Here is a 288,358-nt window from a genome sequence, read left to right as displayed (position 1 = left end):
GCTGTACCTTCGACTAAAGGTCCTATGGGAAAATGAATGGGGAAAACGCGTTTTGGGACCCCCCTTTTTTCTCAGCCCCCGCTTGACGAATCACCCCGAGACTTTCAGGGTAGGAGCTGAGCGGAGCGCCCCATTAGTTTTGAAAATTTCACGATGATAAGTCAACCGGCGCCAAAGTTATTCAAAATAGAATTTTCAGATTTCCTATGGGAACTCGGTACTAACTATAACTACCTACTGGCGACCTCCAGTAGATAATATATATATATATATGTAACACCATACACTTCTCCTCAAGGAAGTATACACGGACACCAAGGAGATTTGCAGTTTTCAAATTGGTTTAATGGACTGCACAAACAACACGTTTCAGCTTTCGCCTTGCTCACGTTACAATGACGTTTTTTTGTGTAAAGTTAAATACAGTTCATGAACACAAAATAAACAAAATAAACAACAGACTCTTAGCAACAGAGAATGTGTGGAGTGGCGAATTGGTAAACTTGGCGGCCATCTTAGCCTAGTGCAGAAAATCAATCAAAGGGTATCAGTTACCCAGTAGCATATCAAAAAATCAAAAAATACACTACATACATGATGATTAGTAACAAAATTGTATCAATTTACAGAATAAACATATCCAATGCAATATTAGATTAGGGTAGCGATTAGAATCGCGCTGTCATGTTGTGAATATAACATAAAGAAGTGTATTAAGCCCCAGTGGGCAAACCTCCATAAATGTTTCTGCTGAAATAATAAGCATTCACCCCAATCAAAAAATGATATAACTTCGTAAAGGATATGCCAACAATCTCGCCCCAGTGGGCATACTGAAAGAATAAATTGATGCTTGAAATAAACATCGAAGTTCTGCAGTGCCACCGCATAATTCAATACCATTCTCTGAAAAACGAAATAAAATAAGATTTAGTGTATTTACAAAAGAGAGAACCACAGTAAACACATTAGTTTTGAAAATTTCACGATGATAAGTCAACCGGCGCCGATTGACGAATCCTCGCGAAATTTTCAAAACAAATGGGGCGCTCCGCTCCGCTCCTTCCCTGAAAGTCTCGGGGGGATTCGTCAAGCGGGGGCTGAGAAAAAGGGGTGGTCCCAAAACGCGTTTTCCCCATGCATTTTTCCATAGGACCTTTAGTCCAAGCTACAGCCCGAACGGCTGAACAGAATTACTTGAAATTTGGCAGAGAGGTAGTCCTCAGGTCAGGGATGTGCCTTTTGCAGGTCTGATGTAAATCTGTTCAGTATTTCCTGAGAAAATAGCATTTAAAAGCATATATATATCTATAAGCGCGCACCGTGCGCGTACGTTAAAACTTACCGTACGCGCACGCTGCCGTGCGCGAGCGCGATTCTGATTGGTTGTTAGATCTTAGTAAACATTCGAATCGGTCGAAACCAGGAAGTGTCGGCCGCCATTTTGTCTCTCGCAGTCTGAGGGGGTGAAAAACAAAGGTGGAGAACGTGAAAAGGGGGCAGGGTGGACAGTTCCTGACCCCCTAGCCTTTGTCAGGGGGTCCCAGAAGGCGCGAAGCGCACTGTGCGCGTACGGTACGCGCACGGTGTAAAAACCTTAAAAAAAAAAAAAAAATACATAACTTAGCATTTAAAAAACCGTACAAATTCACTGAAAAAACCATAGGTTTCACACACGTTATAGTTAGGAATTAGCATTTAAAAAACCTTGCAAATTCACTTAAAAAACCATAGGTTTCACACATGTTATAGTTAGCTGGGCATTTCACTCCATTGAAATTCCCCCGTTATAGTTAGTGCAGGCAACTATAACTCACGCGACCGCAATCCTCTGCTGATGACGTCAGATATTACATCACTGATGATATATGTGTCTTTCTGAAAAAAAAAAAATTGTAATATATGTATAGCTAAAAATTAATGGAAGAAGACATGGGTAAATAAGTGTCTAAATACAGTGATGTAATATCTGACGTCATCAGCAGAGGATTGCGGTCGCGTGAGTTATAGTTGCCTGCACTAACTATAACGGGGGAATTTCAATGGTTTTTCACGAGTGAAATGTCCAGCTAACTATAACATGTGTGAAACCTATGGTTTTTTAAGTGAATATATATATATATATATATATATAAATATATATATATATAGAATGAGGTTCCCCTCATGGTCAGGAAATTGTCCACCACCCTTGTTTGTTTACCTCATAAGGATCCATGGCCCCTCCCAGATCTAACAGTTCCGGGTGGATTCAGGTGGATCAACAGATCCAGACCATCATTATGAAAAACATACACTCACTCACAGATCTACACACCTACTCACACACCCATGTATATGCCCACACAGCCACTCACACAGCCACTCACACCCCCATGCAGCCACTCACACACCCCCTCACAGACCCACACAGTTTTCACACACACACTCATACACCCACATACACACTCACACACCTACTCGTACACCCATTCAGCCACCCACACACCCACTCACAGACCCTCAAAACCACTCACATACCCACTCACAGGCCCACACAGCTTACACACACCAACTAACATACCCATTTAAACACCCACACAACCACTGACACATACCCACTTACAAACCCACAAAACCACTATTCTTTCACATTATCACATATAATATTCTACACATTAGTAACATTATCAATGTGGTGACCCACACTTGTCCAATGAAAAATTGTAACTCCACAGCTTTAGTTGATTTATTTTTGTATTATAAATGGGTTAACAATAAACATGCATAATGTTATTTATAGTGTTTAAACTATTTTGTAATTGTAAATACATTTTTTATTTAAGTTTACTGTCTCTGGGCGTCATTTCTCTTATGTACTACTATGTAATGCTACCATTAACCAGCTGGCATAGAATGGTGAATATATTTCTACTCCCATAACTTGAATTACCAAGGTCCCCACATCATATGAGGTACTAATACATAGACCTGCATTCAATTCGGTGGTGGACGAACACTGGCAAATCAATTGCATCCCATTGAATCCTACTGGATGGGTGACTTTCACTTACCTACATGCTCCAGTCCTCACCAGTTCCAGAAACTTACAAGTTTGAATGATGCTATATTGATGAGGACATTGTCATCTTACCAGGTAACTACTAACAGTTACAATCACGGCTGGATTTAGAACCAAAAGCACCCATGGCAAATTTTGTCATTCCGGCACCGATAATGGACAGAGCAATCATGAGTGCCTGAACATTGTAAGCCAGGTTTGGAGGATGTTCTCACAAGATTTTATTTTCTTTTTTATGTCATTTCTATATTTTCCCTTTTTATTTACCAACACTGTCTTCAGTCCTGAACATTTCACTTATACATAAATAGTTGATTTCAGGTGTATAAGTCTAATTAGTTCAATGGAAGCAAACATGACTACAAAACCCAGAATCTAGTTGGCTACCACACAAAAGTCTAGAACTGGAAACAGTGTCCATAAATACGTGTAGTGTGGTGCTCACCCCACCACTCGGGAAAGTCCATGTCAAATGGCATTTGATTCCTGATTCTTTATTTGTACTGCTGCACTCTGCACTTTAAAGGATAGATAGCTTAATGTTTGATACATACTTTATATTTTTTTATTTTAGCCCACACTATTTTGCTTATTCTTAAATGTAGTAGACCATCTTACACTTCACTTCCTCTACCTTTCAGGTAGCTTTACTTCTTTGGGGGATTTTTGCTCCTGCTCTTTCTGTACCGGCTGTGTCAGTAGGGCTGTGTTTTTATCTCCAGTCCAGTCTAGCATATTGGATGTCCTCCTAGGAGGAGTTCAGACCCATCTCTGCTACGGTCCAGTGTCAGATCGCTGAGAATGGCATGGTCTCCCTGTCTTGACATTTGCTCCCCCAAGTTATCCAATTCTATATTTCCACTGCTGCACTCTCCTCTTTGTAAGCAAAATATTTTAATGTTTGTCTTGTGGTTTTTATATATTTTACTTTAGCTCAGACTGTTTTGCTTCACTTCCTCTTCCTCTGAGGTTGCCCAACTTCTCTTGAGCATTTTACCAATCACACAACCAATCAATCAAATATTTGTAGAGGACGGCAAATCATCCGTGATGGTCTCGAGGCTCTGGAGCTGTTGGCTGCTGCGTGGAGGTGTGATCATTAAATCATACAGGTCTTAAGTGCTCGTCTGATTTTCTGGAGCGACGGTGCAGTCCTGAGGTGCAGGGAGAGGTTGTTCCAAATCTTAGCTGCAGGTACAAGAAGAATCATCCTCGCTGTTGGCTCGGCAGATCCGTGGGGTGTCTGCGAGGGAGAGGGAAGCTGATCGAAGGTGTCTGTTAGGCTAGTGGAAGGTGAGCGTTTGTTGATATATGCTGGTCCTTTGTTGTGTGGGGCCTTGTAGGTGTGGGTCAACATCTTGAACTGGCATCTCTTCTGAATCGGGAGCCAATGTAATTTTCCAGATGGGGTGTGAGGTGGGTACTTCTGGGAAGGTTGAGTATGAGTCTTGTGGCTGAGTTCGGGATTGTCTGGAGGCTCTTCAGGAGGGGTGCAGTTATTTGCACATAGAGTGTATTTCCGTTGTCCAGTCTGCTTGTCATGAGGGTCTTCATGATGGCCCTTCTGGTGTTTTCTGGCAGCCACCTAAAGAACTTGCAGAACATGTGAAGGGTGTGGAAGCAGGTGGATGAGACTGCATTGACTTATTTATTAAGGGATAGCTTGCTATCCAGGATGATGCCAAGGTGGTGGGTATAGTCTGTTGGGGCGGGGGGGTGCCGAGTTATGCCGGCCACCATGTGTTGCTCCATGGCGAGGTGTTGTTCCCAAAAATGAGGACTTCTGCCTTTTCCATGTTGAGTTTGAGACAGTTGTCCTTCATCCAGTACGCAACGTTCATCTGTAGAAGTTGGCTTTGGTAGATGCAGGATCTTCAGACAATGAAAGGATGAGCTGTGTGTTGTCAGCACAGAAGATGATGTTGAGTCCGTGTGATCTGACTGTTTCTGCTAGGGGGGTCATGGAGGTGTTGAAGAGGGTCAGGCTGAGGGACGATCCTTGGGGGGCTCTGCTGCTCATTATCTTGGGCTCTGAGGTGAACGGTGGGAGATGGATCCTTTGGGTTCTGCTGGTGAGGTATGAGGTCCTCCATTTGCATGCATTTCCTTGAATCCCAATTTGGTTGATCAGATCAAGATGTGGTGGGAGACAGTGTCAAATGCGGCAGACACATTCAGGAGGATGAGGGATGCTTTTTCCCCATGTTCCAGGAGGGCTCTGATGTCGTCAGTCGCTGCGATCAGTGCTGTCTCGGTGCTGTGGTTAGCTTGAAATCCAGTTTGAAATGAGTCCAGAAGGTTGGGATCTTCTAAGTGTTGGGTGAGTTGCTGGACAGGGGAGCAGAGAAATGGGCCGGTAGTTCTTCAATTTGACTGGGTTGGTGGATTTATTTTCAGGAGGGGCCTCACTTCAGCGTGTTTCAAGTCCTCAGGTAAGGAGGCTGTGGTGATGGAAGTATTCAGGACCTTCTTGAGCTCGTTGCCGATTGTCTTGCTTCTGAGGTTGAATAAGGGGTATGGGCAAGGATCCATGGGTGCTCCAGAGTGCAACAAGTTCATGATGCTGCTAGTGCCTTGCTTGGTAAGGAGTTTCCAGTGGGTGAGAAGGTGTTCAAGGTTTGTGTTTCTGTGTGTAAGCTGGTTGATGCTGTCTGCCGAAGAGGGTTGGTGTTTGAGGTTTTCGTAGATGGCTGAGATTTTGTCATGGAGCAAGTCTGCAAGGTTGTTGCACAATTCCTGGGAGGGAGTGATGTCATTGTCGGTGACTGCTGGGTTGATGAACTCCTTCACAATGGCAAAAATCTCTTTGCTGTGGTTTGTGCTGGTTTCAATGCGGTCTGCTTGGATGTTCTTCTCAGTTTTTTTAAGGAGGCAGTGGTATTGGTTGACAGCGGTCCTGAGGCAGTGTAGGCTTCAGTTTTTTGCTGATTGGCCACTTTATTTCAAGTTGTTGGCAGTTGCATTTGGTGGAGTGCAGTTCGTCGGTGAACCAGCTTGCTCTTTTGCTTTGTTCTTTGACCTCGGCTTTCTTAGCGGGGATGATGGTGTCAGCGCATTCTGGATCCACTGGGAGAAATTCTTTGCTGCTTGATCAGGCTTGTGTGTAGCCTCTGGGAGGTGAGGGCAGAGGGTAACATTCCGCTGGTCCTCTAATACCTTTTTCAGTCTCTTCATGTGGATATGGGGGGTACGGTGCCGGCGTAGGAGGGTCCTGAGACAGTGAAGTGTACGCTGTGGTGGTCAGACCAGGTAAGTTGTATGATTTGGATGTGCCCCACTTTGGGCCCGATTCACAAAGTAATCTGAGACAAAATCCTAACTTTACGACTTTCGGTATTAACAGAAGGCCTTTAGGAGTAGTAACGTTAGGATTTTATCCTTAGGACAACATTTAAGACAAACTTAAGACAAAAGACAAACTTAAGACAAAATCCTAACTTTACTACTCCTAAATACCGTTTGTGATAACCGAAAGTCGAAAAGTAAGGATTTTGTCTCAGATTACCTTTGTGAATCGGGCCCATTGTCACTAGAGGTGAAGATGGGGTTGAGAATGTGTCCTCCAATGTGGGTAGGCTTGGTGACGAGCTGATTGACTCTGATGTTGCTCATGCTTTCCTGGAGGTTGGTGGTGTTGGCGTCACTGGAGTCTTTGAGGTGCAAGTTGAGGTATCCTAGGAAGATGCAGTGCTTGGAGTCAATTGCGGGTGGGGTGATGACCTCCCGGATGGCGTTGCTGAAGCTGGGGCGTGGTCCTGGTGGTCTGTAGGCAAGGGTCCCTCTAATGGTGCTTTTTCTGTCTGGGTGGAGTTGGATGTTGAGGTGTTCCATTTCCGGGGTTGGGTCATCAGGGGATGTCGTGCAGTGGATGCTGTCCCTGTAGATGATGGTGATTTCACCTCCGTGCTTGTTGGTTCAGTCCTGGTGTGTTCTCTTGTAGCCTTCGGGGTTGGCGCTGGTGATGTTTAGAGCCTAGGTGGGGTTTAGGGAGGTTCCTGTGAGGAAAATGGCATCCAGGGTGAGAGATGAGATTGTGTCCCAGATCTCTGTGGCATGTTTACCAAGTGATCATATGTTGAGTAAGATGCATTGGTGTTGTGGCGTGGTGGTCTCGGTCGAAGTGGCGGCTGCAGCCAAGTTTGCAGAGTCTCTGTTGTTGTTGGCTGCTTTGGTGCTGAAGAGGCAGCAGTGTCGGCGAGAGAACAGTCCTTTGGCAGTACACAGGGATGTGCAGCAGCAGTGAGTGTTGATGTGTATGGGATCCAAGGCTCAGAGATCTATGGTGGTTTAACTTTGTAGGGTGGAAGAGCCAGGAGTCCTGGCACTGGGTGCGGTCATGGCACGGACGGGCACAGACGGGCTTGCATTTGGCACTACTTCAGCATGTCAGTGGCATAGCGACACAGCGGCCTCCATAAGTAGTCCTGGGGGGATGGAGGGGCTAGCAGGGAGGTGAGAGGGCAGAAGCAGGAAGCAGCACCAATGGTGAGAGACTTGACATTCAGAATAACAGTATCAGCAATACGCAACCAAATAAGTCTACAACAGATTACTAAATTAGCAAATGGGGTAAATTGAAATTATGGGCAAAACAATACCTCAGCAAAACAAATAGACAAGGCAAAACAGCCCAAAAATTAAATAAACTAATGTGACAGGCAGGCAAGGTCCCAACAGCAGGATTGAACTAGGGGCTCAGGGACCTACAGCACAGTCACTGACTCAAGAAGCCAAGGCACAATAAGCAGCAACGTGGGAGTCATGATATAGGTCACAGAGGTCAAGGCCTGCTAACGGGCCGTGCAGTGGCCTCCATAAGTAGTCCTGGGAGGTAGGAGGGGCCGCATGGAGTCAGAATTGTGGGTTGGGAAGTGGTAGAAATGGCAGGAGACTCATCGTTCAAACAACAGCAATGGCAATACACAACCAAATAAGTCTCTAAAGTACCAAATTACCATATGGGGTAAGTTGAAATTAAGGGCAAAACAAGGCAAAAAAGTAAATGAACTAATGTTACAGGCAGGCAAGGTCCCCACAGCGGGATCGAACCAGGGGCTCAGGGTACTACCGTGCAGTCACTTATTCAGGAAGCCAAGGCAGAATACATGGCTGTGTGGGAGCGAGGATCTAGACCATGGAAGTCAAGGACTGCTCCACAGAAGACACATGCAGAGGAAGTGCCATTGGATCACCAAAGGTGCACCAACAGTAGTTTCATCTGCCCCTGCCTATCCCTGAACAATGCCACATACTAGGACCCCTGGCCTATTCTGCCTAGACCCAATAGTATGAATTATATACTCTGGCAACCTGCCCGTTTCACTAAACAGGGGACACCAGAGGCCTAAGTCCTGCACCTAACACTTGCATGAGACCACATTTGGTCGATTTTCCTGCTGAACATGTGGTTTCTCGTACCCAAGCGATAGATTATCATTTAGCTACCAATGCGCTTAAAGCTCAGGGATTAGAGATGCCAAGCCCAGAGATGTCAGTCAAAGGTCAATTCCCCCTGAGAGGTATATGCCAGTCGATAAATCAGCAGCATCGATTAGGTCAGTGAAAGATGAATGCTAAATCCTTCCACAAACACTCCTTTGAGGTGTGGAATCTGATTTCTACTTAGAATCCTGACATCTGTTTTATTATCCAAACATGGCTCCACTCAGATGAAAAGCAAGATATAACAAAAGCAATTCCATCACATTATAAAATGATTAAACTTAATTGCAACTGTAACGCAGGAAGCAGGTGGAGGTTATTTTTAAACAAATCTTGAACTGTTCCACCATTGACACCCACTGCTCAGACCAAGGTGATATTCGAATTTTTAAATTGGAAATGCATCCATTAAAGGGTGGAAAGGCGTGGTAGTGAATAGGCCACCTGGTCCAAAGAAGGATTTTAACTTAAATGTGATGGACTCTTTATCTTCACACATCATTGGATCAAACTAATTATTTGTGGTAGGTAACCTTTCTTTTGGAAAATGTAGAAGATCACAATGCCACAAAGGTGATAGAAGATTCAGAAGCCATAGAAATGACAAGTAGTAGGTTCTATCACTCGGTTCCATTCAAAAACTTTATTCGACAAGTTTAAAACTGTCATAAAAGTACATAAAATTATATAAACTAGACATATCCCGCCTTGCCTTGGTCATTGGATTGAGGCTCACCTGTTGTTCTTCCCGGTCCAGAGGGGCCGCAACACTGTTCCCTGCTCCTGCCGCCTGAATCTGCAAGAACGGTCTGAGGGGACCGCAACAACTGTCATCCCCCTCGCGGTGCACGGTCACCCACGTCATCTGGCGGCGCCAGGAGGCACCTGAAAAGAGGTCGCAGGCTCCCACAGCGTGGGTCCTGCCTTGCCTTGGTCATTGGATTGAGGCTCACCTGTTGTTCTTTCTGGTCCAGAGGGCCCGCAACGCTGTTCCCTGCTGCCTGAATTTGCAAGAACGGTCCGAGGGGACCGCAACAACCGTCATCCCCCTCGCCGCGCATGGCCACCGACGTCATCTGGCGGCACCAGGAGGCGCCTGGAAAGCGGTCGCAGGTTCCCACAGCGCGGGACCCGCCTTGCCTTGGTCATTGGATTGAGGCTCACCTGTTGTTCTTCCCAGTCCAGAGGGGCCACAACGCTGTTCCCTGCTCCTGCCGCATGAATCTGCAAGAACGGTCCGAGGGGATCGCAACAACCGTCATCCCCCTCGTGGTGCACGGCCACCCACGTCATCTGACGGTGCCAGGGGGCACCTGAAAAGTGGTGGCAGGCTCCCGCAGCGCGGGGTCCGGCCTTGCCTTGGTCATTGGATTGAGGCTCACCTGTTATTCTTCCCGGTCCAGAGGGGCCGCAACGCTATTCCCTGCTCCTGCCGCCTGAATCTGCAAGAACGGTCCAAGGGGACCGCAACAACCGTCATCCCCCTCGGGGCGCACGGCCACCCACGTCCTCTGGCGGCACCAGGTGGTGCCTATAAAGCGGTCGCGGGCTCCCACAGGGCAGGACACATGCGGGCGTGCCTGGGGCGCGCCCAGACAAAGCCCAGGCCAAGGGCAGGCCCATCTGCGCCTGTCAGAGCCCGGAGGAGGCTGGGCAATCCCTCTAACATCGCGCCCCCTGAGTTATTGACATGGTAATGTACTGACAGATAAAGGTATTGTGCAGCCCTAAGAAAATTATTGTTTTGTTTGCACTAACAACTGGAAGTTAATATAACATGGAAAAACGCAAGGGGGTTGCGGGTACACTAGATGCTTTTTTGTTTAGGGCAGAGTCATTACTGATGCACGAGATAGAACTAACACAGCGACACCTCTCCCTGGACCCATCTATGTTTCGGAGTCATCAATCAGTGGGTATCCAGTTAGATGGAACAGATGGAACAGGGGACCGTGCACAAGGGTATCTGCACACTACTTCTATTAATGCCTACCTACAACCTCTTCTTCCCCTTCTGTACCAGATCCAAAATCATTTACACCAGTAGTTTCCGGCAGAGTCACTAGGACCAGGGTCCTGAAGAATGTGGCAGTACGGAAAACGGAAGTTCTGCCGGTAAAAAAAAACGGGGGGCACCTGCAAAAAAAAACAAGCCTATGAAGGGGAGCTCAAACAACTGACTGCGCAAATATAGTCCATAATGTAAATATGTTTCCACCAAAAAGCAGCTCCGTTGGTACACAGACTGACACGGTCCTAGTGCCTTATGTTTTCAGAGACGCTAACACCAAGGATGTCACTACTGAAATTTATGCCGATTTTAACAAACCAACTCTAGGTGTAATGATAACTTATGTCCAAGAACTGTTTGAGAAAAACTTTGCACAACTTTGTGACAAATTGAATCAACTGGACATTGATATAAAAAACTTAGACCATAACATGGTGGGTAGCAAAACAAATGGGCCAGAAAGGGAAGACTTAGGGAGGAGGGTGGATAGATGTCAACCGGTAGTTTATGATGGGAAAGTAAAGGGAGGCAATGAGACCAACTCTACTTGCAATAGCATGGGAGACAGGTTTCAGGGGGCACTCAATGGCTTGAAATTTCTGGGCACACAAAATAGCTGTACAACACGACTAGATGTGGGCAGGAGACCAAGTGCCCCGACTTTGAACCTAAGAAAAGGCCTAACTAATGATTCTTTGAAACCCAATATAGATGTACTGAATTTGCCTCCAGCTTCATGCCCATATACCTTAATATTGGCTGGTGTACCCGCTCTTAGGTAAGACCAGAGAGAAAATTGGGATTGGCTGACAAAACATAAAGGGTTTTATCCCCCAGATACCAAGGAGATATTAATGGTTCGTAGAGTAGGGTGGGTAGGCAAATCCTCCAAGACTATAAAAGGTGATTGTATAGTGGTTAATTTCCGTAGGCCGCAGATGGTCCACTATCTTTTAAAGCATTGTGAAACAACCTATACCCTCAATACCAGTATTTGCGCACTTCCATTGTTTTTTTTTTATAAACCACAATTAGGGCCTTTGGACAACAGGCCCACCTTAGTAACAACGTCTAATAGGTTTCACGTATTGTCGGACGTGGATACCCACGACTGACAACTACCTATACCCCAACTAGACAGAGCACTGCTAGCCAGATTACAGGCCCCTATATTCATGTCCCCTGTAGGTGACTGCAAATTAAGAACGATTGCTGACAAAGCTGAAGCTAGAATTGTCTTTAGTATTTCAACAAAGGTGGTAGGAATACCAGATCCAAATAATAGCTACCAGAACCAGACATGCAATCCTAAAGACAGGGAGAGGGCCATATTACAAGATAATGATGATGACCTATCATTACTCTTGGTGGAGGAGAACGGGCTGAATGAGGAGCTGATCCACTCACCCCAAATCCATGGGAGGGGTAACAGAAATAAGAACCTTATTCATAATTCATAATTCCGTTAACTCCTGCGAGGAAATGCTAAGAAAGAGAAATGAAGCAGAGGAAGTAGATATCGAACAAAATAAGGAAGAATGTTGAGCAGAGATAAAACTAACTTCCCGGAATATTGCAGGGCTTAAAAGGAACATGGGAGTTGTATGGCAGGAATACATTGGGCAGAGCGATATAATACTGTTACAGGAAACCTGATCTCTGGAAACCCCCCATAAATTAGACTTCAAAACCTTTAGCATAGATGCCATTCCTCCTGCTAGAAGGAAGCCCTCAGGAGGTCTTTCTATTTGGGTAAGAGTCACCTTAGGTATAGACATAAAATTGGTAGAAATCCCAATGCAGGATATCCTGGGAATAAAGTTTACTACACCTGATAGAAAGGAAGTCTACATAATAAATATATCTTGCAGACCAAATTCGACAAGTAAGGAATCTAAGGTCATTGAATATTTGGATAACTTTTTAACCTCAATTAATCCAAAGGCTTTGATAATTCTGGGGGGTGATTTAAATCGCAAATTTGAACCTGTGGTTGGATTTGAAAACATCTTCGAAGAAGAAGATGTGGCTAACAATATCGCCCTACTGGAAAGTACCCCGGTAGTACCCTGTACAACTGCTGTTGCGCAGTTAGTAAGATTGGTTTCGGGGCATGCTCTATGAGCCTGTAATGGTCGACTGCCTTCTGACAGTCCAAATGCCCCCACATTTAGTAGGAGCAACTCGAAGAGCTGCATAGACTACAGATTAGTTTTGATTGAATTGTGGCCAATGGTTCATGACTTAGTAGTTGATGATAGATCTGAGAGTGATCACTACCCGCTATGTTTGACACTGGCTGTTTATCTCTTTCAGTTAGTTGCCTTGAGGGTTAGAGATATCAATAGCAGTGATATAGAGCCACTACTAAGTAATAATCGTAGAGCCTTAAAATGGCCCTCGATAGGGGGAAATGAAGTAGCAATTAAGCAGATCTCCGATACTTTTGCTAATAAGGTGTCCCCGTATGTAGATCTACCAGCCTCAGAGATCCCAATTGTGTAAAATCACTATAGACTTGTAAAAGAAGTGACAACTATTCTAAGTAAGATTCCGAAGGAACTTAAAAATGGGATAACAGAAGCGAGTCACTTCAACAGTCCTTGGTACAATAAAGAATTTTGTAATGCAAAAAAAGAGCTCATTTTGGCAACTAAAACCAAAGATATAGAGGCCTTAAGGGACAAAAAGGCTCAATATAAGAGATTACTAACCCAAACTAGAAAAGAATGGGACGACAATATTTGGACTGAATTAATTATTGCAGCCAAAGCAAAAGACCAATCGGGCTTTTGGAGCTTGTTATCTAAAGGCAACAAGAACGGAGGATGTAATAAACAACTTTTTTTAGATGAAAACATTTGGGGACGACATTTTTCCTGCCTCTATTCTACATCTTTGAATGACATTGAGTATAGTCCCCAAGACTATGAAATAGCTTCAAGTACTGCCCCATTATCATTTAGTTTGGAAGAAACAATGGCAGCAAAAGACGCAGTAAAACCAGGGAATGCACCTGGTCCTGACAAGATACCATGGAAACATGACAAAGAGGTTTGGGGCCCTTATATTAATCTCTTGTGTAACTCGGTCACCTCGAAGGCACCCATACCGGAAACATGGAATGGGGCTGAGATCACAACTATTTTTAAAAAGGGTAACCGCCATGATCCTTCGCACTATCGACCAATTAGTTTAATAGACGTTTTACCGAAGATATACGCACGGCAAACTTTAAACAAATTGATCGATTGGATTGAGGAGTATAACATTTTATTGCAATGTCAGGCAGGTTTTAGAACCAAAACTAGTACAACTGATCAGGTCTTTAGATTTCTTTGCATAACCTGGAAATATACAATATTTAAGGAGGGCCACCTGTACATCGCCTTTGTGGATTTAAAGGCAGCGTTCGACCTCATCCCTAGAAATCTCCTCTGGAAATCCCTAAAAAATCAGGGGGTACTGGTGTAAATCCTCTTGCAGATAATAAGATTGCATAAAGATAATTACGCACGGGTTAGATGGGGTCCAATGGGTGAATTTACTGATCCTATTCAGGTAAAAAGGGGTGCAAGGCAGGGATGTGTGTTGGCCCCCACTTTATTTTCATTATATGTTAACGACATCCCTGAATACCTTTTGGGTTGTGAACACGATTCTCCGAAGTTAGGGGGGTACCTGTACCGGCACTCTTATTCGTCGATGATAAGATTTTAATCTCCCAGACCCCTAAAGGCCTGCAAAGTTTAATAAATATTTTTGGGATATATTGCGAGGCTAAGGACTTGGAAATAAATTCTAGTAAAACTAAATATATGGCAGTTAATCCACATAAAGCCTTTAGAAAAAATGTAACTGTCAATAACCAGAAGATAGAATATGTGCATGATTTTAACTATTTAGGTATTACTTCGGACACTAAACTGACATGGAGACCACAGTTAGAGAAAAGCAAAATTATATTACTCCAAAACTCCCACCCAATAATAAGAAGATGTGAGAGTAGTTTGTCCAAAGCAGTCTCTCCTGCCCTTGAGGTATATAAATATAGGGCGCAATCAGCATCCTTATACGGGGCAGAACTGTGGGGCCCCCTGATGAATGATACTTTTAAGGTGGGCGAAAACAAGTTTCTGAGGAAATTACTAAGCCTTCCGACTAGCACACTGCTAACCCCAATTGTAATGGACCTAAACTTTCACCGTACAGACCATCAGGCAAACCTACGGCCATTATTGTTTTGGGTCCGCCTGTGGTCTACAGATGAACTCATCCATTATAGAGAAGGGCTTGAGGAATCTTAAGGCTCAAAAGTGGCATTGGTTTGCCTTGGTTGAAGCACATACATGACTGGTTTCTCAAATTAGGACTTAAGCACTACTGGGAGGTCACCTCTGGATTGACCACGGCTTTAAAAAAGCTTTTGAAGCAAACCTTTTGGTCCTTTATTCAAGATACTTCGTCCCACTGTTCAAACTTAGGATCATTGACAACACGGTTCCTCTTAATGAAAACAATCTGGAAGTTTGAGCCATTCCTGGACGAAATACAAACACAGTTAGCTAATTCTCTATATTTGAAATTCCGGTATGGTGTTTTACAGATAAATGCAAACACAGTAAAGTGGGTCTCAAGGCATGGGGATGTGGGGAGATGCGTCCTATGCGACACAGGTTCAAAAGAAAATGTATTGCACTTACTATTCTTCTGCCCAGCTCATATACAATATAGGAGGAAATGGATTAAACCCATTTGCCGGCTTTTTGGCACTAGATCTTGCCATGAGGCAGAAAGAATATTGCTTTCAGATACCACACAACCAGTGGTTTTTAGTGTCAGCAGGTATCTGTTCGGTGTAAGCTTAATAAGAAAAAGGGAAGGCTTGAAATTCTAGGTGGCTACACCTGAAACATAATGGGTTTTGCACATGCACTTTAGGATATCATGAAATCTACAATTAGTTATAAACTAGTTTTTATACGATATTAAGGAAAAATGTGTCCTTCTATGCACTATTTTTAGATTTTTGCCTTGAAGCTTTTAGTTAAATCCCATGTTTTGGTAACCTGAAATGTAATACTCCTCTAATGAATTCTAAAACAAAATTGTTTAATTGTGAGATTTTATGCATATTTATTTTTTAATGTTTAAGAATGTTCTATCACTCTAAGAAGTGTCCAGTGTGCATGGCGGTACAGTGTTTTTAGCTTGTTATGATATGATGTTGATCTATTGCAATGCATTCTTATTAATTGTCAACCTTTTATGTTTTTTTTAAACCGAAATAGAGATTATTGAATTGAATTGATATGTACAAAAAGCAAGCAATCTTTATCTTCCAATCATGAAAACATTTATTGACATGATAATATCTAATGCATAACACTTTTCCTAATAAAAAAGTGCAACATTAAAACACACAAAGTGGGCATTTATTGCACGCAAATATTTTGGTGCATCTTTATGGGTTGTAGTATTTTGTGCCACACAAATAGGTTCCAGGTAATGGTGCCGAAGATTCACTTAAAATTTACAAAACAACAGAAAGTGCTTTGTTTACTCAGACCATCCCATGGATAAGGAGACACATCTGGAGGGTACAATATTATAGTGGGGAAGGCAAACAGATGGTGCACAATGCCGACTCTAAATCAGCTCAGGACAAAACGGTGCTGGACACAAGATAGGTAATTTTGGTAGCCCTTCACCAGTGGCAAAATCATATAGAATGCAACCGTCGACTTTTTCATCTCACTGCCCATTTGGCATTCAAATCCATGTTGACAAAATATATCTTTAATAGATTTCATAGTGAGTGATAGCACCTGAAGTGAAGCTGACCACATTGACAATTTGAACAAAGCGCTCAAAGTTAAATTTATATAAGCTAACCAAGGAATGCAAGAAACATTTTCCAATGTTAAACATTCTAAAATAATTCATTTATAAAACAAAATTTTCCTCTTTGGACCATATAGGGAGTCATTATAGCAGAGGTCTTACCAAAAGCAGGTACTCCAAGTACTGTTAGCCAGCCTCCTGATTGAGAACGGGAGATGAAATGGATGCGGGTAGACAAAGCAGACATTTGAAAAAGCAATTGTTCTCAACTTGTAGGCGACTGCTGGGCGTATAACCCACCAGCCTGCTCCATAGGTGGCAGTAGTCACCCATCTGGCCTTGTATATCTCAATCATTTCCTTGATAGGTCAACTACCCAATTTGATTAAAAACCTAAATATCCCATGGGAGATCCTGCTCATTTAAGCTTTAGTATTCAAAATCTGTTGTGCCCAGGAACCATTTCGCGTGAATAAAACACCTAGATAACAGAACAAATTTACTCTTGTAATAGGAGTATCACCAATAAAAAAAGATCTCAAGTTTTTTTGCTTATTCCCACATACCATGGTATAGGTTTTGGATTTGTTAATCATCATTTTTTTATGCAATTAACTCGCCCAAAGGATTAATTAATTTCTGCAGACGAACCGGGGTCCTAGATAGCAGTACAACATAATTGGCGTATAATAACACCGGTATAGAACACCCAGCAATGCAAGGTGCGTCAGCTTGTAAGGCTTGCAAAGTATTATACACCTCATTAATTAAAAGTGAGAACAGTAAATGGGCTAGGACACAGCCATGTCTTATACCTCTAACAACATTAAATGTGGGAGTGCATCCTCTTAGGAGGCCATACAGGACTTGACTAAATAATGTATCATATAAGCATGCAAGCAAGCCATTAATCACCCTGGGGCACCAAGAGAGAGCAGCTTTGACCAAAGGATGGAATTATCAACTAAATCAAATGCACTGCTCAGATTGGCTACACAGAGATACAATGATCCAGATTTAGCCAGGGTATATTTCCTGATCAAAAATTCAAAATGAATACATTGCTCCAGGGTCCCTAGACCCTTTCTAAATCCATAATGGACTGTAGATATAATGGAAAATTCCAGAGCCCTCTCCTCCAGCCTCCTCAGTTGGATTTTACTCATCAGTTTTATTGAAGAATTCAAGAGTGATATAGTAGAATAGTTTTTGGATTCAGAATTATCACCCTTCTTGTAAATAGGTACAATTTTGGAAATTGCCCAGGACTGTGGTATTGTGTCCACTAGCGCTGCTTTAAAAACCCCGGTCAAAATTGGGCCCCATGATTCCTTGGCTGCTTTAAATACATCTACCGGCACCCCATCTGGACCAGAGGCCTATCACTCAAACGGCCAAACACTAGACCTAATTTTCAGCACTAGATAAAATTGCTACCTAAAACTGGTCGAATCTTGCCGTAAAAATCCTTAGGTAAGATGGTTACTGGACAACTCAGAAGAGAATAACAGGGCTGCAAAAGACGGAAACGATCATGAAGATGATCTAAATCTCATCATGATAAATGGGTATATAAAGGTTCCCCTAACTTTTATCACAAACAACTGTGTTAGGTGTGCAGAAAGTTCCAAGATGAAAGTATTGTAAACAGCTCTTCCTCAGCAAAGAATCTTTATTACATTCTCAAAGAATTCAGACCTGTGGCCTGTTCATTGTCTATCTGCCCTGTCCTGAAGTCTATAATAATTTGTCCACCTCCTTTTTCATAACAAAAGTCTCAAAATGTACGGAAATTCTGAAGGCCAGGCAGAATCAAATATTTCAGCTTCTTTTCCAAAGTAGATACACCTCAAAGATTTGTGTAGCGTAGTGACTTTTACCAATATTACCACCAAGAATGTGGGCTGAATGATCTTATCAATTTGCATGGGATCTTCTGATGGTCCATGCCCGCGTATGGAGTTACCTCATTTACGAATTTGTTTTTCTCCTATCTGGATGATATGTTCAACCTTTTGCTGATGACAACAAATGTCCTGAAGACTGGAAACATGTCAATGCGCTCCCTATACTTAAGAAGCCATCCACTGATCTGATGCCTCAAAGTTGCCAAACTGTCGTCGCATCTCTCTTCGGCCTTTTCCGGCTAAACTACTGGAAACAATTACTAATAACATCTTTCACAGTCTTTGGAAAGCAATACCATACTGGATCCTTCCCAATCCAGTTTCACAGCAGAGCATTGTATGGAGACCAATATTCTGTCAGTCACTGACGTGATCAGGATCACCATGGATAGCAGTAGACTGAAAGCCTTCATCCTATTAGACCTCTCAGCGGTCTTCAACATAGTCGTTCATGTAGTCCTGATTAAGAGGCTGTATGAATTCGGAATACAATTTAGACCACTGGCCTAGTTTTCTGATTTTCTGGCACACAGAACTCAAACCATCTACCTGAGACCTTATAGGACAAAGGCCATTAGCACTACATGTGGGGCCCTGCAGGGAACCTCCCTGCACCCAGGTATTTTTAATATTTATATGGAAAAACTGCCTAAAATTGCTAGAGACTATGGATTTGAGATATTATCTTATGCCAATGATATGCTCAGCTGGTGGTATCTATCGCAAAAAACATGAATCTATTAGAATTAGATTATGTGACTGCCTGAGATGGGTTGCTTTCTGGATGCATCTCGATTGTCTCCCACTCAACAGTGATGAAACAGAGGAGACTTCTGTTTCAAAGGCCAGCGTGATGTGGGCAGATTACTGGTGGCCTCACTGACTTGGCACTCTTCTCTCTCAAAAAGGTGGCATGAAACCAGTGCATATTCCTAGATGAGTCTCTTAGCATGAAAATCAAGTTCCTGCAGTTTGTAGATCTTGTTTTGGTATCCTATGCATGCTCATGAAGATATTGAGATGGATTCCCTCCAGAGCAGGAGTTTTATTACCAGTCGTTTGGATTATGGCAACAAATTGTACGTAGCCATAAATGACTTGCCTCTTTTATATCTGCAAGAACACATTAGCCAGCTTGGTCTGCCATAATCTCCCAAGCACAGCCTCTAGACAGCTTAGGAACTCTCTTCACCGGCTGCCCTTCTGTAGGTGAATTGTCTTTAAAGTACTCTGTCATGTCCACAGAGCTCTGTACGGTGGTGGCCCTTACTCTCTCCACTCTCAGGTCTGCCTTTATCAACCTCCTAGAAATCTCAGGTTCTCAAGCCTTGCCCTGGTGAACTCTGCCAAATACACGCAGTCAGAAGCGGTGGCCGCTCTTTCTCACAGGTAACTCCTCGGCATTGGAATTATCTTCGCTCTCCATCCACTCTGGTAAGAAATTGGGAACATTGGAAACATTGCTTAAGACTTTATAGTGAGCGAAGTTACACTGTATTTTCCTTTTTATATCCTAAAAACTTCAAATCCTGGTACATGCAGGCCCTCAACAGTGGTAGGATACCCCTTCGGGAGTGATAGCTGCCCTTTAGAAAAATCCAAAACATAACAAATATAGGGCATCCTAAAAGATCATCTACATGCCTTTGCCTTCAGTTTGAAGGGTGTTCCAACAAGTTCTACAGACAGAGGGATAGTACATGTGAAAGAAGAAGCCATCGTGGAATGGCAGGATGAGTACATATGTATTGGTGACATTTAATATAGCGCCAAACATATCATCTTCCAGACTTACATGCCTGCAAACAAATTCCTCTGGGGTGGTTTATGTTATTGTGTGCAGGTCAATGAGGGTAGGATTATAGGTCACAGATTTGTCTGAAATGTTTTAGAACCAAAGAGTTTGGTTATGCACTTATTGCTGAGTTGAATGCCTACCCATGTATCTGATTCCAACTTTCTCCCTCGGGTTTCATCACTCGTGTTGTGTCCTTTTAGACCATTTAACTGTTCTTCTTATTTAGCTGCACCTATCCTTGTACATTCCAGAATATTACTAGACCTCCTGCTCTTTGCGCTCATTAAAAGGCCTTACTTTACAGCACCCTTGACACACTTTGACCTGTTTTCTCCTATATAAAATTAAATAAATATATACATTACAGAATCTTGGCACTTGATGTCGCTGGAGTCCGAGTGACCTATCTGCCTGTCTTTGCTCTCAGTCAGTGATTTATTTGGAATAGTGGCCTTACTCCCAGCACAGTGATAGCGGAAGTTGATGGATTTGACAACTGCAGTTACATGAGAAGTGAAGTATGGTTCTGAATCAAAGATGACTAGGCTGCCCAATAATCCACACTGGCATCATTGATGTGACTATGTATGAGACAATCTAGAGGGGAATGAATTTTGAGGGGGTCCTGAATTGTGGCAGTTGATTGTTGGATGTACGCTTTGGAGATGTGGCTGGAGATTTGAAGGGGTGACTCATGACATTCAATTGGACCTCAATAAATGTGTTGTCTTCGAGTTACCTGCCCTCCTTGGTTGACATAGCATTGTCAACGAGGAATCAGAACCGCAATCCACATCAGCATCAATGTTGTTGCCAAGCAGCCACTTGATAAGGGGAACTATGTGTGAACTGTTTCCTTTTGTACTAACTACATGGCATCTGTTGATCGAACTTGCTAATTTTCCACCATCTTCAAATATTTGGAAGGGCAACTATGACGTGTGGGAATGTCGAGTGTGGGAAATGCACTGTTTTGCAGAGTTTTGTATGGCACACATGAAGCATAAGGTGAAGGCGCGTTCTCCTCTGTGGAGACACCTAAAGATACTGAGCGGATTGCAAGCAGAAGATGTACTGCAAAGAAGAGATAGCCATTTCCTAAAGATGCCTGTAAAATGCAAGTATGGTCCATTTCACTGAAGGGGCAAAGGGGTGCAAAAGTTTAAAGTAAACACGAGTGGCTCCCTATCAGCACATGCGTTTAACATTAGGGGACAACAGTGAAGAGTCACCCATGGACGTCTGCCCTAGGATTATTAGCACACTTTCAAACCGAACTAGTTATTTTTTCCTGGGTCCCTTTTATGAGGGTCTGTGCTTGTTCAACGCAGAGACTAGTACTGATTTTTATGCTCATGCAGTGTTTGTAGTCAATTAATTTAACTCAATATTTCTATGAGTTAGGGCTCAATTTTCAGTTAGTACAGCTCGCAAAAAGTGAGCAGGGTTCGTCCCTTTCTGTTTTCTGAGCTGTTCTGACTAAAATAATGCTCTAACTCGGTGAAATGTCAGGTTAATGAATTCACTTCTAACTCTGCAGGCACTTAAAATTAAGGGCTAGGCCATGTGCTAAGCCTGATCTGCTGGGGTGGTTCATCCCTGTAGGCAATGGAGCGTAGCCCGACTACTATCTTGCATAAAAAGGTAGTATAAATACCATTTTATGTTTCTGCTTCTCGCACTGCAAGAAAGAAAGAAGAATTGTTTAGTTGGTGGTGGGCGGGTGTGCGGTCCTCCTGTAGGGCAGGGGAGGAGTGGCTTGCCCACTCTGAGTGCGCTGACTGTTTGTTTAGTTTTGAATTAAATATTTGGTATATAAATATTATGTAAATGCTGTGTATAGAGCGTGTCTGGTTAGCGAGTGGAGTGTGCACTGAGAAGTGTGGGATGTTTGAAAGATGTGAATGGGGGCACTGACAGAATAAATGGGATATTGAGAATGCATACAGATAGTAACAGTGTTGAATCAACATAGGTTTTGCTGTTTGTGAGAGAAATAAAAGGTTGTCCATTTTGGTTTAAAGATGTCGGTTTGTACTTTGGATAAAGAATCAATGTAGATTGTGAAAAGCTTTTTGGATTAAATCCATCTGAAAAAGTGGTTGATTGTGTCATTGTTTAATTCAATGCACTGTGAATGAATCGGAAATAAAAGTGCAGCATTGGCGCTTTCTTTGTTAATTGACTGTTTGCAGCCTACATGGAGTAAATGGCCTCCCCATAGACACCTGTGTGGTCGGCATCCCAGTCAATCACAATGCTGCCATTGCAGCGTTATGATTGGCTGAGGGGAGGGAGGCTGCCTGTGGAGGCTTCTTATTGCAGAGAGGAGCAGACATGGCCGGCGAAGGTATGTTAACTTTTTTTTTTTTTTTAAATTAAACCTCCCCCGTGCGATCCCCCACCTCCACGCCCCCCCACCAGCGAGTCATACCGGCCACGACTGCTGCACTGTCCATTATTAAATGGCCCCTGTCATTTTATTAGAAGACTAGAGGCTCATTATGGTTTCTTAACTTGCTAATTTTATTATAGCAGCCACAAGTCACAAAACCTACACTTCCGAACAAATTCTGGGTCATAAAATACAAGTTGAGGGGAAGTGAAACTACTAATAAACAATGAGCTTAAACTAGATACAGCAGTCAGCAGGAAGTAACAAGCTCTTTTCCTGATGGTCAGCCATGAGTTAATTACTCCACATCACCCCTATCTGTATTCTAGCTCTAGAAATTTGTGTGAGATGTGTTTGTTATTGCATATCTGAAAGTGTTCTGGGTTTAATTGGAATGTGTTTAACACAATTGTGCGTTTCATGTGCTCTGTGTGAAAAAGTCATATTTAATGGTAAAGTCATATTTTAAGTAAAAAGTATGAAAATGCCACTTTTAGAAAGTTGTGGACCCCCATACTGTATACAAAGAGTGTCTGTTGTCAATTTATCGCTCTGGCTCCCCAACTGTAGAACTGGTTGAACATTGAATTTCACATGTTTCGTGTTTTATTTGTTTATGCTTTAAGATTCGTTTGTCACAATGAACACAAAGTTTTAAAAAAATGTACATTTCATAATAGAAAGTTGATATTTCTCTCTTGCTTGAAAAGATATTGAAGTTTAAAAAGTGATATGAGCATTTGTAAAAAATATCCAGAGGTCATGTTTATTGAGTAAAAATGATTTTCACAAAGAAGTAAAATTGTTAAAATCACGCAGCCACCATTGTTCTTTTGTGTTTATATTTATAGCGGTCCAAGGTGGTTGTTGTAAGGTACCACAAATAGAAAGGGGGCCCTCAGACCCACACTTCAGTTCCCTTTTAGGCCTATTGAAGGACTCTCGGAGGACTGCCTGCTGCTGTGGCCTGCTGCATACTTTGCTGCACCAAGAAATACTGTTCTGCAGCCTGAAGCCTACTCAGAGCCCCAGAGGTCTGCTCTGCTGCTTGAACGACTCCAACGGCTAATCTGCTGGTCTCCTGATCAGAGTCTCAGGGACAGACAAGGCTCCAACCATCTTGAATCCACACCTGGACTCTGCCTAAGTGAGTACTAACCCACCAAGTGGTGCTTCTCCATTCCTGGACCCTTGGAAGTGGTGCTAAATGTGCCTAAATAGCCCAAATACAAAACTTGAGACATAAAACATTTTTGGCTAAAAGGTGTTCTAAGAGCTGAGAAGAGACTAAGACCTACCTACTCGTTGATCCACTCAAGTTGCATCGCTTATCAACAGCTCCTGCTGTTCTCCACTGCAGTAGCAAATCCTGTTCAGAGGTGGCATCTGGCCTCTTGGAGCCGTTGTCCAAAAAAAAGACTTCTTCTGAACAAAGGAATCTTCATCATCACTTCGTCCAGCGGCTCCCTGACAATGCCTCCTCCTTGGGCATAGTATGTGCACAGTTTTTATGCCATCACCCTGGCAGAGTACTTTGCTCCCACCATGGCAAGGGCACTTTGCACGCCAACTTTAGAGACATCCGTCGACCTTCATAAATCTCTTGTATTTCCAGGAACCACTGTCACAACGGTTTCTGTAAATGCATTGAGAGTTTGACAGACGGCTCCATCAACATGAGCCGCATATCAAATGTTAATAATTTTTTTTATTTTCAAAAACAAAGTCTCCAAATTTGTTTTTCACAATTAAAAAATTTACCCTGATGTGCCTTTCGAAAAAACTGTGGTGGGGACACCTCCAAACTTGAGTTGGTGGAATTGAAGGAAATGAGGTAGAAACATAACTTTTTTTCTGTTTTCCACTTCCATTTCTATCTTGAACCCCATTGACCAGTCCTACCTTTGCTGCTACTAATTGACCACAATGCTAATCAACTCCATTGTCGCTGTGATTTAAGGTGAGCTTGTTTGTAACTTGTCTTGCAGTGAATCATGTATTAACATTTGCTTTGGCCTTGTGTATTTTTACAATACTCTTGCGTGCAATTTTTTTCTTATGTGTAATGCAATAGTTTTCATTTTACAACTTATCAAGGTAAAATGAACACACCTGTATAGACACTAAAAAAATATTTGTTTGGTGTGGTGGTAGTCAGTGTTGTGCTTTGGTGACTGTGGATGCACATTCAATAGATTGTGTATGTTGTTTATGTGCTATGCTATATATTAAAAAAGGGTATAACACTTTACCTATATATATAGTTTTGAAGCAAAGACAACATATATGTGTAGTGAAAGTTAATAAGTAGTACTTATCAGTATTCACTCCACCAGGGACTCACTCCACCAGTAATACAATGGCAGTACATTGGGGAAATCTGAAGAGGCTCAGCGAAAACCCGCCAAACTCACGGTGATGGAATACTGTTAGCTAGTAGAGGAGTCTGGCACAGCAAAGGAGGTGTGCCGCTTACGCGACTGAGGACAGTCTGTTGATGCAGATGGTGGTTCAGCCAGACCACATCTAAATTCGGCAGGTGAGACTCCGTCAGCTTGACAGATTGCTTGTAATCTCCACCATGGAGGGACAACAGCAGTCCCACCAAGTTCTAAATCAGGCCCTCAGTCTATTTTTTGGAGCTCAGATTCGTCCAGTGGGGAAAGGCTGCAAGCTGTAGCTGAAGAGGTCAAGTGGGAGCAGGTTTAGCCCTTCAAGTGTCTGCACGGTCTGAATCAAGGGGTGTAGTCCTTCTTCACTTTTTCCATGGATCCAGAGTGTTCTAAACAGGGCACCAAAGGTTGTCACTTTTATGCCTGACAGTTGCATGTGGGCTGAGGTGACTCCTGGTCCCTCCCTAACAAATAGGAAACACATTTCCTACCCACTTTTGCTACAGTTCCTGTGTGCCCTTCTGTAAACTTTGCACAGTGCCCCTCTCTGCCTAAGTCCAAGATGGTGAAACTCTTTTCCCCTTGGGCAGAGTCTGTGTGCCCATATCAGAGGTGTGGCCAGGGAAATGAGCAACCCTTCCTCTGTGGCCACTTAAAACCAGTCCTGGGGCAGTTCACTCCCCATTGTGATTGGAGCCTACCTGACAGGGGAACAAAGGTAGGGCCTGCCCAGGTGTTGGCTAAAATTTGCCAGAGACAGGGGAGGCCTCTTTAAAGATAATCAAGTTCCTCTACAATCCCAAAATGGTCATCGTGCAAGACGAAAAATTACAACACCCTCCATACCAAAGCCTTTATCTCCTGCTCTGGGAATAGTTTTTACACCTCATTCAGGGTTTAAGTACTCAGAGGACCGAAGCTGGGAGCTAATGTAAATTAGCTTCCAAATGCTTCACGAAGGGAAAAGGTAACTCTCTAAACAGAGTTTTTATTATTATTTATTAAAAAGTCTGGCTGCGCCAGTGAATTGGGTTTTCAATAAATATAACATGAGTCCAAATAGGAAATTCTATGTGTCTCCTAGTCGTAAATAGCATTAATAAAGATAATATTGCATCCCACTTTTTTCTCTGTTTATGAAACAGCCAGCCTTGCTGCAATGAAAATATCTCTGGAGCTTTTTCACTGTAAAGACACGTTTAACTTTATATTTCCACAACTCCTACTTTTAAATACCATGCACCCTGCCTCTTGGACAGTAAGGCCTACTTAGTGGTGATTTATTCATATTAATATTTTAAAGGAAAGTTTCAGCCTGTCAAAAGAGTTTGTGTTAAGGGTCGAATTGCAGTTTTTTTAAACTGCTACAGTTAGGCTACAATGTCAGACCTGGAGCCATGTTTACACTGTCATTATAGTGGATGGCACACTAGGTGAGCAGGCTAATAGCAACATTTTACTTACATGCCCTGAGTACACATCTATACCATATAGTAGGAACATATAGGTAAGTTAAATATGCCAATTAGGACTATAGCCAATTTCAACATGTTTTAGGGGACAGAGCAGGTGCACTGGGACCTGTTTAGTAGAGTCACAGTGCACAGAGTCAAAAAACAGCAACATCCATCCACAAAAAAGGGAAGTGGCCAAGCACAAAGAGGCATTTTCCTACACTCTGTTTCTATATATCTAAATAGATATTTAGACATGATTAGCCTTTTCCTGCTACTTGAGCTCCCACTACTAGAACACCATATTTTATGCATTAACATTTTGTTTAACAACAACCAATGGATAACACATTTATCAGCATGCATTGTTCTATAGAATAGATTGGGCATTTGCACAGTTTATCAGTTATACATCTCATGATGACCCACATGCATTTATTGCTTGTACCTGGGATGCCTATTTATATCATAAGGAAGCATCGGCAAAAACCTTTCAAGGGGAAATGTTAGATGATATTGCGCATATAGAAGTAAGATTGTTTGGTATATGGCAAACAGTATGATAAAAATAACAGCTTACATGAGTGTGAACTCTCCTGAATTCTAAACCTTGGATTTTAATATATATTAGTGTGAATACTGTTGCACTAGTTTTCAAGTACATTTGAGATTGCGTTAATATTTATAAAGAGCCAGATATTTTCCATATGATTGTGAATTTGAAGAGGTAGAGTTGATCGAATGTAACCTGTATTCCTCTCTTCCTCTTTCTGTTTGAACATTCAAAGCTTAAAGTATTAGCTCCTAGGCCTGGGCAAATTACTGACAAACTGACTATCACCTATTGGTAGTAGGAGGCTGCGCACATCTCATTATGAACATGCACAATCGTTTGGTTAGTCTGTCTTTGAAGCCACGGAAAGTCAGACCACTACCAAAGGAGGTAAATGTTCTTAAAATGTACATTTGTGTGCAGTCTCATAGGATCCAGAAGCCTTCTTTACAATTGATTTCTGATTCTATTGGTATTGTGATTAGTAATTTTCAACTACCCAAAGATATTAACACTGTCAGTCCTTTGACCCTCACAGAAATTACCCAATTATAGGATTGGTAATGATAACTATGCTTTCAGTGATTCAGAAAATGATAACTGCGATGATTCCAGTACTTCCAATATTGTGATTGGTAGTTCTTAGTTGCCTAAAGATAACAAGAGTTAGTCAATCCTTTCTACTTCTTGACTTAGGTAGGGTGTAAGAGAAGGAAATAACCTAATGTTGTTGTGGCGAATGCACTAAAGAAGTATTATGATAATTAAAATTCTACTGATTCAGACAATAATGATGGAGATATTCCAATAATTTCTGCTTCATTGTCCCTGTCCCTAAAACAAGAGTATGTAACATCTATTGTCAGCTGTTCTTCATGCAAATGTTGACACTAGGTTCGGTCCACCCCTTATTGAGCACCCTAGTTTCACAGATCCTCTTGTATTGGATCCTACAATGGCTACATGTTTCACCATACGTGGAAGGGTCACAAATGACATAAATGTTGAACTTTAAGACTCTCAGTCTGAAGGTTTAGGGTTCAAGTCCTGGCATCTCTGTGGTCATGTGTCTGTTTCATTACAAAGAGCTTCAAGGTGCAATGAAACAAAATGTGATTTGTTTTGATGATTCAAAGAATGGCATTCAGAGGGCCTGGGTCTCCAGGGCAAGCTTTCAGATGTTGTGTATCCACTTACTAAAATTTTAGACACCACAGAGCAAGCCACTGAGTCTGTGGATTCAGTCTTGTCTCACTGGGCTCAACAAGCATTGCGTTTTGCAAATAAAAACAGTGTCAATTTCACTTGAATGAAACTAAATCTTATTGCTTGAAACTGATAACAAATTGTTGTGAACTTGTAAGCCCTGAGACTTTTCCAGTAGCTCAGTATTTCCTTCCTCAGTAATGATCTAACAAAGAAAATTGGGATATAGGTGAAGGCTTTTCCTCACTATAAAAAGCACAGTACTCTCTGAAGATGGTGTTTGGGAAACATGTTTTGATGAAGTCTGTAGGTCTAGGAACTTTTGCACTAACTATAACCACTTCAATATCTGTTTACAACAGTACCCAAATACTGTCCAGTTTCAGGAAAGCTTTTTTCAGAGGGAGCCATAGAAAAGCATAAGCTCCATCCTACCAGTTGTAGTTACCAAATGTGACTAAAATGGAGAAGTGTTGTGCAAATGAGAACAATCACTTAAATAAAGATGCCTTTGTTCCCTCTCAGGGGTGTTAGTTTTCCAAGAGAATGGTTGGTAAAGCTGCCCTATAAGGACCTTTACCCTCTTACAATTTGCCTGGAACACTGGAGGTTTCTTTAATTTCATTGGCACTCATTGGTACACAAGTGTTTACCAATCTATGTCTCATTCCTTAGATTCTGTCTACTGCTCCATGTTTCTCTAACTTTAGAATTTCCAGACTCCGATATCACTGTAAAAAATAAATAAAAATAAATATGACATCACACCCCTACATGTTCTCCCAGGGTATCCGCCAGAATAGTAGGGCTTTTGGAATTGTCTATTGAAGCCATATTTCCATTACACCATGCAATCTAATAACCCAATATAAGACATTTACGGAAGGGTTTCTCACTAGAGACAATGTTCTCTTGGACAAATATACTCAAGAAGAAATTTCATGGTGGTAAGATCCACTTAGTTTCTTGAAATGGCAGTACCATCTTCCCAGATATCCAGATCTAGTCTATCACATGCCATTCTGTGTAGATGAGACCCCTGGAGTGTTCTGCACTCAACTGGAGGACATGATTTGTAAAAGAATTGTCCTTGCATACAAATTGTTTACATCTTTTGCAGGCTTCTTTATCATTCAACTTCCAAGGTACATTTCACTCTACTTTTTACTGATGGACAATTTTTCTGTGGTCCAATATATAACTCATCTGGGAGCTGTTGGCACTCCACCTACCATCATGACAGGAGACTTCATCCAGCAAGTTTCCAAACACTGAATCCTCCTTTGGGCCTGTTGCCAATAGATCTTTGTCTCATGTTTGAACTTACAGTTTCCCCACATCTACAGTATCCTCTTTCCATAGTCATGTTTTACATGATTGATCCCATTTACACTTTTTCTCCTCTTCTCGTGATTCCCAAGGGCCTGACCCAAATTCTTAGACAGAAGACATTGGTGGCTCTAATTTTCTCATTCTAGATGGCTCGGACCTGGTTCTGATCTCTCCTAAAAGTGGTAATAAATAATTCTGTATTGCTTCTGTTTTAACCTTGCTTCCTCTGAGATACCCACAGCAAGAGTCACAATTTGATTCTATCTTCTAATCTACAGCTGATGGGTTTGAAACTTTCTAGTCACTAGTGGGCCTTTTACTTTAAACCTGCTAGCCTCATAAAATCTTCCTAGGTCCATCAACACTTACAGAAAAGCTTGGTAAGCATACAATAGGTTGGTAAACACATTTATTGATTTTAGTGTGTTTGGCATCGCAATAATGAATACGAGAACAAAACAGTTATGGTATACCGTACCCATGTCTCTTGACCAATGCTGCTCCCAACCACCCTCCAAATCCAACTTTGCTCCATCAAGTCTATATGAGAAATGACTGTGTATCAGCCCTCTATGCCTGAATTACCAAGTCTTTGGCTGCTGTCAGCTGTGGATCTGTAGTCAAGACTGATGCTTCTATAATCGGCCCATTTCTTCCAGACTTTGATGTGCTTTTGGGACAACCCCTGGCTATGGGAATCTCCCTGCTCATGCACCAGTCAAGACCCTCCCGCCAGAACTCCACTGAGGTGGATCTTTATCTTTCCATCTTCAAACAATGTCTCTATTGGCTACCATCAGGCCCAATCGCCGAAGTCTTTGGCTGTGCTGATCCAGGAAAAAGTCAGCTGTGATATTCAAGAGAGCTAGTTTTGGTTCGAAGGTGATGAATGTCCCCAGGACCATTCTTAAACAGGTGATTACCTGCCTTAGAATGGTTCCAGTCTCTTGCTTGACCATGTGGTGCAGTGGAGACAGGAGGGGGAAGTAATGGTCCCTATCTTTCCAGATTCTGCACCTCTTTAGATAGGTGTGGTGCAGATAATGTAACTGAATTAAGCAGACTTAAGTCTCAATCACTGCATGGCACGAGGAAGTCAGAGTCTATACCCAGCCTTCATCATCCAGGTTGCCAAGGCTCTGCTCCCATGCCTGGCAAGGATCCCTAGATATTTTAGGCATGTGGTGGACAACAGTTCTTTAAATCTGTCTCTCTTTGTGGTTTTGCTGATCGGCAAGCAAAGGTTTGGCTTCAACTGGGTTGTATTCCAGGAAGACCTCCAAATTCATACACCCGGATGTACCCACGTACGAGGTAGAGGGAGGTCTCGTAACTTCAGAGGGAGTGTTTCCCCACTCGTTCCATTTGAACACTACGGAGGAGAGTCTACTGCTGTACCACAGATTATTTTGTATCTATAGGATCCGTCTATGGACGTGCACTAATATAAATATGTCCTATGCGACCATTTGTAATTATCTATCATTCGAGATTTATGATCTTTCAACTTCAATACCTGCCTTTTGGATATCAATTGAGAGCAGATTCCATAAATCTGCAAAGTTGGTTGTGTATGTGATACAGAGCCTTCAAATGTATCAGTATACTATCCTATAATATGTTAGACAGACTGTTTTCCTGATTTTCTAGCATCTTATGAAATCAGCGCCCTGATGAAGGATGGTACAAGGGATTTCCAAAATGCGCGTCGTCGCAATTGTGTTGTGTACTGTATATTTGAAACATGTTGTTTGATTTGTAATTGTGTTCAGAGTTGTAGTGTATTTGTCAGGATTGGAGCTGAGAGGTCAAGTTTTCCCCAGTTGAGGCAACAATCTCATGGTCAGACTAGGCTGGTCCGTGGAAGGCGTAGATGCGTTTCTGTGAGATCGCTCTCCGCCTTCCTACGGTCATTTGTAGTGTAGTCTCATTTCTACCCCTTCCTTCCAAGATGGCCGCTGGTCGGTCCGATACTTCCCTCCCACTGTTTCTCCGCTGCAGTGCAGTGTTTAAATTTTGAAGTTGTGCGCGCGCTTCCAATACGCGGCGCACTTCAACTGTCAAAATTTGTGGAGTGGCGGTGTTCTCCCGAGCTCCGTCCTCTCCCAGTTAATTCCAGTCAGAGTTTAGACCTTTGAATATTCATTAGTTGCCAATTTAGAGAACTTTCACTCAGTCCCTCAGGGGGACACAATTTCGAGAAATCCCGCAGTATCTTCGAAGGAGTTTGTGAGGAGAATCTGCAGAGAAGAGGGCTTCTCGTTCACGACGGAGGACAAGTTCTTCATGAGTAAGGAGGGTGAGAGGCTAGGCGCGAGAGCAGGGCATTTCGAGAAGTAAGTGCGCCTTTTTTTCTCTCACATTCTTGGAGCGTCAACCTTCCAGTGAGCGTCATTTCAGAGACTAGAGACTCAGTGGGTCAGTAAGCAATTAAGTGTCCGCTTATGATTCACGTATTTGCAGCAACAGTAATTCTTCAGTAAAGATTCGCCAGTCAGAATCAATTTTGAGTTCCAGTGGATAGTAAAGAAAAGAAAAGAGACTGAATTAAGAGACAGAAGGATGAGTAGTTGTGAGACAAAGAAAAACTTCCGCAGCTTGAACTTAACAAAGCAATAGTGAATATATATATATATATATATATATTTAATTAAGAGCATTCACCTACCAGCATATCTTCGTTGTGCTGAGTTCAACAAGAAGATGAGCTAACCTTACTCAACCTCAAATTCCAGCTCTTCTTAAAATATAGAATACCGCTTGACGGGAGACAGGTAAAGTTGGTGGGAGAGAGTCAGGGAGCAGGGGGCTTAGGAAGATATAGGGTTTTACATGTGAGTTCTCTTTACAGGGTTCGCTGCATGTCATCAGTACAGCCCCTCATTCCCAACGAGATACCCAGCCGAATGAGTATAGAGAGTAGCTACCCACTGTGTCAGGACAGGTATTGTGTGGAATAATTACATTTGGAATTCTTAGGGGTAGCGTATGTGGAGCTGTTGTTTATTAACTCTCGTTACAGGGATCTAGAAGACGGAGGTTCGTGTCCAGTCAAGAAAGAAGACACAGTGCAGTCTCTCTTGTCTGTCCAATTCCCCTTTCCCCCTCCTCGCTGTTCGTGAGCCTTTGAGTTCGCGGCAGCGGGGTAGGGGAGTGGAGAACCAGCATCTGCTCCTGTGGAAACCGAAGTTCAGCTTGAGGTACTTGACAGTATTGTAATTATGTTAGTCTTCGTAATACTGTGATTTTGAATATATGTTTTTTCTTCTTTTTTTGTCTGTTGATGTTCTGTGTGGAGACATGTACCGAAATTATGTGGTTTGCTCCCTATTTGATTGGGGCTCCTCAGTCTGAGATGAATTTCAAACAAAATAAATATTGTACAGGTTGTATTTATTATATGTGATGTATAATATATTTATATCTAGAATTTAAAGAAAAGAGAGAATATATTTTTACGATTTGATAATAAAAATAAAACATTAAAGAACATTTGCATTTCTCCTCTGTGGGACATAGTTTATGAATGAGTGTAGGATGTGAATATTCAGTAAGGGGTTTAGTGTTGTATATTTTGTTGTTCTTCCCTGGTTTTCTCCTTATATATTCGTTTCACAGGGACCCTCTTTTGTATATCAGAGAGACCTCCCACAGCGTTGTCTGTTCTGTGAGTCTGGTCTCCCACTCCCAGCATTTAAGGGTTGTTTTCCAGAGTCTGAGGACCTTCCTCATCACCGAGAGCGTCGCTTGCACTTTACCACCCTCTAACAATTGACGCATGGAAGTTCCCAGGAGCGCCCATTTCTCCACTGTGTAGGCAGGATCATTCTATGTGTCATACTACCACTTATTGATGACTATTAAGTGGGAGGCCACACAAATGGCCTTGGTGCCCCCTTCATGAGTGGATTTGAAACGTTTGCAAGGGCTATGCAAGGAGTGCCATGATTCCATAGAGAACTGCAGAGTTTGGAATGAAGAGTGTGGAAGAAGGATCTAGGTAGTCAAGATAGTTTTGCAACTGAAAAAGTGGGAAGTCCGCTATCTTAAGGATGGCGAATCGGCCCATGAGGTATAGTGGAAGTGCTATCCATGTCCGAAATTCTGTCTCTAGTGCACTCATTAATGATTGGATGTTATACATCCATGTCAAGTGCATTTGTAATGTGGTGTACACCTCCAGGTAGAGACAACCCTGTGTATAAATGCAAAGAGGTCCTGATATTGATTAGAGGTCGGCAAGAAAGAGGATTTGGCAGCTATCTAATTTTAGCAAATGTCTCTTTGGCTTTGAATTTCCCTGCCATTTTTGGCATCCCAAGGCAAGTCTTTCTAAACTAATAATGGCTACAGATGAGCTATTTTTCTAAGCTTGATCTTTTTTTATGACAAACTCAGAAGGTAACACCCTTTAGTCTATAAACTAATGATGGTAATCTGATAATACCCCAGAAGTATGGCCTCTGGTAATTTAACGGCATGATCCACCAAGACTAGGATAAACCTGTTGCCTAAGGCTGCCTTGGGGTCCAAGGGTCCTTCAATGTCGATGCCTACGCTTTGAAAGGGGGTGCCAACACCAGGTAAGGGATCCAGTGGAGCTTTTAGCTTTTTCTCTGTCTTCACACTGCCCTGGCAGGTTAGGCAAACCCTACAGAATGCATTTGAGGAGATCCTCATCTGAGGCCAATAGAAGTGTGATACAAACCTGGCAAAGGTCTTGTCCTACCCTTGTTGCCCTGGCAGGGGTATTCATTAACCAGCCCCAGTATGAAGGCCCTGTAAGATTGGGGGGCTATTAATACACATGTTGCTCCATGCACAGGTGCCTTAAGCTCACTTATACGAGGTAATTCTCCCAATATATGAGGTGATCTCCAGAGGTATCACCAGTGGCCTGGACTTCTCAGTTTACCACCTGATGCCCTCCATGGTTGGACACTCCTTATGTGCCCTACAGAAACCATCCCTCATGGGTCCTCCTTCTATTTGCCATCTAGCAAGCTCAGGCACGTCACCAAGCGAGGCAATGCTCTTCCCGGTAGGCTCCATGGCAGCCTCCTCCAGTGCTTCATCTACCTATATTGTCGGACGTTCAGGGGCTGGTTTCCAAAGCCCCATGTCCTTTATGCTCTTGGCAGCTTTCTGGGCCTTTTTTCCAGGCTCCACACCTCCTTGACACTCCACCAAGCAGCCATGGACCTAGAGTTTGAACAGACCGACTCAGGCAACCCCGACATTTCCAGGTGTGACCTGAGCTCCACTTCCTTTCAGGCAGTGTGGTCTAGATCATTCCCTAACAGTTAGTCCACAGGCATAGTAGGGCTCACACCAACTTTCAGAAGACCCCCCTCTATAAAAGGTAATGAGAGCCACAGGGTATTGGCTCTCCCGGTTGTCTGCTATTACAACCTGGTGGAATGTATTGGAAATCCCCTGCTCTGAGGACACTAGATGACACCTGACAGTAGTCATACTGGCTCCTGTGTCCATCAGAGCCTCTACCCTCTGCCCATTGATGGTGAATCAGTGCTTATACTTGGAAGTATTGGAAGGAAGTTTTAGGGACCAAATCCTTGTCACCGAGGGACACTAGAGTACCCCCCCCCCAATGACCTCCTCCACACTAACTCGGGCCATCTCCTCCCAAGTACCATGAAAGCCAACCTCAGGGTCTACCCACCGCTGGGCCGCTGTGCCCACGTGGGACACTAGGAATCACCCTTGGTGTGCCTATGCTGATAACACTCATTGCACTTGGGGACAAATGTGCCAGGGTTCTTATCAAAGAAGTCTTTTTTCTGGTGGCCAGATTGGGATTGGGACAGTTTTCCCTGAGAACTGTTTTGGGGCCTTAAGACTGTTTCTTTGTATCTCCTTCCTCATTCTTCTGGTGGGAACCCTTACCCTCCTTTTGGGGGGAGTATCCCCCAGATAACATCTTGGGCACTCTGGTGCTGACTAAGAGGTCCACCTCCTCAGCAAGCTTCTGGGATCAATCAGCTTGCTGTCTACCAGGTGTTGGTACAGTTTTTTAGTCAAAACCCAAAGGAAATGATGGACGGAGTGTTGAACATTGCAAGCACTCACCCCCAGTCAACTGATCTGGGTTTAATCCGTCACCGTTCTTTAGCCCACTCTGCCACCCCAGTTCAGACATGGCCATATGCAAATCAGTCTGACCCTGTGCCTCATGGGAACAGTCCAGCCCGAACTGCCAAGCCATGTCTTCCCTGGACCGGAAACAAGCTTCCTAGGACCGGTTTCTGGCATTTCAGCCGTCTTCAGCCAGGCTTGCTTGAATCCAGTGGCAAAGTGAGCAAGGGACTCACGTCTGAGCATACCCTGCCAACTTATGGCGAACAAAGCAAAAACCAAAGGAAATGATGGACGGAGTGTTGAACATTGCAAGCACTCACCCCCAGTCAACTGATCTGGGTTTAATCCATCACCGTTCTTTAGCCCACTCTGCCACCCCAGTTCAGACATGGCCATATGCAAATCAGTCTGACCCTGTGCCTCATGGGAACAGTCCAGCCCGAACTGCCAAGCCATGTCTTCCCTGGACCGGAAACAAGCTTCCTAGGACCGGTTTCTGGCATTTCAGCCGTCTTCAGCCAGGCTTGCTTGAATCCAGTGGCAAAGTGAGCAAGGGACTCACGTCTGAGCATACCCTGCCAACTTATGGCGAACAAAGCAAAAACCAAAGGGTTCTGCCAGAGAGGAAGGAGGTGGTCCATTCCAGAGCCTTGTCTTGGATCCCTACAGTGTGGAGGCGTGCGCGTAGTGTGCAGTGGCAGACGGTGTCAAAGGCGGCGGAGAGATCCAGGAGGATGAGGGCTGTGGTCTCACAGTTGTCCAGTAGGTGCCTGATGTCGACGGTGGCGGCGATGAGGGCGGTCTCGGGGCTGTGGTTGCTGCGGAACCCTGACTGGGAAGGGTCCAGGATTCTGTTTTCTTCAAGGTATTGGGTTAGCTGTCTGTTGACGATCTTATCGATGACCTTGGCCGGGAACGGGAGCAGAGAGATGGGCCAGAAGTTCTTGAGGTCTCTAGGGTCTGCCTTGGGTTTTTTGAGTAGGGCGTTGATCTCTGCATGTTTCCAGCTCTCTGGGAAGGTCTCGGTCTCGAGGGAGAGATTGATCACGTTGCGCAGGTGGGGTGCGATGGAGATGCTGGCTTTGTTGAAGATGTGGTGCGGGAATGGGTCTGACGGGGAGCCGGAGTGGATTGTGCTCATGGTCTTGATGATGTCATCGATGCTCACGCTGGTCCAGGCTAGCAGGAGGCCGTGGTCGATGGTGTGCGGGGAGATTGTTGTGTTGATGTCTGTTGGGGCTGTCTGGGTGTTGAAGCTGTCGTGGATGTCTGCTATCTTGCGGTGGAAGAAAGTGGCGAGGGAGTCGCACAGTCCTTGCGACGGCGGGATGTCGTTGGTGTTGGAGCTGGGGTTGGAGAGTTCCTTCATGATGTTGAAGAGCTCCTGGCTGTTGTGTGCGTTGTTGTCGAGGCGGTCTTTGAAGGAGGTCCTCTTGGCAGTCCTGATGAGGTGATGGTGGTTGCAGGTGGCGTCCTTGTGTGCTGCGTGGCAGTCCGAAGTCTGTTTGCTGTGCCATTTCTTCTCTAGCTTCCGGCAGGCTCGCTTGGAGGCTACGAGTTCTGTGGTGAACCAGCTGGTCCTCTTGCTGGTGTCTCTGTGGGGGGGTTTCTTCAGCAGGGCGAGGGTGTCTACTTCAGCATCCACCTCCCGTTTTCCAAGAGGGTGTCTCCCGTGGCCATGGCCCTAGCATTTTTTTCAAGCAACATTTGCAGATGTGCCTTTGTGGGTCTAGGTCCCATATGGAGGTTCCATGCTCAGCAGAGGGTCATAGGTTTGTCCAACATAAGGTTCCTATAGGGCCCCAGCTTGAGCTCCTGGGAGGACCTGCCTCAGGCATGGTGTTAAAGAGTTGGGGCCTTTTTCGAAAACTACAAAAATACTTTCAAAAGGGCAGATTTAGATATTTTTTAAATTCTAAACGGTTTCACTGTGGGCCTCAACACAAGGCCCTAACCGATAGGTTTTAAAACACTTAAAAAATTTAAATCAGAAAAGAATTCTTAAAACTAATGACAATTTTGGATTACTTTGTGAATTTACTTATTAACCAAGTGGTACAGCAGATGTCTAGCCGTGTATCCCACCACTACACCACCAATGTAGGAAGCTGCCTCTTTATATAGTTTATCAAAAAGGGATATACTGTGCAAAAGATTCCAGGTATTCCCATATAAGTGGATAGGGGCTTTTTCTAGCAATCTCAATGTGTCTTCTAGTGGGTAGTGTGGTGGAGCAGCCTGAGAGGAGTGTTAGATATCTTCAAATACACAAAATAGTCAATAAATGATGCAAACAACTCAATAAAGGAGATCCACTTTATAAAAATAACGCATATCTTTATATATGTTTAGACACCAGAATCAATATGATCAGGTAAGTACATTTTCCAAGAGAAATACTTTTACATTAAAAAAGTCGACACTTCATTTTTCAGAAGCTGAAATGTTATCCTATGGAAGGAAAAACAAGTACGGCATTCATGTACAGTACAGCAACTTATGAGACCAATCTCCAGGACTGAAGGTGAGTATTGAGCAAGGTGCAAGGCGGCACTAGCAGGTCACCCACAGCTGCACTAGGGTGGCCGATGCAGTCGTGCAATACAGCGTCAGATGCTCATTGATAGTCTATGGGTACCGGTCTTCTTGAAAAGAGGCTGCAGGTTTTGACTTGGCGGGCAGTCAGGCTGAACCAACGGGGGCTCTGATCCAACGAGGTTTGGGGACGCCAAGACACCTTCGGTCCTCTTCTACACAGGCCAGGGGAGACGGGTTAAAAGGTGTCTTCAGGCGTCTGGTCTTTGCCACTGGGAGCTGTTGCGGTAGAGGGGGCCTGCAAACAAAGGCTGCAGGCATTGTCGAGAAGTCCACAGTGGAGAGTCTGGGCACCATGTTGACAAGTAGGCTCACTTCAGCTCGGGGTAGGCAGCTCAGGTGCAGTGATGCTTTACGACATTTGGTTTTTGCAGTCTTGGAGCCTCACAGCTCAGCTTTTGGTACCTGCTGGCAGGTCTCCTAGGCTTTGAAGACACAGCAGCTGCTGGACAAGTAGTCTTTTCGTGCAATTGTCAAAATCAGTAAACAGGCCGACAGAATTGGTGCCTAGTCAGTTGTTGGGTCATCTGTTCTTGCTATTTGCAACTCTTCACATCCAGCTTCTTCTTTCAGGTCAGCAGGATCTGCTTTTCAAGTGCCAGGGCCTCCCCTAAATACTGAATGTTTAGGTGTCAAGGGAGTGCAGGGTAGTAGTCATTGGGCTACCTACCCCTAGGGTCATTACGTTCCCTATATGACCACTTCCAGTGGGAAGTAGGCATAACCCTGTCCCAGAATTCCTAACTTTGCCATCACCAAGATGGCTAACTTTAAAAAGTCGCCCCCACTTCAGGTAGCTCACCATAGGAGTGGGACAAGCCTAAGGGTGGACACACCTATCTGACTAGCTAATATTCCAGCCTGTCCAGGTGCCAAATGGGTCTGGGCAAAGGAGGTTGGCTTGCTCTCTTTGAGAAATGCCAGATTTGCACACCAAAGGTAGTGGGCTCTTTGAAGCTGCCTTTGGAATGCTAGCCTGCAGGTCATCTTGTGGGAGAGGTTTGAACACCCTCAGCCTGATTAATCTTTGTTTCTGACTTCCAAAGAGCAAAGGCCCTCACCCTTGGGGTTGGAAACTTGTTTCTGGTGGCAGGCTGGCAAAAAACAGTCAGTCTGAACACCAGTAGCTGGTAGGTTTTCAGGAGGCACCTTTAAGGTGCCCTCTGGGCACATGTATCAATAAATCCAACAAATGGCATGAGTGTGGATTTATTAATATGAGATGTTTAGTACCAAACATCCCCATTTTCAATGAACCCATCATATAGCTGGGCAACTCGGTTTTACCAGTGTCCAGCACATGTACCTAAAATGGCTTCCCTGATCACTTGTACTAGCAGCAATAGAGCTGATAAGCACAGGTGCATATCTGCTCATGCAGATATGCTCTCCTATGTAGCATAGTGTGCCCTGCCTTAGGGCTGTAAGGGCTGCTGTAATGCATGTAGAGTCTGCAGGCATGGCAAACAGGCTGGGTGCAATGTTGTGTTTTCACTTTTGTCTGCACCAAGACACACAGCCTACTGTGGCAGTCTGTATGTGTTTGGTGAGGGGTCCTTTAGAATGGCACAATTTGTGCTGCAACCTTTAAGGACCCTCTTTAGCCTCCTTGCCCTATCTACCAGAGCTACAATTTACTAGGGACTTACAGAGAGTGCTAAAGGATTTTGCCAATAGTGGAAACAATTGTACAATTTTGGGAAAGAGATCTGGCACTGGAGCAGGAACCCAGTGAACTTCCAGTCAAAATCCCATCAAATACTAGGCAAAAAGTAGGGGTGAGCATGTCAAAAGGGACACTTTCTTACACAGCCCTTCAGTTCACTAGCTGAAATAGACAAACTTGTTTGGAAGTTTGTGGCTGTCCCTGAACCTCTGACGGTATTTTGGGGGGGTCAGCCCAAATTTAGTAAGAAAAATGGTCTGTATATTGGCATTCTTGCTCTGATCCTTTACCTCAAGTGTAAGAAGTGTGACCTTCCTCACCGTGGGATAAGTTACTCCCACCCAGTACTCCTGTGGGACCTTATGTACCCTAAGAGCTACCTCATATGCTGAAAGCCATTTATCAACATCATCTTCCACCACATAACCGGGCACCAGATCCTTGGGTATGTGGACCTCACCTCTCCAGTGGGCACTGGTTGTAAGCTGCCACTAATACTGCTGGACTCCACTTGATTGGCTCTTAGGTCCAGCTCCTTGAGACTGAGCTCTTTGGCCATTTTCCTCTCATCCATGGATAGTCTCTTTTCCTTCAAAGCTCTCTCAGCCTTTTTCTTCTCCAGTTTTCACTTGCCGACCTAAAGTTTAAGCTTCTTCTCCTCTCTCCTGTCATCCAGTTCCTCTGGGGTCAGGCCCCTGGCAGACACACTGCTCCCTGTCCAATCTTGGGCACTGTGTGCATCCTTGTCATCTGCTGGGGTCAAGTGGGGCTCTCCCTGGTGATCAGGACCGTGGGATGGGTCCTCTCCTTTGTTTGTGCTCCCCATCCTCCCATTCACCATCATCCTCTTCTGAGGCGGATTATCACGTATGCACCTCCTCAAAGGCTTTGAGTGCTTCCTGGAGAAACAGTTTGGTAGCCCTTTTGTCTGCTATCAGCCCCCTCTGCTTACAGAGTTTCAGCAGCTCAGTCCTGCTGAGGTCATCGAAGTTGGACAGCTCTATCTCCATGGTCAAGAAAAAAAGAAGGTAGGGTGCTTACATTTCCAAATGGAGTAAACAGCCATTGGAAAACTAATGTTGATTAGAAAAGGGGTCACTCTGATGTCAAATTATTTATCAGGAAATTTTGTATAACACAATTCACTGTATGATACTGCACACACATATGTCCTTATCTACACGGCATAACACCAATGTGAGAAATCATGTTGTTGGTTGGCTAGGATGTGAACCCTAGTCAAGCAACAGCCACAATCCCTTGCAGGTTGAACCACAAAAATTCACTAAATTAAACTGTGCTTAACCATGACTAGCTTGGCACGAAAAGCAGTCACGATTAACTTAGAGGCAATGTATAAAGTATTCATGCAGCACACAAACAGTAATAAAGTGAAAACACTACACAAGAAAAATCCCACACCAATTTAGAAAAATAGAGTACATTTTGATAAATTGACGCCAAGACAAAAAAAATTCAATCAGTAGAACCAGAGATATGCATTTTTAAAGCTTTTAGAAAAAAATAGTGCCTAAAATGTCAAAACACTAACCACGGACATCTAGTCAAGCAAGACTGGGTCATAATAAAAAACTTGACTGAGCGCGGCTCGGATACAAGAAGTGGATTGGGCTCAGTCAGCGTTTACCTTTGGAGTTTTTCACTACCAGGATATGTAAAACTTAAAAGTATATGTACATTCCTTTATTTACACAGCACCCTGCCCCATGGGCTAAACAGAGCCTATCTTAGGCATTATTTATATGTAATAAAAGGGGAGTTTAAGCCTTCATAAGGAGTTTTTAACGCTAAGTTGACATGGCAGTTTAAAACTGCATTTAGGCTGCAATGGCAGACCTGGGACATGTTTTAAAGTGCTACTTAAGTGAGTGGCACAGTAAGTGCTGCGGGCACACTAGTAGTATATAATGTGCAGGCCCCAGGTGTGCGGTGTACCACTCTACAAGGGACCTATAGGTGAATGAAATATGCCAATAAGGTATATGTCAATCAACCTATGTTTAGGCACTTTAGCGCTGATTAGCAGCGTTAAAGTGCACTTAGTCCTTAGGCCTACAAAAACGACAGATCTAACAATAATCTTTCTAAAACACCCCTGCTCTTGTATATTCTCCTACCTTAGCCAGGTGGGCTAAGGCTATGTCTTTGGCTGAAAAAGAAGCAAAAACCTTTTGGGCTCACTATACTTGGGACATGGCCACGCGAGACACATTGGCTAAAACAAGGTTAGAATACATTTGCAGAACTACTTATTGGTAGAAAATATCAACTTTAGGTAGTTTTTTTTCTTCAAACGAGTGGCTTAAGGCTATTTTGTAGTATTGAATGGGCTTTAAACAAGTATAATATGAGCCTCTGGTTTTGTAATATAATGCAGATTTTCCTGCCATTAATAGTGAGAGAAAGTCTTGATTTATTAAAGGCAAGTATTATTACCTTAAATGTCTATATCTTTTCAGATGTTTTGTTTCCTTTTCATTACATTTTCTATACTACAAATGCTCTTAATTATTTCAACTTCAATTGCTAGAACACCTGACTCTTATAAGGCATCATCTCAATGGGATCTATATGAAGCTCAACTGTTCAGACTTATGGATATTCCTAACGAGTCACCTGGAGATTCAAAAAAAGTTGTTCTGTTGTTTCTGTGAATTTCTTCTGATCTTCTGTTTCATTCTTGGAGTTTAATTTATCTTCGCATCAAGAAAACAGGCTGTTAGTTTCTGGTGATTGTTGCTCGTGAGTGATTGGTGGTTTCTCTGTTCAACCTGTAGTTTGTGACTCCAAGTTTTTGGGGAAGTGTATTTTTTTTATTAGTGGCTACTATAATAAACGAAAAAGCACAATTTTCATCTCCATGTTTTTAGTAAAATCAGAACTTTCCTTTATCATTTATGTTTGCAAAATCTGCGTTGTAAGTGTTTGCATCAGCTGCTGTTTCGCCACAGAGTGACTGTTGTGAAGACAATGTGTTCCGGGCTACAATAGATGTTTAATAATATTCCTTACAGGAGGCTGTGATAATGTTGCTGCAGAAATTTCATTTTTCTATCCAATTGCCATTTTTTATTTCATGATTTTTAGCCAGGGAATTCAGTCATCACTGATTTGTTGAGTCGACCAGGGAACCAACTATTGGAAGGTGGGGTGATGTGCTTTACATCTATACTTTGGATTGAAAGGATTTTTCACCTCAGGTGTCTCTCTGTTGCAAACAGCTGAATGACAGCTGCTTGTTCCCCATATGAGCATCCACACGAGGTCACTGCAACTTGCTGGAGATGCCATGAACTGGTGCACTTCTCTCTCATCACCACTCATTAGCCTTGCAATCCTTTCATAGTCACAACTGGCAACCTTTTTTCCTCAAGCAAGTCAGCTGTCTCCATTTGGTGCCCCAGCCCATCTGACACCATAATGCTAGAGCTTGGTTGTCGGGTGCTGCGCTAGTGGTTCTGCTTCTGCTTGTCTAAACAACTAACGGTAGGTAGGTTCATGCTTGCTGTCGAAGTTGTGATTCGCTGTTCAATGACGGTTGGATGTATCCAATTCTAGTACCTTTTACATGAGTACATACAGATATGAAAACTGTCACTCGAGTTTAGGCAGACGTTTGGACACGTCTGTAGTAGAGTGAGGGGGTGAACGTATGTTACCAGAGCAGGAGGGCTTAACAAATTAGATTTGATATACAGATAACAGGAAGTATGTACCCCAGATCGATCGGGAAAGGGACAAGAACGTTTTCCATCTGAGAACTACAGTGCAGGGGGAATGCTTGCCTTGATATAGAAAACATATATGATACTAAGCATCGGAAAATCTGGGAAAAGTAAAGAAATTCAGCGCAGCAACGCCCAAATAACACTGCACAGGGTACCCACTTCGGACAGAGTGCTTCCTTCAACCAGCTGCATTCCAAAAGTCTGTTAATCATTGTAAGACACCCCAGGCATCGAATAAAGATGCTACAGATGGGATGGTACACGTGAAGCATGAGTCTTCAAGCAAAAGTTCAAGGTAAGGGTTCAGCAAGGAGTGAGAGAGAAGGATATATTTTCAAGGAAAGAGACACCAAGATCTGCATCAATCATTAGTGAAAAAGGTTCTTCACCCTCACAGGAATATCTCAGTTGGTGTTGGACAGAAGGAATGTTGTCACTAAACATTTGGTCAAACCTAAATCAAGGGAATACACCAGGCCTTGAACAAACAAATGTTGGTGTGGTACAGTGCCAAAATTGGGTCAGGCCTGGTCATGTAGTCTGAACTGAAAGTGATGAATAGACTGAGAAATCATGAATGAGCAGCAGAAAAATACCACATAATTGTAAGGTGCAAACAAAGGAGCATCCAGGAAAACCCAGTGACGAAGAAGAATCGAAGTCAGAAATGTCCAAAACTGAACATAAATTTGGACCCACTTCTATTACACTTTGAACGCAAATTTGTTTTAGTTAGCGGCTGGTTTTGAGTCAAAGGTAGATACAAAACTCAAATTCAAAAGGGTATGAGAGGCAACATATATAGAGTAAACAGTTGGTATGTACAAAGAGAAAGAAGGAATTCCACGTTGTAGTATCTAGATCTTAAGGCTTCTTTTATTAAAGATGCACTTGGTTTTCATACGAAGTCAGCCAACGAGTTTCACCCAAACATGGGCTTCTTCAGGGCGATGGTGTCGCGTATTCAATTCGCCAGGTAAATGAGGTCAGGTTCAAAATCCACTCAAATCCTCGTCAGGACAGAATATGTGAAAGGGATTAACCTTTGAAGTAAAAGGCAAAGCTAGTCCAATGATCAAGAGGTCTTAGGTATTCGTCCACATTTAGACTGAATCCCACATTCCCACGCCGGGACGAGACGGCGTTGGACTCAGCTCGTACACGGAGCTCTACGGACAAATGTTATTTACATCGTACTACGGATTCAGTCTATACGTACGCGAAATGCGAGGCTGTGTTTCAGGTATGCTGGTCCTTTGGTGTGGAGAGCTTTGCAAGCATGTGTGAGGAGATTGAAGGTGATTCTCTTGTTGACTGTGATAACGCGGAAATCTCACGGTAACCTCTCTTTGGAAAATTTAGAAAATGTGGCACGATTACCTTTAATTACCATTACCCTTGTTTCTGCTTCTATCTATCCTCAAGGTGATAGATCTTTGCCACCGTATTTTGAACAAAAGAATCCCTTCATAAACATGGGTAAATAATCAAATGCAAATAAACATTTTAATCAATAATGAGAGTTGTGAGTAGTTAAAGGGATTTATTGTCTAATTAATATTTAAGATTCTCTGACTCTTCATTCATTAGTCAGGTATCAATCAGGTTACAGAATTGATAATAGAAAAATAAAGTTAGTACAGAGCGTATCATAAACTGCAGACAGAGCGTTCCATAAAGGAATGAATCCCTATTCTAAGAAAGTAATATACAACTGATGTCAGTCAGAACTCACGAAAAGTAAAAAAAATGAAGCAAGAATTAGATTAGCATGAAGCGAAATCGGTAATTAATAACTGTGGAATCTCTCATTAAGCAAAATTAGTCAAAGCATAAAGCTTGGGTATTCTAAAGGAAGTCAGAATGGAACAAAACCTGCATCTAATCTGTCTTCATCTGCCTCTGTTCTGTTATCCAACTAAATCAACAGATGGCTCAACAACCACCTCACCAACGACGGCACCTAAGCAACAAGCAGTCTGGATTCAGGCTCATCCACAGTACAGAAACTGCACTCAGCTCCACCACAGATAGCATCTGCATGATACTTGACAGAGGTGATATGGCAGCCCTCATTCTCCTAAACCTTTTTGCAGCATTTTATACTGTCTCTTATCCCATCCCCGTCAGGCGCCTGCATGAGATTGGCATCTAAAGACCCGCACTCCGCTGGGTCTACTCTTTCTTAATGATGAGAACACAAGCTGTTAGCCTGGCACCTTACTCCTCGGAAGCCCATAAACTAATCTGCAGAGTGCCTCAAGGTTCATTGCTCAGCCCCTCCCTCTTCAACATAAACGTGGTGTCTCTGGCCATCATCATTCCCATAGGTGACATTGAAAGGGCCGAGACCATAAGTTCTGGACCTATTCTAGAATCACAATCCAATGATTCTTTTTAGCAGCATGTAAGCGTAGAGGGGAGAAAAATTGGTATTGTTGTCAAATCAGTACATTAGGAGATTCTTTAGACACATAGTAACCACAGACAACTACGTATGGTTAGTTCACTTATTACAAAACCCAAAATAACTGGACATAAAGACACCTCAAGATGAGAGTGTAGGGGTGTGACTTGAACGCCGAGTGAAATGGCCTCACATTGCTCTTTTCCTGCCCATAATCCGCTAAAATTGATCCGGAATCACCCAGGATAATATATTCAGGACCGTAGGCGTAACGGAAGGGGGTCTTGAGAGAAGAAAAGTGAGGTATGGGGCCGAAAAGAGAAGTACGTGCTGCAGCCTAGCGAGTCCTGAAAGCTGTGGACTTGAGTAATTGCTGATACCGGGCTGGGCCTCTGATTGAGTCCAACTCGTGAGCAGAGAGGTACGGCGGAGTGCGACGGTGGGTGGGGCACACCGTGGAATACACCGCCGACCACAACACCTGCTATAGAAGGGGGCTTCAGAGCCGGAGACAGCCGTGGCGACATGGGCCGGAGACCGCATATTAAATGGAGACTGGACCGGCAAGAGACGTGAGGCGACCGGATGCCAACCAGTGCGGGGGGAGGTGGCGAGAAGTGGCCGAGGTGTGATTCCATTACACTGCTGCATTTTTTTTTTTTTTTTTTTTTTTTTTTTTAATTTTTATTGAACAATAATTCGGTTACAAGCACGGGCCTACAACCACCAGGGCCGGCCGCTAGGTACAGAATGAAATATACATTTATCATGGCTGCAGTCAAGTCCCGGGGCGCAGCCCCGTAGTGGCTCCGGATAGTTCTAAAGGAACAGGAGACTTAAGTCCAACAGACACAAAAACTAAAAGAAAAACAAAAGGCGAGGCATAAGGGCAAACAGTGCGGGTCAGGCTTCCTCCGGGGAACTCCAGTGCAGACCATTAAGCAGCCGGCAAAAGGAAGGAGTACCGGGAGGGTGGGGACGGGGGGGGGGGGGGTCAAGGGAGATGAACGTCCATATGTAGTTACTCCAAAAGGTGCCAGGAACCATCAGGGGTCAGGGGGACATGGCGATATCGGTGTCCACCAGGGGGGGCGTACAGATACCCCCGCGATACGCATTCCATTGCCCCCAGATTCTACCCCATGCCCCCGGCTTACCACGGGCCACATACACAGTCTTCTCCCTGAACATACACCAGTCCATATTCTCCTTCCATACTGACACGGTGGGCGGCCGTTGGGCGCCCCAAAGCTGCGCTATATCTCTCTTGGCAATCATGTTCCCCAGGGCCGCCCACCGAGTCTGAGCCGCGCTGTAATCATTGGGCTCCCACACATTCAGGACACAGCGACGCACCTCCGGCAGCAGCACAACCCCAGTGACCTGTCCCATAACCATATGGACCCGGCGCCAGTAGTCCGCCACCTCGCGGCACTCCCACAGGATATGGAGAAAGGTGGCGCTGAGCCCACAACCCCGCTTACAGAGCCCGTCGTCGGAAAATCCCATCGAGACCAAGCGAGGACCCGTCACATACACCCGGTGAAGAATCTTGAGCTGTACCAACCGGAGACAGGCTGGAATGGCGACCTCCTTGGGGGACGACAGTGCAGACTGCCAGTCCTCGTCGTCCAATTCCACCCCGTCCCCCGTCCAAGCCTCCCGGAGGCGCACAAAGAGGTCAGCCCGATGATTAATCAGTTTTTTATAAGTTAAAGAAATAGTACTGTCAGGGACATGTCCGTCAAGTATGCGGTCCTCGAGGGGCGAGGAAACCGGGATCTTGGTCCCCTCCCCAAAGACCGAGAGCAGGGCGTGTCGAACCTGGGCATAGCGGAAGAACTCCCTGTCCGTAAGCTCGTATTCGGCCTGGAGCACCGCGAAAGTCTTAACCGTGCCCTTATGCCACAGGTCTCCCACTTTGCTGATACCAATCGTATCCCACTGGTCAAACCCCTTCGTAGTCCAGAGGCTGCCCAGGCGGTCGGAGGCAAACAAAGGAGTAGCACATGTTAGTCGCTCACTCAGCCCGTGGCCGCAGTGGCAGCCCTCCAGGTCCGCACCGCAATCTTAGTAGGACCCGTAAGGGTCCGGCCAGCCGAGCGGGAGTAAAGTGCCCTGTTATAGTTCCCGCCGGGAAGCAGGAACTTGTCCATCTCATACGCCGGATTCAAGCCAGGCGCATACGTGGCATGGTTAATGGCCGCTAGCTGCGAGGCCCAATAGTACCTGCGAATGTCAGGAAGCGCGATGCCCCCGTCGTACCAGGGGAGAGTAAGCTTAGCAAGAGCAATACGCGCCCGCCCGTCCCACACCAGTCTCCTCTGCAGGCTCTCCACCTCCCGAAAGTAGGCCACTGGGATAACGTCGAAGGAGTTCTGGAGTGCATAGAGGAACCTGGGAAGGGACATCATTTTGAACAGCGCGGCCCGACCCAGCGGGGACAGGGGCAGCCTGCACCACCGGGCCGCGTCCTCTCGCAATCGCCGGAGTGGACGCAGGAGATTCTGCTCATAGCGAGCCACCGGGTCCAGCGAAACGTATATCCCCAGGTACTTAAAGCCGCTCAGAGATATTTGGATCGGAAGCCGAGGCGGCAGGAGAGGAGGACCACCAGAGATAGGATAGACGCAGGATTTAGACCAATTGATCGTGAGACCCGAATTGTTCCCAAAGGAAGTCAGAACGTCAAAGAGGACGTTGAGCGACTGCCGCGGTGAGGTGAGATACAGGAGAATATCGTCCGCATACAGCGAGACCCGATCTTCGAAGCCCGGGGCCCACCGGATCCCTCTAAGCGAGGGCTCCCAGCGGAGCCAAGCAGCGAGTGGCTCCAGGGCGAGAGCAAAGAGCAAAGGGGACAACGGGCACCCCTGCCTCGTGCCCCTGCCGAGGGCAAAGGGCCGAGAGACCCGCCCATTCACCACCACCTGAGCCATGGGTCCCGTGTAAAGAAGCTTCACCCAGCCAATAAATCCTTCCCCAAAGCCAAATTTAGCCAAGACAGCCCAGAGGAATGGCCATTCGATGGTGTCAAAAGCCATCGTGGCATCCAAAGAAACCAGCACGGCCGGTTCGGAGAGGAGCTCCGCCCTGGCCAGGACGCCGTGAAGACGCCGCAAGTTAAGAGCGGTGTTGCGATGCGGGATGAAGCCGCATTGGTCCGGATGAATAAGATCGCACACGACGCTCAACAAACGATTGGCAAGGACTTTCGCCAGGATTTTAGGCTCTGCATTTAGCAGTGAAATAGGCCGGTAAGAAGTACAGCGGTCTCGCGGCTTGCCCTCCTTGGGGATCACGACTATCGTGGCCAAACGCTGGTCAGCCGGAAGGGAACCCGCCGCAAGAGACTCACGGAACATGCGACTGAGGAAGGGCGCAAGCTTATCAGGGCGCAATTTATATAGCTCAATGGGCAGACCGTTGGGACCCATAGCCTTGCCCGAGCGAAGGGAGCGGATCGCGGTCGCTATTTCATCCGCCGACAAGGGGGCGTCCAGCCGCTCACGGTCCTCAACGGACAGGCCGGGCAAGGCAATATCCCTCAGTAGAAGGCGAGAGTCGTCCTCATCTCTGTCAGTCACTGGGGAGTACACAGCCCGGAGGTGGTCGGCGAAACATTCCACAATCTCATCCGGCTCAGTCACACACACACCATCCGCAGCACGCAACTCCGGGACCACACGATTCACTCTCTCCTTTTTGTCCAGCCACGCAATCAACTTTCCCGCCTTGTCCCCGGCGTCGTACAGTCGACCCTGCTGCTCCCTATACATAGTTTTGGCCGCGTCAGTGACCAGGGACCTATATTCAAACTGTTTCAGGCTAAGGGCATGGAGCCCGTCCGGAGTGACATTCGCCTCCAAGGCCGACTCCAGCCCCGAGATGTCAGTCTCCAGCCTCACCACTGCCTCACTCTTGACCTTCTTAGCCACCACTATCTGGGAGAGGGCGTGTCCGCGGATTACGGTTTTAAAGGCTTCCCACAGGGACATTGCAGACGACACCGACCCCTCGTTATCAAGGAAGTATTGGTCCATAGCCTTAACCAGGCTGTCGCGAGTCGTAGGGTCTCGCAGGTACCATGGGTTAATGGGAGCGATCCGCCCTGCAGACCGCGACCCGGTGTCAAAAAGAAGCCACAGCGGAGAATGGTCGGAGATACCCCGCGCCAGGTGCCTGACCTCTCTAATCCGACCAGTCTGCGCCGCGGGCATAAGGAAGTAGTCTAACCTAGAGAGACTCCCATGCGCCCCCGAGTGAAAGGTGAACTGACACTGGGTCGGATGCATTAATCTCCAGCTATCCACCAGGCCGAAGGTCTCCAACATCCCACCCAGCCATGCCTGGGCAGCGGGGAGGGTCCTTGGTGGGTGACGATCCAGTTCACCCGAAACCACAGAATTAAAGTCCCCGCCCATGAGCAGGAGGCCGTCCGGAAGGTCAAGCAGCATTCGACCCAAGTCAGTGAAGGTGGAGTTCTGGAGGCCCGGGGGGACGTAGACTGAAACCAGGGTAAGGGGCTGCCCCTCCCACCTCCCAATCAAACACACATAGCGCCCTCTGTCATCCGAGACTATCTTAGTGATCTCCACCGGAAGGGAGGTTCGCAGGAGAATGCCCACCCCCCTGGAACCAGTTGTGAAACCAGAATGGGCTACGAGGCGATATCCCCCCCTGTTCATTGCATGACAAACATTACCAACCAGATGCGTCTCCTGGAGAAACACCACATCAGGAGTCAAACGACGCAAATATTGCAGCACTACACCCCGCTTGATACGGTCCCCCAACCCATTGACGTTCCATGACATAAGCCTCAACCCGTCCCCCCCCATCCCCTCCAATAGATCAAGGGTCCCCCAGCCTGCAGCACAGTTCCCAGATGTGGACAAAAATCAATACCTCGCCCTGTAAACAAAAAACACACAACAAAACAACCCCTCCTCCCCCCCAACCCCACCCCAAGTCCAACTCCCCCCACCCTGCACCCCTGCGGGCCAAAAAACCCCCCCAACTTGCAGTGTGCCTGTCGCCCCACTAACCCCATTCTACGAAAAGACCCCGGAGGAGGAAAGGGACCCGTCCCCGCCCGCCCCCCTCACAGGTCCTGGTGAAACACAATATACAAAAGAAGTAAGACCCAACTGAACAGTGCAAAACGGCAAAATCAAGGACCAAAAGTCATTCTAAAGGGGACCCGTCACCTGCGGTGCCCGCAGAGGGTCCGGGACGGCCACCTCCGTCCGGCAGCGAGTCCAGCCAGTCACTTGCGGCCACAGGAGAGTCAAAAAAGGCTGTCCGATCCCCATGTTCCACTCGGAGTTTTGCAGGGTAGAGCATCGAATACTTTAGGCCCAGCTCGCGGAGACGACGCTTCACCCCTTGGAATCCCATCCGCTGTTTCTGGACCAGTTGCGTGAAGTCCGGGTAAAAATTGATGGTCGAGTTCTCGTGACGAACCGGGCCGTGGGTCCGTGAGGCCTGCAGAATAGCGTCGCGGTCCCTGTAGTGGAATAGTTTGGCCACGATAGGCCTCGGGGGGGCCCCCGGCCGTGGCCGACCGCCCGGAACTCGATGGGCCCGCTCCACGGCAAAGAACTTACTTAGGCCAGCCGGGGACAACTGTTGCAGGATAAGTTCCTCGACCACGAGGTCAACCGGGCGGCCGTCGGAGGACTCCGGTACACCTATGACGCGGATGTTGTTGCGTCGGGCCCGTCCCTCGAAGTCCTCAAGCCGCCGGGCCATATGGTCGTTGACCACCCCGATGTCTCCAAGCGCGGCCCGCAGATCCGACACCTCCGCACCGAGGGTGGAGGTCCGTGTATCGAGGGCCTGGACCCTCTCGTTCGTTTTGGAGAGGTCGGCCCGGATCAGGGTGATATCAATCGCGACGGTGTCGATCTTACGGGCCAGGGCCTCGTATTGCGTGGCGATGGTTTCCCTGATGCCAGCAATGGCGCCCATAATGTCCTGCAGGGAAAGTTCCGTAGAGACGTTCGTGCCTCCCCCTGCAGCGTCCGGGGGGAGGCCAGCAGCGCCAGGGGACCCTCTGCCCTGGGTGTAGCGGTCCATGTTGTTGCTCTGGACCGCTCCCCCGCGGAGGGAGGCCTTGGTCTTGCGCCCCTCGGGACCCCCTTTGCCCCCCATGTGAACACGGTCACTCAAGGGGACCTCCAACCAAGAGGTGTAAGGGCACCAGCAAGAAGACCTCAAAATGTCGGTATAGGGGGTCCGAGGCTATAGGCACTCTAGTGGCAGGTGGAGGAAAACCTCGTGCAGAGGCCCAGGAAGCACCTCTCCACCCCGAGCGCACCCGCCAGCTGGTCTCCTGAAGTCCAAAACCGAAACCGAAAGTGGTGGATCGGCAACTGGTACCGCGCTGAAGCCGCTGTTGTTCAATTGCAGCCCGGCCCCACGGGTCACCTTCACCCCGGTCACCTCCGTCGGGTGGGTCCCAAAAGTTCCGACGACGACAACTCAGGATTCCCAGGTCCGAGTTGATTTTTGAAAAGAGATATGTGCTCAGCTGGTCTTCATCTCCCAGATTCCATAAACCACATCAGGATATTCTCAGGATAAATTCCGAGGAGCAGAAAGGGTCCGGGGAGCCCTGTGCTCACGCGACCATCTTGGATGCGCGCTAGGCTCCTCCCACTGCTGCATTTTTAAGATGTTGGGCACAGAATCGAAGGGGCTGCAGGCTAGAACTATAAGTGACTATAGAGTTGACTAATGGCAGATGAGTAAGGCGGCAGGAGTGTTAGCCCAGTAAAAGACGGCGACAGCCCAACATCAAACAGTGTAAAGCCGCATATTCGCCCCACCCCTTCGGGGTGGTATGCCTCAATAGTTATTGCAGACAAGCACTGAGGTGGAATGTGAAAAATTAAAAGGGACCTGAATAACAACAGACCCAGATCCAATGCCACATGACATACACAGCACCAACCCTTGGTTTACTTGACCCCTGAAGCGTTTCCTGGAGCCCCCCATCCCGAAGCTACCAGTCCTACAGGTACAATCTGTGCAGGGAAACTGCGTTGGCAGAACTACATGAGTGAATTGACCCTTACAATTCCAATGTTGAAAAAGTGAACTGGTCAGCTGGAGGAACAAAGACAGACTTGAGATAGTGCTAGGGACAAAAACGGAATAAGACGACAGTGCAAGGTACCACGGTACCCATTACTGGTGGACTTCAGGATCGAGACGCTATCCTTCAAACGGCCCGTTCCAATTCTCCCATAAAATTTGAAAACACTGAACTGTCCTTCTTTCCTGACTTCACCGTATATGTGCAGCAACAGAGGAGATCCATTTTGAATGTCAAGAAACAACTAAGGGAAAAAGGCCTCCGCTACTCCATGCTGTTCCCAGCAAAGCTCCGTGTTGAGGCGGAGGGTAAGACTTAGTTCTATGAAACACCAGAATCAGCCCTGGAGTGGTTAGAACGATGGAGAGTGGCAGGGGATCACAACCCCCATCGTGGTAAAGACTATCCCTCCACAATACAAACATCTCCAAGTGGAAGATCGATGAGGCCGATCAGTCAAGACAAATCTGAAAACTGAAATGGACAATCGGAGGTTACCTGCTAGTGGATTCATTGCTGTACCAAGAAGATGGAGAAAATTAAGAGACTGCACCAACACTGGCAAACTTCTAAAAACGGATTGGTGATGTATTCACATATGTAGGCAGAGGGCACCGGGGAAAGAGGTCCCACCCCCCTCCCCCCCCCCAAATTTCTACTTAGTTTAAGGTTCGGGCGACAGGCACTCTGCACAGTTGGGAACATGGGGCATTCTAAGCCCAGAGTGCAGGGAAGCGAGGAGCAGGGAGGGGGGCTGTTGGGTATTGACTAATGTGTTTAGTAAGTTAAAAGAAACAACACACCACACACCACGAAACATGCAAAGGAGGAACAATTTGGTAACCCACGTAAGATACGGGCTGGATCTCAAAGCGGTATGATCTATCCTACCACTGAACCGGGAGGCTCGGAGGGAGCTGGACTCAATTATACATAAGCATGGGGTCATCAAGGGATAAACGATTCAGACTCCTGTCCTGGAATGTAAATGGTTTGGGAGATAAACTCAAGAGAGGCATAGCGTTACAATTTATTAAGAGGCACTCCCCTGAAGTGGTCCTACTCCTGGAGACCCATTTTATTGGCAATACCTGCAAGGCACTGGCCAGATGGGGGTTACAACCTGGCTGCTCACTCTGGGTTTACTTTGGGGTCCAGGGGTGTGAGCATTATGGTACGGCGATCTATCCCGATGGCGATTACCCATACTTGGTCTGACAATTTGGGACGGTACGCAGCGGTGTCTGGTAGATGGGAAGGGGTTCAGCTTACCCTGGTATGCCCCCAGGAATGCAGGCACTCGCGTTCAGAGTTCTGGGAACTCTCGCACTAAATCTCCCCAAGAGCAGATTGTTAATGGGAGGAGATTTTAACTCGGTGGTGTTGGTTTGTCTCGACCGCTACCCCCATGAGACTTACGGTCCTCGCATATGATCCTCCTCACTTTCCTTGAGGCTATGGGGCTGGCGGACGCTTGGCGGGTGCATCACCCGTTAGAGACTCAATTCACATTTCACTCTGGGGCACATGGTAGCCTCTCCCAAATTGATTATATCCTCACCCCAGCAGACCAGTTGGGACACATTAAAGAAATGAGTCACCTGGCCTGAGGTATTTCAGATCATTCCCCGGTCTGGATACAGATATGGGATGGGAGAGGGTCAAGTGGGATGAATTGTGCCAATAAATCCCTGGCACCTTCGTATCCCTACGATTAAAGAAAAATTGACACAAGCAATAGAGCATTATTTTCAGGATAACAAGGGATCAGTGGGATTGGCCCCGATACTCTGGGAGGAATTTAAGACAGTTATTCGGGGGCAGGTGATTTCGCAGATATCCGGTGCTAAAAAGGAAAAAAACGCAGAACTGATTAGGTTATAAGATGAAATTCAGCAACTGGAGGGGAGACAGTTGGAATCAGAGGAACGGGAAGCAGAGCACCTCCTCAAATTAAAGAGGTAGGAATACTAAGGGGTGGCAATGGATATGGCAAAAGCACTCAGCAGAGATAAACTTGGGTGAATATATGAAAAGGGTGACAGAGCTGGGAAATTGTTGGCATGGCTTGACAAAAGAGACCACGCAAACCGTCTAGTTACAGAACTAATAACAGAGACAAGAGGCAAACTCACAGACACCCAGGAAATAGCAAACGAGTTTGGCGAGTATTATCGGCAAATATATGACTCACGTACCTCTCTTGCTAAGGAAGACTCAATGGCTCTATTATCAGACACGATACTCGCATCCTTAACAGAAGATGACAGGGAACTACTGGAAAGTGATTTTACCAGGGAGGAGGTGGTGCAAGCCATAGGAGTTTGCAATCTGGGAAGGCAATGGGTCCCAATGGTCTCCCGATAGAACTTTACAAACTAAAACCTGCCGCTGTCGCCCCCTATCTCATAGCCATGTACATGGAAAGTCGAGAAGCGGGCCAACTCCCCCCAGACCAGCCACTGGCCACGCTGGTAGTCATACAAATAGCCGGCAAGCCCAAAAATGCATGCTCCTTGTATAGACCTATCTCATTATTGAATGTCGAACCCAAGATTTTAGCAAAGCTGTTGGCCTCTCGTCTGGTGGGTGTGATATCTAAACTGGTCCATCCAGACCAGTCGGGCTTCATGCCCTCTACAAACACTTCACTTAACCTCCGCCGCCTTCAAGAGGTAATGGGACGTGTAGATATACTGAGAGAAGATGCAGTTGTGGTGTCCTTGGATGCCACCATGGCATTTGACACAATCAAATGGACTTACTTATTTGCAGTGTTTGAACATTTGGTTTTTTTTCCCCCAACTTTGTTAGTTGGATAAAACTCCTATATACCTATCTGCTGGCGCAGGTAGTTGTGAACAATAAAAAACCAGAGACCCTTAACCTGCGACAGGGGACAGGGCAGGGGTGTCCATTGTCCCCACTACTCTTTGCAAATACAATTGAGCCTCTTGCGGCTTGTATTCGTAGAGATCCCATCATCAGAGGCTTACGATGGTCGCAAGAATGGGAGGATCGCATCTACCTCTATGCCAATGACATACTGCTATTTTTGGCGTCGCCCAAGACCTCGATTCTTAGAGCTCTTAAAATGTTTTCAAATTTCAGCAAATACTCGGGCTACACTATCAACTGGGCCAAATCCCTGATATTTGTGCTGAGGGGTCGAGTTCCGTCCCTCCCCAGGGACTGTAAAATGGCAGAGGCCACGGAAGGGTTTAGATATCTTGCAATATACATCACCAGAGATCCAAAGTTATACTATGAATATAATCTCCTACCACCGCTGCAAAGACTGCGACGGTATGTAGACCATTGGACGACTCCCGCTGTTGCTCCAAGATAGAGCAGCTCTATTCAAGATGATGTCCCTGCCTCGCTTTTTATATGTCCTGCACAACTCACCCAATCCTGTCCCCACATCTTATTTCTCGGCCATAGAAAGCACACAAAGAGCACTGCTCTGGGTGGGCGGTACACCCTGAATAGCATTTGCAAAATTGGTAAGGGGATGATATGACGGGGGATAGGGCACCCAGACATCAAGAAGTACCACTGGGCCACCCAGTTGGCCACCATTAATCAAGGTATATTCCGACCACAAGATGATCCGGGGTATAACATGAATAGGTGGCTTTTGCTGGGGGGCTCCTGTACCCGGGCCCTCTAAGCCAGACCTGGCAAATTACAATTAACAGGACCAACATCGCGCTCAGTTCAGATATGGCATACTGCACACAAAAGTTTGGGGTGGGCCAAGAACTCACACAGGCCACCCCTCTGTGGGATTCATAAAGGCTGGGTAACTTAAGGAAATCAGAAGGATTTGACAATTGGGATACCATAGGACTGTCCCGGGTGGGAGACTTGTGGGAAGGGGGGAAGGTAGTAACATTTTCCCAACTGCAGCTAGAATATGAGTTGGCAAACTTAGAGAGATTCAGATACTTGCAGGTGTGACAAGCCTTACAAACAAACATTCAGGTGGGGGAGGTACTCCCGGAGGCCTCGCCGCCGGAAGATAGACTCCTGGCCCAATTTATGCCCATAAAGGCAACATCACTGACCTATTGTGAACTAATTAATCATACTCTCTCTCTCTCTAAAGGCAGGAAGAGAAGTGGGTACTTTCCCTACTCCCAACAATCCAATATTCAGATGAAATTTCCCAGAATCTCTTTCAGATCACCCAATCCACTCTGAGTACTGTCCTTAAGGTCATTTTCAATGGACAACAGTGTTCTTTTCCTTTGATACATTCATCCTTGGTTCCCAAACCTTTTCCTGTGTGAAGCGCAACATCCTTTCTTTATCGATTCAACCTGTACGATGTAACTTTTTCTCTCCTTGTCTGCCTAGTAAAACAAAGACATTATTCTAAATAACGAGCGCTTCCTTCACCTGCAACACAAACGTAAGAAAGAACATTTCCACAGCACATATGACATTCAACTTTTAATCCTAATGCAAGAGCTTCCAGGGAAAATGCATTTCAGGTCTACAAAATTCAGCTAATATAAGAAACGACATGTGAACTTTACAAAATTGCATAGAAAATACGGCACGTTCAGGTAACATTTCTAACTGTGCAAATAACAAAATTAATTAACACATTTAATAAATGAATGATTGTCAGTTGCACAACACGAGTCTCTCCACGTTAATGTTTTCTGCTAGTTACATTCACTTTCTACGTTAATTCTTCATCTTATTTTCCAATGGCCTAGACACATTGCGTTTTCATGTTATTACATTTTAAGATTCTAACACCTCACTTTAATACGACAAAGGATTCTATGCGGGTGCGCTCTACACATGTGATTATAATGCACCCCTACAGTGAAGATGTGATTTCCGCTACATCCGTTTCTCCTCTGATGAAGTTAATTAATTACAAAACACTCTTAAATCCCAGTAGTGTAGCCGATCTAAACAGATGTTGTGGTTAGTCCCTTCTGTCTGAACTATCTAACTGCTTCAGATTCTCATAAGGACTGTCCCGCAGTCTTTCCACCCTTCTTTCCCCTTCCCTAAAAGAGTTCTCCATTTGCCTCACCTTGTGCCATTTGTATGCACTTATCACACCTAGCAAAATAATAATACAGATCACAACAATTATGATTGGCATCAAGATATATCCAAGAATTCCCTTACCTAGGTTAGCAAATCAACTTCCAACTGTACCAAATCCCTTTCCAATTTTGGCCCAAACTCCCTTGGTTACCAAAGCATGTAGCTCATGGTGTATCTCAGTGATGTTACTTATATATCCTCTCAGATCTTTACTCTTATCAGGAATGTAAGTACAGCACTGTTGGACCTTCAGCATCCAAGAAACTCTGCCTTCTTGTGCCAAAAACACATCTAAAGCAAGACAGTTTTGCATCGCCATCGCCCTTATCAAAACCATTTCTTCTTCTATGACTAACAATGCTGAGCTGTGTTAAAGAATTACTTATCCACAATGGTAGACAACCTTCTAATCTTGATATTATTCAACAATACTCCCAAGCTAGGTATCATCGCTCCAAATAGGTTTCCTACAGCTTAACCAGCACTCAGTTCACGTTTTTCTCTATCATTCGATTGTCCCTCCAAACTCTTCAAGAATTCCGCATGACATATCTTGGGGAACACAACTGCCACATAGCAGGTACCATACCAATTGTTCGGAAGTCGTACTTTTGCATTCTTCCCACACACAAAATATACTCCTGGTACCACTTGCACTGTGTCTTGAAGGAACTTCTTCGAAAAAAACATCAGTTAGAAAGATGTGATCACACACACTCTGTCCCACAAAAATAGTGTCATAACGGGACTGTACATGTTGAATGCAAAGCATGCCTTGTTGTTCCCAATCCAGAGTTATAGGACCATAACTTGGCCCTTGGCCTTATGAGCTAACTCTTCATTGGTCCATTCAAATTTTCCCTCCCTATTGTTAAGTTTAACAGTTAAACTCCTATGTCTATCCTCTACTTGATCTAAAACATTATTTTCTATGTCTGTTAATGTGCAAGTTAAATTATGTCTATGTGTGTAAGAGGTGTCCAACATTACTGTGGGTGCAAAATAATTTCCCATTCTCTCTTCTTACTTGTAATAATCATATTTGTTCAGGTGTTTATAGACTGGTATCTCTAAGGGTATCAAAACATGATTCGAGAAATAGTGCTTGTAATGAACCTTTCCATAAAATATGCTAAGAAGCAAACTGCATGTGATGCCATACATCAAGGGTAAGTGGTGATATCTAATTTCCTCCTCAACTGAACCAGGCAATTGTATGCACACATAGCAATCCCTCACATCCATAGTGTTCACAAATTTGTACAACAATTTAGCATAAGCATTCAATGTGTAATCACCTTTAGACAAATCTACATGCAAAAAGTGACTTGTTTGCTCTATTACGCCTTTATCAGATCCTAATGTACCCTCTTTTGAGGCAGTAGTGGAAGGCGTGGATGTCCCATGTACCTCCACCCCCTGTTCCTCTACTTTGTGTGCACTTAAAATGGACTTGCTAATGATTACCCTTACAATTAGTGTACCTATAATACAGTTGTGCCTACCTTTCAAATTCCCAGACTCCATTTTTAAAGTGGCTCAGATTGTAGCTGTGTAGAGAATCAACACACAGAGTCTCTTTTCTCCGCCTCTTATCTTTTTGCAACAAAAGTCCTTGAGTAGCTTTCTTTTGGGATCAGTATTTACACAGCTTGGAAGACTTCTCTAGCCCTCATTCTTCTTCCAAATGAAAAATCCCTATTTTTATTCTTCTTGCGCTGGGGCCTAGGTTATTTTCTTTCAAGCAACTTATTTTCACTTCATAAGTTCAATATATATGCCTTATGAGATCAGAGCCCATCTCCTAAATGACTTGTAACAGTTCAGTTCTCAATGCTGCAATCTCTTGAGGAGATGGTCGGATTCCAAAGCTTGGGAATTCGATGTCTTTCAGAATCAGAGTTCATGAACCACTTAACCTTGGTGGATAAGGCACAGTAAATGATGGAATTGCATTAGCCTCTATTCCAGGAACTCTCTGCAGGATCTCGACAATTAGTATCGAGAACTCAGACCTCGCACTCTCCTGCATTGGTAACCAGAAAGGTCCACTTGGGAGAAGATTGTCTCCGGCACGGTACTCTTGCTTTCCTTGATCTCCTTACACTTCCTGTGGCTTGTTCAGACTCACTCAGATCAGACTTGGATGATTCACTTATTGGTGCAAGTTCTCTTTCAGATGCGAGTCTTAAATTCCTTCTTTTCTCTCTCACATGCCACGTTTCATTGGCGATGTCTTTCTTTCTTGACTGCACACAACCAATTTCCACACCAGTTTCTTCTTCTGAGTCAGACTCTATACCACTTGCAGCATTACCGTCTCCCTCAGAGTCTATTCCTGGGTCTTATGTAGCTTGATCCTGCTCAGCTTGATCTGGTTGGTATCCAGCTTTGTCAGGAACCTCCACAGCTTGGCTTGCCCTCTCCTGTGACCCTTCGACCACTGCTGGAACTGTTTCTTGGAGAGGAGCTGCTTCATGGGAGGGACCTGTGAGGTGTCAGGTATGGAAGTGTGTATCCAGCTCGGCACTCCTCCTCACTTCACAGCCATATTCACCACCACTATCACCTGATATGGTCCACGTCACTGAGAGTCAAGGCAGTTCTTTCTTGCATGCTTTTGGATGAGAACCCAGTCCCCTGGGCTCAGGTCGTGGCAGAGGTTTTTCGATGTTGGTGCAGTTGTCGCTTCAACCCGGTGAGACACAGAACGAACCACATCAGCCAATCCTTTACAGTAGTCAAGGATCAAGTCATCTGTGATGTTTATCAAAGCTGTAGCCAGTACTGCAGGACAGCTCATCGCCCTACCCATCAAAATCTCATGCAGGGATAACCCAGTTCTCCTGTTAGGAATCCTGCGCAAGCTCTTCAGAACCAATTGCAACACATCAAGCCATTTCAAAGATGTTGAAGCACACACTTTAGCCAGCCTTGCCTTTAGAGTCCTATTAATTTGCTCCACAATGCCTGATTCCTTTGGCCTGTAACTACAATGTAGTCTGTGATCCACACTCAAGGTGGTACACAACAGTCTCATGATCTTGCTGTGAATCTGACTCTAATGTTGTTGGAAATCCAAACCGAGATATAAGCTCCCTCAGTAATAACTTTGCTACTCTGAGACTGTCACACCTTCTAGTTGGATAAGCTTCCACCCACCGAGAAAAGATGCACACTACAACCAAAATGTACCTCAGTCCATTACACACAAGCATCTCGACAAAATCCAATTGAATTTGATTGAAGGGCTGAAAGGAACCCCTGATGTGCCAATGTAACTCAGAGCAACAACCGCCTTTTCCCAGCATTCATCTGTTGGCATGTGACAAACCGATGACACACTGCTTCCGCAGTCACACAAAACCTTGGATTGAACCACGTCTGCCTGCACAATCTCATCATTGCATACCTTCCTATGTGATTTGCTCCATGAATCGGCCTTGCCATTGGGTTCAACTAACAATCCGGTAACACTGCCCTACCATCCATTGAAACCCATTTGTCGCTTTCTCATTTCTCACAACCTGCTGTGATCCAATCCACTTGTTCCTGATCTGTGGCCTCTGTTTGCAAACACCTGACTTCATCCCATGTGTCTGCAACGGCTACCATCATGCTGAGTTTGGTCTTCTCTGCACTCTTGCCAATATATTCCACATTAAAGATGAATGCATGTGTGGCACAATACCGAGCAACTTCATCTGTAAAGGGGTTTCCCATCGTGACAAAGTCATCTCCATTCCCATGAGCAGCGAATTTAATGACTGCCACTTCCTTTGGCACTTGCAATGCTTCCAAAAGTTGTCTCAGATATTCCCTGTTCCTAAAGGAAAAGCCTGATGACATTAGGAACCCTCTCTGTGATCATAGCTGTCCGAAGACATGAGCTACACCAAAACCTTACTGGCTTTCGGTATAGATGGTGACTTGGATCTGCTCAGAGACAAGATATGCACGGATCAAGGCAATGATTTCGGCTACCTGTGGATTCCCTGCAAGTAAGCAGCTTCCACCACGGAAGAGATGGTACAGACAGCAAATGCTGCTCTCAGAATACCTTCATTGTCTTTTAGACATGACCCATCAACAGAAAGGACTTCATAGGGATGAGATAATGGTTCATCGACAATGTCAAGCCTCGGCTTGGTGCAAAGCTCAGAAACATCCAGACAGCCATGGCCTTTACAATCTTCCCCATCACCACTTGGAACAGGTAACAAGGCACCAGCATTTCAAAGAGATGTTCTCAGTGGCAATCAATACCTGTTCATACCTTGACAACCTGTTATTAGTCAAATGCCATGTTTTGGTTCTCGTCATCAGGAGCTCAACTGAGTGCGGTACATATACAGTTAGCGGATGACCCATTACAATGCTCTCACATCATACAATACTGACACCTGTTGCAGCAACAGTCTTGAGACATTCAGGCAACACTGAAGCTACAGGATCTAATTTAGATGAAAACGTATGCCACTGGCCTATGGGCACCTTCATGTTTCTGAGTGAGTACAGAAAGAGCACAGCCCTCCTTTCGTGGCAGAACAGCAAAATCGCTTAGTTGTAATCAGGCATTCCTGAAGCTGGAGCGCACACAGGCACTCTCTCAGCTCCAGGAAAGCAAGCAAACGGTTGTTATCCCAAGGGACCGGATTGCTCACATCCTTGTGTGTCAGCATCTGCAAAGGCTTTGCCATCAAGGAAAAATTCGGAATCCATTGTCGGGAGTAGCCAACCATTCCCAAAAACATCCTGACCTCTTTCTGGGTAGTAGGTGGATTCATTTTCATGATTGCCTTCACTCATTCTGTTGACACCTTCGTCTTACCTCTCTCAATTTTATGACCCAAATACTGCACTTCAGTCAGACAGTACTGAAGTTTGCTCGGAGACACCTTATGCCCATTGTCAGCTAAGTGGTTCAGTAAGGCGATAGTGTTACCCTTGCAGGCCTCCAGTGTTTCTGATGCAATGAGGAGGTCATTAATGTTCTGAGCTAACACTGAGTTTGGGGGCACAATCAAGCTCACAAGGTTCTTCTTCAAGACCTGATTGAAGATGGATGGGATCTCTGTATACCCTTGAGGGACATGACACCATGTTAAGACATGATTCTCCAGACGGAGAGCAAATAAAAATTGGCTTTTCTCGTGCAATGGAATGGAGTAAAATGCCAGACAGAGGTCAATCACCGTGGACCACTCAGCCTTGCAAGGAATCTGAAATAGGACCACAGATGGATTTGGTACCACAGGACAACATGGAATCACAATGTTATTCACTTTTCTAAGGTCCTGAACTATGCGTTACTTTCCACTCAGTTTCTGAAATCCCATGATGGGCAAATTACACAGGCTTTCTATGATCTCCTTCAGTAATGCCTGTGCAATGCCTTGTGCAATAATAGACTCAATCATAGGTGTAATCCCTGCCACCGTTTTCATGGTCAGGTTGTGCTGAGGTGTTCTCGGAAATTCTGCAATAGGCTTGATCTATATGCGGACTGGCTTAAGCCCTCAAATCAGTCCAATTTCCTCTCCAGAGAAGTCCCACACCACTGGAGAGACAGTGTCTCTGAAATCCAGCGTCATGTCTTCCATCGTCAACGAAGGAAATATACCTGTGAAATGATTGCCTTTGGTGTGCAGTAGAAGGTACAATTCAATTTGCGTAAGAGAGCACACTCTAGCAAACAGACTGGACTTAAATCACACACCACCAACTGATGGTGATGTTGGAAGGTACTGATTTTCACCGGTACCTCTTCTGTCAGAGGATTGGTCACCCTTTTGTTAGTAACTCCTACAACTTGGATTGATTTTCCCGAGAGGCGTAGTTTTGGGACTACTGCAGATCTCACAGTAGACTGAGTAGCACCAGTGTCAATCAAGAATTTATTGGGATAGCCATCTATATCTGCTTCTATATGTGGTCCACTCTGGTCTACCGCTAAGACTGCACCAAGTGTGAAGTCTTCCTCCCCCCTCAGGCACTGTTATAAGGACGGGTCCTGGTCAAATCCATCCAGCGCTTCCATTACGGGCATCCAATGATATGTTCAATTTCCCTGTGAGATTCTCGAAAGTTGGGGCACTTGCATTAACTGGTTCTGATTTCCTCCAGATCTGGGCCTAGTCACTGCCGGCATCTGATTTGTCACATCTGCGACTTGCACAAGGTCACCTTCCTGTACTTGGTTTGCGGGATATAAATGATACTCACTTCCAATGCCTGATCTTGTGACAAAAATGACTAGTAGTGGTCTTTTTCAGAGTTGCAACGGCTATCCCTGTTTTGGGATCTATGGAGACACCTCTTCCTCTTCCCTGTCCCACATGTCCTGACGATCCCTGAAAGCCTCCAGGAACATTCGCTTGATTGCAAACTACTGTTCCCCCATCACCTGCACTTGTTCTCCCTTCTGTGCATTTCGCATTTGAACCAGCATGTTTGGAATCCACCTCATCACTGCAATACTTGGCATAGTCCAGAATTTCATCTACTGACTTATTTTGCTGGCAGATCAAATGTTGTTGGATCATTGGGCTAACATCCAGTCTCAATCCTGTCACAAACTTCGATGTGACCTGTCCCATATCCTTAGGATCAAGAATGTCTAGTCCACTGTACTGCGTAAAGGCTTGTGCCAGCCTTTCATAATAGGCATGCGCTGACTCTATCGGCTCTTGGGTCTTTAGATCTATTTTAACCCAATCGATGCCTTGAGGGGCTATATTGGACTGTAACCATGTGATCACCTGTTCACACTTTTTCATAACCAATGGCAAAGGACCATGAGTCACTAAGTCCCTCTCCAGCTCAGCAGTAGGCCACTTAATGGCTATTTTACAAGCAGACCATATATCACTTGGAACCACGATTTCAAACAAGGGGCCCGATTCACAGAACTAACTTAAGACAAAATCCTAAACTTACTACCATTTTGGTATTCACAGAAGGCACTTACTCATTTTGGTATTCACAGAAGGCACTTACTCATTTCGGTATTCACAGAACTTAGGAGTCCTAACTTTAGGACTCCTAAATGCCTTCTGTGAATACCAAAAGTCTTAAAATTAGGATTTTTCTCAGTTTAGTAGTAGTATAGTTAGGACTCCTAACTTTAGGACTCCTAAATGCCTTCTGTGAATACCGAAAGTCTTAAAATTAGGATTTTTCTCAATTTAGTAGTCCTAAGTTTAGGACTCCTAACTTTAGGACACCTAAATGCCTTCTGTGAATACCGAAAGCCTTAAAATTAGGATTTTTCTCAGTTTAGGAGTCCTAAGGTTAGGACTGCTAACTTTACAACTACTAAACTGAGAAAAATCCTAATTTTAAGGCTTTCGGTATTCACAGAAGGCATTTAGAAGTCCTAAACTTAGGACTACTAAATTGAGAAAAATCCTAATTTTAAGACTTTCGGTATTCACAGAAGGCATTTAGGAGTCCTAAAGTTAGGAGTCCTAACTATACTACTACTAAACTGAGAAAAATCCTAATTTTAAGACTTTCGGTATTCACAGAAGGCATTTAGGAGTCCTAAACTTAGGAGTCCTAAATTTAGGACTACTAAATTGAGAAAAATCCTAATTTTAAGACTTTCGGTATTCACAGAAGGCATTTAGGAGTCCTAAAGTTAGGAGTCCTAACTATACTACTACTAAACTGAGAAAAATCCTAATTTTAAGACTTTCGGTATTCACAGACGGCATTTAGGAGTCCTAAAGTTAGGACTCCTAAGTTCTGTGAATACCGAAATGAGTAAGTGCCTTCTGTGAATACCAAAATGGTAGTAAGTTTAGGATTTTGTCTTAAGTTAGTTCTGTGAATCGGGCCCAAGGTATTTAAGTCAATCCACAACACTTTCGAGATTTTAACAAAATGATCATCTTGTTTATACCACTCGCGAGAAAGCAAAAGACACACAATTGATGGACGGAATGCAGAACAGATCAAAACATTCACCCTCAGTCAAGAGATCTGGGTTAAATCCATCATTCTTTTGCTCACCATGCCACCCCAGTTTAGACCTGGCCATATGCAAATCAGTCTTGACCATGTGCCTCATGGGAACAGTCCAGCCCGAACTGCCAAGCCAGGTCCTCCCTGGATCAGAAACAAGCATCCTAGGACCGGTTTCAGGGTTTCACCCCTCATCAGCCAGGATAGCTTGATTCCAGTGGCACAGTGAACCCAGGACCCATGTTTGGGCATTCCTGGCACACTTAGGGCGAGAAAGACACACAATTGATGGACGGAATGCAGAACAAATCAATACATTCACCCCCAGTCAAGAGATCTGGGTTAAATGCATAATTCGTTTGCTCACCATGCCACCCCAGTTTGGACCTGACCATCAATTGTGTGTCTTTTGCTTTCTTGCCCTAAGTGTGCCGGGTATGCCCAGACGTGGGTCCCGGGCTCACTGCACCACTGGAAACAAGCTATCCTAGCTGATGAGAGGTACTTTAGCTCACTTTGCCATCCCAGTTCAGACCCAGCTCTATGCAAATCAGTCTTGACCCTGTGCCTCATGGGAACAGTCCAGCCTGAAACTGCAAAACCAGGTCTGCCCTGGACCAGAAACCAGCATCCTGGGACCGGTTTTGGGGTAACACCCCTCATCAGCCAGGCTAGCTTGAATCCTGTTGGAAAGAGAGCAAGGGACCCACGTCTGGGCATACCCTGCCAACTTAAGGCGAACAAAGCAAACACAAAGAGATGATGGACGCAGTGCTGAAACTTTTCAGACACTCACCCGCAGGCACAGATGTGGATTGCATCAATCATCGTTCTTTAGCTCACTTCGCCACCCCAGTTCAGACCATGGACCAGAAACAAGCATCCTGGGACCAGTTTTGGGGTATCACCCTTTATCAGCCAGGCTAGCTTGAATCCAGTGGTAAGGTAAGCAAGGGACCCATATCTGGGCCTACCTAAAAAGTTCCATCCCCTTCCACCAACCAGCCTGATGCCTATGCTCTGCAGGAGTCCTCCCCACACAAATCCCAAGCATCAACAAAACCAAATCAGGAGAACGGGTATTCTCTTACATCGCTCCTATAGCATGGAATGACCTCCAACTACACATCAGAGACCCCTCCTCTCTTCTTGAATACCACAAGAAGCTTAAGGCCTGGCTTTTCAATCAATTAACCTACCATAGGCAGGGTAGGCAAACACACACCTGCTCAGCCCCAGGATACACTTGTGGGTGATAGCATGCTTTATGAGTACACATGCCATTCGCAGTTGAATCTGCAGGCTTCAAAGTCTTGAATGTGATGATTTATCCACAAATGTTACAATTAACTAAGAATAAGTATACAATTTAGCCTCTCACACTTTCTCTCACCCATCATGAGTTGTTTTTCCATATTCTGTGCTACATATTTGTTCTCAAAGTATATGTGACATTATGTCAACCCACATACCCCGAAGTAAATAATGCAGAAGTGCAAAATTGGCCATTCCTGTTCCATCTACTCCAGTGAAAGCACCATTCTCACACCCATACTACTCTTAAGAGTTTGTATGTTGTTTCCAAACTGGATGAGTGGTGTACTGATACGGCCCAGTCTTCATCTTGAAGGAGGTAGAGCTCAACGAAGACAGGGGGACAATAGATATGTGAACAGCTTGTTATCATCCTATGATGGGTTTTGCGTTTCCTACCGATATTAGAGGCTACTATATGAATGTGATTTTCTACAGTGCGTGCTTTATGCTTGTCTTTACATACATAAGAGAAGGAAATATCCCGTAAACTGCTTCACACATGCTTTATTGTTCAAAACAAGCTGACACAAATCTACTCTAAGTCCTTAGGTTTACGCAAAGGTGTAGAAAATGGAGAAAGCTGCTTGATTTTTGGTTACATCTTCCTAACATTTATGGTAAACTATCTGACATGCTATCCAAAATAAAATAAGTGATTGGAATATCTTTGGCTCCTTATTTTTGGAGATTTTTTTGGGAAAAACAACCAAATTCATTTATCTGTTATAGTTTATAATCAGTGGTAGCTCTCACAGTCACTACAGGGAATCAATCGGACAACAGTGGCCTCAGCCACACCTGTTCTGATATCGCAAGCATAACCACGCTTGCCTTAATACGCATATGCCTTAACTACATAGTTTTCTGGGCTGAGATGGTCGGGGTAGTTTTCCGGGCTAGGGGGGCCGGGGGTAGTTTGCTGGGAGGGGGGTCGGGGTAGTTTTCTCAGCGGGGGTCGGGCAGTTTTCTGGGCTAGGGTAGTTTTCTAGGCTGTTGGTGGGGTAGTTTTCAGGGCTGGGAGGTTTCAGGGGTAGTTTACAGGGCTGGGGAGGTCAGGGTAGTTTTCAGTGTTGAGGGAGGGTCGCTGTAGATTTTTTAATTAGGTGTTAGGATATAAGGCCTAAGGGCAGTGGAAGGGGTTTGGGCAGTTTTAGCAACAGTGCAGGGTGGGAGGAGAAGGTAGTCAGGGTAAATTTTAGTGCTTAGGGGTCGGGCAGGGTAGTTTTTAGGGCTGTGGCATCAGGGTAGTTTTTAAAAATAGGGGTTTGGGTTTTAGGCTTTAGGGCAGTGGTTGGGGTAGATGGGGTAGTTTTAGAGACGACACAGGTGATAGGGAGGGGGTCGGTTAGTGTTTGTTAAGGGTTGGGGAGAGCATGGGGGTTAGGGTATTTAGACCTTTGGGGCAGGTGAGGAGTTTCTAGCTCCGGGCAGGGGAAGGGGTGGCGATCTTAGCCATGCATACACCTTTACCATTCATTCCTTTACCTCAAAATTATGTGGTAACGGCATGCGTGGTGAAGGAATGTGTGGATAAGATGCATTCGTAGTTTAAGCTGTGTGGTAGAGGCACGCGTGGTATAGCCATACATGCCTCTGCCATCACACCATTATTGCAAGCTGCTAGGAAAGATAAGGAGAGAGTCAAACCAAGTTAGTGATATGGTTGTGGTAAATAATGTCAATGTTGGTAAAAAATGTACGCAATCAACAATATCAAACAAAATAAAAAATACTCCAGGGAATATGTGTGCAATGTCATATTTTACTATGAAGTTTGAAGATCTGAAAATATGCAGTTTGCTTCCTGTAAGTTAACAGTCTCATTGCTGTGCTCAATAGCAAATTACCATTAAACATGCATGTTCTATTTCTCCCAACTGTGCTGACTCAGCCATACCTTTGCTTGGTAGTGATTATACAGCTGCTTAATTAGTTATTGCAATAAAATGGCACATTATCTGGGAATTTACAATTTTCAGACAGTGTTCAAAATATGTGTTGGTTAGGGAAGACTGAATACATTGTTTGGTTTAAGTGAAAGGCCCCATTTTTGAGATTGGAATTGACAAAACTAAGAAATGCTAATTAAACACATATTGCCTTTTTTGATGACTAACTAATGCATGTTTCAACAATCATATTTTCTTCACAACGCTAAAATCTGTTAACTGGAACTTTCTGTGTCAATCCAAGATGCTCTGTGCCCCTAGAAATCAAAGAGTGATCCTTCTGTAAAAACTTTACTCATATGCTAATATGTTTGAATGTTGTTTGTTCTTGTTCTCTAGAGTTCACGCCCCACGCACCTACTTATTAAAGGAACAAAATTTAAAATTGAACATTTTAAAACATTTTATATATATGAAGGAATTTTTTGAATTGGAGGCTAAAAATGAATGTTTCCTTCTCTTGACTCCATGGACATTCATCCACCAAAATGCAAGGGGTAGCAGAAATGACATCACACACCCTTTGACCCGATTGACATCAAATGAAGGGACATTGTATAACCTTTCACCCTAAATCTGCCCAGGAAGTGACGTGACTTGACCTGAGCCTGGATGATATCACAATAATTAACATCACTGAAGTCACATAATAGCTGTGTCATTACCATAAGTTTCTCTTTTGGATCCACCTATATTAGGGTGCTTACAGAACCTTTGGAAGTGGTGGGGTGTATGTAATACTTTTCACATAATTCTGCTAAAAAGCCATGGGCTATGAAAGGGTACTCATTAAATGTGTAAGTCCTTTCCTGCTATGACAAGCCAATGAAACCTGATGTACGACAGGAGTTGACTCTTTTTAAAAACATTTGCTGTGGGTGCCCTCATATGCTAAAGACAACCTCCATTTTGCCATTAGTACCTCCTATAAGCCATGGGTGCCCCCTTATGCCAACAATTACATATAATATGCCTGTCCTGGAATTTTGCTATTCGTGCTAGTCAGCACTGTGGACAACCCTTATGTCAAAATGTACCTCTAGGATTATATGACTAGCATTTTGTCATGTTTGCACTCCTCCTATATGCCACAGCTGTCATCCTTCATGCCAAGAATCACCTCCAGCATGCTTGCCCGTACATTTTGTTTTGGGTGTCCCATACCAATAAGTACCTCTAGCATACATGCACCAGCCTTTTGCCATTGATGTCCCATATATCGCGTTTTATCTGTATTATGCCAGTTCCCTCTAAGAATTGCCTTTAGTATGCCAACATCATGTTTGTATAGGCTAAAGCAGACTCATAAGCATATCACATTCTCTCTCACCCTTACTCATTCATACTAACTTACCGACATTTAATCTAATTAATTGCCACTCCTATCACTGACTGCCACATTCACTCACATACATACATGCTGACATAAACACAGGCTTCAACACAAACACACTCTCTCTCAAACAAACGCACTCTCACCGACACGGATACACTAAACATTAATTTAAAAACATTTTTTACTTACCTGATGCTCCAGTTTTAATTACACTTAAAATGAATTAGATACAGTTATTCACTGTTAGCAAACCTCAAAAAGAGCTGAAAACAAAGAGGGAAAAGCCACCCCTGTCTTCTTGGCACTGATTTTGTCACCTCTGAGGCCAGGGGTCGCAAAGGTAGTGCCAGGGGTCACAAGGGGCAAGCCAGGGGTCATATTATGTCTATGCTTGATTTGTGGGAGCAGCGCAAGTACAACCAACGGAATCTCAAATGGACAATTGGTAGCCTCAGCTACCAATGTATGTTTTATTTATTTTCCAAAAATGGCATCAACAAAAGGTTTGATGTCCTTTAATCACCATCTTCCTAGCTTTTTGGAACAAACAGAGCTGTAAAAACGCTATGTTTTCCCAACAGCTTTTGCATTTTTCTAAATAGCAGTCCATTTTTCCTATTTTTAGTGGTTTCACCTCACAATTTGTGGTGGAAACACGTGCGAAAGCCAAGTGTTCACTAATCAATTAATCGATTTGTAGGGTGTGGCTGCATCACCCATGAGGGTCTCAAGGCACTGGAACGATCTGCGGGTTCTCCTATTGGTTGAATATCCAGTTCTTGAGGTCCTTCCTGAACTGATAGAGCAATGGTGATGCTCTGAAGTGTAGGGGAGGTTGCTCCAGGTCTTAGTCGCCAGGTGGGAGAAAGAGCGACCCTCACTGTTCGTCCAGCAGATGCGATGTGTGGCTGCTAGGAAGCGGGATTCAGAATGGAGTTTCCTTGTTGGCAGGTGGAAATTCATTTGAGTACTGAGGTACGCTGGTCCTTCATGGTGTAGTGCCTTGTGAGCCTTGAACTAGCATGTCTTTGTGACTGGTAGCCAGTGGAGCTTCGAGGGGTCCAGAAGGTTGTGGTTGTTCTGATGTCTGGTGAGCTGGATGTAGATGGCTTTCTCAATGACCTTGGTAGGGAAAGGGAGGAAGGAGATAGGTTGATAGTCCCCTGGATCGGAGGATGGCTTTTTCAGCAGTGGCGTCACTTCGGCATTTTTCCATTTCTGGGGAAAGTTGGCCATGGTGATTGGGGAGTTGAGGACGATGGTGAGTACTTTGCAGATGGGCTGATTGCCAAGGTTGAAAGTATGATGTGGGTAGGGGTCTGCTGGGGCTCTGGACTGGATGGATCTCATGATGGATGCAGTTTCCTTCCCAGAGAGGATGCTCGACGAGATGAGCTGATGTGGGTGGAAGTTGGTCGTCATGATGCAGTTGATGCTGTCCTCGGTGCGGGTTGAGGTCCGAAGTCTTGGTAGATGGTGTTGATTTTGTTGTGAAAAAAGTCTGGAAGGGTGTCACAGAGAGATATACCTTTCTGGAAAGTAGATAAAATTCCAAGGGGTCATTTCTCTCATGGTCTTCCCGTAGAAACTAATAGTAAAAAATCAAATATAATGTAAAAACTAGGTAAAGAAAGAAATAGCTGACAATGTTTTTATCTGTAATTTTTTTCCGATAGCCCAGTTACAAAAGTAATATACCATTATGTCCATCTGACGCTTCAGCTCACAGGAATATATAATGTTTGTTGGGTGTCAAAAAATACTTGCTCAACCATCAATTGAGCTGCAGCCATAATGGTATCTCATTGTGTACTGACAATGCAGCAGTTCACATGATAAAAGGAATGCATGAAAGATGGATATGAAGTGTACATATGATTGTTTGAAATGTGCTCAATACACTGAGTTTAGAAATAGTGAATATTTGTACAACTCTGAATTTGGAGTTATCCATACGCTCAGAGGGCATTTTGCAAAATGTGTTCTTACTTGCACACTGGTTTACAATTGAAAGCCAAAAAGAGAGTGAAATTCAATTGAAAATAGCAAATGTTATACTATCCTCTGTTCGCACACTTCTAACAAAAAGGGTAGCATACATGTGTGGGTGGGCCTAAAACCCATGACAAGAAAAGCCGCATAACAAAATGTGGAAACACCAAATGTTATTATAATAAAATATTACCCATTTTGATAATGCTGGTAGCTGCAGAATTTGGGCCCAGCCTCAGATATCACCCAGTAAAATGTACCAGGCTCAAACATTTCTGAATCTAGAAATCAAGGAGAGTCCAAGGTGGTGTGACCTGCATAGCTGATGATCCTGGTATAATTATAAGGAAAGCAGATAAAGGGGGTAATCTGGTGGTTATGAACAAAACAGATTATGAACAAGAGATTTATTCACAGTTGAACAATGAACAATGCTATCAGAAGATTCCACATAATCCAATGTTTTCCCTTATAACTAAGATTAATGGGTTACTGAAGAATTGGCATGACAATCATCTTCTTGATGAGGATGAGTTTTTATAATTGAAGATTCATCGCCCTCGTCATCCCTGTTTGTATACATTGCCCAAAATTCACAAGGACCTCCTCTTTCCACCAGGGAGGCCCATTGTGTCAGGTATAGGGGGACCTACAGAACGCTTGTCTCAGTTTGTTGATTTATTTTTGCAGCCATTAGTGATTAATTTGCCCTCCTACATCAAAGATACTAGGCATATTTTGAGCACGTTGGGAGACATGAATTGGGAAACTGGCATGTTATTAGTTACACTTGATGTGGTGTCACTGTACACGAGCATACCTAATGATTTGGGTTTACAAGCTGTTCAACATTTTTTATCCAAAAGACCAGCGAGTCTTTGGGAACATACTCAAATGCTACTTACTATGACCAAAATGATTCTTGATAATAACTTTTTTCTTTTCAAACATGAATGGTTTAAGCAAACCCAAGGAGTTGCCATGGGTTCGAAATTTTCGCCAGCATATGCTAATCTATATATGGGCTGGCTCGAAGAGAAAGTAATTTGGGGGACATCAGGTAGTAAATGGCAAGATTATATTTTATTTTGGGGGCGATATATAGACGATTGTCTTATGATTTGGACCGGTACTGAGTGTCTGCTATGTGATTTCATTGAATACTTGAACAGCAATACACTAAATATTAGGTTTACATCATGTTCAAGTATGTCACATACTGTATTCTTGGATGTTGAACTGTATGTTGTGGATACTCAAATACACAGCAAAATGCATCGTAAACCCACTTCTTGTAATTCAGTTCTGCATGCGGACAGTGCACACCCCCGACATCAAATTCGAGCTATCCCATTTGGGGAAATGATCAGAGCTCGTCGTAATTGTAGCCAAGATGTGGAGTTCTTTAAATGTATAGAGGACATGAGTAACAGATTTTCCCAAAGGGGATATTCAAATAAAGATATTGGGTCTGCCAGGCGTAGGGTGCTTAATACTAAACGTCAATCCACACTTAAGCATTGTGCTGACAATTTGTCGAATGCTACACCGATTAGAATGGTAACAGACTATACTCCATTGAGCCTCGATCTACGCAAGAGTTTGAATAAACACTGGCATATCTTGCAAGCCGATAAAAGTTTACAAGGGTTTTTAACTGATAGACCGCAAATTACTTTTTGAAGAGGTAGGACTTTAGGATCTATTTTAAGTCCTAGTTACCCTTTAGATAAGAAACAAGAAACGTGGTTGGATAAATTGAACAAAGGTTTTTTTAAATGCGGACATTGTGGTATGTGTAAATATGCTCTTGACAAAACCTTGCAATTTTATGATAAATCTGGTCATATATTTAAGATTTGGTCTAATATCACTTGTTCCACTAAATATGTGGTATATGTGATTTCCTGCAAATGTGAGAGGATTTACATAGGCAGCACAATTAGAGCTTTAAAGGAACGTATCAGTGAACACATGAGAGCTATAATAAATGGTGATATGAGATATCCTATAGCTGTACATGTACATGAGTGTAAGGCACAAGGTCTGATCAAATCTTTCATGGTCTATGGTATTGAACATGTGAGACTTGATCCAAGAGGAGGCAACAGGGAGTTGATGTTGCGCAGATGTGAGGCACAATGGATTATGCGTATGAAGGCTGTAGAGTGTGGCTTAAATTTTGACCATGAATTACAGTATTTTTTAGGGGACAGATAATTATGACAACTATGATAACTATTGTCAAATCCTGGCTATTTCTGGTACATGGAATTTCAGTGGGGTTTTCATTGGATCTGCATGCCTAGCTTCATGATATAAATAATCATATCTTGTTCGTTAGTGAACTCATGATAATATATCAATATGTTTTTAATTCGGCCTTGACATTTCTGTACTAAAATATTAGTTATAACATCAGTCACGCATGAGCGATCTTTTTGGAATAGACACGGTTATAGTTACTTAAGTTCACTAACTCCGAATTAGTATTTAACTTGAGGCTCAGTGTTTGCGGGCCTGTTCATTATTGCTGATAAAGCTTTTTGGAATTCAATTCAACTTATCAGGGTAGCATCACTATATGTTGGAGTTTCAGCTTTTAATGCTTATATTCGCATTTTCTATATTAATTTTAGATGCTCCCATTTCTTGACTCAAGTGCATATAATTTAATTTATTTAACTCCCCATTAGTAGCGCATTTGTCATGTAGTTGCTTTATTGTTTATTACATCGCTCATCAACGGCACTCAAGCTCTTACACGGAGGTTTTACCTTTTAGTCATGGCGCCTGATTTTTCGATTTCAGGGTTAGTCACCTTTTCCATTTTTACTTTTTTTTGTGATCAAATACGGAAATGCGTGCCGGCCGCAGCGCTTGTTGCCTGCACTCGGGGACGTAGAAGCCGGTCATCAGGTAAGCTGTGCTGGACTTTATTTTGCACATTAGATATGCGTGGGGCTTCTTTAGCAAACATTGGCCTTTCGCTAATTCGGGCTTAAAATTTCTTTACTTTTAGATCACCTACTTTAGAGACGTTTCACTCAAAAAGAACGTGCCGGTCTTTTGACACAACATTAAAATAGCTTTGGTTGTTAAACAGGGTAAGTTTGTAACACTGCTCAAGTGCTCTTCTTGGCAATTTTCATTTTGGTTGAGTATTACAATTTTCTTGTATATATTGTTATTTCAGGTGCTTATAATAATATTAAATAGAATACTTACACCTGGATGGTTTGACTTAAATCGGTTTGAGAATTGGACGATTGGTTGCAGTCAAGGGTTATCAGGTATTTACCTTGCCTTCTTTGATGCTTGGATTCATTGTGCCTCATGTGTGACGTAACTAGTAACACAGGGTCATTTATATTATTTTAGGTTTCGCAGATCTCCAAAAAATTGAGGTACAGATAATTTTTTCTATGAGTGATTTTTAGCATTTGACTCACATGGGTGGGTGAGTAGATTATCAGTGCTATAAATTCAGCGCAGTCACTATTTTTTGTTCTTTGTAATACTAATCTTGTAAGCTCTTGACCACTAATTGTTAGTATTTTTGCTTTCGATGTTATATATTCATGTATAATTTAAATTTGTTTGTAACTGTATTGATTATGCCTCCCTTTGTTTAAATTTCAAACTAAAATGTGGGATTGATTTTGTACAAAAGAATTCTTTACCGCCATTATTCTATACACTATGTTATTTATATCACTTCCAGCCCTGAGGAAGTCGTATGGGGTAATCCCTTCCAAACGACGAAACGCGTTGGGGGAGTGGAAGAAATTCGAATAATAAAGAAAGAAGAATTGAAGTTTACGTTGGACATAATTTTTGTGTCATTTATATTTCTTATAGCGTGTGCATCAATACTATTGACTTGTTTCTATCAATCTTTTGATTGAGCCATTTGGGATCTAGGGTGTTGTTCCCACTATTGATGGCACCGCTGTTGACTTAGTTTTCTCAACTTTTGATTTTGTGTGATTTTGTTGTTAGCGCCAGAGAGGCCTTTATACACCCAAACAGTATTTATGTGACCTGCATAGATCCCAGTAACGTTTCTTACCCAGAATTCCCTACAAACCTCAGGTTAAAATCATGCATTTTTATCATCTCTGTAAACTAAAGTGTCAGAATCTGAAGGGAATCCACCAAATCTCTATCACCCCGCATTCCCACACTTGTGCCAATAAAAACAAAATTTGACACTTGTGTTGGTGGGCCAGTCGTCAGCGAGCAGAAAGTCATCTAATGCAACGTGGAGACATCAAATCTTTATCATGGCAAATTACCCGTTTTTGGGACGTTGGCAGCTGCAGAATTCGGGCCCAGGCTTAACTTGGCTTTGCTTGGAAACCTACCAAACTCAGACATTTCCAAAAACTAGTCATGAAAGGGTAGTCCAGGCTGGTGTGATTTGCATGGATCCTACTATATTTTTCTACCAAAAATGTCCTGTAAATCTCAAACTTTGGTTACAATCATGCATTTTTCACACATTTCTATGAAGGAAAGTTCCTACCACACCCCATTGCCACACTTCCTCTTATAAAAACTAGACATTACAACTGTTGTTGGGTCTATCACTTGAGACAGGAATGAATAAGAACTTTTCAACATATGTAGTCAATTGTTTTGTCCATTTCTTTTGCGAGTGATAGGCCCAGCCCTTCTGTCTTTTTTTACTTGTCCGTGGTGTCAAGTGGGTTTTTTGCCCACCCAGGGTGGGCAGATAAGGGGTAAACAGCCCCTATCTGCCCCCTGGGGTGGCAAAAAGACTATAGCATGGGGAAGCACTTTCACATTCACAGGGGGGACTGCTCCCCCCTAAAAAACCATTCCCTAGTGTCTAGTAGATGGATTACTAATTGGGACAAGTATTCCTGGGGCGATCCTCAAGCAGATTCCATCCCCTTTCCAGCACTACCTCTACCATCTTGACTGGTGCTAGGGAGCAAGGTTATGCCCCTGAGCAACAGTCAAAAGTGTAACCAGACAGCTCTTAATGGGTCTAGCTGGTTTAACCTTCCACAGAGATATCAACCCAACTACTAGATGAAAAGTGGGCAGCAAAATATTCACACTATTCCTATTGCATACACAACCATAAAACCAAGGGGGGATACAAAAAAAAAAAAAGCTGTTATTTGGGCAATTCCATTCTTTACGGTGCATATACGGGGTGTGCCTTATGCAGGGGGTGGGAAAACTTCTATTTTGAAAGGTGTTAGCAAGCAATACAAAGAGTCCTCAGGTGAGGTGACATAGTACCTTCCTAATGGAGCAAAGAATGGAGGAGGAAGAGGATCAAAATGTAGGGTACCATCCCTGCTCCCGTATGCTGTTGCTCTTCAAGATAGTTTGAAACCGTTTATTTGCATAAGTTACAAACTGGCAACAGTGCCATATGTAATCATTTTAGAAAGCAGCTATGTACAGTTTACAGAGCGGACACTAATATGTTAAGTGATGACATAATAATGGCTACATTAAATGGTGAGGCCCGTTATTCAAGTGGAACAGTGATGAGCCTGAACACACACATCAAGCCCTGCTAAGAGGTTACTAAATGCAAGACATTATATATTAGAAGACAAGCCCAATCAAAACAACTGCATCTCACCTTTTCAATTCAATTCAAATATCTTTATTCGGTTATAATAAACAATAACCATAAAAGCACATTAAAATACATAGTTAAAAATAGTTTCTGGGCCACCAAAGTACATAATTACAGCAGGTCACATTATCATAGATTTCCGAAAATTAAAAACATTTTTAAGAAACGCAATAACAGATGCAATGACAAATTCATTTTCCAAAAGTTGCAGTACTAAAAATGCAGATCGGAAATGTCTCAGACCGAGATTCTTTAAGACAGGAATAATCCATCTCCTTCTTGGTGTATCATAACATGTGCAAAAACACATGATATGGATAGTTGATTGTACTGAGACGTTGTCACACGGGCACTTACACAAATCTCTCGACCAATCATTTACTACAGGAAATCTTAAGGATCTATATAAAATATTCAATCTAAAACGTGTCAGCAAAAACCGGTCAAAATCGCCTTCTATTAATAGTATATACGGCTGAGTTGTTGGAGTCAACAAGGTTAAATGATGGGCTTGTACCATAGGCTTTCTCATTTCATTAGAGGCACCAATTTCGCCCAGAAGACCCATACAACTGGTTTTAAGGACTTTTCTGGGTACACTGCACATAGAAGGAGGCTCTGTGAAATATTCCGGATGTCCTAATTTTGAAAGAAAAATGTTCACGTATTCCAACCATCTTATGTGTTCGACACCATCAGACCCCAGCAAGTCTGCCAATATATAACGATGAAAACCGGTTTCATCTAACGTCCAGATTCTATGCCAGAGAAGGACAGGCTGAATCTTAATCGTGTCCTCCAAGAATGGCATACCCATTTCCAGATGATAAATATAGTTTGAAGTACTTTCTGGTAGGGCCAGGAGAAACTTAAGAAAAATGTTTTCCGCAGTCTGCAGAGTATTTATGTCCGCGTAACACCATATACCCGCTCCATAGGTAGCTATAGCCACGCATTTAGCCCTATAAATATGTAGGAGTTCCGCCGGTGGGTTTGATAGGGCCATCAACGCCTTAGCAAACAGCAGGCATCTAGTTTTAACTGCCTCAGACCATAGTCCTGTCCTATCAAATAGTATCCCTAGGTAAGAAAATATTTTAGTGCACTCTATCGGGCTTCAGTCTATATATAGTGTTTTAATCCTATTATTTGACCCGACCCCGCAGTTCATTGTGTATGTTTTGGAAAAATTTATAGTGATTCCCAAATTCGACATAAAATTAGAGAATGAATTAACAACCCTTTGGAGACCGAGTGGTGTACGGGCTTTTAAAGCCGCATCATCTGCGTACAATAGTGCAGGGATGGGACGCTTTGCCGACTTAGATAGGTCCCTGCACTCCTTAACTAAAATGGTTTCTAAGTTATTTATGTACAGTGTGAAAAGAAATGGGACAAGGACACAGCCTTGTCTCACTCCTCTCCCAACTCTAAAGTGACTAGTGCATTCTCCACCCAACCCATATCTGACCTTAGCTTTTGCCCCTATATAAAGCACCCTTAAAAATGCAATTATTAAAACATCCACACCTAAGCCTTCTAAAATTGACCACAACTTGTCACGAATGACACAATCAAAAGCTGCCGTTAAGTCGACAAAAGTCATAAATAATCTTCCCTTTTTAGCCCTTGTATACTTATCCAATAAAATGTGTAGGTTAAGGCCCTGCTCAACTGTACCCAGGCCCTTACAGAACCCATATTGCAGGTCACTTATGACATCTTATTCTTCTGCCCATACCTGCATTCTATCTAGTAAAACCCGCCCGATGATCTTGACTGTTGAGTCGAGCAGGGAGATCGGGCGGTAGCAAGCAGGATTCATCCTGTCTCCCTTTTTAAAAATTGGCACGATAATAGATTCGTACGAGGGTGGTAGAAAACCACATTGGCTACATGCATTAAGAACCTGTGTCAAAAGCGGACCCCATAAAGCTAAGTTTCATTTAAAAAGGTCCACAGGAATGCCATCGGGCCCTAGGGCCTTGCCACCCAGACTTGAGGTAATTGGTGCAGTAACCTCATTAAATGTAAAATCCAATCTTAATTCTTGTGATGTAACATTCATGTTCAGCATAGTTGCCTGAGGGTCTGTTACCGAATTGTTATACAGATTTGAGTAGTGTTGTATCAAATCTGGTTCGGAAAATGGCAATCTCCATGGAAGCCATCTCCTTATCAGCTAAAAGGCGCATTCACCGCTTTCCAGAAGGCTGCAAAATCACGACTTTTAGAAGCATCGTGTAAGGCATTCCAAGCTTCCGTTTTTAAAGCGGACTTTCTTCCTTTGAGTGCAATTTTATAGTTTCTTCTTGCCTCCCTAATATGATCCTTATTTTTCACTGTGTCATGAACACAATGTTTAAGCTTAGTGTATGCCTTTGTACATTCAGTGTTAAACCACTCTTGTTTATTAGTAGGTTTCCTTTTAGTTTCAACAAAAATTGATTTTTTTATATAGTTTGAGATAGCCAAAAAGTTTTCCATAATCTCTTGACTAGGTGACCTATCATCCAAGCATAACAAAAGCATACTTTTACAGTTTGACACAACTTTTGAGGTAAATTCCTCAGTATCCACAGTAGTCCATCTAAGTACATATCCATTTTGCCTGCTCAGGGCAATATTATCAACATTATATGGTTCTGGCGTTAGTGCTCTGGTTAAGCACTATCACTTCTACACTTAGAGGGAAATGATCGCTTAGGGCAATCTCATGTGTCTTAAAATGTTTAATACGTGAAGAATATCTGCTCGAAGACAACATAAAATCTATGGTAGAAAATATGCTACGGCCATTAAAAGTAGGGCAAAAAGGAACCATGGGTGAACACAGATTATTAACAAATCCCAAATCGAACATGAACATAATATCGTTCAAAGAATCGCCATACGTTGTATGTGGAAAATGTGCAAAACTATCACCTTTCTCATAGATTAGATGACAAACCTCTTTATCAGCATATTTACATATGGGGGAATTAAAATCCCCACCCCATATCACAAATACCTCCTTGCTTAGACGGGTATGTAGATTAAGTAGATGTCGGCTCAAGGATTTCAATATTTCCTTAATCGTCTCAGATGTTGAATTATTGTAGAAATTTAGTACCACCATGCAAAGAGTGCAATCTATGTGTAAACTAATTATGTGATAGTAGGGTTCAGTAGCAGTAAATTCAATTTTCCCTAAGATCAGATAATTTGAAATATACGTACACAGCCCCCCTTTGGCTCTGCCGGATAATGATGTAATAGCTGGAGTGTGAAATGTTTTATAGCCACTTACATGAATAAGGTCTATCGCCCAGGTTTCTTGTGGGCTAACAATATTAAACATTTTCACAAACTCGATCCATAGAATATTGGACACCTTAGATTTTAAACCGGCAACATTCCAACACAGGAGTTGACACTTGTCCTCCAGTTCTTTACCACAATCATTAACCCTCTCATTAATAACGTTAGTTGGTATGGAGTTAATTTGTTGTGGTTGGGGTAAAATCGATTCTATCGTAATATTGCGCAGCGAGTCATATACTATCTCTGTACTTTCTTTCTCAGTGGGACCATGTTCGGTGGCTTTTGTGTTGGTAGATAGCAATACCAGAGGTCCCACGCTGTACGAGGTTCCCATTGTGCTGGGTGTTACAATATACTGTTGTTCTCCCGTTTGTAGTCAGTCAACTGATTCGAGGTTGGTGAATGTCTCAAACCGATTATAGACAGGCATATTAAACTGGTGTCTCAAGCCCAGCAATTGTGGTTCCCTCAAGTTAGTAAGATTGTTATTACTCTTTGGATTATAAAAATAACCCAATGGTACTAGATTGACACATTGGCTTGTGATTGTATGGCTACCGGCTCTATTCAGAATTAGTTGCACTAATTGCGATGTTTTGAATGTCAGCACCACACAATCCCCGCTCAAATTATTTCGGCCTCTACCAACCCACGGTACTCTCCTTGCCATCTTAAATTCTTCAAATAATCGCTCAGTTAATCCCATTCTAGTACCCAGCCAGTGTAACGATCTATGCCTTAGGAGCTCCCCTGATTCCAACATCCCCATCTGTAATCTCGGGACGTTAGCTAGCACCACTACATAGGGGGTGGCGGCAGGCGGTAAATCCAGGTGTGTTTTATGCCATTCACCTTTATTATCATTCATGGCGCTAGTGGTGTTGGAATTGGGATTTGGGGGATGAGTAGATATAGTCGGAGCTGAGGAAATTGTGTTAAGATGAGCCTCATGATTAATAATAGGGGATTTCTCAGCTCTTTGATATAGTGCACGCACCGGTTCCCTGTTGCTATCAGGGGCAGGGTGAGTAGCTTGACATCTCTCGCTGTTAACTGATTGGACTTGATAACTCCTATGCACATCTAATAACTCCTGTGCCGGATTCTGTACTTTACATAAGCAGTTAGATAATGCGTCTTCCATTTTTCCAATTCTGCATATTAGGTTATCTAATGTAACTCTAAGAAAGGTATCTAAGGAGTCCAATTTGGCTTTTATCTTAACCACCTCATTTGCTTCCATGCATTGGAGCTACATATAGGTTTTTTCCTGCTCTCTAGATTTTGTGTCGCTAGGGGCATGCCATTTTTAGGGACCTTTTTTGGGTTTTTTAAAGGGGTTACCACAGCTGGAGAGCCTGTATGCCCCGTTGCTTTCAGAAGCGTGTCAGGATTTCTTGCACGCTTAGAAGGTGATTGACACTCATAATCTTGATCACTTCCTGATATATGCCCTGATATATTTACAATGCAACCGTTAGTGCTTAGCTGGGGTACTTCTATAGGTGGAACAGGGCACCCCTGTGGAGTATTATCCCTTGCCATGTCACCACCAAGGTCTGGGTTACCCGAACTCAGCGACTCTTCTACCGTCATAATCTGTTGTTCAATAGCGCCCATAGCTCCCGGTAAATAGTTAAGTAGAGACTGAGGTGAGCGCACCCCCGGATTGGGCTGTTTATTGTTCTTAACAATTGGCACTTTTCTTTTCCCCATTTACAGATTATATAAAGAAAAGTGCACAAAAATTATATGAAACCCGCCACAGTTCAAACAAAGGAACCTGTAGGAGCCAAAGTGTAGCCCGATTAGAAATAATGTTAACCTGTCAGTATATATAATGTTGCCTGTTATCAACAAGGAAGATTCCTGTTTCAAAGATGACAAGGATAACAGGTCTCAGTATCAGTGTGCATGTAATAGATATTAAACGTTTTCCCTCTGAAGGACGGCACAGTTCTGATCACATATTCATTGTCACAGTACCTTTTAATGATGAATCAAGAGCTGTGGCTCAGCTCAGTCTATTCTGGTCTATGACGGACTGAGACGGGCCCGTCTTGGCCCGGTCTTGACCCGGGCCGAGCCCGGGCACGCCCCGCGCGCGTCCCGTGCTGCGGGACCGCCGCAATGGTTTTCACGTCCCTCCCGGGACTAGGAGCAAAGTGTAGGTGCAGTTTGGGCCACGGGGCCAGCTACAAAGATGCAGGCGTCAGTTTGCGGTCTCCCACACTGCGGGACTGCCACGCTCGTTTTCACGTCCCTCCAGGGACTAGGGGCAAAGTGCAGGTACAGTTTGGGCCAGGGGGCCAGCTACAAAGATGCAGGCGTCAGTTTGCGGTCTCCCGCGCTGCGGGACCGCCGCACTGGTTTTCACATCCCTCCAGGGACTAGGTGCAAAGTGCAGGTGCAGTTTGGGCCAGAGGGCCAGCTACAAAGATGCAGGCATCAGTTTGCGGTCTCCCCATCTCACCTTTAGAAGCACATGTGTGAGGGAGAACAACTCAGAGAGTGGTGGAGGGGGAAGATAAGTACACAAGGGAGTCAGCTGGAAAACACATATAGTCTCGTAGAGTGCTTACGAAAAAAGTAATTCCTGAATGTAAGCAGTATTAGGACACAAGAAATGAATGAGGCTATGCTGTAGAGCAGCGATGAACACAAGAAGTGGAAGGAAAGCCCACACAATCTAACAAACAAAAAACAGGGAAAGGAGAGTGAAGATAAAGCCAACCAGGGGTAAGCAAGCCTGACAATAGTCTTTTCACACACTGACCATTTGCGCTGTCTGGTAGGGGAGACCTAAAAGTAGCATGTACCACAACTTCTATGTTATAGAGGTAGACATTCACAGACATTCAAACTAGAACTGCACATAATTTTTATTATGCGTAAGGCATGTTGTATACCTGTAGCTCATGTAATTTTCTGTTTTCCATACATGTAAAGCAGACATGTGGCTTTCCCCTACTGGAGAGTGCGTTTGAAAATAAATGTTACTGTCCAGCTTACAGAAAATGGACAGTGGGCATTCACAATTAAAAGCTATGCTAGAGCATTTATACTGATGAATAGATACTAAAATGGCAATCTCACGATGTAAAGAATCGCAAACTTTCTAATTTTCACAAGAATGGATTCTTTCAAATAAAATTTTAATTTGTAATGAAAATTGCACTTTTAAAAAGTATGTAGGGCCCGATTCACAGAACTAACTTAAGACAAAATCTTAAACTTAATACCAAGACACTTACTCATTTTGGTATTCACAGAAGGCACTTACTCATTTTGGTATTCACAGAACGCACTTACTCATTTTGGTATTCACAGATACGAAGCAAAGTCATTGTGAAACTTATAGCCTTGTCAAGGAGCGTTAACCCAAGACCATCCAGTAAAACACATAGCAACCTTTTAAAACATCTTTGAGTAGCATACTGAACATATTACTTATCGGTCATCTTAATTCCCCCTTGAGTCATTGACTTGCTATGCTTAAAATTAAGTGTGCCATTGCCCCCGTCACTGTGGAAGAGAAAGTACAATTCTCTCAGATATATAAACATTTGGGGCCTGATTCAAAATGGGCAACAAGTGCGGAGGTCCTTTGTGAATCTGGCCCTCAAACTGTACTTCGCTGTGAGAGACTCAACTGTACCTGTCATATGAAGAGATATGTGTGTTATGCCCATGTGTGTTTTCACAAGCATTTGCTGTGCCAGGGCTCACTTATGCAACAGCACTGGCATTCAAGAGGTGGCAGAGAGAATTTCAACGTGAGAACAAGTACATTATATAATGAGAATGAATCATGATGACATAGCTCGTGCCAAGAGGCCTGTACAATATCAGTAAGTTGGAAAAAAGCATTAAATTCCTCGAGCCATGTTAGAAATATTCCATTATTTGTTATTGTAGCAGCTTTTTTAACAGATTTTCATAAAATGGGCAACAATGTTTTAAGTAGCCAGATAGTGCTTTTGTCTACTTTCCAATCATTACCAATAATGTCACTTTGAATCACTCGAATTTATGGAATGCTACCTGCCTTTAATTCTATCTATTATGTATGTGTTAGACCTGACAGCTTTACGGTGGTCTTCTCCTCCAACAATTTGACTTCATCCCCCACTTTTTCTGACCTCGTTTTTGTTGGCATTAGGACTCTGCCCACTTTACTACTGCTGACCAGTGCTAAAGTGCTTGTACTTTCTCCCCTAAACATGGTAATATTGGTTCATCTCTAATTACATATTTAATTACATCTAAGACCCTAGTAAACTGCCCTACATGTGCCCAGGGCCTGTAAATTAAATGCTACTAGCACCCCTAAGGTAGCCCCTGGACAGCCCAGAGGGCAGGGTGCAGTGTATTTAAAAGGCAGGACATGCACTTTTAAGTTTTACATGTCCTGGTAGTGAAAAATCTCAAAGTCCCTTTTTTACTACAGCAAGGCCTATCTCTCCTATAGGATAACTTTGGGATTACCGTTTTACATTTTATGAGTGTAATTTCCAATTGGGAAGAGATAAACCCTTCAAGTCTGGTGTCTCTGGAATCACAATTTAAAATCCAAACTTATGGTGAAGTCGGATTTTAAATTGCAATTCTGAAAATGCCCCTTTTAGAAAGTTGCCATTTTCTTGCTTTAGCCATTTAGTGCCTGCTGCCTGTCTCTGATACGTGTCTGGAGAGGGTGTCAGGGGGTTTTGTGCTTTCCCCTGGATAGCCAAACTCAATGAAAGCTTAGGTGTGACTTGATGGGCCATCCTGGCAGGATGAGAGGAAGGAGCTGGACCCAGCATTACTGACACCTTAATGGGCTGTGTCCTGTTCCCATACAAAAGGCTGCATACCACCCTGTAGTGAGTCTGGTGCCAGGGCAGGAAGGGAGGACCTCGGTGCTCTTTAAAGGCCTGTCTTTGAAGTATTCCCCACTTCAAAGGCACCACTGGGTATAGGTACTGGACCTCAGACACCAGCACTTCAGTACACTTCTAGACCTGTGGATACTCTGCCAGTAAGAAGGGAGGTTGTGCTGCTGAAGGACTACCACTCTGCTGTACTGCTGCTTTGCTGAACTCCTGTTTTACTGTGCTGACCTGCTGGCCTGCTGCCCTCCTGCCTAGGTGAGAAGGACTGGACCTGCATCATGTGTCCTGAGAACCCAAAGAGACTCCAAGTGTTAGATGGCTGGCCTCCTGTTCTGACGTCTCAGGGACATAAAAGACTTCCAACCAACCTGCTTCTGCACCTAGACTATGGCATCTGTGAGTCTGGTCTGCCAAGCAGTGCCACCCCAGTCCTGGACCCATGGAATCTGGCCTACGGTGTATATCCAGTGAAACGGATGCATCCTCTGTCGAGTGACGCTTTCCTAAGCAGAACTGACGCATCAACTCAGCTGATTGGTGCATCTTCAAGCAGAGCCGACGCATGGCTGATGTTGCTGGTATTGGACCTGTGGAAAAAGGAAGACATCACCACAGCCTCCTTCTTCTGGGACCACCTTTGGAACTTAGTGCAAGGGTGCCTGAGTTATGGTAAGGATAGTTTTTGTGCAGGAAGGCGTACCTTCCTGCACTAAAACTAACATTGAAGGCTTTTTGCTCTTTGAGAAAGGAACAAATTTCTCTTTGTCACGTTAGCTTAAGGCAAGTGCACCATTCTGTGCAAACCCTTGCCTACATCTCTTTGAAATATAGGTTTGTGTCAAAAGGCTTCCCTTATTGGATTTTTTTCATTCTGGTGTCATTTTGTTCATTTATTTGCATTTCATTTTTCTAAATTGCTGTGGGATTTTTATTTTGTTGTGTTGTTGACTTCGTAACTGTTTTGGTACTTCTAAATGCTTTATACATTTTCTCTAAGTTATGATTGCCTGCTGTCTTCCATAGCATCTATGGGTTGAGCTCAGATTTATATTACAAAACTATCAACTGGACTTAACAAAATAGCGCCTTTATTATTTGGGGTGGACCTCAATCCACCACAACTCATAAACCACTTTCGTATGAATTGATATTGCCAGCAGTTCCATCACCTCTGACATTTCTTTTGCTATAGCAAACATCTCTAGAGAGGCTTCATTGAGCAACTTGGAAGTTGAACACAGAGGGCTTATGAGGAAAAGGGCTTGCAGATCAGTTATCTTCTACTGGTGGGTGGGAAAACAACTTTAGGGGCACGCTGGTGGCCCGGGTACCAACTGGGTGCAGCGGGAGGAAACAAGAGACTGCTCTTGCTCCCGCTGCCCCCTTTTAATGTGGGTGCCAGAGGCGAGCTGGTCTAAACCGGCCTGCCCCCTTTAAGAAAAGACGCATGGACCAGAAGCACTAGAAGTGCTTCCGGTTCAAGCCTCGCCGATGCCCGATTGGATGTAGGTAGGGGGTGGGTAGGGCCGCGTCATCCAGTGGCGCGTGACCCCCCTACTTTGTGGGGGACTGGCGGGACCGACATAGTGGTGGCTCCCGCTAGGCTTACCAATCATGACCTTACCGCCAAAGGACTGCATAGTTGCCCGACTATCTGGCCTACCCCTGTGCTCACTAGGAGGTCATGCCCTGAGACCCGTGGACTCCAGCCATCCATGCAAAGATGTCTTCCAAAAATGCCCCGTTTCCTTTTTGTGATAGATGAACCCCGTATTGCAGAAAAAACTGATCGCCCCGAATATACCCATGTCCTATGGATTTTAATTTTGGTGTCCTGAACAGTTTATCAAACTTATTGTTGACCCGCTTTACCGCGTGATTCAACGTCCGCACTGATCCACCCCCCCTTCATTGGAACCTTGGGATCATGTGGGACCTGACGATGACAGCCTCGGGGCACTTCCTTGCTAACCACCCCGCTGGTGGCCCGGGTACCGGCTGGGTGCAGCAGGAGGAAATAAGCGACTGCTCTTGCTCCCGCTGCCTCCTTTTAATGTGGGTGCCATGGGCGAGCCGGTCTATACCGGCCTGCCCCCCGTTTGCAAAACGCATGAACCGGAAGCACTAGAAGTGCTTACGGTTCACGCCTCGCCGATACCCGATTGGATGTAGGTAGGGGGCGGGTAGGGCCGCGTCATCCAGTGGTGTGCGACCTTCCCCCTACTTTGTAGGGGACTGGCGGGACCACCATAGTGGCGGCTCCCGCTAGCTAGCGCTCGCCTGGTCCAGTCCTCAAGGAGGAGTTCTACTTTAAAGTTCTACTCTTATCATTGGGGTCCCTTTCAGCATTGGTGTCATACTAAATCTTTAGAGCCTTTGTCAACAGACTTGGTCCAGATTTTGTCTTATTCACAAGATAGTTTCCAGTGGATTGCAGAACCTCAGACACTTAAACTCCAGATGACAGTTTTTAAGGCCTTTAGATCATCTTAGGTTTACATTTCTGATTCAGATGGTCTGTCGGTCATCTATATAAGGGTTTTCTCAACATTAGGCAACCTGTGGTTCTGTGGCTCCTTTTTGTGACTGCCTTTGGTTCTTAACGCCTTGAAGGATGCACTTTTTAAGCCTTTGGATTCAGTTGATTTTAGGATTTTATTCTTAAATACTTTTTTCTCGTAGCTATTTGCTCAGTTACATGTCTTGGTGAATTGGGTTCTCTGTCCTGCAGACATCCTTACTGCAGAGCATTTTCAGACAGAATAATCCATAGATTAGGTATGTCTTTTGTTCCTAAAGTATTGTCTCCATTCATTTGGATCAAGAGGTTATTCTACTTGAATCAAATTCTCCTCCTTCATCTGTTGGGTACAACAATGTATACACCTTGGTTATTAGAAGGACTATTTATCTATTTAGACAGGGTGGCTGCTATTGTCTTTTTGGCCAGCAAAAAGAGGTTCCAACCCTTCCATTCAGACTTTAAGCAGATGGATCGGGTATTTGATTATTCTGGCAAACAAGTCTTCTAATTCTTTTTCTCCAGTGAGAATCAAGGGTAGATAAACAGGAGGTAAATTAGCCTCCTAAGTAGAATATCAAGGAGTCTCTCTGAAGGAGATGTGTCAGACCTCCACACCAGCTGCACCTTCTACATTTATTAGGCATCACATAATAGCTCAAGACCCAGAATGAAAATGCATTTTTGGGTCCAAGGTACTCTCATCTATGATGTAATAGAGGAGAATTATTTGATGACTTTCTGTGAAAAAATAAATATTTTTTACTGCATGAATTGCTTAAGTCATCCTCTGTTTGAGTTTGGGTACATCTTGCATAGTAATGAATCAAGCGGCTACAACGGTGGACCTCTGAGCTGGGGAACCGGGTTCAAGTCTTGGCCGGCACGCTCAACATCCTGTGATTCTGGGCAAATTACTTAATCTCTCCGTGCCTAACAAAAATGAATGTGTCTGTCCGTAAAGCAACTGGTGCTCATGTAAAGTGCTCCGATACCTTCAGCTCTAGTTCGCGGACAAGAAAGTAATGTCTTCAACTACTTACCGGTAATTGCATTACTACGTGTCCTTCTCCCTTGCATGATTCATTATACCTTCTCAAGTACCCATTCAGTCCAGGCTGACATGGGATTGTTTTCTGTGGCTTAGTTAAAATAGGAAATACGGAGGGAGGTGAGGGCCATTTACGTCATGTTCTTTTATTATGGGATTGGTGAGTCTGGGAGGAGGCAGGCATGCCTCACATAGTAATAATTCAAGCGAGAGAGAGTGACTTGGAGTAATGCAATTACTGGTATGTAATTGAAGACATAACATTTCTTACCAGTTTATATTACCTGATTCATTTCCCCAATTTCAAACTTTCTTTTATATTATACAATTGACAAAACACTCTCTTTTCTATTGTTCTTGTGGCTTAGATCTCTTTTGGTACTAGGTATTGCAGCGCAATCCATTCAGCGGTCTGGTTCTTCGCCTTGGTCCGTTTCAAGTCCTGGTTGTACAATGTCATCCTTTTCATGTTGTATTGCCACAGTGTAATCCATTTCATGTTATGTAATTTAATCCATTCCATACTCTTGTTCTACACTATGATCGATTTCTGCTAGTTTTGCACTGTAATACATTCCTCATTTCACGTCTAGACTGTAATTCATTGCAAGTTCTGGTTCTGCCTATGATTCACTTCATTTTCTGATTCGCTCCTGTTTTCCATTCCGTGTTCTGGTTCTACACTCCAGTCCTAGTTAATTGTCAAGGCTGTATTGTATTTCACGCTCTATACTGCAACCACTTGCTTATTGATTCTATTGGGTGGTTCATTTCTTGTTCTGGGTCTACCCAGCAATCTATGTCATGTTCTGTACTGTAATCCATTTCACCTTCCGGTTCTTCCCTGTAATCCATTTCCTTTTTCCTGTTCTACACTGTAATCCATTTCGTGTTCTACAGTGTAATCTGCTCCATTTTCAGGTTCGATACCGTGACCCCTTTTATGAACTGGCTTTACACACTTCTCTGTTGTATGTTTCTGTTCTACACTGTAAAAAAACACTCCGTTTCGTGCTGTTCATTGGCACTTGTCCGCACATCTGCAATTAGTACGGTGACAACGCCTTTAGGTAGTCTGGCGATGGCGATCGCTTTCCAAATTCCTATTGCAAACTGGAGTGTTGCTCGGTTTTGTGGTTTTGTACAGGAGTGTGGTGAGGTCATTTTAAGGGAGTTGTTAGGTGTTTATTTTTAATTTTTGGGGAGGGGCGGGATGAAGCGTTCAGAAGTCATTTAAAGTCATACACCTTTCATGGTATTCACGAAAGCAGTCTTTGTGTTACCTGTAGCGCCAAGTGGGTAAGGGGTCTCGATCAACGAGGCGCTGCCTTGTAGACCTTGACGTTATCAATTATTACAGCTCTCTGATTACTTTGGAATGCCCGTGGACCCGACTCAAGGCCGCACTGGCAGCGAGCCAACTTCTACCTCCAGAACATTTTCTGAGTGTGATCGGGCAGCACCATCACACAACATCCACGAGGTTAATTAACAGCTCGGTATGCAAATCCGGGACCCGCCCCCAGACTCACCCCCCTCCTGTATATAAACAGTGAGGATCAGCTGTGTACCTTGCAGTTGTCTGAACCCTGCTCAGCGCCCGTGTCAGCTGCTTCATATCCTAGCAGTCGCGTGCCACCCTGTGAGAGATGCTGACCATATCCATAATATTCGCGTCGGTGGTGGCGCTGTGCTGCTGTGTCTGGTTAATTCTAGGCACGCGCAGAAGGTAAGAATATTGCAAGGTTTCACCTTGTTTATTGAGAATATACACACGGATGCACACACACATGAAGTGCGTGTTTGTGTGTTTTTGGTACTTATATTGCACACAACGCCGTGGTACAAAAATACACATTTCACAGGGAACCATGAAGTACGGAAAATATTTCACAAGTTCTCTTTTCGTTGTCTTGATGACAGCACCCACACCTCTTTGTGGAGCGTGACCATTATCGTGCCCAGAAGCATTGAGTTGGAATGGAGAACCGCAGTATGTGGCTCGGTTATTTAAAATATGCCGAGCAAGAGCGGCAAATTGTGCAGCATTATGCGGCACATTATGTGGCAGCTTAAAATTGACAATTGATCCATTTGAGCTAGAAACAACTTTTTGGGTGGACATCTGCAAATCGTATTGCAAACTAAATTTCGATTTTAGAATAAATAAAGGCATGAAATTATATATATATATATATATATATATATATATATATATATATATATATATATATATATATATATATATATATACCTGTATCTAATCTGTGTGTGTTTAGTAGCATTTTTTTACATAATCTATAAGATTATAGAAGTAATTTATTGTGGCACTTATGTGTATATATTCATATATATTTGTATATCGCTGTGTTCATGTAACTGTACTCTGTAATCTATGAATATATATATATATCCACACACATACATATGAGTGTATATATAAATATATCGGTACACATACATTTGAGAGCATATATACACACACATTCATGCGCCCACACACACATACACACACACAGACATGAACATGATGTATTTTTCCAGATTACATGACTGTTCTCGTGGAATTCATTAACGGCAGTATGTGCCATACACAATTTAGGCTCTAATATTCAACTCTGTGAAATGCATGGTTGTAAATTGAACTGTGTGTCAATAATAAAGCTACGTGTCACTACCTCTCTGGTTAGACGTGCGGGCGTTCTCAGGTGCGTGTCAGTGGAGCCATAAGGTAATTCCTAGGCAAATGTGGCGATCACCTACTCAAGTGTAAATTAGTGAGTGCTTTGTCATATTTTTCAGCAGGTACAAGTAGCAACTGAAAACAAAGATTGTCAAAGCCAATAGGTCTCGCCTATATAAGAGCTATTGGCTTTGGTAATGAGTTTTTGCTATGTTGTATATAGGTGTGGCTTCTGTTCAGCATTGCTAAAAGTTAGTGGTGTGGAGTGTCCTAGAATGGAGTGGGAGGAGTAGAGTGTTGTAGACTGTATTTGTTGGAGTAGATTGTCGAGTTGTGTAAAGGGGACTAACGTTTGGTGGTTCAGTGGCAGAGTGTGTAGTGGAGTGCTCTGTCATAGAGTGCAGTGTCATAGAGTGGAGAGGCGTAGAGTGAAGTGGTGTAAAGTGAAGTGGAGTGGGGTGGAATGGGGTGGAGTGGGTTGGAGTGGATTGAGGTAGTGGGGTGGATGGGAGTAGTTTGGGGTGGATTGGGGTAGAGAGGGATGAATTTAGTGTAGTGGGGTGGATTGGAGTGGGTGAACTGGATGGGGTGGATTGGTTTGGAGTGGTATGTATTGAAATAGGGTAAGGTGGATTGGCGTGGGGTGGATTAGATTGGTTTGGGGTGGGTGGATTGGATTGGAGGGATAGCACTTGGGTGGGGTGGATTGGGATGGGGTTCACTGGATTAAAATAGGGTGGTGTGGAGTGGGGTGAATTAGAGTGGAGTGGGGTGGATTAGACTGGACTGGAGTGGGGTGGATTGGACTAGACTGGAGGGGGTGGATTGGCTTGGAGTTGGGTGGAGTGAATTGGATTGTAGTGGGGTGGATTGGAGTGGGATGTATTGGACTAGAGTGGGATGGACTGGAGTGGTGTGGGGTGGATTGCATTGAAGTGGCTTGAGTGGGGTTGTTTCTATTGGAGAGGGGTGGATTGGAGTGTGGTGGGCTAGATAGATTGTAATGAGTGCAGTGTACTGAACTGGGGTGGGGTGGGTGGGTTGGATTGGGTTAAAGTTGGGTGCATTGGTGTAGAGTGGGATGGTTTGGACAGCGGCTGAGTGCGGTGGATTGGAGTGGAGTGGGATGGACTGGATGGGTGGATTAGATGTGAGTGGGTGGATTGAACTCGACTGAAGGGGGTGGATTGGATTGGTTTGGGGTGGACTGGATTGGAGTGAGGTGGACTGGAGTGGGAGGGATTGGAGTGGGGTGGATTGGAGTGGGTGGTGTGAATTGCATTGAGGTGGAGTGGATTGAATTGAGGTAGGGTGAATTGGAGTGAGGTGAACTGGATTGAGGAGGTGGATTGGAGTTGGGTAGGTTGGAGTGGGGTGGAGTGGAGTGGGGTGGAATTGAGTGAGATGGAATGGAGTGGAATACAGTGGGGTGAATAGGAGTGGGGTGGGTTGGAGTGGGGTAGAGTAGATTGGATTGAGGGGGTGGATTGGATTAGGGTGGATTGGAATGAGCTGTATTGGATTGTGGTGGGGTGGACTGGATTAGGGTGTGGTGAACTAGACTGGGGTTGATTGGACTGAGAAGGATTGGATTTAGGGTAGGGTGGATTGGAATGGGGTAGGTTGGATTTGGCTGGATTTGGGAGGATTGAATTGGTTTGCAATTAATTGGATTGGAGTGGAGTGGATTTGATTGGAGTGGGTTGGAATTTAGTGGGGCAGATTGAAGTGGGGTGGATTGTTTTGGATTGGAGTGGGGCAGACTGAATTGGATTGAGGTGTGGGGCAGATGGAAGTGGGACACATTGTTTTGGAGAGTAGTGGAGCTGATCGAGGTGGGGCTCATTATTTTGGATTGGAGTGCGGCAGATTGCTTTGGATTATATTGGGGCAGACTGTTTTAGCTTGGATTTGGGTCGATTGTTTTGGACTGGAGTGGGGCAGATTGTTTTGGATTGGAGTGGGGCGGATTGCTTTGGATTGGAATGGGAGGCAGTGCATAAAAGAAGTTCCGTTCCCAAAGTGTGCTATAAACAAACACTCATTGCTACCACGTGTCCTCAGAAGAGGCAGAAATATTGTGGGGTTCAATGCCACAGCTACACACAGCACAGACACACCTGGGTCATAACACAGGAACCTAGAAACAAGTGAGGACACTGACAGGGGCATAGCTATCAATAGTGAACTAATTGAATTAACGCCAGGGTCTCAGATTTTGAGTGGCCTACTGCACTCCAATTTTGACTGCCTTTTGCTACTAAACTATGGTGATGGGGGGAATTTACCATACTTGCATTACGTTCCGTGGCACCCTTGCTGCATCACTCCCTGCTGTTGGGAATTGTAGTGCTGGATGCAGCATAGACAGAATCTGTATATAAAGTGTGAATATGTGGGAGACATAAACATGCATTGTCCTTCTTGTGAGCGTCTCCCAGTGTTAGAAGTGCATACGAATCTTCGCTTGGCTGTGATAAGAATCAAAGAAACAGAGTACATTATTTCATTAACTTCTCTCTCACAAAATGTTTATTACTTTTACACGATACTTCTGATATACCACATATCTCTATTCATACCTTCAAATGGCTCGTCGCCGCTCTCAGTCTAGATAACATTAATATTTTTAATTTTTGGAGAACTGATGTTGTGCCAGCACTTCATTCATGGCTTGCAGATATGTTTGATGTGGCTCACTTTGGGAAAATGATTTATAAACTAAATTACATTTTATATCAGTTTGATAATATATGGAGCCCCATCTTAGGTGTGCAGTGATTTTGTCTCTTTATTGAATTTCAGTGCCCATGGATTTCAATAAGTCTGTTATACATTATTTGCATACCATTTTCTCTTTCTTGTAACAATTCATTTAAATGTTGATGTTTCAACATATCATCTTTGTACGTTACTGCGGTACTTTTATTGTTTTTCCTTATGCTATTTTCCTTCTCTTTTTTGTGTTATGCCTGCATATATATTTCATATTGTATTTTTGGTATTTTATATTTTTGTGCAGATAATTGATCAATGACCATTGTTTGCTTACTATTGTTAAAAATGTATTAAAGAATTGATATACAAAAAGAAATTTAGAAAATAAACTGTGCATTCACATGGGAGTGGGAAGGCAGGCTAACCCTGGAGACTCTGAGCCTGGTCTCGAGGTGGGTGGTAACAGAAAATCTGTGAATTGTTGAGAAAGTGGAAAATCCTTATTTGGAAGATTCCCTGAGAGTGGACAATCCTATGTCAGAAATGTCTTTGCCCTAGAGAGAAGTTAGTGCAGAAATTCAGATTTCCAGCTATTTTAAACTTTTTCCAATGCTACTTACTTATGTTCTTATTTGAACTGCTAAAAAAAACAATGCAGCTAGCATGCAAACTGCTCATTCACACATTCAATGCACTACACAATTCTGCAAGAAGGTTAAGACATGACTTTGGGACTAACACTCCCCTCCCCTGCCCTAGATTCGGCTAGGCACATATGCCTATTCAGTGCCAGGATACCCTGGTGGAAGACAGTGTGCTTTACAAATACCAGCAGCCAAAACATAACATAACATTGTACGGTACATGTGTTAGGTGAATTGCAAGTCAATGGTGAATCAATCATGGACATTTCAAAACTCTAAATAAGATGTGTTTTGTATGTTTCAGGCGCCCCGAAGAGCCCCCCGTGGAGAATGGGATCATTCCATATCTGGGGTGCGCTCTGCAGTTCGGTTCCAACCCGCTGGAGTTCCTCCGGGTCCGCCAGAAGAAGTTCGGTCAAATCTTCACCTGCAAGCTGGCTGGGAAGTTCGTTCACTTCCTGACGGATCCGTTCTCCTACCATTCAGTGATCCGCCAGGGGAAGCACTTCGACTGGAAGAAGTTTCATTTCTCGACCTCTGCAAAGGTACAGTAGCACTTGAGTGTCACACGTCATTGTCATCATGGAACATAAAACCCGGAGGCAGGCAGATGCTCAAACATGTGCTCCTCGTCTGTACGTGCTTCCTGAAAGCTGCCGTATTTCCATGCTTCCCCTGAAAAGGATAGGAGAGGCCTGGAAAGATGAGCTGGTATTCGAAGACGAGAATATTTACTATTCCAACTCCTGCCCTTGAATATTTAGGAAAGTGTATTTTCACATGTCTTTTAGGAGCGTTAGTGTGCATTAGTAAAATACATGCGCAATGGCATAACGCAAAATTAGGGGACCATCCACAGAATGTCATGGGGGGCCCCTGAGTCTCTCAAATTTCACAGTCATTCATTGGTCTTGGGCTCAACGGGCCCCTCTGAAGGGTTGCACTTCCCCTGCGCAGGGGGGGGGGGAGGGGGCTGCAGGGCCTGCGTTATGCACCGTGAACACACGTTGTAGCAGCTGCAGGGCACGGAGAGGTATGTTGCTTTAATGGCATGGGTTGGCAACCCTGCGAGCTTGCAGGCGCTGCACTCCATCATTGGGGTAGCAATCCAAAACTGGTGGCATATGAATCCTGATGCAGATCATGATGATTCACAGGTCTAAACGCCTGCCAGTTAAAACTGTTTACCAATGAATAAGGGCTTTATATTAAAGTGACAGAAAGAAAACAGTTCAAACCCGTGCCTGATTTGTGCTGGTGTTTGACGGTGCTCCGCACCAGCACTTATTTCGTGACACCAGCACATATTTGACAGTCTGCCCCACGGTGGTGCTCTCAGTCTATAAAAAAAACAAACATGTGAACAGGGTGTTAACAATTCCATATATGATTACAGAAACAGTAATACCAGGGTGGTCAGGCCATTGCTGTAGATTTAGGTCGCCTAGAGTAGTCCAAATTGGCACATTGGCAGGACTGTGAGGTTAAACAGATGTGGTTGGTGCTGGTATTTTGCAGTGAACCCTTAGTGGTGCAAACTTCAGTGGCCATCTGATATCTTGGGCTCTGCCACGTAATATTTTACAAATGGAGCACTGGTTCAGACAGGATTTCTTTCTCTTTAGGGGAGTTTTTTGTACACAAAACATACGTTGTGCGCAACAAATAGCATGCGGGAGCATCGTTAAATGTATAGGATTTTAAAAGATGTTTTTGTAAGAGGTGTCAGGTGAGGACATTGGCAGCTAAGGAAGCTGTGTCATACCGCTGGTTTAATCAGGCGGACTGGAAGGTATTTCACAGAGTTCAGACATGATCTTTTAATCCTTGGCCTCTCTACAGAGAGTGATTTAACAGAGCTGAGAATTTGGTGGCCAATGACACGGTGATTCTGTGGTAGAAAAGGAGGTAAAATGTCCCGAGACTCTTTCGAACTGCAGATTGGCTGAAATCAGGATGTTGGCGCTTCATGAAACATGCAGTAAAATCGATGCATTTCATTAAAAGTTTCTTAAATGCAGCACACAAGGCAGAAAGTCTTGATTTACTAAACAAGACCTCTTTATTCACTTGTTTAGACTGCACTGAGTATCATTTCCCTGCCTTCATTCCCTGTAAATGCAGAATCCAGACCTCAGCTTGTTCTGTGGCCCAACCAGACCATGAGGTGTCGCGTCACCTACCTAATACTGGGAGCCGGTCGCGATCAAGCATGACGTTTTCAGAATAGGTGGGTTGGCTATTCTGCCACTTGGGCATTCCCCCAGGATAGGACACCGAATGGGCTGCCAGGGCCCAACCTCGAAAGTCCCACACCCCCATTCCAGCCACTGTCTCCTGCAGGGTGGAGCTCATTTTGTTCCCCAGTCCAGGAATGGAGGCTGTCTTAAGTATTTCTGACAATTAAATAAATCTGCCTTCAAAAAAAGGCAATATGAATAGTATGGTGCAACATTGGTGTGAGGCATAAGTACTGAACCACTCAGGGCTGGTCCTCTCTTCTGTTCGCATTTGGCAACACCAGCCAGTAGCTGGAACATGTGCATACATGACGTGGGTTTCATCAGGGCTGGACTCTCCAAAGCGGACATGCATGGCACTGACTGCCTTAGGAGCACAACTTACTCGCCCCCGACCCCTTTGTTGGATTTTGTGACGCTTGCTGGGCGCTCTGTGAATGCCTTACTTTGATGCATCTTTACAAATAATTACTTTCATATTTCACTATACTACTTCAACACTAATCCTTTATGGGTTCCGGAGTAGCGTGTTACTCGCAGAAAAAGCGGTTTGACGCCTCGTCAGGGGTATTAAGCACCATATAAATGCGATTACAATACAATACAATACAAATCATGTCATGTGGTCCGGTGCAAATTCAATTGGTGGTAGGAAATTGTTTTGACAATTGGCCAATTGAATACGTTTGTGTGTGGGTCCACACAGTGTTGCTAAACACTGACAAAGCCAGACAACCACCATCTCTGAGAGGATCAACGCACAAAGGCCAACTGTCCTGTAGGGTGTTTAGGTGCTCCCAGTGATTGCATCAAAAAGTTAGAAGCTCAGTTATATTTGGTTTGGTCCACTGTATAAGTAACTCCAGTATAAAGGCGCGCATGGTGTTCGAATAGTAAATGCACACTTCATCCCGGCCAATGACCGGTCCTTGCACATGTCTGTCTGTATGTTGTTCAGTGGAAGTAGCTTCTGAGGCAGGTACTTGCAAATTGTAGCGCCATCTGAATGGGTACAAAGAGCTGCTCGATTGCATAGGGGTGCCATGTTACCGAAGGAAATTTGTGGTACATTCCCACCTCAGAAAACATTTTCAAATTTCTTTCCATATCAATACTTCAAAACGCTAGCTTTTACACGTTCAACCGTGGTAACAATCTCTACTTTGGCTACTTTACCGACATAATTAAGAAGCCTGAGGGCTCAAAATCAAGTGAGTTTATTGAAACATTGGTCACTAGTGAATGAAAAGTGGCTGAAGCATTGTTGAAACAAGAATGTAAATGAGTGAATCAAAGGTGGGAGGACCAGAGCCCGCCTGAGTGTTCAACATTCACCTTTCAAAGAGGAGCTCAACAGGCTACATAGATTGATTCAAAATGATAATAGTCAGCATCCAGCCCTCTCTTGCCTTAACATTCAGACATTCCACACTTTCGAATGTAATCGTAAGCGCCCCAATATGGCCTTATTAGTGCCCCAGAGGCCACCCATTAGTGCCAGTCTACTAAGATATTAAGCCCGGGCTTTGAGTAACAAATAAAATGCCTTCTTCAATCTATCATCTCCCCGTATGTCCCTAGAAGATCTCTGAGGTGAAACATCTTGCCATTGTTCTCAAATTCAGTCGAGCCGGGAGCGGGGGCCGTCTATTCTCTGTCATCACTGCTAAAAGCTGAAATCAGCTGCCTGATGCTATTCGTCTTGAGGTTAATCGTCTTCTTTTCCGCAGGCATCTTAAAACCTTCTTGTTTTCTTGATCTCCTCTATATATGCGGTTTTGGGCACTGTCGTTACCGCTGGGAGGCCTTTGGTAGCCATGCGCTCTATAAATGTTTTATTCATTATTCATTCATTCATTCTGCGCTTTACAGCGCACATACAATGTACGGAATGTTTACGAGTTTATACTGGAAGAGCGTGCTTTCAGTACAAATCTTATGCCTGATAACATGCACAGTTTGCACACATATTCACCGTGGTGCAAAGGTGTGCATGATGCTAGGCAGCCTGTTTGTGTGCAAGTGCGTGGGTACTGAGCGGCAGCAGGTGATTTTTGCTAACTATGGCTTTGCACTGCTTTTACCCCGGTGCATCTTTGGTTGCTATGCTGCATTCCACTAAAACAATCTGTTCCTAAATGCTTTTTATTTGGGCTGATGGGTTTTAGTAGAGTTCTGAAACGGATGTTGGCCCCTATTGATTATTGCTAGTATGTCCACCACTAAGTGAGTAATGAGGGTTAGGTGAGGCTCACCCAGGAAATGTCTGCTTCTCCTATAGGCCGAGAGATGCCCTCAGGATACAGGAACTTTTCTGAGGTCTTCCTAGGGCTTACACCTAACTGCTCAGGTGTTCCCCCCACACCACGTAAAAAAACCTCTCAGTAACAACTAAAAGCCCATTTTGCTCCACAGCCTGTAACCTTTGAAGTTGTATCCACTTCCAGACAGAAACAGGCAATGTCCACTCCTCTACCACCGCATCATAGTCCGAAAACTCTGCATGTAACTATTTCACACTTCTCTCTAATTGTTTTAATTTCTTTTTTTCTGTTTGAAAAGCTTTTTTCAAGAAAATGTCATTACAAAGATATCAGCAGAAGCGCAAGAAATTAGCAAATAGAAATAAAATAAGAGTTACAAGCTAATATCATATAGAAACAAACAAAAGCATTTTATACAATTTTAAGGAAGAAAAACGGGAAAAAGGGAAGGAAAGGAAGGATAAAGAAATAAAAAAAAAGGGGGGGAGAAAAAGGGAAGATGCTAGGAACATATTATGAAGATATAAAGATACATCTGAAAAGTAAGTGCTGTAAGTAAAATAGTAATCAAATACAATTTAGAGTAACAACTATAACAATCCATAAATTGTATACTGTGGATATAATAAAAGGAAAAAGAAGGAGGCAAAAACTTCAAGGTGGTTCAAAATTTTCCGAAGTGATATGAGATACACTCTTCCGAACCATCCGATCTAGATATGAAGTAAGAGGTAACCAGAAGATATCCCTATTATGTGTAGAGTTACAGGAAGATGCAAAAGCAATATCAAGCCTATGAAAGTGACATAGAGAATTCCACCAATGACGTATGGAGAGCTTTGTGAGGGATTTCCAATTAGTGGAAATGTGTTGAAAGGCGAGAGCAAGCATAAGGTCAAAAAGACCGTGAGAGTGTACAGGGAGATCTAAAGAGTCAGATAAACTACCAAGAAAAAGGGTAGAGATTGAGTACTGAGGCGAGAGTGAGAAAATACGAGAAACATATAGCCAGACATTATTCCAGAATTGAGAAACAGAAGGACATAAGAATAAAAGATGAAAAAGGTTAGCATTAGGGGCAGAGCATGTCCAACAATGAGATTCCGAAGAAGAAGAAAAACGAGCCAGAGAGAGTGGAGAGAAATATAACCTGTGATACAGGTAAAACAAGGATTGAGTGAGGGAAGCAGAACGAGAAATTTTCAAAGACCTGGACCAAAGCTTATCCCATAGGGCAACGGACCAAATACAACCCAAGTCCGCCTCCCAAGAGAGCTCCGTTTTAGATTTAAGGCGATCTGGATTAGGAGACAAAAAGAATTTATAAATGAGAGAGGCTTTGGGAAGGGATGAAAGGATTTTGAGAAGAGGAGCTTGGGACTCAGAGGGAAGGGAGGAAGGAAGGGAATAAAAGATGTCCAGGATCAGTGAAGTCAGAGTAACAAACTTGTGCAAAAAGGAGCGAGGACAGCGAAAGGTCCTTTGAAAATGGGGAAATGAACAAGGAGATACTCCATCAAAAAACTGGTGTACCCATATGATGCCCTTAGATCTCCAAGAGTTCCAGAATATGGGCCTATTATTTATAAGGATGAGTGAGTTATACCAAACCGTTGAGGTTAGAAAAGATTCCCGAGTAATAGGCGTAAAAGTGAAAATAGGCTTTAATAAAGAAAAGGTATACTTAAATAAAGGGAATGACATATGCAGAGCTCTGGCGGAAAAGCGTATGAGTTCTCCAAAAGAGAAAGGTAACAACAACGATTGTTCGATGTGAAGCCAAAGAGGAGCAAGAGGAGAAGGAACTGTTGCAAGCCATCTGGACGCCTGACGGAGAGAAAATGATTTGTGGTAAAGACGAAAGTCTGGAAAGTTGACACCGCCATTGGACTTGGGTTTGCGGAGCTGTGATAGAGAGATTCTAGATTTCTTTTTGTTCCAAAGAAATTTTGACAAGCAAGAGTCAATGCGCTTAAAATAAATCGCAGGGATGTGAATAGGTAACATGGACAGAATATAAATTAAAATGGGCACTATCATCATCTTAATTGAATCCAATCGCCCCCACCAAGAGAGAAAAAGGGGATTCCAGGAGGAAAACAATCAGTCAATACAAGATAAAACCGCAGAAATGTTTAGGGTGATTGAGGAGGGAATAGAGTTTGAAAACCATACTCCTAGATATTTAATTTTGGAGCTATTCCACGCAAACCCAGTGGAGGAAAAGGCATGAGGAGTGCAAAATTTTGTAAGAGGAAGTATTTCAGTTTTATCTGAGTTGATTTTATATCCCGAAACCTGTGAGAAAGAATCAAACTCAGATAGCAGAGAGGGAATAGAAGTTTCTGGAGCAGAAATGAATAGAAGAATATCATCTGCATACGCAGAAAGTTTCAACTGATCATTACCATAAGGAAAACCTGAAATGGAGGTATTGTTACGGATAGAAGACAAAAAGGGTTCAAGCGCGAGGACAAAGAGTAAAGGAGATAAGGGGCAACCCTGACGAACTCCTCACTGAAGAGGAAAATATGAGGAAACTTGGCCATTGACCAAAACCGATGCTTTAGGGGAAGAGTACAATAAAGAAATGAGAGAAATGAAATTAGGACCAAAACCATGCCAACGCAATGATGCAAATAGGAAGGACCAATCGATCAAAAGCTTTCTCTGCGTCAACGGAAATAGCCGCTAAGGGAATAGAAAGAGAAGGAACCTTATTTAAAACATTAAGAAAGAGGCGAGAATTATCAGAGGTAAGGCGACCTTTAACAAAACCACATTGCTCTTTACCAATGGGATGAGGCATTAGAGGGTCTAAGCGAAGAGCCAACACTTTGGCAAACAACTTATAGTCCACATTTACTAAAGAAATCGGACGATAGTTCTTGCAGAATTTGGGGTCACGACCATCCTTGGGAATAAGACATATGGTAGCTTCTTGAAATGTGCCTTCTGCCTTACCCGACAGATAAAACGATTGAAAGAGAGAAAGAAGTTTGGGAAGTAAAAGATCAGAGAAGTGAGAATAGAGTTAAACAGAGAAACCATCAGGACCTGGAGTTTTACCTTTGGTAAGAGTATTCAAAGCTTCAGAAAGCTCATGTAAAGAAAGATCAACTTCCAGGTCAGGGAAACTAAGATGAGACAACGAAGGTTTAGGAAGATTGTCAAAATAAGCTTGGATAAGAGAGGGAGAAGGAGAAGCTTCAGGTGTGTAGAGATTACGATAAAATAACTGAAACTGGTCAAGAATGTCCTGAGCCTTGTGCAATAACGTGTTGTCCGGGGAATAAATAGAATCAATGAAAGAGCGTTCCTTGCGTGATTTAAGATAATTAGCTAAAAGCTTCCCTGCCCTGTTGCGACCGCCATAGTAACGAGCACTACCCCGAAGAAGCATCGACGAAGCGTTATCCGTAGTAGACTTATTGAATTCAATCTTTGCACGAATAAGATCTGGAGGGACGGAATTATTAGGGGAAGAATAAAACTTCTGCTCTAAAGATTTAATACGGGCAAGAATTGATTTTTGCTTCTGAAGAAACCGTTTCTTCTTCTTGGAGACAAAATCAATAACAAACCCTCGAGCTGTAGCCTTAAAAGAGTCCCAAAGAAGATGGGGGGAGATATCAGAAGTATCGTTTAGCAAGAAGAAATCAACGGCAAAGGAACGAAAAGAAGAGGAGAAGAAAGGGTCATCAAGAAGAGAGTTGTTAAATCGCCAACGCGAGGGCTTGGGATGCGGAGGAAGGAAATCAAGATCCGTAACAATAGGAGCATGGTCCGAAATAAGTATAGGTTCAATAGAAGAAGAAAGGAGAGTTTGTGACAAGGAGAAAGAAAGAAAGAAAGAAAAATATAGTCAAGACGAGAAAAAGATGAGTGAGGAGGAGAGAAAAAAGAGAAATCAAGAGTGTCAGGATGTAAGAGCCTCCAAGAGTCGGTGAGACATGCGTGAGAAATGGTATCTAGAAATTGTTTGTGAGGTTTGTGAGGTAAAAACCGGACCGCTGACTTTCGGTCAAGAAAAGGATCCATAATCTGGTTACAATCACCACCTACAATGAAAAGGTCATCTTTATGTTGAATACATTTGCTTGTAATTGAGGGCCAAAAAAGCAAGTCAGGTTGTGTAGGGCCATAAACATTAAACACAGTCAGAGGAACAGAATTGATTGACAGTTTAGCTAATATCCACCTACCATCAGAATCCGTTTCTTGTAGCAAAACTGTACATTTTAATTTTTTATGACACAAAATAACAACACCATTCTTCTTATTGGTAGAAGGAGAAAATAAAACCGTACCCACCCAACCACGTTTTAGTTTGAGAGACTCAGCCTCGGAGAGGTGAGTCTCTTGTAGGAGAACTATGTCAGGGTTATATGAAGCAAGATGAGAAAGAATCCTCTGACGTTTAATGGGATTGTTAAAACCTTTTACATTCCAGGAGATTACTCTGAATTAACACACTGGGGAACTTGAACAAGAACAATACCTACAGCAACAGATAGAAGGAAAGATAATGAAAAAAAGTGAAAAAGAATAGAAGTTAAGACTAAAACATAACCAGTAAAAACATAGCCAATAAAAAGGGAAGATGATAAAACAGAGAAAGAAAGAAGGAGAGAAAAGGAAAGCAATAAATGGAAAGAAAACAAAAGGAAAGGAGAGGAAGGGTAAGAAGAGAGAAGTACAAAAAAAGACAGTACAAATCCAAAAAGGATGACTGAAACCAACATACCTGGAGGGGACATGAAGAGGATAACGGGGTAGTGGAGAGACAAAACAAGAATGACCACCCGGAACCAGGAGACCAGACCGCACCAGGACAAGATATGCAAGGATGAACCATGTACAGAGACAGGGGAACACATCAATCATCTGGACGAGAAAAATAAATACAAGAAACGCATATAAATAACACAACAAACCATCAAGCAAATGAGAGATAATAATAAGAACGGGCTATAAGATAGGATATAAAGGAAAATAAAGCAGCAAAAGTAGCAACAGGTACTGAGAACCTTTATAATAGGAACTATAAAAAGTTAGCCAAAAGCAATTTAACAATATAATAAACATAAACAATGAAAAACCATTAGTAGGGAAAACCTGCAAGAAAAACCATTAGTAGAGAAAACCTGCAAGAAAAATCATTAGTAGAGAAAACCTGCAAGAAAAAAATAGAATTAGACAATCAGCCACTAGCAGAAGTAGAAGTATCCATGCCGGCGGTAGACTGAATATGAATAAAATTCTTAAGTTCAGCAGGATCTTGAAAAGTCCAAGTCTGATTTTGATGAGTGACTTTGAAGGTACAGGGATGAAATAGGCCATATCTGGCACCAAGAGAGCGCAAAGGGGCACGAAGGTTCAAAAACTCTTTCCTTCTTGCTGCAGTAGCCGTAGAAACATCCTGGGAGAGAAAAACCCTCTGGCCCAAACAAGAAACTTGACGTTTGGATCGAGCCGCAGAGAGGACTAGAAGTAGGTCTGTGAACTTCAGAAAGAGAATAATGACACCTCGAGGCTTAGTAGAAGTTGATGAACGAGGACCAAGTCTATGAGCTCTTTGGATAGTGAGAGAAGTGGTAGCAGGCAAGTCCAAAAGTTTCAGGAGGAAGGAAGAGAAAAACGAGACGGGGTCATCACCCTCCAAAGACTCAGGCAAGCCATAAATGCGAAGGTTATTCCTCCTATTTCTATTTTCCAAATCCTCAGTGTGTTGCTGGAGGGCACAAACTGACTTTTCCAAGGAGGAGATACGTTGAGAACTACCTTGGATTTCTGAAGTCTGTTGTTCCACAGAAGAGACTCTGCTTTCCATGTCTGACCATTTTTGTTCAAAAAGCTGCATTTTATTATTGGTCTCCTCAACAAACGGCCGCAAGGCACGTATCTCTTCCAAGAGAAGTTCCATGGAGATGGAAGGTGATGACTTATCCAAAGGAGGAGAGTCTTGTTTCAGACGTTTGGACGACGTGATAGGAGGAGAGGACTTACTGGAAGATGGCTGAGATGAGGAGGAGCGATTAGGGACTGAGGGGAGAGTCATTAGAAATCAAAAACCTTCAGAAAAATCAGGAAGGTAGCGCAGAAACCAGCGTCAGTATTTAAAAAAAAAAGAAATCCGTCCTGGTGAAATGGAGGAAGGGAGCCAGTTGGACAACTGGGTTGATGACAAGGACGTGTGTTTAATTAAGTGACTCAAGACACAGAAGCTTCGCCTCCGTCTCAACTGCGCAGTACTACCAGTATAATACAAAAATAGGAGTAGTGCCAGGAGATTCTCATCGGACTTCAGTCAGATTCCTACAGATTTCCAGCCTTTCGATAGGAACATAAGTCCTCAGAGTAGAAAGTGTCAGGAACTACAGCGCCTGTCTCCCAAAAGCACATGAGTTTGGCGGCACTGGGAAGAGTAAAATAAGTCACTTGAATATGAAGGTAAAGCAGCACTGAATAATATCAAATATAAATTCAAATCCACATGACAGATATCTGGTAGTAAATAGTGCGTCGCCTCAGTGAAAATCCATCAGAGCCACAAGAAATTGAAAGCTGCAAAGTCTATTTTATATGTGCCCATAATAACGAGAATATTACCGTAATATGTCTCTCAGGACCATCAAAACAGGCGGGGAAGACTCAGCGCACAAACAGGGAGCCGTGGCAGAAGCATTCCTTCGGGCGCGTTGTCTCACGAACGCGCTATCACGGAGACAAAATGGCGGACGCGCTGAGGCGTCTAGAAAATGCAGTGAAAAGGAGGCATTTCCTGCTTAGAAAATGTTCCCTCAGGCCTCACTCGGCTCACCACACATTCCGATGCTGAAGACTGCCATTGAAGTTGGGAACGGAGCCGAAAAGCCGCCGAGAAGCAATTAGGCTCGTCTCGGTGCGGCGGAGCTCCGCAGTCAGGCGGCCATCCGAGTCGGCGTCCAAGCCGCGCCCCCTAATTGTTTTAATTTCTGAATCATTCTCAGAGACGATTAGGCTTGGAAATCAGGAACCTTGTATACCCTTCTTACCTCAGTGGGAACAGCGGGGTCGATTTATAGAACCATTTATGGTTATAGAAAAGAATACTACTATAGGAATACTCTTTCATGTACTCTTACATGCCTTTCTGAATTGGCCTCAGAAACGGCCCCCTCCCTATTAGTAAAAGAGTAAAGAGGGCGCAGTCCGATTCGTTTGTACTATTTGTATAGGAATATCCCCTGAGTGGACCCGTTTTAATTGAATTTTAAATTGTAGACATTTGGGGGCTATTTCACAAAGGCATATAAGAGTATGTAACACAGTTCTATAGGAGTACTACTTTATGTCCTCCATAATGCCTTTCTTAATAGGTCCCAGTGTTTTCCTCTATACACATGCCCATAGTGCACACTTGTAACATTAAGTATACTTTATTTTATCATCAATATTCAGTACTTTCCAGTTCTCTAACACGCTCTTTTTTGAGGTTTTGGTTCAAAACATATTGGAATTCTTTACTCAGTGTCTGCATAGGCCTAGTTGCAGGACCTCAGCACTAATCTCAGATCCTCCAGGCATTTTCAAATTTTCAGCAATGTACTTCTTAATTTAAAAATGTGGAAGCAGCGGAGTACACCTACACCAAGCACAGATAGGTGAAGCGGGACATGGATTGCCAGTGTACTGGAAGGAGTAAGGGAATGGAACAATGGTAACTATTTCTTGTTAGTATGACAGGAAGCAAAATGGACAAACTATTACTGTATACAATTCACGACCGCCCAGGGATGAAGAACTAAATATGTGTACTGCTGTACTAACTTTGGTGACAAGTTGTTACATTGAAAACAAATAACATTTGATATAAAAAACGTGAAACATTTCGAATCTGTAGGCATCTTCTGATTTTTCTCCAGACCATTTTCTTCAAAATCAAACCAATGGACAGTCGTGGTTGGCATCTATGGGGAGTGGTGGGGCAGTCAAATGGGTGGTGGGTAAAAATAAAATAAAAATCCACTTACCTTCAACACATCCTCCTCCTCACTGCAAGTCCTCCTGCTGCTGCTGCTGCAGTCCGGTGTTCAGCGCAGACCCCAACAAACTGCCTTAACCAATCCTGGCACTGCTCTCATGCTGTTAGAAGAACGATTAATGGGCAGAATGTGTTTGCTTTGTTCACCCTAAGTTGGCAGGGTATGCCCAGACATGGGTCCCTTGCTCACTTTGCCCCTGGATTGAAGCTAGCCTGGCTGATGAAGGGTGTTACCCAGAAACCGGTCCCAGGATGCTTGTTTCCGGTTCAGGAAAGACCTGGCTTGGCAGTTCAGGCTGGACTGTTCCCATGAGGCACAGGGTCAAGACTGATTTGCACATAGCTGGGCCTGAACTGAGGTGGCAAAGTGAGCTAAAGAATGATGATGGATTCAACCCGGATCTGTGACTGGGGGTGAGTGTCGGAAAAGTTCCAGTGCTCCGTCCATCATCTCCTTGTGTATGCTGTTAACCAGCATGAGAAAAACGCCAGGATTGGAGGGAGCGGCCTCTTTCGGTGCTCCTGAGGGCACTGGAGTCCTGCAGTTGTTCTAACTCAGCTGCCTTAAGACAGCTGGGAAAGAGCTTTCAAAGTGAGCATGTCTGGCTGGCCACCTCAAGCCAGATGGCCAAATGGACATACACACTTTGAAAAATGCCCAGGCAGACCACCTTCCCCCCCCCCCTGCTGCTACCACTCAGCAAGCCCCTCCCCGTCCTGACCCTACGTTCGGGACAGATGGAGGAAAGATAAATGGTAATATATTAATTTATTACCATTTTAGTTTTTAATCTCTGGGGCTGACTTTTGGGAGTATTTTAGTTGGCTAGGCGAAGCTCCTCCACTCTCACAGAGGAGCTGCCCTTGCCAATGAACCTCCATAATAGATAATGGCTACAATGTACACTTGCCACCCTTTTCTCAACAGGGCAACCTCTACATGTCTATCTGCTTCACCTTTGCCTCCTTACCACTGCTATTGCTGGTTATGTTCATTCACAACTCAAACAAGTGTATGCACACGAGCATACCCACATGCCATAGCAGACTCACTGCTTTAACATTGAGATATAGTGGTTTAGTGATCAGCTCTAATACAAACTATTCTACTATCATGGAATATATCTGTATTGGTTCTGTTGTAAATAACATTGCATTTAAGTAATCACACTAAGTATAGAAATGGCTGCATTATTTACTTTGTGATAATTTTTTATGACAGGCTTTTGGACACAACAGCATGGATCCTAGTGATGGATATACCACTGAAAATTTACACCAGACGTTCATCAAAACATTGCAGGGGGATTCACTTGGGTCACTCATCGAAAACATGATGGAGAACCTTCAACTTGTCATGTTGCAATCAAACACACTTAAAGTTTCTTCCAGAGAGTGGCAAGCTGATGGACTCTATGCCTTTTGCTACCGAGTGATGTTTGAATCTGGTTACTTGACCCTTTTTGGCAAAGAGCTCAGTTCTCAAGGTGATAAGAATGCTGCAAGACTAGAAGCACAGAGGGCACTTATCCTCAATGCTCTAGAAAATTTCAAGGAATTTGATAAAATATTTCCAGCACTCGTCGCCGGTCTCCCAATCCATGTTTTCAAGACAGCCTACAGTGCTCGGGAAAAGTTGGCAAAAGGCCTGCTCCATGAGAACCTGAGGAAAAGAGACAACATGTCAGATCTGATATCACTCCGAATGTTCTTGAATGACACTCTCTCCACATTTGATGATATGGGAAAAGCAAAAACCCATCTGGCATTACTGTGGGCTTCTCAAGCTAACACGCTGCCCGCCACTTTCTGGAGTCTTCTCTACACTATAAGGTAAGCAATTATCTTTCAACTGAGACAAGATGTGAGAAATGGTAACAACATTTAGATTGCTTCTTGTTCATATTATCCCTCCCAAAATGTGGCCATTTTATTTCTAATGTCAATTGATGTCTGATTTTCCATCAGATGATCTTTACCAATGATAACATCAATTTACAAAAATAGCATAATCATTGCTTGGTTTTGTACCCTTTAATATTAGTCCTTGATGCCATTACATAAGGATATGGCGTTCCTTCACTGCGGCCCACCTACGTAGTTCAGGTGCAAGTTAATATCTGTAAGAGGGTTCAGCAAAACATGTGGTTGCCCATTGATGTAACAATGTAAGCCACTATTAGAAACTCCACAAACTATTTTCCCATACACTTTTATGAAAAGGGTCACTCAGTAGGAAATCCCTGATGCAGAAAACTGTTCCCTCACACCACTGTACGTGGCACGTCAGCAAAAATATGAGCCACGAGACTTGGATATACATGTTTCCTTTATTCCAACTATTGAATTATTTTATTTTAGAAACCCAGATGCCCTGAGAGCTGCCACAGATGAGGTGCACCGAGTGTTACAGAACGCAGGCCAAAAAGTCAGCTTGGATGGAAAACATATCTCACTCACACGTGAACAACTGGAGAATATGCCCGTATTAGGTAAGCATACCCTTATCTGAAAGCTTTTTGTTCATGATAAAATAACAATATGATGAAGCCCTCTTCTTTAAAGGGGAAGGCGAGCTATCACAGCAGCTGCACCTGATCAAAATTCAAACACTGTTGCTTCTCCACTCACACATTTCTGGCACTTCTCTATAGGGCAGACTGCAGTCATCTTACATTTACCTGAGCTAGTGGTGAACTCTGTCTCACCTGGTTAACAATCATGAACATGCACTTTTAAAAAGTGCTGGTTTACTGTAAAATCCTACCACATAAAGAAATTGATGAGTATTAATATAGCTTGAAGATTTGTGGACATCTTGTCCAAGTTTACACTATCTTCCAGGGGAGTAAAATTGGTCTAAGAGAGCTACAGGTATTTGTTTAGTACTTACAGCTTTTGAGTCATACTACCCCGGGAGAGGAGAGGTTCTTGTCTTACAAATAAGGTTGGCAATGATATAATAAATCACAGTGCCTAGGGTGGTCATGTTAGGTCAGTAGCGGCCGGTGTTTGGGACAAGTCGCATGGGAAGGGGGCATAGGGGACGCAAAGGGAAGGGAGCAAAAGAAAAAATAATATTAATTAAAAAAAACTTACCTTCAGCAGGCTGCATCGCACTTCACGCTCCTCTGCTCCTCTTCTTCAGGCACACGCTCCCAGAATGTCCTGCGGCCAATCCTGATACTACTCTCAAATGCCAGAAGCTTCAGGATTGGCTTGAGCACCCTTGATTAGCATTCCAGGACAGACTAGGAGTCTGTGCCTGCACTCTTCAACCCCAGCAATACAGCTGGGGTTGGAGAGAGCTTCACTGCCCATGAAGGTTTGCCTGGCCTAAGACGGCTGGCCAAACCATCATGCGCAGTGAGGAGAGTGCACTACCACTCTCCTCAGTGCTGTCACCCCTCAGGCCCTGCACCCAAGACTCAGCAGGAAAGGAGAAATAAAAGAAGTGTTGTTTTATTTTTCCTTTCCTGCCGTATTTGGTGGGGCGATGCTCCTCCGCCATAGAGGAGGAGCCGCCGCTGAGTCAAGCCAAATTTTATTAGCATAGTTACTTAAAACCATTGCATAAGAAACAGCATTAAAAATCTTTAAAAATGATAACATATTGTATGGGCAGATGGGAGTCCATTTAAATGTGTAAGTTGAGTTCTTTAAATTTGTCTTGGTATAAAATTATGTGTCATTGGGAGCAAAGCCCTCAGTGATGATCCCCCCACATCAGGGATCAATTTAGCATTGAAGTGCTGTAAGACCATACATAAAAAGTAAAATATTGCTTGAACTGGAATGATATCTACAAAGTGCGCTTGAGTCAGCTATTGGTTTGTTTTGGGCCAATAGCCCCTGCCTCAACAAGCTGGCATTGTATTGGCCACCAGTAACAGGAATTGTACTTGTTGGCAGTCCATCTGTGGATCTTCTGGTGCTAAACAGTGCCTAGGGTGGGGAAAAAGTCAATTTCGTAAGTTATGGTCTGCTTACGTTTTACTGCCAATACCAGACAGATGCTAAAGCTCACTGAAACAGGTAGTTGTGGCACAGAACCAGTGAGCCGGCTCTTGTTAGTCTACAAAATGAAGATTGCACTCTTCATTATCATGTCACCATTTTTTTCTTTAGACAGTATAATAAAGGAGGCCATGAGACTCTCCAGTGCTTCCATGAACATAAGAGTTGCCAAAGAGGATTTTTCTTTACACTTGGACGGCAACACGTCGTACAACATTCGCAAAGATGACATCATAGCTCTTTACCCGCAAATGGTGCATCTGGACCCTGAAGTCTATGAGGACCCATTGGTAAGTAGCCATTAGAATATCAGATGCCCATCTCTGGAACTTTAGCTTGCCTACAATGACAACAATATACATAAGCTCCTCGCCCCAACACAAACATCAAGACTCATCTCTCTGTGCCTTTTCTTCCCTATAGACCTTCAAATACGACCGCTTCCTCGATGAGAACGGGAGAGAGAAGACCACTTTCAACTACAAGGGGCGCAAGCTGAAGTACTACTACATGCCTTTTGGTTCAGGAATAACAAAGTGCCCTGGAAGGTTCTTCGCTGTCCATGAGATCAAGCAGTTTTTGTGTTTGTTGGTCTCCTATTTTGAGATGGAACTCGTTGACAAGAACGTGAAGTTGCCCCTGTTGGACCAATCACGAGCAGGCCTGGGAATTTTGCAGCCTACCCATGACGTTGAATTCAAATACAGACTCAAATCACTTTGAGCTGGTCTTCTGACGGATGTGTATGAAAAAAACTTAGGGGATATTAAGTCGCATGTTGCAGTTGTGAAATGTACATATAATATTTTCCTGTTTTATGCCTCAACTTATCTTCTAAACAGTTGTTTTCAAATGCATCAAGTGAGAGATGTTTCCATATGACAAAAGGATGTATTTATATGGTGAGCTAACACGAAGGCAAGTTACACCATTTTTTACATGGATGAGCAGAACGTTTTTTTGTGTTTGTACAATTTATATCTATGTGTATTGTCTACATCTAGTATTTCTGCCGTGTTGGTTAGAAAGTTGGTGCCTCTATAACTTTATTACTGTAATAGGTGTGATAACATGACTATTTCCACCTATGGGCACTGAATGAGTGTCAGCAGTTAGAATGAGAGTGGGATCCACTTGCAGTTTTTCAACTTCCACATCATTTCAAGAATGAACTTTTTATACCGCAGTCCACGTTGTTCAAGTGGGACCCATTTTGTAAAACAATCAAGTACAAATGTAACCTTTAGGGTATAAAGATTACACATTGTTTTACGACACGTACAACATGAAGGAGGGGTAGCATTCTAGCCTTGTAGGAAATAGGGCGATCACAACAGGGCAGTAATAGTACCTCATTTTTATTTTTAAATGGACTAGTTAATAGGAGGTTTTTTTTGGTAATAACTTTGGCCCGTTTGACAAAACTGCACAAAAGTAAAGTTTAACACACTTTTGTCAGAGGAGGGGAGTCACCTGATTTTATAGAGGGAGGATCACAAAATGTAATTTTCCCATTTGGAAGCTGTAGAAGAGGCCATACAAAGAAAGACTGGACAGATCACCAGTAAGACTGAATGAAGGCACAAATCATTGAACTTTGTATGATTTTTAGTGCTTTTTGTGGTTTTAAGTAAATATGTCAAGTACTTTTTCAAATGGAATTTAAATAGATATATATATATATATGTGCACATATGTGAAGATACACACACCTGAAAAATATAGAAAGAAGTCTCCAATGTAACCGTATACTTGCCATTTCAGAAATGTATACGATTTAAGACTTAGGTCCACAAAGTTCCTAAGGCCCTTCTAGGGCCATGTTTCGTTGGTAGGCAGAGCCATTATTACAGAAATGGAGCATTCTTCAGCCTGATTGATTGCTGCATCCCCTGAAACCAGTGCAAAATACTTCTACCTCAGGCAGAGTATGAACCTGCATGGCCGCATTTAGGGGCATATTATCAAGGATGGCGTTAAAATGATCGCCGCTTTAGCGGCAGGAACCTGCCGCTAAAACTGCGATAATGGGCTTAATAATATGCTGCAGAGAATTCCAATAGAATCCCAGGTTCACACCAGAACATGGGCTTCTATTGGAATTCTCAAGGGCATATTATCAAGCTCATTATCGTCGCTTTTAGCAGCAGTTTCCTGCCGCTAAAGCGGCGATAATTTTAACGCCGTCCTTGATAATATGCCCCTTAGTATTTATAATTCCCTGAGTAATATTAACTCGATGTGACGGTCTCAAACAGACATGAGAGGCTGGACTCCATTTCATATGATATTTTTCTTAGGGCCCAATCCACACAATATTCTGTGCATGTAAGGGGAGCACAAGGACACATAAACTGATCAGTAGGAGGAAATTCCCTGAAATACAACTGTAATTGTAGCATCAAGTGAATGACAGTGACCAATCCAGGTGGTGGCCATTCCAGGTGGTGACCATACGCTGGTGAGTTTTTGTTATTAGTATTAATAGTTCCTAGGTTGGGACCCATCCTGTAAGTGCTCACAGTTATACTTCTGCAAGAAAGTGGAGTATATGCCTTGTGAAGGGTAGAAGAAGTTACACTCTCATAATTGATTGAGGGTTTACCAAAGGGATTTCCACCATGTGTACTCCAGCGGATTGCCCATCCACTGAAGAATGCATGGTGGACAGGACCCACCCCTTCACACCCACACATGCACTATTCTACACACCATCAGCATTAAAAATGTGGTGTTCCATACTTGTCCAATGAAAAATTGTTACTCAATAGTATACCCACATTTGAGTTGATTTATTTTTGTATTATAAATAGGTTAATAATAACAAACACGTTCATTGCTTCATGTATAACGTTATTTATAGTGTTTTAACTATTTTGTAAATTGTAAATAAATTTTGTATTTAAGTTTTCTGTCTGTCACCGACATTTCTCTCATATACTACAATGTTATTCTGTCATTAACCAGTCGGCTGGATGACTGTAGAGTGACGGATGCTTTTCTACTTCCATAAATTGAATCAACATGGTCCCCTCATCCATTACATGAACTAATACACAGCCCCAATGTCTTGACTTGGCTTCTAAGTGGGGGAGGAACACTGACAAATCAATTACATTCCATCTGATCCTACTGGGTGGGTGACCTTTACTCACCCACAAGCTCTGCTCTTAATTGTTCCAGAAAGTGACATGTGTGAATGATGCTAAATTGGTGAGCACTTTGGCGTCTGACCAGGCAACTACTAACATTTTCAACCTGGACTTGACTCGGAACGAAAAGCTACCATGGCAAATGTTGTCATTCCAACACAGAGCAATCATGAGTGCCTGAACATTATAAAGAGGTTTGTAGGATTCTCCCCCAAGATTTTATTTTCCGTTTGTACTTCTCTTTTTTCCTTTATCTACAGACTACAGTCCTCAACATTTCAATTACATATTGTTAATGTCAGGTATATAAGTCTGACCAAGAATTCAGCTGGCTATCACACAAAAGTCCAGGATTGGAAACAGAGCCCATAAATACGTGTAGTGTGATGGTCAGCTCACCATTTGGGAAAAGTGCAGGTCAAATGAAAGGGATCCTAGAGGAGCATTTTCATGTTTATGTGCCCAGTTTGCAGGGTGCACAATAACCAACAAGAGCATCAGACAGAGGGTGGCACATGTGAAAGAAAGCATCCTGGAATGGCAGGAAATAGTACGATATTTATTGATTACATTTTATATTGCACCAAATATATTACCTGCAACATCACATTCCTCTTGATGTGGTACATGGTATTGTGTCAGGGTAACAAGAGTAGAATTATAGCTCCAGTGTTTTTCTGTGCACTTGTTTCAGGGTTGAAAGCCTCCCCCTATCTTCCAATTCCATTTTCCTCGCTATGGTCTCAAAACTTCCATCACTCCCTCATCTTAAACTATTTCACCATGTACTCCCTGCCTCCTTTGATCCTAAAAGTCATTGGCCTTCCTGTCTTCTTGCTCTTCATTCCTGTTGTCTCCTTTTAGACCATTTAAGTGCTCTTCTTGTTTACCTGCACTTATCAAATGTGCATTGAAGAATATTACTGCCCCTGCTGTTCTATGGACTCATATTAAGGCCTTCCTGTACAGTGCCCTGGCACCACTTTTGCCTGCTTCTCCTTTATAAAATTCACAAATAAATAAATTCTACAGTTTTGGCACTTGAATTATCACCCTGAATTTGCTGTCATTATTTGATTCATTTGTAATAGTGATCATACTTTTCAACACAGTGATGTGAGAGGTATATATTACCTACTGGCGGTAGCCAGTAGGTAGTTATAGTTAGGACCTTGTTTCCATTCAAAAAGTGTCTTTTTCTTTTGCGGGGGGCAAGAAAAAAGAGGGGTCCTAAAACGAGTATTCTACATGTTATTTTCCATAGGAATTTTGGAACAGGCTACAGCCGAAACTGCTGAGCAAAAAGCTAGCTCTTGGTTCAGAAAGTGCCCTTTTTTAAAATGGTGTAAATCTGTTCAGTAGTTGCAGAGTAATTCCAAAAATACAAAATGTATATATCTGAGCACCGCGGAGGGTATGCGAACCCTCCTGAGCAAGAGCTTCATTCTGATTTGCTGTCAACACTCCAAACCAGGAAGTGTTGGCAGCCATCTTGTGACTCGGTAACCGAGTCACAAGAAAACAGTAAAAAAAAAGCATAAAAAACAAGAAAAGGGGGCAAGTTAGAAACACCCTGATCCCCTAGCCCTGCTCATGGGCTCCCAAAAGGACCCCCTGGGCCAAAAAAAGCATTAAAAAGTAATCTGCCGAATTCGTGTACCCAGCCCAAATCCGGCCCCAAAAAATTTAAATAGTAAAGCGTGGTCTCCTGCGCTTCATTTTCTATAAGCCCCCGGGTGGGCCAGGTACCGGGGGCAATATCCAATTATGTAGCAGGTGGCCCCCATGCTGTCCCGGGGACTGCAACCTCCCCAGGGCATGGATGATTAGGGCGGGGGGCCTCGTGGGCCCCCCCAAGTCAGAAGGCACATTTGCAGAGTGGTGTAAAAAGGGGGCGTGGCCTCGGACCACTCTCAGCAATCCAGCTGTATCGGGCTTACTGGAGGTACCTGGTGGGCTATTGGCCCCCAGGGACCCTCAGGAGGTAAGTGGACTTCATCCCCCAACCAACAGCGTGCCAGGAGACGCGTTTGCAGAGTGGTGGACAAAGGAGGAGTGGCCTGTTTCCACCTATGAGCAATCTCACTATCTGGGGCATACTAGAGGTATCAGGTGGGCTAGTTGGCCCCTAAGGACCCCCAGCAGCGAAGTGGACTTTAATCCCCATCCAAGAGCATGCCAGGGAGCGTGGTTACAGAGTGGTGGGGAAAAGGGGCATGGCCTGCTATGAGAACTTAGCAATGCTGATGTGTGGGACTTACTGGAGGTAATAGGAGGGGTAGTTGGCCCCAAGGTTGTCCTTAGGGGCCAACTACCCATCCTGTTACCCCCACTAAGTCCAACACAGTGGTATTGCTAAAACATCTTCGGAGGCCACACACACCCTTTCTTCACAACTCAACAAACGCGCCTCCTGGTACAGTACTGGTTGGGGGATGAAGTCCACTTTACTCCTGAGGGACTTTGGGGGCCAAGAAGCCCTCCTGGTACCTCCTTTAAGTCCTATGCAGCAGAATTCCTGAGTGCTGGTTGGAGGACTAGCTTCCTCTCTCCACCACTCTGCAAACGTGACTACCAGTTAAAGAAGCATTTGTAATTTAATTGGTCTTGCATTTGCAAGAGTTAGAGCTATTGGCGTAGATGTAAAAGCTTTTTACTAATGTTTTTGGGAGTGGAGTGGATGTACGTTGTATGTAGTGGAATTATGTGGTATGTTGTGCAGTGAAATTATGTGGATAGAAAGTATGTGGTATTTAGTGTATAGGAAGTATGTAGAGTTGGATTATGTGTTATGGAGAGCAATTATGTGGTGTAGTAGTCTGTGTTGTGGAGTGGTAACCTCAGGTTTAGTCTTCCTCTTTTCCATAGAAGCTAAACTATGAACTCAATGAGACAAAAAAAGAAGGAATCACTGAGGAGCACTTCTGGACCTAGTCAGAGGTATGAGCAGGGCCACTGGACTTATGCAATTGTTTGGCTGCACCAACTTCCGCACAATTATACATTTTCCGCATTAGCTACATAATCCATCATCTGCTGCATAATCAGCAGATTTGAACAAAAAAAGCCTTGTTTCTAGATCAAACGGCTCAAATGTTACCAAAAATGCAGCGACAAGTTTTACAGCGTGGCAGAAGGTCCTTTGTAAACCTAGACTGGTCACCTGCTACTTATTGCTAAATGTGGGTGTTAAATTGGTAAAAATATTTTTTTTTAAATTAAGTCTGTTTTTGTAAAGCGCAAGCTACTCACCCTTACGGGTCTCAAGGTGCTGGGGGCCATCGTGGAAATTAAGTGAGCTATTGCCCAGAGTCACATGGTGCTGAGCTGAGCTGCCACCGGAGCCGGGTATCGAGATGGGATAGGGTGGAGAAACTAATGGTGTGCAAGCCACTCTTGCTACTTTCTGCACCTCTCTTGCCTCTTTCTGCATTTCTGTTGCTTCTTTCTGCACCTTTCTTTCTTTTTCTGCACTTCTCTTCTACTTTCTGCACCTCTTTTGCCTCCTTCTGCACCTCTGTTGCCTCTTTCTCTATCTCACTTGCTTCTTTCTGCACCCCTCTTGTCTCTTTTTGCACCTCTCTTTTGCCTCTTTCTGCACCCCTCCTGCCTCTCTCTGCACCTCTGTTCCTTCTTTCTGCACTTGTTTTGTTTCTTTCTGCACCTCTCTTGCTTCTTTCTTCACCCCTCTTCCCCCTTTCTGCATGTCTGCTGCTTCTTTCTGCACTTCTCCTGCCTCTTTCTCCACCCTATTCCCTCTTTCTGCATCTTTGTTGCTTCTTTCTGCACTTATCTTGCATCTTTCTGTACATCAGACTCGCCTTGGACTCCGGCCGCTCAGCCATGCTGATCCTACTCGACCTATCGGCCGCCTATGACACCATCTCACACAGAACACTTGTTAATCGTCTGTGGGAGATGGGAGTCAGGGACATGGCCTTGAATTGGCTTAGCAGCTATCTGGCTGACCGGTCTTCTAGGATACTTATGGGTTCCTTTATCTCTCGTAGTCATGTGATGGACAAGGGAGTTCCCCAGGGTTCCATCTTGAATCCCAAGCTTTTTAATCTATATGTTGTACCCCTAGCCAGAGTCATTAGATCGCATGGCTTTGATACCTTGTCGTATGCTGACGACACGCAATTACTGATCACTCTTGGCCCTGATATTACGGACATCAAACTCCGTTTTATGAACTGCATGACTGACATCAACATCTGGTTGCAAAATAATCACCTGCAATTTCATGCCAATAAAACGGAGATTATTCTTTTTGGGAAAGCACAAACTCTGTGGTCCAATGACTGGTGGCCCCCCAATCTCGGCCCTCGTCCGTCTCCCAAATCAGTTGTCTGTAACCTAGGGGTGCTGATTGATAACAACCTCTCCATGGCAGACCATGTTAATCATGTCACGGGCGTCTGCTATGGACTGTTGCGTAGTCTTCGCAAGATCTTCCAGTGGATCTCTGTTGAAACCAGGATGCCACTGGTCTAGTGACTCATCATTAGTCGGCATGATTATGGAAACACCCTGATGGCCTCTATCAACGAAGAGCTGCTCACTAAACTTCAGGTGCTACAAAACACAGCCGCTAGGCATGTACCAAACCTACCTTCTCGGACCCCGTCGGCACCAAGTTTGAGTGCTCTACATTGGTTACCCACCAGGAAACGCATCCATTTCAAGATTACTTGCCTGGTCCACAAGACTGGCCATGGGAACGGACCTGGTTACATTGCCACAAAAGTCATCTGGTACCAACCGTCCAGAACACTAAGGTACTCTAGCAAATAACTTCTCACCCCTCTTAAGATCTGTACCGCCAGGACCGGAGGCAGATCCTTCTCATATCTTGCCCCCTTTATGTGGAACTCTCTTCCACTACAGTTACACATGGAAACTAATCATAGACTATTTCGTGAAGCTCTAAAAACCTGGCTGTTCTAATTTGTTCTAATCTTTTCTTTTCCTTTACTGGCACTCTTTTTGCCTTTTATTTCCTTCACATTTCTCAGGATTTAGACAAGCGCTTTGAGACCCCCAGGTATTATGTGCACTCAACAAAATCCAATGACTATGACATCTTTTGCTTCTTTCTGCACCCTATGTGCTCTTTCTGAACCACTCTTCTCTTTCTGCACTCTTCTTGCCTCTTTCTTCACCTCTCTTGCTTCTTTCTGCACCCCTCTTGCCCCTTTCTCCATCCATCTTCCCTCTTTCTGCACCTGTTGCCTCTTTCTGCACCTCTCTTGTCTCTTTCTCCACCCCTCTTCCCTCTTTCTGCAACTCTGTTGCTTCTTTCTGCACCTCTCTTGCTTCTTTGTACACCCCTTGTGCCTCTTTCTGCACTCTTCTTCCCTCTTTTGGCAGCCCTCTTGCCTCTTTCTGCACCTCTTTGCATCTTTCTGCACTACTCTTGCTCCTTTCTGTGCCTCTTGCTTCTTTCTGCACCACTCATGCTTCTTTCTGCACCCCTCTTCTGTCTTTTTGTACCCCTCTTGCTTCTTTCTGCACCCCTGTTCCTTCTTTCTGCTCTTCTTTTGTTTCTTTATGCACCTCTCGTACTTCTTTCTGCACCCCTCTCACCACTTTCTCCACCCCTGTTCCCCCTTTTTGCATCTCTGTTGCTTCTTTTTGCATGTCTCTTGCCTCTTTTTCCACACCTTATCACTCTTTCTGCACCTCTGTTGCTTCTTTCGGCACTTCTCTAGCTTCTTTCTGCACCTCTGTCCCTTCTTTCTGCAACCCTTGTGCCTCTTTTTGCACCCCTCTTCCCTCTTTCGGCTCCCCTCTTGCCTCTTTCTACAGCTCTGTTCCTTCTTTCTGCACTTCTTTTGTTTCTTTCTGCAACCCACTTCCCTCTTTCTGCACCTCTCTTGCCTCTTTCAATACTTCACTTGGCTGTTTCTGCATTTCTCTTGCCTCTTTCTGCACCTCTCTTGCCTGTTTCTGCACCTCACTTGCTTCTTTCTGCACCCATTTTCCCTGTTTCTTGACCCCTGATTGTGCAACTTTATTGCCTCTTTCTACACCACTCTTGCCTCTTTCTGTACCTCTATTGCTTCTTTCTGCACCTCTCCTGTCTCTTTCTGCACCCTTTGTACCTCTTTCAGCACCTCTGTTGCTTCTATCTGCAGTTATCTTCCTTCTTTCTGCGCCCCTCCTGCCTCTTTATGTAGCCATCTTGCCTCTTTGTGCACCTCCCCTAACCCTTTCTGCACCCCTCTTGCCTCTTTTTGCACCTCAGTTGGTTCTTTCTGCACCTCTTTTGCTTCGTTCTGCACTTTACTTACCTCTTTCTGCACCCCTCTTGCCTCTTTCTGCACCTCTCTGTTGGTTCTTTCTGCACTGCTCTTGTTTCTTTCTGCACCTCTGTTCAAAATTTCTCTGCATCCTTCTTGCCTTTTTCTGCACCCATCTTGCCTCTTTCTGCACGCACCTCTCTTGCCTCAGTCTGCCCACCTGTTATTTCTTTCTGCACCCCTTTTGCCTCTTTCTGCAACTCTCTTGCCTCTTTCTGCAGTTCTCTTGCCTCCTTCTGCACACCACTTGCCTCTTTTTGCACCTCTGTTGGTTCTTTTGCATTGCTCTTGCCTCTTGCTGCACCTCTCTTACAAATTTCTGCACCCCTCTTTCCTCTTTATGCACACCTTTTACCTGTTTCTGCACCTCTGTTGGTAGTTTCTGTACTGCTCTTGTTTCTTTCTGCACCTGTCTTGCATTTCTACACCCCTCTTGCCTCTTTCTGCACCCCTCTTCCCTGTTTCTACACCTCTCTTGCCTCTGTGTGCACCCGTCTTGCCTCTTTCTGCAATTCTATTGCCTCGTTCTGTACCTCTGTTGCTTCTTTCTTCACTTCACTTGCTTCTTTCTGCATCTCTCTTGTGAATTTCTGTACCCCTCGTGCCTCTGTGTGCACCTCTCATGCCTCTTTCTGCTCCTCTCTTGCCTTTTTCTGCACCCCTCTTGCCTCTTTCTGCACCTCTTTTGCTTTTTCTATACTTCTCTTGCTTCTTTCTGCACCCCTCTTGCCTCTTTCTGCACCTCTGTTGGTTCTTTCCGTACATCTCTTGCCTCTGTGTGCACCCCCGTTTCCTCTTTGTGCACCTCTTTTGCCTGTTTCTACAACTCTCTTGCCTCTTTCTACACTTTTCTTGTCTCTTTCTGCACCTCTGCTGCCTCTTTCTGAACTTCTCTTGCCTCTTTCTGCACCTCTGTTGCTTTTTTCTACACTTCTCTTGCCTCTTTCTGCACCCTCTTCTCTCTTTCTGCACCTTTGTTGCTTCTTTCTGTACTTCTCTTGCTTCTTTCTGTACCTCTCTTGCTACTTTCAGCACCCCTCTTGCCTCTTTCTGCACACACTGTGCTACTTTTAAACTGACTTCAGGCTCAGCAGTGCACACATGCAAGTGGAGAAAAGGGCTGCTGGCCTCTAAACTGCCATGCCCAACTATAAGCTAGGGACTTAGAGGTAGTTTTAACCCCCCTGCCCTATTATGTGCTAGTGCCTTACAGGGGAGATCGTGCCAATCACAGGGGTACCCCAACCCATAGTGTACCCTAGTATATGTAGGATTTTTTACTGTATTCTAAGTGTCTTTCAGCAGAGCACTGGCTCTGGGTCTGGTTAGGCAGAGCCCAGGGTCATTCAGAGTCAGGTACCACCGGTACCAGTCAGTAAAAAGTTGGGGGGTGCCCAGGACACAGGATGTCTACAACAAGGCCTCTTTCTTCACTTCTGTTGGTACTTTCTGCATATCTCTTGCTTCTTTCTGCACCTTTTTTCCTCTTTCTGGACTTCTGTTGCCTATTTCTGAATTTCTCTTGTTTCTTTCTGCGCCTTTCTTCCTCTTTCTGCACATGTCCTACCTCTATAGGCATAGTTAGAAATTAGCATTTAAAAAACCTTAGAAATTCTTGCCTCTTTCTGCACCTCTCTGTTGGTTCTTTCTGCACTGCTCTTGCTTCTTTCTGCACCTCTGTTCAAAATTTCTGCATCCTTCTTGCCTTTTTCTGCACCCATCTTGCCTCTTTCTGCACGCACCTCTCTTGCCTCAGTCTGCCCACCTGTTATTTCTTTCTGCACCCCTTTTGCCTCTTTCTGCAACTCTCTTGCCTCTTTCTGCAGTTCTCTTGCCTCCTTCTGCACACCACTTGCCTCTTTTTGCACCTCTGTTGGTTCTTTTGCATTGCTCTTGCCTCTTGCTGCAACTCTCTTACAAATTTCTGCACCCCTCTTTCCTCTTTATGCACACCTTTTACCTGTTTCTGCACCTCTGTTGGTAGTTTCTGTACTGCTCTTGTTTCTTTCTGCACCTGTCTTGCATTTCTACATCCCTCTTGCCTCTTTCTGCACCCCTCTTCCCTGTTTCTACACCTCTCTTGCCTCTGTGTGCACCCGTCTTGCCTCTTTCTGCACTTCTATTGCCTCGTTCTGTACCTCTGTTGCTTCTTTCTTCACTTCACTTGCTTCTTTCTGCATCTCTCTTGTAAATTTCTGCACCCCTCGTGCCTCTGTGTGCACCTCTCATGCCTCTTTCTGCTCCTCTCTTGCCTTTTTCTGCACCCCTCTTGCCTCTTTCTGCACCTCTTTTGCTTTTTCTATACTTCTCTTGCTTCTTTCTGCACCCCTCTTGCCTCTTTCTGCACCTCTGTTGGTTCTTTCCGTACATCTCTTGCCTCTGTGTGCACCCGCGTTTCCTCTTTGTGCACCTCTTTTGCCTGTTTCTACAACTCTCTTGCCTCTTTCTACACTTTTCTTGTCTCTTTCTGCACCTCTGCTGCCTCTTTCTGAACTTCTCTTGCCTCTTTCTGCACCTCTGTTGCTTTTTTCTACACTTCTCTTGCCTCTTTCTGCACCCTCTTCTCTCTTTCTGCACCTTTGTTGCTTCTTTCTGTACTTCTCTTGCTTCTTTCTGTACCTCTCTTGCTACTTTCAGCACCCCTCTTTCCTCTTTCTGCACACACTGTGCTACTTTTAAACTGACTACAGGCTCAGCAGTGCACACATGCAAGTGGAGAAAAGGGCTGCTGGCCTCTAAACTGCCATGCCCAACTATAAGCTAGGGACTTAGAGGTAGTTTAGCCCCCCTGCCCTATTATGTGCTAGTGCCTTACAGGGGAGATCGTGCCAATCACAGGGGTACCCCAACCCATAGTGTACCCTAGTGTATGTAGGATTTTTTACTGTATTCTAAGTGTCTTTCAGCAGAGCACTGGCTCTGGATCTGGTTAGGCAGAGCCCAGGGTCATTCAGAGTCAGGTACCACCGGTACCAGTCAGTAAAAAGTTGGGGGGTGCCCAGGACACAGGATGTCTGCAACAAGGCCTCTTTCTTCACTTCTGTTGGTACTTACTGCATATCTCTTGCTTCTTTCTGCACCTTTTTTCCTCTTTCTGGACTTCTGTTGCCTATTTCTGAATTTCTCTTGTTTCTTTCTGCGCCTTTCTTCCTCTTTCTGCACATGTCCTACCTCTATAGGCATAGTTAGAAATTAGCATTTAAAAAACCTTAGAAATTCTTGCCTCTTTCTGCACCTCTCTGTTGGTTCTTTCTGCACTGCTCTTGCTTCTTTCTGCACCTCTGTTCAAAATTTCTGCATCCTTCTTGCCTTTTTCTGCACCCATCTTGCCTCTTTCTGCACGCACCTCTCTTGCCTCAGTCTGCCCACCTGTTCTTTCTTTCTGCACCCCTTTTGCCTCTTTCTGCAACTCTCTTGCCTCTTTCTGCAGTTCTCTTGCCTCCTTCTGCACACCACTTGCCTCTTTTTGCACCTCTGTTGGTTCTTTTGCATTGCTCTTGCCTCTTTCTGCACCTCTCTTACAAATTTCTGCACCCCTCTTTCCTCTTTATGCACACCTTTTACCTGTTTCTGCACCTCTGTTGGTAGTTTCTGTACTGCTCTTGTTTCTTTCTGCACCTGTCTTGCATTTCTACACCCCTCTTGCCTCTTTCTGCACCCCTCTTCCCTCATTCTGCACCTCTATTGCCTCTGTGTGCACCCGTCTTGCCTCTCTCTGCACTTCTATTGCCTCGTTCTGTACCTCTGTTGCTTCTTTCTTCAATTCACTTGCTTCTTTCTGCATCTCTCTTGTAAATTTCTGCACCCCTCGTGCCTTTGTGTGCACCTCTCATGCCTCTTTCTGCTCCTCTCTTGCCTTTTTCTGCACCCCTCTTGCCTCTTTCTGCACCTCTTTTGCTTTTTCTATACTTCTCTTGCTTCTTTCTGCAACCCTCTTGCCTCTTTCTGCACCTCTGTTGGTTCTTTCCGTACTTCTCTTGCCTCTGTGTGCACCCCCGTTTCCTCTTTATGCACCTCTTTTGCCTGTTTCTACAACTCTCTTGCCTCTTTCTACACTTTTCTTGTCTCTTTCTGCACCTCTGCTGCCTCTTTCTGAACTTCTCTTGCCTCTTTCTGCACCTCTGTTGCTTTTTTCTACACTTCTCTTGCCTCTTTCTGCACCCTCTTCTCTCTTTCTGCACCTTTGTTGCTTCTTTCTGTACTTCTCTTGCTTCTTTCTGTACCTCTCTTGCTACTTTCAGCACCGCTCTTGCCTCTTTCTGCACACACTGTGCTACTTTTAAACTGACTACAGGCTCAGCAGTGCACACATGCAAGTGGAGAAAAGGGCTGCTGGCCTCTAAACTGCCATGCCCAACTATAAGCTAGGGACTTAGAGGTAGTTTTAACCCCCCTGCCCTATTATGTGCTAGTGCCTTACAGGGGAGATCGTGCCAATCACAGGGGTACCCCAACCCATAGTGAACCCTAGTGTATGTAGGATTTTTTACTGTATTCTAAGTGTCTTTCAGCAGAGCACTGGCTCTGGGTCTGGTTAGGCAGAGCCCAGGGTCATTCAGAGTCAGGTACCACCGGTACCAGTCAGTAAAAAGTTGGGGGGTGCCCAGGACACAGGATGTCTACAACAAGGCCTCTTTCTTCACTTCTGTTGGTACTTTCTGCATATCTCTTGCTTCTTTCTGCACCTTTTTTCCTCTTTCTGGACTTCTGTTGCCTATTTCTGAATTTCTCTTGTTTCTTTCTGCGCCTTTCTTCCTCTTTCTGCACATGTCCTACCTCTATAGGCATAGTTAGAAATTAGCATTTAAAAAACCTTAGAAATTCTTGCCTCTTTCTGCACCTCTCTGTTGGTTCTTTCTGCACTGCTCTTGCTTCTTTCTGCACCTCTGTTCAAAATTTCTGCATCCTTCTTGCCTTTTTCTGCACCCATCTTGCCTCTTTCTGCACGCACCTCTCTTGCCTCAGTCTGCCCACCTGTTATTTCTTTCTGCACCCCTTTTGCCTCTTTCTGCAACTCTCTTGCCTCTTTCTGCAGTTCTCTTGCCTCCTTCTGCACACCACTTGCCTCTTTTTGCACCTCTGTTGGTTCTTTTGCATTGCTCTTGCCTCTTGCTGCAACTCTCTTACAAATTTCTGCACCCCTCTTTCCTCTTTATGCACACCTTTTACCTGTTTCTGCACCTCTGTTGGTAGTTTCTGTACTGCTCTTGTTTCTTTCTGCACCTGTCTTGCATTTCTACATCCCTCTTGCCTCTTTCTGCACCCCTCTTCCCTGTTTCTACACCTCTCTTGCCTCTGTGTGCACCCGTCTTGCCTCTTTCTGCACTTCTATTGCCTCGTTCTGTACCTCTGTTGCTTCTTTCTTCACTTCACTTGCTTCTTTCTGCATCTCTCTTGTAAATTTCTGCACCCCTCGTGCCTCTGTGTGCACCTCTCATGCCTCTTTCTGCTCCTCTCTTGCCTTTTTCTGCACCCCTCTTGCCTCTTTCTGCACCTCTTTTGCTTTTTCTATACTTCTCTTGCTTCTTTCTGCACCCCTCTTGCCTCTTTCTGCACCTCTGTTGGTTCTTTCCGTACATCTCTTGCCTCTGTGTGCACCCCCGTTTCCTCTTTGTGCACCTCTTTTGCCTGTTTCTACAACTCTCTTGCCTCTTTCTACACTTTTCTTGTCTCTTTCTGCACCTCTGCTGCCTCTTTCTGAACTTCTCTTGCCTCTTTCTGCACCTCTGTTGCTTTTTTCTACACTTCTCTTGCCTCTTTCTGCACCCTCTTCTCTCTTTCTGCACCTTTGTTGCTTCTTTCTGTACTTCTCTTGCTTCTTTCTGTACCTCTCTTGCTACTTTCAGCACCCCTCTTGCCTCTTTCTGCACACACTGTGCTACTTTTAAACTGACTTCAGGCTCAGCAGTGCACACATGCAAGTGGAGAAAAGGGCTGCTGGCCTCTAAACTGCCATGCCCAACTATAAGCTAGGGACTTAGAGGTAGTTTTAACCCCCCTGCCCTATTATGTGCTAGTGCCTTACAGGGGAGATCGTGCCAATCACAGGGGTACGCCAACCCATAGTGTACCCTAGTATATGTAGGATTTTTTACTGTATTCTAAGTGTCTTTCAGCAGAGCACTGGCTCTGGGTCTGGTTAGGCAGAGCCCAGGGTCATTCAGAGTCAGGTACCACCGGTACCAGTCAGTAAAAAGTTGGGGGGTGCCCAGGACACAGGATGTCTACAACAAGGCCTCTTTCTTCACTTCTGTTGGTACTTTCTGCATATCTCTTGCTTCTTTCTGCACCTTTTTTCCTCTTTCTGGACTTCTGTTGCCTATTTCTGAATTTCTCTTGTTTCTTTCTGCGCCTTTCTTCCTCTTTCTGCACATGTCCTACCTCTATAGGCATAGTTAGAAATTAGCATTTAAAAAAACCTTAGAAATTCTTGCCTCTTTCTGCACCTCTCTGTTGGTTCTTTCTGCACTGCTCTTGCTTCTTTCTGCACCTCTGTTCAAAATTTCTGCATCCTTCTTGCCTTTTTCTGCACCCATCTTGCCTCTTTCTGCACGCACCTCTCTTGCCTCAGTCTGCCCACCTGTTCTTTCTTTCTGCACCCCTTTTGCCTCTTTCTGCAACTCTCTTGCCTCTTTCTGCAGTTCTCTTGCCTCCTTCTGCACACCACTTGCCTCTTTTTGCACCTCTGTTGGTTCTTTTGCATTGCTCTTGCCTCTTTCTGCACCTCTCTTACAAATTTCTGCACCCCTCTTTCCTCTTTATGCACACCTTTTACCTGTTTCTGCACCTCTGTTGGTAGTTTCTGTACTGCTCTTGTTTCTTTCTGCACCTGTCTTGCATTTCTACACCCCTCTTGCCTCTTTCTGCACCCCTCTTCCCTCATTCTGCACCTCTATTGCCTCTGTGTGCACCCGTCTTGCCTCTCTCTGCACTTCTATTGCCTCGTTCTGTACCTCTGTTGCTTCTTTCTTCAATTCACTTGCTTCTTTCTGCATCTCTCTTGTAAATTTCTGCACCCCTCGTGCCTTTGTGTGCACCTCTCATGCCTCTTTCTGCTCCTCTCTTGCCTTTTTCTGCACCCCTCTTGCCTCTTTCTGCACCTCTTTTGCTTTTTCTATACTTCTCTTGCTTCTTTCTGCAACCCTCTTGCCTCTTTCTGCACCTCTGTTGGTTCTTTCCGTACTTCTCTTGCCTCTGTGTGCACCCCCGTTTCCTCTTTATGCACCTCTTTTGCCTGTTTCTACAACTCTCTTGCCTCTTTCTACACTTTTCTTGTCTCTTTCTGCACCTCTGCTGCCTCTTTCTGAACTTCTCTTGCCTCTTTCTGCACCTCTGTTGCTTTTTTCTACACTTCTCTTGCCTCTTTCTGCACCCTCTTCTCTCTTTCTGCACCTTTGTTGCTTCTTTCTGTACTTCTCTTGCTTCTTTCTGTACCTCTCTTGCTACTTTCAGCACCCCTCTTGCCTCTTTCTGCACACACTGTGCTACTTTTAAACTGACTACAGGCTCAGCAGTGCACACATGCAAGTGGAGAAAAGGGCTGCTGGCCTTTAAACTGCCATGCCCAACTATAAGCTAGGGACTTAGAGGTAGTTTTAACCCCCCTGCCCTATTATGTGCTAGTGCCTTACAGGGGAGATCGTGCCAATCACAGGGGTACCCCAACCCATAGTGTACCCTAGTGTATGTAGGATTTTTTACTGTATTCTAAGTGTCTTTCAGCAGAGCACTGGCTCTGGGTCTGGTTAGGCAGAGCCCAGGGTCATTCAGAGTCAGGTACCACCGGTACCAGTCAGTAAAAAGTTGGGGGGTGCCCAGGACACAGGATGTCTACAACAAGGCCTCTTTCTTCACTTCTGTTGGTACTTTCTGCATATCTCTTGCTTCTTTCTGCACCTTTTTTCCTCTTTCTGGACTTCTGTTGCCTATTTCTGAATTTCTCTTGTTTCTTTCTGCGCCTTTCTTCCTCTTTCTGCACATGTCCTACCTCTATAGGCATAGTTAGAAATTAGCATTTAAAAAAACCTTAGAAATTCTTGCCTCTTTCTGCACCTCTCTGTTGGTTCTTTCTGCACTGCTCTTGCTTCTTTCTGCACCTCTGTTCAAAATTTCTGCATCCTTCTTGCCTTTTTCTGCACCCATCTTGCCTCTTTCTGCACGCACCTCTCTTGCCTCAGTCTGCCCACCTGTTCTTTCTTTCTGCACCCCTTTTGCCTCTTTCTGCAACTCTCTTGCCTCTTTCTGCAGTTCTCTTGCCTCCTTCTGCACACCACTTGCCTCTTTTTGCACCTCTGTTGGTTCTTTTGCATTGCTCTTGCCTCTTTCTGCACCTCTCTTACAAATTTCTGCACCCCTCTTTCCTCTTTATGCACACCTTTTACCTGTTTCTGCACCTCTGTTGGTAGTTTCTGTACTGCTCTTGTTTCTTTCTGCACCTGTCTTGCATTTCTACACCCCTCTTGCCTCTTTCTGCACCCCTCTTCCCTCATTCTGCACCTCTATTGCCTCTGTGTGCACCCGTCTTGCCTCTCTCTGCACTTCTATTGCCTCGTTCTGTACCTCTGTTGCTTCTTTCTTCAATTCACTTGCTTCTTTCTGCATCTCTCTTGTAAATTTCTGCACCCCTCGTGCCTTTGTGTGCACCTCTCATGCCTCTTTCTGCTCCTCTCTTGCCTTTTTCTGCACCCCTCTTGCCTCTTTCTGCACCTCTTTTGCTTTTTCTATACTTCTCTTGCTTCTTTCTGCAACCCTCTTGCCTCTTTCTGCACCTCTGTTGGTTCTTTCCGTACTTCTCTTGCCTCTGTGTGCACCCCCGTTTCCTCTTTATGCACCTCTTTTGCCTGTTTCTACAACTCTCTTGCCTCTTTCTACACTTTTCTTGTCTCTTTCTGCACCTCTGCTGCCTCTTTCTGAACTTCTCTTGCCTCTTTCTGCACCTCTGTTGCTTTTTTCTACACTTCTCTTGCCTCTTTCTGCACCCTCTTCTCTCTTTCTGCACCTTTGTTGCTTCTTTCTGTACTTCTCTTGCTTCTTTCTGTACCTCTCTTGCTACTTTCAGCACCCCTCTTGCCTCTTTCTGCACACACTGTGCTACTTTTAAACTGACTACAGGCTCAGCAGTGCACACATGCAAGTGGAGAAAAGGGCTGCTGGCCTTTAAACTGCCATGCCCAACTATAAGCTAGGGACTTAGAGGTAGTTTTAACCCCCCTGCCCTATTATGTGCTAGTGCCTTACAGGGGAGATCGTGCCAATCACAGGGGTACCCCAACCCATAGTGTACCCTAGTGTATGTAGGATTTTTTACTGTATTCTAAGTGTCTTTCAGCAGAGCACTGGCTCTGGGTCTGGTTAGGCAGAGACCAGGGTCATTCAGAGTCAGGTACCACCGGTACCAGTCAGTAAAAAGTTGGGGGGTGCCCAGGACACAGGATGTCTGCAACAAGGCCTCTTTCTTCACTTCTGTTGGTACTTACTGCATATCTCTTGCTTCTTTCTGCACCTTTTTTCCTCTTTCTGGACTTCTGTTGCCTATTTCTGAATTTCTCTTGTTTCTTTCTGCGCCTTTCTTCCTCTTTCTGCACATGTCCTACCTCTGTAGGCATAGTTAGAAATTAGCATTTAAAAAACCTTAGAAATTCTTGCCTCTTTCTGCACCTCTCTGTTGGTTCTTTCTGCACTGCTCTTGCTTCTTTCTGCACCTCTGTTCAAAATTTCTGCATCCTTCTTGCCTTTTCTGCACCCATCTTGCCTCTTTCTGCACGCACCTCTCTTGCCTCAGTCTGCCCACCTGTTCTTTCTTTCTGCACCCCTTTTGCCTCTTTCTGCAACTCTCTTGCCTCTTTCTGCAGTTCTCTTGCCTCCTTCTGCACACCACTTGCCTCTTTTTGCACCTCTGTTGGTTCTTTTGCATTGCTCTTGCCTCTTTCTGCACCTCTCTTACAAATTTCTGCACCCCTCTTTCCTCTTTATGCACACCTTTTACCTGTTTCTGCACCTCTGTTGGTAGTTTCTGTACTGCTCTTGTTTCTTTCTGCACCTGTCTTGCATTTCTACACCCCTCTTGCCTCTTTCTGCACCCCTCTTCCCTCTTTCTGCACCTCTCTTGCCTCTGTGTGCACCCGTCTTGCCTCTTTCTGCACTTCTATTGCCTCGTTCTGTACCTCTGTTGCTTCTTTCTTCACTTCACTTGCTTCTTTCTGCATCTCTCTTGTAAATTTCTGCACCCCTCGTGCCTCTGTGTGCACCTCTCATGCCTCTTTCTGCTCCTCTCTTGCCTTTTTCTGCACCCCTCTTGCCTCTTTCTGCACCTCTTTTGCTTTTTCTATACTTCTCTTGCTTCTTTCTGCAACCCTCTTGCCTCTTTCTGCACCTCTGTTGGTTCTTTCCGTACTTCTCTTGCCTCTGTGTGCACCCCCGTTTCCTCTTTATGCACCTCTTTTGCCTGTTTCTACAACTCTCTTGCCTCTTTCTACACTTTTCTTGTCTCTTTCTGCACCTCTGCTGCCTCTTTCTGAACTTCTCTTGCCTCTTTCTGCACCTCTGTTGCTTTTTTCTACACTTCTCTTGCCTCTTTCTGCACCCTCTTCTCTCTTTCTGCACCTTTGTTGCTTCTTTCTGTACTTCTCTTGCTTCTTTCTGTACCTCTCTTGCTACTTTCAGCACCCCTCTTTCCTCTTTCTGCACACACTGTGCTACTTTTAAACTGACTACAGGCTCAGCAGTGCACACATGCAAGTGGAGAAAAGGACTGCTGGCCTCTAAACTGCCATGCCCAACTATAAGCTAGGGACTTAGAGGTAGTTTTAACCCCCCTGCCCTATTATGTGCTAGTGCCTTACAGGGGAGATCGTGCCAATCACAGGGGTACCCCAACCCATAGTGTACCCTAGTGTATGTAGGATTTTTTACTGTATTCTAAGTGTCTTTCAGCAGAGCACTGGCTCTGGGTCTGGTTAGGCAGAGCCCAGGGTCATTCAGAGTCAGGTACCACCGGTACCAGTCAGTAAAATGTTGGGGGGTGCCCAGGACACAGGATGTCTGCAACAAGGCCTCTTTCTTCACTTCTGTTGGTACTTACTGCATATCTCTTGCTTCTTTCTGCACCTTTTTTCCTCTTTCTGGACTTCTGTTGCCTATTTCTGAATTTCTCTTGTTTCTTTCTGCGCCTTTCTTCCTCTTTCTGCACATGTCCTACCTCTGTAGGCATAGTTAGAAATTAGCATTTAAAAAACCTTAGAAATTCACTGAAACAAACATGGGTTTCAGGGACGTTATTGTTAGAAATTCTCATTTAAAAAAACTTTGAAATACACTGAAAAAATCATAAGTTTCAGGGACGTTATAGTTAGAAATTAGCATTTAAAAAACCTTTGAAATTCACTGAAAAAACCATAGGTTTCAGGGACGTTATAATTAAAAATTAGCATTTAAAAAACCTTTGAAATACACTGAAAAAAAACATAGGTTTCAGGGATGTTATAGGTAGAAATTAGTATATTAAAACACCTCAGCCATAGTACAATAGGGACATTAGCTATACATATGGTGTTTTGTTTTTTGATTTTCACAACTTATACATTGTACGTATTCAACCAGAGAATGACTACTACTTTACAACATACTTCGTCATTCTTCCGCCTTGCGGTAATGAAGTTGTTCTCACATAGGCGTCCACAAATCTGGTATCTATAGCAATAATATCAAACATCTTTACATACAAAGCATTTAAAAAACCTTTGAAATTCACTGAAAAAACCATAGGTTTCAGGGACGTTATAGATAGAAATTAGCATTTAAAAAACCTTTGAAATTCACTTAAACAACCACAGGTTCCAGTGACTTTATAGTTAGTTGGATATTTCACTCGTACAATTCAGCCATTATAGTTAGTTGTGCTAACTATAACTCACGCCCCCGCAATGCACTGCTGATGACGTAACATATTGCATCATTCATGACATGGTCAGTGACATCACTGATGACATCCCTGATGACATCTCAAATGACATCACTGATGACATCATCCAGTGACTGTGTGTTTCTGAAAAGTTTAAATATGTTTTTATATATATATATATGCCAAGGTGTATTAAAGAATGAGTGGGTGTATAAGTGTCTGAATGAATGATTTAGTAGGTGCATGACTGACTGTATAAGTGAGTGATTAAACGTGTCTTACTGAATGCATGGGTTAGTGACTCAACTGTGTGAATGTCTGTATCAGTTTGTCAGTTGGTGGTAAGCGGCTGCTTATATATATATATATGAAATAATGGTATTATGCACCAGCACTTTGTCACCTTCCCCTTGTTGGTTCAAGAAATATAAGGATAATTAAATTGAGAGTATATGGATTTCAATATACAAAAATATAAGGTCTTTGAGTGGAGAGAAACATCTTATGAATTTAGGAAGGAATTACATGTTTTTATGGAAAAGAACACATTTTTTAAAATAAAAAATGTCTTTATGTACTAGCACTTTGGAAATGTACTGTAGCACTTAGCACTTTAACTAAGCCATTATCACATTGGAATGAAATGTATTTACATTTTTAGTCAACATATAAAGAGAGGGTATAAAAGTGGATTATAAAGCATTGTACATAAAAACTATAGATGCTTACAAATGTATTTATTCCCGTTTTGGAAACATCTGTAAAGCAGTGATAATTATACACTGCATATAAAAGTTTAATGAAATGCTTATATAAATGCACTTGCATGAAAAATAAGTTGAAATGCAATAGCAAAAAACACTCCAAAATAGCGCACACTTTTACTGTGAAAATAAGGCTTAGATGTGCATTGGGATTGTCCTTTGTTAATGTCTGTTTTATCAGGATGTGTATTTAAAGTTTAAAAAAATGGCACTATGCATTGTGAACAAGGCTGCGGGAGATGCCCTCATTTAAATAAATATGGAGTAAACTGACCCCCTTTGAAGTGCTGGATTATTTCCGTGTGTGGAAAGGAAATTGGTAATTGGATAGGAGAAAGACGCTGCGGGCGTCTTGGAGCCAGCACCCTCGATGGTTAGGCAGCACGCCAGTGAAAACCGTTCAGTGGAGAAATTGCAAAGAAGACAGGCGTGCCCCCTGCTCACGTGCTGAAGCAATCCCTATACGATTCCGCTTTGAAATACGAGGAACCGCGGGACCGGGTTCCGAGAAATCTAGTCATTGCCGTGATACCCTGCTGATTGCTGGTAAGGAGAGGGAGTGTGGAGTGAGCGGGAGTCGGGCGGAGGACGCGATGAATCTTTCTCGAAGGATATTAAAAGAGAGTGACAAGTGCCATGTTCGAGCTTAGGATTGTTTACCCATTTATGACCATGAGTGATGACGAGTGTGCAGCGAGCGAGCTAGAAGCTCTTAAACTCTTCACGGAAAGTGGAACAGAGCAATGTTTTGAAAGACAAGACATAACACCATCACCAAGTAACAAAATAGGAAAACTATTGCACGAGTATGAAAAGCTGAAGAAGAGTGAAATATCTCGATGGTAGGAGGTTGCATCGCTTAAACAATATTTCGCAGTTGGCAGAGTCCCAAGGGGGCTGAAAGTGATGATCACGCCGACATACGAAAACCCCCATCCAGATCTCCTACGAGAATGGGCTGAGACTAGTGCTAGCAGCTCAAATAACATGGTAGGAATTCTTATAAAATATGCTGAGATTGAAAGACAAGAGGTGGTAATGAAGCTAAAGGATTTGACCGCTATATTGGATAAAAATACAGATCAGGCAAGAATAATCAAATTTAAAGGAGAACTCAAAAATCGCCTAGAAAAATATGAAAAAAAGACTAAAGATAGGAAAGCGACCAAGTTCTTACGGGACCATTTGGACTATGAAAATGGACGTATCTATACGTTTGCGAAAAGATTCGATTCTGTAAGGCATAAGAAAGAAGTGCCTTCCGCCAGGATGTATCACAGAGTGAATTAAGCTCTGACACAGGATCAGAGGTAGAGCAGGAAGAACCCAGTGGAAGAGGTGCACCAAAAACAAGACTCAATGTGACGGGTGAGTTCTTTTTTTTACAACTGGATCAGAAATCGGATCATCAAACAATGAGAGGCAGATGAAAAAAAGGAGGATGGGGAGCACAAGGAAGAGGAAACAGAGAAGAGGTGGTGAAGGATAACGAAGGAGCTGCAGGCGGAGCAACACACAGATCAATGTGCTCCCACACGAAACAAGGATCCAAGAAATAGCTCCAAATAATACTGAAAGCAATCTAAGCAGTACGTTACTAACAGAGGAAGAAAAATCAGTTTTGGAACTGGGCCTCTCGTAATGCAATAGAAATGATTTTAACTATGCGGAATGTAGGATGGATCTGTACAAATTTGTGCGTAAAATTAAATTAGCCAAACTACATAAGAACCTCAGAAAAGCTCCATCATTACCTCAATCGGAAGTGACCCCAGATGTGCAAAACATCTTAATGGGGCAGGACATGCCAACATTAGAAGAATTGTGGGCCTTACAAAATGAAGGAAATGTGAATGCTAATGTACCCTCAACTGTGGAAAATCAAATAGAGGCTGAAAATTCTAACCCTCTCACCTTCCAACTACAAAGTGGTGATCGTACACCTTTTCATCCACGGTCAAGATATTTTCCGCAAACCATGAGAGATAACTTGGAAGTTTTTGCTGAAATGTAGCCACAGACTTGAAACATCTGTATTACAAAATGGGAAAGCAAAAGAAGAAACTAGACCCCAAGGAGATGCAAATACAAAAAGTCATAACAAAACTGAAAAAAGAAGATGGCCCGCTGGTAAAGCCCTCAGATAAGGGAGGGAATGTTGTACTTTGGGGGCGTGATCTTTATTGTACAGAAGCATTGAAACAATTAAATAATCAACAATGCTATTAGAAGGTGACTAGAACCGAATATGAAACAGCTAAGGACAAGTTCTATGAAAGATTAAAAAATTGGAAAGAACAAGATTTATTAAGTTGGGACGAGTTTAAGTTCATTAAGCAGGAGAATCCCATCATTCCAGTATTCTATATGTTGCCAAAAGTGCACAAAGACACTAGGAATCTACCAGGGAGGCCGATCATTTCTTCTTGTGGCAGTTTGTTTGAAAATGTGTCCAATTCTCAAAAAAATCAATGATGTACAATGGGACAGTGATATGTTGTTACTAACACTGGATATTACAACATTATATACTAGCATAAGACATGCAGACGTAATGAGAGCCACAGAGTATTTTCTAAAGAAACGTCCATTGAGATTTTTGCACCAGAATAAAATGATCAAGGAGATGATAGAATGGCGCTTAACGAAAAATATCTTCATGTTCTGGACAGATTTATACCAGCAGGAGCAAGGAACAGCCATGGGCACCGGCTTCTCCCAGTTATGCCAATTTACATCTAGGCTGGTGGGAGGAGCAGGTGCTCCATGGCCCTGAGCTGGAGCATTGGATGCCAAGTATATTTTTGTGGGTCAGGTTCATTGATGATGTGTTTGTGGCAGGGCACAGAGGATAAAATCGACAAGTTCATCAATGACCTAAACAGAAATTACCTGAATCTTATGTTTGTGGGTCAGTATAGTAAAACATGTATCGATTTCCTAGATGTACGGGTTACCGCCAATACAGATAGGCTTGAAACTACTATCTTTCGTAAGCCCACGGCGGGGAACACAATATTACATGCAAAGAGTGCCCACCCAGTCCCACTTATCCGAAGTATACCCTTCGGAGAGTTTTATAGGGCACGAAAAACGTGCAGTAATCTGGAAGTGTATGGGAGAGTGGAGAGAAATGATTGATAGTTTTCTCCAAAGAGGATATCCTCAATAAGTGATCCAAAGTGCCTCTGAAAAAGCTAGGAAATGAGACAGAGACAGGATACTCTTTAACCCATCTGGCACACAAAAGAGAAAAGAACAGGAAGCCGGTACAAAATCACACAGATTTATAACAACATACAATAGCAGCCATAGTGAAGTACGAACAATCCTGAAAAAGCATTGGTATTTGATTAAAGGGGACCCAGTACTAGGCCCTGAATGTAAAAAGAACCCCGAGATAACCTATAGAAAACAAAATCCTTCAGGGACCACCTAGTGAATAGTGAGTACAGGGAGGCAAAAATGAATCAGAATTGGTTATCAATCAAAGATGGCTTTAGGAAATGCTCAAAATGGAGAGCCTGTCAGCATGGGGAGAACCTTATTGATTTTAAAACTCCCTTTAATACTACTTTTAAAGTGAGAGGTCACCTGACCTGCAAATCAAGTTTTGTAGGGTATAGATTGTAGTGTCCTCGCAATGAGATCTATATAGGAAGTACCACCCTACCTGTGCTTCAAAGAATTCTGCAGCATAGACGAGCAGTTATAAATAGAGATCGGAGCTACCCTGTTGCCAGGCACTTCGAGAAAGAACATTGTAGTGACCCCAACCTGATGAAATATAGTTGTTTGGCAGAGGTTCCGAGAAAAAGAAGGGGAGGCAACAGAGAGCTTCGGAAACTGGAGATAGCAAAGAACCTAATGGGCTCAATATTGATGAAGATCTTTTTACATGTCTGTGAGAAAAAATATGAAATATAGCGGAACACTCATAGGAACTGTTTTTTAAAACTATTTTTAGATATGGAGGAGAAGGACAAGGGACACATGCACTTTATTTTCTAGCACTTTAAATACGAAGCACTAACACTTTATGAAATAATGGTATTATGCACTAGCACTTTTTCACCTTCCCCTTGTTGGTTCAAAGAAATACAAGGATAATTAAATTGAGAGTATATGAATTTCAATATACAAAAATAGAAGGTCATTGAATTGAGAGAAACTTTTTATGAATTTAGGAAGGAATGACTTGTTTTTACGGAAAAGAAAGACAACTTTTTAATAAAAAATGTCTTTATGCACTAGCACTTTGGAAATGTACTGTAGCACTTAGCAGGTTAACTAAGCCATTATCACATTGGAATTAAATGTATTTATATTTTTAGTCAGCGTATAAAGAGAGGATATAAAAGTGGATTATAAAGCATTATACATAAAACCTATAGATGCTTAAAAATGTATTTATTTATGTTTTAGAAAAATCTGTAAAGCAGTGATAATTATACACTGCATATAAAAGTTGAATGAAATGCTTATATAAATGCACTTGCATGAAAAATAAGATGAAATGCAATAGCAAAACACTCCAAAATGTCGATCACTTTTACTGTGAAAATAAGGCTTAGATGTGCATTGGGATTGTCCTTTGTTAATGTCTATGTTTTATCAGGATGTGTATTTAAAGTTTAAAAAAATGGCACTATGCAGCATTAACAAGGCTGCGCAAGACAGCCGGAACACGTGGATGCCTTCATTTAAATAAATATGAAGTAAACTGACCCCCTTTGGAGTGCTGGATTGTTTCCGTGTGTGGAAAGGAAATTGGTAATTGTATATTTGACTACTACAGGTACTTGAGAGGTGAAGGGCAGTTCTGATTCAAAGATGACCATGCTGTCCAGATATTCCACTTTGGCATAATTGATGTGACTATGGATGTGACACATTATTAGGAGAATGGACTGCTAGGGGAGTTTGGAATCGTGTCGGGAGGTGGTTGGGTTAAAGGTTTGGAGATACGGCTAGAGAATTCCAGAAGTGACTCATGCGCTCACTTGCACGTTAATAAACTTGTCTTCGAATTGTGTACTCTCCTTGGTTGATAGAACCTTAGCAACATAGACCTAGAGCTGCAGTCCACATGCCAACATTAGTGTCAGCTTTGTTGCCAACCAGACATTTAATATGGGGTACCATGTGTGAACTGTCACATATTCTGCACATTACTTGGCATATGTTTTTGAGCTTGGTGTTGTTCCAGCATCATCACAGATTTGGAAGTGCAACAATGACATGCGGACGTGGCGACTGAGGGAATTGCCCTATTGTGCTACCTTTTGCATGCTGTACACGAAGCATACGGTCAAAGTGTCTTCCACCTCTGTGGAGCCACAGAAAGATACTGCGAGTGGATTGCAAGCAGATATTATGTTATATTATGAATATTTGTAGAGCACACTGTCACCCTGGAGGGTATCCTGGCCCTAAGCAGGTGTGAGACTAGCCTCGCCCAGGTCAAGCATGAGGGGCTAGTCGAAAAGCCAGATCTTCAGCTTCTTGCAAAACTGAAAAGTGAGGAGGATGAGTGTGAAACAAGCAAAAGCAGGCACAATGGGTGAGAGTGAAAACAAGCAATCAAGCAATGAAAGCAGTGGCACAATAATTAGAAACAGGTAAAAGCAGAAAACAAACCTGAAAAGAAAGAAAGGGTCAGGAGAAAGCACAACAGAGGAAGAGACGGAGAAGCAATATGGATGCCACAATGCGGAGGAGCAGGGTCAAGAAGGACTAGCATGGGGGCGTGGCTTCGCGGCGAACCAACATGGCCGCTTGCTAGGGCATGTCCGGAGCCCTCCTTCCCTACCCCATAAATCCGCCGCACAAATCCGACTTACCGGTGCAGATTCATAAACCGAAGGAGCAGCAGTGCCCAGCACAACAATCCAGACCTGTGACAGCCGTCGTGTGCCAGAGATATACGGCTAGGCACTTGGGGCCTGCAGCGTGAAGGAAGCCGGGGCCTTGCGTAGTGGTGCCGGCCGCTGCGGACATCGAGGGTGCCGGCGTGCCCCCCTGCCTCATCCCGGGGGGGCGGTGGATTGTATATGCGAGGCTCACCAACGCCTCACAACGCCTTCTGTGCTGTGATGCTGCAACCCCGCACCCTGCCTGCGAGCGGGACCCGACGTGACGGCAAGGGATCCCAGCGTTCAACCCGGGAATTTCGTGAGCCTGCCAGCGGGGGTGGGGCCCTGAAATTACCCACCGGAGTGAAACCAGGCCTCAATACCGCACTCTAGCTGACTCGCCTGGACCAGCGGTGTGGAGCGCGCTGCTCGGGCCCCCTGACTGTTGTAACTGGTCCCCGGTGAGGCTGTATCCTCGCCAGTGAGCTCTCGGGGGACTGGTGCCCCCCCCTTTTGAGTCATCCCAGGAGGGCCACAGAGATCAAGTAGGGCACCTGGATTGGAACGTTGTCCGCCCTGGGCCCTGAGACCTCCTCTGTCCGGGCTCTATCAGGCGAAGCAAACCACTCCTAGGGCAGACTGTATTTGTATGAGCAGACCAGGCGCCCACCACTCTTTTTTCCTGGTTGGTGCCGGCCGCTGAGGGCTCCCTGTGACGGCCCCCCCCTCTTCCCTCCTTTGCCTCTTTACGGCTCCACCATCTGAACCTCTACAGCTGGCACACACCAAGAGAAACAACACCGACTTTTAGGCCCCTGGGTACTGGAATACATTCATCTGACTCTTGCTGCGACAGGATGGCTGGCTGAAGGTAGGGGGGCCCCCACAACCCACGATGAGTGCATGGATCGCTACGAGACCCCGTCATATGGTGACCCAATTGTGAGCTACGCACTGGGCGACCAACCTCAAAAGACTCTTTGAATACTATCCTGTGCTGGCGCCTTGGGGCGGCGAGACTGACTTGGTGTCCTCATCAACCGGCCCATCATTGGTCTGACGCGCGACCAAAGGCCTCATCATGTCCAACGCAAAAGGAGCAAAGACGTCCCAGCAGAGCAGGCTTGACCGCTACACCTCTCCGAAGGCGGACCTACCCGAACGGAAGGGAACAGGCAACAAGCAACAAAGTGGTGCAGAACAAGATCCTTCTGAGCCCACAATGAAAAACTTAATGGCGGCAATCATAGGGGTTCTTATGTCCATTGATGCCCTGTCCTCTGAAGTGACACAAAATATAGAGAAAAGGTTAAGCAACTTGAGATCACCACCACAAGTCTGCTAGAAGACACATCGCAAGTACAGACATAGGTCAGAGAACTCCAAGCTTTCCGTAAATTCACAGAGGACAAGCTGGACGATTATGAGGGGTGCCTAAGACAGAACAACATACGCATCCTCTGGGTGCCGGAGAAATCGGAGGGTCCCGCTGCAGACCTGTTCCTTGAAAACCTGATCACGATGAAACTACAACCGAAGGGACTGGAGGTCGCCCGAGGCCGGAGCTCCACCCTGCCCGATACTGACCCGGCTATTGAATTACAGAGACAGGGACACGATTCTCCAAGCCGCCAGGGTCGCTCCTCCGATCCAACTGGACAATTCGGACATCACCTTCTTTCCCGACTTCACCCGGGCAGTGCAGATGCGTCGACGATCATTCCTGGATGTCAAGCGAGGATTACGGGACAGGGGTCTGAAATACGCTATGCTCTTCCCCGCGCGTCTACGTGTCGAGGCCGATGGAAAAACCCACTTCTTTGACCTACCAGAGGTGGCATCTGATTGGCTGGACAGCTGGCGGGACCCGATGGAAAGAAGCTCCAGCGACCACTGAAACGGACAATGTACCTTCATCGGATGTCCTTTGATGGTGCCGAGCCATCTTATCTCCTCATAAGCTGGGCTCTGCTCGCGGCCTCTTGACATTAGCCGGTGCTGAACTGTACACTTTAATACTGCATAACTTAGTATTCCTCATTTTGGCTTCCTTCGCACAATGCACTGATAATTTGTTACGGCGGGGAGGGGGGTTAATGGGGCACTAAAGCTTCCCCCCACGTTCTTCTTTTAGACATGTTGTTGGGCGACAGACACTCTGCATTTTTTTAAATGGGCAGTTCTGAGCCCAGAGTACAGAGAAGCAGGGTGGGGGGTTGTTGGGTGGGATTGTTTTTTCTTGTTTCTCATTTTTTGCAATTTCTCGACGGTATAGTCCCTGTTTGTGAAGCACATTGTCGCGCTCTGCTTGAATGCCAATGGGTATGCAGCGGAACAAAGAAGTCAAAATCTTAAGTTGGAATGTTAACGGGTTGGGGACAAAATTAAGAGAAGTGTGGTGTTGCGATATATCAAGAGACTTTCACCGGACATTGTACTGCTGCAGGAAACACACCTAATCGGTAATATGTGGAAAGCGATGCACAGGTGGGGATACTCAATGGTGGCGAACGTGGGCTTTGCATCTAACTCAAGAGGGGTGGGCACTATGCAAAAGAAAGCATTCCCTTTATCTGTTACGTCCACCTACGTAGATAACCGAGGGAGGTATGTCGGGGTCACGGGCACATGGGAGGGCCGAACCATTACTTTCCTGTCTGTGTATGCGCCCCCTGGGCTACAATCTGTAAAATTCACTGACCTCAGTGCTATGCTGCTAACGCTGCCTGACGGGCACCTCGTACTCGGCGGCAACTTTAACTCAGTCTTATCGGGCTCGCTAGATAGGCACCCCCCGTACAATGCCCTTGGCCGCCCACTCTTTTTCTAGTTTTCTAGAGGCAAAGGGATTAGTGGACAGATGGAGGACTTAAAACCCGGACAAGGTCCAGCACACCTTTCACTCTGGGGCGCACTACAGTCTCTCCCGCCTTGACTACATAATTGTCCCCGCTTCCCAAGTCACAGACGTCCATGAGATCCGGCATCTTGCCAGAGGTATATCCGAACACTCCCCCCTATGGGTCCACATAGTTTTAGATCACACACAAGTAGGATGCAATGCCCCTATAAATCCCTGGCACCTCAAAACCCCCAAAATACATAAAGGATTGATTAAGTTTATCAATGACTATTTCGTGGAAAATGAACACACTGTCGAGTCCCCTCAAATACTTTGGGAAGCCTTTAAAGCAGTCGTCCGGGGTCAGGCCCTTTCCCTCATAGCTGGAGCAAAAAAGGAAAGGTTAAAGGACATCTCTGACGTTGAACAAGAGATTTATCGTCTTGAACAAGACGTGAACTCTGATGCTACGCCTGAAGCCCTCCATACACTCTGTTTGCGCCAAGACGAATACCGGGCTCGGGTCACCGACCGTGCCAAATTAATGGGGCAAGAAAGACTGGGCCGGATCTACGACTGGGGAGACAAAGCTGGGAAGCTGATTGCCTGGCTTGATAAAAAGGAGCACGCTAGCAGGCTCGTCCCAGAGCTTAGGGACAATGACAAGAACCCCATAACGGACCCCCAAGATATAGTCAACCAGTTTGCAGCCCACTTTCACTCAGTCTACAGCTCGGTGGCACCATGTACAGACTCGGACTCCTCAGACCTCATAACAGATATCTCCCTCCCTACCCTCTCTGACCGAACATTTCTGGATAGCGCCCTCACCACTGATGAAATTGCATTAGCGATATGAGCACTCCACCCGGGTAAGGCCCTTGGCCCAAAAGGTATCCCAATTGAGCTGTACAAGCTCCGTCCTGACAAACTAGCCCCATATTTGAAATCCATGTATAACGACAGTTTGGAACACGGATCACTGCCCCTTAACCAGAGAATTGCGACCATTGTCCCAATATACAAAGACAGAAAACCCAAAACAGACTGTGCCTCCTACCGCCCCATTTCATTGCTGAACGCAGAACCCAAAATTCTAGCTAAAGTACTCCCCAATAGATTAGTTAAGGTGATAGGAGACTTGGTACATCCTGACCAATCAGGGTTCATGCCAAGAAGAAACTGCTCTAAATCTGCGCAGGGTGCATGGGGTACTGGGTAGGGCACCGACCATACATGAAGATGCAGTCATAGTGTCCCAAGATGCCACTATGGCATTCGACACACTTGAATGGCTGTATCTTTTTGCAGTACTTACAAAACTGGGATTTGGCCCGATATTCAGCAGATGGGTGAGATTACTGCACAGCGCGCCCATGGCACAAGTGGTTGTGAATAATAAAAAATCTGAGACCTTCACACTTAGTCGAGGAACCCGCCAGGGATGTCCCCTCTCTCCCTTACTGTTTGCTCTGGCCCTCGAACCCCTTGCAGCGTGGATCCGTAAGGATGTAATGATCTGAGGGATGCGCTGGTCGGTAGACTGGGAAGAGCGCATCTCTCTATATGCGGATGATATCCTCCTTTATCTCACCTCCCCCAAGAGATCCTTGATTGCCGTATTCGACATCCTGCACGTTTTCGGCAGGTATTCTGGATTTCGAGTCAATTGGCAAAAATCTCTCCTATATGTTCTCTGTGGTGGCCCTCCCCCGCTGCCCCGAGACTGCCCCATACCAATAGTTACAGAATGTTTTAAATACCTAGGCATATTCATTTCTCTCGACCCTGCGGTGCGGTCAGATATGCCCGCAACCTTGTCCCCCTCTGCAGAGACTCAAATGTGACATCACAAATTGGAAGTCACTCCCACTCTCTCTATTAGGCAAGGCTGCCCTTTTTAAAATGATGTCCCTGCCCCGTTTCCTCTATGCCCTACAAAATTCGGCTGACCCTGTCCCGAACTCTTACTTCAAAGAAATTGAAGGACTCCAACGGGACCTTCTTTGGGGCGGGAGACAGCGCATTGCTTTACAAAAACTCACGCTCAGTTGGTATGACGGTGGAATCGGACTTCCAGACATTAAAAAATACTACTGGGCAGCGCACATCAAAGCAATAAACCACGGCACCTATGGCCGCCCTGACAATCCAGGGTTCCGTAAAAATTGTTGGTTCCTTCCGAATGGGGCCTACACTCGAGCACTGTATTCAAAACCGGGCAGATACCTACTTACTGGACCCACCAATCACACAGTTAAGATCTGACATGAAGCAACCAAATCGCTGGGCTGGAACAATAGGTTGACTCTCGCCACACCCTTGTGGGATTCACAAAAGCTAGGGGATTTGGGTAACTCCAAAGGTTTTGACAAATGGGACCTAATTGGCATCTCCCACATTAGGGACCTATGGGGTACAGGGGGAGTGAAGCCTTTTGATGCCCTCCAAAGTCAAAACTCGCTGGCAGACTCTGAGTTTTTCCGATACCTGCAAGTCCGTCACTCGCTACAAACAGTATCCTCTCCACCAGATAGCTCTCCACTGGAGGATAGACTGCTAGATGGGCACCTGCCCGAAAGGGCTATATCCCTAACCTACCGAAAACTTATTAACAATATGGGCATCCCCTAATCTCACTGCGGGAGAAATGGATGGCAGATGGCATCAAATTGGATGATGAAAGCTGGGAGACGGCGGTCTCCTCCCCCAAAACGGTTGCTATACCGGCACGGCTTCAGCTTGTGCAACAAAAAATCCTGCATAGAATCTATGTAACAGGCCCTCAACTGGTACACATGGGTGGTCAGACGGATGGGTCTTGTAGACAGGTATGCCATCAACTAGGCACATTCATGCACATTCTATGGCACTGTGGACCAATCCAGGAATACTGGCATAAGGTAGATATAGTCATGAGCGAAACATTGGAGGTCGAGATCCAGCCGGAACCGACCGGCCTCACCACACACCACACACTGGGTCACGCTCGGATGTATGGTCTCTAAAAGGAATATCGCACAGCTCTTGGGGGCCTCACATGCACCCACAATTGCAGATTGGGAAAAAGATCTTGATTGGTGCATGCTAAGAGAGAAGTCTGTATATACGGCCCGAGGCTGCCCCCGAAAATGGTCCAAGATATGGGCCCCTTGGAATGCATACCGTGGAAACATTTGTACCCCTCCTTGTGACCTGGACAGTGACGACCACCCCGCCCCGTGATTTCCAATGCATTATCCTATTGTATTTGTATGTATATTTGTTTTCGCTGCACCCTTCGTATTGATATTTGTGGAACTATACCTTGTTTTCGAGTCTGTTTAATAAAAAGATTTATAATTTTATTTTTTTTAAAACAAGAAGGACTAGCATTGTCAGACCAAGGCACATGTAAGTCCTTGCATGGGCTAGGGCAAGTGCTTAGTCTCTGGCCTGCGATGCGGCCACCATTAGGTAGGTAGGTTCTGAGAGGGCAAGGAGAACAGGGGAAGAAGGGGGCACCCAATATAGGCACAGAGGGTGGGAGAGAAGGAGAGTGGGAAAGCAGGAAAGGCAGGAATTAGGTAAGTAGCACGCAGTGAGGAAAAGGGTGAGAAAAAGCCCAAAGAGGGGGGTGCAAGAAAGAGGCAAAAAAATCACAAACAACTTCAAGCAGTATGGACAAAGTAGCACAAAGAATGAAAACGTGTAAAAAAACTGAAAACAGGAAAAGAGTAATAAAAGAGGAACAAAGCACAACTGAGCGAGAGTGAAAGAGATGAACCTGGCACAGAGACGTTTTAAGGCATGGCAAAGTGGGCTCTGGTTCAGGGCCCCAGCCTTTCAGGGGGCCCCCTGACAGAGCCACCTCTTTTCTGCAGGTCATGCCCTGACGACCTTCATTAATTCTTAAACAGATTGTAATAGACTCTCATACTTCACCCATATTCAAAATAAATGAAAGGAAAATGGTTTTTAAAACAGACATTTTGCGTAGAAATTTTGCGTTTCTGCTTCATTCTTTCAGGTCAAAGCAGGACCTCACATATTCATATGTCACAGAATATTTGCAGTAATATTAGAGTGCTGCTGCTGTGTTACAATATTGCAAACACACCTCACTATCCCTAAATATTAGCTGTAAACACATTTAGAATATTGACCAGTGTGCCTGTACACTGTCAGTGACCTGGCCAGAGAGCGAATGAAAGAGCTGAAAATAGATCATAAATTCAAAGCTGTTCCGAACAGGGGCCCCCAAAAGGGAGGTAGGGTATCTGGAGGGGTGTAACAGCTCTGAGAGCATCGCCGCCCAAGCCTGCAGGTCATCTGCAAGTTTGTATGCCTGTGTGTTTTGCACATGTGACATTCCTCTGCATTTGACCATTCAGCCAGATATGCAAAAGATATCACAGCACTCTGAATATAGTCCAGCTAACAAGTATAGTCCAATAAGTAAGGATCACGAAGAGGTCAATCCAATTCTCGTTTATTGTATTTAACTTGAGGTCTTCAATGACAAAATGACACCAAGAGGCACAACCAAGACGTGTTTCGTTACCCAAGTGACTTCAAGGCTGCAAGATTGCACAATACAATAAAACCCAGTCAAAACCTTCTTACTCTTATATTCAAAATATATATTAGTTGGCAGGAACTAAAATACTTAGTGAACGTGAATATTTGAGCAAAGAATAAAAAAGTCCCAATTTCCTTAAAGAATACCAGTAGGAATGACACCCTAATACGTCATTGCGTTAAAAAAGAAAATCATAGAAATTGAAGAGAGAGGATATAATTTAAGTGCTCCTATGGGCAGCAAAACCAAAGAGGCAGAGTCCATCTATGCCAGATCAAAACACGATATTGTATGAAGATATAGGTGTATCAGATACCCATCGCCCAAAGTTTTTTTAAAAAGAATCATTATACAGAAACAACACAAACGTCTCTTTGTTATCAATATCAATATCACAAAAGTCAATAGATTAATAGATATAGTCGAATGTTTACAAGCTGTGATCTTCCGCTCTTCTCTCCAAATATCAAGTAGTTGTTTAGGAAGAGGAATACGTATAGCCATCAAGTATATAGAAATGGGTGTGACTTTAACCCTGCATCCAGTTCCTGCAAGTGTTTCTATGAGAGAAAAGACACCAACATGCCTAGTTGAAAATTGTTACGAAAAAGAGCAAATAAGTCTTCAATCCAAATTTTTACGTTTATCAATTTACTGATTCGACTAGGAGCTAGTCAGTTTACTCTACAGAGAGGAACAGGTGGACTCATTATATACATCAGTATGTGTCTATCTCTTGATCAAACAGGAAGCAGCTATGCATAAATATAAGCCTGGTTAAGGTATCACCAGGTTTGTCTACCCACCTTTGAAACTTAAGTAGTTTTGTTAAAAGACAAGTCCAAGGCACTACAAGTATCTCCGTAGTAACACAATTTAGTGGTTGTTTTCAACCATTACCAAATTAACTGTAATGAGATCCAATATATTAAAATCACAGGAGGTCTACGTAGTCGGCGATGCGTACAAAATTGCAGAGAGAAATATTCAGAATTGTAACTCTGAAAAGTTGCTCACCTAAAAGTAGTCACGTAAAATCCTGATAATTTTAAACCAAAGTACGAATTTGCATCGACAGTCTGGTATAGCTAGGTAGAGTAAAGGGAAGCGGACGTTCCTAAAAGAGTAAAAGACATAACAGTGATGGCTATACCAATCCCATAAATGTAACTGAGAAAATTGGTGATTTGCACAGATGAGTCTGTATTGTGATTCAGGTGCCCTGGGTTGGCTTGAGATATTACGTTTCCATGTCAATATTAGGGTCTTCCACAATCTCTCAGCCATTCCGCACTCGTTGGAGCTACCAGGAACATCCATCTAATGGCAATTCTGCGTTTGGCCTGTATCAGCCCCAGCAAGAGGAGCTTCCTGCTCAGACTCTTTTCTTTCAGAGGGTTTTAACCTAATGACATTGTCCAACTTCTCTGGGCATGGACCAACCAGTGGTCGCATAGAGGGATTTGAGCACTGTCTCGTCTTACTTGGGGCTACCTCATACCATATGTATAAAGTCCGCATCAAGCATGGCACAGCGGGGGCAGGAAGAGGAACATTTAGGGTATATTTTATGTAAAGTACTAGAGGTGAGGTAAACCTAATGTATTATATTGCATTGGATTAACTCTAACCTTGCATTAGAAGATGTGGTTTTTCTCCCCCTCAGAGATTCTCTCCCATTCCTTGGCTGATAGGGGTGCTACCATCACTTCATGCCATTTGGCTTGTGACGGGAGTTCCGCCCGTGGTAGGTCCTCTCTCAATGTCCTATAGATGTGCCTCTTTTCTTGATGGTCAACTATAAGTTAAGTACTCCATGTTAGTCTCGTCTGTATTGTATTGTTTGAAATTTGTGTGAAATTTGTTTGTTGTTGCATATCTGATGCTGTGTTGGGCTTCATTAGGCTGTGTTTTGACACAGTTTCTGTTTCTCATTTGCTTTGTTTTTATAGATCTAAATAGATATTTAGGCATATTTTTCCTTTTCCTGCTACTTGGGCTGCCGCTACTGGCACACTATATTTTATGCACATTTTGTTTAGAGACAAGAGACAGATACTACAATGACCAGCATGCATTGCTACTATATAACAGATTGAGCACTTGAGCAGTTTATTAATTGTATGTCTCATGACAGCACAAATGCCTTTTTGCTTGGGCCTGGCCTGCTCATGTGTTTCTGAGGAAACATTGGCAAAAACATTTGAAAGGGAAATATTTGATGGTATTGTGCATAGAGAGGTCAGATTGTTTAGAGCAGGTCAAACAGTAAAATGAAAATTACAGCTCACATGAGGGTGGCCTTTCTGAGTTCTGAGCCTTGGATTTAAATATATATTTGTGTAAATGCTGTTGCAGTTGTTTTCAGGTAAATTTAAGATAGTGATAACAATAGTTAGGAAGGCCTGGTATTTTTCATATGATTCTGAATTTGAAGAAAAAGAAATTATAAAATATAACCTATATTCTTCTCTCGCTCTTTCTGTTTTAATGGCTTAAACAATTGGCTCCTAAGCTGGGAGTAGTTACTGAAAACCTGGCCCTATCCTGTTGGTAGTAGCAGGCTGTGCAGATCCTATTATGAAGGTGCTAACTCTTTTGATGAGTCTGTCCTTGTAGCCAGAGAAGTTCAGACCCCAACCAAAGGAGGTAACTGATTTTTAAATCTAACCAGCCTTCTATTCCATGGATTTCAGACTGATATTGCTTAAAATTGATAATGAATTATGTGAACTTACAAGCCCTGAAACTGGTCCTAGAGCTAAGATTTCCATTTTCAGTAACAATTTTACAAAGAAAGAGGGGATATAAGTGAAGGCTTTTCCTCACTATACAAAGCACAGTACTCTGTGCAGAGAGTGTTTGGGAAGTGTTTTGATGAAACCAGTAGATACAGGAACTGTTGAGCCATCTATTATCACTGCAGTAACTGATTGCAGCAGTACCCATGTATTGGCCAGTTTCAGCAATACGAATGACCCTAATTATTTCGCCAAAGAAGAATGGAACCATATTTCCCCAACAACTGAGGACAAGAAGAGGCTTTTCTCAAGGTCCACATCACATTTTCTTATCCTGTTGATAGGTTCCAAAATGTGTTGTTACAAATTCAGCAAGAAATTTTAAAGACTCTCTGGGTCTTTTAAACCATACAGGGGTTTTCAAAAACAGTTTTTCTTTATTTCAAGGTTTTTTCTAAAAGTTAATCCATTTATGTGTGAATAAGTTGTGTCTCATACAGAATATAGAAAAGCTTCTCTCTATAAAAGAGCATTCACTTCATCCTAAGAGCTTTTGTTACCAAATATGACTAAAAATGCAAAAGAGGGGGCGTGGCTAGCAGCCAACGAAAATGTCCGCAGCCTGAGAGAGCTCAGAGATCGACAGCACTTTCCCAGCACAATCCTGTAATTAATACGGCGGCTACAACAAAGCTGAGCGGCAGAGGCTCCTCCGGAGCATCTGAGGCACGGATGCCCCAAGTCTGATCTCCGACGATTGGCACCAAGGGGCAGAGCCGCAGCCCGTGACTTGAAAGTAGGCCGGGACCTGGCGTGGATGGGGCACCGCCCGCGGAGTAGGCGAGATCAGTCCTGTCCCCCACGGATGGTAACGAGACCTGGGGAGTGCGAGGTATTACGCCGCCCATAACAAGACAAGCTTCACGGAGCGACGCGTGGGTCCCCGGGGTGCCGATCCTGAAACAGCGTCCAGGAACCGCGCTCACCGGAAGGGTCAGAGGGATTAAACGGAGCGCGAGCACAGCACTAAGGCGTGGACCGGGGTCACGCATTACCGCCCAGGCTGCAGGCACAGCATGGTCGTTGGTGAGGGCCTGAGAGTAGCTGCCCGATTGGTGGAGGTCCCTCACGTCGCCGCTGTGTTCCGGACTACTCACTATGCATTAGGAACGCCGGTCCTGAAGATTCAGCATCCGGTGTGGCGGCGACAGTGCGGGCCTGTGCAGACGCTGCAGTGAATATGCCTTGAGGCTATTTCCGCAGGGTCAGCACGCCTTGTCCCCGCTGGGCCGTGTCCTCCTGCCTGGACCATCCTGTGGTGGTGTGGCATGCTCTGCCGGCCAGGGTCTTACATCAGCACTGAATGGGATACAAGAGATTGACCTCCACAACACCTGCATGAGATAAATACTGACCCGGTTGACCAGTGACAAACCAGGGGGGCATTGACATAATGGCAGAGCACCATAAACTTTCAATGCGTTTTATAATCAACAGGAGATACCGAGTGGGCACGAAAGCACAGCACGGAACACACAACAGGGCTGGGACGGAACATGTGTGACAGTACCCACTCCTGGAGGGAGTAGGTGAGAAACAGGAAACCTGAAAGACCGCGCGTGGAGGTCCCTCCCGCTGTCAAGCAGCAGCGATTACTGTTCTCCCCCCGACGCCAAGCGATCGAGGCATCAAGGGAGGCCGAGGCCAACGCACAGTACAAAGCAACAAGCTGGCCAAATATGCATTCCACAAGGAACAAGGAACAGCCGGACACACCAGCTATGCTCACAGACAGCGGAGGTGGCCCACAGACTGAAAAACCTAGGGAGATCACTCTGCAGGATATAATGACCACCCTGCACCAGATACAAACATTTATTGGTACGATCTCCACAGACATTACGCTGCTTCGTGCCGACGTTTCAAAAATGAACTCAAGAATAGCGGAGGTGGAAACTACCATGGCAGCTCTCTCCACAGATACGGCTGCATTGCAGCGGCAGGTGCGACAACTGGAACTGGCGAATAAGCAAATGGCAGACAATCTTGACGATCAGGAAGGCTGATCGAGGCGCAATAATATACGCCTGGTCGGGGTACCAGAAGGCATCAAAGGGCCGGCCCTGGATCTCTTTGTAGAAGACCTTGTTAAAACTCAACTGCAGCCACGTGGACTGTCCAGCTTCTTCTCGGTGGAAAGGGCCCACCGGGGGTCCCCCCAGACCCACACTGCCACGCATATTCAACTACCGGGCTCGGGATACAATTCTGCAGGCGGCACACGTTGCCTCCCCACTACATGTGGACAACTGCACAGGAACCCTTTATCCAGATTACACAGCAGCTGTGACCAAGCAGCGTCCCAATTTTCTGGACGTCAAGAGGGAGCTGCGCAATCGAGAACTTAAGTACACAATGCTATGCCGGACGAAACTGAGGGCGGAGGCAGAAGGGAAAAGCTGATTCTTCACGACTCTGGAGGAAGCCCACGACATGCTGGAGGGGTGGCGCCCTGCCGCTGGACCCAGGAGGTAAGGACTGAAACAGAAGCACCAACCCATGAAATCAGCGACGTCGGCAACAAGAGAGACAGAACGACTGGACGGCTCACAACTGAAGGCAGATTAGAACTCAGACTAATATCACGCCTAACGGACAAACAGGACTAAAGAGGGGACAAACTAAACGACAGTGGCACAAGGACCCGCCAACAATAAGCTTCGCTGCTGGCAATCCATTGAAAAGGATTGCACTGGGCAGCCTACATGGCGGTGCCGTAGACAGTTGCTGCTGGGGTGGAGACATTCTGCTGTGAACATTCAGCCGCTGCAGACTGAGTTTTTTTTAGGGCAGGACTCACAAAGATCATTCCGTAGCTCTCCCCTCTCTATAAAGTTATGGGAAATAAGCACTCTGCTAAGTTGGGGAGGTGGGTAGTTTTAAATGCACTGTGCAGGGAGGCAGGGCCCTGGATAGATGGGGCTACACAATGACGGTGCAATCTGACTTTACCTCCGGTTCCCGTGGTGTGGGGATTTAAATTAATAAACGTTTTCCCCTGATACTGAAGTGGTCCTGGACGGAGGACCTGGAATGCTTTGCGGCTCTAGCCTGTCAATGGGTTGGAGGGTCTTAGAACCTGATATCCATCTACATCCCACCGACACTACACCAGACATCCTTCCTGGGAAAATTCCTATTGTCACTCCCGCAGGGTGAACTCATAGTGGGGGGCGACTTCAATGCTACGATGGATGCATCCATAGATAGACAGCCCCCCAGGGACCCCAGTAGTACGAACCTCAAATTAATAGAATTTGCTGAGGCACTTGGTTGCGTTGATGTCTGGCGCGTCAGACACCCACAGGAGTGACAATACACTTTTCACACGGGCGTGCATAACAGCCTTTCAAGGATTGACTATATACTTACATTGGCTACGGGGTTAGAAAGGGTAACAGAGATCTCACACTTACCCTGGGGCATCTTAGACCACTCACCGGTGCTCATTACATATACATCATACACTCCAGGACGACGCCGTCTATTTCCGCTTTACCCAGGGTATCTTAAAAACCACAAGATCGGCAAAGGTCTAATTAAAGCAACAGAGCAATATTTCGCGGAAAATGAACACACAGTTTCATCTCCGACGACTCTGTGGGAGGCACATGAAATGGTAATGTGGGGACAGGCCATCTACCTAGTTGCAGGGAATAAACAGGTCAAGCGACATCAGATCGAGAATTTGGAACAGGGAGTATCCCAGGCAGAGACTGACCACGCTACAGACACCAACGAGACATCGGCACATATGATGCATTTATTGCAACAGGAATACAGGGCCTATGCGTGGGAGGATGCGAAATCCAAACTTACCAGTACGCAGCACAATATTTACGAGCTAGGTGATCAAGCAGGTAAGCTTCTAGCATGGCTCGACAGAAAGGAAAGAGCTAGCAGGTGGGTGACGCGGCTTCGGCTGGAGACTGGGATTATAACAACAGACCCGCAACAAATAGTCAACACATTAGCGGCTCATTACAAATGGATATATACACCTCTGGCCAAAGCCACACTAGAAGAAAATCTAGCCTTCATTAAAGACATAAAGATGGCCACATTAACACATGATGCAGCTCAAGCTCTAGAGGCTGATCTGGCCAGTGAAGAACTTACGCTAGCAGTAGGGGCATTGCATACGGGAAAAGCTCTAGGACCCAATGGTATACCTGTAGAACTCCACAAGAAAGCAGCGACACAGCTCATACCACACCTGCTCAATATGTACAAAGACAGTTTGGAGAAGGGGGAACTGCTGAGGGATCAGCACCCAGCGACGATAGTTGCAATACATAAGCCGGGCACACCACCTCAAGAATGCATATCTTACAGGCCGATCTCCTTAATAAATGCGAAAGCCAAAATACTCGCTAAAGCAATAGTGTTAGACCTGGCACCTTGGCGTGAGTCTCCCTTCCTCTTTTTGTCGCTGTGCCTCATGTGTTTTTATGGTGTTGGCCGCTCAGCGCGCTGTGCCACTGCCAACCAGTGTCACGGTGCGAGTGCTCCCTATGTAAATAGTATATGTTGGTTGGATTCCATGATTGGATTGTTTGATTTACTGTCAGACCCCAGTAAAGTGCGCCGGGGGCGCCAGGGCATGTAAATGCGAACCCCGCTGGTGGGCTTGCAGCACTGGTTGTGCCACCCACAGAAGCGGCCGGTAAAATATATCTAAGGTCTGCCATCGCAGAACCTGCGTGCAGTCTGGTACTGACACGCCGACCGACAAGTGCCCACACTTGCCGGTCCCTGAAACCTTCCCTTAGCTGCATGTTAGTCACCCCTCTGGTAGGCCCACGGGCAGGGTGCATTGTACGCCTAAGGTAGGACACGCCTGGATGCGTGGCATGTCCTAGTAGTGAATTACCGCCATCTTGTTGTTCACTACTGCAAGGCTACCCTGTTCTCATAGGCCAGTATGGGCGGCCTGGATTATTACACCTTATGATCCTAACCGACCCAGGGAACATGGTAGGAGATCGAGTTTAGTATGCCTGAACTCGGAATAATAAGGTACATCTTTTCGCAAGGTTTATTTTAATATTCCGGGTTTGCAAATGCCGCTTTTAGAAAGTTGGCCTTTGCTTGCCTAAACCTTTCAGCCGTCTCTGCGTGTTGTGTATCTGATGTCTGGCTGGTGTGAGTGACAGGGCTGGGGGAACCCAGATGGGCAGGGCTAGGCAGCCTGGTATGAATAGGACGATCGACAGGTAGATGGGTGGGAGGAGTGCTCCTAGGTTCTGAATGGGACAGTGCTCCGCTACCTCGATGCCGGCTCCACCCCCTGTGGAGCGTCTGATGACTCTGCCCTGCACTCTGAAAGGAGAAGCCTGCATCACGTCAACAAAGTGCTCAGAAACCGGACTGAACTAGGCAAGGGCCCCCCTGGCCTGGGAGAACAAAAGATTTGTGGTATAAATGGAGGAGCCCTGCTCCTAAGAAACTAGATCCGCTTTTGACCAAGAAGAATCTCTGCCTGAGGAGGAGGCACCGGGAAAGCTGTAGGAGGAAGACTGTCCCTATCCTGGGGGATTGGCCTGCAGTGGTGACCTTGCTGCCAAAGGAGAGAAGAGAAACTGTTGCTGAAGACTTTTACTTTACTTTTACTTTCAAGACTTGTGCTTTTCCAAAAACGATCTCCAAGGGCTTGGAACTGAGCTTGCCCCCTGAACTGAGCCCCAGGACCATTGGGCTCTACCTGATCTTCACTCGCCTGCTGCTGGACTGTGGTGTCCTTTCCCTCGCCGGAGCTGTGACCCTCGTGCCCAGTCCCTCCCTGAGCCGTGACCAGGACTGCTTAGCCGCCCCCGCCTTGGGAAGAGCCTCGCTCGATCGGAGCCGCTCCCCCTACGCTGTGCTGGGCTGCCCCGTCACCTCGCTCGTGGAGGCTCGCTGTGCACCTTCACCCTCCCGCCGGAATCGGCGTTTGTGAGCATCTCCAAGCCTCGGACGACCCGGACGCATCGGCGTGCCCGGCTGCCCCGCTTTGTTCACCCGCCACCTGCAACACCCCGCTCCTGTCGTGAGCCTGAAGATCAGATCCCCCCATCGTGAAGTGTGGGAGCCCCGGACGCCGCCTCGCTCTTCTGTCGAAGAGCCGCTGAAATCCCGCACCCGCCTTTGCGTCAAGAAACAAGGTACTGTACTTACGAACTCGACCGCGAGCTCGCATCGGATCCAGGGTCCGCAACGTTCTTATTTCCCTGTCATCTGCTGTGTGCTCCCCGGGCGCTGCCTCAGCACGAAGTGCGCTGAGGCCTACAGTTACCTTGTGCCCGCCTAAAGAACTTTCCGTAAAACCCAGAGAACTTGACCGTATTTCCAAGAATTGTGGCCCCATCAGTTCAACGTTACTGGGCCTTGTATTTGAATCTGCTGAAACTACATAAAAGCTTATTTTTATATACCTCCTGATTGGTGTCCGTTTGTGGTGCATGCAAGGGGTTTACTGTATGTATTATTGCACTTGCTTAACCGTGTACGCCTGAGACTTAGCCTAGACTGCTCGCGCCACGCACCTAGAGGGTGAGCAGGGGTTATTCTGGGGAGTCATCCTTCGCCCTGACAAGAAGTAAAGGGTCCCTGCTTGTTGTGGGTTCACACCTGCGTCAACCAGAGCCCCCTCATTTCTAACATTGGTGGCAGCGGTGGGATGTACGGATTTGCATTTGTGGTTTGCGTATAGTGAATCACTGATCACCACGTAGTGAGAGCAGACCAGTAACACAGCCACAAGTCTAGCATTTGTTTTTGTTTTGCCAAAAGTCTCCGTTGTTAGAGCCATGCCTGGTTCACTTTCCGCCGGAAGGACGGCTTCCATAATCTCTGGATTTGAAGACGTAGATTGGGAAGAAGGCGCACTTCTGGATCGTACCAATGAAGACTTGAAAGGTCTTTGCTCCAAGTTCAGGATTGCCCAAACTGGATTGAAGAAGAAGGAGCAATTTGTGAAGGCGCTGAGGGCCTGGTATGAGTCAAAGGCACCAGAGAATCAGGTGGAAGTGGTTCCACCAGAAAGTGTCCATGAGTTTGGCAGGTGCCTGTCGCCAGAAGAGTTGGCAGACAGGGCCGCAACCCGGGCACACGAGGTGGAAATGGCAAAACTTCATGGGCAGATGGATAGGGAAAAACAAAGATTAGCCATGGAAGAAAAGAAACTACAATTAGAGCATGACATGAAGCTGAGGGAGCTGGAGCTGAAAGCAAAAAGTTTGGAGCTTAATCCCTCTGGTGGCAGCACACCGCCAGTACCGGCGGAACCAAGAGTTTATATTCCCAAGGATGTAGTGAAGGAGTTCTTCAGGAATGACGACATCGGGCAGTGGTTCAGAGCCTACGAGGTAGCCATGTCTTCCCACCGGGTCCCTGAGAAAGATTGGGGAGCGGGGTTGTGGGGAAGGTTCCTGAGTGAAGGGCGGGACACACTGTTAGATTTACCTGTTGATGTTCGTAATTCTTATGCCCATATGAAGGAAGCATTGATGGCTAGGTATGGGTTGACCCCTGAGTTATATAGACAGAGGTTCAGGGCTTGCACTAAGATTCCCAATAGTACGTATGTGGAGTATGTGACTTTCTTTTGCAGAGCGCTGGATGGTTGGGTAAAGGGTAGTAAGGTAAATGATTATCAAGGGCTTCTTGATTTAATGGCATGGGAGCACTTGTCCAGTAATTGCTTTCCTGAGCTACGCCAGCACCTGATAGATAGTAAGCTGACTAACCCGAGGAAGCTTGCTGAGGAGGCGGACCGCTGGGTCAGTACCAGGGTCCACAAGGGTACCGTGGGAGATTCCGCCAAAGGTGGGCAGGGTCCCCAGCAGAAGAGTGGGGGGGACAGGGGTAAACAGAAGCAGTTCCAAAAAGGGCCCCAAAATAGTCCCCAAGGGAACCAAGGGAAGGGTTCTCAGCCTCCCCCACCCCAGAAACCGACCGGGGCCCCGACAGGTCCTCCTGTTCCAAAGGGGCCCGTAAGATGTTACAGGTGTAACAATTTGGGGCATTTTGCCTCTGATGTAAAGTGTCCATTGTTTGGTAAACCAGCACCCACTGGTGCTCCACCCCGGCAGGTGACTAGTGTAGCCTTGGGGGAGGAAAGGGATGTCCAAGGTGGGTGGGGTCCCGCAGAGATGTCCCTGGTCTCGCTAGGAGACCGTGAAGTGGTCCCTCCAACCCAGCTGCCTGAGAACACTAAGAAGTACAGGCAGTGGGTGACCATAAATGGCCATAGGGTGGAAGCTCTTAGAGATACAGGAGCCAGTGTGACGGCTGTCCGGTGTCACCTGGTGTCTCAGGAGCAGGTGGTCCCCAATGCATTCTATCCCGTTGTTGCCGCTGACAACACAGAGAGACACTGCAAGGTGGCTCAGGTTCCCTTTGAGTGGGGGGGGGGTCTCTGGTACTCTTCAGGTAGCTGTGAGGCCCGCCATGCCTGTAGACTGTTTGTTAGGGAACGATTGGGAGAGCTCACCCTGGGCTAAGGTGGAGCGGAGTGCTCACCTGGAGATGTTGGGTATGCCGGATTGGGCGTGTGTCACCACACGGTCCATGGCAGCCAGTAGAGGTACTCAAGAGGTCCTGGAGCCTGAGAGGGAGGCCCAGGAACCGGCCTCAGAGAGAAGGAGCAAGGGGCGCGGGAAGCCGGCCCCTGAAGTTCCCACGGTCCAGGAGGAAGCAGACCTTGAGGGGGATGCCCTGGAGCCTACAGGGGAGCAGATAGCTGAACTGGGAGACCTGCCGGAGCTGACCCATTGGCAGCAGGAAGGGGGTCCCACCAGGGAGGACTTTTGCAAGGCACAGAAGGAGTGCCCTTCTCTCGTGGGTATGCGGCAGCAGGCTGCAGACCAGGCCGCAGGTGATCAGTCAGGATCGCATTTCGTTTACTGGGAGAACGACCTCCTATATACAGAGCCTAAGGTTGCTGAGCCTGGGTCAGCCCGTGCGCTGGTGGTACCCCAGGACTTCAGAGCCTTCCTACTGGGGCTGGCTCACGATGTGCCATTGGCAGGGCATTTGGGGCAGGACAAGACCTTTGAAAGGCTTGTCACCCACTTTTATTGGCCTCAAATGCGCAGGAGTTCCGATACTCACTGCAGGACATGCCAGACTTGCCAGGCAAGTGGAAAGAGTGGAAGGAAGCAGAAGGCTCCACTCCAGCCATTCCCTGTGGTCGGTACCCCATTCCAGCGAGTGGGGATTGACATTGTAGGGCCACTGGACCCCAAGACAGCGATGGGCAATAGGTTCATCCTGGTCCTGGTGGACCATGCCACCCGGTACCCGGAAGCCATTCCTCTGAGGACAGTGACGGCCCCCGTGGTGGGACGTGCACTGATGGGAATTTTCTCCCGAGTGGGATTCCCTCTAGAGGTGGTGTCTGACCGAGGTACCAATTTCATGTCCAAGTACATGAAATCTCTTTGGCAAGAGTGTGGTGTAACCTACAAGTTCACCACCCCTTACCACCCCCAAGGAAACGGGTTGGTTGAGAGATTCAACCGAACCCTCAAAGGCATGATAATGGGCCTAGAAGGAGCCATGAGGCGTAAGTGGGACGTCCTCTTACCATGCCTTCTCTTCGCTTACCGTGAGGTGCCACAGAAATCTCTGGGGTTCAGTCCCTTTGAGCTTCTGTATGGTCACCCAGTCAGAGGACCTCTAAGTCTGGTCAAAGAAGGCTGGGAGCAATCTCCCAGGAAACCTCCCCAGAATGTATATAGTTACATGCTGGCCTTCAGGAATCAGACTAGGCGATTCAGGCAACTTGCTGAGGCAAATCTGGAAGCCAGCCAGGAGGAGATGAAGCGGTGGTACGACCAGAATGCCACTCTGGTAGAGCTTCAGCCTGGACAGAAAGTATGGGTCTTGGCCCCCGTGGAGCCGTGTGCGCTCCAGGATAAGTGGACCGGTCCCTTTGAGGTGGTGGAGCGCAAGAGTCCTGTTACCTACGTGGTGGACCTGAAGTCTCCTAGGAACCCCTTAAGGGTCCTACATGTCAACCGCCTCAAGCCCCACTTGGAGAGGTCCCAAGTGGGCATGCTCTTGGCAACAGATGCTGGAATGGAAGAGGAGACAGAACCTCTTCCTGACCTCCTGTCCGCCAAGGAGCAAGATGGGTCAGTGGATGGTGTCATCCTCTCTTCCACCCTGACCCCTGAGCAACAGAATGATTGTCGCCAGTTGCTGGGACAGTTTTCTGACCTGTTTTCCCTGGTTCCTGGTGTCACTGATTGGTGCGTCCATGATGTGGACACTGGGGATAGTCCACCTGTGCGGCACAAGGCCTACAGGGTGACTGACAGGGTGAGGACCTGCATCAAGGAGGAGGTCTCCAAGATGTTTGCCCTCGGGGTAATTGAGTCTTCTAGCAGTCCTTGGGCCAGCCCCGTGGTCTTGGTCCCAAAGGCTGCAGCGCCAGGAGCCACACCCGAACTCCGGTTCTGTGTGGACTACAGAGGACTCAATTCGGTCACTAGGACCGACGCACACCCCATCCCCCGAGCTGATGAGCTCATCGATCGGCTAGGGGCTGCCAACTACCTCAGCACGTTTGATTTAACGTCTGGGTATTGGCAGATCGCCTTGACCGAGGGGGCCAAAGAGAGGTCAGCATTTTCCACCCCAGATGGGCACTACCAGTTCCGGGTCATGCCATTTGGGATGAAGAATGCCCCTGCCACCTTCCAGAGATTGGTCAACCAGGTGTTGGCTGGGCTGGATTCGTTCAGTGCAGCCTACCTGAATGACATCGCCGTGTTCAGCTCCACTTGGGAGGAACACTTGCGTCACCTCTGGGAAGTGTTGATGGCGCTGCGCAAGGCAGGCCTCACGATCAAGGCGAGTAAGTGCCAGATCGGGCAGGGTTCCGTGGTGTACTTGGGACACCAAGTTGGGAGTGGCCAGGTGGCACCCCTTCAGCCCAAGATAGAAACCATCCTGAATTGGGAGGCGCCCAAAACCCAGACGGAGGTGAGAGCCTTCCTAGGTCTCACCGGGTACTACAGGAGGTTTGTCAAGGGGTATGGCAACATGGTTGCCCCCTTGACCGCGCTGACTTCGAAGAAGCAGCCCAGGAAAGTGATCTGGACTGACACCTGTCAGAAAGCTTTTGAGGCCTTGAAAACTGCTATGTGCACGGCGCCCGTGCTCTTGGCTCCCAACTTCTCCAAAGAGTTTATCGTTCAGACAGACGCTTCAGAGCATGGTGTGGGGGCTGTTCTTTCACAGATTAATGAAGAGGGCCTAGATCAACCCGTAGCCTTTCTTAGCAGGAGGTTACTTCCACGGGAACAAAGGTGGAGTGCTATTGAGCGTGAGGCATTTGCTGTGGTCTGGGCGCTGAAGAAGCTAAGACCCTACTTGTTTGGGTCTCACTTCCGGGTTCAGACGGACCACAGGCCCCTCAGATGGTTGATGCATATGAGGGGTGAGAATCCAAAGCTGTTGAGGTGGTCCATTTCCCTACAGGGTATGGATTTCACGGTGGAACATCGCCCTGGTACAGATCACGCCAATGCTGACGGTCTGTCCAGATTTTTCCGCCTTAGTGATGAGGAACTCCCTGGGGTAGGGTAGTTCTCCCCACTTTTCAGCTGGAGGGGACACGTGTTAGACCTGGCACCTTGGCGTGAGTCTCCCTTCCTCTTTTTGTCGCTGTGCCTCATGTGTTTTTATGGTGTTGGCCGCTCAGCGCGCTGTGCCACTGCCAACCAGTGTCACGGTGCGAGTGCTCCCTATGTAAATAGTATATGTTGGTTGGATTCCATGATTGGATTGTTTGATTTACTGTCAGACCCCAGTAAAGTGCGCCGGGGGCGCCAGGGCATGTAAATGCGAACCCCGCTGGTGGGCTTGCAGCACTGGTTGTGCCACCCACAGAAGCGGCCGGTAAAATATATCTAAGGTCTGCCATCGCAGAACCTGCGTGCAGTCTGGTACTGACACGCCGACCGACAAGTGCCCACACTTGCCGGTCCCTGAAACCTTCCCTTAGCTGCATGTTAGTCACCCCTCTGGTAGGCCCACGGGCAGGGTGCATTGTACGCCTAAGGTAGGACACGCCTGGATGCGTGGCATGTCCTAGTAGTGAATTACCGCCATCTTGTTGTTCACTACTGCAAGGCTACCCTGTTCTCATAGGCCAGTATGGGCGGCCTGGATTATTACACCTTATGATCCTAACCGACCCAGGGAACATGGTAGGAGATCGAGTTTAGTATGCCTGAACTCGGAATAATAAGGTACATCTTTTCGCAAGGTTTATTTTAATATTCCGGGTTTGCAAATGCCGCTTTTAGAAAGTTGGCCTTTGCTTGCCTAAACCTTTCAGCCGTCTCTGCGTGTTGTGTATCTGATGTCTGGCTGGTGTGAGTGACAGGGCTGGGGGAACCCAGATGGGCAGGGCTAGGCAGCCTGGTATGAATAGGACGATCGACAGGTAGATGGGTGGGAGGAGTGCTCCTAGGTTCTGAATGGGACAGTGCTCCGCTACCTCGATGCCGGCTCCACCCCCTGTGGAGCGTCTGATGACTCTGCCCTGCACTCTGAAAGGAGAAGCCTGCATCACGTCAACAAAGTGCTCAGAAACCGGACTGAACTAGGCAAGGGCCCCCCTGGCCTGGGAGAACAAAAGATTTGTGGTATAAATGGAGGAGCCCTGCTCCTAAGAAACTAGATCCGCTTTTGACCAAGAAGAATCTCTGCCTGAGGAGGAGGCACCGGGAAAGCTGTAGGAGGAAGACTGTCCCTATCCTGGGGGATTGGCCTGCAGTGGTGACCTTGCTGCCAAAGGAGAGAAGAGAAACTGTTGCTGAAGACTTTTACTTTACTTTTACTTTCAAGACTTGTGCTTTTCCAAAAACGATCTCCAAGGGCTTGGAACTGAGCTTGCCCCCTGAACTGAGCCCCAGGACCATTGGGCTCTACCTGATCTTCACTCGCCTGCTGCTGGACTGTGGTGTCCTTTCCCTCGCCGGAGCTGTGACCCTCGTGCCCAGTCCCTCCCTGAGCCGTGACCAGGACTGCTTAGCCGCCCCCGCCTTGGGAAGAGCCTCGCTCGATCGGAGCCGCTCCCCCTACGCTGTGCTGGGCTGCCCCGTCACCTCGCTCGTGGAGGCTCGCTGTGCACCTTCACCCTCCCGCCGGAATCGGCGTTTGTGAGCATCTCCAAGCCTCGGACGACCCGGACGCATCGGCGTGCCCGGCTGCCCCGCTTTGTTCACCCGCCACCTGCAACACCCCGCTCCTGTCGTGAGCCTGAAGATCAGATCCCCCCATCGTGAAGTGTGGGAGCCCCGGACGCCGCCTCGCTCTTCTGTCGAAGAGCCGCTGAAATCCCGCACCCGCCTTTGCGTCAAGAAACAAGGTACTGTACTTACGAACTCGACCGCGAGCTCGCATCGGATCCAGGGTCCGCAACGTTCTTATTTCCCTGTCATCTGCTGTGTGCTCCCCGGGCGCTGCCTCAGCACGAAGTGCGCTGAGGCCTACAGTTACCTTGTGCCCGCCTAAAGAACTTTCCGTAAAACCCAGAGAACTTGACCGTATTTCCAAGAATTGTGGCCCCATCAGTTCAACGTTACTGGGCCTTGTATTTGAATCTGCTGAAACTACATAAAAGCTTATTTTTATATACCTCCTGATTGGTGTCCGTTTGTGGTGCATGCAAGGGGTTTACTGTATGTATTATTGCACTTGCTTAACCGTGTACGCCTGAGACTTAGCCTAGACTGCTCGCGCCACGCACCTAGAGGGTGAGCAGGGGTTATTCTGGGGAGTCATCCTTCGCCCTGACAAGAAGTAAAGGGTCCCTGCTTGTTGTGGGTTCACACCTGCGTCAACCAGAGCCCCCTCATTTCTAACAAATAGCCATGAGACTCCAACCGTATCTCATAACATTAATCCACCCGGATCAATCCGGATTCATGCTGAACCAAAACACAGCGCTTAATCTAAAAAGATTACATAGTGTCATGGCGTGCAGTAATACTATCTAGGAGGACGCTATCATTCTGTCCTTAGATGCCCGTATGGCATTCGACTTTGTCAAGTGGCCCTTTCTCTTTGCGGTCCTCCGCCACCTGGGATTCGGCTCAAAGTTTTGCGCGTGGGTGCAGCTGGTGCAGGTTGTAGTGAATGGTCGCATCTTGGCAGACTTCCCTCTGGGCAGAGGGACGAGACAGGGTTGTAACCTGTCACCCCTCCTCTTTGCGTTGGTACTGGAGCCTTTGGCGGCATGGATACGACAGGATCTGGTCATCCGAGGTTTGAAATGGACAGTGGGATGGGAAGACCGTATTTCTCTCTATGTGGATGATATACTATTATACCTGGCATCCCCTGCACGCTCTATTAGTAGCCAACTGGATATATGCACGGCATATGGGTGGGTCTCTGGCTACACCAAAAATTGGGCAAAATCGCTCCTCTATATACTTTACGGTCCCACGTCGAGGCTCCCGCGTCACTGCGAAATACAGATTGCAGCCAAGGGATTCAAATATCTAGGCATATATATAACGCATCGCAAAGAGCACTTTATCGCAGAAAACCTGACACAGCCTCTGGCGCGATTCCGCCGTGACGTCAAACACTGGCGATAATTACCACTCACACTACTTGGGAAGGCAGCCCTCTTTAAGATGATGGCGCTTCCCAGATTTCTGTATGTCCTTCAGAATACGCCATTCCCAGTTTCCCCCACATACTTTGCAGTGATAAACGCCGAAGTTACCAATCTGCTGTGGGACGGAGGTCGGCCCATATAGCCATGCATAAACTAGTGAGGGGATGGTATGATGGTGGCATTGCCCTCCCCAATATAAAAATATATTACTGGGTGTCACAGCTCACGGTAATAAATCAATGGCTCCACGTACCGCAGGACGAACCAGCGTTCTGTATGGATCGACACCTCCCAGAAGCAGAAGGGATTATGGGGGCACTATACAATAAATCTAGAAGGACGGCACTCACAAGCCCAACAGCACACACCGTCCGAGTCTTGTTTGAGGCACAACGCACAATGGGATGGAAAGGGGTCATAACGCAGGCCACGCCACTATGGGAAACCAGACGACTAGGTAAACTGCGAAATACTAAGGGTTTCAGACAGTGGGATCTGATAGGCATCTCAAGGGTGGGAGATATCTGGAAGAAAGGGGAGGTTGTCCCGTTTGCCCAATTACAGACCACGTATGGGCTGGCACAGATGGCAACCTTCCAATACATGCAGGTCAGGCATGCACTCATGGGAGTATTTCCACCAGGCACACAGCTATCAGAGGCCTCGCCGCTAGATGACAGGCTCCTGACAGACCACTTGAGTAAAAAAGCCATTTCCCAAGACTACCGGCAAATAATAAACAATCAGCCAGACCCCACGGCAGCCCTTAAGGAGCGATGGGAGACAGAGTTGGGAACACTGGACGAAACAGACTGGCAGGAGCCAAAGAGGTAGCGATTCCCTCTAAATTGAAACTGATACAATTGAAAATCTTGCAACGCATTTACTACACGCGAACACTTTTGCATAAATTGGGCACTACTGACAAACCGCTCTGCCTGAGACAATGTGGCACATCAGGCACATTTTTGCACACGATTTGGGACTGCCCGAAAATCACACCGTATTGGGAGGCGGTTATGAATACAATTTCGCAGATCACAGGAGTTGTGGTTCCACCTGAACCAAAAAGATGCCTTCTTAATATCTGGGAACCTACAGACCTCAACCGTGTGACTCAAGACTGGGCGACACTAGGTATGACATTGGCAAAGCGGAATATAGCTCAGCACTGGGGATCGAGACAGAATCCTAGCCATCGCCAATAGTGTCTTGACATGGACAATGCAATGATAACAGAGAAATCAGTATATGTGCATAGGGGTTGCCCCAAAAAATGGACTCGGATATGGGGCAAGTGGAATGCTTTCCAAGGTAATATTTGTGAGCCCCCACAAGCGGAAAAATTGTCAGATGTCAGTGACTAAAAGACCAAAGAGAGGGTAATATGAGGTGTAATATGACCCTGTACAGATATATAGCTAAAGCGTAAGAGGCAAACCTTACTGACTAATGTGAAAGATAAATAACTCATGTATAATAATTTAATACTCATGTATGCTCCCTGAAATAATGCTGCACTGTACCGATTATAGTTAATTGCAAAATGCCAATACAAATGTTTTTGGTTTTTTTAAATGCAAAAGAGAAGAACAAACAAAGAACAGTGAAGGTCATTGTTCATCTCAGGACTTTCTTCTTCCAAGAGAATGGTTGGTGTCACATGACCATATGGACGCTTACATCTCTTCCAATTTGTCTGAAATGCAGGAATCTCCTTTAATTTGATTGGCACACCAGAGTTTACCAATTTATGCCTTACCCATATGATTCTGTCTTCTGTTCCATGTTCCACCAATTTTCTCTGAAGATTCCAAAAAGTACATGTTACAAATTCCAGGGTCTAAGAGAACTGTAAAAGATAAATAAGGATGATGTCACATCCTCACACATCTGTCAGGGAATCGGCCAGAATGATAGGGATTTGTCTGTTTAAGTATTCATGACCCATTAATTACCATGTAAGCGAATGTCTCAAGATCAGAAAGTTACAGAAGGGTCTCTCTGTAAATACAAAGAAGCATTGTCCAAGTATACTCAAAAAGGAATTACATGGTGCCAAGACTAATTAAACTTTTTGGAGTGTTTGTGCCATCATCATCAAATCCCCAGATCTAGTCTGTCACATGTCAGTCTGTGAAGATGATACCCTTGGAGTGTTCCGCTCTCAACTGGGGATATTGCCAATGTATAACAAATGTTTTGATCTTTTGCAGCCTCTTTTGCCATTCAATTTCTCCAAGCATAGGGCACTTTTCTACAGTCTTATGAGGCTTCTGTCCTTATCTACATTTCAATTAGAGCAGAATTTCTTCCAGGCATTTACATGGTGGCAGGTTGGAAATCCTTCATGACCGAAGACTCCATCCAGTAATCGTCACTGGGCTCTGTTGACAATACATTTGTGTCTCATGTTTGAATTTACAATTTTAAAGTAGCTTATTGCAATAGATATATTTTTGCAAGATTGGCCACATTTATGCTTATCCTCCTATTGTCATAATGTCCAGGTGCCTGACTAAGATTCTTAGACAGAAGGCCTTGGTGACTCTAATGTTCCTAGTCTAGATCGCTCAAGCATGGTTCTGATCTCTCCTCAAAATGGCCATAGATACTTCTGCATTGCTTCTAATTCACCCTTACATCTTATAAAATCCCAACAGCAAGACTTGCAATCTGATCCAATCCGATAATCCACAGTTGATGGCTTTGAAACGCTGGTGTTCTTGGTCCGTGATGCACTTTTACCTTAAATCTGTTCGCCTCATAAAATCTTCCTTGGCTCTTGGTACCATCAAGACTTACAAGAAAGTTTGGCAAGCTTAGGGTAGGTTGATTTGTAGAAACTTATCGCTATCTCATTCTAGCAAATTCCCCATAAGTTTGGGAATTCCTTACCTTTTTGCCATCTCAAGGCAGGTCATTCAGGTTTATTAATGGCCACAAATGAGCTATTCTGCTGACCCTGAACTTTTTCGAGATAAACTTATATCTGATAATATGCCCACCAAACTCAGTTATTTCTGAAAAATGAGATGTTGAACTAACTCTGTAATCGTTCACAAATATGGCCTGGCAGTGACTCCCTGTCATTGCAAAACAAGCCTTTCAAATCTGCTTTATTTTCTTCTGAGAGTCCCAAAAGATGGGACTCACGGAGTTCCAGCAAGGCATTATTCTCCTTCAGAGGTGTTCTTTCACTGTTACTGAACACATGAGAAATGCCTTCACCAGTGTTGAGTATCCTTACTTCCCTTCTCATCCAAAGTTCTGTGTAGTGGCCTTTAGATAATATTAATTAAAGACTATTGATTTAAGAGATGTCCTATCCTCATTTTTAAACCTTCTAAAACTCACATGCAGCTGTTTCTTCTCCTGCCTTAGCCAGGTGAGATAAGGCTTTTTATACTCTGAATTTGAATTTGGCTGAAAAACATACAAACACATTTGGCGCTAATTGCACTATAGACATGGCCTCTCAAGTCTTTTTGGCTGAAAGGATGTAAGAGGACATTTCTCTATCTGCTGATTGGTAGAGAGTATCAACATTTAGAACTTTTTTTACAAACCAGTTGCTCATGTCTATTTTCTAATAGTGAAAGGGCTTTAGGCAAGCATAAAATGAAAATGCTGATTTTCCTAGCTAGAATAGTGTAGGAAAGTCCTGATTTTATTAAAGACAAGGAGGAAAATATCACCCCCACCCACATTCTATATCTTGGCAGATGTTTTGTTTCTTTTCCAATACATTTGTAATACTACAAATATTCTTGATTCCTTCAACTTCAAATGCTACAACTCCTGGTTCCTCGATGGCATCAGCTCAACAGGTTCCATATGAACCTCAATCATTCAGGTTTCAGAATATTCCAAATGAGTCGTCAAAGCATTCAAGTTGTTCTATTGTTTTTGATGGATTTTCTCTTATCTATAATAAACCATTAAAACTAGGCACTTGAATTCCCCTAGATTCATTCATCAAGAAAATAGCACCTTACTCAGTATATCATAATAGCAGCGCAAAGACACCTTAATGCATGAGGATTGCATAGTGCGATAAGCACTTTTACCTCTCTAAAGGCTCATGCTACTTAGGAGACAACAAAACAAGAACGGTGCCAATGCTGCACTTAACTCTAGTGAAGAATTATACCATGAACTGAATGAAACAGTTTCACTCTCAACCACTTTTTCCGTTGGCTTTAATCCAAAATATTTTCATATACATTTGTTTTTTCAATTTGCATGGATTCAATGTGACACTTATCGCATATCAAAATAGAAAAAGACAATACAACATTAATATCTACATTTACATATATTAATTTTTGCGACACCCCCACTTACATACAACAATCACTCATACCCACTAAACAGACAAACTTATCAAACATACTCGATAGACACTGTTCATGGCAAAGAAAATAATTCAATGTAGTGAATATACATAAGGCCATCAACAAATATCAATTGTCACAATTAAGATACACTGTATTTTCTTGTTTTTAACTGATTGGCCAAAAGCGAAGAAAGGTCTACGCGTTTCGAATCCCTTCGCATATGGGGATTCTCATCAGGACCAACACTATCTGCAACTGGATGTGTGCAGACGAGACTATCACAATTAATTATAAAGCCGTCCAATGACCTATGGCGTCAAAGTCTGGGATTGAGTATTGCTGCGTTCCCAATTCGGCAGTACCCAAGTCTTTTTAGTTCAGGGGTTGACCTTTACAATTATTTATGTAGAATTCTAGAATCGATCAAACAAGGTCATCAAAGCTCCTCAGTCCGAGCGTGTGGCGCCATTGTGATTAGCATCACTTAGGAGACAAAGCTTATGGGGACCACTTTTGGGTTTTGTCGATTTTTAACATCTTGAGTGCAACATTTTGATTAATTTGTTAAGCTAATATCTTGTTTGATTTTAAAGTTCTGACTAGCTGCTGCTGAAATTACCCAGCAATCTAGGCACAGATAACTCGATATATTTTCGATTTTTAAGTTGTTTGACATTTTATATTGTCATGGGCAGTCTTTTAAAGTGTTTTATGTTGACGTGTAATGTTTTTTATTAACTATACATGATAAATAAACTTGAACTTGAATCATGAGTTTAATGTGTCTTCACATCAAGGAAAAGAGGCAGTTGCTTCCTGCTGACAGCTATGTATAGTCTTAGCTCATGATTGATTGGTGGGTTTACTTCTCCTCAAGATGCAGTTTGTAACCCAGTGTTTGCTGGAAAGTGTCGTTTTTTTGATTCATGCCTGCTATAATAAAATGAACAAGTTAAAAAAGTTTAATAAATTCAGTACTTCCCTATTGCGTTGTAAGGGTGTGCATAACAGACTGTGTACCAACAGAGTGGCTGCTGTGAAGACAATGGGGTATATTCACAAGAACGTGTGATAACTACCGCAAGAGTAGCCTAACGCAACTTCCAATATCGCAGCCCAACGTGGGAAAATTACACCGTCCTAACCAAAAAACACATTGCGGCAGTAGCATGCGATAGACACCAGATAACGCGTCAACTGGCCGCGCAAAATCCAACGCCATGCCACAAAAATGCAAAACGCGAACGCAAAAAATCATGCGACAAGGCCAACGTGGTACAGAAAGTCGCAAAAAACAGCCACAGGCCTGCAAATACCACACGTCTGGCGGGCAAAGGCACCACAAAAAAGACAGAAACAACACACCAGAAACAGGCCAAAGCACGTAGCAACATGGATGTAAACTGACCCAGCGCAGAGGCCAACGTGAACCCCACAGCCCCCACAGACCACCAGCAAGGAACAATGGGGTCGGGGAAGGCCAAGGAGAAGAGAGAGAGGAAGACGGGGTGCAGACCGTGGGAAAACAAGACCAACATCATGAAGGTGACAGAACACTACCAGCAACTGACCCACAAGTAGACCACCCGGAATGCAGTCGTAGTGCCGAGGAGGTCAATCAAGGCGGCCAAGAGTCGCCAGCATGACGTGACAACCGAAACCAGGCACAAACCCGCTGCCAACAGGAAGGCAGCAACGGCGACAGGAGGTGGCAGTCCAGCAACACAGGAGGAGTGGGAGGAAACCGAGGCCACAGTCATCAGTGTGGAGACGGGGCAAGGAGTAGGGAGTACGGACACAGCTGGAGAGGACCTGACAACATCAACAGGGCGAGTAAAGAACAGGGACTGGGGGGACGGGGGGAGATGAGCACAATGGCACACAGCCACAGTGAGGTGTAGCACACTGCACACCCACAATTACCCAGTATCATGGTCCTGATCCCCTTGGCACACTGCAGTACACACACATAGCAAGAACAGCACACCCACATTGACGACAACATGGTACAATGCTCATAGCCGACACTGCAGAACAGAGGACACAACTGGCTTCGCACATGCACAGAAACATGCCTACTACATCTGACAGAGCTGGAAACTGTGAAATGGAAATGTACGCATATGACCTCACATCCGTCATGTAGTCCAAATGTACACTGTCCCGCAGAAGAATCCAGCACCTCACAAACAGTCACAATGTACATTGTCATACAGTCTGCATGTAAACCAGAACAATGCGCCAGCACATGTCAACACAATGTCAACATGCATCTCCCCTTCACATTGCAGAGGGGCACACAACACATCCAGCAGAGCACAGAAGACAAAACATCTGTGATGGCGGGAGGACCACCACACCATCGACACCGATGCCCCACAACTGCCCATGGATATCCCATGCAAGCCACCACCAGGACCAGGGCAGACAAGCTTCTCAGAGGAGAACATAGAACCTGCAACAGACCACACAGCAGGAAGCACCCACAAGCACAGCTGGCTCACGACACTTCACCCACCCACACATGGCACCCCAATGCCAGGTGTCAGCACGCCAAAAGGAGGTGACCCAACAGGTGTGGATGGGTGCCAAAACCATGGAAGGCGAACTAGAACACATATGTTGGTGTCTATCACCCTCAGGGACCACCCACACCCCACAAAGGAGACCCACACTGCCATAGTGACACATGCAGATGCACATTCACAGTACAGAACCACGCCCAGGGGCGTGCAAATAGCAGTCACACACCCACGTTGGCCCTGGGTATGACGGCCCTGGTCACTCCCCTTATGAATTGAGTGGGTGACAACAAAGCTACATGTCCAAGCCCAAACCTGCTGCCTGCGGTGACATGTCTGCATCCGATGTACACAGCACAATGTAATGTGGTAGGGCACAGGGCCCTCATGCATACAACAAGACCACAGGGACACACTTACACATCATGTTGTACTGGCTACGGGCACGTGCGCCTGCCCCTTTATTGTCAGGGCCACATGTACAGTGACGCCTGTGCTGGATGTGTGTGTGGTGAGTGCAAGCCAGCCCGCACGCAATGCTTGGTGCTGGCAACCACTTGTACAGTGGACAGAAACTGAAAACACCTGCATGACAGAGTCAACTGCTGAGCAACATGGAGGGAGCCAGAGAAAGTCCAGAGGTAACACAACATGCAAACTGAAGTGTCAGTGAGTTGCAGTGCACTGAGGTAGGGGCACCACAGCTGAGCACGCACATGTGAAGAAAAAGTCTTCGATTGTGTCCCTTCGAGACATTCTTGATGCAGATGCAGTGGGGTGTGTTAGACCTGCATCATCTTCCTCATCAGCCACCTAGGTCTCCCACACTGCTTGAGGTGACATTGCAGCGCAACCTCTCCACAACACAAAACTCAGTAACGGACGAGTCAGTGGCACCTGGAGTGCTGAGCAGCATATCCCACTGAATATGGCATCCACAACAGGTGTGAGCAACTCCGTAAGTCTGTCAGGACCACCGTTTCGACTCTGGCAGATGACGGTTGGCGGTGGTGGCTTGTGCCTCCTGTGGTGATGCGACGTCCGGGTCGGTCAGGTCTCGATTTGATGTGTGAGCCCTGGTGGACCGCAGTTGAGGCCGGAGGCAGTGGACAGCGCAGGGCAACAGACACATGGCATTGATGACCCTGTGGCCATCACCGCAGAGGCCATCCAATATCTCAGAAGAAGGGGTCCAGGACCTGACCAGCACAGAGTTAGTGGCCCTGTATGCACAGCGGCCAGCACAGGCACCCTGCAACGTGACAGTGCCCTGAGGTAGGTCCACGCGCAGTGAGCGGGTCCTCATCGATGTCCAAGGTGAATGTGGTGTAGGGTTGCGGGGGACAGAGGAGGGTGTTCTCCAGGGCAGGATGCGGAAGGTCTGATGTTATCAGGCAGCAGCAAATGGAGGAGTGGAAAGCGCCAGCCTCATTTCCATCACCAATTCGGTATAAGCAACATGAGGATGAACACTAGCCCCTAGTCCATAGACTCAGACGCCACCAATGTACGACCAGACAGCGTCCATGAATGTCGGGTAACAGACTTAGTGGCACTGGTGCTGAGAGGGGATGCAGTCTGCGATGATGCCGGAACACTGATACGAACTCCGCCATCACTAAATCAAGACTCTGTAACCTACTGGACCGCAGTGTAGGTCGGAGGCAGCGGTCAGCAGGGGCCCACACCCACCTGTTGTTTGCTCGCAATGCACAGAGTTAGTGACACCAGGGCAGTTGTCAGTAGTGTTCGATCACCTCCATAACGATCATCCTGTTCCCTCCGGACTGCAACGCGTCATCCTCATACACCTCTCCTTGCGTCCGAGGAGATGTATTCTGCCTTTGAATAATCAATGTTCAGTTCCAATTCTGTGACCTACTTGTGCGCAGCGTAGGACGAGGGCAGTAATCTGCGTAGGCCCACATACACGTGTGGTTGTAATGCTATTTATTTTATTTTATTTATTTTATTTTAGGTTTTTATAGAGCGCACAGTCACCCTTGAGTATCCCAGCGCTGAACCTCGTAATCCTAAAGGGGGGGGGCAAGGAAGACTTCAAGTAGATCAAGGAAAGAGGAGGGTTTTGAGGGATTTCCTGAATCTTAAAAGGTTTGGTTCCGCTCTGAGGTTTGGGGGAAGTGCGTTCCATTTTCTGGCTGTGTTCACAGAGAATCTGCGGCCGCCAACGCGGGTTTTCTTCACCCTGGGGACCACAATAAGGTTTCCCTGTTCAGACCGGAGCGCTCTCGGTGGTTTATATGGGGTGATCCATGTGCTCAGAATGGGAGGGCCAGCGTTGTGCAGGGTCTTGTGGGCCAAGCAAAGGGCTTTAAATGCGACTCTTTCCCTCACGGGGAGCCAATGAAGTTTCCTCAACGCTGGTTTGGCCGATGTTCTGGATGGGGTGTTTGTGAGCAGGCGTGCTGCAGCATTTTGGGTTTTTTGTAAGATCTGGTAGGTGGCTTCCGGTGCGCCGAGGTAAATGGCGTTGCTATAATCTAGCCTTGCTAGCACTAGGCCTTGGATTAGCAGGAGGCGAGATTTGAATGGTAGTAGGGGCAGTACCTTTCTGCATGATCTTAGAAGCCCATAGCAGATGCCGGCAGTTTTCCTAGCCTGGGTCCTGAAAGTGAGGTCTGTCTCAAGCCACACTCCTAGACTCTTGACCTCTGTTTTGGGGGAGGGGGGGTCACCCATACAGGCGGGCCAGATGTCAGGTGGGAGACTCGGGGATTTGTGGCCGAGGAGCAGGATCTCTGTTTTTGACCCGTTAAGCTTTAGGTCAGAGTCGCTCATCCATTGATGGACGGTGGAGAGACAGTCACGCAGGTTGGAGGGTTTTAGCTTGGGGTGTGATAGAGTCACCACTAGCTGGGTGTCGTCAGCGTAGCTGACGATCGTCACTCCGAATGGGGCGACCAATTCCTCCAGTGGGGCCATATACACGTTGAAAAGCGTGGGGCTCAGTGAGGAGCCCTGGGGCACTCCACACCGGAGGGGAATTGGGGAGGAGCGGCTTTCTCCTTCCCAGACTTGGAAGGAGCGTTGTGAGAGGAAAGATGTGAGCCATCTCAGAGCACGGTCTTGTATACCTATGTTGTCTAGGCGCTGGGCTAGGACCTGATGGTTGACAGTGTCAAATGCCGCGCTGAGGTCCAGGAGGACCACTGCCACTGATCCTCCTGTGTCAATGATCTCTCTCGCTTTCTCTACGGCCGCCAGGAGGGCGGTGTCTGTCCCCTGACCTGGTCTGAAGCCGGTTTGGGAGTATTTTAAGAGAAGGTTAGCCTCCAGGAAGTGGGACAATTGTTTATTTACCAGCTTTTCTGCCACCTTCCCTATCCAGGGGAGGAGCGAGATGGGTCGATAGTTGGACAAGTCCATGGGGTCTAGCGACGGCTTCTTTAGTAATCCCTTGACCACGGCCTCCTTCCAGCTTAGAGGGACTTCTCCTTGGGAGATGGAGGTGTTAATGAGGGCCGTGAGTCTAGCTACGATGGTCCGAGCGATGCTTTTTGTGAACCGTACGGGCACTGAGTCGCTGGGGGCGCCGCTTTTCGTGGCTGCTAGGGTGGTTGCCACTTCTTCCTCTGTAAATGGTCCGAATGAGGCTAAACATGGAAGTTTAGAAGAGTCCGTGGGATTTCTTGAGGTGGGGGTACAATCCTTGGCTGATCCGGGGGAGGCCTGATTGGTGGTGGGTAGGGAGGAAAGGATTTTTTTTATTTTGTTATCAAAGAAAGTAGCCAGGTTGGTACATTTTTCCTCGGCTGCTTTGGGGTCCAGGGCTATCTGCGGGGGAGCTGGAACATGGAGGAGCTCTTTAAGGATGGAAAAAGTCTCCTTAGCAGAGCATGCTGAACTCTTTATTCTTTCTTCAAAGAAGGAGCTTTTTGTGCTATGGAGGGCTTGTTTGTATGCCTTCATGGTTGATTGGTAGGCGTTTTTATTCGTTACCGATTTATCTTTTCTCCAAGTCCGCTCCGTCCTTTTGCACTCCTTCCTGAGGATGTTCAGGGCCGGAGTGTACCAGGGGGCGTGGTTAATCCGTTTTACGTGCTTGAGGGCACTTGTAAGTGGAATGAGGCTGTCTAGGGAGTTGGTGAGCCAGCTGTTAAACTCCCTATCGGCGGAGTTGGGGTCAGTGGAGAGGGGACCGTCGGATTCCCTCAACTTCCCTTCCCATTCTTCTGGTTTTAGTTTGTTCCAACGTCTAGTTAGAATCTTAGTTTTTTGTTTCGGAACCGTGGCGGGCTGATAGGACCAGTGCATGGGGACCAAAAAATGGTCGGTCCATGGAAGAGGGGTCGGGTCATGTGTTTGGAGATTATTGATATTAGAGAAAACGGGGTCCAGAAGGTGCCCTTTCTCGTGCGTGGGTTTCGAGTTCAGCAGCAGGAGGTCAGCTGACAAGAGGTCTGCTTGGAGATTGGCGGCTACGTTATCTGCTTTATCTGAAAAGTGTAGGTTCAAGTCCCCTAAAAGAAGAAAATTGGGCGTTTCTAAAGTTTTCAAGAGGATGTGGTCCATCAGCGTGCTTTGAAAGTCACCTATCGCGCCTGGTGGTCGGTATATCAACAGACCCGACAGTGAAGTGGTGGGGGAGATCTGGAGGGTAAAATTGCCGTTTTCACAGTCCTTGACCGTGCCCTCGCTGAGCCTGCAGCTAAAATTACTTTTATAGAGAATAGCGAGCCCGCCACCCCTTCCCACTGGTCTGTCAAGGCAGCAGATTTGATAGCCGGGGGGGGTAGCATTGACCAGGTCCGAGCCGTTGCTGGGGGTCAGCCAGGTTTCGGTCAGGAACAAGGCATCTAGTGAAAGGGTTTGAGTGAGAAGGTTGATCTCATGTGAGTGTTTTGCTAGCGACCTGCAGTTCAGAAGGCCTAGTCTAAGCATATGGCAGGGTTCCATAGCTTTGTGGGTGTCGCAACAGGGACATCCTCTGAACGGGGTGTCATCCTGTAGGATGAAGTCGCAATGAGGACTTTTCTTAGAGTTCCAGAGACGGAGGGTGTCCGGGGAGTAGGATAGATGGGACTGAGCTTTGGGCATAGTGTCTGGTCCTAGGGCCGGTTGGGCCCGGACAGGCCCAGACGGGCTTGCCTTTGGCGCGCCTTCGGCGCGCTGACGGCGCGCCCGCTGCGCCCGTCCGCTGCGCGTCCGGTAATTGCACATTTTTAATAGGGGGGAAGGGGGCGGGTGGGCGTGGCCTCGGGGAAGGCGTGGCCTGTTTACCTCGCCGTCAATGGCGGCACAATAGTTACAATGCCGGTTCCTACGTTGCAGCGAAGGGTCGCTGTTCGGCGCTTCTGTCGCCTGATTCGTGCTGGCAGGGGGTGAGTGAATATTTTAAAAGCAGATAATGCGCAAAGTGAAAATTCAATAAAAACAATTTTTAAAAGTACAAGATGTCTCCCGGCTTCCGCCTCAGGAGAATTACAGGTTCTGCTTTAGGGCGCTGAAGGCAGCGTATTTATACTGTGGAGGGCGGGTGGGCGTGGCCTCGGGGAAGGCGTGGCCTGTTTACCTCGCCGTCAATGGCGGCACAATAGTTACAATGCCGGTTCCTACGTTGCAGCGAAGGGTCGCTGTTCGGCGCTTCTGTCGCCTGATTCGTGCTGGCAGGGGGTGAGTGAATATTTTAAAAGCAGATAATGCGCAAAGTGAAAATTCAATAAAAACAATTTTTAAAAGTACAAGATGTCTCCCGGCTTCCGCCTCAGGAGAATTACAGGTTCTGCTTTAGGGCGCTGAAGGCAGCGTATTTATACTGTGGAGGGCGGGTGGGCGTGGCCTCGGGGAAGGCGTGGCCTGTTTACCTCGCCGTCAATGGCGGCACAATAGTTACAATGCCGGTTCCTACGTTGCAGCGAAGGGTCGCTGTTCGGCGCTTCTGTCGCCTGATTCGTGCTGGCAGGGGGTGAGTGAATATTTTAAAAGCAGATAATGCGCAAAGTGAAAATTCAATAAAAACAATTTTTAAAAGTACAAGATGTCTCCCGGCTTCCGCTTCAGGAGAATTACAGGTTCTGCTTTAGGGCGCTGAAGGCAGCGTATTTATACTGTGGAGGGCGGGTGGGCGTGGCCTCGGGGAAGGCGTGGCCTGTTTACCTCGCCGTCAATGGCGGCACAATAGTTACAATGCCGGTTCCTACGTTGCAGCGAAGGGTCGCTGTTCGGCGCTTCTGTCGCACAGACTTGGCGACACCACATCGAAGGGAGTATAGGGACATGAACTCTGCCTTAAATAATGTTCTCTGACTTGGTGTAATCAAGACTCAGTTCCAAATGTGTGACCTACTTGACCGTGGTGTAGGCCGGAGGGGGCAGTAGAGTAGGTCAATTAGAAAGGACTAAAGCGGACCTCTGTCGCGGAGGCCGTGATGGTCTGAGGAGGCTACCAAATTTGTGGGCCTCGGGCTTGGAGCTTGTGCCTGCATGTGGTGGGCCCCCCGTGACATACACCGGTGTCAGCAGGTGATCAGTGTGGCCTGGCTGCACAGGGGCGGGCCTGACGGGTTCGGGGTCCAGCGGTCCAGGGTACCACAAGCACACAGGATCGCAGGCATCTCCGCTCACGAGGACGGCGTCGGCCTCGTGGCGTGGTGAGCGGTGCCACCCTGGCAGAGACGTTGGGCTTTCTGGAAGAGGACCACGCCCAGGGCTTCATGCTTTTTATTCACACCCCTATGCTGGCCTGGCGTACGCCGAGCCATCCCACTTCGCTCACGCTTACAGGGGGTCGTAACAGGCAACATTTCCGCAAAATCCCCCACTGGCAAAGTGAGATTGTTGCGTCCACTGTCCACTACACTCCATACACCAGAGGTGTATGTCGCCATGGACATGGGGATGTTCTGCATACTGCGGTCTGTCCAGCACATCTCCGCCACTCTAGGCTTTGTGTAGTTTCCCAATCATGGTTCTACTGCATCTTTCACAAATGCCTGGTTGCCACCTCTCCCCACATTTGGCTAGTGTGTGGCTGAGGTGCCATGCCGGTGATGGCTCATGTTCACGCCTTGCCCAGGTTACCATTGTGAGTTGTCCTGTTGTGTCTGGTGGGTGGGCATGTTGTTTTGCATGTTGGTTTTGTTTTTGTGACGTGTGCATTGCCAGAGTTGTGGGTTACATGGTTGAGGAGTTGAGGTGAGTGGGGTGTTCATTTGGTACTTGACAAGGGGCTGTGCTTTTCCCTTGGTGCCATTCTGGGGATGCTGGTTGCTGATGGACTGACGGAGGATGGAGGAATCGTGCACAGTAGCTGGGTATTTGGAGGCGAGATTGGTGGAGGTTCCACGGTGTTTGGTTGTTGCCTGCACATTCATGCAAGATGTGTTCTTTCTGTTGTGGCGATTGTGTGCTGTATCGGCAGGGGGCACAGGTATGACATGTGTGCTGTGGATTGCCCCCAACAGATGAGTGCATCCAGCTATGGCGTCTGGTCCTTGCTTGGTCTCCAGCGGATCCTACGCATTATGTTTGACGTATGGGGACTGGGGTCCCAGACTGTGGTGATGTCCAGGACAGGTGTGAGTGACTTGGATGTGGCTGGCTGTGTGACTCCTCCGACTGTTGCGGGTGTTGGTTGGGGGCACCAGGGGCCAACAGGTGCAGCACAGCCAGCAGATTTGTGTGGGGTGGGATGTTGGGTGTCCGCTGTGTTGGTGCCGTCAGCCTGTTGGGCATTGTTGGTCATGTTGCGTGCGATGGTTGTCCTTTTGAGCCTATATTGGGCAATGACATTGACATTGCAAATCAGTCTTGACCCTGTGCCTCATGGGAACAGTCCAGCCCGAAACCCCGAAACCGGTCCTAGGATGCTTGTTTCCGGTCCAAAAGGACCTGGCTTGGCAGTTCGGGCTGGACTGTTCCCATGCGGTACAGGGTCAAGACTGATTTGCATATGGCCAGGTCTAAACTGGGGTGGCATGGTGAGCAAAAGAAAGATGGATTTAGCCCAGATCTTTTGACTGGGGATGAATGTTTTGATTTGTTCTACATTCCGTCCATCAATTATGTGTCTTTTGCTTTCTCGCCCTAAGTGCACCAGGTATGCCCAGACGTGGGTCCTGGGCTCACTGTGCCACTGGAATCAAGCTATCCTGGCTGAAGAGGGGTGAAACCCCGAAACCGGTCCTAGGATGCTTGTTTCCGGTCCAGGGAGGACCTGGCTTGGCAGTTCGGGCTGGACTGTTCCCATGAGGCACAGGGTCAAGACTGATTTGCATATAGCCAGGTCTAAACTGGGGTGGGATGGTGAGCAAAAGAATGATGGATTTAACCCAGATCTTTTGACGGGGTGAATGTTTTGATTTGTTCTACATTCCGTCCATCAATTGTGTGTCTTTTGCTTTCTCGCCCTAAGTGCGCCAGGTATGCCCAGGCGTGGGTCCTGGGATCACTGTGCCACTGGAATCAAGCTATCCTGGCTGAAGATGGGTGAAACCCCGAAACCGGTCCTAGGATACTTGTTACTAGTCCAGGGAGGACCTGGCTTGGCAGTTCGGGCTGGACTGTTCCCATGAGGCACAGGGTCAAGACTGATTTGTATATGGCCAGGTCTAAACTGGGGTGGCATGGTGAGCAAAAGAATGATGGATTTAACCCAGATCTTTTGACGGGGGGTGAATGTTTTGATTTGTTCTACATTCCATCCATCAATTGTGTGTCTTTTGCGATATCAGAAAAGGGCGTGATCTTGAGCCTCAGAAGATCTTAGAAGACTAAAGATATACAGTGGCAGGAAAGCGACATAACAAAATAATACTGACAACTGCACAGGATATCCACTTCACAGGGAGTGGTTAATCGACTCAACGGCATTCCACAATTCTGTTAATAATTATGCGACAACCCAGACACTAATTAAAGACAATAGAGATGACATGGCACATGCGGAATCTGAGCTTCCAAACAACAGTTCAAGTTCAGGGTTCAGCAAAGGGAGGGATTAAAGGGTAAAGGAAAGAGGCACCCGAAAGAGGTACCTGAATCACTCATTAGAGAAAAGGTTTTTTCCCTAGTAAGCAATTACATTGTAAGTCAAGGCGGGTTACTACCCACCTTGACTACTAATCTAAGTCCTTCTCAGGGTGAGCCCTCAAAGTCACTAAATGAACCTGAGCTCGACTCCCTGTAGCTATTGCACAGGGCAGACATACCAAAGTAAGAGCAATTTTTAAAGTATTTATGCAGTACCAAAACAGTAATAAAGTCAAAACACAACACAAATAAAAATCTCAAAATGAGTTAGAAAAATAGAGTACATATTAGTAAATAAAATGACACCGAAACAAAATAAATTTAATAGGGGGAACCGGAAATATGAATTCTCAATGTTTAAAAAAAGAAATATCCCTAAAATGCGTTCAGTACCAATCGTGATCAACTGGTCACCGTAGACTGGAATTTAAGCGCAATTTAATGCCAACTACAATGGTGTGAGGGTCATATACAGAATCCAGGTTTGACCTTGTTGTAGGTTTTACATTTGGATTTAGTTTAAAAAATGAAGGTCCAAAATATTCAGCAGAGCAAGGTGGCAGACTGTACCTAAAGAGGGCAAACCAGGTCACATAGTCGTTGAACGTACTCCCGGTGAAGCCGTTGGTATTTGGCAGGAAAGATCAGTGCGAGTGAAATTTAAATTTCGTGGCCAGGGAAGTTCTTTCACTGGCGGATACTTTTGGCAACTTCACAAGGTCAAAATGTCTACATTTGAACTTAGGCACTTTTTGGGAGCTCTAAATCTTTCAGCAGATCAATGCTGGTGGCTGTAGCCAAAGAGGGCCATCGCGAAAAAGCTGCAAATGGAGTAAACCTGAATCTTCACCCAGCGGCAATACACCTTTGTTGGATCGAGTGCGCAGCTTTGTCCCATTCCTCTGGAGGCCTTTGAAGCCAAAATGTTTCTAAGTCCCAGGTTTTCAGGGGTGGTAGGTGAAGTCCAGACAGATGAAGTCAATGATTCGAGGACCTAAGGAACAGCACTTGGGGATCAGGACTCACTCCTACAAAGGCCACCAGAAGGGTCTGGGTTAGGTCTACGTAGTCAGCTGGGAATCTTGAGGCAAGGCCTATTGTAACTTGTGTCCCTTGGAGTCCACTTCTTTGTCCTGGGTAGAAGAGGGAGCAGGTCCAGTCCTTCCGTGCCCCAAAGGCAGGTTCAGTCCTCTTCTGATCTTTCTCAGGTCCAATAAAATTCTGAGGAGGGTACTGAGGATGTGTTCTGCCTGGCATCATGTTGTGGGTGTGGGTAAATTCACTTTGAGTATTTCCTGTGTGCCGTACTGCAAACAGTCTCCCAGTGTCCCTCTCTGCCTAAATCCAAGGCAGTGAATCTCTTCTACCCATGTGCAGAGCCTATGTGCTGATCCCAGAGGTGTGATCAGGGAAATGAGCATCCCCTCATCTGTGATCACTTCAAATCAACTGGCATCTGCCTGTGACATGGGAGGCCCCTTAAAAGTAAATTAAGTTCCTAGGCACTGCCCAAATGGTCAACCTGCCAAAAGAGAAACACAACTCCCCACACCCAGGCCTTTGCCTCTGCTCTGGGAGCACTTTTCTCACCTTATTCAGGGCAAGAGCAGTTTGAGGGCTGCAGCTGAAGGCTAGTGCAAAATGTTAGCATCCAGAGCCTTTAACCAGGGAAAAGGAAACTTTCTTAAAGCACCTTGTTCTTAATATTTATTAAAAATGTTGTTGTTTTAGTTAATTGGCTACCGTACCACTAGTCCCAGAATACTTTACTTTACCCACTCCCTAGCAATGATTTTCTTTACAGCAGTCTTTTCACTTTCTCCTCTTAACACCTTACAGTTAGTAGTTTAGTCTTTTTAAATTGGGAATCCTTCGATCAGATCTTGACTGTCTTTTCTGCCCTCCTTTTCAAATGTTTTCCTCGACTTTTATATCTTACTTACTCCTCAAAACCTGGTCCTGAGGGGCTTCTCTTTTTGCAAAAGATACAAGAGACTTTGGTTTGGCTGTTGGGTGGTAGTTGGATCTAGTTGCTTTGGGAGTTGGTGAAAACAGTGGTATTGGCACCTCTTTGGGCTTTTCTGATTAGCACCTTGTTCGGGTTGGTATTAAAGGGATGGAAGTGGTGTGATGCTGTAGGAGGGTTGCAATACATTTCTACTTTTCAGCCACCTGTGTCTACATTATGTAAAGGATATGTTGTCCCTGTTTGTGTCTGTGCACCTTGAACTAGGTGCATGGGGTGTAAATAGGGACAGTGAACCCGATTACAGATTATACGCTGTCTCTGGCAGCACAATAGTGAAATTTGGAGTGACTCTTTGAAACAGCTGCTTTAAAGTTCACTGGGCAGGTGATACACAGCCTGCTTTACAAAGGAGAGACAGAGATCCCCTGCAGGCAGGTGTAGTGAGTGGAGCCCGTGTGACCTCCTTTCTCTCTTTAAGGTGTCGCAATTTGGGGCTCAATAACTGTGCTCCACCTTTTTTTGGTGAATTGTCTGTAGACACTACAAGTGTAAATGCGCTATCTGTATTACAGAAGGGACCACACAAGCATCTGCATCTATTTATATAATACTAAAGTCCCCAGCGGATGCAGAAAATGGGTGCACACAGCTCCTGATGCTTTCTTTATTCAATGTGATGAGAACAGGTCTTCAAACTGGACTGAATCTTACAATTAGCATAAACGATAATTTTAGAGAACTCTTGTCTCATTTCCCTTAAGCCACAATTGTGTACACTAACATTGCTCAGAGGCAAAAATAAATATGGATTACCAAGCACTGTTCTCAGTTCAAAAAAAGCCAGGACGAATTGTAATAAAGTTGTTTCAGCATTATTGTGTGAACATGGTATGCCATCTATCTACAACAACTACATTCATATAGACATGCACACAGTGTCCCGCAAAGACAATGGGCTTGATTTAGATCTCAGCATACAGGTTACTCCGTCACAATGGTGACTGATATCCCGTCCGCTGAAATATAAATTTAAAATGATATAATGGGATTTATATTTCGGCGGACTGGGTATCTTTCACCTGTCATGGAATAACCCATCGCTTGATATCTAATGCAGGCCCAATGTTCACCTTACTGATGTTGGTAATCACATATTCATTGCCAACATCCAACACCCAAACTCACTAATACTGGTAACCACATATTCATTACCAACATCCAAAACCATCTTCAACAACTCCCTCCTTCAGACAACATGCTTGTACCAATTGTTTCTATTTGGAGCTATCCTTTGATTTTAGGCTTATCGTATATGTTATGCCTTCTCCTTTCCATGTTTGTCTTCTAAGTGATTCATGATTTTTTTGCTGTGCTTTCCTTATATTCCCCATTTTCTATCTTGGCTGTGTTGGTGGTATGAGAGTGCTATTCAAAATGGACAATGAGATGCAACTCAACGGAGATCAAGTACCATCTAGGTACGTTTACTGACTTTTCCATGCAGAATGCGTATTTGTAAACTTGCCTTGGCTTATTATTCTCTTTTTACATGTACACTGATTAGTGGTGTTTGCCACACATTTGTACAATTCCTTCTACTTTCCTATATTCTATTTTTAATGTGGCTCGATTGGGGTTAGTACCTGGCTGGGATTTTACAGTTCTGGCATGTCTGTGAATGGCAGCCTAATAATTTGGAAACCTACTGTAGTGGCAGTGTGAGACTGTGTGTTCCTGTGTGTGTTACTGTGCCTGAGTCTGTGTCTATGAGTACATAAGAGTGTGAATAAATGACAATGTGCAAATATGGTACCACTCTTTATTTTTTGTCTTCACTCTATTTATTTATTCTGTTTCCCATTCTCTGTTGTACTTTCTTTCTAGCTTCTTACTTTATTTGAAGTCCTGCCTTAATGCTATGAATCTTGCCTACCTTTTGTTTTAATATTTTTCAGCATTTCATCAGACACCTTTAGAAGTCAATCCTCAGTGCTGTCAACCACTCCATCAGTTGCTGCTGGTGTTGTATTCCTTCTGCTACCCTGGTCTCAGGGCTGGCTTCAGCGCTGGTGGCGCCCAATGCAACAATGTTTGTTGGCGCCCCCAATGACCACCTCTGCAATGGATTCCCTCATTACCACCATTTAACAGTGCCCCTCAAGTCCCCATAACCACTCTCTCTCAAATGCATTTATAGCGCCCTTCAAACCAGTGTAGGGTGTCAGAGCACTTTTCATCACACACACTACAGAGGCAATCAATCATAGGGGTATAAATCAGTGTATAGGAAATGTTATATTAGGAGTTACATGTCATCCCTAATAGTAGACAGTGTAGTTTAATAGTTCTTGTTCTGGAGAAGCACAAAGTCAGAATTTAAAATGTAACTCCATGGTTGGGGGTTCTCTTTAATAATCAGAATTGATTTCGATCCAAATGAACTCTTTTTCCAATAATAGGATAATGAAAGAATAGGGAAAAATCATAAAGCTCTAATCTATACTTTGTAGTTTGCATGCAGCTGTTTGATGATGTCTAATAGCTCACTGTTCTATATTAGGATTGTAACTTATAAACTGCAAGTAAGAAAAGGATCTTTCAGACAAAAGCAGTAACCCACTGACCTATTTACATTATATGCACTTTGTGATCTACATGGTACACATTCTTTGCTGCAGGCAAATTAACACAATGTGCAACCTTACCATGAGTCAAAACTTCAACTAGACAAACATCTGATCTTTCTCTGAGAAGTTCATTAATCACTGGAGTTATCCTGACATTTTTATTGTTGCCTGAAAAGTGTTGGAAGCCAGGATCGCAGCATCAAATGTGTTCAAACCATAATATACTTGCAAAGACGATGCCCCCCCCCCCCAATCCCCCACCCCGAAAGTTAGTGCCATGTGCGGTCGCAACAATTGCGCCGCCTGGCTTATTCTGCTGTAGCACCTGAATTCATGTAGAAGGTGATGATGTCTGGCGAGAGAGAAGAGGCTGGCCCATCTACAGCTCCTCCCTCAAGGGATCGTTATCAGGTTCATCCCTGAGTGTGGGCTCATTGCCTGCTCCCCTCAAACACAAAAGCCTAACATGTGCAGACACTGCAAAGTAAACACTGCCAGTTTTTTTCAAGTGAGGTTTGGCTGTGAAGTATTCAATTCCCACTTCTGCCGTGACCAACCACCTGGTCCATATACATTGTTGCTCTGGCTGCAACTGACAAGCCAAATTTCGGTTTTCAATAGGCATGTCAGCAGAAGCACTATTGCCTCCCCTGGCATCATCCTTGCAGCAGTAGAATGCAAAGGGGACAGGGTGGTGGAGTTTCGATCTTTTAGAGAGACATGTCTTAAAAAGTAGGTGATGGTGACTTGCGAAGTAACATCCACCATCGCATGTGTTGCTGCACTGCATGAACACGTTCACAGCCACCATTGTTACTGTTTTTAATCCTATTTTCAATTAGCCAAATTATAAACTCTATTTTCTTACAAAATAGTTTTTTATGTGCACATGAGTTCTCCTTTTATAACTCCATAATGTATACATATTGGCATGTCTAGTATTTCCCTTTTGCAATGATATGGAGCCAACATCCCTAAAACCCAACAGTGCTTTTCAGAGTCAACACAGATGCTTCTAAAACATGCAAATGGTTGTGTTTGCTCATCTTTTTATACAAACACCAAATACACAATTTCCACAATTCTAACTTCTTTTTTTAATGTCCTATCTGTTTTCCATTATTTGGCTTCATCCACTGTTGGGGTAGTTATTACTATGTTTCACTGTGTTACTTTCCCTGTTTTTATACACCTGTGATTGTCTCTATATCACCCTATATTTTCGACTTTCAATCTTGCTGTCCTCCCCTCACTCCCTACTTCTGTTTTTTTTAAAGTATTCATACAGAATTCTTTCATTTATTTGCTCTCTCTCTTTTGCTTTCCATTTAACTCTTTTTATGATTTTGTGACTGTGTATCTCTGCCCTGAAGATGTTTTCAAAATTGTGCCCTTGGTGAGTTTATGTGTCTGTCTGCACCTGTGACTGTCTCCGTATCACTATCGAGTTTTGACTTTCAATCTTGTTTTCCTCTCTTTCCCTATGTCTGTCTATCTACTTCTTTTTTACAATAGTTCACCCACAATTTATAATTTTTTTGCTCTATCTCTCTCTTTTGCTTTCTCTTTATGATTTTGTCACTGTGTATCTCTTCCTGTAGATGTTTACAAAATTGCGGCCTTGCGTGTGTCTGCATGTGTCTGTCTGCATCGGTGAACACATACATGTGTGCCATAGTGAATAGCTGTGTGCATATGTCTGTCCTTGTGTGTGAATCTGTGAATTCATATATGAATATATCCATGTGTAAGTGAATCAATGGTAGATTACACATTTGTGTCTCTGTGTGTGCCTCTTTGTGCGATTCTCTGTCTAAGAGTAAGTGTGAGTCAATAGCTGATGGCACATATGTGTATCTCTGTGTGTGCCTATGTGTATGGCTGTACATCTATCATTATGCAAGTGTGTGTGTGGGGTGTGTGTGTGTGTGTGCATGCGTGTGTGCAAGTTAATGGTGCAGTAGAATATGACTGCATTTAGGTCTAGGTGAGTGTGCATGTAAGTCAATGGTGAGTGAATTTTGTCTCTGTGAGTGCTTATATGTGCAAGTCTGTGTTTATGAGATTGTAAGTGTGGGTCTGAGTCAATGGCAGTTTAGAAAGTTGTGTTGCAGTGTGAGTCTCTGTGAGTGAGTAATTTGAGTGGGCATCTGAGAAATCTGCAGTGTGCAAAAGTGTGTACCTGTGTGTGCCTCTGTGTGTCAGTCTCTGTCTTGAGTATGGGGGTATGTGTGAGTCAATATCAGCCTGTTTGTTTTGGTGCACATCTATAAGTATGCAAGTTTGAATGTGAGTCAGTGGTACAGTGTGAATATGTATCCCTGTATGTGAGTGTGCAATAGTGATTAAGTGAGTGTCTGTTTAAGTCAATGGTGGTGAGCAAATGTGTGTCCCTGTGTGTGCCTCTGTGGATGAGTCAAAATCTATGACAATGTGGTGGTGTGTAAGAGTCAATGGTACTGTGCAAATGTGAGCCCCTGTGTGTAAATCTGTGTCTGTCTGTGCCTCTGTGTATGTCTGCGTCTAGAGCATGTGAGTGTGTGTTACAGTAAATGGCAATGTGTGAATTTGTGTCCCTGTGTACTTTTCTCTGCGATTCTGCATCTAACAGTATGTGAGCGTGTCTCATTGTAAATGACAGTGCGCAAATGTGTGTTCCTATGTTCTTCTGTGTGGACTAATGCTTCTATGAGTGCATCAGTAGATGTCTAAGTTAATGGCAGTGTGTAACTAAGTGTCTCTGTGTGTGCAACATTATGTATGACTCTGAATCTATGGGTACGCAAATGTGTTTTTGTGAGTCAAGATTGGTGTAAGATGACCGGGCTGCACTATATGCCACATGTATGTATGATACTGTTAAACTTAATAAAAAGAATATTAAAAAAAAAAGATTGGTGTAAGAATATGTGTACCTGTGAATGCCTCTGTTTACATGTCTTTGTCACTGTGCACATGAGAAGTTTTTGCTTAAATCGCGGTGTGCATATGTCTGTGTGTGTGAGTCTACTTCTATGAGTATGTGACTGTATCTGAGTTAATGGCAATGTGCAAATTAATGTCTCTGTATGTGTCTCTGTGAGTGTGCATCTATGTGTATTTCAGTGTGCACATGAGTCAAAGGTGCAGTGTGGATATGTGTCTCTGTATGTGAATGTACACATATGCCTAGGGCCATTATGCAGCAGGAGAGGGCCAAATTATGTGGCAGGGTTGACTAAACTATGCAGCAAGAAATATAAATTTTTGTGGCATAATGCAGCATATTTTCTGTTTTACTTCACTGTTTTGACATTTTTACATTTGTTAACACTGTCCGGGCACGGGTAGCACCTCAGATTAACACCCAAACATAGCAATAAGCTACAAAACGGTGACCAGTCAGCGGATGTATGTCGTTACAACGCACACTTTTACAACGCATGCACTTACAACGCATTTTTTACAACGCAAAATCCATTACAACGCATTGCATTACAACGCATGACACTACAACGCATTTTTAAAAACTACCTTTACAACGCATTCCATTACAATGCATACTACCTTTACAACGCATACCATTACAACGCATAATATTAAATTGCATTTAAGGTAAGTATTAGATAGTATAGGGGTAAAAATTACTTTTCTAACTCCAGGGGGTGCAACAGTAGGGTAAGTGTTGGATAGTATAGGGGTAAAAATTACTATTCTAACTCCAGGGGGTGCAACAGTAGGGAAAGTGTTGGATAGTATAGGGGTAAAAATTACTATTCTAACTCCAGGGGGTGCAACAGTAGGGTAAGTGTTGGATAGTATAGGGGTAAAAATTACTATTCTAACTCCAGGGGGTGCAACAGTAGGGTAAGTGTTGGATAGTATAGGGGTAAAAATTACTATTCTAACTCCAGGGGGTGCAACAGTAGGGTAAGTGTTGGATAGTATAGGGGTAAAAATTACTATTCTAACTCCAGGGGGTGCAACAGTAGGGTAAGTGTTGGATAGTATAGGGGTAAAAATTGCTATTCTAACTCCAGGGGGTGCAACAGTAGGGTAAGTGTTGGATAGTATAGGGGTAAAAATTACTATTCTAACTCCAGGGGGTGCAACAGTAGGGTAAGTGTTGGATAGTATAGGGGTAAAAAGTACTATTCTAACTCCAGGGGGTGCAACAGTAGGGTAAGTGTTGGATAGTATAGGGGTAAAAATTACTATTCTAACTCCAGGGGGTGCAACAGTAGGGTAAGTGTTGGATAGTGTAGTGTAATATTATGCGTTGTAATGGTATGCGTTGTAAAGGTAGTATGCGTTGTAATGGAATGCGTTGTAAAGGTAGTTTTTAAAAATGCGTTGTAGTGTCATGCGTTGTAATGCAATGCGTTGTAATGGATTTTGCGTTGTAAAAAATGCGTTGTAAGTGTAGTGCGTTGTAAAGGTTGCGTTGTAAAGGTTGTTCCCCCCAGTCAGCCTTTGCAAAGGACCTTCCATTGCGCAGCAACACGTGTTGCTACAATTTAGTAACTTTAATCGTTTGAACTTGAGTGTGCATCTATGTGTATTCCAGTGTGCACATGAGTCAAAGGTGCAGTGTGGATATGTGTCTCTGTATGTGAATGTACACATATGACTAAGGCCACTATGCAGCAGGAGAGGGCCAAATTATATGGCAGGGTTGACTAAACTATTCAGCAAGAAATGTCAATTTTTGTGGCATAATGCAGCACATTTTCTGTTTTACTTCACTGTTTTGACATTTTCACATTTGTTAACACTGTCCGGGCACGGGTAGCACCTCAGATTAACACCCGAACATAGCAATAAGCTACAAAACGGTGACCAGTCAGCCTTTGCAAAGGACCTTCCATTGCGCAGCAACACGTGTTGCTACAATTTAGTAACTTTCATCGTTTGAACTACAAACACGTTTTTTCCAGTAAACTCTGCAGCTTAGGGGGTGTGGCCAAGATGGCGGCTTGAGCGGAGGTACTTGCCTGTCACTTCCATCCTCGCCACATCAAAAGCACTGTTGAGAAGCCCAATTCACCTCGACTACACCCCCTGAACAACCCGGGACTAAAGCCATCTGGTTTGGAGCACGGGGAGATCAGTGAGCCCTGACCGGTGCTGGGTGAAGGAGCGGGGTACCCGTGCAAAGCTCGGGCCTGCGGACTGCGGCCCACGCAGCACACTTTCTCTCACATTTCCTTGTGCTGGAGTGCAGGTTGCCTGGGCCCCTTTTTGCCCTGCGGCCGGCGAGATGCTGTGCCTGGAGATCCCGCAGACTAGCAGACCAGGGCAGGGACCCGATTGAAAACCCTGGCGCTCCCGTGAGGGCTGTGCGAACGGATGGCCAATGCCCTTAACGAGGGGGTCCTTGTTAAGAAGACATTCAAATAATGAAGTGCCCAATGGTGTCCTGATCTCTGTCTGAATACCCATTCCAAGAAAGTACTAAACCTCTCAAAGTTAGCACAGGAGGCTGAACAGCCCATGGGCATATATTTGTCAAAGGTGAAGGCACTCTCAAATTGGAAACCCAGTAAATGACAGTCCTCGGGGTGTACTGGAAGCAGCCGAAATGTGGATTCTATGTCATCTTTCGCCAGAAAAGCCACAGGTCCCAGCTCCTGTAGCATTACAATTGCCTGATCTAGTAAAGCATACTTAACCAAGCACAGTGTCCCATCAATAGCCTCATTGACTGACTGCCTCTTAGGTGCTGAAGGGTTGTGTATCAAACGGTACTCCCCCGGGTCTATTATTGGAACTATCCCCAAAGGGGAACAAACAAAATTCTCAAAAGGAATGGAGTCAAAAGGACCTGCAACCCTCCCCAAATTCCTCTCTCTTTGGAATATTAATGGCTTAGGCAGAAAGGCAGATGAGGTAGATTTACAAACTTTTCTCAAAACATTTGATATACTCCTACTTCAGGAAACTTGGACTACGGCACCAACGCAGATCTGCGGCTTTAAAGAACTCCAGAAAACAGCCACCAAAGGCAAAGCATCAGGCAGACCATCTGGCGGTCTATCAATCTACCTCAGCACAAGCATACCATGGTCCTCTGAACAGATCAAGCTAGGACAAACCTGGATCAATGTATAAAAGTCTTACTATCGCAAGATCCACTTAATCGCCTGCAACATAACAATGAGGAAAGGATCTTAATAATATGTAACATATACATTCATCCAGCACCAAAAGCTAAACAAGAGAAAATTATGACTCTCAAAGCATTGATCAAATCATTGCAATCAACCTTCCCACAGGCAGGAATCGCGCAGTCTGGCGACTTTAATATGTTCTTACCTCAAGCGGATCAGGCTCAAATGAAACAACAAACCAAATTCAAGGGGCAAAAGATTCCCCCTGTAATTACAAACTATCATAAAAAAGATCAGTATGGACAATTCTGTGCTTCAATATTAGCTGAGACAGCGATGACAACTTTAAACGGTCGCTTTCCGCAAGATCAACCAGCAAAACCAACTAGAACATCCAAGCAGACACATTCTGTCCTAGACTATACAATAGTGGACATTGAGCTATTACAAAAGATCTCTTGCTATCAAATAACACACAGACTTGAGAGCGATCATAGGCCTCAGCTAATTGACCTTCAAATTCACACACCAACAGCTAAGAAGGTAATGATCTTTTCGAAGTCTTGAGCCCGTACAATCTAAAAATGCTTGAATGGAACGGCAAAAACGTGGATGAAATAATGAAATATCTAAAAAACTCATCATCGAACACTCAAGTAGAAAATTCGTCACAGCCATGGGCAAATTGGGTCAATAAGACCACGATGCTGATTTCTAAATTTCCATCGCAGAACACACATCAAGGGAGCAACCAAAGTACAAAACAACACAGCCTTCAGGCTCCTTAGCTGCGATAAAAAGGGCATTGAACCGAGAAATACGAAAATTACGCAGAAATGCACTAACAACAAGTGAAGGGGAAAAGCTACAAATACATCAGTTAAGGCAGAATTACAAAAAAGAAGTTTGGATGGCAAAAAAACACCACACACTGAAATCTGGTTAAAACTACTGGAAACAAGTAAATCAAATAATAACAACAAATTTTGGGCGGAAATAAACAGCATAGTAAATGGATCTTTCCGTCAACATAACGCAAATATCCTAGAGGCAGACTGGATAGTTCATCTAACTAATATCCTAGAGGCAGACTGGATAGTTCATCTAACTAACAAGAACATCAATTACCAAAATAAGAATATAGATTATTACTCAGAGTATCAATTAAAAAAACACAACTCAGAAAATCTGTTTGAGAAAAACTGGATCCGATCCAACCAGGTTGAAACGATCATAACAAAACTAAGATCCAACGGAGCGCCAGGTCCAAACGGCATACCGAATGGTCTATTTAAACACGATAGATCATTCTGGGCAGATTATTTTACTCCACTATTTAATCATGCTTTTTAAACCAACAGCATGCTAGCATCTTGGAGAGGTAGCGTTTTGCATCCAATATTCAAAGCGGGTGCAAGGTCGGACCCGGCGAATTACAGATTAATCGCTTTAATCGATGTAGAAGCAAAACTATATGCATCAAATCTCCTGATAGCTTTAGAAGAATGGGTCACTTCTAGCAAGATCATCCCAGTCACACAGACAGGCTTTAGACCTGGTACAAATACGAAGTGTAACCTTCTTGCATTGAATCTCCTGGTTGAAAAAGCCAAGCGAAAGTCCACCAAATTGTACACCTGCTTTGTCGATCTAAAAGCAGCGTTTGACACGGTACCCAGACAACTGCTGTAGCAAAAAATGACGAATTGGGAAGTCCCGCCACTACTACTATGGGCCATCATCAACCTATATACATCTACTTGGGTCCAGATAAAACAGGGTAACGTAGAATGCACCACAGCAAGGATTCCCACGCACATCGATCTAAAGCAGGGATGCGTGCTGGCCCCTAGTCTTTTTAACATCTTCACTGCAGACCTGGACAAGAGGCTTTCAGAAGTTCTAAGTGACTCCCCGAAAATCGCTCACTGTAAAATAAGAAGTCTGTAATACGCAGACAATATTATTCTATGCAGTCAGATGCCAGTAGGCCTACAGCGCTCAATCACAAAGCTGGTTGAATACACCAAAGACCACGGCTTGTCTCTGAACCTGAATAAAACTAAGGTTATGTGTTTCTCAGCAAACACAGCGCCCAACAGAAAATACCTGGGAGTAGTGGTTGACACAAGGTTCACTCTTAAAAAAAACCTAAACTCCAGAAAAGCTCAAGCAAATAAACTTTGCTGTGCATTAAACATGTTAAAGACGCCAACTTCCTGAATCTCCAGCAATCAGGTTTATTTAAACAAATGTTCCGGATTCCGCGGTTCACGTCACAAGCTCAAGTTCGCTTGGAATTCGGGCTATCAAACCAACATCCCGTCAGACAAGCTGCAATAATAAAAATGTGCTGGAAATTAAAAGCAGTGCAAGAGGATCCCTTGTTGGGGCATTGTTGGACAGAAATGAAGAACCAACGCAAAGGAACAAAAGTCTGGCACACTGTACTCGAACATGCATTAACAATGCTAGACATGCACGACGCCTGGGATACCGATTATAGTTTCAGCGCGTTCAAAAAAATAGTCAACAACTCTGTAAAGCAAAAGGCTTGGATAATGGACAAAGCTACTCTATCAAAGAAAACACATGGCTGGATGGTTCTATCTACATACGCGACTCGATTGGCCCAGCCGTATCTTGTCCACCATATAACTCCATCAATCCAGCATCAGCTACTTTTGGTCAGACTGGGAGAATTTACATCAAAAGACCAGGTCCCAACATGGAACCGATCATGGCCAACCATGCTTTGCAGACTTTGTGGACAGGCGGAAGAATCCCTTATACACCTAGTATGTATTTGCCCAGCTGTGAACTATTTTAGAAGGCATTATTTACTCCATACATTCTGTTCCTTCAAAGTTACATCTTGTCGACCAGCCATAATGCTATTATTAAATAGCCACTCATTACAGACCTCATGTAGGGCAGCCAGATTTCTGCAGAAAGTTAGCTCACTGTTATCGTAGTGTTCATAGGTAAACCGTATTAGCAGCATACTGATAAGTACATATGCTATTTGCACACAGCTTCTAACCATGAAGATAACACCTGCTATTTGAACAAAACTTTGAACCCTGAAACAGATGACTGATAACCTGAGGTCTTGTAATATTAAGTTTACATTTGCATTTTGCACATGACTTTAGCCAAGCAGCTGAGGACTCATGCACATTTTGCACTCCAAGCACACAACCATCGATAAGCACATGATTTTGGCTATGTCATTGAGGACTCGCGCGCATTTGCACTTTTCGTATACAATCATTGCAACGAAAGTTGACGACTACCAACAATGTGCGTCACATTGCATAGTGAAATTGCAACTTTGCCTATGATTTTAGCACGTGATTTTAGATATAGGTCAAAAGATGGACAAAATTGAGAAACAATTTGCACACTGATCATTGCTGACTAACGTTGATGAATGTAGAATTTTGTAAAAATGACATTTCCTATTTCCTAACTAAACATTGTTTTTGATGATTTTTATCACAAATTGTAATGATTTTAATTAACTACATGCAATAAAATTATTAGTATTCCTCTCTTTCATATTCTTGTTTCTGGCAATCCTAGGATTAGCCCTTGTTGACTGCTGGTTTCTGCAGTATGCCACACCCACACAACCCTCAGCCGGAATCCTGAAGCCGTTCTTAAATCTCTCATATAAAGACTGTGCTGCTGTTGTGATTCTGTAGATGTTCAACCATTACACCATTGCTTGCCAGTTAACTTGGGAGGGGCCTTGACTAATAACGGGTACTCATTTATACTTTTTGGGGCCCATATCCTTTGTCTTTTTGAAACACTTGGACTTGGGGTGCGAGGGTTGGCCACAGAAAGAACAACAGTGTTTAAACATGCATGTCCCTGGGGCTCAGGAGCAAGTTCTTTTATTGAAATCCCAGTATGCCCCCTTTTTGCCCCACCCATGGATTACTGTTTGTCCTAGCGGCCGCACGAAAGGGCTGGCTGGCTTGGGGCAAACCCCACCCTCTGTGGATTCATGTATGGCAACAATGTGTGCACTAGTAAGTAACTAGATGTATCGAGAATTGACTAGATATATCCAAAGGGGGTCTAAGGGAAATATATTTAAAGACCACAAGATTTCTAATTCCTTAATTTCCAAAGTACTATAACAACAACGAAGAAACCTCGGGTCTAAGCAAAACATAAAAAATAAAGCAAGTGGAGCATTTTCTCATTTCTAATAAATCCCATCAGCCACCAAAGTAGCAACCAACATCATCTGGGATTCGATAGCCACTGCTGAGCCCTCCAAGAAATCAGGGCTACAGACTGTGTGGGCACACAGAGACCTCTTTATCTATTTAAGATGCGGTATCTGTTTTAGTATTTATTTCATACTATCATTCTTTGTGATGTAGCTATCTTCTATATTGGTGGTGGTGATGGTGATGGAAGCAGTGCAAGTGAAAAAAAGTGTAATTATTAAAATCATCTACCGGGACAGATAAAGCGCTTTAATAGTTGCTGTCCGAGGGACAAGATTAAAAACCAGTGTAGAGGCAGTTTTGAAACAATAACTGTCCAAGTCCAACAAGGGAGGGTCTACATGTTTCATTCTCTAGATTTAATGACAATCAGGCTTTCGTCAGGACCTTAAAGAACTTCTGCTACTGCTGTGTATAGACGTGTAATCCAAAAAGTAAACCACACCAGTGAAGTAAATTATACAACCTACTTTATGTTGGGATTTTTCAAACACTCTCCGTAAATTTTTCAGGAGTATTCACCCAAATCCTAGAAAAGAAAAATACTCAATACCAATTATTGTATTCCAAAACCTGCTTCATCACTACAGTCTATGTTATGTAAATACTCTAACGACTGTAGAAATTGTTGACTGCTTAGCTCCAAACTTAATTTGTATTGAGCCAATTTCCATAAATGGAATAAACGCTTACCCGTCTGAGTACGGGAACGCTCCTCACCTCACCTGGCATCCGCTCAGAGAAATGAGGCCCCGCTCTGTATAAAGACAAATGGGTGCAACACTAATTTTAAAATTAAAACCCTATATCTTTATGTTAAAACATGACAAACACTTTCATATCAATACGTCGTAATGAGGTGACCATCTCTGTACTTGTCTTACTGCTCAACAAGAACCCTGTTGTGATGCTCTTAAATATTAAGCTGAAGCGTGTTATCGATATCAAAACCTGTAAACACATCACAAAACTACATATACCTCTGCCTACAGCCAACTACTGTGTATCAATGTCTTTGTATATGTCTCATTTTTCTTAAAAAAGAACATACATATATGATAGATTCCCTGTAGACAACTCGCAATCGTTTATGATGTCTCTAGAAGTAATCTTTTATCTACCTGTCTCCTTTTATCTTCCCGTGAATTCTGTAGACGACAACCAATTTATTACTAAAGAATGAGACCCATTGTTTGTGGCATGAAGAGAGTCTCGAATTTAGTAATAACTACTCGTGTTAAAAGCGTCAGCGCCAAAAGTACCGATATCAAGCACTACTTCTGTGTGTAGCGGTGGTGAAGAGAGCTTAAAATAACCACCTTTTGCTAAACGAGTGATTCTAAACAAAATTAGTAACCATCTCTCTGGCCCAACCTGGTTCAAAACCTTTAAAACTTCTGGTGCTATCCGTTGCTAGAGTATAATAATATAGTCGTCATCAAGTCACCGACCTGTCCGTCGGTACCTGTAGTTCTGCTTACGGCTCTGAACGATGTTTGCTTTTAACAAGAGTGATTATATCTATACTCAAAAGGAGAAGAATAAAGATTACCTACAATAACATATTGTCTTATAAGTGCTAGATTGTGCATCTTGTAACAGCTCTTATTTTTAGATACAGCGCCTCATTTAATTAAATGAAAAACGCCCTCTAGGGGCCATCTGGCAATATCAGATTCTTTATGACGGAATGGCAATCTTAACTTGTTCTGGACCCGAGTCATCAGAACTCGCTGCTTCTCCAAAGACTTAGAGGCGTGCCCGAGCACCTTAGAACATTTAGGGGCCGATTCCGATCTGGGTCGGAAAGCACTCCGACAGAGTCGGATCCGGAGTGTTTTCTGACCGAGCCGGACCCCTACAGTCCGACCGAGCGAGTACGATGCGCACGTATGCTGTCGGACTCGGTTCGGTCAGACTCCCATAGAAGTCAATGGGAGCCGGTCGTACGACGCGTACATGGGCTCCCATTAACTGAATGGGTACGTCTCGAACAAGTGCACCCCCTACAGGGGTACGCGTCGGTGCCACCCGCACCGTACATGCCTGTGTTGGGGAGACCCATAGGTCTCCCCCTGTGTCCGAGTCATAGGACTGCGGGTGTCAGGGGGTCCGACGCGGACCCCCAAAGTCTGACTCTGGGAGCTTTTGCGAGCTGGACACTCCGGCTCGCACATGCTGCTCCGACGCGTGCATCGTACTGGCTCGGTTGCAAATCGCATCCATTGCACGCCACGGTTAGCTTCCGACCGGGACGTACGGAGCGGTCCGGACCCGGAAACGACTCGGTCGGTGAATTTCATGTAGCTCGCATCGTACTTGCTCGCTCCTACAGCTGTACGAGTCAACCTGAAAACACGCGTACGGCTCGTATTTATTTCTGGCCGAACCCGATTCGGTGCCCTTCCGACCGAGATCGGAATCGGCCCCATAGTGTATCCTACGATCATTGATTACAAGACACCACAATGCACCACAGAGATCTCAGTATGTGGACAGCACTTTAGATCAATGCAAGGGTATTTTTCACAATGATGCAAAATCATTGATTGGTGTGAACAACACAGTATTTTGTACGGACATGGAATACAGGGGTCTTTACACATGCTGAGATCTCTGTCAGGCGCACAGTTCACTATTTTACGCAAATTCTTTGTTAATGTAGAATCTTAGAATAGTAGTGAGCTGACTACGACACCAACACTTAGTATTCATACGCAACCAAATTGGTCATTTCATTTCAAGCATTTTTGACTAGTGCAGATATATGGGTTTGCAGACTCTTTTGAGTTTCTAATAAGGAATTTAGGTTCAGAATAAAAAGGAAATTAACGACCCTACACATAACAAGAGATATTACCAGTTGGCTATCAAAAGGCGTCTCTCACTCAAATTCGTCAGAACTGGTATGAGACGAGTAATTTGATTCTTGAAAGTATAAGAAAAAGAGAAAGTATAGCAACTCTTGCAAGCAATCTTTACATTGACAATTGTAGGGGTGGTGCATTGTGGTGTCTTGTAATCAATGATCGTAGGATACACTATATTTTCTAAGGTGCCCGGGCACGCCTCTAAGTCTTTGGAGAAGCAGCGAGTTCTGATAACTCGGGTCCAGAACAAGTTAAGATTGCCATTCCATCATAAAGAATCTGATATTGCCAGATGGCCCCTAAAGGGCGTTTCTCATTTAGTTAAATGAGGCGCTGTATCTATAAATAAGAGCTGTTACAAGATGCACAATCTAGCACTTATAAGACAATATGTTATTGTAGGTAATCTTTATTCTTCTCCTTTTGAGTATAGATATAATCACTCTTGTTAAAAGCAAACATCGTTCATACCTGTTAGCGAAACTACAATTCCCATGATGCCTCGGCGCGCCTTGATGACGCTGGAGAAACAGCGCGCATGAGAGTCCGTGTATTTAAACATTAGAAATGCGCGTGCCGGCACCTTCCCATCCGGCTCTGTACTGACGGACACCGACGGACAGGTCAGTGACTTGATGATGACTATATTATTATACTCTAGCAACGGATAGCACCAGAAGTTTTAAAGGTTTTGAACCAGGTTGGGCCAGAGAGATGGTTACTAATTTTGTTTAGAATCACTCATTTAGCAAAAGGTGGTTATTTTAAGCTCTCTTCACCGCCGCTACACACAGAAGTAGTGCTTGATATTGGTACTTTTGGCGCTGACGCTTTTAACACGAGTAGTCATTACTAAATTCGAGACTCTCTTCATGCCACAAACAATGGGTCTCATTCTTTATTAATAAATTGGTTGTCGTCTACAGAATTCTCGGGAAGATAAAAGGAGACAGGTAGATAAAAGATTACTTCTAGAGACATCATAAACGATGGCGAGTTGTCTACAGGGAATCTGTCATATATGTATGTTCTTTTTTAACCTCTTCTGTGCCCATGACGAGATGGTCTCATCATGGAGCACAGTCGCGCCGTGCCCATGACGAGACTATCTCGTCATGACACCCACCCACTAGGGAAACGCCAGGCACAGGAGGGGTAAAAGGCCTGGCACCCAAAGGGTTAAGAAAAATGAGACATAAACAAAGACATTGATACGCAGTAGTTGGCTGTAGGCAGAGGTATATGGAGTTGAGTGATATGTTTACAGGTTTTGACATCGATAACACGCTTCAGCTTAATATTTAAGAGCATCACAACAGGGTTCTTGTTGAGCAGTAAGACAAGTACAGAGATGGTCACCTCATTACGACGTATTGATATGAAAGTGTTTGTCATGTTTTAACATAAAGATATAGGGCCTTATGTAGGTAGCCCAACATTTACCACTTCATAAATACCGAATTTTACCGATTCGGTATTTATGAAGTGGTAAATGCTATGTAGGTAATCAGTCGGTAAAAATTACCGAATCGGAATTGGTCGATAATTTAGAATCGGTATTTACCGATTCGGTAATGGTAACTGGCTTCCCATTGATTCCTATGGGCCAGGAGGCCCATAGGAATCAATGGGAAGCCAGTAACATTACCGAATCGGTAAATACCGATTCGGTAATGGAGGAGCACAATCAAGGGTGGCAGGGTGTCACAGTGACACCCTGTTGCACCCCTGATTCCTGCATGTGTGCACATGTGGCACACATACATGCCCTAAGGGCATGTATGTCTGCCACATTGCACACTTCTAAGTGCCAAAAAATGCTTTTTCTAAGCCATTCGTCATTTACCACCAACTTTTAGTTGGTGGTAAATAACGAATCCACACAACACCCACACACTCCCCCTGCATCTCATTTCAGGATTCGGTATTTACCGAATCGGTAAAATTACAGATTCGGTAACTTTACCGATTCGGTAAATTACCAAATCCTGAAATGTCCCCCCTACATACCAAAGCCTGAATACCGGTCGGTAACGGGATTTTTACCGAAAATCGGCCGTTACCGACCGGTATTAGGCTACCTACATATGGCCCACAGGGTTTTTTAATTTTGAGATTAGTGTTACACCCATTTGTCTTTATACAGAGCGGGGCCTCATTTCTCTGAGCGGATGCCAGGTGAGGTGAGGAGAGTTCCCGTACTCAGACGGGTAAGCGTTTATTCCATTTATGGAAATTGGCTCAATACAAAATAAGCATTCAACAATTTCTACAGTCGTTAGAGTATTTACATAACATAGACTGTAATGATGAACCAGGTTTTGGAATACAATCATTGGTATTGAGTATTTTTCTTTTCTAGGATTTGGGTGAATTCTCCTGAAAAATTTACGGAGAGTGTTTGAAAAATCCCAACATAAAGTAGGTCGTATAATTTACTTCACTGGTGTGGTTTACTTTTTGGATTACACTACTATACACAGCAGTAGCAGAAGTTCTTTAAGGTCCTGACGAAAGCCTGATTGTCATTAAATCTAGAGGCTGAAACATGTAGACCCTCCCTTGTTGGACTTGGACAGTTATTTTTTCAAAACTGCCTCTACACTGGTTTTTAATCTTGTCACTCGGACAGCAACTATTAAAGCGCTTTATCTGTACCGGTAGATGATTTTAATAATTACACTTTTTTTCACTTGCACTGCTTCCATCACCACCACCAATATAGAAGATAGCTACATCACAAAGAATCATAGTATGAAATAAATATTAAAACAGATACCGCATCTTAAATAGATAAAGAGGTCTCTGTGTGCCCACACAGTCTGTAGCCCTGATTTGTTGGAGGGCTTAGCAGTGGCTATCGAATCTCAGATGATGTTGGTTGCTACTTTGGTGGCTGATGGGATTTATTAGAAATGAGAAAATGCTCCACTTGCTTTATTTTTTATGTTTTGCTTAGACCCGAGGTTTCTTTGTTGTTGTTATAGAACAATGTGTTCACATCTATCTGCCCCTACCCAAAAGTGTGTTTAGTGGCCTTAATAGGCCTGAACTCCTTGTCATAGTGCCTCCAAACTCATCAAGTGCTCAAGCTATCCTATTTCGGTAGAAAGCCAACTGTCCCCCCCTAGAGTTGGGAACTTCCTTGCTAAGATTGCTTGTAAAATTGAAAAACCTCTTACCCAATTCATTATGGTCTCTTTTTGTAAGGCCAATGCCTGCACTCCCTAGAATGCGAGCTGTTCTTGTACCATTTGCTCTGTTCCCTGTCAGGCATATCTACAATTAACTCACATATATCTACATAACCGTCTTTCCAGATATTCTCCTTAATATCTGGATACACGTGCCTGCCCAACTGATCAGGCTCTTAACCCACATCTCCCAAAACCAGGCTTCGAAATGGTCGCAACATACCTGTGGGTGTGGTTTCCTTGAGGGGAGGTAGGGACCTGACTGCACCTGGTACAGTTTGCGCCCCACTGCCTATTTGCGAGGCACCAGCTACTAAAAACCCCTGCACTGCTGACACACATTTCATTCCTGCCTGTCCTTGCATACCCATGCCAGCCACATATGCCACCAACTTCTTGGCCATTTCAATATGGTTGGTCTCCGCTACCCCTGCTAATGCAAATGAAAACATTTCTCCTTGTTACGCCCCCGCTGGGGAGGAGTAAGGTTTCCGGGATTTTTTTAACCTGGGGCTGCATCAAAATCCATGGGTGTTGCGTGTGAACACCCACGCAATGCCCATGGAACACCTCCTTGATGCAGAGTAAGGCAACACAGCGACTTGCACTTCTTTGTCTCACTCCATATGTATGAGGGCATGCAAAGTCATACTGGGTGACTTTGGGTCACCTCATTGGTGTGGTTGAGATGCTTGCATCATAGGACCGTAAAAAAAGTGATGCTCTGGCGGCGCAAGCCTCTCATAAAAAAGCTCAAAAATATTCTGTAAGATGTTTAGGTGTTTCACCATTAGGTAGTTACATATAAAATAACAGGCAGCTTCAATGAAAAATAAATTAATAAAAGTTGTTACTCATTGGGAAATGCACTGTAGTATGTTATGAAACCTCTAATAGTTAATGAACTGCAGAGGCCTGTGTGTAATCAGAGAGCCACAGAATGAACTCTTGGTTGGTGCAGTGGAGAATAGTGACTTGTGTATTTTTATTGCTTCAAGGTCACACCATTTGTAGAAAGCACTGTGAATGTGTAAGTAATTGTTTTATATTTCCATTACACACAGCACAAGATAGACTGCTACAAAATGTACAAATAGTTTTATGATAAAATGGTGCTTCCAAAATGTAGATTTTAGTCATACCAGAGCATATGTAATGCATTTTCTTTCCACATAACTGTCGCTTTAACACCTCCTGAGGGGTACTACGGACTGTGTAAATTCAATTATGATTAAAAGCATGCACTTCACAGCCCAGTTGTGAACTCTTTGCACTACCACTCAAAAACCCAAATCTTTGTCATCACAAAGCTTGGAGTGATTCAATCTATTAAAGCCAGAACCGGCTCCCAAGCACCCTTTACACTTACATATTAACTCATAGAGCACCATGGCACAAAGGCTTTTCATAGCACAGGAGACATAACTAATGAAACTTCAGCTGAAGCATTTTAACAATCTAAATTATCTTTTTCCAAAATGAAGAGCAGACTTTTTGGATTCCAGTCACAAGTGAGGCTGGGGAATGCGCCCCCCCCCTCTTTCCAAGGACTCCACAGCCCAGCTTTGGGTCACGCCCCACAGATTGAATACCTCTATTCTAAAAGATTAAAGAGTGGCCTCCCTGCAGGCTAAAGGTTAACAGAGATCACCTGCATCATCACCACCAATAGTCCACTGCCTGGGGTATGTCCAGTGGACTTTTAAGGGTTTTGTCCCGGTGCATTGTGGGAATAATGGTCCCAACCTTTCAAGGACAATCTAAGAGCTTCCAGACCCTTGGATTGTGTTTTGGACCCTTTGGACCCTCAAAAGGAACTTCAGGAAAAAGTTCCAGAAGCTTGGAGAAACTTTGGAAAAAAAGCTCCTTAAGGTGACCAACTCAACCGCAAAACCTAAGCCAGTCACCTTCAACCACGACCTGGACTGGATTTCAGTTTGTTCCACTCAAGGAGGTCCGACTTACAGAGTTTGACAGGGAGCTCCCTGAAAGTCAAGCCGGCGAACCCGTACCAAATCTAGACTGGTGAAGAGCAGTGAGGCCCTCGGATGAAAAAGCTTCAGAAAAGTTTCTAAGTGTGAAGGTAAAATTTGAAAGGGGCCTCCCGCTTAGTGCATCCAAGCAGGGCTCCATCGCGGTTGGCCCGAAGCTTTGACTTTGTTCCGGTTAAGCACAACCCGGTGTCCCAGAGTGAGGCAATAGATTTTTAAGTGCTAAAATGTTTCTAATCTTTAAAAATTCATATCTCCGTTTCCCTACATTATTTTGTCATTTCGGTGTCATTTTAAAGATTAGAATATTTTCCATTTCTATGAATTTGTGTGGGATTTTTATTGTGTTTTGTGTCTTAATTATTTACTGAATTGGTGTTTTAAATGCTTTACATACCTGTCTCCTAAGTTAAGCCATACTGCTCGCAGTCAAGCTAGCAAGGGTTGGCGTGGCCTAGCAGTCCAACATGGAGGACACGCTTTAGGCGAGCTACTGTATCCCGATCACTTATCATCCTTACATCCTGCCGAATTGCACAGATAGCAAGCTATATTGTCCCGATAGTGATCCTGTCATTCTCTAATACCACCAACGCGGAAGAAAGAGGCCTCACGGAGCCCAGAGAAGCACGTCGCTGCAGCTGCTGGAGAGGGGTCATATAGTGTCACCCGAGCGACTGGGACCTAGCACTCACCATTTTGTCTAGACCCCCTGTGGATGAGCCTGCCAGCAGCGGACCACAACTGGGCTGCAGGTTACCCCGAGTTGCCTGATTAGAGGACGGGCCCACTGAGATCAGAGTGCGGGATAATCTGTTGCCTGCTTGGCACCGGCAGAGAGAAGCAGTGCGGTGGGCCTCCCTGCGGTGTTGGTGAACTGGAGACGGAGGAGCTCCCAGGCATGTAGCTGTGTCCGTGGGGAGTTTGAAACCGACACGCTGCCTGGAATCATTCGGGGGGAGATCGGGCCTGCGGCGGTCATTCACGAAGGGCCAGCGGCTGATCAGAGATACGTTATCTCTTGCTCTCGTTGGCCAGATTGGGCTGCGATGTCTGCTGCACCTCTGGCCTGCAGCTGTAGAGAGGAACTCCCATGGACGAAGCGAGATCGCTCTAGCAGTCGGTGGCCCGGGACCCCAGTACAGCCCCAGGAGTGAGCAGCTTGGAGCGGTGGGGCATTGTCAGCCAGACCGGGCCACGTCAGTGGCGAGGATCTAGTGGATGTGGGCATAGTGCTGCCTCAGCCTGGGCCTACTGTGGCCATTGCCGTGCCTTTGCAGCTACTGGAGCTGTCGTTTGAGGCCCAAAGGTGGTGGCAGGTGGTAGCTGCATCAGACATTGCACAGATGAGGCACCCAATGGGGGAGTGGGGGTGCACCCGCACTTGGAGGCGGTCGGGCTTAGTCCCAGTGCAGCCTGCAAGCAGTGAGTTCCTCCCCGGCCTCCACCACGCATGAAAGGAGAAGTGCCCTACAGTTTGTTTCCTCCTCCATTCTCTCCATTATAAATAAAGATACTAAGAGGGCTGCCCCCTTTGCTCAGGAGCTCTGCCGCCGGGCTGAGAATCCCTCTTGGGCCCAGGTTCCCTCCAACTACAGGAGTTCGGCGGTTACTGCACTGGACTCAGAACCTATCCTACAATGACACAAGATAAAATACCTGGTGCTTATTCTAAGCAGAGCATGATAAACCGCAACACAGGAGCGGGAACCCAGATGCCTGACCCAGGAGTCTCAACTGGCGCCATGCCGGATAATTGATGTAGGAAGCCCACGGACGCCAGGAATCTCGGGACGTTACGTATTGCGGATCGGAGGATCTTATCATGGTTCCTTGAAATTCTGAACGGATTGGATGTGTGACGAGAGCGGAGCACATGAGCTTGCAGAAACTTTCATATATACTTTTTTGGAGATAATTGTATGGATATCCATTACCTTTGGATTTGAGACAGCAGAGAATCAGCATTTCTCGCAAACAGGATTTCTCTTTGATATACTTCCCTAACAATTTATGGGAAATTGGATATCCGGATTCCCTAAAAGAATTCTTAGGACTTCGGAGGACCCAGGGGACCAGGCCTATTTTAGCCATCCCTACCATCTTCTGAGCACCGGAATTAAAGCCTTGAGGAAGTCACGGTGGTGACGAAACGCGCATTGGCTGTTTCTGATACGACGTTCTACATGTCAAGATCTGTGTCTACAAGAATTGCACAAAATGAAATGTGTACATCAACATTTTCTTACATGGGATGTAACATGTTAGATAAATCGCTTTGTGTCTAACAATTATTAAATCTGTGTTTACAGCATATACTTGTACGTTTCGTAACATTTTCTATATCAAGTGGTTATCTCTCTACATTACTTGGTGCTTGCAGTTCATGAGATTAATTTCAACAAATGTGTTAGGCTTTCCTGGATTAGAGTGCCAGGGTGTCTTTGTGTGTTTGTGCTACGGGCCATGTATGACCTGTTTGACTGATATCCATGGTAGTGGGATATCTGACCACGAGTTGGCACCTATAAAATATTTGTTCCATAACTAAGTGTATGTACTGTATCGAAATGCCTTATCATCTGACTTAATTGTTTATGTGATTGTGCGACTCATTATCCACCACTACCTTGTGTGTTGGTCGGATAATGCAGCATTGATGGCAGCCATTACCCACTCCAGAGATATGCTAGATGCTAAAATAGGAGCTGTAAACTCAGATGTGATGCTTCTACGCCAAGACCTGCGCAATGGTGTATAAAGAATTACAGAAACCAAAACGAGGGTGTTGGGTGTGGAAGACACAGTTACTACCCTTCAAAAGAAAATGAGCACCCTGGAGACCCTAACGAAAGCCTGGCGATGCAAGTGGAGGACGCAGAGGGGTAGGCTCGCAGAAACAACCTTCGATTTGTGGGCTTTCCCGAGGGATGTGAAGGCGGGTTCAGTGGCTAAATATCAAGGGACAGAATATAGAATGCCTATCTACAGTACTAAGTACTAAAATATCGAGTACAAAATATAGAATGTTAAAATATAGTTGACTAAAATATCGAATGTTTTAAATGTAATAAAATATTATAAAAGTAATTAAATAATAAACACAATTAAATAAAACATAGTTAAAATAAGGTAAAAAAGCTTAAAATGTAAAAATAATAAATGTAATGTAAAACATTTTTTTTTTTTTTTTTTTTTTTTTTTTTTGTTGAAACCGTTTATTGCAGTTCGTAAAAGTTACAGGTATGGGCCTACAACCCTCCGGCCGGCCGCTAGAATAACAAAAACATATTGCACACATACAGTAAAAGTCTCTAGGCAGTGTAGAGCAGTGAAACAGGAGTAATCAATGGTGCAGGCCACACAGCTCCAAGCCCACAGTACGGTTCCCTTTTCTTGAAACAAAACAACACCAAAAAACCACACCCGCAAGGCAACCCGCGATCCAAAATAACAGCACGTGCTCCATAAGTGGGGAATCCAAACCAGCAGCAGAACTCTGGAGAGGGGAATGGGAATAGATCAGGGACTGGGGGACCGCGCGCCCGCGGCTGAGGGAGGGGGGCCGTCTAGGGAGACGGAGCAGGCGAGGCCGCCTGTAGCAGTGGTGGCTCACAAATACCCCCGCGGTAGGCGTTCCAGGGGCCCCAGATTTTCACCCACGCCCCAGGCTTACCTCTCGCCACATACACCACCTTTTCACGAAACATACACCAATCCATATGCTCTTTCCAGGCCAACACCGTAGGGGGCCTCTGGGATCCCCACAATTGAGCAATGTCGCGCTTGGCTATCATGTATCCCAGAGTCACCCACCGCGTCTGCGGGACCGAATAGTCACTCGGTTCCCATACATTCAGCAAGCATCTCCTCGCTTCAGGCAGCAGCGCAACACGCGTCACCACACGCAGGACCTCATGCACACCACGCCAGAATCGCTCCACCTTCGGGCACTCCCACAGTATATGCATGAAAGTCGCCAACGCACCACAGCCACGCTTACACATTCCGTCACCAGCAAAACCCATACGCAGAAGCCGTGGCCCCGTCACGTAAACCCGGTGAAGGATCTTGAGCTGGACGAAACGAAGGCGAGCCGGGATGGCCACCTCTTTCGGAGAGGCCACCGCGGAAATCCAATCCTCATCGTCCAGCTCCAGCCCGTCGGCAACCCAAGCCTCGCGGAGACTAGTCAGCAGGCACGATCTATCGTTGATCAGCTTTTTGTATATGAGGGAGATCGTGCTGTCCGGGACATGGCCATCTAGGACTCTGTCCTCCAGGGGGGAAGACTCCGGAATGGATGCGACATCCGGGAAGACGGAGCCCAGCGCGTGGCGGACCTGTAGGTACCGAAAGTACTCACTGCCCTGCAGCTGGAACTCCGCCTGCAGCGTCTCAAAAGTTTTGAATCCCCCCCTCGTCCAGAGATCTCCCACCGTGCTGATTCCGATCGTGTCCCACTTCTCGAAGCCCTTCGACGTCCACAGGGAGCCCAACCTCTCAGACGCATACAGCGGTGACGCCCGGGTCAAACGGTCCTTCCACCCCATAGCTGCATTAGCCGCGTGCCAGACACGCACCATGACACGCGTCGGTCCCGTCAAACGGGAGTCAGGCGCGCCAGCGTAGAGCGCTCGATTGTAATCGCCACCGGGCAGGAGCATCTTATCCATCTCGAATGCCGGGTTCAAGGCGGGCCCGTAAAGGCCATGATTAATTGCAGCTAGTTGGGAGGCCCAGTAATACCGTTTAATGTCAGGGAGGGCGACCCCCCCATCGTACCACGGGAGCGTCAATTTAGCCAGAGCAATGCGCGGCCTCCCGTCCCAGAACAGGCGCCGCTGGAGGCCCTCCACCTCACGGAAATAGCGTGCCGGGACCAAGTCCATAGTATTCTGGAGGGCGTAGAGGAAGCGTGGCAGGGACATCATTTTAAACAAGGCCGCTCGGCCGAGCGGCGAGAGCGGCAGACGCCGCCAGCGCACCACGTCCTCCCTCAAACGCCGAAGGGGGGGTAACAAATTCCGCTCGTAGCGGGCCTCCGGGTCAAGAGTGATATAGATACCCAGGTACCGGAAACCTTGGGAGGCAATCTGGATCGGACAGTCCCGTGGTAGGGCCGGAGCCTCCCCGGAAAGCACATATACACAGGATTTCGCCCAGTTGATGACCAGGCCTGAGTTGCGACCGAATGAACGCAAAACATCAACCAGGACGATCAGTGATTTACGCGGGGAGGCGAGATACAGAAGGATATCGTCAGCATAGAGGGACACACGGTCCTCATGCTCGGGGGTCCAGCGGAGACCACGGATAGAAGGGTGCCACCGCAGCCACTCCGCCAGGGGCTCCAGGGCCAGGGCAAACAGGAGAGGCGACAGGGGGCAGCCCTGTCGCGTACCCCTCCCCAGCGCGAATGGGGCCGAGACTCGCCCATTCACTACCACCTGCGCCAATGGGCCCGAATATAGCAATTTGACCCAGCTAATGAAACCCGGGCCAAACCCGAATTTTGCCAGCATCGCCCAGATGTATGGCCATTCAAGCGTATCAAACGCCATGGTGGCGTCCAAGGACGCCAAGATGGCCGGCTCCCGCACAAATGGGACACGCGCGAGCACCCCGTGCAAGCGCCGCAGATTGAGCGCCGTGTTGCGGTGCGGTATAAAGCCAGATTGGTCTTGGTGGACCAAATCGCCCACCACGCCAACCAGCCTGTTGGCCAACACCTTGGCAAGGATTTTGGGCTCCGCGTTCAAAAGCGAAATCGGCCTATAGGATGTGACCCGTTCACGGGGCCTCCCCTCCTTGTGGACCACCACAATTGTGGCTAGACGCTGGTCCGGCGGGAGGGAACCCCGCGAGTGGGCCGCCAGGAACATCGCGCGCAGGTGGGGCGCCAACACATCCGGGCGTAGCTTGTAGAGCTCGATGGGAATACCATTGGGGCCCATGGCCTTGCCGGATGCAACCGAGCGAATAGCCAAGGCAATTTCGTCCGAGGTGGGAGGGGCGTCCAGCGAATCCCTGTCCTCCACCGTTAGGGAGGGCAGTGCGATGTCCCGAAGCAGGGCATGGGAGTCTGCCTCTGAGCAGGGAGAAACCGGGGAGTAGACTTCGCGGAAATAATCCGCGAAGCAGGAGACAATGGCTTCCGGCTCAGTGACACACGCACCATCAACACTCTCAATCAAAGGCACCACACGGCTCGCTCTCTCCCTCTTATCCAACCACGCAATCAATTTGCCAGCCTTATCACCCACATCATACAATCGCCCCTGCTGCTCTCTACTGAGGCCCCTGGCCGCCTCCGTGACGAGGGCCCGATAGGCCGCCTGCTTTAGGTGTAGAACATGCAACTTGTCGTCTGTTACCCCGCTTCCCAGGTCACCCTCCAGTTCTGCAATCTCGGCCTCTACCCGGGTCACCTCCTCCCGCTCGCGCCGCCGGGCATGGGAGATAAAGGAGAGGGCCTCCCCTCTAAGGACTACCTTGAAAGCCTCCCACAGGGAGATGGCCGAAGAGACCGACCCCACATTCTCATCGAAATATCGCTGTAGGGATTTGATCAAATCAGCACGAATGGTGGGGTCGCGCAGATACCATGCATTGATTGGGGCCACCCTGCCATCCCCCCTCGGGAAGACATCGAGATGCAACAACAATGGGGAGTGGTCTGAGATACCCCGCGCCAGATGGCGCACCTCCCCCACCCTCCCTGCGTGGGCCGCCGGGACAAGGATGTAGTCAAGCCGCGAGAGGCTACCATGGGCACCCGAGTGGAAGGTGTACTGTCGCAATGCAGGATGCTTTAATCGCCAGCAATCCACCAGGCCCAGCGTGTCCAGAAGGCCGGGCAGCCACGCCTGTGCCCGGGGGAGGTCCCTAGGGGGATGGCGATCCATAGACCCAGAGGCTACCGCATTAAAATCCCCTCCAACCACCAGCAGGCCACTCGGAAGGTCCAGAAGGAGGCGCCCCAGGTCCGCAAATGTGGTGGCTTGTAACCCAGGCGGGACGTACACTGATATAAAGACAAACACTCTACCCTCCATTCTTCCCACCAGAACCGTGTAACGTCCCCTCTCATCATGGCGCACCTCATCAATCTCCAACGGGAGCGAGTTCTTGATCATAATACCCACCCCCCGCGAGCCCGAGGTGAAGCCAGAATGGGCCGCCAAACGATATCCCCGCCGGTTCATTGCATGAAAGGAGTTACCTATAAGGTGCGTCTCCTGCAGGAAGATAACATCTGGTGAAATACGTTTTAAGTACTGCAGGACCACACCACGCTTAATCCTATCCCCCAGGCCATTAACATTCCATGACAACACAGTGTAAAAACATTTTTTATATATATATTTACTTAATAATATTATAAAATAATTATTCATCTTAATTATAAAATATTTAGAACATTATTAAAAATATATTGACATATATATATATAAATAAACATAATATCTAAATATAAAAATAAATAATATATAATAATTAAAGTAATCATTTTTATGATAATTAATAATGAGTACAACAGTAGGGAATGCATTGGATAGCGTAGGGGTAAAAATTACTATTCCCACTCCAGAAAGGGCAACAGTAGGGAAAGCGTTGGATAGCGTAGGGGTAAAAACTACTATTCCCACTCCAGAGAGTGCAACAGTAGGGAAAGCATTGGATAGCGTAGGGGTACAATTTACTCTTCCCACTCCAGTGAGTGCAACAGTAGGAAAGCGTTGGATAGCGTAGGGGTAAAAATTACTATTCCCACTCCAGAGAGTGCAACAGTAGGGAAAGCGTTGGATAGCGTAGGGGTAAAATTTACTATTCCCACTCCAGTTAGTGCAACAGTAGAGAAAGCATTGGATAGTGTAGGGGTAAAAATTACTATTCCCTCTCCAGAGAGTGCAACAGTGGAGTAAACGTTGGATACCGGGAGGGTAAAAATTACTATTACCACTCCAGAGAGTGCAACAGTAGGGAAAGCGTTGGATAGCGTAGGGGTAAAAACTACTATTCCCACTCCAGAGAGTGCAACAGTAGGGAAAGCGTTGGATAGCGTAGAGGTAAAAATTACTATTCCCACTCCAGTGAGTGCAACAGTAGGGAAAGCGTTGGATAGCGTAGGGGTAAAGATTACTATTCCAACTCCAGAGAATGCAACAGTAGCGAAAGCATTGGATAGCGTAGGGGTAAAATGTACTATTCCCACTCCAGTGAGTGCAGCAGTAGGGAAAGTGTTGGATAGCGTAGGGGTAAAAATTACTATTCCCACTGAGGAAATATGAATTTTTATGGTCAATTGTGTCCCCTATCTAGACCCCAACGGCTCCATGTACATGCTACAAGTACATGTATGTTCCCTCCACTTCAAGCTATGAAGACGCAAACACAATTGTGTCCAACGTTAATATGTACTCTTTCAGATCTGCCATGAATGGGCCAGATATTCCGTTCCTAAGTATGCCTTGCCACCGTCTTTATATGGTATACTTTTCACGTTTTCCAGCTCTGGAAAGGTAGGCCCTGAATTCTGCCATCGAGCTTTTTCCTGCCTCTGCCTCTGAATGCTCCAGCCTGGACCTGCATCTGTATCCATGAACTTTGTCTTACTTCCTGCGCGGCTAACGGTGCCTGACGCGGCCTGTTGCCTGCCAAAAACTGTATTCAGCCTTCAAGTTATCTGCTCCGCTCCTCATCCAATGCATTCCTGTCTAGTAGTTTAGGTAAACATCCTTCCAGCTACCGAGCAAAGGGCCCATGCCCCCTCGCATCCCATGTAGACACTTAGACGCTTGTACACGCACTAACAGTCAGTATAGAATAGGATTTGTCCGAGAAGACCTTTCCTTCTAGATAATATAGTTCCTTAAACATAAGATATTAGATATGATTTAGGACTAGGTTGTCCTGACACCCCAGACTTCTGTCTCCTCACGTAGGGCTAAATGTCACGTTCCCTTCACCCTCTAGTTACACGGCAATCACACGTCATGCGGCTGCGCGCGCATCTCTGCCAAATATTTCTGCTGACACTGCAGGATTCTCTTATGGATCCACCCACCTGTGACATCATTTTAAATGACGTTTTTAGTATACGCCTCTATGCAACGCCTATTATTACGCCTTTTTCATTACGTATGTGTATTCTTATCTGTATTATCAGCTGTTACGCCTCCTGCATCTGTCTTAATGTAATGCATTTCTTATATATACTATTACTTGTCAATAATCTATTGCTGATCCCTTCCTGAACCTTCGTGGTGACGGAACTCGATTGCCTGGTTCGAACCATCATTCCTTTGTAAGGAATAAATACCCTATTATACCCTCGAATACCACGGATTCTGCCTCTTATTTTACTGAGTTATTCGTATTGTATTTTACCGCATTAAAAAATAGTACAGGTAATTTAAATATTTACCACATAAATTGGCGCCCGAACAGGGACACCTCTCACACCCCACGCGCCTGAGGTGCGTTGCAGACCCGGTCTCCTGCCACAGCCGGACGGACAATTACGCGTACCCGCAGGATTTCCTGTATCTCCCTCAGGCCAACGGGGGCGACTGAGGCTGCGATCAACACCCAGACGAGGCGGTGAGGAGTGCGGAGAATCCCGACCAGAGCCTAGCTGAGAGAGCAAGATCCGAGGTATACAGAGGCCCACCAGATTCCGAAGTTCCGAAGTATCTAAATCACGAGTCGAGTCCAGTCCAGTTTGGTCTAGTCCAGTCCAGACTTCCGAGGCCTTCCGTTCCGTGCTTCCCGGTGAGTACCATTGCTGAGGACGCATCTAGACGTGCACATTAGTTTGTGCCGGTCAAGACGGGTCTGGGTACACAGACCTGGTCTGCACTGTTTTAGCAGTGTATCTGTACTGTTTAGCAGTACATACAGTATATTTAGTATTATGCAATCAACTAGTTTTATTCTAATTATTATTGTTCGTTCTAAGATGTTTTGATATGTTTTAAATGTCGTGGTATGAGTGATTGTCCGATCTTCATTATTGTGTTTATTGTAATTATTGTGTTCAAAAACCGAGTAAGAATTAAGTAACAAGGTTCAAGATGCCGTTATTTTCAAAATTAAGACAGATAAAAACTAGAAAAGGGATACTCGAGGAAGCTGTTCCTATCCCACCTAGGGACACTCCAGGGTACTTTATGTACCATAAACATGGCCTAGATGCTGTATTATATCTTGATCTATGGGTGGACTACACCAAGGATTTAGCAGAGAGTCAGAGATGGCCCGCTGCCGGAACATGGGATGCAGATTGCATCATGAGAATAGAAAAAGCGTTATGGAAAAAGAAAGCCAGACAGTCACAGAAAGATGCCATTGAACTATGGCGTAAAGAATCGCATAGGCGCACAGAGAAAGCGCTCAGACAGGAAGAAAAAAGTAGGGAAGATTCAGAAAAGGCCCGAAAAAACATATTAATTGACGAAGGTACCCGAGTAAAATCAGAACAAGTAGACAGACAACGAAACACTCTTATGAATGGTATGTATCCTCTTCTGGCCGAGGGTTTGCCTAAGGCCACTCCGGAAATACCGAAAGATCTGCCACCTCCATTACTCCAGATTAAAGCACATCCCAAAACCGCAAAAGACATTTTTCTTTCTTCCTATTTAGACGATGTAGCTCCCGAATATGTTAATGTTCCACCACACACGCCACCTGTCGATGGTACTCAACCCCAAGATCATCCGCCCCCAACTCCGCAACAACAAACTCCTCCTCACATTCCAACAGTTTCATCTGTTTCTACCACTTTTCCTACATCTACCGTCTCTACCTTACATTCAACGAATCCTTTCGCGCCTAGCACCTCAGAAGGTGCAACAGGAGGTGCGACAGCGATTTTTTTCACGCCACCGCAAGGAAATAAATTGTCCTTTAGAGATTTAGCATACCAACATACACCTCAAACAGCAAGATCCGATAGGTTTAAGGAACATCTTGTGGATTGTAGATATGATCCAGTGCCCGGTAAAAATGACAGAATGCTGCTGTCAACACTACGTATACGACGAGCGTCCACATATTTAATGACACTACCAGGAATGGTTGCTCATCTGGACAATATATATCACTTTGTCCAATCAGGACAAGGCCCTGAAAGTATTGACAAGGCCATGGAATACCAGAAAGTAGATATACAGAAACTACTGTTAAGCTTCCTCATAAACTGCTTGATCAGAAGCAGAGATAGGCCTGAGGTAGATCAGGATGAAATGCAAGTGCTTACCAGATGGGGTCAGAATATATCAGAAGGGAAACATGATAAACAGAAGTGTATAGTAGCTATGTGCCGAAAGATCAGAAAAGAAATAGAACGAATACATGAAAACAGAGTAGAAGCAGATAAAACTGAATCAGAGGGAGAGGAGGAGGAAGAATCAGAAATGTCCACGGGACAATTAGAAACGATAGCTTATGTAGGTAGGGGAAGATCTTGTAACAATACCAGATACTTTAATGATCCAATACGTCCGATACGTCCAGAATGTAACAGACATTTTCAAGCCCCTATGTTAAATGCAAGGTCCCCTGAACACCTATTCCAGGCTGCTGATAAATTACTCCGAGACCGAAGGGGGTATCATATGCTCGATTCTATGGATGAACAAGAATTAGCCAGGTCAGCAGTACAATGGGCTGACAGTTCTGAAAAATATAGTGATGATGCGCTAGCACACACGTTTCTGAATCTTACCCCAGACGAACAGCGTTTAGCTGGTATATACATGATACAACACCTCCTTATATTGTATAGAAGCCAACACTCCGATCCTGGTCCCCTACCTGATATACTGATAGAATTACTCACGAATAAATGGAGAGGTTCAGGTACTGATTTAATTAAAGAAATTCTAGAATATCGGCACCAGTACATTGTCTTCGTATGCCCAGAACATGTTTCAGTTCCCCCCGTGGAAAGAAAAACGTATCACATGGACAGACAGAACCCCTTACGCGAAGTACACCCAGTCAGAAATGATGACAATACGTTTAGACGCGTGTTTGTGTACACGCCCATTACCAAAATAGAACTATTGGAAATGAAAAAATTAGTGCCTAGCCATGACAAAGATCCAGCAGGTTTTCACCGTGAATTAAAAGACATGTTACTCATGGGTGATTATACCTATCCTGACATTATGAAAATATTGAAAGTATTATTGCCTGCCGGTATTTATGAGAAACTCAAGGAAAAAGAATGGGAGGTGGGAGACCAAAAGATTGATTGGACCGCATTGGAAACTGAAGAAAATAGCAGAACTGCAGGCGTAGGGCTTGGGGCCAAAACAAAAGCATTGCCAGGGCTATTGGTACAAGTATTGCCACGTTTATTAACTACGAAAAAGGAAGATTGGGGAGCAATCTCAGCTTGTAAACAGAAACCCGATGAAGACACTAGTGATTTTTATTCCCGATTTGAAAAATGCTTTGGTATTAATAGCGGCTTGAAAGCAAATAGTGAGTCATATCCACACCTTTTTGTAACAAAACTAGTCGAGAATTCCCTGCCGCAGGTTAAAAACAGAGTATTGAAAGTTGAGAGCACTTGGCAAGCTAACACTCCTTCACAAATGTTGCAAATGTTACAGTATCACCAGAATAGAATTAGAGAAGAGCAAGAACAAGAAACGAGACGTATGAAGGACACGAAAATGAAAATGCTTGTCGCTCAGTCAGTTCCAGCTGACGGTCATAAAAAGGGTACGGCAAGTAACCCAACGGTTCCCGTTAAAGGGACATGCAACTATTGTAAACAGCCAGGTCATCATATAAACGATTGTGCAGTTCTAAAACATAATATCTCCACGGGTAGAACCAAGGAGAGACCACGTCCGCCTAGACAGGATCAGATCCAACAACAAGTACCTCAGAATATACAGCCTATGCAAGCTGCACAACAGACCGTACCACAACCACAACCACAGCCACAGCCTATTGCTGCAACACAAAACATGACACAACAGATGTACCAGTATGCACAAAATGACTATCCAGAGTATCAGCGCTACACATGAAATAGCCTAGAGAGGGAAGTTGGCTTACCCCTTATTGAGGTTCCTGTAGATCAAGAGGGTCCTTATGTACAGAGTCAAGTATTAGGGAAAGACAGAAAGTTTCTACTCGATACAGGGGCAAGCAGAACAACTATAAGTCACGATGAAGTCCCAGGGGCACCCCTCTCAGGCTCACAAAATATTTCCCTCGGTTTTTCAGGAAAGCCCACTATTAACGAAGTATCGCAACCACTTGCATTCACAGTCGGTCCATTAACACGGACTACAGATCTATTGCTTACGAAATCATGCCCAGAAAACTTGTTAGGTATAAAAACATTGAAAGCTCTAGGAGCTATAATATGTTGTTCTCCGGACGGAGTACGACTATTTTTGCGTGACTTTAAAGGTCACTACGTGTCCAGAGACATGGATCACAGGTTACAGAATCTACCTGCACATTTATGGGCGCAAGGCCCCACTGATGTAGGTTGTATGCACATTACACCATATCGAGTCACACTCAAAACAGGAGTGGTACTACCACGAATGCGACAATACAAGTTACCGCCAGATGCTGTAGTGGCTTTACTGCAAATCATTGACGAGTTCATTGCACAAGGAGTGGTTGTAGAAACCGACTCCAATATATGTAATTCTCCGATTATTCCGATTCTTAAACGAACTGATCCAAAAGCACCCCCAGTATATCGATTAGTTATTGATCTGCGAGAATTAAATAAATGCATTGTACCACAATACCCCGTGGTCCCAGATATCTCTTCATTACTGACAGCTATTGATTCAGAGGCAACGTTCTTTACTGTAATTGACCTCAAGAACGCCTTCTTCAGCGTCCCAATCGATCCGGAAAGCCAATATTTGTTCGGATTCAGTTTAAATGGACGAAGTTTTAAATTCGCACGCGCACCTCAAGGATTTACAGAAAGTCCTAGCATCTACAGCCAAGCTCTGAAAAGACAACTTGACAGTATCCACATGCCTGCTAACACAGCACTGCTTCAGTATGTCGATGATCTGCTGATCACCGCCCGCAGCGAACGCGAATGTGAAAAAGCATCACTGACGGTTTTACATTTCCTAGCCGACAAGGGGCACAAGGTGTCCCCTTCTAAGCTGCAGTTTTGTGCCCAGCAAGTTGTGTACCTAGGGCACTTGCTGTCCAAATGGGGGAGACAGCTCACACCTGATCGTATCCAGTTAATTGTAAACATGCCACCACCCAAGACACAAAAGGAGGTACGGGCCTTCATAGGCCTCACTTCATACTGCAGGCAGTGGATCCCCCAATATGCATTTTTAGCTAAACCACTCATTCAGCTGACAACCCAGGAGGCAGCGACATCGACTGTCCTCCCTTGGACTCCAGAACATACACAAGCTTTTAAGGACTTAAAGAAAGCTTTATGCCAAGCACCTGTTTTAGCAACACCATGTTATAGTAAGCCTTTTACACTCTTTGTTACAGAACGTGAAGGTACTGCCTTGTCAGTACTCACGCAGGAACAAGCAGGATCACACAAGCCATGTGCTTACTTTTCTAGCACATTAGATCCCGTAGCTCAGGCTCTTCCTGCGTGTCTGAAATCAGTTGCAGCGACAGCTCTAGCGATCAGACAAAGCGATTCCATAGTATTAGGACATCAATTGACAGTACAAGTACCACATGCAGTGGAGGTTCTCTTGAACCGGACACAAACACAACACTTGACTATAGCACGACTGACTGGTTACGAACTCACATTGTTTCAGCCACACATAGAAATCAGACGTTGTAGTACATTAAATCCTGCCACACTTTTGCCATTAAGTGGAATAGACCCACTGGCACATGATTGTATTGAAGTCATTACTATTACGACGAAACCCAGACAAGACTTGACAGATGTCCCATTACCAGATCCAGACCTGACACTTTATGTAGATGGTTCATGTATGAGAACAAGTACAGGAAAGTTAGTGGCCGCTTATGCAGTCACGACAGACACCGAAGTCATTGAAACAAATTGTATCGACACATTATCAGCTCAAGCAGCAGAGCTTATTGCTCTGACACAAGCCTGTATTCAAGCCAAAAATAAGAAAGTCAACATATACACAGATTCACGTTATGCATTCGGAGTCGTCCATGACTTCGGCTTTCTTTGGCGCGAAAGAGGTTATTTAACTTCTCACGGTGCCAACATTCGACACGGTCCCCTTATTCAAGCTCTGTTAGATGCAATACATCTGCCTACTGCAATATCGATTATGAAGTGCAAGGCCCATACGAAAGTGACTGACATTATTTCTCAGGGTAACGACCTAGCAGACCGAACAGCTAAGCAAACAGCACAGAATCAGACTCCTGCAACTGACTTGACAAAGACAATAGTCCTAACGCCGACACACTGCATGACAGTTAAGGATCCCGCTCTTGATGTAATTGACATACAGACACATGCTACACCAGAGGAAATAAAGAAATGGACTGAATTAGGAGGGATTCAAACCGATCAGGGATGGATGACGAAGGGAAAATCTATATGGTTTCTCCCCGACTCAATGGTTCAAGTTATCATTAACACAATACATAGTCCAGCACATCTAGGAGAAAAAGCCATGTTAGACAGTATTCAACACATTTGGTTCAACAAACACTTACGAGCTGCAGCCAAACAGAAAGTCCGAACTTGTATGATTTGTTGCCAGTTCAATCCAGGTAAAGGCGTACCTGTAGAGCAGGGTGGATTTCAACCTCCCGATCACCCTTTTGAAGTCCTCCAGATGGATTATATCCAGATGGAACGATGTCGAGGATTCAAATATGTCCTCGTAGTTGTATGCGCTCTTTCCCGTTGGACAGAGGCGTATCCCGTCTCAGATTACACTGCCCCGACTACTGCCAAACAGTTAGTTCGAGAATTCTTCCCACGGTATGGTTTGCCCCGTGCCGTGTACTCAGATAATGGCCAGCCGTTCTCATCCGAGCTAATGAAACACGTTTCACTTCTGTTAGGCTATCAATGGAAATTCCACTGTGTCCGACATCCCGAGGCAGCAGGTCTCGTGGAACGCCATAATCAAACTCTGAAAATTAGATTGTCCAAAATCTGTAGAGACAAAGGTGTCGACTGGATAGTAGCCTTACCAGTTGCGCTCTTTTACATGAGAATGGTAGCACATTCTCGAACAGGGCTATCCCCGTATGAGGTGAACTTCGGTAGGCCACCAAATATGTGGGGGACGCCTATACCTCGTAAAATAACTGATGTTGATTGTAATATGCTGACAGATTACCTGGCTTCCTTGATGTCTGCACTACAATCTTGCCGTTCACAGGTAGCTGCAGCCTTTCCCGACAACACCGAGGTAAAGCCTCATGAAGTGGTTCCAGGTGACCTGGTACTTGTGAGAAACTTCGACAGGAGGAGCCCGTTGGAGCTTCGCTGGCAACAACCGAAACTCGTTTTACTGACCACGAGGACAGCCGTGAAGATTGAGGGTCGCAAAGGGTGGCTGCACTCGAGCCATATCAAGAAATTTCATGGACTACCATCGGATTTAAACGTTCAGCCCTGCATTCCCTCACCGACAGACTCAAAACTCCCCCTGGTTGAAAAGTCAGAAACAGAGAACTATAAACTGAAACTAAGGTCTAGCAAGTCAGACAATTTGATTGTTTAAGTCCTCTCCAAGGTGAATCGGTTGAATTTGTCTCTGACATGTATCCCCTAGATCGAAATAGAGAGAGAAATAGACAGAAACAGCTCAAGAAACATGCGTACTGTAAATCACTTCGTAGTCACTGTATAGTGACATTATTAATTATGTTTTTTCTAAGTCTTCTGATCATTGTCGCAAGTATACTATTACACATGTATTACCCTATTTTCAAGCGTGCTTACAATGTTACAGCCGAACATTCTTTTAGCGAATTACCTCCGCATGAGTTGTCCTATAGATTTGCGCTGCGCAACAACACATTCATTAGTATGTTACATCATTCCCATCAGACCAGCAATGCTACAAATTGTTGGATATGTGGCCGACTCCCTCCCTATCAGAAATACAAGGGAGTTCTGCCCCTCTTTCCGTATCCATTCACACACAACGGCTCCTGTGGAGCATGGTTTAGTTTGATTAATTCCCTAGATTCAAATTCAGTAGTTTACCAAGACAACTGGGTATGGGGAAACCTGAACCTAGTTTTACTTAAAGTCTGCTACCCTAACAAGGAGGGACTTCCCAAAAGAACAGGAACTGACCTAGAAAATGAAGTATATGGATTAGGTAATTTTACACTTAACCTCATGATTCTAAATGTTGAATCCGAAGCTACACTAGTCTTGCCTGCTATGTCCGTATTACCAGTCAAAGGTGAATTCTGTGTAAGAAAGAATGGTTCAGTACACCTGGGTCATAGTAAATGTAGTACTGTGATCGAATTCAGTGATAAAGGCAAGTCTACATTTAGAGCTTCCCGTCACTCCTACTTCATCTGTGGTCACACCGCATATATACGCCTACCCCTAGATTGGGATGGTACCTGTTACATTGCATTCCTTCTGCCACCTGTTTTCCTAGCCCCTCCTGATTATCATAGAAATAGCAATCTAGTACACCATAGACCCCAGAGAGATACTCCGATTGTTGACTACACCGAAACAGCATGGGAACAATATACAGACTTCAATAAAGGTCTCTTTCCTTACATAGGTGTTGTCTCAAACAGTAAACTGATACGTAGATTAACCAGAACCCTTGAAGCAGTAGTGAATGAAACTACATCTGCCCTAGGCAACTTAACAGAGGAGCAGTCTGCGATGCGGATTGTTGTTCTTCAAAATCGTCTTGTCATTGACGTCATCCTAGCAGATAGGGGCGGAGCTTGTAGGGTCATCGGATCAAGTTGCTGTGTTTTCATCCCAGAAAACGCGCCATCCGTATATAAAGCCATAACTCGTCTTCACAAGATTGCAAACCAGATACATCAGAATGCAGGCACCTGGACATGGTCCGGTTGGTTCTGGAGCGTGTTGTCAGCCTGGGGATGGAAGGTCCTATCCTTCCTAGGTATTGGCCTTCTCATAATATTCAGTTGCTGCCTATGTCTACAATGTGGACCAGCGATTTGCGGCCTGTGTGCCACATCGTGTATTCCACGTTCAAGTTTTCGTTCAAGATCCCGGAAGAAGAAAGAAGAACAAATGATGTTACATGAACAGATTGATGGATTCCTGAAGATCGATATTTCATGAGGGTCCGTAGGGGACAAGGAGGGAATGAGGAAATATGAATTTTTATGGTCAATTGTGCCCCTATCTAGACCCCAACGACTCCATGTACATGCTACAAGTACATGTATGTTCCCTCCACTTCAAGCTATGAAGACGCAAACACAATTGTGTCCAACGTTAATATGTACTCTTTCAGATCTGCCATGAATGGGCCAGATATTCCGTTCCTAAGTATGCCTTGCCACCGTCTTTATATGGTATACTTTTCACGTTTTCCAGCTCTGGCAAGGTAGGCCCTGAATTCTGCCATCGAGCTTTTTCCTGCCTCTGCCTCTGAATGCTCCAGCCTGGACCTGCATCTGTATCCATGAACTTTGTCTTACTTCCTGCGCGGCTAACGGTGCCTGACGCGGCCTGTTGCCTGCCAAAAACTGTATTCAGCCTTCATGTTATCTGCTCCGCTCCTCATCCAATGCATTCCTGTCTAGTAGTTTAGGTAAACATCCTTCCAGCTACCGAGCAAAGGGCCCATGCCCCCTCGCATCCCATGTAGACACTTAGACGCTTGTACACGCACTAACAGTCAGTATAGAATAGGATTTGTCCGAGAAGACCTTTCCTTCTAGATAATATAGTTCCTTAAACATAAGATATTAGATATGATTTAGGACTAGGTTGTCCTGACACCCCAGACTTCTGTCTCCTCACGTAGGGCTAAATGTCACGTTCCCTTCACCCTCTAGTTACACGTCAATCACACGTCATGCGGCTGCGCGCGCATCTCTGCCAAATATTTCTGCTGACACTGCAGGATTCTCTTATGGATCCACCCACCTGTGACATCATTTTAAATGACGTTTTTAGTATACGCCTCTATGCAACGCCTATTATTACGCCTTTTTCATTACGTATGTGTATTCTTATCTGTATTATCAGCTGTTACGCCTCCTGCATCTGTCTTAATGTAATGCATTTCTTATATATACTATTACTTGTCAATAATCTATTGCTGATCCCTTCCTGAACCTTCGTGGTGACGGAACTCGATTGCCTGGTTCGAACCATCATTCCTTTGTAAGGAATAAATACCCTATTATACCCTCGAATACCACGGATTCTGCCTCTTATTTTACTGAGTTATTCGTATTGTATTTTACCGCATAAAAAAATAGTACAGGTAATTTAAATATTTACCACACCACTCCAGAGTGCAACAGTAGGGAAAGCGTTGGATAGCGTAGGGGTAAAATGTACTATTCCCACTCCAGTGAGTGCAACAGTAGGGAAAGCATTGGATAGCGTAGGGGTAAAAATTTCTATTCCCACTCTAGAAAGTGCAATTTAAAATTAATTCAAATGAATTACCAATTTATAATTAATTAACAATTATTTAATTATCAATACATATAAATAAAAATACATATTTACTTAATTACAATTAAATTACTTCCCACCCTATTCCCCTATAACACACAACCCACTCCAAATAATAAATTAAAACAATTAACATAATTATCAAGTAATCAATTAATAAAAATTAATTACCAATTAATAATTAATTACCAATTAATTAATTTTCAATACATACAAATAAAAATACATATTTACTTAATTACAATTAAATTACTTCCCACCCTATTCCCCTATAAACCCACAGCCCGCGACAGAACTAAAACGCAAAATTACCTTAAAAATAATTATTAATTCATAAAAACTAATATTTCATTTACTATAATTTAATTACTTCCCACCCTATTCCCCTATAAACCCACAACCCGCTGCAAAATTAAATTACACAAAAATTAAATAACAAAACATTCATGACTTTAAAAATATTAAACATACATTACAAAAATAATATATATTTTTAACACATATACTAACATACATAACACTAACTTTTTTGGGGATATTATGGAAAACGATATTTTAAATTCGATATTATAGGAATCGATATTTCTTACCTTAATTTCGATATTCTGACCTACTATATTTTGGTAATTCGATATTCTGTCCACTCTATATTTTAACTTCGATATTCTGGGCAGTCGATATTTCTGAATCGATATTTAGGGTGTTCACCGTGAAGGCGATGAAGGGAGGAAATTCCTCCCCGCATGGCTCGCAGACTAAATTCTTACTGGATCCCTGTCCCAAATGCTTCATCATAGAGTGGTCCCATCGAGCCTTACTAAAAAAAATCCCTGGCACCAAGCAGCGGCCCATCGTGGCCAGGATCTAGAACTTTCATGATAGGGACTCTATCCTAAAGCAGGACAGATTGAAATATTCTGTCTCCTTTGACTATCAACCAATCATAATATTTCAAGACTATACCAGACTAGTCCAACAGCATCGTCAATCCTTCCTGGAAGTGAAAACCCACCTGAGGAGCCTTAAGATCTCCTTTGCCCATTGTTTCCAAACCGTCTGAAGGTGATGGGAATTCCACACAGACTATTGTTACTCGCGGAAGTCCGCAGTGTGTTCCTGACTGCCCGGTTCAATGTCCGATTTTTGCTCTAGAGCGCGTAAATGGATGTTGGCCTGTGAAGCATTTACACAAGACCACATCATGATATTGTTCCCATATCGCCTTGAAAAAGTCTAGGAATAGACGAAACACGTGTTGGCAAAATCAAGTGCTGGGAATCTTTGAAAAAAAGAATAAAAAGTGAATGAAAACGAACGGATGACTTCTTTGGACTACTTGCATGTTCTGCATACCTGTTGTCTCATTAGACTGTCCTCGTAAACTTTTGTTAAGAATTGCATTGGAATTCGGACCTTGTCCATTACTTATCCAATACTGTATTTGGATTATTATACAAGATAATGGGTGTGCTGTAACAGTTTTGTTTTTTGGTTTATTTGCATGAATGTTAGTTTCTAATGTGTTAATAGCACCTTTGGGTAGTAGGTGTATTAAGCTACTTTAGCACCCCGATCAAATTATAGCAATAGACTCGTTCATACTTATTTTGGTAAGGTGCAAATACATAGTTTATACTGATTGTGTGTTTTTTTCCCTCATAGGGACCACTACTACCTATCATTTTTTCTTCAGATCCATGAAGTTGTTAGGGGCTTTGATATATCCAGTAAAACTCGACTCTCATGTTTATGCGTATTTATACAGTAGCAGGGCATGCCCAATTGATATAGGAGGCCACGGACAGCCTCAGCCACATATGCCACTGGAGGGTCAAATAATCTTACACAGTAAGAGGGTCAAGCCAGAGGTGCAGATACATAAATCAAGAAACCTCAAGCCATAGTATACTCTGAAAACGTGTTCACCCTACAGCTGACGGAAACAGCCATGGTCTCTACTACTAACTATACTCAGAAGTGCCCTCCTGCGTCTGCATGCAGACCCTTGCTAGGATCTCATCACATTACTGGTTATGTCACATCAAACCTGAAAATCATGTATTACTACCAGCCCAAAAGACACCGGGCTACATCTTCACAATTAGCCCATTTCCATACTTCTGTGCTCCAATGTAATAGATCCAGGCCCTGGGAGTCCTTCCAAGTTATTGTTGTTTGTGTGAAATGGGGCACATTTAGACCACTGAATCTTGTATGTGTGCAAAAAGCCACTTTATTGAAGCAGGTGCGTATCACATCAGCATCCTTGGCCTGAGGCAGTACAGAACTAAAACCTCACTGTACATTCAATAACCAACATTCCATACCCCCTCCCCTAATCCCTCCCCTCATATACATAACCCACAACTTTGGCATCCTGACCTATTGTACCTCTCTTATTGTCACATTTTAATCTTCCCCTTCTGCCTAGCAGTGAACGAGTTAACCTGTGCTCAACTTGATATTCCTATACATAACAATTTAACTTCAGGACTTCCGGTGTGGGTTCGCTAAGACCCTCCCTTTCTGCCTGCTTAGCCTATATTAACCAACCTAACTTAGGTAAAGGCCTGCAAACTTGTGGGCCAACCTCCCCACCTATGCACCAGTCCCAAAGCAACTCACAACACAGCTTTTCTTTTTTCTTTTTTTTTAATGCAGATTTATATAGCGCGAACTCGACCCAAAGGTATTGTGCATTACATGAGCACCGGTTACGTTATACAAGGACATATTCAGGAACAGGGAGATTAAGTGATTTGCCCAGAATCACAGGATGTGGACACGACTCCGAGGCTCGAACCTTGGTATCCAGCACCAAAGTCGGCAGTCTAGCCATCAGACCACATCCTCTCCACTTTGACCCTATGCGCCTGCTACAATTAGTCTGCCCAAATTATCAACACACAAAAACTAAAGCTCTCTGAAATCACTGTACTTCAGTGGATGGGAGGGAGTGGAAAAATGTATCCTGCACACACAAAGGCTACCACTGTATATACCTAAGACAAAATGGTGGGTAGCAGCCTAAAATGGTGGGCTATATAACCCTTGGGCCACATCATTTACCAGATGTAGCCCAAAGCACACAGTCATCTAGGCTGTGCCCTTACTTCCGCCAATACCCCCAAGGAATAGACCTCCCTATGGTCGACTGCACCCCAAAGCCCGAGTGGTGGCTAGGCAGTCTGAGTGCCTAGTCAATGAATCTGGAAGTCACAGCTTTCGTCTTGGGTCCCGAGAAGAGCCCCAAAAAACAATAGAGCATTGTTTTCAGGATTTAGTGCTCCGTAGCTTTTATAAGATATTGAACAACTGTTTCCCAGTATTAGAAGAGGTCCGGTCAAGGCCATATCATGTGATAAAAATCTGCACTTACCATGTTACATCTTAGGCTCAACGACCGAGCTGTAGGAAACATACGTTTTATACATTTAGAGGTGATATATACTCTGTGTAAGAAATAATATTGGATGAGCTTCAATCTGGTGCCCCTTCAGATACGTGGAGTGTGTACCAATATCGAGTTCTAGTCTTTGCTTGAAATCAGAAGTCCCATGTCTCAATCAAGCAATTAATCAGGGGTTTGTAAAGTGTGGCTACTCACCTGTGAGCCTCTCAAGGGTGGGGGCGGGAGCTGCTGATCCATCTGGGGTGGAGGTTCGGTCAAAGAGCCAGGTCTTGAGGTCCTTCCTGAACTTGGTCAACGACGTGGATTGCCTGAGGTGGAGGGGTACGGTGTTCCAGGTCTTGGCGGTGTGGTAGGCGAAGCATCTTCTTCCAGTTCAGGAATTGTGGATCCTTGGGACGGAAGTCAGGACAAGTTGGGCGGAGAGGAGTTGTCTGTCACCCATCGTTCTCGTAGGCCACCCAGGTTCCCCTTAGCTTGTCATTGGAGTGCTCTGTACAGCAGTGTGAAGGCTTTGACCTTGCCGGCCGTGCTGCATATGACCTGCACGGCTTCCTGGGATGGAGATTCACTTGCCCCTCTGTGCCAATTTGTCTGAATCGTGTCTCATGCTGCCCCGTAAATTAGGAAATGGGGAGGAGGGATCTCAAAGGTATCAATGATATTCTGAAAAGTCTGGAAAATATAATTTACGAAAAGGCCTCCAGTGTCTGGGCTCCCTCCCAGTCCCAAAACCCCTCCAGTTTTCCTTAGGAAGCAAAACAGATAAGGCTGACAGCAGAAGGTCTTGGGCATAGGGACATTTAAAGTGCCTCCCCTGGATCAAGCAAATTTACCAGGATATTGGATGTGTTGTCATGTGTTTTACGTAGTGGATGGAAGATTGCCTGCAACTATGTGTTGTGTGTGGGGGTATCTACACTCACTTCTCAGTGGGGGCCCCTGCAAGCTTCTCTCCAACTAGTCACCCAGGACAGATGTGCCGCCGGGTAAAATAGCTCGCAGTCAGGGGCCGCAAGGCAGCCCTCAATCACAGGAAGGCAAAATTTAGCTAGGAAAAGTCTACAACATAACGTGCTCCAGAGCAATGTCATGGTAAGCTGTCTTTTTCTCGGAAAATGGTATGAGGTACTCGAATGTGGAGGGTAGAGAAGAGATATAGTAAGTGCGGTGGCATTACCATCTTGGCCAGGGTGGCACGTTCATAACCACTATGGGTGATGTTACACGTCGAGTTACCTGTGCCTTATCCCTGTTCCCTATCCACACACTACCATTCCCATAATGCAGTGTCCAGGAGGCAGGGTTGTGTACCTACCCATATTGCACCAGAAGCGCTCATTGGTTAATGGGGTATATGTAAAAGGTTAATGGGGTATATGTAAAAGAAGCTCCGCCCTGTGTTCTTTGCTTGGCTTCATGAACTCAAGTGGACCACGCTGTTCTACCCGAATTGGTTTCCTGGAACTCTGTGTCCCTGTGCTCCTTGTCATAACCCCTTGGCTACGGTGGAAATCGTGACGCACATTGAAAATGTGCTGGTGAACTCTCTGTTTTGAAAGCCAGCTTTTTGTTTCCCCAATTTAGATCGTCAGTATTTTGGACAGCTGATTTTTCTGCCGTTCTCTGTTTTTCTCGCAGACACTGGAAATAATCTCACACGCCTTGCTGGCGTGTTCAACCGTTCTCTTGTTTTGAGAAGACGCCAAGAATGTACCGCGGACAGCGTGATGGATTTGAGCACTCATAACTCGGTGCTTAATGGTTGAACGCGGTGAACGGGAGCTGTTACAAACGCGGATCATTCACTCTTCGATCTCAGCAAAGCGTTTCCCTTGTAGTCTTCCCAACGCCCACATACTACGACCTTCGTCGAACGCGCTAGAAGCAAGGACTTCGTTTCTCTTGTGTTAGCAGGACAATCTTTGGATGCAAGTAGTCTTTATCTCCCTGGATATATTTTTTTGGGTGAAAACTTACGGACAAAAACGAAGGGGCAGTGGCTTTTTCTTTTTTTTTTTCCTTCAGTCAAGGAAATAAAACTTTATTGAACAACCATTCTTTACAAAACAATGGGTATATGACGCAATTGGCCGCATATGCCCTATTAATAATTTATATTGCATCATCCTTATCTTTATGAGTGGATCTGAAAATAAGAACCATGAGCATTTGAGCCATGTGAGTATGAGAGGGTACACAACGGTCCTTTCTATTGAGTAATTGCTGGGTTTATACTGCAGGGCTTAATACGAGTGTTTCTCTCTCATCCTGTTTGTTTTGTTATTTTCTACAGCATTAGAAGAAGTCCCTTGTACTCCCTTTTCTGGATGCGCTGGCCTAGCTGGTGGGCAACCGGTGGTCCTTTGATTGTTCCTGCTCTTCCGAAGGGTTTTATTTGTTCTCGAGATCCTACTTTACCTCTGGATAATGTTACCCTTGGGGAGAGTTGGGGCTTGCTCTTCGCTCCTGTGGATATTGGCCTTGCACTAATCAGTCACAAGTAAGTCATAGTCTCTGTGCAACAGGTGAGGTGTGCCAAAAGGCTACAGACTGGCGTAGGGCAGCTATAGTCGCCAGTAGCTTACATTCCAGTAACTGCATCGCCGACCTGTAGACTCACACTCTCAAATAACCAGTGTAATGTCTCCAATTCATGGTGGTCATGTGACAGACTCAGGTTCTTCAACAGGGTAGACTTGGGATTTGTTCCATTTCATTCCCAGTCCCAAGACAGTACCAAACTCAGTGTGCGCTTCAACAGCCCCCTCTACATAAGTAAACTCTCCATGAAGGTAGAGCAAAAAGTCGTCTGCATAAAATGAGACATAAAGTGTAGTATCGTCAATTGGGAGCCCCTGATTTGAAAAAACCCTGTTGGAGCATCAGTTTAAGAGGTTCAACCTCCATCGCAGAAATTACCAGGGATAAGGGGAAAGTGTCTAGTGCCGCTTCCAATGCCATAGGCTTTAGAAACAATGCCTCTGGTTTTCACCCAGGCAATTGGGTCCGTAGAGAGGAGTTTGGTCCATGTTAGTTAACTCCGGTCATGTGCAGTATTATAGATCTTGGTTAGCCTAGGGGCCAGGATGTCACTAAACGTAGCATGGAACTCAATGTGCAAGTCTTCTGACCAAGGCATTTTAACCTAGGCCACTCTTGCTCCTGGATATCCCCTCCCAGTTCTATCGCCACCTTGTGCCCCACCCAAGCAGTCCAAGCATTTAAGAAGTAGGTATGCAATGCCTGAGAATCAGGCTTTGGGAGACATGTGTAGAGTCGTGGATAATAGTCCCAGAATTCTGTGTTAATCTCAACCTGAGTATCCACTCTAGGCCCTGCAGTGTTGACATTAGACAGGATTTGCTGCTGGCTCCTGGATGGGTTAGTTAGCCACGCTAGCATCCGACTTATCCTGTCTCGCTCATTTTGGGATTTAGCGGCATATTGCCTGTAGTCATAACCGTTCAGTTTTTCCAGCGACATCAGCAGTTTCTCCTTTGTTGCTGGGAGCCGCTGGCGCTTAGCCAGGCCACGTCGGCTCTATCAAGCAGGTCAAGTAGTCATTCCTGCCGGGTAATTTCTATAAATAATGCTGCTGTTGCCACTATACAATGGCCTCTAACCACCACTTTAAACGCCTCGTACTCCATCAGTTAAAAGGAGGTGCTCCCCTCATTCACCGAGAAATAATCCCAGATCATGGTTGCAGAGGAGTCCTGAAATGCAGGATCTTACAGGGCTGCTGCGTTCAGTTTCCAGTACGGAATCAGTGTCTTAGGGGTTTACCATTGAAGAGCCTATGGAATGGGTTATGATCTCAGTGTGTTTTGGCAAGGTATTCTGAATGGATCACCCTGCTGCTCAGTAAGCATCCGCATAGCAGCAAGTCCATTCGCATGAACGGGACATGCATTCCAAATAATGGTAATATTCCCTGTGCTGGGGCATTGATGTAGATTCACCAAAATGCAAGGGGTAGCAGTAGTGACATCACATGCCATGTGACCCCGCCGGATGTCACAGGAAGTGACATCACATGAACTTTGGCCAGGTGACATCACAGGAAGTGACATCACCTGCCCTTTGACCCACCCCGATGATGTCACAGGAAGTGACATTGTAAGGCATTTGACCTATTGACATCACAGTAAGTGACATAACATGAACTTTAGACCCCATGAAATGAAAGGCAGTGACATCGCATGAACTTTGGCTTAGTGCTATCACAGGAAGTGATACATCTAACTTCTGGTTATTTACATCACACACAGAGGCTGGAAAATCTCTACAGCTGCAAAAGGATTACCCTATAAACATCAGGATAGAAAGACTGAGAAAAAAACATAACTTTCTAATCTGAAACATGCAGCCTCCATGCAGCTTGCATGCAGCTCTTAGATGGCAGTTCATAGCTAATTGTGCTAGAGTTCGAATGTAACTTTTGAGCTCCACAGTAACAAAAGAATCTCTGTGACAAAAGCAGGTAAAGGACCAACGGAACCCTACAAATTATACCATTATGTAATTTTAGGGTTTTCCCAAAGCCCCATCATGTGGTGCACAGCTGACTGTGTTGTTACAACGCCCATGGTTGTAATACCCATTTTTTCGTAAAGAAAGTGAGGCTAAAATGAACAGCATGTCAAACTGCTACCACCTGAGGATTAATGCAAACCACACATTACCGCCCAACAACTACAAACCGTGTTTTGTATGTGATGAGTGTGTGATATAAGAACAACTGGAAAAGCTCCCTGTCAAACAAACTTTCTGCTTCAACCCTCCCCCATTTTATTATACTCAGTCTGGACATTACTTTCTACACACCCTCCCACCTTAGCCCTCACAAACACGAGGACGTGTAAATGTGGAATTTTCTGTATCACTTTAAATGGAGCTGAAATTGTGGCAAGTACGGAAGAAAACATGTAATTATCAGTCATTTAATATATAAATGGCTAAGTACACAATAAACAACTGTGAAGCAACTCATTGTGAGTCTTACAATGCCTTGACACCCTCATTATACCCCCACATCTTATTCAAATAATAAATGTGATTCGTAAGTGACACAGCTGATTGCCGCATAACCTGCCATGTGCTTAAATGTTCAAAACAGTTTATTTGTGCACTTGGTGTTGACACTCTGCTGCAGTGGTGGCTGGTGACATTTGAAAGAGGTAAGCGTAAAAGATTTGTATCACTTTTATGTAGTGAGAGATGTGGGCAAGCTTACTGGACAAATGTGGGGTCCAGGCTGGATCATCCACCAGAAGAAAAAAATTAAAACAAATTCTGCACATCTTCAACCACCTCTCTTTTCTCTTCAGAACCCTCTTTTCACTCTTCCCTCAATGCACTTCCTTGCATCTCCTTCACTTCACCACGTCCAAACATACACTGCACTCACTCACATTTAAGCATTTTATTTTACTTTTGCTTTTGCCCTGTAAATATTTTGTCATCTGTGCACCCCCTTCACACACATTGTCACAAAATTGCAATTACAACTGGAATACATGACCATTGTTCTGTGCGCTCTGCAGAGAGGCCAACCCATTGACAGGCACTTTGTTTGGCTTCAGTGTCAGCGTCAGGGATCTCAATCAAAGCCTCTCAAAAGCACCTATACAGCTCAAAGTATGCATGGAAAAAAATACAGAAAGAAAGACAACATGATTAAATAGCTAACTCTCGAGGGAGGAAAGATTAAGTAAAACTTGAAATATTAGAGGAACTAAATTGCTGACATGCATTGCCTTAAGGTTTTTTTAAAAAATATATTTTTTATTGTTAAACAAATTGACATTACAGATCACCTTTAAACATGAGCAGGAGACCACATATCGTTCAAATTTCAGACTTTGGTTACAGAGAAGCAAATCACAGTAAGCAATACTTGATCATAAGGGGGTTACAAGAGTCTCGTCATCAGTTAGGGAAATTGGGGGGGTGCAAATATCTCCTCTATAGGTGTTCCAGGGCCCCCATACTTTGCTTCATTTTCCGGGGCACCCCCTGGCAACATAAACAGATTTTTCCCAGAACATGCACCAGTCCAAGTCCTCTTTCCATTTCACAAGCTCTGGGGGCTTTTGAGTCCCCCAATTCTGTGCTATGTTCCTTTTAGCCACCGTAACAGCCAGAGTTGCCCATAGCTTTGTATAAGAGGTAAGGTCTGTAGGCTCCCAAATGTTTAGGAGGCACCTACGTGCCTCGGGCTGTAAATCGACAGCAAGTACTTCCCGGAGAGTGCGATGCAGAGCACGCCAGTATGTTTGTATGTGTTCGCATTCCCATTAAATGTGAATAAACGTAACCATCGCCCCACAACCACGTCTACACTCTCCACAACCCGTTCTACCCATGCGGACCAAGCCCGGCCCGGTGATATAAATTCTGTGTAGAATTTTTAATTGTACTAAGCGCAACCTTGCTTGGAACGCTACTTCACTAGGGGAGGAGACCGCCTCTCGCCAGTCTTCATCATCCAGTTCTAGTCTGTCATTAACCCATTTTTTCTTAAGGGACCGGAGTGGGTCTTCCATGTTATTTATTAATTTTTTGTAAATCAGAGAGATAGCTTTCTCGGGAAGATGACCGTCAAGTATTCTGTCTTCGAGGGGGGATGCATCGGGGAGGGAGGACTTACTAGTTATATGAGCATGAAGTGCATGTCGGACCTGTAGATATCTATAGTACTCGGTGCCTGCCAGGCTATATTGCTGTTGAAGGGAGGCGAAGGAGAGAACATCGCCCTTGACCCAAAGGTCCTCGACCTGGGAAATGCCAATTAAATCCCATTTGTCAAACCCTTTAGTTTGCCAGAGGCTCCCCAGATGTTCAGAATGCCATAGGGGAGTAGCCAATATGAGCCTGCGGTCCCATCCCAGGTGCTTGTTAACCTCGTGCCATACTTGGACTGAGTGCGCAGTCGGGACCGTGAGGGGGTATTTACGAGGTTTAGAGTAAAGTGTTCTAAGATAGTTCCCACCTGGGAGGAGCCATCTATCCATGGCGTAGCCTTAATCATCCGGACATCCATACATCCCTGGTTTATTGCGGTTAGATGGGCCGCCCAGTAATATTTCCTAATGTCTGGGAGACTGATGCCACCATCGTACCAGTTGAGGGTGAGTTTAGCTAGGGCAATCTGAGGTTTGCCTTCCCATAAGAGAGTTCTTTGCAGGGTTTCTACCTCTTTAAAATATGATTTGGGAACTGGGTCCATGGAGTTCTGAAGGGCATAGAGAAAACGGGGCATAGCCATCATTTTAAACAGGACAGCTTTGCCGAATAGGGAGCGAGGCAAGGACTTCCAGTGGTTAACATTGTTCTTTAACCTCTGAATTGGTGGTAGAAGATTTCGAGTAAAACGGATCGTATGGTCTGATGTGATAAATATTCCAAGATAACGAAAGCCATCTGAAGCTATCCGTATCGGGCAGCCTTTTGGGATAATTGGCGGCTTCCCCTGCAGGACATAAATCACAGCTTTAGCCCAGTTTATAGTAAATCCGGAATATCTGCCAAAGATTGCGAGGATGTCTAACAGGCATATCAAAGAGGCCCTCGGGGAGGTGAGATACAGCAGGACATCGTCCGCATATAGCGATATCCTGATTTCCCAGTCTGCGGGTCATCGCATACCACGGATAATTGGGTCTCTACGAATCCACGCTGCCAAGGGCTCCAACGCCAAGGCAAAAAGGAGCGGTGATAAGGGACATCCTTAACGCGTTCCACGGCTACGTTCGAATGTTGCTGACTTACGATTGTTTGCAACGACTTGGGCCATGGGCTTTGAATAGAGCAGCCGGACCCAACTCATAAATTGGTGCCCAAATCCCATTTTGTCCAACACTGCAAAGAGATACGGCCACCCCACCATGTCAAACGCCATGGTGGCGTCCAGCGACACCAGGACTGCAGGGTCTAAGATGGTTGTAGCTCTGCCTAATACTCTGTGTAGCCTGCGCAGGTTTAGGGCAGTATTTCGGCATGGCATAAAGCCAGACTGGTCAGGATGAACCAGGGTGCCGATCACTTTTACGAGGCACGTAGCCAATAGTTTAGCTAGGATCTGGGGCTCTGCATTTAGTAGTGACTATATGCATATCTATATGACATGCAACAGGTTTTAGGTTTACCTTATTTATGTATGACCACTATGTTGACAATTCTCTGATCTATAGGAAGCGTTCCTCTCTCTGCTGCCTACAAACAGTGAACGAAGGTGAGGAGCTATTTTGTCCGGTCTCAGATTGTAAAGCTCGATCAGAATACCGTTGGGACCTGAAGCTTTACCAGATTTAATCGCTCGTATCGCCTGTGTCACCTCGTCATCCGTGAGATCAGACTCAAGGTACTTATGATTTTTGTCAGCCAGGGTGGGGAGCACAATATCACGAAGCAGGGCGACATTGTATCCCTCCGTGTAGCGCCCCTCCATTTTGCAGACTTTCTGGTAGTGGTTTGCAAATGAATTGGCTATGCATTGCAGGTCTGTGATCGGATCGGATCCATCCCCATTCAGCTCGGGCACCAGGCGGGCTGCCCACTCCTTCCTATCCAGCCACGCTATCAATTTCCCTGCTTTGTCTCCATGTTCATAGAGTCTACCGTGCGTGTCTTTCCCCAATGCCCTAGCTCTATCCGTTGCTATACTTTTAAATTCATCTTGATTTAGGCTTAGTAGGTGTACCTTCTCAGGTGTCACCACATGCTCCAATTCTTCCTCAAGTTTAAGCACTTCGTCCTCCGCTCTCACCAAGTCTTTGTGCATGTCCTTTTTCCTACCCGTTATAAGGGAGATAGCTTCCCCGCGAATAACCGATTTATAGGCTTCCCACAACTTTTGGGCTGATTGTACTGTTCCCGTATTTTCTAGGAAGTAATGATCCTTGGACCGATCTATCTTCTTGCGAATGTCAGGGTCACGTAAGTACCACAGATTAATGGGAGCAATTCTCCCTGCATTCGCGCGGCCCAGGACCATATGCATCCAGATTGGGGAATGATCCGAAATGCCCCTGCCCTAGTGACGGACATCCCGGATATCACCTGCCTGTGTCGTCGGGACTAATACATAATCGATAAGGGATAGACTTTGATGGGCCCCGGACCGAAAGGTGTATTGGGTCCTATCTGGGTTGTGTATCCTCCATCCATCCACCAGTCCCACAGCCTCAAGGAAGTTAGATAACCACTGCTGTGTGGGTCTAATGTCTCGCGGAGGGTGACGGTCCAAGGCGCCAGACACCACTGCGTTAAAGTCTCCCCCTGCGATGAGAATGCCTGGTGAAAATGACAACAGCACTGCTCTCAGATCTTTATATGTCTCGCTCTGGAGGCCGGGGGGAACATATATTGAGACACATGTGAGGGTCCGGCCCTCCCACTGCCCCGAAAACCCTACATATCTATCCCGATTATCAGACCAAGTGGACTGGACCGCAAGGGGGAACGATTTCTTAACTAAGATGCCCACTCCTCTGGAACCTGAGGTAAAGCCTGCGTGTGTGACTAACTTGTACCCCCCTGCCTTAAGGTTTTTAACACTCATTGTTCATAAAACAATCCATGTTTTTGGTATTAATGTTGTTAAGGGCATGAAGATCAGGCCAGTTTTAATGTCATACAGCATATAACTGTGTATTTTAAGCACATATCTCGTCTTTGCCCTTGACTCAGATATTTTTATCAACTTCACAAGGGAACAAGAACACTGGCCTGCTCGTCTTTTGCATCCATTTCCCATGGGAACATTGCTGCAGCTTCACTTCTAACGGAGCCAGTAAAGTGCAGCCAGGGCCTGTGGCATCACAGTGGGGAGGTCATTGTGGCGAGGGGTCTCAGAACAAAATACATAATAGAAGATTAGCAATCTAACACTTACCATTACCGAGGAAAAGGCACCAAAACACACATGCACGATGCTCGCATCCACTCCTACGTGTGAAGAATGGGAAAGGGTGGGATCTATGCCTGTGCATGAGGGACCGCTACTCTGACGCAGGGACGGAGACTCCACCGCCCCAACCCATGACACTGACAGCATCACTGGCATGTAGAGAATTCTGCCATAGACTATAATGGCAATGATTCATTATGAAGGGATTTAGAACAGTAAGCCCTGTGTTGTGCGTAACAGTTCAGAAAGTTGATTTACTGCCTGGCTTCTGTCTTCTGATTCAGAGCGAGGCGGGGCAGGCAGCATGGAACAGATGGCCAAGACTTAAATACATTGATTTGTTTAGTGATACGATTGTATCTCTAAATAAATCAATCTATTTAATATTTGTATAGGAATGTGAAGGAAATAATTTCAGGGAGGGGTAGCCCCAGAGCCCTAATGGAGAATCCGCCCCTGCTCTGCTAGATTTGTGTATACGCATCATGTGACATGCTGTCTGTTTATAGAGATTTAGGCTCCTGTTGTCTTTTTAAAATAAACTTAAAGTACTCAGAAATAACCTGTTTTTGAGTTTTCACAACCTCGTAGTGTACCTACCCACGTTAATGCCCCCAGAGGTCATCAGTATATCCAGTTCAATAATAAGCGCACTGTGCGTGTGATTTCCCTGCATAGCATGCACACACTAGTGAAATGTGTCCTTTCATGCAGTCAAGCCGCAGAAGAGGCCATCATCTGGAAATGTGGAGATGAAAATGTCCTATTTCGCCAAGTCTGACAGTGCTCAAAAAGTGTTAAATTCCATGCTAACGGGATGGTCATGAGATGCATTGGTTCATGGTATGGATCTGTCATCCCCAAACTGTGAGAACATGTTCACAATGTTCACAAGAATAGGTCTATGTTTCTGCAACTGGACATGTCTGGGACTGCCGGTCTGTGCATTGCTATTGTACATCTCTCTGCTTCTGCTTATGTATGCATGCATGTGTGCGTGTACTTGTTCACGCCTGCGCTGCTTGTGTATGTGTGTATCACTGCTACCCCTGTGTGTATTGCACGCAGGGCTGTGTTCAAGCAAATTTCTGCGTGTCCCTCTGTATGCTTCTGTGCGATCAAATCAGATGTATCCAGTTGCCCATGTGTACCTGTCTGTATGCGTGTCTGTGAGTGACCACATATGTTTTCATATACTTCTGTGACCAAGTGCGCCTGCTCGTGTCTGCTTGTGCTGGTGTATATCTGTGTGCGTCCTTGTGTGTCTTGTTAAAACTGTGTGCATTCGTCTGCCTCTGTGTATACGGGAGTTAGTGCATTTATTTTTGTGAGTTTATTCATGTGTGCACTTCGGTGCAAGTCTTTATGTGTGGGTGAGTGTGTGCGAATGAATAAGTGTGTGTCTGCCTGTGTACGTATCTTACTTTGTACTCTGTGTATGTTACTACACCTGAGGGTTTGTGTGCCATTCCATTAGTACTGGATCGCATCACCGGGGACACACCTGTGTCACAGCAGATCTGGTCATGTCTCTGGATCCACTCAGCTCCTGGTCTTTGTATTTCATCTGCTATTTTCTTAGCACACATGTGGAGCAACGCACTGCACTGGGTTGAGGAACTAGGGTCCCCCAAGAGAAACCAGACAGACGCTAAGACCAGTGGACATTTGTAATGAGCAAACAAAAAGTGGCTCTGTAAACCTAAGTAACTGTATACATAAGCATAAGACACACATGAAGCCTCACACGCTCCCGAGCGAGAAGCTCAGGCGCAAGGGCTCAGGCCAACATTTCTTACCAGAAAGTAGAGGCCGCTCTGCTCCTCACTCGAGATCAGCAGCTTCTCTGGGTACAGGAGCAAGAAGAGCCTCTTGTGTTGTTCCTGAAAGGGGAGATGCCTGAAATCTGACAATGTATCAATTTAAGGAAAGCACACGTAGGCCCGCCCAGCTGAAGCCCCCATAGCAACGAGTTCTTCCCCCCCCCCACCTCCCCCCCCACCCAGGGCCAACTTGCAGGCCATCATTTTGTCTCTGCAGGTAGAGCTTCAAGCGCTGCTCACACTGCCGCAGATTTTATGCCACCAGACCACTTGCCAAGGCTGACAAACAGCATGGGGTTGCAAGCAAGGTGGCAGGGGTCGCAAAGTGTGGCTTAGGGGTCACAGTTGCGATCCCTGGTGACCCCTAATTGACGTCTATGTGCTGGGGGCTGTAGGCTCTCCAGACATCCATCGGACAGCACTCCTGTGGCCATTCTCTAAATGCTTTGGCCACTGCATGTGTTGGTGAGGTTGGTAGAGGAGGGCATGACCTATCAAATGTCGTGTCAGCTAAGATATTAAACTCCCACCAACCACTAATGGGTAGTGCAGCAGTGTAGAGAAGTGCGGTGATAGGGCTTAAAAGAAGGTCAGTTGGTCAGTTTTGTGAGTATATAAATTCAGTAATGCTAAATCTTTCGCCTCCAGTTTCCCCCCGAGTACAATGTAACACCACTCTGGGTCAATTATCTCAAGATGTGGTTAAAAGGATATCCCCGGTAAGATCCAAACAAGCACTCCTCATGCAAAAGTGGTGTTATTCCTGTAACAAGGCAACATGCACTTTGCGACATCTTATATAGGCATGGACTTTGTATCTCTTACCAGGGGAATTTAGGCCGTGTAAGTTCCAGGTGAGAAGCCTTATGGTGGAACGTGTAGTTTCCATTATATATGGATTCTCCTACCCAGCAGCATATTCCCCACCCACCCTGACCAATCTCCAGCATTTTATATTGATAAATCCCCCAGCAGGCAACGAAGAGAACAAGAAATAACAACCAATAACCATGCAAATGTTATCCAACTGTACTCACCAAGGATGAGTACACAGTAGCACATAGTCCAAACTGTTCAATTTGCAATGCTAGTGGTATCACAGAAGTCTGCTAGCTGTCAAGCCCCCGTGACATGGGTGCAGAAGTGGATAGCACATGTGTCTAGTCAACATGTAGTCCTGGCCCCAGGAAATACAGTAAGTAAGTAAAGTCATAGTCTACGCTGTTGGGATGCCAAATTTGAAAAGGGGTCGGAACATGAAAAGGAAAAATAAGTAAGCCATGAAGAAGGCATACAATACATGGTCAAATGATTTTGTCCACAGTGTTCAGTGCAACTTTAGGTAATTGGAGACTAGTGTCAGATCCAGTGTCACTGCAGTGGCTGAGCGTGAGCATTAGTCCTCATCTGAGCTGAGGTGACCTCCAGAGCCGTCATTAGAATGTATAAGTGTCATGGCCAACACCGCCACTCTCCTTCTGCTCTTTCGGACTTGTTGTTGTGTGGGACACATCCGCTGCTCCGCGGGTGGTGGGAAACTCTGCACCATCATTGCCTTGTGGTCGAGGGGTCTAGGTTGATGTGGGTCCCGGAGTCAAATTTGTCCAACCAGTGCCACACATCCTGGCATGGTGAAGAAGGTGGCTTTCCCATCCAGGTGGATACTCAGTTTCGCCAGGACTAATAGGGCTTATTCTATTCCTAGCTCTCTCACCCCACTTTTTGCTGTCAGGAAGGAGGTTTTCTGCCGCTGCACCACCATTGTAAAATCTGGGAAGATGGATATGCTCACATTATCTACCATAAAAGGGCCAGATGTTTTTACCTGCCTGAGGATGTAATTGCGATCCCGCTAGTGTAACAGCCAGGCGACCACTGGTCTAGGGGGAGCTCCCAGGGCAGGAGGTCGCACGGGCACTCTGTGTTCCCTCTCAAAGGCATAATGCATGGAGAGGCTTTCAGACACATCCATTTCCTACAAACAGTCTTTCAAGTAGGTAAGCATTGAGGTGCGTTTGATATGTTCTGGTAGGCCTATCACCCTATTAATATTCCTCCAGGCTTTACCTTCCTGATCCTCAGTCCGGGCCAAGAAAATGTTAATTTTCCCTGTCAGTGATTGCAAGTCAGTTGTGTGCGCCTTGGATTAGAGGCCCAATTTTCCAAGGTCGGCCTCCACTAGTTTTAATCGATCCACCATTTTGCAGTGGTCATCACGTAAAAGACCCAGATCTACTACTAAGGATTACATTTTACTCCCAAAGGCAACTCGTGTGGAGATAATGATGGCAATATGGTGTCCAATTTGTCCTCCGGTGGGGTAGGTATCCCCCATAAGCAGTTTTACTGCACTTGGTTTACAGTGCGGTATTTCCCTAAGGAGTAACGTCCCCAACCTTGCACTCGCTGACAAATTTCAATAAAGTTTTCTTCAAAGTCGTTCAATGTATTCTTAGTCTTTTTTATTTGTTTGTTTTCACAATGGTATTCTCATATGCGATGTTTACATTCAATTAGATCCGTGTCATACTATTCATTTCATAGTATCGGAGTGTGCCCAATGCATTTCGGGCATTGCCCTTCATCAGGGGACATTTATCTGAAAGTACAAGGATAACATAAAGTCTCTACATACTTTGAATGCTTTAAATCATTACTAGGTGCATCAAACTTTTTCACGAACAGAGAACAGAAGGAACGTGGACAAGTGAACTGTGTTGAATTTTTTACCCTTATTAATATCGCTTCTGTGTGTGTATAAATTGCCGATAGGCATTTTCATGGTACCTGTTAGCTACGCTGGCGCTGTGCGGCAAGTGAATGATTACTGGATGCGCGCTTAGAGTTGCGAATAAACGCCATATTAGTTAACGGTTTGTTGCATGGTTCGTGTTTGCTGGCATCTAATTCAGAGTTCTCATTTGGGAGAAAGTTATGAGAACGTGGATTGAAAATAATTTATACAGTCGGGTTTAAAGTGAAAAAAGATTGTAAAATACTCTCGTGAATGAAATGGATGACAAAGTGCTCACGTAAATAAAAAGGGTGAAATGAGGGTACCTGGCTGATGGCAATTCTCCTTTAAGTGCGTTGAAGCTCGTAAATCGTCAAATTAATTTTTCACAATCAATTGAAGGTTTTATCCTACGGACAAACCAAGGTATAGATAAGTAGGCATTAACGGTAACGATGAACTTGAAAGCTTTACTAGCTATAAAGAGCTGCCAGTCTCTTACCTTAAAATTCGCTCGCGTGTGCGTTTGACGAAGGTGAAGGCGGAAGTGTGATCCTGCCGGTGTCCCTAGAATTGTTATGAGCACTGACGTTGGCGTCACGTGTTCATGGATATAGAGGAAATACTCTTATTGTTGAGCAGTTGTATTGCTGTTAGCGCGAAATGTGCTTGCTATGAACGCGCTAAATAAATGTATAATAGTGCGGGTAAGAATGGACACATGTTTGATGTGTGTATAATAGCACAGGTAAAAAACGAGTTTGGTGTGTATATAATAGCACAGATAAAAAAGGAGTAAAGTAATGTCAGAATATCTTATACACAAATATTATATGCGAAAAAGACCGTGATCCTCTGTATGAAAAAAATATAAAGTGACAATTTAAAATAACAATTAAGGTCGTCATTGAATTTTAACAATATTTGTTCAATGATGATGAGTGAAAGTCCTGGTTAACAATTACATCATTTATGACTATGGTGCATAAGAGATGTGTTTCTTATAGTAAAATTTAGAAGGTTAGCCAGTGTGAAAATTAATGTAACCAAATATATTCATAGGAAACATCCTAAGTCCAAACGTTCATTCATTCCTTTAGGTTGTAGTGTACATAAGTGATTTATCCAGAAAATCTCTCTTCGTAAGAGGTGTTGCTGATTGTCTCTTCCTGGCAATATCGGGACCTTTTCTAGAATACAGAAGCATAACTGACTTGGGTATGATGAAACTGATTGAAATGTACTGCAACCGTTGATTTGATATTATTTAGCCGGATGTTGCTTTTGTGTTCGATTATTCTTGTTTTGAGTTTTCTTGTTGTTTGTCCCACGTATGCGATGCCGCAAGGGCATTTTAACATGTAAACGAGATTGTTACTGTCACATGTTCCTGTCACTTTAAGTTTAATGGTGGTACCTTTTGTGGGGTGTGATATCTCGTTGCCTTTGATTATTGCGTTGCAGTTTCCACAGTTATGACATGGCAATGTTCCCCTGTGTGTTTTTCCGGATGTGGATGTATCTTCTTTTTCTTTTAGTAGTTCTTTTATATTTTTGGTACGTAGGTACGCGAATCTAGCGTTTAGTGAAAAGATTCCTCTGAAATCATCTTCAGATGTTAGTAAAGACCAGTGTTTGAGTATAGACTTTTTGATTTTGTGACTCCTACTCGAATACTTGGACACGAAGACTGTTCTCTGTTCTCCACTCGTGAGTTTGGGTGTTAATAGTTTTTTTCGTTCCAATGTTTGGACTCTTTTTGCAGCATCCATTAGAGCGGTTTCAGGATATCCTCTTATTTTAAATTTTTGAAAGGTGAGTGCTTGTTGATGATTGTTGGACAGGCCACATGAGGGGCTTGCTCCCTCCCCGCACGACAGGGCCCAAACCCCAGACTCCCAGGTGTTACCCCCAAGGGCAACCCGCACCCCGTCTCCCAACGGAACTCCTGCCCCCGGACATCCATGTATCATGGGGCCGAACCACTACCGGCTCCCCCGGCCGGATCAGCCGCCATCTTGGACACTGCGCCACGAGGTCGCGTGGCCTCAGCCCGACCCTAACCCTGGGCCTGGCCGGCCCCGACATCCCGGCACCACCATCCACCCAGGAGGTGAACGGACCACTTGGCAGGTCAATGGGAGAAAGAAGCGTCGAGGGCTCTCCCCCGCCAGGTGCCGATCACCCTCCAGCTCCCCCAGGCGCTGGCTCCACCCCCTGCTGGGTGTCTGGACTCCCTCATCCCGGACCCCCCGACCTCCAAGTGCGAGGGTCCGGACTTCAAAGGGCGCCAGACCTATAACTAGGGCAGCTCCAGAGCAGGAAGGCAGTTGTATCCTGGAGTCGAGAGACACCGAGAGAACTCAGCCTTGACGGACTACTGGCGCTGCCGTAGCCCTGCCTTGTGAACTATCGTCCTGCCTGCTGGCGCTGCCGCGGCCTTCTGCAACATCCATCCTCGTCGGGACCTGCTGGCGCTGCCGCGGACCGTTGTAACGACCACCTTCATCGGGACCTGCTGGCGCTGCCGCGGACCGTGTAACGTCCATCTTCACCGGGACCTGCTGGCGCTGCTGCGGACCGTGTAACGACCATCTTCACCGGGACCTGCTGGCGCTGCCGCGGCCCGTCCAAGCTAGAACACCGAGCTCGAGGATTGTGAGCTATCCACCATACCATCTCAGCTACCAGACTGGTAACCAGACTGTCCCGCTACCCCCTTTCCCCAAACCAAGAGACTCGAATCGAGGGGACCCCTGAGTCCAGACCTCCTTGTACCATTTCATCGTACCTTAAGAAATCACCTATAAAGAACGCTAAATCTTATCCTTGTGTGGTGTATATCTGTGGGGGGGAAGTTATTCATCTGTACGATCGCTGGAGACGGCTCTCCCCGGAGACCTCTCCCCTTGTCCTCGGCCGACCCTCCCGGTCCGTCTAACATTGGTGGCCAGCGGCGCGATCCGAATCAACGCGTAATCGTACAGAGAGTAGCTCACCCCACGACAAAACCACGATGTCAACCAAAGAGAGCGGTTCCACCGAGAAATTCCAGATGGATAAATTGGAAGAGTATAGCCATCGCGAACTTAAACAATTCTGCATGGAACTAGGCATTGCTACCACCGGCCTGAGTACCAAAGACGATATGAAGCACGCCCTTGAGTCGTGGGCGGAAACCGGGGTCGCCGGATCCCCCGACCAAAACGGTGTAGCACCAGAGGGGAACGCCACAGCTCCCGAGGAGCGAGGAACGGGCCTCTCGCAGGAAGAGATCCAAGAAAGAGAAAGAACCAGATTACATGAGTTGGAAATGGCACGACTCAAGATGGACGGTGAACTAAAGTTAGCCAAGCAAAAACTAAATCTAGAACATCTGCGGCTCCGAGAAGAACGGGAAGAAAAACAGAGGCAGAGAGAGCTCGAAGAAAAAAGACTAACATTCGAACACGAGCGCAAACTGGCGGAGATAGAACTTCGGAAACAGAGTAAAGAACCGGGGGTGCCTGAGCGACCGCACACCCCAGGAGCAACCGAGAAGAAAGTCCACATCCCCAAGGATGTTGTCCGAGAGTATGTCCGAGAGGACGACATACAACAGTGGTTCAAAGCCTACGAGATCGCCATGACCTCCCACCGGATCGATCGGAGTGACTGGGGAGCCGGCCTATGGGGGAGGTTCGTCAACGAAGGCCGCGATGCCCTACTGCAGCTCCCAGATCATCAGATGTCATCCTATGACCACATGAAGGCTGCCCTCCTCACCCGATATGGGCTCACACCCGAAATGTACCGCCAGAGGTTCCGAGACTGCACCCGGATCCCGGGTACAACTTGGGTGGAATACGTCAACTATTTCAGCCGAGCCTTCGAGGGTTGGATCAAGGGAAGCCACGTAACGACCTACGAGCAACTCTTTAATCTTATGGTGTGGGAGCACCTGTCTAACAACTGCTTCGTCGAGCTCAGGCAGCACCTCCTCGACAGTAAATTGACTGACCCACGGCAACTCGCCGCCGAAGCTGACCGGTGGGAAAGCACCCGAGTGGGCCGGAGAGGGCCACACGAGCAAAACCGAAACAACCAAGGTCAGCACCGTCCCCGAGGAGGAGGAGGAGGCCCGGGGCGAGGGAGAGACACCATCCCGGCCACTCCCGTGGCCAGCACCCCGCCCCCGGACGGCCGGGGCAACCCCCCGATGCGCCCGGGGTTCCGAGCCAACGTCACGTGTCACCGATGCCAGCGAGTCGGCCACTACGCCAATGACCCGAGCTGCCCGCAGAACCAAACGCCAAAGCCCCGCCAGGTAGCTGCCGCCGCCCTGGGGGGAGAACAAATCTCCGAGGAACAGGAAGAATATGAGCAGGCACAACAAGAGTGGGAACCGGCCGCCATGGTTCTAGCGTGCCTAGGGGGAAAAGACATGGTCCCGCGGGCTCCCCTACCCGCCAACACCCGGAAATATGGCCAGTGGGTGAACATTAATGGGCGCCGGGCCGAAGCCCTACGTGACACAGGGGCCAGTGTGACGGCCGTCCGCTGTCACCTGGTGAAACCAGAGCAGATCCTGCCGAACATTCTCTGCCCCGTCCGCTCAGCCGACAATTCCGAAAGTCTGTGTCGGATGGCCTGCGTCCCCTTCGAATGGGGAGGGGTCTCCGGCATGTTGAAGGTGACGGTCCGGGATGATGCCCCCGTGGACTGTCTCCTGGGGAATGACCTTGAGAGTTCCCCGTGGGCCGCCGTCGAAAGAAGAGAGCACCTGGGGATGCTGGGCCTCCCGGACTGGGCCTGCGTAACCACCCGGTCCATGGCCGCCCGTGCCGTCCCCCAACCAGAAGAACCAGAATGGCCAGCACCTCCTCCCCCGGTCGCTCCAGTAGAGGACAACGACTATGCCGACCCCCCAGAGCCAACGCCCGAAGGGGTCGCCCAGCCCCAGGACCTTCCCGGCCTGACTCAGTGGCGTCAAGAAGGGGGGCCCACCCAGGAACAGTTCCGCCAGGAACAGAAGACCTGCCCCTCCCTCGAGGGACTCCGCCAGCAAGCCAGCGCCCAGAGCGCGGGGGACTCCACCGGAACCCATTGGGTCTATTGGGATAACGACCTGCTATACAGTGAACAAAGAATCGCGGAGTTAGGGGCCAGTCGAGTGCTGGTGGTGCCCCTCCGTTTCAGAGACTTCCTACTAACTTTGGCCCACGATGTTCCCCTGGCTGGACACCTGGGCCAGGACAAAACCTACAGTCGCCTGGTGACCCACTTTTTCTGGCCGAAGATGCGGAACGACGTCCTCAACCACTGCCGGTCCTGCCCCACGTGCCAGGCCAGTGGGAAGAGCGGCCGTAAGCTCAAAGCCCCTCTGCAACCCTTCCCAGTGGTCACCACCCCGTTCGAGAGGGTAGGAATAGACATTGTGGGGCCCCTGGACCCCCGCACAGCACAAGGACATCGGTTCATCCTGGTACTGGTGGACCACGCCACCCGCTACCCCGAGGCTGTGCCCCTGCGAACTGTAACAGCTCCGGTGGTCGGCCGGGCCCTAATGGGGATCTTCTCCCGGTAGGGCTTCCCCCGAGAAGTCATCAGCGACCGAGGCACAAACTTTATCTCGAAATATATGAAGTCCCTCTGGCAACAGTGCGGGGTCACCTACCGATTCACGACCCCCTATCACCCTCAAGGGAACGGACTAGTTGAGCGATTCAACCGCACACTCAAGGGAATGATTGGGGGATTGGAAGAGCCCCTCCGTCGCCAGTGGGATGTACTACTACCGTGCCTCCTCTTCGCCTATCGAGAAGTTCCCCAGAAGCCCCTCGGCTTTAGCCCTTTCGAACTCCTGTACGGGCACCCTGTGCGAGGGCCCCTCAGCCTAGTCAAAGAAGGTTGGGAGATGGCCCCCCTAAAGACCCCTCCAGACGTCTTCAAGTACCTCCTGGCACTACGCAATCAGACCCGGTGCTTCAGGGAAATGGCAAAAGCGAACCTCGAGGCCAGTCAGGAGGACATGAAAAAATGGTACGATCAGAATGCCTCCTCCGTCGAATTCGAACCTGGTCAACAAGTGTGGGTGATGTCCCCCACCAAACCATGCGCCTTGCAAGATAAATGGACGGGGCCCTTCAAAGTGGTCGAACGCAAGAGCCCCGTCACCTACCTCATCGACATGGAGTCCCCCCGGAACCCCCTCCGGGTCCTCCACACCAACAGACTCAAACCCCACTTTGTGCGCTCGGAACTCAGCCTCCTGATGGCTACAGACAGCGGGGCGGAAGAAGACTCCGAGCCCCTCCCTGATCTCCTGAAGACCCAGGAGAACGACGGTTCCGTGGACGGGGTCTGGCTCTCCGATGCCCTCACCCCCGAGCAACGCCAGGGCTGCCGGGACCTCCTGCTGCAGTTTGCTACACTGTTTTCCCTCACCCCAGGGATCACCCCTTGGTGCTTGCACGACGTGGACACCGGGGACAGTCCCCCTATCCGACACCGGGCCTACCGCGTGCCAGATCGGGTGCGGGCCTGCATCCAAGAGGAAGTATCCAAGATGCTCACGCTCGGGGTCATCGAGCCCTCGGACAGCCCCTGGGCCAGCCCGGTCGTGCTGGTCCCCAAAGCCGCTGCCCCCGGCACCACTCCTGAACTCCGATTCTGCGTCGACTATCGGGGCTTGAACGCTGTCACCCGGACCGACGCTCATCCTATCCCCCGAGCGGATGAATTGATCGACCGCCTGGGGGCCGCCCGCTACCTCAGCATCTTCGACCTGACAGCGGGCTACTGGCAGATCGGTCTCACACCCCGGGCCCAGGAACGGTCCGCCTTTTCTACCCCCGATGGCCACTACCACTTCAAGGTCATGCCCTTCGGCATGAAGAATGCCCCAGCTACTTTTCAACGTCTAGTGAACCAGGTCTTGGCGGGGCTCGAAGAGTTCAGCGCCGCCTACCTGGACGATATCGCTGTGTACAGCCGCCACTGGTCCGACCACCTCCACCACCTCCAAGAGGTCCTGCAGGCCCTCCAGCGGGCCGGCCTCACGATTAAGGCCGGCAAGTGCCAAATTGGTCAAGGGTCCGTGACCTACCTCGGACACCAGGTGGGAAGCAGTCTAGTGGCCCCTCTGCAACTCAAAATTGCTGCCATCCAGTCCTGGCAACCCCCCGTCACGCAGACCGAGGTCCGAGCCTTCTTGGGACTCACCGGCTACTACCGGCGGTTCGTGAGGGACTATGGCAGCATTGTGGGGCCCCTCACGGGTCTCACGTCCAAAAACCACCCGAAGAAGATTAACTGGACCCCCGACTGTCAAGCGGCCTTCGAGAAGCTGAAGGCCGCCCTGTGCACCGCCCCTGTGCTCCAGGCCCCCGATTACAGTCGGGAATTCATTGTACAAACGGACGCCTCCGACCACGGCATCGGGGCGGTTCTTTCCCAGCTGAACCCCGAGGGTCTTGACCAGCCGGTGGCCTTCATCAGCAGACGCCTCCTGGCCTGAGAACAGCGCTGGAGCACAATCGAGAGGGAGGCCTTCGCAGTGGTGTGGGCCCTCAAAAAGCTCCGGCCCTATCTCTTCGGTACCCACTTCCGGGTACAAACCGATCATCGACCCCTGCAGTGGCTAATGCAGATGCGGGGGGAAAACCCAAAACTATTGCGCTGGTCCATCTCCCTGCAGGGAATGGACTTCACTGTGGAACATCGACCGGGCCAAGACCACGCCAACGCAGATGGCCTGTCACGCTTTTTCCGCCTCGACGAGGAGAGTCCCCAAGAGGATGGGTGACTCTCCCCGCCTTCAGCTGGGGGGGATGCATGTTGGACAGGCCACATGAAGGGCTTGCTCCCTCCCCGCACGACAGGGCCCAAACCCCGGACTCCCAGGTGTTACCCCCAAGGGCAACCCGCACCCCGTCTCCCAACGGAACTCCTGCCCCCGGACATCCATGTATCATGGGGCCGAACCACTACCGGCTCCCCCGGCCGGATCAGCCGCCATCTTGGACACTGCGCCACGAGGTCGCGTGGCCTCAGCCCGACCCTAACCCTGGGCCTGGCCCGACATCCCGGCACCACCATCCACCCAGGAGGTGAACGGACCACTTGGCTTCACCGGGACCTGCTGGCGCTGCCGTGGCCCGTCCAAGCTAGAACACCGAGCTCGAGGATTGTGAGCTATCCACCATACCATCTCAGCTACCAGACTGGTAACCAGACTGTCCCGCTACCCCCTTTCCCCAAACCAAGAGACTCGAATCGAGGGGACCCCTGAGTCCAGACCTCCTTGTACCATTTCATCGTACCTTAAGAAATCACCTATAAAGAACGCTAAATCTTATCCTTGTGTGGTGTATATCTGTGGGGGGGAAGTTATTCATCTGTACGATCGCTGGAGACGGCTCTCCCCGGAGACCTCTCCCCTTGTCCTCGGCCGACCCTCCCGGTCCGTCTAACAATGATCATATATTTCTTCAGTAGACGCGATTCTCTTGATTCGAAGGAATTGTGAAAACGGTAAATGAGTTTTAACGGATGGTTGGTGAAAGCTTTGAAAATGTAAAAGGTTGTTCCGGTCTGTGGGTTTACTGTAAATGCTGGTTTGTAATGTGCCTTTGTTATTGATTACTAACTCTGTCATTGACTTGATTCAGCCGTTGAATTGCGGTGTTTAATGCATTCTCAGATCCTTTCCATAGAATGAAAATGTCATCTATGTAACGTTTGTACATTATCAGATTTTGTTCCCATTCAGGTTCTTGTAGTATATGATCAAGTTCAAATCTATGCATGAAAAGATTAGCATAGCTGGGTGCCGCACAATTTCCCATTGATGTACCTGTTAACTGTACAAAAAATTGGCTATTCCATTGAAAGTAACTGTGGAACAGAGTAAAGTGTAATAATTCCATCACCAATACTTTTACATCTTCCTCTTTGTTACTGTGTACCAGGAAACTTTCAACAGCCGTCATTCCCAGGTCGTGTGGAATTGAAGTGTATAATGATTTGACATCAATGGTGCACATGATCATTTCTTTAAAAAATTGAGTCTTATGATTTTCCAAAATATTAATGAAATGGGTGGTGTCCTTTATGTATGTAGACATATTGTTAACAATGGTTTGTAGATGCTTGTCGATGAATTTACCGATGGGTTCGTGTATTGAATTGATGGTTGATACTATAGGTCGAAATGGTGGTTGAGTGGCATGCTTGTGAATTTTTGGTATCATGTAAATGTACGGAATAGCTGAATTTGTTTTGATTAAATATTCTTTTTCCTTGTTGCCAAACATCGCATATGAGAATACCATTGTGAAAACAAACAAATAAAAAAGACTAAGAATACATTGAACGACTTTGAAGAACACTTTATTGAAATTTGTCAGCGAGTGCAAGGTTGGGGACGTTACTCCTTAGGGAAATACCGCACTGTAAGTCATTATACTCCCTTGGGTTCAGAAGGGTTACCAACCCTGCACCAATCACTCCACAGAAACACCTTCAGAATTTGTTATCAAACAGGAGTGCGACATTCCACAATCCAATTGGCATTGATACATATTACTGCACTTGGTGTCATCTTATTGGCACTGGGATCTCCTGATTGTGGTACCACGATGGGGGAGGGGTAGCAACCCAGCAAGTATCAGATTCCTGTGACGGGTATTAGTGGTGTTCCAGGGCCCTCCGATCCATCGAGTCTCCCAGTAGGCCCCTGTTAGACCTGGCACCATTGGCGTGGGTCTCCCTTCCATTTTCTGCTGTTGCCTCATGTGTTTTTGCTGGTTATAGATGCTTTGGGCACTGTGACACTGCTGGTCAGTGCCACAGTTATGTTAATGTTAATGTTATGGGGTGCTTATAAAGCGCAATCAATCATCCCAATGGGATATCACGGCGCTATAGTTGCAGACAGAATTGCGTAGGTAATGCGGGGAAATGCCAAATGATTACGTTTATTAGTCGGGTTTGGGGAAGAGGAACGTTTTTAGCTGTTTCCTGAATGATAGGTAGTTAGTTATGAGTCTGAGGTGCACAGGTAAATCGTTCCATCTGTTAGCCGCCAGGTGAGAGAAGGCTCGCCCTCCCATCTTTGCGGTTTTGACGCGTGTGGTTCTGGCTCTAGCAGTGGATTGAGAGCGTAGATTTCTGGATGGGAAGTAGAGTGCGACTTTGTTTTTTAGGATGCACGGGCCTGTATTGTGTAGTGTTTTATGTGTTGTACAAAGTAGCTTAAATAGAGCTCTTTGTCGAATCGGCAGCCAATGCAAATCTCTCATGCAGCTCTTGGCTGAGTCAAATTTTCTTTTATTACATATCGCCTTAGCTGCGGCATTTTGTACTGTTTGTAATTTGGTGAAGAGATGGTCATTCATTCCTACAAACAGAGAGTTTCCGTAGTCTAACCTACTCATTAGTAGGGATTGGGCCAGAATCTTTCTGCAGTCCAATGGTATCCATGGAAAGACTCTCCTCAACATTTTTAACATGGCAAAGCCTTTACCACATGTTGTGGATACGTGGGTTTTCATGCTTAAGGCTGTGTCCAAAGATACCCCTAGATTCTTGGCAGTTGGAGTCGGGTCTGGGGGGGGTGCCTAATGTTATAGGCCACCAGCTGTTGTCCCATAGCTGGGAATGTCTGCCAAATAGCATTATTTCAGATTTGTCTGCGTTGAGTTTCAGACAATGACTATGCATCCAGGTTGCTAAATCAGTAAGGCAGTTGAGTAGTCTGCCTTTGGGGTCATTCTCCTCATCCAAGGAGATCATCAGTTGGGTGTCGTCTGCATAAGAAGAGATCTCGACACCCCATTTTCGCCCTATTTTGGCCAGTGAGGACACAAATATGTTAAACATGGTCGGGCTTAATGAGGCCCCTTGTGGGACCCCATACTTGATGTTCCGAGGAGGGGATTGAAAGTCACCTATCTGTACTGATTGCGTCCTATCTTGGATGAAGGACTGTAGCCAACTTAAAGCTTTTTCCCGAATTCCCTTTGCTGCTAGGATTTCAAGTAGATGATTGTGGGGTACAGTGTCGAAAGCCGCCGAGAGGTCCAACAGTATCAGGGCCACTGTTTTCCCCTGATCTACCATGGTTCTAATATTGTCTGTTACAGCTAGGAGGGTTGTCTCCGTACTATTGTTTGTTCGGAACCCTGTTTGGGATATATCCAATAAATCATTGGTTTCTAAGAAGTGGGACAACTGTCTGTTGACCAGTTTTTCAAGTACTTTAGATAGGTAGGGGAGTTGGGAAATAGGTCGGTAGTTAGCAGGATTGTTTACATCAGTGCCCACTTTTTTTAATAGAGGGGTCACTATGGCGTTCTTCCAGATTTTGGGGAATTCGGCAAGATTTAAGGAGGAGTTCAAAGCTTTTGTAACTGCCGGACATATTATCGGGGTCAGTTGTGAGAAAATGAAATGAGGACAAGGGTCTGATGGGGAGCCTGATTTTACCTCTAGCATGACTTGACTCACTTCTTCTTCTGAGAAGGGGCCAAAATTGGGGCAAATCGCCTGCAGGGAGGGTAGTCCCTGAGGTTCAGTGTATATAGACTTGGTGTTTAAAAAGGAGGCATAGATTGTATCTATTTTGTTGCAAAAGTAATCATTGATTTTATTACAATTTTCTTGAGAGGGAGGGAGGTTGGATGAGAGACCCATGGGACTGCATAGTTCTTTGACAATTTTAAAGAGTTCTTTTGAGGAGTTTTTGTTTTCTGTGATTCTGTGCGAGAAGTAGTACTTCTTTGCCTTCCTAATAGCTTTATTGTAGAGTGTGTGTTCTTTTTTGTAGATGGCTCTAGCGTCGTCGGTTTTGTTAAGTCTCCATCTATGTTCGTATAGTGTGCATTTTCTTTTCATTGCTTTTAGTTCTTGTCCATACCATTTCTCAGATCTAGTGGGTCTTTTTTTGTGTTGGGTGACAGAGCAGTGATCAAGGGCCTTACTGATGTGAAACTGAAGTAACTCTATTTCGTCGTTTGGATCAACGATGGTCGTATCTGGGTGTGAAAAATCTTGCTGAAATTTTGAAATCTTTTCCAACTCTTGTTTTTAGATGAAGTCCAGGTTCGAGATTTTGAATTTTTGGAAAATACTTTGACCAAGAACTCGATTAAAGAATGGTCTGTCCAGATCAGTGGTTTTATAGTGTTGATTACAATGGAGTCTATATTAGAAAAGATTAAGTCTAATGTGTGTCCTGCTGTATGTGTGGGCTTATCGATCCTCTGCGTAAGCTGAAGAATTTTCATGTCCTCTAGTAATTGTCTAGTAAGGACATTGTTACCGTTTTCATAGTGTATGTTGAAGTCACCTATCAGCAGGAAGTTTTTATTTTTGAGGCAGACTGGCATGATTTGTGCAAGGAGCTGGGCACAAAAATCCAACGTACTGCCTGGGGGATTGTAAATTATAGCTCCTCCGAGCAGAATGTTGGTGTTAATGGATACCGAGAAGGCCATAGCTTCATGACTATTGACCTGTGTGATTGCCTCCTGTCTGCAGGAGAGGGAGTCTTTAAATAATAAAGCTACCCCCCCGCCTCTCTTCTCTGTCCGGTTCAGGTGAAGTATTTTATACTCATTTGGGAGGGCAATTGCAATATCGGGGGCGCTGTGGTGATCAAGCCATGTTTCTGTTATGAAAACTAGGTCAGGGTTGATTTCAATCAGGATGTCCCATATGTTCGTAGCATGTCTGGGAAGTGATCTGGCATTAATGTAGATGCATTTCAGAATAAGATTTGGGGTGTTTATTGTAGTGGGCTCGAGCCAGCTCATACTCTCCCATCTGCAATTAATGCAGCCGAAGGGGCCAGAGGTGTTTACCGGTCCCATTCTTGCGCATCGTGCTGGGTTATCGATTGTTTTATTATTGAGGCTTTTAAGCTCATCACTGGAGTAGTATATGCGGTGGTTCGTATTTCCTTGGCTGGGGCTGCCTGTTTGTGCAGGGGGTATGGCCCCTGGTCCCGGCCCGTCGCGGACGGGCGCAGACGGGCTTGCCTTTGGCGCGCCTTCGGCGCGCCGCCGGCGCGCCCGCTGCGCGCGTCCGCTGCGCGTTGCGCTGTGCATCGTCTTTTACCTCGATTTGCTTGAAACTGATTGGGGGTTGGACCGGAAGTGTCGGCCCCCTTTTGTTGCACGTGACTCCCTCCACACAATCCGAAGATTCGGTGGTGGACCGGGGAGTATGTGCGTCTGTCGGCGGTATGGATGCGGTAAGATTGATTTTAAGGTTTAAAAATGGATTGACTAAAATACACACAATATCACACAATGTTTAAAAGACTAAAAACAATGTTTTAAAAATATCGTGTAGATCTCACTGAAAGCGACGTTGGGAGCCCTTTACCAGGCGCTCCAACTAGCAGTCAAACAGCGGTTTACATAACACAGAGGGCCCTTTGCCAGGCGCTCCTCTATCGTAACCAGCAGGCGCTCTTGCTCTCGCTCTCACCGTTGCATTAAGCGCGTCCGCTGCGCGTTGCGCTGTGCATCGTCTTTTACCTCGATTTGCTTGAAACTGATTGGGGGTTGGACCGGAAGTGCCGGCCCCCTTTTGTTGCACGTGACTCCCTCCACACAATCCGAAGATTCGGTGGTGGACCGGGGAGTATGTGCGTCTGTCGGCGGTATGGATGCGGTAAGATTGATTTTAAGGTTTAAAAATGGATTGACTAAAATACACACAATATCACACAATGTTTAAAAGACTAAAAACAATGTTTTAAAAATATCGTGTAGATCTCACTGAAAGCGACGTTGGGAGCCCTTTACCAGGCGCTCCAACTAGCAGTCAAACAGCGGTTTACATAACACAGAGGGCCCTTTGCCAGGCGCTCCTCTATCGTAACCAGCAGGCGCTCTTGCTCTCGCTCTCACCGTTGCATTAAGCGCGTCCGCTGCGCGTTGCGCTGTGCATCGTCTTTTACCTCGATTTGCTTGAAACTGATTGGGGGTTGGACCGGAAGTGCCGGCCCCCTTTTGTTGCACGTGACTCCCTCCACACAATCCGAAGATTCGGTGGTGGACCGGGGAGTATGTGCGTCTGTCGGCGGTATGGATGCGGTAAGATTGATTTTAAGGTTTAAAAATGGATTGACTAAAATACACACAATATCACACAATGTTTAAAAGACTAAAAACAATGTTTTAAAAATATCGTGTAGATCTCACTGAAAGCGACGTTGGGAGCCCTTTACCAGGCGCTCCAACTAGCAGTCAAACAGCGGTTTACATAACACAGAGGGCCCTTTGCCAGGCGCTCCTCTATCGTAACCAGCAGGCGCTCTTGCTCTCGCTCTCACCGTTGCATTAAGCGCGTCCGCAAGTGTTTCCTATAGTAAATTAATGTATGGATTAGTGACTCCATGATTGGCTTGATTGGTTTACTTGTCAGACCCTAGTACAGTGCACTGTGTGTGTCCAGGGCTTGTAACCAATGCTGCTGGTGGGCTTGCAGCACTGATTGTGCCACCCACCGGAGCTGCTTGTAAAGTGTGTCTCAAGTCTGCCATTGCAGAGCCTGTGTGCAGTCTGGTACTGCCATGCTGACTGGGCAAGTGCACCCACTTGCCAGTCCTTAAACCTTCTCTTTTATACATATTAATCACCCCTATGGTAGGCCCAAGGGTAGGGTGCATTGTAGGTAAAAGGTAGGACATGCCCTGGTGTGAGTGGCATTTCCTAATAGTGAATTACAGCCATTTTCGTTTTTCACTATTGCAAGGCTACCTGTTCTCCATAGGCCAGAATGGGCAGTTTGGTTATTACATTTTATAATCCTAACTGACTCAGGGAACATGGTAGAAATTCGAGTTTAGTATGCCTGAACTCAGAATGATAAAATACATCTTTTAGTGAAGTTGGTTTTAACATTCTGTGTTTGAAAATGCCACTTTTAGAAAGTAGGCATTTTCTTGTCTAACCATCCACACCTGCCTCTGCTAGGTTGTGTATTCCTTGTCTGGAGTTTGAGTGACAGGGCTGGGGGATTCCAGGAACCAGGGTGGGTCAGCCCAGTGGTGAATAGAGAGATCTGCATTTAGATGGGAGGGAGGAGTTGCACCTGGGATCTGACTAGGGCTGGGCCTTCCCTCCACAAGTCTGGCTCCATCTCCTGTGGTGTGTCTGATGTCCCTGCCCTGCACTGTGAAAGGAAAGAAGGAGACATGTCAACAAAGTGCTCCAGGACTGAGCAGAACTGGTTTGGACTAGGCAAAGGCCTCTCTGCCTTCAGAGAACATAGAGAAAAGGAGTATAAATATTGGGACCCAGACCCAAGAACTTTAGATCACTTCTGGGAATCAAGATGAACCTTTGCTGAGGAGAAGAACCAGGAAGCTGAAGGAGATAACCACCCCTGTGCTGTATTAGGGGGTTGGCCTGCAGTGGTTGCTTCATTGCCAAAGAGAGGAGAAAAGGACTGAGTGTGCTTTCTATCAACTTGAAGAAGAATCTCCAAGGGCTTGAACTAAAGCTTGCCTCCCGCCTGTAGTCTCAGGGATGCAAGACTTCACCAACCAGCTCCCCCCCGAATTCCCTTGCTGGGAACTGAAGTGCCTGCTGTTGTGCTGGGCCTTCTGAGAGACTGCGTGTCACTGGGAGCTGGAAGCGCGACGCAACAACGAGAAGCATGTCGCCGCCGCAGACGCTATCATCGCATCGCCGAAGCGCGGCGCATCACCGGAGAAGTGGGACGCTGCCACAGAGGTCATCGTCGCATCACCGGAGAAGCGCGTCGCAGGGCCTGTTGCGGCTCCAAAGATCATCGAGTCACTGCACGGCCGTCGGACGTGTCGCATCACACCAATGTTGTCGCATCGCAACCAAGACGCCATTTTGTCGCATCGCACTGGAGAAGAGTATCGCATCAAGGTGTCAGCGTGTCGCATCGCACTGGAGAGCAGTAAGAAACCGACGCATCAACTCCCCACACAGTAAGGAAGCGAGCATCAACGCCCCTGTGCAGCAGTAAGGAACCGACGCATCCACTCCCCTGCGTGTAAGGAACCGACGCATCACCTTCCCTGCAACCCTTTTGTTTTCTTTGCGCTATGCATCTAAGGTACATTGAGAGTAAAGTGTCGCATTTACAACTTGAGAGAACTGAGCTATTTTATAACATTTAAGAGACTATTTTTGAGTACAGTATTGTGGATTTTTGTGGTCTTGTGTTAAGTCTATATAAAAATACTTATTTTTATAATACAACCTGTGTGGTGTCCATTTGTAGTGTTGTCACTGTATTTCTGTATATGTTCAGAAATGCTTTACACACTGCCTCTGAGATAAGCCTGCCTGCTCGTGCCAAGCTACCAAGGGGGTGAGCAGGGTTTATTTTGGGAGTATGGCCCCTTACCCTGACTAGACGCAAGGGTCCCTATTTGTCACAGGTACCTACCTATGCCAACTAGAGACCCCCAAATCTAACAGCCCCACTGTAAGAGTGGGGGAGACAGTCAATTTTCCACAGCAATGACAACACAGCAGCGATAAGACCATAATACAATGGGCCCAAGACCAGTGGTAGGTGGGTGAAGCGAACATGATGCAGGTCCCCCACTCCCAAGCCAGGTAGCTCAGGCAAAGTTAGGACAAAGCTCTTCCCTCCCCCGTTACCTCCCTGGTCTCAGTGGAAGGGTAGACAATGGTATTCACTGGTGCTTCCCCCCTCCAGAAGGAACCCATGGTGGTCAGCAATGTTGCATGTAGCAGCCCACCTCTGGCAGTCAATTAATCCCAAGCCTCCACATTGCCCATACGTAGTTCTCTCCTTACGCTTCAGTGCAGTTGTTGCAGTGTCATGGAGCAGGCCCCATGCGGCACATGCGGAAAGCCAAGCTTCAAGCGCAATCCTGCAACACTTTTCGGGGTAGTTACTCGAGGCAGTAGCGTGCATTATCAGGGAATTGGCCCAGCTGGTCCTGCCCTTCTTCTTACGGCCGTCTTCTGCTGCCATATCCCACTGCTCTGACAGCTTCTGCACTGTGAAGTGGCTCCTAGGAGGTTGTTGCAGAGAGCCAATCCTCGAGGGGCAGTCACACCGAGGGCCCGGATCTACACCCAGATCAGTAGCAGCCACTGTTAGGGAGCCAAGCTGGCTGGTTCTGCTGTTTTCCCTGCTGCCCCTATTTTAGGCCGTACGCAGGACCTCTGGCAGTGTGTCCTCTGGAAGCTCCGATGGTACTTGCCCGACCCCGACCACACTGTCAGGGGGTGCACAAGAATGTGCACTGATACCCCCTAGGGCAGGATTGGTACCCATTGATCTGGATAGATCATATTTCCCAGGGCCAGGACGAGCGCTCACTCAGAGGGGTCTGACACTAGCCCTTTCCCCAAAATGAAAGAAAAATACATAACTCATACAAGCATATTCATGTGGAAATATCTAGATGTTATGTCACCCTTTGTAAGCCACATGACCCTCTTTCACACTTAAAGGAAAAATTGAATGTAAACCTCACTGTAAGTGCTTTTTGTAAAAATAATTTGCATTTACCTTCATAAGCACACTGAGTACATAAAAGGGAAATAAGATTTATATATGGCTTCCTGGAGGGACTCCAACAGGACAAACATAGCCATGTGGCGTAGTTGGAAAAGTCAATACTTGACCCTGGAACAAAATCAGCAAGATCAGGACAGAGCCAACCTTTGCCAGCTTTGTTTAGATGCTGCATGCCAATATTGGTTGGCATCCCTACAACGGGTGTATGAATGGGGCGACAAGTCCAGCAAATTATTGCACTGGCTCGCCATGCGTCAATCTGATTCCAAGGTAATATTCCAGCTGCAGAATGGATCTGGGGACTGGATCAAGGATTCACTAGAGATCACAGTTGCATGTGCCCAATATTATGAGACTATTTAGGCCACTGTGACCAGGCCTAACCATGAGTCAGTATTCCCCATGGTGTCAGACAGTCCTATGTCCCACTTGACAAGCTTGTACAGGACTGCCCTTGATCACGATATCTCCTCAGAGGAGATCGGCGAAGCCTTGTTAGGCTTGAACCCTGGCAAAACACTGGGTCTGACGGGCCTCCAGGTTGAATTATGCTGTAAGCTTGCCCTACCATTATTCCACCTCTGTTCAACCTGTATTCTGTAATCCAAGGCCACTTCCCAACAAACATCAATTACACTACAATTGTGGTCCTGCCCAAGCTGAGGAGCCCCAGGTGACTTGCGCCTCATTCCAACCCATCTCCCACATAAACACCGAAGTTAAACTGTACGCCAAACTCCTGGCAACTGTTAGCTTACTGCCTTTCCGCACTTGCTTTACCCAGACCAATGCAGATGTTTCCTTTGCCAGGGGACCAGGCACTGTATTCATAGAGTCCAGATAGCTTTGGCACGCATAAAAGCTCTAGTGGGGTGGCCGCCCTCCTTTTACTCTTTTTCAAAAAGGCATTAGATACGGTTGATTGGACCTATCTGCGGAAGTCCTGGTAAAACTGGGTTTTGGGACCCGATTTTGTGCATATATGAGAGAAGTTTATGCCAGACCCAGGGCTCAGGTACGAGACAACTGTATTCTTTCTCACAAATTCCCCATCCGAAGGGGCACCAGTTAAGGTTGTCCCCTTTCCCCCTTAATTTTTGCACTGGCTATAGAGCCCCTGGCTGCATGGGTCAGGTGTGATGCTGAGGTGTGGGAGTTTGGCTGGGGCCTGGCCATGGAAGACCGAGTGCCACTTCATGCCGATGATATATTGCTATTTATGTCCTGTCCAGCTGAAACGAGTCCCAGACTCCTCCAGATACTGGGGTTGTTTGGGGAGGCCTTGGTATTATGGGTTAATTGGAGTAGGTCCTTCTTGGTCCCACTAAGAGGGTACCAGCAAGACGACACATGGCAGTCCCAGATCCTAATACGGCGCGTTACCTTCCTACACCTCAGGGTGCACATCTCCAGGGAGCTATATCTCACCTGCCACCTAATCCTCCAACTTGTTATGCACCAAATTCGGAAAGAGCTGACGCGCTGGAACACTCTCCCTCTTAATATTATGGGCCGCATCGCCCAGTTTAAAATTATCATCCCCCTAGACTACTCTATGTTTTTAAAATCTATCCCTACCATATACCGCGCTCTTGGTTTGAGGCACTGCAGGCCATGGGACACAAGTTTATCTGGGCCGGTAAGATTCTCCATGTGGCCTGTGGGAAATGTACTCTAGCGACAAATGATGGGGGTTCGCAATGGCTGATGTGCAATTGTATAACTGGCACCTCACCTTCTTCCAATTATCCACTCCCCTACAATTCTAGATGACCAGAAAGTTAAGTGGGAGAGCTGGGTTGTAGCGCTTGACGAAGCCAATTTAGGAGATGCATGCATGTCTCCCCGGATCCTGGCGACATTCTCTAGACTCCGTCCCGAAATGCATCGGGCATGAAACTGAACGTGATCACAACATTGTGTATTATGTAATGTTCTGATGCTTCATTTTTCTTAAACTATGTTTTCACACAACTCATTATACTGAGTCACTCTCTACAGAATTAATATATATGTATTCTGAAATATTACCAGAATTATCAACAAACACTGATTGAATAAAAATAGGTATTCAAATGAAGTAATAGGCAGAAAGTGTTCAATTAAGAGTTAAGAAATTTGTTTCAAGTTTTGATTGTGAACAGTGCGCATCGCATCCAAGTCTGTGAACTTGTTACAAATTTGTAGTGAGGTTACCATTGTCTAGTGGGATGAGTAGATCCAAGAAAGGGAGTTCTTTGGAGGAAGTTGATAGGGTGAACTTCAAAAAAGGATCCCGATGGTTGATCCAGTCATGGAATTCGGTGCATTTTTCTTCTGTTCCTGTCCAGAAAACAAAGATGTCGTCAATATAGCACTTCCATTATTTTATATCCTTGAAAAATGGGTTGGTCTCTGTCAATAATTGAGTTGAGACGCTTCAAAATGGCCCATGCAAGGACATGCCAGGCTCGGCGCAAAAGTGCTGCCTATAGATGTTCTGTGGATCATATGGTATAGTTGATTCTGGTATTTGAAAAAGTTGTTTTTAAGGGCTGTTTCCATGCAATACATTATGAAGTCGACGGGTAAGGATGTTGTAGTTATGGTTGTTCTGAGGGTTTCCAAAATGACCCTGATGGTGGCTTCCTGCGGAATATTGGTATATAGTGCTTCTACATCCAATGTTACAAGTAGGGTGATCTCCTGTGGATTCGGGAGGTTGTCAATGAGGCGGAGGGTTTCTTTAGTGTCCTTCAAATATGAGGGTGTTTTTTGGACCAGAGGTTGTAGGAAGTGATCGCAGTATCGATTGAGGGGTGCCAGCAGGGAGTTTATGCCAAACACGATGTTTCTGCAGAGTGGTGGTATTGTATTCTTATGAATATTGGGCAAAATATGAAAGTAAGGAGTGGTTGGTGTGGTATTAACTAAGAAATCCACTTCGTTTCTCGAGATCCATCCATTTGTGAATGCTTTGTTGACCATGATGCCTATGCGCGTGGTTAGCGTCTCAGTAGGAAGGATCTGTGTCCAGTTTTTTGTAATATTTGGTATTTGCAAGTTGTTTCTAGCATTCGGTATTGTAGTCGTCAGTGTTGAAGATGACAATGGCGCCGCCCTTGTCAGACGGTTTTATGACGATGTTGGGGTCGTCATTGAGGTTCTTGACAGCTTTCCGCTCAGTTGTCGGTTGTCAAAGGTGGTCCTGGGTAGAATCAGACTGATGTCTTTCAGGACAGCCTTCTCAAAAGTTAAGATTTCACTTGGTGTGACAGCTGTAGTTGGTGTGAATCTCGATGGATTTCTGAGACCTGAGTCAGCAGTGGTAGTGGCGTCCCAGTCATCTTTGCAGTTGTGGAAGAATGAGCATAGTCTCAGTTTCCTATAGAAGGTATGTAATTCACCGGTAAGTCTAAAACGGTCTTCTTTTGAAGTTGGGACGAATCCAAGTCCCCTCTGTAAAACTGTCACCTCAGTGTCGGTTAGTTCTCTCTGTGATAGGTTGACAACTAGTTTTTCTTCGTCTGGCTCCTGGTTAGGCATTGGTTCCCGGGGTCTGTCCATTGGACCTGCTTTTGCTCGTTTCTCCTTCTTCCTCGTCCTGTGCCCCTACCTCTGTTCCAAAAAGGAGGGGGTTGTTGGTGTTGGTAGAATTGGAATTGAGGCAGTGGTCCGTGATAGCCGGTGTACCAAGGTGGTGGAGCTGTTGGATAGCCGGGTGGGTGGTAGTTGTACATGAGTGGTGTAGGTAGAAGTCTTTGTCCTTCTTGATTGCTTCTCCAGCTCCCGTTGCTCGAGGTGCTATTCGATCTGTTTGACCTTGTTAAGGTGGAAGAATCGTCCTCAGAAGATGCTTTGTTGGTTGGTGATGCATAATCTTCTTTTGTGTAAGGGTAGACTTTCTCCTTCTTAATATCTTTTTGAAGCTTCTTGATTTTCTTTTGCAGGAGACAGTCCTTGTGTTCATTAATTTCTGTGTTGATCTCGGATAGTCGTGACTTGAAAGTAGCGATGCTGATGGTGGTCTGAAGAGCATTCTCAGCCATATTGATCTTGATGATTAGAGCATTGGATAGGCGTTTAGCAGTGCTGATTATGAGGATGAGCCAATCTCGCGTGCACTTCCAAGCGATTTGGCTCAATTCTTTTCTGAATATAAGATCTTCTAAGAAGATGCGAGGGGCCACAGTCACTATTGAGACCGGGATATCGTGCTGATCCTCACAAGGGAGAAAAGGTCCATCAGCTACCAAGGGAACAATATCACCTTTTATCCGTATTTTACAGCTTCTGTCCAGGCGACGCGGAGAGAATTTATTTTAGTCAAGAAGAAGCTCCAGGCAGAATAGATAAAGTACACCATGCTATATCCAGTTAGCTGCATATAGAGATGGAGGGCAAGGCCCGGATTTTTAGCACACCTATAGCAGCAATGAAATACACTAAAGCAATACTGAGATCACAGAAAGATCAAGCTCAAAAGCTAGTGGAAAGTGCAGCTGCTGGGGACTAGGCCAGTCACATGCAGTGACAGAGATACCCACTGTGGGATGCCCCTTGTACTAGATGCCCCTTGTACTTGGTAAGATTGTGAAAAGTTAACCTCCTACACAGGCAGATGATCGACTGTTCTCTACTGAAGGCTTGAATTGTTGGAAACCGCCTGGTACGAAGAACTCCAGAGGTGGCACCCCAAGGTATAGTTACAATTTCTAAGCAAGTGGTCCTTATACAGAGGCTAGTGGGACCACACATAGACTGATATTGAACACTACCCTCCTTTAAATGACACTTGACCACCCCCCAACCACCGGGTCGTATTACGGACTCAGGCGTCCCGAAGGGTATACCCCAGTGACAGATGTTTGTAACTGTTTGCATTCAGTATAGGTTGTATTCGGATGGCTTTGGCAAATTGGGTATGCTGAAGTGTGTGGTGGGAGTTACTGTTTTTCCTTGGAAGCAGGAGCATAACATGCCATACATGACTCGGAGGTCATGATTGCCCAACCAAAAGAGGGATTCACCCCACTGGAAGTATAGGATACACACAGGAAATGTCGGAATGTAAGGGCGTAACTAAATTACTAACATGGAATGTATGGGGTCTGAATAATGGCATTGCTACAAGAAACGCACTACACAAATGTCACAGGAGGTAATGTTGGGAATAGATGGGCTGCGGTGAGGGTGGCCTCATCAGATTCTTCATACTCTTCACACCCTTGTGCCTCCCCACTACCCCCACCAAATTGACACCATTGAGGGTGCTTGCCTCAGGCCAGGCGGGCAACTAGAGCCAAATTTCGGGGGGGGCTGAAAAAGATTTCGGGGGGGGGCTAAGTCTTCCAGCCATAGGCAGAGTGGCTGTAAAAAGGGATGAACACACAACAAAAGCCTCATTAACGAGTAAATGGTCTTTTAAAGACCTGTGAAGTACTCAGGTCCGGCTGCAATTAGACGGACGCCAGCCCGCGAGGCTGTCTCAGTCGGGCTGACACACATGACGGGGGAGGGGGCTGAAGCCCGGTGAGCCCAATGGGTGTTGCGCGCCTGCCTCAGGCCACAACCCGTCCACTCTGTTCCGTTGGCCACCAGGCTCTGTCACTATATATAGGGAACTCAATTCGCCTCCTCTTCCTCCCTCTTCACTCTCCTTTACTGCAAAGTCGTCGGCTCCTTCTGTCTGTTCCGGATCTCCGTTTGGACTCCAGAAAAGTCCACTGATCACCCTGTCGTCCTGCATGTAGTTTGCTTCATTCCTCGTTCCGGCGTTCTCTCTCTATAGTCCTGATCTTTCTCTCTCGCGGGTTTCCAGCCTGTCCCCCGGTGATGACGTCACAGCGCCTCCTTCGTTCTCCTTTGGAAGGACTAAACCGCTATGTCTTTCCTGTCGGAGGGAAGTATCGGCACCATCTGGGTTGCACTTGCTACCCCTGACCTGGTCCTTCTCAAATAGTGCAGGCGGGGATACAGAAAGCGCTTCAGCATAAGCTGCAGAACATAGAGACTAAGCTATATGCTCTTGAAAGAGGCTATGAACAGCGACCTAGTCATGATATATTAGCTCAGATGCAGGTGTTGATCACAGAACACAAGGATATAGCTGAACAAGAGGTATGACAAAAATCAAGAAGTTGGACAGCAAGGGCATTTGGTGAGGGGGGCAGACCGGGGCGCACGCTGGCCTCCAAATTACTAGAACCAAAGTCGCATCTACACATAGCTGCGATTATTGATGAGCATTCAGTTAAATGTCACACGGCTTCGGAAATCCTTAAGGTATTCGAGAATTTTTATACCGGGCTATACAGGGTGCGTAAGTCAGCCTCCGAAAGTGAGATAGCTAGCTACCTGGATGATGTGGCTTTGGGCTGGTTGTCACTAGGCCAGAGAGAGATTACCTAAAGCAGTCAGTGACAGAGGAGGATGTGAAAGAGGCCATTATGGCATTTCCGAGTGGGAGGGCAGCAGGGGTGTACAGGCTGCTGAGTGAATTCTACAAAATGTATGCGGATAGCCTTGCCCCGCACCTGCTAACTGTATACGCAGAAGTGTATGAAAGTGGAGTGTTGCCTCCCACCCTAAGGAAAGCTCTCATAGTTACCTTACTAAAACCAGATAAAGACCCGTGTAGATGTGAAGCATATAGACCCCTTTCACTTATTATTATCCACACTAAAATCCTGGCTAAAATAATCGCCACCAGACTGCAACCCTTGGTGCCCAATTTGGTCCTGCCCGATCAATCTGGCTTTGTTGCCGAGAGGTCCACTTCGCATAATTAAGGAACACTGTTTGCAGCAGGTACGACAACAAGTCATACTGAGATCTACATCATGATGCCAGAGCATGGTGATAACAGATATTAACAGGGGATCTGAGAGGACCGCCACAGTCCTAGTCCAGTAGTTGTGTCTGTGTCTTCTAATTATTGGCCTCGTCTCGCCACTCATTTTGGGGTACTGGGTCTCTTCCATAAAGTAAGTTGTAGGACACTGCGTCCCAGGTGACTGGTATACCTGTGCAAAAGTGAGCTAGCTCCCAGGTACTCTGAATAAATGCGGCATGTAGAAATTCCTCAGCCACAATTCACTGAAAATTAATTATCTTTTCTTCTTCCATACATGTTCCAGTACTTACTCCTTGAGTGAGGCTCCCCAGCAGTCAATACTGCAAAGCTGTTCTTCCATCAGCCACTTTTTTCTGGGCTTAACATGGAAACAGGAAGGGATAGAGGAGGGGGAGGGTTTTATAGAACATCCTTTAACACTTTATGGAAAGGGAAAACAGCTTTTCAGTTGTGACTGTTGGAGAGTGAATGGACACACTAAAGCAAGGAGTAATGGGTCAAGGAAGGAAGAATCAGAGTAATGAAGATTACTTGTAAGTAATCCGTGCATTAGCTGCCTTTCTCAGGAAAAACCTGTACTTTGAGTCCTTTTGACATTGGAGTCCGTGGACAGTCCAAGCTGTGGAGCACACGTTATGCAGTTAGCAGAATAGCAGCAGCATGCAGAAGGAGCAGGCCTCAGGTGGCATATAGATGAGGAATATCATTCTCGCGTACAGTGGAGTGGCAATGGTGTTTCATGTGTTCAGCGCTTGCAACGATCATATCACTGATTAACTTTTCATGCCCTTGTTTTGAAATACTTTGATGTTCTCTCCACCCACTCTGTAAGCCCTCTTCTGACCGGTTCAGCAGGTTTGAGTTTCAAAATGATAATAAATACTTAGCAGCACTCCTCCAAGAGACTTCTTGCGGTCATTACCCGGTGCTGTGGGTGCCATGTTGCAATCTATATTTAATGCATGTCAAATTTATAATGACATCCAGGAAGAGACATACATTTAGAAAACAGATATTTGCATATTTACAGTATCACACATTCTGCATATTTCTCTGGACACGCCCAATACAAGTTGTTTATTTGTGTATTCCCACACACAGCTCCTTCCTACTTGTCTTTTTGGCATTAGATGTTCAAGTCCGGCAGATTCAAAGCTTAAACAAAATGCACCATTCGGTCTTCTTTTTTTAAAATGTTCTCAGTAGAGATCAGCCCGAATTTTCCTCATGTAAGTCAAGCTGTACCACTTCAAGTGTCAAAAGAGTCACTGCCAATGCATGATCGAAGGGACATTTATGTTTCCAATTAAAGGCTGTTGTCAGGTTTGCAAATGACAAGCTTGTCAGTTCATATGTTTAGCCTGTTTGGTTCTGCTCCCAAACAATGGAACGAAAAGTTCTTAAATATAATTCATTAGCAGGATTGTTTTTTGAGAGCAAAGTTTATTCTGCACAGGAATGACCTCAATGACCCTCAGGTCAACGCTCTCAAAGACTTCCTTGCTGTCCAATCACTTACTCAAGCCTGCACACTACCAACTCACATGAAGGACTCCACACTGTGTTGGATTATTGCTAAGGCAACAGCGGTCAGGCTTAACTCAATAGAACCATGCTGCTGGTCAGACCACCACGCCATTGCCTTCCTAATGCCTGGCATCCACAAAAAATGCCAGCGCAACCTGTGAAACCGAAACTCTGGCTCAGAGACACTAAGATCCTAGACCTCATCACTACAGGAGATCAACTCTTTGAACAAGGCTCTGAAGTTGATTGTTCAATGGCTTGCCAGCAACCAGCTCAAACTAACTGCACAAAAAACGGAGTTCCTTCTAAGCTCCCCCCCTAAAAGTACCACTGACATTCTGGAATGGACTAAGTCGATCACAGCACTAAACTGCACACCGCCAATAGTGGAATCTGCCAAATCTCTCGGTATAACCCTGGACAGCAACATGAATATGCGAGACCACATCAAATCGATGGCCAAAATGGACAGGTTTCACCTGAGCTACTTGAGGAAACTAAAACCTTTCCTTGATGCTTCGGACCTAAAAATGGCAGTTCAGGTGTTAGTTATCTCCAAAATTGAATACGGTTGCTCAACCCTATCTGGCCTACCCAAGATCTCCACGGCCCCCCTAAAAGCTTGCCTCAACGCCCTAGCAAGACTCTTAACAGTCTCAAAAAAAGTTGACCACATCTCATCGCACCTGAAGGCGCTGAACTGGCTTCCTCTTGAAGTCAGAATCCAACTTAAACTGACTTGTATCATGCCCAAAGCGCTACAAGTGAAATCCCCTGCACATCTCGCACAGAAAATCATGGTTTCTGGAGGAGCCAGAAACTCCTGGTCCAACCAGAGACTTTGTGCTCCAGCCACCCTGCTTCCGTAAGGAAAAATCTTAGAATCGGGCCTTCTCTAGGGACACACCAAAAATCTGGAACTCGCTAGCGTCGTTCATCAGAAGAATACCTTCTCTGTCAATCTTTAAAAAGGAAGCTAAAACCTTCCTAATGGGCAAGTTCCTCCCATAAATCTCATTCAGTGCGCACACCACTCAGCGGCATTGCTTTATGTTTTTCTGCTAGATTCTTGACTGCTTGGTTGCTCTGGTCTTTGTACTGACCTCTTACTCCCTCAAATGTAATTGCTGGATATCTCTGCATAATGCTCACATGTCGTTGCTCTGAATATTGTATATTCCTGTTATTCCAGAGTGTAGTCACTTCCTTCTATCCCTAGGCATGTTTTTTGTCTATCTCAATCTTGCATACAACGTGTTATCTCTGTAAAGCGCTCTGATACACTACCGGGTCACGTTCGTGCTCTATAAAACTCTTTATTAAATAAATAAATAAATATTCAGCTGAATGACACCCAATTGCTAGTCACTAATGTCTAAGTGTGTTAGTTTTGTAGCAATGCGTTAATGTGATTAATACAAGATGGAGTCGGTTTAGTTTAATAATTTCAGCCTGCAAGCTCCCAATTCCCTCCTCTTGGCACTAAGAGACAATTTTGCCAGATCCTGCCCTCATCCTGGAATTTTTATTACCTTTCTATTTCTGCTTCTCTGTCTCCTAGCTCCCCCTGCTGGTACCGTAGGAAATTTCAACAGCTCTTTTCCATATTGTAGCTCAAGGAACATAAGCTAGGGGCTACATGTGTTAGTAATGGTAAGAAGTGCCAGGATTCACAGAATCCACTGTCTCCAAATAGCTAGTTCATTGTCTAATCCTCTCAAAACCTTGGGCTGCTCACATCGTGCTCTTCCTGTGAAACCTTTGAAAAGTCAAAATAAGATCTCATGGTGTCATTAGGGATAAAAGTGACTGCATTTTGATTATTTGACATACTCCCTCTTTCCTTAGCCAGGATCAAATCTAAGGATACCCTGTTTTGTAAATGTTTCTTCAATAATGTTAAAAGGGAGGTAGCAGTACTATTACCCGATCTCTCGACTAGCCGAGCTTGGTTTGTCAATGTCACTACATTTAAGGCTATACTTATTCCAGGGATTATAGTTTAATAAAATATCTAAGGTGTCCTCCAATGCATCCCTCCTCTAACAATAAAAAAGAGTTTTCTTTCTTTGTTTTGCATGATGTTTTATTGGTTTTGTATGATATATATGTGGGGACACCAAAGGAAAATAACAGGAACAACACCGCCGGACTGGCACTGGCAAGTAAGCTCCTTTCCCACAGACATTGTACATATCTCTATACCTTCCAACTTCATTATATTGCATCAAATTCTCAGGCATATTCAAAACATATGTGCCATCACTCTCACCTACACTTAGAATTCTTTTGCATGATATGCAAAGCATCCCTGCCCTCTCACGCCACAAATTCATAGCCGGAGGAGTTAGTCGCGAAGCTACTCCTTCTATACTTGTTCATTATGAAACTATAATACCCCTTCCTGTAAATGTGGAAAATGTCTAGTTTTGTTGCTATACTCTGCTAAAAACACGTTTTCCACTTAAGACAATGTGCATTGTTCATCTTTGGGTATTTCAAACCTAATTGCTTTTGGTCCCAAATTTAACTTCTTAAATTATGGCTTTCTCATAAAAGGTTCTGGGTACCTGTGAGTGAGCACGGAAAGGTAAATAACTCATGATAACAGAAAAGAAGGATGGCTCTGTGCATAAGTAATGGGTGGGCATGCCATTCGCCTCATTTCCTTCTATTTTACGGTGGAAGACCTACCATACCTTACTGGAAGAATCATTTGCAGGAGCACAACTAGACCCGAACAAGACCCCTCTTTGGTAGGGGCTAACACTTCAAACGATGGAGCAGAGCTATCTTTAGAGACAATACAAATAATAGCAGCAAGTTGCAGTGGCGAGCGGTGAACCTCAACACTGGAGGGGCATTGGGGGGACCAAGAGACAATCCCAGTGGGGTTCAAAAAGATAATATATATTTTTATTAATGTACTTACTCGTGATTCACTCTCATTGTTTTCTTCTTTATTCTAGAGTCAGCTTGACAACACCTCATGGAGCCTCAGGCAACCATTTTCTGCAAATCCTGATGCAGCATGAGAGAAGCGCCAGGATTGGCTGGAGCAGACTGTCTCATTGCTCCAGCAGGCACAGGAGGCCTGTTCCTGCTCTTCACCCAGCTGTGTGCGAAAGCTAGTTGGAGAGGTTTACACTGGCCATGTCAAGCTGGCCATCGCAAGAAGGCCGGCAAAAGTGACTTGCTCAGTATAAATGATATAAAATAACGCATTTCCCATATATTACTTTAACACGGTTCCCATTCTTTTTTATGCACTCCAATCTGTGGATGAACTACAAAGTAATTTGTGCAAGGCTGTTTCTGAGGCGCGATCTCCAGCATAGCCCAGCACACATGAGCCAAAGAATTGTGTGTATCCTGGAATCTGCCGCACACTGATGGAGCAAGAATCCCGCCTCTGATGGCATTTTTAAGCCATCAACACTACAGGGGGCCTCAAGCCCTTCCAGCCGTTGAGCGCCTGATCATTTGCATCAGTAACACCAGTAACAGTCCAATTGCACAGATAGGCAATCCCATGACGACCAAGACTACCTTTTGCCCTTGGACACCATTGTCTTTCCTTTCTCTTACTAAAATATTTTCTTCTGCTGTCTTCGGGTAACTTGACAGTTTATCTGACCTGCTGACTCATGCTGTAGTTCTTGGGTGGAACAGTTCATTTTGAGGGTTTCAGGGTGTTTACCACCATCCTCTGGTGCTTTCACCTTATTTGTGTACAAAGCATTCACCTAGATCGGCAGCCCATTAAATTTCATAACAGTGTTCATAAGCAAGAGGACCTGATATAGTCCTTTCTTTTGTGGTTGTGAATAGTTTCTCCAGGTATGGCTTCTCACTATAACTCAATCTCCAGGTTCCAGACTATGATATGCAGCTGTTGATTGAACTGGGGTAGTCTGTTGACCACATCATATAGTCTCTTGCATTAGTCCATGGTTAAGTCATCAGTTATCAATAATAGTGCAGCAGTTGATACCCCACACACTCATCAGTCTGTTCATTAGGATTTCAAGTGGAGACAGTCCCATGTTTCTGTTTAGGTGAATTGGATATTCATAAGCACCAGAGGCAAGGCATCAGTCTACTTCAAGGTGGTGGAGGCACACAGTTTTGACAGCTTGTCCTTTATTATAGCATTCAGTCTCTCCACCAGGCCCGAGGACGGGGGGAGATATGTACCATGCAATCTCGGTGCAATGCCTACATCATCATAAATTCGTTTTATTATTTAATTCTTGAAATGTCCACCAGGGTCACTGTCTCTTGTACATCGGTACTCCTTATTATGAATCAGTTCCGTCAACAACAGTTTTGCCACAGTCATTGCATCACATCTGCCTGTCGGTGGCCTCCACCCATTTGGAGAACATGCAAATCACAGTCAGAACATATTTATAACCTCAAAGAGAGGTCACTCTATGAAGTCAATCTATAGCCTCAAAAATGGTACGTAAGCCAATGGGAAGATACTCACTGTAACCACCAGTTCCTTTCTCCATGTTTTTCTTTTGGGACACCAAACACTGTACATAATAAGCCTTTGAAAAAAATATCATTTCACCATATTGATTAACTGGCTGTCGATGCACCTCTTCCTGAATGTGTGTGACAATGGGACAATTTCATTATTTGTGATAACATAGAACAGAGGAACACCACCCTCCTCTGAGTCCACCCACACCCCATCTTCATTGTTCCTAAACCTCTTTGCTCACATTCCTGCCATTCCCCCTGTACTACATCCTCTTGTATATTCTTAACCTCTTCCATTGTTTGTGCAGGCTCGTCAGGGACTTTGACCGCTGCAATCGGGGCAGCACATTGTGCAGGAGAATTAAGTGCATAAAATCTTGCCACCACCACAGCAAAATCACTGCCTCTTAAAACCTCATCTGACCCTCAAACATGCTCTGCACACTATATAACAGCTACCTGGGAAGGCATTTGCAGGGCTTACAACAGATGTAATATTCCGGGGCCATTGCATATGGAAGTGTCATGATTCAGGGGCCGACGGCGCTGCTCCGAGGATAAGGACTCCAAATCCCAGCAGCCCCCGCGGCCACCCGCCGGAAGAAACGTCATCGCCCCCGGTCAAGTATAAGAGGCGCGGCAATCTGGTAGGCGGGGCCAATGATTCCCGTTCGAACTAGTGAATCCCAACGGCTACGACCAAACCCCCGCATCGTCCCGCAAATCCCTGTCTTCCATCCAGCCGGTGACCCGACGTGGATATCTCGACAACTGATCTCTCGACGACCCTGAGGAGGCAAGCAGGCTGCGGTTTTCCCGGCGCGCCTCTGCAGATCCTGAGGCACTATCTGCTCCTCCAGACTTCCCGGCGCTCCTCCGCCCCTGGATTTCCCGGGCGTGAGTGGCAGCGCCACCTACTTCTGCGGACCTCCCGGCGCTCCTCCGCCCCAGGACCTCGAGGCGTGAGTGGCAGCGCCACCCGCTCTCACAGACCTCCAGGCGCTCCTCCGCCTCCCGGATTCCCAGGCGTGAGTGGCAGCGCCCCCGACACATTTCGACGCTAACCTCAAGCAGCAGCGGCTCCTGCGCTCCTCCGCCCCCGGAGTTCCTGGGCGTGAGTGGCAGCGCCTGAGTCCGCAGGCTGTCTCAAGCCTTTCCTTGCGCCTCCCCGTGAAGGAACGAGGAGCGCGAGCGAGACCTTCTCTCTCTCTGCGTCCCCTTCGTGAAGTAACGGAGAGGGACTCACAGAGAGCAGCCATAGGGAAGACAGAAACCCCAGGTAGGGGGAAGAACGAGTTGGGGGTGTGGGGGAGGTAGAGAGGAGCCTGTGGCTTAACCCGTCTTCTTGTTTCTTCCAGGTCTCTCCCCTGCTGTCCCTTCCCGACCTTCCCTCGCCCACCTGTCTCCTCGTCCGAGGGTATTTTCACGTGCACCGGACAGGGGTCGGATGGGCGGGGGGCCCACACATAGCATCAACGTGATGCTGAGGAGAAGAAGCACTGGGACCACGACAGAATCATTGGCCCACGAATATTTCTCCTCCTGATCTCGTTGACGCAAAAACATGGCATCACTAGACAATGTAATGGCCTTGTTGACCCAGATCCAGCTTGAGTTAACGGCATCCAGAGCGGACTCAGTCGCCTTGCACGGCCGTTTGGATCGCCTGCAACGCAATCCCTTCGACGCAGGGATGCCCTCCCCTGTGGCCACGCCGCAGGTAGTGGTGGAGATGCCAGCTCACGTCCCCTTGGCCCCTCCGGAGAGGTTCCACGGGGATATCCAGAAAGTACAGGTTTTCCTCACCCAAGTACAACTCCATTTTCACTGCAAACCTAAACTGTTTGCCACGAACCAGGCCCGAGTAGCATTTCTAATCTCTTACTTAACCGGGGAAGCAGCACAATGGGCGGTCCCCTTAGTAAGACGAGACGATGCCCTTCTCTACGATTGGGACTCCTTTCGGCAGGAATTTGAGCGAACTTTCGACCGTAGAGCGGACACCTTTTCAGCCGATCATGATCTTCTCGACCTACGGCAGATCCCCTCCGATTTCCTAGGGTACATCAACAGCTTTCGCCGTTTGGTGGCAGAAACCGATTGGCCAGAGACGAAGCAGACAGCGATCTTTTATAGAGGGCTCACGGAGGAGCTGAAGGACGTGATCGCCCAGATCGACCCCCAGCCACTCACCTGCTCGGCCATGATAGAATTGGCGTCCAGGCTCGAATATCGCCTCCGGGTACGAAAAGGCGATCATAAACGAAAGGACAAGCCATCCTCACCATACGAGCCACCCCGCTTGTCGGACGCTACAGCATCCGGGCCCGTCCCCATGGAGGTAGGGACGGTGAGAGCTTCTCTGACCCTTTCAGAGCGGGACCACCGACGAAAGCAGGGCCTCTGCCTATACTGCGGGAAGAAGGGCCATTTCCTGCGCGAATGCCCGGTGCGCCCGAAGACCGGTAGGCCCCGAACGGGTCAAACAACGGCCAATCTCGTTGAGGGACCGGCGGAAAACCCCCGTGCTTGAAGGAAAGAGGAGGGACGCCTTCAAGCTGTCAGTTCATCCCTTCGCTGGAAGCCGACGTCACCCAGGAACCCGACCATGTGTTTATCACCGCTCAAGTGATGGTTGACGACTGCTCGCTGGCGGTGAGAGCCATGATCGACTCCGGGGCCACAGGATGTTTTATGGATATCGAGGAAGCAGAGAGGCTGCGAATCCCCCTCCGTTCCAAAGACGTCCCCGAAACGGTGTATGCTGTTGACGGCAAGGAGTTGGAATCCGGTCCCATTCGACAGGTCACTCCGCCCCTGTGGGTTACAATAGGGAAAGAACACGGAGAGTGGCTCACCCTGAATATCATACAAGCCCCTCGCTGCAGGATCATCCTAGGGTTACCTTGGTTACGGCTGCATGAACCGCATATACATTGGGCAACGAACACGGTTACGTTCGTTTCTCCGTTCTGCCAAACCCGTTGCCGTCTCATGAAGGAACCTCTGGGGAAGGGCGACGGAACCACGCACCATGTGGCCACTGCAGCGGAGAAGGAGGTGGTCCTCCCCGACTGCTATACACCCTATATCGGGGTCTTCGATAAGCAGCAAGCCGAAGAACTACCACCCCATCGGGAATTCGATTGCCGCATTGACCTGGTCCCAGGAGCCAGCGTTCCGTGCAGCCGGGTGTATGCTCTTACCGGTCCAGAAACCTGTCATCTCAAAGAGTACATAGACAAGTACTTGAAGCTGGGATTTATACGCCCCTCCAGCTCTCCGGCGGCGTCCCCCCTGTTTTTTATTCCGAAGGCCAACGGGGAGTTACGTTGCTGCATCGACTACCGTTCCCTTAATGCAATAACCATCAGGAATCAGTATCCCCTACCGCTCATTCCCGTCCTCTTGGAACAAGTCCGGGGAGCACGGATTTACACAAAGTTGGACCTTCGAGGGGCGTACCATCTGGTTCGGGTACGCGCGGGGGATGAGTGGAAAACAGCGTTCAAGACCCGATTCGGCCTCTTCGAGTACTTAGTGATGCCTTTCGGCCTCTGCAACGCCCCGGCCGCTTTCCAATACTTCCTCAACGAAGTATTGAGGGACTATCTGGACAAATACGTCGTGGTCTATATCGACGATATTTTGATCTTTTCGTCGGATCTCAAGGACCACGAAGAGCACGTACGATCCGTGCTGGGAGCCCTGGAACGACACCGACTATTCTGCAAACTCACAAAATGTGAGTTCCACGTAACCACCGTGGAGTTCCTTGGCGTCCTGCTCACCCCCGAAGGGCAGATCATGACCGACCAGAAGGTCAAAGCCGTGGCCGGGTGGCCACAACCGACCTCGGTGAAAGACGTGCAGAGCTTCCTCGGCTTCGCGAACTTTTACCGGAGGTTTATCCAACATTTTTCCCAAACGGTAACCCCGTTAACCAAGCTAACCCGTAAGGGAACGCCCTTCCTGTGGTCACCAGAAGCCCAGACGGCATTCGAGCAGCTCAAGACAGCGTTTACCTCCGCGCCCGTCCTTCGCCATGCCCAACCAGAGCTACCGTTCCTGGTGGAAGCCGACGCGTCAGACGAAGCAGTGGGAGCTGTTCTTTCCCAGCGCCATCAGGATACGGGGCTGCTCCATCCAGTGGCCTTCATGTCCAGGAAACTGAGCCCGGCCGAGCTCAACTACACCATCGCGGAGAAAGAACTGCTCGCCATACGCGAAGCCTTCTTGGAGTGGCGGCATTGGTTGATGGGGGCTCGTCATCAGGTGACCGTCTACACGGACCATCGCAATCTGCAATTCTTACGGTCAGCCCGCCACCTGACGCCAAGGCAAAAGAGATGGACGCTCTTTTTTGCTGAGTATCATTTCGTGGTGACTTATCGTCCCGGGGCATTGAACAGAAAAGCCGACGCTCTCTCACGCCAAAATCCTCCATGTCTCCCTACGGTGTCTCCCGAGCAATCCATTCTCGCTCCGGATCAGGTCATAGGTAGTCTGAAGACCGAATCCTTTCTGCAGGGGGTAAAGAAAGGTATCCAAACCTTCGCCTGGTCATCGTGGTTACGAAGCCACAAGGAATGGCGTCTTTTCCAGGGTATCCCCTTGTGGGGGTCCCGGGTATTAGTCCCCACGTTGCAACTCCGAAAGCTCGTCTTCTCATGGTGCCATGAAGTACCCAGCGCGGGGCACATGGGAGGGACAAAAGCCCTGGAGAGGGTGTTGAGACAGTTTTGGTGGCCTACTGTCCGACCTGATGTGTTGCTATGGGTGAAGAGATGTGCGGTTTGTGCCCAGATGAAACCCGACCATCAGCGACAACAAGGACTGCTGATGCCACTTCCTACCCCGATGAATCCCTGGGAACGGATTTCCATAGACTTCGTGGTGGGGCTGCTGAAGGACCAGGGATGTACCGCCATTATTGTTGTCATTGACTATCTCACAAAGATGGGCCATTTCATCGCCTGTAAACAAGCCCCCTCGGCAGGGGTATTGGCGTCCCTCCTATTGAGACACGTGGTGCGACTTCATGGACTCCCGATGGGGATCGTCTCGGATAGGGGATCGCAGTTTACTGCCCGGTTCTGGAGGGTGTGGTGTGAGCAGCTCGGCATCCATTCCTCCCTATCCACGAGCTTCCACCCCCAGACGGATGGGCAGACAGAGCGACTCAACCAAACCCTGAAACAATACCTGCGTTGCTACGCCGCTAAAGCGGCGGACTCTTGGGTTGATTTGCTCTGGGTGGCCGAGGTGGCGTATAATAATGCACAACATTCCTCAACACACCACACTCCATTCTTTCTTGCTTCCGGGTTCCACCCCCGCTTTGTTCCCTTCATTCTCCCCAGGGAGGCGGTGTCCCTTCCTGATTTGCAGACAAGACTCAGCACCATACACACTGCTCTCAAACAGGCCAGGGCCAGCTTGAGGGTAGCGAAGACTCGCTATAAAGCCCAAGCCGACAAACGGCGGAGACCCGCACCGGTGTATCGCAAGGGGGAGAAGGTATGGTTGTCCACGAAAAACATCCGCTTCCGCTATCCCAGTGTTTTTCACCCGAAGTACATTGGACCATACCCGGTGGTGCGACATGTGAACCCGGTGGCGGTGCTACTGCGGTTGCCCCCGCATCTGCGCATCCATCCTGTGTTCCACGTGTCGTTGCTGAAACCCTCTCTGTGCCCGGTGAAGAAGCCCCCTGCGCCTGTCTGGGTACACCACGAGCAGGAGTACGTCGTTCGCCGTGTTCTGGATTCCAAACTGGTGAGGGGCAAGCTCTGGTATCTTTTGGCCTGGAAGGGATACGGCCCCGAGGAGAACTCATGGGAACCGGCGACGGCGGTACACGCGGCCCGACTGGTGGCGGCCTTCCACCGCCGTTCGCCCTCCAAGCCCGGAGGCTCCGGCGGTCCGGTGGCCGGGGTGAAGAGGGGTGTGCTGTCATGATTCAGGGGCCGACGGCGCTGCTCCGAGGATAAGGACTCCAAATCCCAGCAGCCCCCGCGGCCACCCGCCGGAAGAAACGTCATCGCCCCCGGTCAAGTATAAGAGGCGCGGCAATCTGGTAGGCGGGGCCAATGATTCCCGTTCGAACTAGTGAATCCCAACGGCTACGACCAAACCCCCGCATCGTCCCGCAAATCCCTGTCTTCCATCCAGCCGGTGACCCGACGTGGATATCTCGACAACTGATCTCTCGACGACCCTGAGGAGGCAAGCAGGCTGCGGTTTTCCCGGCGCGCCTCTGCAGATCCTGAGGCACTATCTGCTCCTCCAGACTTCCCGGCGCTCCTCCGCCCCTGGATTTCCCGGGCGTGAGTGGCAGCGCCACCTACTTCTGCGGACCTCCCGGCGCTTCTCCGCCCCAGGACCTCGAGGCGTGAGTGGCAGCGCCACCCGCTCTCACAGACCTCCAGGCGCTCCTCCGCCTCCCGGATTCCCAGGCGTGAGTGGCAGCGCCCCCGACACATTTCGACGCTAACCTCAAGCAGCAGCGGCTCCTGCGCTCCTCCGCCCCCGGAGTTCCTGGGCGTGAGTGGCAGCGCCTGAGTCCGCAGGCTGTCTCAAGCCTTTCCTTGCGCCTCCCCGTGAAGGAACGAGGAGCGCGAGCGAGACCTTCTCTCTCTCTGCGTCCCCTTCGTGAAGTAACGGAGAGGGACTCACAGAGAGCAGCCATAGGGAAGACAGAAACCCCAGGTAGGGGGAAGAACGAGTTGGGGGTGTGGGGGAGGTAGAGAGGAGCCTGTGGCTTAACCCGTCTTCTTGTTTCTTCCAGGTCTCTCCCCTGCTGTCCCTTCCCGACCTTCCCTCGCCCACCTGTCTCCTCGTCCGAGGGTATTTTCACGTGCACCGGACAGGGGTCGGATGGGCGGGGGGCCCACACATAGCATCAACGTGATCCTGAGGAGAAGAAGCACTGGGACCACGACAGGAAGTATCAGTTAGCAGCAGAAGTCATAAATCCCCTCTGTGACCAGAGCTGACCAGAATCATGAACCAACCCAAAAACACAATATCAGTCAGAGTAAATTACCACATAGATATCTTTTGCTCAACAGCAAACTTTTTTGAGAGCTATCAATTATGCTACTTGTGCTAACAGTGTATCAGCTAAAGAGGAGGCTTCAATTACCCTTTCAGTACTATCCACAACAAATGCAGCTCTCAAAATTCGTACTGTGTCTCTTAAATATGATCCATCTACATTTAATGCATTAAGAAAACATATCAGAGGTTTATCTTTAATATATGGTCAAGGCTTGGTGCACAGTTCAGTCTCTTAAATAACTAAAGATTCTTCTTCCTCATCCTGGTGGAAGGTAAAAGCAGCAATGAAGTAACATTCAAAACTCCACACCTTTTTATAAATATGGTGGGGCTAGCAAGAAATGGTATCTCATTACAGGTAAGTCGTGCATTAGTCACAGTAAACCCTATGACAATATTATTGAATTGTTCTACTGCCATTGCTGCAGCCGCTCTCAAACAACCAGGAGATCTGCTGCTGAAGGATCCATTGAAGGTGAAAAATAACCAACTGGCCATTTGCAAGGGCCTTTGCTCCCCCCCCAAAAAAACTGGCCAAATTTAGTCTTTCTGCCCCCCCCCCCTGGGGGGCAGATGGGCGCAGTAGCCTCCAATCTGACCCCCTCCCCCCCCCCCGGAAGGGCAGAAAGCACACTAGACGCCAGGGATTTTTTCGCGGGCAATTTTAGTTAGGGTGGGGGCTGCCCAAAATGGGCATGCCAATGCCCCCACCCTCCTTGAAAAAATTACAGCCTTTATGCCCCCCTGGGAGGCAGATGCGGCAGTAGCACCCAATCTGCCCCCGGGTGGGCAGAAAGCCCACTATAAACCAGGGATTTTTTTGGGCAGTTACAATTAGGGGTTGGGGCTGCCCATAGCGGGCATGCCAATGCCACCACCCCCACCCTGCAACAATTAAAGCCATTCTGTCTCCCCTGGAGGGCAGATGGGGGCAGCAGCCCCGAATATGCCCCTCCCTGGCGGGGGCAAAAAGGCCACTAGATGGCAAGGATTTTTTTTGCCAATTTAAATTAGGGGTGGAGGCTGCCCAAAACGGACATACCAATGCCTCCACCTGCAAAAATTCCAGTCTTTCTGCCCGCCCTCGGAGGCATAAGGGGGCAGTAGCCCCCAATCTGCCCCCCCCCGGTGGGCAGAAAGCCCACTAGAAACCAGGGATTTTTTTTGTATTAATGTAGGGGTGGGGGCTGCCCAAAATGGGCATGACAATCCCCCCCGAGAAATTCCAGTGTTTCTGCCCCTCTGGGGGTTAGATGGGGCAATGGATCCCGATCTTCTTTCCGGGGAGGCAGAAAGCCCACTAGGCACCAGCGATTATGCTGCCTTTTTTTATGCGCGGGGGTGGGGGCTGGCCAGAATGGGTATTCCATTGTCCCCACCCCCCAAAAAACAGCCACGGTATATCGGGGCAACCCCCCCCCACAACCCCCCCCTCCTCGATTCCCCCCAGGGCGGCAAAAAGCCCACTAGACACAGACTTTTTTTATCAATGTGCCTACCTGTGGATTTTGGGCCCTAGCGCAGCTGGCACATAAGGAAATCCAGCAAACATATAAAAAAATGTAAACTAGACACCAAGGGGAATACAGGATAGGGTGACTTGTCTGGCTTTCACCAGGTTCTGTTACCCAGAATCACTTGCAAACCTCAAACTTTGTAAAAAAAAAAAAAACACATTTTCCTCACATTTTTGTGGTGGAAAGTTCTGGAATCTGCGTGGATCCACAAAATTTCACCCACTCCGCATTCCCCAAAGTCTTCTAAGAAAATGGTCTCTCACTTGTGTGGGTAGGCCTAGTGACCGCGACAGGAAACGGCCCAAAACGCTTCGTGGACACACCACATTTTCACAGTGAAAACTGACCCTTTTTTTGCAAAGTGACTAGCTGTAGATTTTGAACCCTAGCTCTGCCGGCACCTTGGGAAACCTAGCAAACCTATACATTTTTTAAACCTAGACACCCAGGGGGATCCAGGATGCGGTGACTTGCCTGGCTCTCACCAGGTTCTGTTACCAAGAATCCCTTGCAAACCTCACAATTTGTAAAACAAAAAATATTTTCCTCACATTTCTGTGGTGGAAAGTTCTGGATTCTGTGTGGACCCACAAAATTCTACCCACCCCACATTCCCCAAATTCTTCTGAGAAAAATGGTACCTCACTTGTGTGGGTGGGTCAAGTACCCGCGACAGGCAACAGCCCAAAACCTATTGAGGCGACATCAAAATTACCTATCACAAAACAACCTGGCTTTGTAAGGGGGGTCCCATGGGTTTTTGGCCCCTGGGAAAATCGTGATATTCTTTAGACATGGCATAAAATTGATGAATTAAAAATGCAGTGTGATATAATTTGAAATCTGGAAAACGGACACCACCCTCTGATTTTGGACGGATTCATTTAGATAGAGCAATACGAAAGAGTATGTTATTCCACAAAAATGTTGTACAAATAGAAATAAACTGAGAAAAATAAAAGGTAACATTGAGAGCGTGAAAAGCACCTGAGAAACAATCATCATTTTAATCGTATCAAGTCTGCCCCACCAAGATAAAAAAAATGGGGACCAGGAAGAAAGTAAATTGGTGAGCTTAAGTTTTAAGGCAGAGAAGTTATGGATTAGAGTATCAGGAATATTTGAGAAAAACCATGTACCCAAATATTTAATCTTTTGGGGACAAAAGTAAAGTTAGTTGTGTCAAACATGTAACGGTAACATGATGAATTTAAAGGTAAAACCTCAGTTTTGGAGAAATTAAGTTTATAACCAGAAACCATTGAAAATAAAGCGATTTCAAAATGAGGAAGGGAATTGCAGGGATTGGACATGTATATAAGGATATCATCTGCATATGCAGAAAGTTTAATTTCATAAGAGTTAAGTTTAAAACCAGTAATAGGATTATGTCTAATATGTTCAAGAAAAGGTTCTAACCAAAGGAGAAAAAGTAATGGGGAGAGGGGGCAACCCTGACGGGTGCCTCTTTGTAAATGGAAATATGGGGAGAAAAGACCATTGACAGACATACAAGCATGCGGGGCAGTATATAATAATTCGATATAAGAAATAAACTTTTGACCAAAACCAAGCCATTTGAGAGTATATAGCATATATTGCCAATTTATACGGTCAAAAGCTTTTTCAGCGTCAAGTGAGAGGGCAGCTAAAGGAGAAGAGTACTTTTTTTCGAGGGCAAGAATATTTGAAAACATTCTAGCATTGTCAGAGGCAAGTCCGCCTTTTAATAAAGCCAGCTTGATCTGGGTTGATAAGTAGTGGAATAATCTTCTCTAAGCGAGCAGCTAAAATCTTTGCAAACATTTTACAATCATAGTTAATCAGTGAAATGGGACGAAAATGTTTACAGAAAGAGGGGTCTTTGTCTGGTTTGGGGATGACAACAATCAGGGCTTCTAAAAAAGAGCCGCATGCTTTGGAATTGAAGAGGAATGAATTAAAAAAAGATCCAATAATTTTGGGGCAAAGATTGTGGAAAAAGTTGATAATAATTCCACTGAAAAGCCATCTGGTCCAGGGGCTTTGGCTTTTTTTTAAAGATTTAAGAGCGTCAAGTATCTCCTGAAGTGAGATATCATTTTCAAGAGGTAAAAAAGCATCAGAAAGGGAGGATGGTTTAGGGATACCTTGGAAAAAAGTCTCAAAATCTGTTTTGGATGGAGTTGTATCTTCTGTATATAAAAATTCATAATAAGATTGAAATGTATCTACAATGTCTGAGTCTGAGGAAAGGAGTTTGTTGTTTTTTTCTGAATGTATAGGTCCAATATTTGTACGTTCTGATTTGATTTTTTAAATAGTTGGCTAGTAATTTACCCGCCTTATTTTGGCCTCCATGAAATTTAGATTTAATCTTGAGAAGAATGTTACAAGCGTCAACAGTAGCAATTTTATTCAAGGTAGACTTGGCTATAATCAGTTCTTGTAAAGTGGAGGAGGACTTAGAGGAAAAGTAATTATGTTCCAGGGTTTTAATCTTTTGAAGAGTTTCATTACATGTAGCATTAAGTAGTTTCTTTTTCCTTGCAGAGTAAGCAATGGTAAAAGCTCTAAAAGAGGCTTTAAAAGCATCCCAGTTGTTATGAACTGAGGTGTCTGACGCTTTATTGAGTTGAAAAAATTCATTAATAAAAGAGGTCACTTCTGAAGTGAAGGTTTGGTCTTAGAGTATGTGATTATTAAAACGCCAACGGCCGAGTTTGCAAGTGTTGAGAAACATATCAAAAGAGGCAGACATAGGGGCATGGTCAGAGATAAAAATAGAACCAATTTCAGAGGAGTGGATACAGGGGAGCAATGACTTAGAGACCAGAATATAATCAATCCGGGACATAGCATGGTGAACAGGTGAAAAAAAAGTAAATTCACAAATATCTGGATTACATGTTTTCCATACATCATACAAAGGACGGGAGGCAATGGCAGATTGAAATGATTTGTGATTCTTATCAGGTTTAAATTTACATTTAGATTTTCTATCAGAGAAAGGATCTAGTCAATTATTAAAGTCGCCGCCAATGATCATATTGGGGTTAGAGATAGAGGATAATTTCAATCTAATACTTTGCCAAAATTCCGGATCTGGTTTGACAGGGCCATAAATATTGAAGAAAGTGACTTGTTTTTTTTTACAAATAATAGCATCAACTAAAGCCCAACATCCCCTAGAATCATATTCAGTTGATAATATTTGTGCATTAATTGATTTATGAAATAAAATAGCCACACCACCATGGCAGTCAACAGCAGGAGAGAAAACAATTTGATTAACCCATTGACATTTGAGCTTAAGAGATTCCACATCATTACAATGAGTCTCCTGCAAAAAGGCAACATAAGCATTACGTTTGGATAAATGAGACAATACCTTTTGACGTTTGACAGGATGACCTAGACCACGCACATTCCACGAGACAACATTAAACATGTTGAGGGGTGAGTGGGAACATATGGAAACAGGAACAATTAGCTGCAGACCAATGAAAAGAGAGAGAAACAACATTTATCAAATGTGAAACAATGAAAACATGAAATATCAAAATTGGAGAAGAAATAAAGAAAAACACTCATAAAGGTAGGAAGATAATAATAAGAAAAAACCGTAGAGAGCAATTGCCAAGATACAAAAAGAGAGGGGAAAAGAAAGAGAGGAGAATATAAAAAGATAGAAAAACAGAATAAGTAAACAGATCAAGGACAAGTGATTTTGCAAAGGCAAGGATGGAGAATGACATATTGAATATTCAAATGTCTCATCTGGGGGCGAAGAGCCAGAAATTCTTTACGACAAGCATTTGTTGCATTGGAGACATCCTGTGTGAAATGAAGATATTATGTCCTGACCAAATGAGACGTTGTTTAAGTTTAACAGCCTTCAGAACCTGCATAAGTTCAGTAAATTCCAAGAAGAGCATTATAATACCACGTGGATTATTTGAATTAGGGTGAAGATGACCCAAACGATGAGCATGCTGTATATTGAGAGGTGAGGGGAATTGAAGGTCTAAGAGAGTCGGGAGAAACTTTTTCAGGAAGGATAGCATATCCGTACCTTCAATATTTTCCGGAAGACCATAAAGGCGAAGGTTGTTCCTCCGATTTCGATTTTCAAGGTCTTCAGTGTGGAGTTTAAGCTTGTGGATTTCTTGCTCTAGTAGAGGTATTTTTGTGGAGATATCTTGAAGGTCTCCCACACGATGTTCAAGTTCCGACATCTTTCCTTCCATGACAATCCAGCGGTCTTCTATTTGCTGTAATTTTTCATTGGTAGCAGACATAAAAGGTTGAACCTCATCTAGAAGAGAATCAAAGACCGGATTTTGTGAGAGAATGGGAGATGGTGGATCATTTTTGTGGCTTTTTGGTTTTGCACCTGAAGAGGATGGTTTAGAGGTGGTGTGAGGGTCACTGGCCATCCTGAGTTTCTGAGTAGAACGATGAGTAGTAACTAGAAAAGGATGAATCCGGCCCATACACCAGTTGAGAAGAAGATAAGAGCAACGACTAAAGCCCAACATCCCCTAGAATCATATTCAGTTGATAATATTTGTGCATTAATTGATTTATGAAATAAAATAGCCACACCACCATGGCAGTCAACAGCAGGAGAGAAAACAATTTGATTAACCCATTGACATTTGAGCTTAAGAGATTCCACATCATTACAATGAGTCTCCTGCAAAAAGGCAACATAAGCATTACGTTTGGATAAATGAGACAATACCTTTTGACGTTTGACAGGATGACCTAGACCACGCACATTCCACGAGACAACATTAAACATGTTGAGGGGTGAGTGGGAACATATGGAAACAGGAACAATTAGCTGCAGACCAATGAAAAAGAGAGAGAAACAACATTTATCAAATGTGAAACAATGAAAACATGAAATATCAAAATTGGAGAAGAAATAAAGAAAAACACTCATAAAGGTAGGAAGATAATAATAAGAAAAAACCGTAGAGAGCAATTGCCAAGATACAAAAAGAGAGGGGAAAAGAAAGAGAGGAGAATATAAAAAGATAGAAAAACAGAATAAGTAAACAGATCAAGGACAAGTGATTTTGCAAAGGCAAGGATGGAGAATGCCATATTGAATATTCAAATGTCTCATCTGGGGGCGAAGAGCCAGAAATTCTTTACGACAAGCATTTGTTGCATTGGAGACATCCTGTGTGAAATGAAGATATTATGTCCTGACCAAATGAGACGTTGTTTAAGTTTAACAGCCTTCAGAACCTGCATAAGTTCAGTAAATTCCAAGAAGAGCATTATAATACCACGTGGCTTATTTGAATTAGGGTGAAGATGACCCAAACGATGAGCATGCTGTATATTGAGAGGTGAGGGGAATTGAAGGTCTAAGAGAGTCGGGAGAAACTTTTTCAGGAAGGATAGCATATCTGTACCTTCAATATTTTCCGGAAGACCATAAAGGCGAAGGTTGTTCCTCCGATTTTGATTTTCAAGGTCTTCAGTGTGGAGTTTAAGCTTGTGGATTTCTTGCTCTAGTAGAGGTATTTTTGTGGAGATATCTTGAAGGTCTCCCACACGATGTTCAAGTTCCGACATCTTTCCTTCCATGACAATCCAGCGGTCTTCTATTTGCTGTAATTTTTCATTGGTAGCAGACATAAAAGGTTGAACCTCATCTAGAAGAGAATCAAGGACCGGATTTTGTGAGAGAATGGGAGATGGTGGATCATTTTTGTGGCTTTTTGGTTTTGCACCTGAAGAGGATGGTTTAGAGGTGGTGTGAGGGTCACTGGCCATCCTGAGTTTCTGAGTAGAACGATGAGTAGTAACTAGAAAAGGATGAATCCGGCCCATACACCAGTTGAGAAGAAGATAAGAGCAACGACCATCCAAAAGTAGGCAAACAAATTGGAAATAAAGCGAAGGGGTAGTAGCAAAAACAATAGTGACTGGCGAAGGTCTTTTTACATACACCCCAATGTGAAGAGGAATCGCCACAGCTGAAAATGACCAATGTCTGCATAAATGCAAGGTAAGTAACCATCTACATCAGAGGAAGGACAAGGGTAATACAGTGCGCAACAATGAAGCAAAAGCACTCTGTATCATGGATAATTCATAACAATTCAATCAACCAAAAATAGTGGCATATTGAAGAGAAGTCACAATTATAAGATCCAGGTCATATTTGTACAGAGTGCAAGTATAGAGAAAAGATACTTTTGTTGTTCATACTCCTGATGCCAAAAAGACAGAAGAAAACTGCATGGAATTTAACACATTACACTGAATAAACTGCAGAAATTCACAAAAGAAAAATTAAAATTGTCCATTAGATGGCGCAGTGTCCAAACAATCTGGAATAGAGTTTCCAGGAATTACTATTATATGGATGTTTCTCTCGCTCCTGTTCCTGTAAAGCATGAAGTAATGAAAGAAAGCAACAGCTGTGCTGAGTGCCACGGCAGATCTGCGAATTCCCACATGTAGAAAAAAGAATTTTAATGCAATTCCTTGTCCTTCATGAGTCCCTCTGCGACCCCTCTAACACACCAATGGGATCAGGGTACCTCTACCCTGACGCCAACAATCAGTTTACACTTCACATTTTGAGCCCCGGGACCATGCTCAGGTTGATAAAATGGCAGCAGCATCTTTCCTGTCAGGTTGCAGCCAGCCAATCACGACATTGCTGTTGGTGCACGGATTCACAAAACACGGCAGTGGATCCGCAGAGGGCCCACATCCCTAGATATGTAATTTAGTTTTTTTCTTTAATAACTCCGAAACTCGGGACAAGATTCCAAATCACAAAAAGGGCTCTTTCTGGACCAACAACTATCTCTCTGCCAAATTTGGTGCAATTCCGTCCAGTGGTTCTGGCTATAGTTGTGCCTAAAATCCCTACAGGAAACTGCATGGGCAAAAGACATTTCTCAGCCCCCGCTTCATATATCACCCGGAAAACTTCAACACAGCAGCTGAACTCATGTGCATACTAATTATGAAAAGTGCTTGAGGATTTGTCAAACGGCACCAAAGTTCTTGGAAAAACAAAAAACGTTATTCCTATGAAACTAGTTCCTAACTATAACTACCTACTGGCACCCGCCAGTAGATTTTCTGTATATATATATATATATATATGTATTCACTTAAAAAACCATAGGTTTCACACATGTTATAGTTAGCTGTACATTTCACTCGTAAAAAACCAATGAAATTCCACGTTATAGTTAGATCAGGTAACTATAACTTGCGCGCCCACAATAAACTGCTGATGACGTCACATATTACATCACTCATGACATGGTCAGTGACATCACTCATCACATCAATGATGACATCTGAAATGACACATTGTGGATTGCGGTCGCGCAAGTTATAGTTACCTGATCTAACTATAACGTGGAATTTCATTGGTTTTTTACGAGTGAAATGTACAGCTAACTATAACATGTGTGAAACCTATGGTTTTTGAAGTGAATTTGCAAGGTTTTTTAAATGCTAATTCCTAACTATAACGTGTATGAAACCTATGGTTTTTTCAGTGAATTTGTACGTTTTTTTAAATGCTAAGTTATGTATTTATTTTTTAATTTTTTTTCTGGTTTTTCACCGT

At 45.5% G+C, this 288,358-nt stretch overlaps 2 protein-coding genes across 3 annotated transcripts; one reads left to right on the top strand and one right to left on the bottom strand.

Moving 5' to 3' along the window:
- Window positions 1-91,596: 91,596 nt before the first annotated feature.
- Window positions 91,597-115,529, top strand: LOC146831304 (cytochrome P450 7A1-like). 2 transcript variants are annotated; one of them, XR_014961539.1, is made up of 7 exons: window positions 91,599-91,756; window positions 96,377-96,617; window positions 109,825-110,435; window positions 110,964-111,094; window positions 112,731-112,909; window positions 113,043-114,594; window positions 114,786-115,529. XR_014961539.1 is itself a non-coding variant. In XM_085605568.1 (6 exons), the coding sequence occupies exons 1-6, from the start codon at window positions 91,677-91,679 to the stop codon at window positions 113,340-113,342; spliced, it is 1,542 nt and encodes a 513-aa protein (XP_085461694.1). In that variant the 5' UTR covers window positions 91,597-91,676; the 3' UTR covers window positions 113,343-115,529. The 2 variants fall into 2 exon arrangements, 1 of the variants encoding a protein (XP_085461694.1); XM_085605568.1 differs by having other exon boundaries at window positions 91,597-91,756; window positions 113,043-115,529.
- Window positions 96,573-285,586, bottom strand: LOC146831303 (uncharacterized). Its single transcript, XM_085605569.1, has 5 exons — window positions 285,485-285,586; window positions 284,813-285,055; window positions 284,129-284,230; window positions 105,324-105,463; window positions 96,573-96,747 (listed from the first exon to the last, which is right to left on the bottom strand). The coding sequence occupies exons 2-5, from the start codon at window positions 284,834-284,836 to the stop codon at window positions 96,687-96,689; spliced, it is 327 nt and encodes a 108-aa protein (XP_085461695.1). The 5' UTR covers window positions 284,837-285,055; window positions 285,485-285,586; the 3' UTR covers window positions 96,573-96,686.
- Window positions 285,587-288,358: the final 2,772 nt, after the last annotated feature.

This window comes from Triturus cristatus, chromosome 5_1 (assembly GCF_964204655.1).
Source record: "Triturus cristatus chromosome 5_1, aTriCri1.1, whole genome shotgun sequence".
Classification (NCBI taxonomy): Eukaryota; Metazoa; Chordata; class Amphibia; order Caudata; family Salamandridae; genus Triturus; species Triturus cristatus.
The sequence above is the reverse complement of the archived record's forward strand: the minus strand, read 5'-3'. Positions and strand labels throughout refer to the sequence as shown.

Coding starts and splice junctions, on each gene's coding strand:
- LOC146831303 (XM_085605569.1), bottom strand. CDS start 284,836: ATGGTCTTCCGGAAAATATTGAAG. Junction 105,464..284,128: donor ATCCTGTCAAACGTCAAAAG/GTATTGTCTCAT, acceptor TTTCTCGTCCAG/ATGATTGATGTGTTCCCCTG. Junction 96,748..105,323: donor CCTCTTCATGTCCCCTCCAG/GTATGTTGGTTT, acceptor TATCCTTTTCAG/GGGAAGCATGGAAATACGGC.
- LOC146831304 (XM_085605568.1), top strand. CDS start 91,677: ATGCTGACCATATCCATAATATTCGCGTCGGTGGTGGCGCTGTGCTGC. Junction 91,757..96,376: donor ATTCTAGGCACGCGCAGAAG/GTAAGAATATTG, acceptor TGTATGTTTCAG/GCGCCCCGAAGAGCCCCCCG. Junction 110,436..110,963: donor AGTCTTCTCTACACTATAAG/GTAAGCAATTAT, acceptor ATTTTATTTTAG/AAACCCAGATGCCCTGAGAG.